General features: G+C 50.5%; 2 protein-coding genes and 1 long non-coding RNA gene across 6 annotated transcripts; 2 read left to right on the forward strand and 1 right to left on the reverse strand.

Moving 5' to 3' along the window:
• Window positions 1-29,781: 29,781 nt before the first annotated feature.
• On the forward strand, window positions 29,782-227,636 carry DLGAP4 (DLG associated protein 4). Of its 4 annotated transcripts, none has more exons than XM_045980382.1 (13): window positions 29,782-29,837; window positions 86,169-86,384; window positions 141,423-142,494; window positions 145,331-145,572; window positions 148,052-148,166; window positions 150,776-150,826; window positions 153,611-153,851; window positions 192,231-192,592; window positions 194,786-194,865; window positions 195,767-196,179; window positions 223,934-224,025; window positions 224,917-225,072; window positions 225,859-227,636. In XM_045980382.1, exons 3-13 carry the CDS (start codon window positions 141,496-141,498, stop codon window positions 226,075-226,077), a joined length of 2,970 nt encoding a protein of 989 aa, XP_045836338.1. In that variant the 5' UTR covers window positions 29,782-29,837; window positions 86,169-86,384; window positions 141,423-141,495; the 3' UTR covers window positions 226,078-227,636. The 4 variants fall into 4 exon arrangements, with proteins under 4 accessions (XP_045836338.1, XP_045836337.1, XP_045836339.1 ...); XM_045980381.1 differs by lacking the exon at window positions 194,786-194,865 and adding an exon at window positions 195,112-195,200; XM_045980383.1 differs by lacking the exon at window positions 194,786-194,865 and adding an exon at window positions 195,112-195,200 and having other exon boundaries at window positions 224,917-225,143; window positions 225,859-225,991.
• LOC123926501 lies at window positions 184,070-186,684 on the reverse strand. The gene is made up of 2 exons (XR_006815282.1): window positions 185,657-186,684; window positions 184,070-185,452 (listed from the first exon to the last, which is right to left on the reverse strand). It is a non-coding gene; the product is annotated as an uncharacterized LOC123926501 (long non-coding RNA).
• Window positions 227,637-236,311: 8,675 nt separating the features above from the next.
• On the forward strand, window positions 236,312-242,715 carry MYL9 (myosin light chain 9). The gene is made up of 4 exons (XM_045980390.1): window positions 236,312-236,401; window positions 239,497-239,706; window positions 241,024-241,185; window positions 242,022-242,715. The coding sequence occupies exons 2-4, from the start codon at window positions 239,523-239,525 to the stop codon at window positions 242,192-242,194; spliced, it is 519 nt and encodes a 172-aa protein (XP_045836346.1). The 5' UTR covers window positions 236,312-236,401; window positions 239,497-239,522; the 3' UTR covers window positions 242,195-242,715.
• The last annotated feature ends 7,531 nt before the right edge of the window (window positions 242,716-250,246 follow it).

Consider the following 250,246-nt stretch of genomic DNA (forward strand, 5'->3'; position numbering starts at 1 on the left):
TTCTGCTTGGGGTGGGGGCCTGGGGAGAGCAGGGCTCTTGCCTGAATGGTCTAAAAATAAAAATACCAAGAGCTAACATTTAAGAGCACTCTTAACGGTGCCTGGCACCGTCCTGAGTATTTAAGTGGAGCACCTCACTGGTGACAGCAGGTAGGTCCCATTATCATCCCCATTTTATAGGTGGAGAAAGTGAGGTACAGAGAGGTGAAGGTCGCTGGTCCCAGATCTCATAGCCAGCAGGTGGCAGAGCTGGACTTAGAGCCGGCACTTGCCACACAGCCAACCAAACACTGGTCAGGCTTTATATCATCTGAGCTCTGTGAAGCCTTCAAGCCCTTGGTTCCCCAAAACCTTTCCTTCTCTGGCGGGGACGCTGGAACCCAGCTCTTGCCTGGGCCCAAGAGCCGGAGTCTGTAAGCCTCCCATCCCTGTCCAATACGATACCCTCCCAGAAGGCAGTGACTCAGTCCGGTTTGCTCCCTGCGGCATCGCCAGGGCCTAGAATAAGTGCTTCAAACAGAGTAGCTGCTCAATAAATCTTGGCCAAATGAATGAATGAGATTTACGCCGGGAAGAAGGCATCGTTATAAGGGAATGGTGCCCTCGTGTGTATGTAGTACAGTGAAGAGAGATTCCTGACCCTTAGCTGCCAGGCCCAACTCCCACCGGGCTGACCCGGGACCAGTCGCTTTGCCCCTCTGAGCTTCCTTTGCCCACCTGCAAAGGAGAGGTGAGATGTCCTAGGCCTTCCTCCCATTCTGGGGCACGGCACACATGCTCGGGGGTTATTTAGCTGCTGTCTTTACCTACCCAACGGCACCACCAGTGTTTGACCCCGGGTTTGGCCAAAGATGCTTCTCTCCCCACACTCCTTCTCTGGAAGCAGCCAAGGGGCCTTAGGGGCTGCTGGGCTAGACCAGGCCCTTCCCTTCACCCCACGTCAGGAAAGAGACCCTGTCCACCCCTGTCCCCAGCCCCAACTGCTATTCTTAGTCCCTCCCCATATCCCTCATCGCTAGGCATTTTCCCTCCTAAACACACTCTGCGTTTCCATAGGAACCGGGGGGGGGGGGGTGGAAATGGGGGGAGGGTCCTCCTTCAAGGAAGGGAACTTCATTTGGGGCTGTATGGGAGGGGCTGGCAGCCCCTGGCCTGGCGGAATGTCTCCTACTGCTCCTCTCCTACCTCCCCAGACCCCTCCCTGAACAGCATGTTCCTCCGACAGTGATTTCTAATGCATTTACCCTGCCGCTTAATTTATCCCGCATTGTGATCAGATTTAGCCCAGAGCGCTGAGCACAAGCGGCCTGCCTGCATATTCATGAGGCAGTTCATTCATGCCACCCCAGAGGATGCCAGGCACAGTGGGTGCAAGCCTGGCTCCACAGATCCCACCCCACAAGGGTGACCCAGGGTCAGGGGTCAGAGGCCCCGCCTGGAGTTAGGCAGGTGGCATAGGGCACAGCATGTGTGGGGTGTCACTGGGCATAGGCTCCAGAACCACACTGAGTCAGTGCTTCTCTGCCATTACTAATGAAGTTGCTTCACTTCTCAGTTTACCCATCTGCAAAAGGGGCCAATAAAGGCCACTGCCCTGAGTCCCTTGAAGGACCAAATGTGATCACACATGTAATCATCATGGGATGGGTGTGTGTATGGGATCAACACATTTTTCTGTCATTGTTATAGTCCCTGCTGAGCAGTGGGTCGTCTGGTCTGGTTCATAGGAGGGGAATAAGGCAGAAGGATGGGCGCAGGTCCGTTCTGGTGGGGCAAGGACTTCGGGACTATTTCTCTGCGGCCAGTGCCTGTTATGGATATGAGCTCCCCTTGAGTGGCCTTTGGGAGGCCAGTCCCCAGGAAGGCAGGAGAAGCCCAAGGAGGCCATTTAGCCTCTGTGGAAGGGCCACAGGGGTCCCCCGGGTGCGTGAGGCCTACCAGGCACAGCAGTCCTCAGGGACGCTGCAGCTCTGGAAGGAGGCTGGGCTCTCCGCTCTTCAGGCCCATGGGAATTTCTGCGTGGATTCATCCTGTTGGTTTACTAAAGCCAACACCCTGCTGGGCACTGGGGACATACTTGTCTTCAAGGAGATTTCATCCTGTGAAGGAGGTGAGCTCAGCGTGGGCAGTGGTCAGGCCTTCAGATGAAGCCAGACCAACTCTCCGGAAGTTCAGAGGAGGAAAAAGTCATCCCAGCTGGAGGCATCAGGGAGGGCTTCCTGTGGAAGGTGATATCTAGGCTGAGCCTGGAAGACATCGCTGTGACGAGATAGGACTGGAATAAAAAGGGTGTTTGGTGTCTAAGGAACAGTAAAGTTTTGGTTGTGGGAACTCAGCTTGGAAGGTGTTGGTGAGACACAGGCTGGGAGAACCATATGCCCCAGGTGGAGGGGTCCAGACTCCCTTCAGCCAGCCCCTGAGGCAGGGGGCCGGAGGGGGCTCCCCTCTGTCCTCACGTGCGTGGGCACATGGAAGGGTCACGTTCCAGCTTGCTGGAGAAAAGAGGAGAGCTCCTGCCCTGGCTCTCCTGATTAATCTATAATTAAATCAGCACAGACGCCACGGAACTGTGCTGTCATTAGAGAGCTAGTGAGGGCAAACCATGATTTCTCCACGAACCAAGAGCCCTGCCAGGTGGCTGCAGCTCTGACCGTGCACGGACAGCCATCAGGGGCAAGAAGCAAGCAAGCACAGGAGGCCGGAGCGTCGGCCAGGAATAGGGAAACCAGCAGCTCACACTTGGCGGTTGATACAGTGCTCCCATCACTATCTTGGTGAAGCATGACAATGGCAGGAGGAGAGGCTGTTACTGGCTCCCGTTTCACAGATACAGAAACTGAGGTGCAAAGAACACAAGGCTGAGATAGCCTGGTTGGGTACATGGGTTTTGGAATCAGACAATCTGGGGTTCAGAATTCCCAGATGTGCCTCTTGCCAACTGTGTGGCCCCAGGCAGATTGCCTACCCTCTCTGTTCCTCAGTTTCTTTGTCTGTGTAATGAGGCCAAAACACTATCACTTCAAAATATTCGTTGTCAGGATTGAACGAAGCAATCCCTAGAAAGAATTTAGCTGTGTTTGGTGCTTCGCAGATGCTCATCAAATGCTCCTGCTTATAATCATGCTTTGCAGTAATTGCTTGTTTCTTGCCCATCTTTCTTACTAGAATGTGGGCTCCATGAGGATAAGGACTATGTCCATCTTGTTTGTTGCTGTGACTCCAGAAATTGTCACTTAGTAGTGTTCAGTGAGGCAGCATTTATGTGGTGAGCCCATAAAATGCTAAATAAATATTAGATACTATCTTCTTTATCTGTGTTCTGCTTTGCTCTAAAAAGGATTCCAGGAGTGGGGCACCGGCGTGGCTCAGTCAGTTAAGCGGCTGCCTTGGGCTCAAGTCATGATCTCAGGGTTCTGGGTTCAGTGATTCTGTTTGACCCTCTCCCTCTGCCCCTCCCCCACCACTCGTGCTCGCTCACTCCTCTCTCTCTCTCTCAAATAAACAAATAGGATTTTTAAAAAATAAAAAAGAATGTCAGGAGACAAGGACAGATCTTCCTTGACTGGAGTTTTGTCCTGGTAAATTGAAAATTCAGTAAGACAAAAATTTAATACACGTTACCTACCATCAGCCCAGCTTACCTTAAATGTGCCCAGAACACTTACTTTAGCCTACAGCTGGACAGAATCATCTCACACAAAGCACATTTTATAATAAAATACCAAATATGTCACTTTAGGAATTTATTGAATACTGTAGCGACAGTGAAAAACAGAATGGTTGATGGGTGCGGGGTGGGTGCGAGTGTGTCGGTCGTTTGCCCCATAGGCTGGGAGCCGTGCTTGCTGCTGTCCCAGTGCCACGAGAAGGTGTCCTCCTGCATGTGGCTAGCCCAGGAAAAGACCAAAATTCGAAGCACAGTTTCTACTGAGTGTGTGTTGTCATGGTACCCCTGTAAAGTCATTTAAGGGTAAGTCAAAGCGTGGTAAGTTGGGGACCATCCACACCACCATGATTATTATTATTGCTGTTGCTGTCTTTGTTATCACCGTCCTGTACCCTCGTCTGCTCGTCTGAGCTGTTCGTTCCTGAAATGGGTTCTGGAAAAGTCTAGAAATATGCAGGGAGCCTCAATTCACCAGCCTCTGGAAGGATATCTGGGCACAGCTGCAGAAGCATCTGGGGGTCCTGGAAGAGCCCCTTCCTCTTGTTGTCTGGGGTCTTAGGACCCGCAGAGAAGTCAGAGGGGCCAGAGTCTGCGGCCCCCTCAAGGCAGAGGGGATCTGAGGGAATCTGCCTTTGGCAATTCCCAGGATCATTACTGTCTCTCTCCTGTGTGGCCGTGGTTTCCAACCTCTCCACTGGGATCTGAGGTTTGTTACACAAGTAACTTGAAGTCCTAGATTCTCCAAATGATTTACTTTAAATATGATCAGTTTGAGTGGATTCAGAGTTATCCCAGTAATGGTGTCTCCCCCACTCACTGGCGTTCTAGAGTAGAGGTAAAGGGACAGACTTACCTGGAGCTTCTAGAACACAGAGCCCCTCACCTGCACCTCGAGTCACAAGTCACTGCTGTGTGTTAACAGTCACTCCCCAGTGACACAAATGCTCACTCGCCCTGCCCATGCTCCCGGAGGTGTCTGCTTGTGGCCTTCCTGGGCTCTGCTGAGGGAGCACACTCAACCAAGAGTGCCAGGGGCTTCATCCCACAGGAGCCACCCTCGACCCAGGGGGCCTGGTGGGGGGTGGGTGTAGAAAGACTTTCTTGCCCCTCAGTGCAGCAGTCGCCCACAGCAAGAACTCAAGTATTAGCACCGATTTTGGCTTCCCTCCCTTTCCGGGCTCATTCTCCGCCTCCCAACAAGATTACCGCACCCTGGTCCTCAGCCAGGATCTGCATTTGGGGAACCTAGCCTAAGGTGCCCTCCAGAATTGTGTGTGCTTTCCTGACCTACAAATATTGTTGAGAGGTGTCAGAGGCCTATGTATACCCCTGGGAGGGCATCTACGACGTGGGCTGTGATGATCACGATACGGGGGGCTGCGGCTGTAGCGGGGAAGTGCTCGCGGTCTGCAGACGGGAAGTAGAGGCGATGGACAGCACACGGCAAGCCGAGTGGCAGAGAGCTCTGACCTGCGGCAGCGTCACCCCACCCCTCCTCAGGATCCCAGGGCAGATCCTGAGCTAAGGACTCTTCTGAACCAGGGGGACACTTGATTTGTTTTAGTGGTCCCTGATTAAGCACCTACTGTATGCTGAGGAGATAAAAGTTTAACAAAAGGTGAACCAGAGCAAGTGGCCTTGCGCTAAGGGGGTCGGTGTCTCTTAGGAAAGAGAGACGTGTCATCATGTGGATGGAGGTCAGAGATGAGCTGAGAAATTCCTCCGTTCATTTGAGATACAGTTATTGAGCACCTGCGGTATACAAGGCACTGTGCTAGGCCCTGCGGAAGGAGAGCCATACTCCACTCAGAAGTGAGGGAAGCTAACTGACAGTTACTGGGCTCCTGCTGGGGGCCAGGCACAGAGGAGGGCACTTTCCGTGGTCCATCTCGGCTCTTCTCATGACAAACCCGTGAGGTGGCAGCCATTCTTGCCCCCACTGCACACAGGGGACCCAAAAAGATGATGTAATTCACCAGAGCACACGCCTGGCAAGTGGCAGAGCCTGGATTCAGCCTAGGTCTGTCAGATTCCCAGACCCCAATACTATTTTTTCCCGTCGAATCAGACCAAGGTCTGTGGTTTTTGTCTTAAATACCCACTGAGTGAACCAGTTTTAAAAAGAACAAAACCTGGAAGCAAACCAGGCCAGTCTCAGATGGAGCCAGAGCAAGCTTTTGCTGGGGTCAAGCTCCTGCTCCGAGGCCCTGCCTCATCAGCAGGGGCCCCAGCCTGGTCTTGACCCCTGTCTGTAGGGAATCCGGGACACCTCGAAGCTGACCTCATTCCACCCTGAAGAGTCAGGGAAGGAGAGCTTGGAAGAGGCCTGTTCCCCTTGCCCACGGGCCTCAGATGCAACTGACACAGGATTCAGGGCAGCTCGGGGCCCAGATGCTCCCCCTCACCCCCCCCCCCCAGGGAAGTCAAGGCAGGGCCTGGCTGGTTGATGGGGGAGGAATGTTCCAGATCATATTACTGCAAAACAAACCACCCCAAAATTTAGTGGCACAAATGAACAATTTTGTTATGCTCGCAGACTGTAGGTCAAGAATATGGACAGAGCACAGTGGGTATGCAAGCTTCATGGTGTCTGAGCCTCCTCAGGAAAGACTCAGTAACTAGGAGTGACTCAACAGCTGGAGGCTAGAGTCATCTGGAGTGTCTCACTCTCACATCTGGCAGATGATGCTGGCTGTCAGCTGGGACTTCAGTGGGGTTCCCAGCCAGAACAATGACCCGTGGCCTTTCTATGCCATCTATCCCTGAGCTAGATTGGGCTTCCCCACAGCATGGCAGCTGGGCTCTGAGCACAAGCATCCCAGGAGGGCTACCTGGAAGTTGGAGCACCTTCTCTGACCTACCCTTGGAAATCACGTAGCCTGGCCTCACTTCTGCGGTTGTCATAAGCTCACCCAGGTTGAAGGTGAAGGAACACAGACCTCACCTCTCAGCGGGACAGCACGTGGAATTACAGTGGTTGTTGAGCTTCTCTTTGCCACATAATCTGCTCTACAAATAATTTGCTACTGAAAGCAGTAGGTGGGTGTTTGCTGTTAAAACTAGTAGACCATTGGGTGAGTGGCTGTGCTAGGTGGGGCTAAGGCAGCACTGTGAATGCTAGAATGAGGGGTCATAGTCTGAGAGGGTCAGAGAACAAACAGTTCAGATAGAGAGGGACCTTTGAGGTCCAGTGACAAGGGTGGAGATAACAAGGCTGGGCTCAATCTGGCACAAAAGAACAGGTATGATTTTATTTGTCTACCACCACTCCAGTCAGTCTAGCCACCTTACCCATCTTCCCATCCATCCATCTGTCCATCCATCTGTCCATCCATCCATCCATCCATCCACCCACCCACCTATACCCACTCTCACTATGACTCAATTTCCTCATCTGTAAAATTGGGTGATGGTGTAAACCTCATAGGGTTGTTTGAAGATTCAATGAATTAATAGGTGTTAAAGCCTCCAGAGCAGTGCCCAGCACATGTTAAGTACATGATAGCTGTTACCTCCTACGATCAGCATTAATGCTATTATTGTGACTCAGCCGCGTGCACTTACATTTACCTACTCTTCCGTCCATCTATCCTTCCATTTATTCAGTGGTACAGTTGAACTATGCGCACATTTATCTTATATGAATTCTACCATAGCTTTAGCAAAACAGAGTGAGAGAAAACTAATTTTAAAAGCACAGTTGAGGGGCACCTGGGTGGCTCAGTTAGTTAAGCATCTGCCTTCGGCTCAGGTCATGATCCTGGAGTCCTGGGATTGAGTCCTGCACTGGGCTCCTTGCTCGGCAGGGAGCCTGCTTCTCCTTTTGCCTGCTGCTCCCTCTGCTTGTGCTCTCTCGCTCTCTCTTTCTATCAAATAAATAGAATCTTTAAAAAAAAAAAAAGGCACAGTTGACTCTACCGGCCATTGCTGTCAGTGGGTGTGTGTCCCAGAGGGAGTACGAGCTGAGCCACGTGACCTTGCTTACCATTCTATAGGAACATGTTACTAAAGAGGTTGGTGAAAGCAAAACCACAACTGTTGCCTTTCAGGGGCAATTTATTGGAGCTCACAGGTCAATTTTAACTGTTCATGTTCCCCTTTCACGCTTACTTTCCTACCTTGTGTATGGGATGGGATCCACCTCTCTATGATGGGCTCTGGCTTGTCCCTGGTGGCATTAGGGTAAGACCTGGTCCCTGACCTCACTATGCTCACAGGGAATGGCAAGTGCAACAGGACAGATATGGAAACAGATGATTACAGTGTCATGTGAAAGATACCATGACTTCATTAAAATATAAGTCAGTATAAAATTGCAGAAACATCAAGAAGCAAATGGCCACTGGTGGTAGGATAGGAAGGGCTTCAGGGAAGCCTTTGTGACTGTAGGACATTTAAACAAAATCCAAAAGGATGAGTTTAAAATTTCAAGACATTCAAGAGGGAAAGGGGCCTGCCAGGCAGAGGGAAGGAACAGCACATTACTCAGAGATATTAAAGAACACAGGCTATTGAGAAAAGGCAGAGTAGGGTGAGCAGGCAGAAGCGGAGGGAGATCGGTAAGTCTGGAGGAGTCATAAGGACTGGATGCTAAGGGCCTTGACTGACAGTTAAGGAAGCTTGGACGCTTATTCTGCAGATGCAGGGGTTTGGGGGTGGGGTGTAAGGAAGAAGGTTAGGCAAAGGAGTGTAAGAGTCAGAATTGTGTTTTGAATAATCTCTCTGGCTCCTACATGAAGAACAGACAGGAGAGGAAGAGTCTGGAAGCAGGGAGACCAATGGGGAAGGCAGAGCCCCACTCAGTTTCTAGTGATTTCCAGAAAGTGTGGTAGCCAAGGAAAAGACTTTGTCCTAAATACTCCTGGAGAGAGTGAATTACTTTCCCCACCAGGCGAGGGTCCGGTTATTGGGCACATTTACACTTTGGGTTTGAGATACGTTGCCTCACAAGCCTCTAAGTCAGTGACAAATGAGCCCTCCCAGGTGTCAGCTGGAAGACTACAGAGCAGGCCTGGTGCTGGAAAGTTCTCATTGGACACAGAGTTAAGATCTTCTCTTTTCCTTTGGTGGCCTGCAGTTGGACTATGGGACATCTAGGCTGCTTCTTTGTGTGTTCTTTTATATTGATCCTGGGCTTTTGTGACCCTAAATCTGAAGACTCATGTCTTTCATCACGCCTGGAAAATTCTTTAAATATTCTCTCTCCTCTCTTCTGTTTTCTCTTCTTGGAACTCCAAATATTCATTAGTTATACCTTCTCAGTGTGGCCTCTATGTCTCGTATTTTCCTTCTTCTCTCTCCCTCTGCTCTGTTCTTTCTCTGCTACGTTTGGGATAATTTCTTCACATACCAGGTCACATTTTTTTCTTCATCTGAGGCTAACCTGCTCTTGAACCTTTCCAAGAATTTTTACATTCTAATTAGTATAGTTTTCTTTTCTGGAAGTCTGACTTGATCATCTTTCAAATGGACTTGTTCTTTTTGGAGAGTCTCTTCTTTCTCATTCTTGTTCTCAATTTCTTCTTTATTGCTCTAAACATAATAAGAGCATCTATTTTACATTTATAATCGGATAATACAAATATCTGAAACTCTTCGGGGGGTCTGATTCTGTCATCTACTGTTGCTTCTGTCTTGCTTGGGGTAGCATGTATTTTGAATGCTTTGACATTTTTTTTAAAGATTGTATTTATTTATTTGACAGAGAGGGAGCACAAGGAGGCAGAGAGGTGGGCAGAGAGAGAGAGGGGAAGCAGGCTCCCGCTGAGCAGAGAGCCTGATGCGGGGCTCAATCCCAGCACCCTGAGATCATGACCTGAGCTGAAGACAGAGGCTTAGCCCACTGAGCCACCCAGGTGCCCCGCTTTGACAATTTTTAGTTGTCAGTTGGACCTGTGTCTGTGAGAATTCACTGAAGGCTACACTGAGGATGTTCCTTTCCAGGTAAGATTTGACTTTGCTTCTGCTGAGCACCCGGGAGTTCCACCGATTTTATTTTTGTATTTTTTCTACTTTCAAAAATTGAGCTGTTTCTTTTGAAAAAGTAAAGTCCACAAGGCTTTTGAAAGAACCAATATTCTAACTTCTACCATCACTGATTCGTTGTGAAATGTCATACAAATGGAATAACGAAGGATTCCTTATCTGGATGTAATAGGTGAGTCATTCATGTTATCGTATGTGGTGATAATTCGTATAGTATTCCTTTATATTAAGAACACCAGGGGCACCTGGGTGGCTCAGTGGGTTAGGGCCTCTGCCTTTGGCTCCAGTCATGGTCTCGGGGTCCTGGGGTCGGGCCCCGCGTTGGGCTCTCCGCTCAGCAGGGAGCCTTCTTCCTCCTCTCTCTCTGCCTGCCTCTCTGCCTACTTGTGATCTCTTTCTGTCATATAAATAAATAAATAATCTTAAAAAAAAGAACACCACAAGTTCATTTACCCAGTCTCCTATTTATGGACATTTGGGTTATTCCCAGTTTGGTGCCATTATGAATGAACCTGCTATGAACATTCTTGCCTATTACTTTTGGTGAACATAAACATTTATTTTTATTGGGTAAATACCCAGGAGTGGAATTATCAGGTGATGGAGCCTATGGATGTTGAGCTTTAGTAGATATGAAATTTACCAATTTACTCTCCCGCAAGCCAGATATGAGAGTTCCTGGTGCTCCCTATCCTCACCAGCACTTAGCATTGTGTGTTTCTAATTTTTGTCATCCTGATGGGGATGTCATGGTATTTCCTTGTGCCTTTCATTTGTATTTTCCTGATGACTAATGATGTGGAACACTTTTTTATGTGTATTGACTGTTCTGATACCCTATTTGGTCCGTGTTCAAATCTTTTGCCTCCTTTTTTGGAACTTAAATTAAATTAATTGGAATTTACTGGAAAAAATAGAGTGGTGAATCTTCCTCCTCCTGCAGAGGGTAGGACAGTGATCTGCTGGTAAACTAGCTCTCAGGAAAGTTTTTTTAAAGCCTGATTCGTGGCATTTTATGACGTGCATGGTGTAAATACTCCAACCACATCCCATTTCAAGCTGCCAACTGAATGGCTCACAAAATTCCCAATTTAACAAACAGCTCCCACGAGCCAGTGTGGATCAGCTCCGGGATACCACTGAGTCTGGGGCAGTATCTCTAATGAAACTAATTGATATTTCTGCAGCAAAATACGTGAGTAATCACACTAATTGGTAGGTAATAACCCGACCTCAGCTGAGGTCAGATTTTTGCCTGCAAATGAGTCAACCACCAACTGACTGTGAAGGAACCCTCAGTTTACACAGCTCTTCAAACCTTCACACTGCACTTAAAAGATGTGGATCTGTATCCCCTTCTGGCCCACTGTTTGCAGATTTGCCGATGCTGTTGGGGCACTTCTGGAAATCCTCATGAACTTGTGTGCACAGCAGCAAACAGTGAATTTGGGTTAACTGACCTCCAGGGTCCCTTCTAGTCCTAGAAGTCCGCAGCTAAAAATGCAAGAAATTTTCCACTAATTGTCCACTTTCCCTTATTTTTATTTTACCACTGCTGTGGAACAGAGTCTTTCAAAACACAACTTCTAGAGCTAGTGAGCTCAGAGATCACATAGCTCATTCCATAGAAAGTTCTAGAGTCAGGCTGCCCAGATTAGAATCTTGGCTCTGTCACTTACTTTCTCTTTGATTGGGGACAAGTCACCTTAAAGTTCTTTGTGCTTCAGTTTCCTCATCTGAACATGAAAACCAAGGTTACAAAAAATGGAATTCCTGGGGACGGTCCCCGAATTGCTTGGGATGGGGGTTCCTCATACCGGACCCCAGATTGCACCAAGTGTCTTGGATCAGATGGTGTTGGTAGGTGCAGGCCAGTCTGTAGTGGCAACAGGAGGACCTAACATCGCCCACACTTGGTTCCTAGGGCTGTTGCCTCATCTTACCACCTTGATAGTCTGTGCCCACCATGGCTGGTTAGGGCGGCTGCTTGGTGGATGGCACTCAGGCCCAAGGTCAATCCTGTCTCTCAGGAAATCCTGTGCTTTCCTGAGAAACATCCAATCCCAGACCTCCCCCAATCCTGACAAAAGTTTGAAATCCACCACTGTAAGCTATCACAGACTCACTTTCTTCAATCTTTTTCTTCCTCTAAAGCTTGATATAAATCCATCTTCCCTTGCTGAGGGGCAGGGGAAGCTGAATTGGAGCTCACATCTGGTGCTGCCCGGTGCAAGGGGAGCCCTCCTGCTCAGGGGGCAGGGGGTGGTAGCTGAGCCTTTGAGGCTGTGCCTGTGTGAACAGGCCAGTAACCCCTCTAATTAGGCCTTCATCATGCAACTGTTCTGATATGTTATTTTGAACTTGGGTGTCTATTTCTTATTGACTTGTAGGATTTTTCTGAATATGAGCCTTTAGTTGTATGCACACATTCAAAACATAACCTCTCTTAATCTGAGGCTTGCCTTTCACATCTCCTAAATGAAGAGTTCGATTTTAATGAAGTCTAATTTATCATTCTTTTATTTTATCATTAACATTTTTATATCTTTCAAGAAATTGTTAAGAAATGAAGATAGTTATTCATGTTTTCTTGAGAACCTTTGTTGTTTTAATTTCCATGTACACATCAACCATCCTCTGTCTTGAATTAATTTTTGTGTATAATGCACAGTAAGGGTGAAAATTCTTTTTTTTTTTAATATAGATACCTAGTTTTGACTGCACTATTTATCGAAAATAGAAATATACAAAATAGGGGTGCCTGGGTGGCTCAGTCGTTGGGCCTCTGCCTTCGGCTCAGGTCATGATCCCAGGGTGTGGGATTGAGCCCCGCATCAGGCTCCCTCCTCTGCGGGAAGCCTGCTTCTCCCTCTCCCACTCCCTGTGCTTGTGCTCCCTCTCTCGTGGTCTCTCTCTGTCAAATAAATAAAATCTTTAAAAAAAAAAAAGAAATATACAAAATAAATACCTTTTTTATAAGTTTTTTTTTTAAATTGAAAACTACAAAAGGGGTGCCTGGGTGGCTCAGTCAGTTAAGCATTGGACTCTTGATTTTGACTCAGGTCATGATCTCAGGCTTCTGAGATCGAGCCCCACGTTGGGCTCCATGCTGGGTGTGGAGCCTGCTGGAGATTCTCTCTTCCAGAGCATCTGGATGGTTCTGTTGGTTAAGCATTTGACCCATGGTTTCTGCTCAGGTCATGATCTCAGTGTCCTGAGAACAAGCTTCCTGGCAGGCTCCATGCTTAGCAGGGAGTCTGCTGGAGATTCTCTCTCCCTTTCCGCCTGCTCTCCCCCACCACCCTGCTTGCACTGACACATAACTGAGCATGTGCTCTCGCTCAAAAAAAAAAAAAAAAAACCAAAGGAAAGAAAGCTACAAAAATACATACCTTTCGCTGAATTTCAGAAGCACCTCGTTAGCCAGGTGGTCACATACGTGTAGGTCTGTTTTTGGATTCTCTGTTCTGTTCTCCTGATCTGTTTGTCTATCAGTGTACTAATCCTATACTGTCTTAATTACTATTTTTTAATTAGTTTATTCTATTAATTAAGGTTTTGTAATTCACTTTTTAATTGAAGTATAATTGACATATAACATTATATTAGTTTCAGGTGTATAACATAATGATTTGATATTTGTATGTATTGTGAAATAATTAAACTTTTAATTTTAAGATACTTGTAGGTTCCCATGGAATTTAAGAAACAAAACAGATGAACATAGGGGAAGGCAAAGAAAAATTATTTTATGAAATGAGAGAAGGAGACAAACCATAAGAAACTAACTATAGGAAAGAAAGTGAGGGTTGCTGGAAGAGAGGTGGGTGGGGGGATGGGGTAACTGGGTGATGGGCATTAGGAGGCCACTTCATATAATGAGCATTGGGTGTTATACACAACTGATGAATCACTGAACTCTACCTCTGAAACTAATAATACACTCTATGTTAATTAATTGATTTTAAAAAGATAACTGTAGATTCCCATATAGTTGTAAGAAATAATAGAGAGCCTGTGTGTTCTCTACCCAGTTTCCCTCAATGATAACATCTTGCAAAACCTAGAGTACAATATCACAACCAGGATATTGATATTGATACAATCTACCAATCTTATTCAAAATTCCCCAGTTTTACTTGTACTTATGTTTGTGTGTGTGTGTGTATTTTGTCCTATTCAATTTTATTACATAGGTAGATTGATGTATCCACTACCATAGTCAAGATACAGAACAGTCTCATTACCACAAGTATGCGTTTCCCTTTTGTAGCCTGTGTTTCCCTTTTGTAGCCATACCCATCTCCCTCCCACATTTTCTCCCCTACCATGTGAATCATCCCTAACCCCTGGCTAATCTGTTCTCCATGTCTCTAATTTTGTCATTTTAAAAACGTATTAGGTAATGGAAATTGCATAGTATGTAAGCTTATTTAGGATTGGATTCTTTCTCTCACCATAAATTCCCTTGAGATTCACCCACATTGCTATGATATCAATAGTTGGTCCCTTTTTATTACCAAATAGTGTATTTCATGCTGTGGATGTACCTGTTTGTTTACAGTTCAGCCAGTGGGGGCGTCTGGGTGTTTCAGTCAGTTACGTGGTTAAGCGTCTGTCTTTGGCTCAGGTCAGGATCTCAGGGTCCTGGGTTGGAGCCCCCCATTTGGCTCTGCACTCAGTGGGGAGTCTGCTTCTCCCTCTCCCTCTGCCCCTCCCCCTACTCGAGCTCACGCTTTCTCAAATAAATAAATAAAATCTTAAAAAAAAACAACAAACGAACGATTCACCCAGTGAAAATCTGAGTTTTTTTTTCCCAGTGTTGGCAATTACTAATACAGTTGCTGTGAACATTTATGCACAAGTGTTTGTGTGAACACGAGTTTTTGTATGTCTTAGATAAATGACCAAGAGTGCAATGTCTGGAACGTGTAGGTTTGTTTTAAATAAAGACTTCAGTTTTCAGAGCAGTTTTAGATGTACAGCAAAACCGAGTGGAGAGTACAGAGAGTTTCTACATACCTGCTGCCCCAGCATTTGGTCAGCCTCCCCCACCATCAAAAATCCTCCACCAGAGTGGTATAATTATACAGAGTGGTTTGTTAAAATCTGTGCATCTACGGGGACACATCATCATCACCTAAAGCCCATCGTTTATATTAAGATGTATTCCATGGGTTTAGACAAATGTATGGTGTGTGTATCCACCATTATAACATCATACGGAATGGTTTCACAGCTGTAAAAATCCTCTGTTCTCTGCCTGTTCATCCCTTCCTACCCCCAGCCTCTGGCACTGATCCTTTTTACTGTCTCCATAGTTTTGCCTTTTCTAGAATATCACATCCTTGGAATTTATACACTAGGAAGCCTTTTCAGACTGGCTTCTGTCATTTAGTAACATTCTCTTAAGTTCCCTCCACGTCTTTCCAGGCCTTGACTGTTCATCTCCTTTTTACATTGCATAATAACCCACTGTCTAGATGGACCAGCGTATCCATTCACCTACTGAAGGACATCTTGGTTGTTTCCCGGTTTGGGCAATTATGAGTAAAGCTGCTCTGAACATCTGTGCATGAAGTGTTTGTGTGGACCGGAGTTTTCATCTTATCTGAGCAAATGCCAAGGAACACGATTGCTGGGTCATACAGTTGGAGTGTATGTTTAGTTTACTAAGAAACTGTCTTCCAAACGGGCTGTACCATTTTGCATTCCCATTAGCTATGAAACCAGAGTGCCTGCTGCCCCGCATGCTCACCAGCATTTGGTGCTTTCAGTGTTTGGGATTTGGGCTATTCTAATAGGTGGGTAGTGGTATCTCATTGTTGTTTTAATCAGCATTTCCCTAATGACAATGATGCTGAACATCTTTTCCAATGCTTACTTGCCATCTGTATATCTTCTTCGGTCTTTTGACCATTTTTTAATTAGGTTGTTTGTTTTCATATTGTTGCATTTTAAGGTGTTTTTTTTTTTATATCTTAGATAACAGTCCTTGATCAGATGTGTCTTTTGAAAATATTTCCTCCCAACCTGAAGCTTATCTTCTCATTCTCTTGACATTGTCTTTCCCAGAGCAAAAGTTTTTAATTTTAATGAACCAGCTTATCAATTATTTCCTTTGTATATTGTGTCTTTGGTGTTGTATCTACAAAGTCATCACCACACCCAAGGTTACCTGGGTTTTCTCCTATGTCGTCTTCTAGGAGTTTTATAGTTTTGTGTTTTATATTTATGTTTATGGTCCATTTTGAGTTAATTTTTGTGAAAGTTATAAGGACTGTGTCTAGATTCTTTTTCTTTTTCTTCTTCTTCTTTTTTTTTTTTTTGCATGTGAGCATCCAGTTGTTCCAGCATCATTTGTTAAAAATATTGTCTTCGCGGGCACCTGGGTGGCTCCGTTGTTAAGCGTCTGCCTTCGGCTCAGGTCACGATGGATCAATGCCCGCATGGTGCTCCCTGTGTGGTGGGAAGCCTGCTTCTCCCTCTCCCACTCCCCCTGCTTGTATTCCTTCTCTTGCTGTATCTCTCTCTGTTAAATAAATAAATAAAATCTTTTTAAAAAATCTTGTCTTCAATCCATTATTGTCTTTGTTCCTTCATCAACGATCGGTTAATTCTGTTCATGCACGTTTATTTCTGGTTGAATTTTTTTTACTGTTGAGTCTTGAAAGTTCTTCATATAATCTAGATACTGGTCCTCTGAACTATAGTTTTCAATAGACCCTAAAATTTACTATTGTTAGTCCTACAGCTTTATTATTCTTCAATATAATATCTACAATTGAAAGTCCTGTGAATTTTCATGCAGGTTTTAGAATGAGATTATCAGGGGCACCTGAGTGGCTCAGTCACTAAGCATTGGTCTCTGGCTCAGGGCATGAGCCCAGGGTCCTGGGATCGAGCCTTACATCGAGCTCCCTGCTCCGCGGGGAGCCTGCTTCTCCCTCTGTTTGTGCTCTCTCTCTCTGTAAATAAATAAATATTTTTTAAAAAAGAAAAGAATGAGATTATCAAAACCTCCAGAGGGTTTTGATTGGGATTAGGATCTATGGATACACTCAGGAAGAACTGACATCTCTCAAATGGTGAGTCTTCCAACTCAAGAACATGGTACGTCTCTCCATTTGTTAAGGTCTTATTTAATTTTTGTCTGCATGATTTTGTCATTTTCAGTGTAGAAGACTTGCACATCTTTTATTAGAGTTATTCCTTGGTATTTGATGAGTTTTGGTTATTATAACTGGTATTATTAAAATTTTATTTTTAATTGTGTGTTGCTCACAATATAATTAATTTTTGAATGTTGACTATATAGAGAGAGACCTTTCTAAATTCACTTGTTAATCCTAATGGTTTGTAGATTCTTTAGGATTTTCCACATGTATAATATGTCATCTGTGAATAATGACACTTACTTTTTCTGTTCCAATTTTGCACATTTTCCCCCTGCCTTATTGCACTGGCTAGCCTGTAATGTTGAATAAACAAAAGTAATAGTGGACAGTTAATCTAAAGGAAAAAGTATTCAAATTTTCACCAATAAGTATGATGTTGGCTCTAGGGTTTTCTAGATACCCTTTGTAAGATTAATGAAGATGCCTTTCTAATTTGCTTAGAGTTTTTATTACAAATGGATGTTGACTTTGAAATATGTTTTCCACATCTTTTGAGATGATCATTTTTAAAAAATCTGTTAAAGCAGTGAATTATATTGAAAGATTCTTCGAATCAAACCAACTTTGTGTTCCTGGAATAAATCACATTTGGTCACAATGCACTATGCTTTTTATATATCACTAGATAATATATAGCATTAACATTATAGCATTTAGTATTATCATTATAGTATTTAGCATTTTTACATTCACGGAGATATTTCCTTATAATTTTCCCTTCTTGTAATGTTCTTAGAATTTGATAACAAGTTTAGGCTGAAATAATAAACCAGGTCAGGAAATATTTCCTCATTTCTATTCTCTAGAAGAATTTGTAGAATTGATGTTTTTTATTTTCTGAACATTTAGAAGGATTCACCAGTGAAATCACTTGGACTTAGAGTTTCCTTTATGGGAAGATTTTTAATTACAGATTAAATTTCTTTAGTATGTACAGGACTATTCAAAATGTTTATTTCTTCTTGTATCTGTTTTGATAAGTAATGTTTTTCAAGGAATTTGTCCATTTCAATGAAATTATCCAATTTTTGACATAAAAGTGTTATATTCTCTTATTACCTTTTAAATGTCTGTAGATCTCTGCTGATATCCTTTCTTCATTCCTGATGTTGATAACTTGTGTTATCTAATTTGTGTTACCTTTCTATGTCTCTTCTTGATCTTTTTCAGAAAACTGACTCTTGGCTTTGTTAATTTTGGGGTCCACTTTATTTTTTTTTAAGATTTATTTATTTTAGAGAGAGAGCAGGCGAGTGGAGGGAAGGTCAGAGGGAAAGGAAGAGAGAGAATCCTAAGCAGACTCCCCAGTGAACACAGAGCCCGACATGGGGCTCGATCTCAGGACCCCGAGATCATGACCTGAGCTGAAATCACGATTCAGATGCTTAACCTACTGAGCCACCCAAGCACCCCTGGGGTCCACTTTAGATTGAAGTTCTCAACTTGAATTATTTTGATACCTCATCAGTACTTACAATTCATGCCTAAAGCCCATGTAAGGGCCAATGTCCATACTTTTTCAGAGGAGATTTTTCTGTAATCCCACTGAACCCCAGGCTAAAACAGACAATTTTCTTTGCTGCTTGCTTCTATGAGGCAGGATTTTTAAAAAATTCTCCCTGTCTTTGGTGGTATCATTTTTCCAGGTCCATCGTTTCCACAGAATGATCCCTGACTCATTCGACTCTCTGTCTTCTGTAGGCCATAGACTAACCTGAGTTGCAGGTGTCTGCTTGGCGCCCGCAGCTTCAATGCAGGTTCGTCTCCCTGCTCTCCCATTCCTGCTTCGTTTCTGACCCGAGAGGATTTCTCTACTTTAAGACTTGTCCATTTCCACATATATATATTTTTTAAAGATTTATTTATTTGACAAAGATCACAAGTAGGCAGAGAGACAGGCAGGGTGCGGTGGGGGGGAAGCAAGCTCGCCGCTGAGCCGGGAGCCCGATGTAGGGCTCGATCCCAGGACCCTGGGATCATGACCTGAGCCGAAGGCAGAGGCTTTCATCCACTGAGCTACCCAGATGCCCCCACATATATTTTTTTAGTCTAGCATTTTCTTTCCTTTTAAAAAAAAAATTATCTTATTTATTTATTTATTTATTTGACAGAGAGACAGCAAGAGAGAGAATAAATACATGCAGGGGGAGTGGGAGGGGGAGAAGCAGGCTTCCCGCTGAGCAAGGAGACAGACGGTGGCTCCATCCTAGGACCCTGGGACCATGACCTGTGCCGAAGGCAGATGCTTAATGACTGAGCCACCCAGGCTCCCCTAATCTAGCATTTTCAGATGTTTTGTAGGGGGAAGGTCTTAGCATCTCCCATGTTAGAGCTTTTGCATTGACTTCCCCCTCAACTGGAATACTTTGCCCCAGGTGTCTGCAAGGATGTCATGTCTCTTTCACTCTTTTGCTCACATATTACCTTATCAGTGAGAGCTACCTGACTACCATATTTCAAATAAATAATCTGCACCGGCTCTAGCACCCCTCTACTCTTCTTACCCAGACATTTGTCCTTTTTTCTCAGAGAACTTATAAGCACCTAATAAACTGTGTCATTTACTTTTTTATTGTATTTTTTGTTTATTGACCAGTTCTCTTTGCTAGGTGAAGCTCTAGGAGGGCAGGATCTTTATCTGTGTTGTTGACTGGAGTCTGCAAATTCCTAGAACTATGTCTGGCATAGAACAGTTCTTCCATAAATATTTCTTGAATTAAAAGTATGAGTAGGGGGGCGCCTGGGTGGCTCAGTGGTTTAAGCCTCTGCCTTCGGCTCAGGTCATGATCTCAGGGTCCTGGGATCGAGCCCCGCATCGGGCTCTCTGCTCAGTGGGAAGCCTGTTTCTCCCTCTCTCTCTGCCTGCCTCTCTGCCTACTTGTGACCTCTCTCTCTGTCAACTAAATAAATAAAATATTAAAAAAAAAAAAAAAAAGTATGAGTAGGGATGCATGGGTGGCTCAGTGGGCTAAGCCGCTACCTTTGGCTCGGGTCATGGTCTCAGGGTCCTGGGATCGAGTCCCGCATCAGGCTCTCTGCTCAGTGGGGAGCCTGCTTCTCCCTCTCTCTGCCTGCTTCTCTGCCTACTCGTGATCTCTGTGTCAAATAAATAAATAAAAGTATGAGTAAAGGAATGTTTCCAGAGTTGGAACCCTCTTGTCGGACAGAGGGAGAAACAAGGGTCTGGAGAGGGAAAGGAATTTGTCCAAGGTCACCGGGCAGGAGTGGTGGCAGAGCCAGGACCGGAACAATTACCCTCGGCCTGTGTCCAGCACTGCGTAGCTTCGAAGTGCACTCGTTGTCTCCTTGGAGCCTTGCCACAGGCCCCGGGTATGAGCGGTGCAGGAAGAACAGTCATGTCCTAACAGAGTCGGCCACCTTCCTCTTCTGGAAGCGCAGTCTTCCCCAGCTCTGCTGCCAGCACTCTCTCAGTTTTCCTTCTGCTTCTCTGCTCACATCCTTTTAGACTTTTCTGCTGATTCTCGAGGTTCTGCTCAGGTGATTGTCTTGTCTCCTGATGCCCTCTCCGTGACTGACCTTGTCTGCTCCGTGCCTTTAATCAACTCTGGCCCCAGCTCCAGCCTCTCCCCTGGTTGCCCATTTTCCTGGACATCTTCTTAGAAGCCTCAGTGTGACTGGAAGCCTCCTTAAGTACACAAGAAAAGCTTTGGTCTTGAAGGCAGAAAACAGCTCCATCACTCACTCAGTGAACCCTTGGATCAGTCATCATCGGTCTCTGAGCCTTGAATTTTCTCTCTGAGGAAAATGGTGCTGACCTCATAGGGTTGTTGGAAGGTTCTAGGGAGCCTGTGGATTGAAACTTCTGAAAGCTGTGAAACATGGAGCCCATGGCGGGAGCAGCACCACGTGCCCCACAGATACCTCACATGACTCAGGTCCCCGGGATGGGCCCTCCTATCCTTTACCCTTAGCTCAGACCTCCCATCTCAAGAGCAGCCCTAACATCCACCAACATAAGAAACCTGAACCTCATTTTTCCTCTTCCCCTTCCTTTACCCCCATCCAGATCCATCAGCAACTCTTGTTCCTGACTCTTTGACTTCTTTCCCAACCACCCCCTACTCTCCCTTTCCGTACCTCCAGCCTAGCCCAGGCCCATCACCTCTCCGCTGGACAGTGGCAGTGGCCTCATCCCATCTCACATCCTCTTGAAAGCCATCTTCCACACTGGCCCCCATTAAAGAGTGTCAAATCACATCTTCCCTATGTTCTAAACCCTGTGACAGCACCGGTCTGAGCTGTTCAGCTGTCACTCAAGGTCTTTCCTGATCACAGCCCTGCTCTGGCCTCTGCTCTGCTGCTCTCCCCATGCACCAGTACACAGCTGTTTGCATTTCTCTGAATCCCCTGTGCCTCCTTCGTTTTGTTCATGCCAGTCCCTCCATGCGGAATTCCCTCCCTCCTTTCTCTGTCTGCTGTGGGGTTGCCACAGTCCCTAAAGTAAGACCTGCACTGCGGAGTGGAAAAATAAGAGCCAGGATATAATCTGTACACACATGGTACACAAGCATTTTGATATGATGGTGATCCCACACTTCTGCCAGAAATCTTCGGAAATCGCCTCTACCGTCCTAGGCTTAGCCATCAGATGTGAAATTTGCCTCTAAACCCAAGATTTGGACTAGTGCCGTCCGCCTGGTGGGCTGCTTGGGAAGGGCTAAACAGAGGACACATGTGCTGAGGGTTGACCAGATGTACACTGGGTGAGACATGTCTGTGAGATGCTCTGAGTGGAATTTGCCAGATAGTAAAGCAGGTGAAATCCGTCTCTCTGCTTAGGCTGGCGGTATCAGAAACCATGGCAGTATCAGTCACTGAGCTGGCTCAAGAAGGCTGAAGCCAGAAAAGGGGCTGAGACCCATCTGTCCACATCCTTCTGTTTTCTCCCCTTCATTTGAGGGTCATGGGGCTCCCAGCCATCACTCCCTCCCATATCCCACAGCAGTGTTCCGTGCAGGTCTCTGGGGGGCAATTCCTGCAAGTTACCTTCTGCATCTGGGACTTTGTCCCAGTTCTATGACTTGCTCCCTGTGTATGCTTGGATAACTGAATTTACTTCTTTTGACCTCAGTTTCCTCTCTGAAAAATGGGGCTTTTAAATCCTACAAGCTGAGGTATTTGGAAGATCAACTGAAATAGCCTTCCTAAAGCCTTTGGTGTATGCCAAGGAAATAAATGGGCCAGGGGTCACTTTTTTGGGTCCTTCTGCCCCTCCCACTCCCCCTGCACTCTATTTCAAGGGAAAAGACTTTGTCCTGCTCACATCTGAGACACTCTTCTGGCCCCATGCCTGGCCTGGAGCCTAACATACAACCAATATCCACAAGTGTTTTCTAAATTGATCCATAAGGGAGGACGACCTGGGGGGATGGGCAGTGCCCTAGACCCTTGGAAGGGGGGGTAAGGGCAGTACCAAATGCACCTCTCCTTTATGTCACACAGGCTTTAGCTTTTGAGCCCCACAGACCCAGGTTCAAATCCTGACTCAGCTCTTACTTGCTCTGAGATCTAGGGCACATGATGTCACGTCTCCAAGCCTCAGTGGAATAGGGCAGGCCTGACACACAGTAGGTACTCAGGAAATGGACCCAACCTGTCCTCCTCCGTTCCTCCCTCCCTCCCTCCCTCCCTCCCTTTCTTCCATGTGAGAGATGTCTCCAAGGAAACGGGAGGAATATTTTAAGAAAAGAGCTGAGGGCTCGGGTGGGAGCAGATGGTGGCTCGGGCATCTGGGAGGCAGAGGCAGGCAGCTCTGGCCCTTCAAGGAGACAGTGGAACCCAAGTGCCTCCCCAGAATACACCAGGGCAGGGCCTGAAGGCAAATCCATATAGAGGGACAGAGAAAAAGCATTTCTGGCATCACAGAGCAAGGGCAGACGACTGGACCTGACTGTGTTCTAAACTCACTTCATGACCCCTTTAACACAGAGTAGCTTGTGTGGGCCTGTCTGGCCTTCAGACCTTGGTGCGCTGTCCCCTCACACTGGGATGTCCACCCTGTCCTCCCCTTGCTCATCAGGCTCAGGCATTACTTCTCCCCAGAAGCCTCCACATATGTCCTCGACACCCAGTCAGGGCCCCTGTGGGAATGGTGGGTTTTCTTGATCTCCCCTGAAGCCGGCAAGCCTCCTGAGGCCAGGGGTGTTTGTCCTGCCACTCTGCATCCCCAGTGCCCAGCATGGGGCTTGGCCCAAGTGGATATCAGTAAACACTGAATGAATGAACAAGTAAATGAATGAGATAAGGAACACCCTGGGGTTTCCACTACCAGCTTCCCTCATTTTATTCTCCAAACATTTCCCAGGCACCTCCTCCATGCCAGGCCTGATGCCAGCCCCAGGGATGACAATAACTCAGGCTCGCAACTCACTGTGTGGTGTGCAAAAAGCTTCCATCATAGAAGTCACAACCGCTTTGCAAAGTAGGTCTTCAGTCTTGTGTTCATTTTGCAGATGTGGAAACTGAGGCCCAGTGAGGTAGGGTGAGTTGCCCAGTCACAGCCAGTATATGACAGAGCCAAGATTTGAACCCAGGCCTGCTCACTCTGGAGCCCACACTCCTTTCATGCTGTGAAAACAAAACAAAGGAATACACGAAACCTCAAAAAATTTAGAAAATACAAGAAAGAAGGAAGAGGGTAAAGTTCTACATAGCTCCCCCTCCCCCAACCTGGGATGCATCTCATTAATGGTCTGGGACTCTCCTACTTATTTTGGTTGAGTCTGCGAGTAGGAAGAAGTGAGTGACCTGGCCAGGATTGCACAGACACAAGCAGCATAGTCAGGATTTGAACCCAGACTGTTGGATGCCAGAATCCGAGGTGAATTCAGTGTGGCCCCAAGCCTCAAGGAGCTATTTCCAGTCTTACGGGAGAGGTGGAAACAAACAAGTGTGGCTTACTTTGACTTCCCCCAGAAGCAGACCCCAAGACCATGACCTGAGCACAGGGGTTTCTTTGGGAGGGGATCCCAGTAAATAGGTAGAGCATGTGGAGAGTGAGATGGGGCAGGAGAGAATGTCAACAAAATTAATAATAATAATAATAATAATAATAAAATAAAAATAATAAAATAAAATAATTAATAATAATAATCACATTATTACCAAAATTAGTGAGGGCTACCAGAACTCCATCCTCTTGGAGGCTTTCTGAGAAACAGTGGAGAGGACCCCTCAGCATTCTCCCTGAAGGAGGCTGGGTGTTTACCCCTTGGTTCCCACCCACCATGCTTGAAGGCTCCTGGGGGCATCAACTCCCCATATTTCCAAGTTGCCTTGTGCTTGGGCAGACGAAGCTCTTGTGACTTCAGAAAACGCCGTCAGGCAGAGAAGTGGGGAGATAGGTGTCTGGGAGCCACTGTAGCCGGAGTCCCAGGAAGGCACCAAGAGTAGCTGCTATGAGGTGTTTGAGACATCGTGTGTCTTGGTCATCATAGAGCCAACAGTACTGGATTGTATACTTGCAATTGGCAAAGAGGGTAAAGAAAAAAAAAGGTTAACTATGTGGGGTGATAGGTATGTTAATAAACTTGATCGTGGTGATCATTCCACAATGTACACATATCACAAACCATCAGGTTATACACCCTAAATATATACAATGTTTATTTGTTGATTATACCTCAATAAAGCTGACAGAAAAAGAAAGAAAGAAATGCTCGGTAATACTAAAAGGCAGTAAATTAAGTGTTCGGAGGTGACAAGCTGGGGGGGGGGGGGGCAGAAGTCACGGAAGGTTTCCCCAGAGGAAGAGACGTTGAGTTGAATTTTGAAAGGTGAGTATGTAGAGGGGGAAGAGGCTTTCCAGGTAGAAGGACCTGCACAGGGGAAGACATGAAACACGGCTTGTTCTCGGGAGGGACTGCAGAGCCTTGTGCCTGAGTCCTGGGATTTGACAACTGTTGAATTAGGAAAGAGTGCAAAGACCAAATGGTCAAGGGCTGTGAAGACCAGCCTGCAGAGTTCATACTTTCTCCCCAAGTGCCAGGGAGCCAATGTGGGGTTCTGAGCAGAGCGGTGACACAGACCCTTGTTATAGAAAGATCTCTCTGTGGCTGGTGTGGAGGGTGGTTTGGGGGCGGGGGGGGGGGCAAACAGGAGAAGGAGCCATGGGAGGAGGTTGGTGTAGTAAAGTCAGGAGATGCAGAGGCTGAGCCGGGGTGAGACAGAGCGATGGGGAGGACGCATCAGACTCAAAGGCTGTTCAGGAGGAAGCTCGGGATGTAGTGTGGAGTGAGGAGGGAGCCAACATTTGGCTCTGGGGGCTCTGAGAGGCTCACTCCTCTCCCTTTCCCCTAGGGACCTGCCTAGCCGGTCCAGAGCCTGACTGACCTGGAGAATGGCGCTGGAGCCAGGCATCTCCAGATCTGGTTGCGATGGATCCGGACATTATCTCCTTTGGTCATAAGCCAAGTCTCATATTAGCTATATGGGGTCACTCCCTGGATCTAGTCGTTACCAGAGTTTGTCCTTACCTAGGGCTGGAGGTTACCTGCTGCCAAATGGACTCTACTTGGTTTGAGTCATCCCATCCTCTTTCAAGGTCCTTCCTGTAGCCCCAGCTCTCTGCCTGAGGGCTTTAATATTCTGAATTTTGAATTATATTTCCCTAGTTTGTTTTAGTTTTCTTACATATACAAATGCTTGAATGAAGTTTTTTTTTACTTATTTATTAATTTTACTTTAAAATAAAAATAGTACATGGTCTTTTAACTAAATGCTTTATTGATGAGGATTCACTTATGTTGTTGAATATAGCTGTGATTCATACATTTTGAGGCTGTGTATGACTATACCACAATTCATTTATTTATTTGTCATTCTCTTGTCAACTGATGATTGGATTGTTGTCAGGATTTCTGCTATTACAGACAGTGCTGCTGTGATATTCTTGTGCATTTCTCCTAATGCTCTGCCAGATGTGGTTTGGGGATCAACAGCCTTGGCAGCACCTGGAAACATGTTAGAAACGCAGGATCTCAGGCCCTGCCCTAGAGTCACTGAATGAGAATCTGCCTTTTTACAAGAACCCTGGATGATTTCCATGCACAGTGAAGTCTGAGAAGCACCGGTTGACCACACATGTGCATGGGTGTCTCTGGGCACACGTGTGCCCAGACTTTCTTGGTTTTGCCAGTCTAATGGGTGTGTAGTAGCATCTTATCACAGTCTTGATGTACCTTTCCCTGATGACTAATGAGGTCACTTCTCGTGTGTTTACTGGCCACGTGTTCCCCTTCTGTGAGACACCCTGTTGGTGTCTTTTGCTAGTTTTTCTTTCGGACTCACGCCACTCAGCCCCTACTTCTATACTTGCCGTTCTCTCAGCCTGAGATAACTTCTCCCTTCACTGCCCAGTGTCAGTTCTTCCAGGAAGCCCTCCCTGACTGCTGCATGGGCTGTGAGCTTCTTCAGCCTCATAGGTAGGAAAACTTGTGACTGGTCCCTTCATTTTATCTCCTTGAGTCTCTTCCTCATTGAAGGGACTGCAAACCAGAATGGCTCGGCCCCTACAGAGTTAATCCTTTTTTCAGTTTAGTTGCCATGATTTAAATTTAGGAGATTTTGCATTAAAAAAAAAATGAGTTGCTGATTTCTCTTTAAAAAAAGAGACAGAGAGAGGGAGAGAGGGAAGATGTGGCCTTACTGGGTTTCCTTTCCCCCGTGGCAATAATCACCTTGCACTGGGGCAGACCCTACCTACCAGTTCCCATGACTTCATGCTCACAGCCTGCTTGCATGACTGTCCAGGCCCTGTGGACCTTAAATTTTGTGACCTTGCCTACGCACACCAGTGTTTACTCCTCTAAATCTCTCTCATCTTTCCCTGCCTTCCCATAACTATATTCCTGTCCCCACTCAGGCCTTTACACCTCTGTCCTAGACTGTTACACATGCCTCCCCTGACCTTCTTTCTCTATTCTTGCTACTTTTTTTTTTTAAGATTTTATTTATTTTTTTGACAGAGAGAGAGAGATCACAAGTAGGCAGAGAGGCAGGTAGAGAGAGGAGGAAGCAGGCTCTCCGCTGAGCAGAAAGCCCGATGCGGGGCTCGATCCCAGGACCCCGAGACCATGACCTGAGCTGAAAGCAGAGGCTTAACCCACTAAGCCACCCAGGCGCCCCTATTCTTGCTACTTCTGATCCACTCACCATGTCACAACCCCACTCAAGATCCAGCAATGGCTCCCAATCACTTTTCCAGGCACGGCCTGACTTTCTTTAAAAAAAAAAAAAAATTATTAATACGTTATGATTGTTTCATGTTCACAAAAAAAGTATAAAGAACAGTATAACAAACTCCCAGGTACCCACCACCCAACTTAAGAAATAAATCATTTCAAGGGGTGCCTGGGTGTCAGTCAGTTAAGCGTCTGACTCCTGGTTTGGGCTCAGGTTGTGATCTCAGGGTTCTGAGATAAAGCCCCATGCAGGGCTCCACACTCAGCATGGAGTCTGCTTAAGACTCTCTTCCTCTCCTTCTGCCCCTCCCTGCTGCATGTATGTGCGTGCGTGCCCACGCACCTGCGTGCTCGCTAGCGCGTGCTCTCTCTCCCTCTCAATTTTTTTTTTTTTTTAAAGAAACCATTTCAAGTGCATTTGAAGCCTCTGTTACATTCCCTTCCCTCTTTCCTTCAGGGTCAGTACCAATTTGAATTTGCCATTTATCCCCCTCCTGTTTGTGTTTTTACACTTGTATTACATATGTGTGTGTCCCTAAACAATATATAGTGCTGTGTTGCATGTTTTCATATTTTAAATATCTGCCATCAAACTGTTTTCCATCTGCAACTTGCTTTTTTTAATCCAACAATGTATTTTTTATTTTTTAAAAAGGATTTTTTTTTTTTAATTTGAGAGAGTAAGTGCGCATGTGTGAGCAGGGGGGAGGGGTAGAGGGAAAGGGTGAGAGAGAATCCCAAGCAGACTACATGCTGAGCGGGTAGCCTGAAACAGGGTTTGATCTCATGACCTGAGCCCAAATCGTGAGTCAGACGCTCAACCAACTGAGCCACACTAGTGCCCCATGTATTTTTTTTTATTTTTTAAAAATTGTATTGAAGTATAGAATTCATACAAAGAGTACCTAAATCATACGTGTACAACTCTTATTTTTCACAAACTGAATCAACAGTGTGTTTTGGAGATTTATCTTTATAGGTGTGTGTGACTTACATTCACCTATTTTGAAGATCGTGGCATGGAGAATTTTCCACTGTCCGAATACGTCATGATCTATCCAGTCTTTGGATGATGGACAGCCAGGTAGTGTCCAGCTTTCCACTATTACAAATGATATCACTTGAATACCTGTGTACAAGTCCCCTGGGACCCCCGTGTGAGGTGTTTTCGAGGGCAAAGCCCACTCGTCTTTGACTTGACCACATAGTGCCAGGTTGCTGCCTGGCTCCTGGCTATCACTGGCTCCCAGCTGAGACAACAAGGTCCTCCCAACTGTTCCAGGCAGTTCTTCTCCCTACTGACACCCTGCCCAAACCTACAGTCACCTCTTTGCTGGTCACATACTGTCTTTCCTCCCCCCGGAACTCTAAATCCACTTCTCCTTCCAGGCCTTACTGAAGCCACACCTCCTCCAGGAAGCTCTCCTGGGGCGAATTGGCTCTCATGGTGTCTCTGAAGACCTCCTTTCACCACGGTTGTCAAGGCCCACAAAAACAGAAACAAACCTGTACCAGACACTGGGAATAGTGAAGGGAGGTAGCGATGGACGGGTAGGGAGTGTGAGCAGCTGGGGCATACAGCTGATTGTTCTGGACTTTGATGGATGAGTAGGAATTTGTTGGGTGGAGACGGTGGGAAGGCATTGCTTGCACAGGCATTGCTCGAAAGGCAAAGAAGCACTGAAACAGGTTTCTGGGATGGAGATGTGGGAAGGCTGGGCACATGGTGGACGAGACTGGAAAAATGGGCTATGCTCGGCTTTGAACACCACCCTTTAACACTCTGACTCTCTCTGCATTGGACTAGCATTCTTGGGAGATGTGGGAACCAGTGAGGGTGAGCACATCCATTGGACACCTACTGAATGTCAGGCACTGTCAAGAAGCTTACATCGATTATCTCTTTGGTTCCTTAACCCAAGTTGTGGATACTATACTAGTGTTGTCCTGATTTTACAGGTGGAGGGAGGAACTGAATCTCAGAAGGGTCAGTCTCTTAGCTATGATCACAGAGCCCCAGAAGTAGGATGAGTACACAGTCCAGGTCCATCGAGGGATTGTTTTAACTCCCCTGCTGCCATAGGAGAGAGAAGGCACCTGCAGGAAATGGGTCACCAGGACGGGGCACACGTTCCCAGGCACAGGAGCCCCAAGTCCGAATCCCAGGAGCCTTCTGCCTTTCACGGTGTGGACCTGGGCCAGTCTCGTCCAGTGTGGGCTTCAGTTTCCCTCTTCCCATCCAGCCGGAGCTCGTCAACACAGGTTCCTGCTGCTCAGCTCTGTAGCCTGGGGTTCCAGATTCCCGCGCTACCGCAGCCCACGCTGTGTGACCTTGTGCCAGTAGCCTGCACTCTCTGGGCGGCCAGCCGCGGATCTCTAAGCGCTCTTCCGGCTCGCAACCCAGCGTCGCTGGCCGCGGAGACCCTCCCCCAACCCTCCAGGTTGCGGGGGCGCGGGTGGGGGTGGGCGCTGGCAACGGCGCGCCCCCCCACCCTACCCCCCCAGCCCCGGGTCGGTGGCCGGATCCGCGCCTGGTTTTGGGCTCAGCCGCGCCGCCCCCTCCCCCGCGCGCATCTCCCCGCCCCCCGCCCCCTCCCCGACGCTCTCGGGGAGCCGGGGCAGCGCGGCTCCTCCTCCCGCAGCCGCATCTGGGGCGCCGCGCCGGCCAGAGGAGAGGCATGGGGCGCCCGCGGGCCGGGGCCGGGGCCGGGGCCTAGGCGGCGGACCTGCAAGCGGACCGGAACAGCGGCGGCGGCGCAGCGCAGCGGCGGAGCGGGCCTGAGGCGGCCGAGGCTCCGGGCGCAGGTGAGGGCGCGGGGGTGGTGCGCGGTAGCCCGACCCCCTTTCCGGGGCCGGTGCGCCCCGTCCCTCGGCGAGACCCCCAATCCGAGTCTCCTCCCGGACAAACATCCCTAAACCGAGGGGCGGCGCTGGCGCAGAAAAGCCCCCTCCCCCTGCCAGTTCTGTCTTCCTAGCCCCCAAACCGAGGGGGCGGCTCTGCGGCTGGCAAGCCCCCTTCTCTGGGTGCGATCCCCCAGTCTGGGTCTTCCTAGACCCCCAGACCGGGGGAGGGCGGCATGCCTGGGGCCCGGAACTCCCTATCCAGGGCCAGACCCCCATTCCACCTCTTTCTCCCGCGGACTCTCCCATGCCAAGGGGCTGCCAAAGCTGGGGAGCCCTTCCTCGGGCCCGACCCTCAATCCGCAGGGCGGCCAGGGGGTCAGGCAGACCCTTTCCCTGCCCACCAACCTTGGAGCTAAGGAGAGGGAGGGCTTTGCCAGCGGGCCGGGGCATTCCTCCATTCAGCCCAGCTGCCTCCATCCCGCCTCAGTAGCCCCGGGAGCCTGCCCAGCCAGCTCCCCCCTTCCCGAGCTCTTTTCCGGGACCTGGCATCTGGGGGAGGGGGTGGGGGCAACCCCACCCCCCAGCGCTGCATGGCGCCCCCTCCCTGTTTGCGTACCGGGAGGGGCCGGGCTGACCCGGGCACCTGGGCTGGGGGGGCGCTCACATGGCCACGGGAGGCCCCCACGTGCGGCGCCCCGCGGTGAAAGGGGTTCGCAGCGTTCAGAGCCGGTGGCAGGTGGACCTGCTCGCCCGAGAGGCCAGCTGGGTCCAGATGTGCCGGGCCTGCTGGCAGGGGACATGTGCTACCTGGACATGTGATGATGGCCCCTGGCCTCTTTCGACAGAACCTACCAGCTCTGATCCCCCTCCATCCTTCCATTCCTCTATGCTTTCGTCCCTCTCCCTTCTTCCTCAGAGCTGCCTGTGTTGCAGAGGGACGGGCAGCCAGAGACTGTTGATGTTGTGGGGGGAAAATGAAATGGGGAAACGGGTTATGGGTTGGTAAAGGCCAGATACAGGGGAGGGGAGTGAGGGGATGGATGGGGTGCTCTGAGGATGGAAGCCTTAAGCTTGGAGGGCAGTGCTAGTGGGAGTTCCTGCACCCCCACCTGCCTGCAAGTGGAAATGACAGAGGGGGAGGGGGCTGCAGTCCCCAGCCCCAGGAGCCTGGACAGGTCTGCCTCGACCCCCATTGCACCTAAGCTCTCAGCCTAGCTCCCTGGGGTCCTGGCTGTCTCTGCCTCTGTGCCCTCACTTGTGGAAGGGGCCTGTGTTTTCTTCCAGGCTCAAGGTGGTGGAACGGGGTTGTACGGGATCATCTCAGAGAGTGGCTGTTGGAGGAGCCCAGTTTCTGTCCCACAGAGGCAACTGTGGGCTGGCTGGTCTCAGGGTAGCCTGGGGGGCCTGAGCCAGACTCCCAGTGGCAGCAGGGCTGGGTGGGGCCGCAGAGCTGGGTGACCGATTGGTGGTTGGAGCCATGGGAGCCACTGCCAGGCCCCGAAGTCAGCTGAGCCGAGCCCAGCTGAGCCGAGCCGAGCTGGCTGTTGGAGGCCAGTCAGCTGCAGATGCGAGTGTGCTCCCAGCAGCTCCCGGAGACACTGGCTGTGCACGTGGGGGCGGGCTTGTGTGCGTGTGCGTGTGCCTGTGCTGTGGGAGGGGTGCGCCAGGATGCCTGGGTCCTCCTGGAGCCCAGAGACAGCGACTCGACTTCTGCGAGTGTGCCCGTGGGGGATGTCCATGGCACCCTCCCTTCGTCCATCCGTCAGAGCCTGGACTAGGCCTGTACTGGGCGCTAGGGACACAGGGTGATCTAGTGTGGTCCGCACCCTCAGGGAGTCCCTGTTCTGTCCCGCAGCAGGGGGCAGGCAGTCTATACCAGGCGCTGGGGGTGGAGTGCAAGGTCCAGACGAGAGAAAGTGTGGGGTAGAACAAGCCTAATGGCTGAGTTTCACGGGACCCAGGGCAGCATCCGGCTGGTCTCAGCCATGAGATGGAGCCGCAGGTCTGAGGGCTGTGGGGGGGGGGTGCAAGGCCACCTGGCCGCTGAATTGGTGTGGGGGGGTGGGGGGCACAAAGCGGCCTGGCCGCTGAATTGGTGCTTTTGAAAGGAGGCTGAAGGGCACTTGGGAACTAAGGATGGATTGTGTACTTTGGAACTTTAGTAAGACTCCGTGAGGAATTGGTCGTACCAGGGGCATCTCGTTAAGTTCTTGCGCAGTTTGTGGGCCACTGGCTTCTTAAATGCCGGTGCTTCTATGGGATGGGAAGCTTCTGAGGAACTCCTTTGGGCGCTCTGGGGGACAGGAGCAGTTGTTCTCTGCACTCCTATAACTCTGTGATGAACTGATAGATTCACTCATTCCAAAGAGCATTAAAAAGTAGCATCATCTGCCTATAGTGCATTTAAACATTTCCACTTAAACATTCTGAAACGCACATTAATAAAATCTCAAATGCGTTTTTTTTTTTTAAATAAACAGGGTGGGGGAGATGGTATTTTTTTTTTTTTTTTTTTTAACAGATAGAGATCACAAGTAGGGAGAGAGGCAGGCAGAGAGAGAGAGGAGGAAGCAGGCTCCCCGCCAAGCAGAGAGCCCGATGTGGGGCTCGATCCCAGGACCCTGAGATCATGATCCGAGCGAAAGGCAGAGGCTTTAACCCACTGAGCCACCCAGGCGCCCCTCGAATGCGGTTTTTTTAAAAAAAGCTCACTGTGGGTATTCAGGAAATGCCCACTGCTCCCAGGATGAAGCCTAGCTTCCTCCCCACACCAGCCCCTCCCCTCTCTCTTTGGCTCTGGTCCCCCTGGCCTGCTTTCAGTTCCTGGAACAGGCCTGGTTGCCTCCAGCCTCAGGGTCTTTGCACACACCAACCAGTTGTCTGCCTGAACACACCTCCCCACATTTCCCTACTTAAGTACTACTCATCCTCGAAATCTCAGCTTAGGCATCGCTTCCAGATGAAAACCTTCCCTGACACCCAGGCCAGATTGTCTCCCTGTCCCCACCTTCCCAGCCCCCATGGGCTTCTGCCTTCCCTATCCCAGTCACTGTTCCCTATTATTAGATGCCTTTCCATGCAGCTGGACAGGTCTGCCTCTACCCCGCTTGCCTCTTCATGCCATTCCACTGGTGCTGAGCACAGGTCTTGGCTCATCCCAGGCCCTCAGTCCATTTCTCTGGCTGAATGAATGGATGGATGAGCACCACTGGGGCATCCTAAGTTGAGGGCTGGGCAGCAGGACATGGTGAAAGCCTTGGCTGGGTCCAGTCATCAACATGACTGTCCATATGGGTTCCTGCCTCCAGCTGGGCCTGCAAACTCCGCAGCGTTTGGCTAGGCTCTGGGGAGTTACAGGCCCGTGGCCTCTAAAACCCCAGTGGGTCTGTGGGACCCCAGAGGCTCTGCAGGAAGAGTGAGGAGCCATGCTTGGGCAGGAACCTGTGCCTTTGGGGTGTCTCGGCTGGCACTTATTTCTCTTAGTTCATTACCCACATCATCACCTGCTTGCTTTCCATTCTGGAGGTCACCAGCCTGTCCACTCACTTGTGCACTTCCCAATGTTCCTTTCTGTCTTTGGGCCCCCAGGGCTTCCCAAGACCTGCTCAGTGTCTCCTCCGAGGCACAGAGACAGAGTCAGACCTACAGGGCCCTGCTCTGTGAACCATAGTCATCCCACCAGGCCCTTCCGGTGGTGGAGGCTGGTGCTGTCCAGTGCTGGGAAGGGGTATGAGTTTGGGCCCCCAGGGAAGTGCTTCCTGGAGGACATGCACTAGATCTGGAGTGAATTTTGGAGGATTCATAGGATTTAGGTAGATAGAGAATGGCGGGAAGAACCACGTTGATGAGGCCGGAAGGCAGCCACCGGAGGCTGGTCATGGGGGCGGGCAGTGTGCGGGGATGGTGAGTATCCTGTTGCTGCCTCGCTGTGTGCCCCTGGATGTGTCATGTCCCCTCTCTGGGCTCCCTTGATAGGTAGGGCGCAAGCTTGGACCTTGTGATCTCAAAGAATTGCCAGCCTCCCGGTGTGGAGTTTGTGATGCTGACAGCCCAAGAAGGGATTCTCAAGGCCCCTAGCTCTCTCCCGGGAGCCAGGATGGGGCTTGGTTCACTCTCAAGGCTTTGGAGGGCAGTGTGTGTTAACATCTGGGGCTGGGATCAACAGGGCTGCTGCCGAGGCTTAGCAGTTTCTTGTAACCGTGGGCCCTGTCAGTTAAGGGAGTGCAGGGCTGGTTCTGTTGAGAGGGGCTCCCTGTCGTGCAGACTCCTCACTGCACCCTTTTTGGGAAAGGCTGTCACTGATGAGAGGCTTCCCGTGTGCTGGACCAAAGACAAGCCCACTTTCGACTTCATCAGACTCTTGTGTGGGGGGGGCCTTTTAAGACTCATGGGACCTGACTTCTTTTTGTTGTGGCCCATGGTGGGGGAGCGGTGCGTTCTCTCCCTCTACCCTCTTCCACAGTGTCTACTGGTGGCCGCCGGAGGCCAGGACGGAGGCCTTCAGGGCACGCACGGACAGCACTCAGGGCGCAGAAGACATTGAATCTCGGCATCTTCCCACCACCACAAGGGGTAGGAATGAAAAGGGATATTTTGTCTCCGTTTGACAGATGAGGAAACTGAGGCTCGGGGAGGTTGGGTGGCTTCCTAAGGTTACTCAGAGGGGGGCAAGAGGCGAGCCTATAGGCCGGGAGCCCTGGGGGTGCCAGCACACAGGAGCCTGTCGCTAACTGATGGCACATCACTTCCTGAGCCGAGGAGCGGGGCTCTGGATCTCTCTGTGCTGGGTTTCGCAACGCCGCCTCCTCCCCGCCAAGCTGTCTGACGTGGCCTTTTCAAAAACCCAAAATGAATGGAAGCAAATTTTGTTTGGAGAATTTTGCTACACCCTTCACCAGGGCTGGTTGCAAAACCAGGCTTGGGGATCCCTGATGCTGCTGCTGCTGATCCCAATAATGGCAACGGTGTCGGTGGCTGACACCCGCTCGCGGAACAAAGCACGGTTGACCAAGTCCCAGGAGCCACACATGGTGCCGGGCCCTCCGTTTAATGAGCACCAGCTCTAAGCACCTTCAGTTCAGCCTCTCCTTTAGTCCCATGACGTCCTATTACTATCCCCATTTTACAGATGAGAAGACAAGCACAGAGGGCTGGAGTCGCCCCAGGCCCCAGAGCTGGCCAAGTGGCAGTGCCAGGATTTGAATCCAACCCAGTTAGAGTCTAGAATCTGGTCTCTGCCCACATTCTGGAGATGTGTTCACCAGCAGTGATGGGGGGGGGGGTATGTAGAGGTGGGCATTGGGCCACGGGAATTAAATGTGGCAGACCTGGACCCTGGCTTGGGGGAACCTGGCCGCTCGCTGGAGGCAGATCATGGCCAGAGCTGAGAGCAGGCTCAGCAGTGACCTTGGATGTCATCGGTTGCTCCTGGGCCCCACCAGGGCCTGTTGGGTCTCCTGGCTGTTAACAAGAGGAGCGCCATGGCCCTTCCCCATGAATTTGCTCTTCACTGACTCACAGTTCTGGGAGGTGGCCCGTCCGTCAGGCTCCAGGGGCGATGGGAGGTGGCGCAGGTGCTGAGGGAGAACCAGGGGGACAGTGCGACACAGAGGGAACAGGATACTGGCATCCTGGGACCCCTTGTATCCAGCCCGGCACGGGGACTTCGGAGGAGGCAGCAAAGCAAACATGGCATTTGTCTGCCTTCCCTCTGCATGAGAAGGCCTGAGCAGGTGATCCGTCTCCTGGAGTTTGCTTCAGAAATGACTAAAGCCACATTTGATACGTGAGGGGGTCATCTTTAGAAAGCACACGACGACGTGGGCAGGTTCTGTCTTTGATAATGCAGAAATGGGGCAGGCATCCTGCCATATAAATGGAGTATGAGACCACTTATTGAGCGCCTGCTGTGTACCTTCACGCTGTGCTGGTCCCCCACCACAGGGGCTCCGAACCACACCCCGATAAAGTGTTTGTGATTGCACAGGAAGGCCCCCTGATATCGGCCAGGGAGGGAAAACTAGGCCTCTGGTTCACAGCTTTTTCTTTCTGCAGTGACAGATGAGCCTGCGGTGACAGGGCTGGGTCCAGGAGGCTTTTGCTTTGCAGTTACCAGGAGATGGGGGTTTGGAATGACTGGTGAGCTGGTTTGCTGCTGTGTGTTCCCTGTGGAGTTCCAGAACCTCTCTGGGCCTCGTGGCCTCCATCTCTTTGTTGAAGGGCTGGGAGTTAGGTCTCCACGGCTCGCCCAGCTCTGCTCTCTGTGGCTCCAGGAGTAAACCTAGCTGAGATTCCCTCTGGAAGGTGTCAGGGAGCCCCCACTGGCCTCACCCCTGACCCTCAGCCCAGCTTCCCAGCTCTCCCGGTCCCCCAGGCCCAAGCCAGAGGGAGGGAGCCTGTCATTCCGCCCACTGCGGGCTGACTGCGCGCAGTGACGCAGCAGCAGCCGCCGCCGAGGGCTCTGGAGCACAGCTTGGAAACGGGGATCCGGGTTTGCTGAAGATAGGGGAGAGAAGGCTCTTCCCACCACCCCCAGCTGCCTGCCTGCCTGCCTCCCTCCCCCGGCTGCCGCCAAGCCCCGGCACCTCCTCGGCACTGCCAGATCCACTTACAGGATGGGAAGCTCAGCCGAAGAGGGCCCCAGTTCACACCCCAGCGTGCCGAGGCCTTGCCGTGTGGCCGTGGCACGCTTGCCTGCTCTTCTGGGCAGTGTGCACTGTGGGGGCTGGGCTTTGGGATCCAGAGGCTGGCTGGGTGGTTGACAGGGTCCCCTGGGATCCAGAAGGAGCTCCTCTGCCACCTGTGTGCTCCATGTGTGCCCCCCACGGTGCAGGGAGCAAGGTGCTGTGCTTGGCTCCGTCTTCCATCCCGGGAAACTGAGGCCACACAGGTGAATGGTGGAGCCAGGATCGACCCCAGGTCTGGGTGACTCAGGCATCCAGGTGAGAAGGCAGACCCCAGGCAGGAGGCCAGCTGGGTCACTGTGAGCCTCCTGGTGCCTTCTCCGAGGCTCGGTTTCTGCACTTGTGCAATAGGGTTGGGGGGAGGTTGGGGCTGCCCCAGCCCATCTCTGGGTCCCCCGCTGCCTCTGCTGGGAACTCTGCGCTTCCTCACCGACCTCCAGCTCTCACCGTGGAAGCCAGGGTGTGATGACAGGCGAGGAAGTGTCGGCATCTCGCAGCTCTCCTTCGGGGGGGAGCCTGCCACCTTTGGGGGGTGAGAGATTCCTGGAGAACTGGGCATGTTCGAGTTTTTCCAGGGATTGCCTGGATGGGGACAGAGATAGGTTGGCTCTGGGCATTCGGGGGGGTGGGGGTGGGGACTTGGCTTCCCGCTGGGCCAGGCCCACCTCTGCCTGTCTGTGGATCTGCCCCTCGTGTGTCTGGTTCATCAGGGGACTCTGGGAGGGTGTGGGCGTGGATGGGAGGGTAGGGCCCCCCCTGGGGACCCTTCACCCCACTGCATGCGAGTGGGGGGGAATGTGGGTGCAGAGTGTGTGTGTATGTTTTATGTGCTATATGTGTATGGGGAGCGTGTGAGAAATGTGCGTGGGAGTGTGCGTGGGAGTGATGTTGCCTCCACTCGAGCCAGGCCCTTCGTATGTGGTCAAGTCCTCTTGACACCGGGAGGCAGATGGTAATAGCCCCCTTTCTTCTCAGTGTGCATGCAGCAAACACACAGGAAGTGCCGGCTCTGTGCCCAGAGCAGGTGTGGGGCCTGTGTCAGTGAGCGCAGGGCCGGGGCTCCCGGCCCCGCAGCACCCACGGTCCTCTCGGAGGCCAGCGGTCAGGACATCACCTCCCAGGTGAATGTAAGCTCCTGCCGAGACAGGGGCTGCTGCTATCAGAGACAAGTACGAGGAGACCTAGTCCGCGGGGCAGGGAGGGCCGTCCTGAGGAGGTGATGATCCACCTGCCACCTGAGAGCCAGAAGGAGGGAACTGGGACAGAAAGGCCCCGTGCCGGGCAGCAGGGCAGTGTGAGGGTCAAGAGCCTGGAGAGCAAGAGGCTCCGTGGGAGGTAGAATCAGGGCCTGGGGGACCCAGGTGGGCTCTTAGCACAGGAGGAAGCTGAGGCTCAGACGGGTGAGGCGGCCTGCCCAGGTAGGGCTGGGAACTTAGCCAGAGGGTCTGCCCTGGTTGTAGTTAGCAGAACCCTTGACTCACATAGAGTCCGACTTGGGACCTCTTGAGCAATCTGCCTGAGGTCCCCCAGCAAGTTAGCATGGAGCGAGGCCTCCTCTCGGCACCACCCCCCTGCGCGGATGCTTCCCGAAGAAAGAAACTGAGGAGCCACAGAAGGTTCTAGAGCAGGGCAGACCCACAGTGCCCTCTGGGCCGACCACACCCCAGGCCTTCCCAGCACTGGCGTGGAGTGTTGGCCATTTGCCTGCCTGCCGAGGCTGAGGCCAGAGCCAGCTGACCTCTGCCGACCCAGTGTGTCACCACCCTCTGCTGACGCTGGATGGGGTGGGGGCCCAGGCAGTGGGCAGCGGTGGGCAGGGGCCTCCCTGGCCAGCCCCCCTTTGCCAGGCTGGGTTTGACTGATGACAAGGCCATTTCTGGAGGTCGTCAGGGAGGCAGCCTTGCACCTGGAGCCCTTGGGGTAGGTCTGGGGTCTCAGCGGTAGAGCCGACACTGGGCTCCTTCCCTGCCTCTTGTCTCCTTCTCAGGCATCTTTCGGTTCTAACCTTCACATCTCTGGCCAAGATGACTGTCCCAGCTCCCTCCCAGGTCTCCTGCCCATATACCGTCTATACGCAGGCCAAGCGATTGATGCAGAAACCACGCCCCCCCCCCCCCTTACACTTCATCGTGAGTCCTGAGCAGTCAGTGCCCCTGTCACCTGCCTCCGTGCCCTCCTCCAGCCCTCTCCAGCCCCCGGCGTGCTCTCACTCAACAGCTCAGCTGAATGAGTTGGGAGTCACAGAACACACAGTGTCCTCTGGCCCCCAGCCTTCCCATTCCCTGTTTCTTCTGCCCAGAATACCCTTCCCCAAAGTCCTTGCTCAGTCACTCCTGTTGGTTACTGAGCACTCAGCTCAGGCCTTGCCCTTCCAGGAGACTTTCTCTCTCATCCACACGAGCCACTCCTGCCCGGACTCCAGAGGCCTGTGCGCTGTGAAGTCCACTTATGTGTCTGCCTCCCCTACCCCTCCAGATAGGGGCCAGGCTGGTGCCCCTTGGCCCCCCTGCGCCCCCCTGCAGTGCCTAGCCTGGGGCCTGGCACACAGTGGGTGCACAGCTCGTGAGTGTCAGCTGAACACTGTTGTGCCCCATGGCCAGAGTACAGCCCCTGCCGAGGCCGAGTCATGTGGCAGGTGCCTCAGACAGGAGCTCAGCCCACATGTCCCACTGGGACCCCTCCGCTCCTCTCCTCGGGGACTGGGAGTAGGAGCGATGGCTTCGAGAGCCCATCTGGGGTGATATGGGGCTGCCTCAGGCTGGGCGAGCAGGAAATTGGCTGGTCGGTTGCCTCATTTTAGCTTACGGACCCACTAGGGCTGGGTTTTTTTGCCAACAGAGAGTCAGGAGAAGCCCGACTGTTTGAAAGGAATATAGATTTCTTGTTCTTTAAGCCCCTGAAATTTGGGGGTCTGTTCTCAACGCAGTCTAGTCCGCATTAACTGTTATAAGGCTCTACCACGTACCCAACATTATTCCAGGCAATGGGGACAATATTCCGCCGCGGACGCTCTTGTGAGAGCTGAGTGAAAACCGATGCGGAAGCCTCTGCTCTGTGGCGGGTGGTCGCACATAGTAGGCGCCACCGGTTAGCTGAGCTGTCTCAGATCTGTTCTCCTCCCAGACCTGCTGCTGGGTCTTCCCGCTCCAGGCTCGCATCTGGGTTCTCTCTCCCAGGCTGCAAACTGTTGTGAGGAGCAGCCTCGCTGGGAAGGCTGAGGTTAGGAGGGAGGCGCCTCTGGACAGACGGGGGTGGGGGGGCCACTGGAGGGGAGCCCCCGCATGCTCAGCCTGGGAGCGGGGGAAACCCCACCACTGGAAGCAGCTTCTGGCTGCTCCCACCTCTCTTCCTCTTCATCGCAGGGTCCGCCATCTGCGTTAGTTACCTGTCTCTGCGTTACACATCACCCCAAAAGTTAGTGGCTTCCGACAATTGTAAACATTTATTACCTCTCTCTTTCTCACATACACACGTGCAGGAGCCGCTCAGAGGGGATCTAGTGTAGACTCATTACCCGTGTGTTAGCCAGGCGTGATGCCGACTGTCTCCAGTAAGGCCTGGGCCAGACCTTGCGTTACTTGTCTCTCTGATACCCCCAGGCACTCTGGGTGGGAGGAATCGCTGTCCCCTACACGTGGGGAAATAAGTCACCGAGCGGGAGAGTGACACTCGGTCCAGCAGGCAGCTGGAAGAACTGGGATTTGAACCCAGACCGGCTAGCCTCATGGCCTGCGCTCTTAACCACTCTGTCATCCTGGCCAGGGTGAGCATGAATGGGTTGGGGAGGGAGACTCTGGGAGGGCCTTAGTGACCATTTCAAAGTGAGGTGTTAATAGCAGCAAGTATTTATGTCCACCTGTTTTAAAGAGCGGGGCTTTCTGTTGTTGTTGTTGTTTTTCCCCTCCTGGTTTTGTTTTTAATTGAAAGAACAAAATTGAGTGGAAAGGTGACAACTTCCTCAGCCCCTGAGGACTCTGGGAAGGCTTTTCAGAGCCACAGACTGACCGCCCTGGAGTGGCCGCCAGCAGACCCTATCCACCCACAGGAGGACATGAGCTGACTCTGAGCGGTCCTGGCTCAGCTCACCAGCTATGTGACCTTCAGTAAGTCACAGAAATCTCTTGGAGTCTCAGTTTCCCCATCTGTTCCCCATGGGATAATGGTGTCATTGCCCGTCTGGAGGCTTGGTGTCAGAGTGAAGTGAGGTCTGTGTGTTAAAGTCCTGAGGACAGGGCCCAGCACATAGTAGGTGCTCAAGAAAAAGCCACTGGTATTGTGGGGCTCTCTTATGACCTCCCCTGGCCACATGCGCACATACCGCGTCCTCTGTCCTTTCCTCCCACACTCCAGTCCAGGTCAACTCACAGGTCAGCCTGGGCCTCCTGGTGAGACCAGCACACAGAGAGAGGGCGAAGCTGAGGCCCAGAGATGACTTGCCTGAGCACCTCACTGGTAGAGACGGGACTGAACCAGAGGCCTAGACTTGGAATCTTGTGCCTTGTTCCACCATTTCACCCTGAAGGGTCCTTGGGAGAACCTCAGGATGCTGAAGGCATTGCAGCAACTCTCAGGCTGCCTTGGAGCCGGGACCCCTCGGTCCTCCTCCCCTCACTGCCCCCAGACCCCCATGTGACCCTGTTGAGTTGCCTCCCTCTCTGTGCCTTTCTTGCAGCAAGGTGGTGGGGAGAGCCTGGGCTGCCAGGGTCCAAGGCTTCTCTCCCCCCCACCTCTGGGTCTGCCTACCCCAGGTTCACTTCTGTGTTCTCTCCCCTAGGTCCACCTCTGGATTCCTCTCGGCCAGGCTCACTTCTGTGTCCTCCTCCTCCATTCCCCACCTCTGTGTCACCTCCCCCAGGCCCCTCCCTCTGTGTCCCCTCCTTCCTCTGCTGTCCTGATTTGTGCTTGGCCCATATATAAAGCAGCAGCTTTTAGGTCGGAAGTCAGGCGATGGGAATTCCTGCTTGGAGAGGCCACCCAGGCCCACCCCTTACCCTCGGGACCAGAATGGACTCTACCGGGGCTAGCGGCCGTGGGCCTGAGGACAAGTGCTCCTGCAAAGATCCTCTCAGCGCTGCAAGCCCACCGTGCCCCCCACTCCCTCCCTGCGTGTCCTTCACTGGGGAGGAGATATATTTAGACAAAATGCTCCATTCTGTGCAGATTCCATATCCACTGTGCCTATCCGGGATGGAGGAGGCAGGGGCTATGAGCAGCCTGGTACCTGGCATCTGGGCTGCTTGGAGCTCTGGGGCCAGGGTGGTCGGACCAGAACTCTTCCCTGCGGACTGTGGACGAGTCTTCCTCTCCACCTCCCTGTCCCTTTGAGCCACATCTCTCTGACCCTTGGCCTCCAAGGCTCAGCCAAACGCAGTCATTTGCTCCCCTGCCCCCCACTTTCTGAGCCTTTCTGTCCTCCTGGTCCCTCTCAGCAACCGAAGTGCCTTCTGCCTTGTATAGTCAGTCTGGTAAGGTGTATTTTGTGTCTGCTGCGGGCCAGGTCCTTTCTGGAAGCCAGGGATATGGAGGTGACTAATAAGGCCCTCACACTGGCCACATCCCAGTCTGGGAGATGGATCACAGGCCAGTAAGGCAACATACTTGTTGCCATAGCAGGAAGTCCTAGGACAAGGGACACTAGGGATGCCATGGTGATCCGGGAGGGTCCCCTGCAGGACTGGTGGTCCCAGGGGAGACCTCTAGGTTCAGAGGGAGTGACCCAACAGCTGGAGACAGGGCAGATGTTCCTTGCAGAGGGAACAGCACATGCAAAGGCCAGGAGAGGAGTGAGAACCTGGCTGCGCTGGGGAGAGTGGAGAGCAGGAAGGCAGGGAGGAGCTCGGTCTTGCTGAGCCTCAACTGCCAGTCTGAGGGTCTTGCCCCCTTCCTCCTGCCCCAAGCACCTGAAAGCTGGGGAACCACTGTCAGCAGGCCAGTGGCGGGTCTGGTGTGAGCATGGCAAGGCGGCTGGTCAGTGGTCCCCCCGCTGCCACCAGGCTGGCTCTGGCTCCCACACCAGATGTGCTGGGCCCAGCTGGGTGGGAATCAGAAATAGCTCACACGTGCTCAGCACTTGGTAAAGCAGCTCCCCCCCTTCTCGGCGCATTTCTTCTGCACCCGAGTCAAGGACAGCTCAGTGCTTGCAAGCTGGGTGACCTTCTCCCTCCGTTGATTAATACACCGCCCACTTGGGGCTGCAGGCAGAGCTGGGAGAATGGGTGTAGTGTGGCAGCAGGGGTGTCCTAGGCAGGGGAAATGCCTAGGGGCTGGAAGTTGACAACTACCCACTAGAACACTCACTGTCCTGCCAGATAAATCCCAAAGTACAAAAATGAGTGTAAAATTCCCTGGAATCCACCTCCCTGTGGTGCCCATCATGAACATTTTGGTATCAGCCTTCCAGATATCTCTCCAAGTTGATCTTCCCTGGCAGATGGATTCATTCATTCATTCATCAGATATTCTTTAAGTGCTCACTCCATGCCAGGCCCTGTGGCGAGCAGAGGGGGCAAAACAGAGTCTTAGGGAACTCAAAAACACAAGTGAAATGGGGATGAGGTCCACAGAGAAGGGGCATTGGAACTATGAGTTCTGAGCCCAGGCTGGGTTTTGGGGAGGGCTTCCTGGAGGAGGTGACGCTTGGGCTGAGGCCTAAGAGGTGAGGAGAAGTCCCCCTGGCAAAGAGATACGGAGGGAAATCATTCCTGCCAGAGAGAATGGCAGATGGGCAGACCCTATGGTGGGAGGGGAGTGGTGTTTTCAGTGAAGGGAAAAGGAAGATGGAGAGACTGAGTGCTGGGGTGAGAGAGGACAAGGTGAAACACGAGGGGATGGCGGGGACCAGACCATGTGGGGTCTCGTGGGTTGTGGGCAGGTCTTGGGGATTTCCATAAGAGCGTGGGGTGTGGGAGTATGGGAGACTCATGTCCAATTTTAGTATATGTGCTCCCGAAGCAAGCGTGACACGTTCAGATTCAACTCTACTGCTTAGCTGGTTGACTTCAAGCAAATTACCCAGCCCCTGTGGCTCATTCTTCTTGACTGTAGAGGGGAGCCAGCAATAGTCCCTACCTCAAACACTGTTGTAAGGATGAAATGATGTAATGAGATTCTCAGGACAGGATTTGGCCTACAGAAGTTGCTCATATTGGTAGCCTATGATGTTAAAGTCATCTGTAGATGAAGTATGTGTTTGTAGGTGCTTTTGGGGTCACGTACTTTTAGGGTCACGTGAGTCCTCTGTGTAGCTACGTTTCCCCTTGATGCTAGCCATCTTTCCGAGTCAGTGGCTCCAGAGTATTATCATATTTAAAATATCTGTATTGAGGTGTAATGCATTGTAGAATGCACTAATCTTATGTGTATGGTATAGCTTGACCCATATACATATATACATATATGTCATATGTCACATATCATATGGTGTGTATATCATATATACGATAAATGTCTATAACCACCTGCTCACCGCCACTCAGATCAAATATAGGATGTTTCCAGCTCGCTCAAAAGGCTGTCATGCTTTTTCCCTGTTAATCCCCACGCATCGCCCCTAGTGGTTATCATTCTGACTGCCAGAACCATAGCTCAGTTTTGACAGTTCTAGACCTTCATATAAATGGTGATTGTGCAGGATGTCCCTTTTGTATCTGGCTTCTTTTGCTTGTCCTTTTGTCTGGGAGATTCATTCATGTCACGTGCATTGGTAGTTCATTCTTTTATATCACCACCTCGTATTTCACTGAGTGAATATTTCATACTTTATCCATCCTATTATTGATAGACATTTCGATTATTTCCAGTTTGGTTTTTGTTTTTTTTTTTTTTTACTATATGGAATGTGCTGTTCTGGACTTTTTTATACATAGTTTTCGGGCGAACTTAGGAAGTTATTTCTGTTGGGTACATAGCCGGGAGTGGTTTCTGGTTCATAGAAGGTGAAAATGTTCAGCTTTGGTAAATAATCTGCCAGTCTCCGAAGTGGCTGAACCAGTTTGCATTCTCCCCCACAGAGCGTGAGAGTTCCAGTTGCTCCACATCCTCAGCAACACGCTGACACTGAAGATAATTAGATAACTTCCAGTAGCTGCAGGGAATTCTGCTACAAAGTTGGACCACCTTGAACCAGCTCCCCAATGATGGACATTTAGGTTGTTGCCAACATTTATGTGATTTTTTTTTTAAATTAAAAGAAAAGATATGGGGCCCTGGGTGACTCAGTCAGTTGGGCGGCTGCCTTCAGCTCAGGTCATGATCCCAGAGTCCTGGGATGGAGCCCCCATCGGGCTCCCTTCTCAGGAGAGAGCCTGCTTCTCCCTCTCCCTCTTTCCTCTCTCCCTGCTTGTGCACGCATGCTCTCTCTCTCTCAAATAAATAAAATAAAGTCTTAAAAAAAAACAAAGCTAAATCAATAAAATAAATATTTAAAAATAAAGTAATGGAAGCAACCAAGATGCCCTTCAATAAATGAATGCATAAATCGTGGTACATCCATCTAATGGAATATTATTCAGTGATCAAAAGAAACGAGCTGTCAAGCCACAAAAAAGACATGGAGGAGCTTTAAATGTAATTACTAAGAAAAGAAGCCAGTCTGAGAAGATTACATAGTGTCTGACTCTGACTATACGACATTCTGGAAAAGGTAAAACTGTAGAGACAGTAAAAAGAAGAGTGGTTGCCACGGATTTGGGGGAAGGGAGGGAGGAATGAGTAGGTGGAGCATAGAGGATTTTAGGACAGAGAAACTCTTCTGCATGCTACTGAAATGGTGGCTGCATTAAATTATACATTTGTCTGAACCCATAGATCTTTACAGTACAGAGTGACTCAGTGTTAATTATGGACTTTAGTTCATAATAATGTGTCAATGTTGGTTCATCAGTTGTAGCAAATGTACATTTGTGAGACGTCCATTGCAGGGGAGCAGGGGTATATATGGGAACTCTGCACTTTCTGCTCAATTTTCTGTAAACCAAAAACTACTCTGAAAAATAAAGCCCATTAATTTAAAAAGAAATTAAAATGTAAGTGTAAAAAATTAAAAAGGAAAAAGACAAAACCAAAATTCACTAGCGGTGTCCACTGTTGTGTTAGAGATATGTCCTCTTGGTGGTTCTCTCTAGAGATGTTTTTCTTTATCTTGGCGGGGATGATACTCCAGAATATTTTTGTGTTTCACTCCTGTTCCATCCCTCCCTGGGCAGTCTCATGGTGGAAGCACATCCCCATATTACTTAAAACTCCCCCTGAATATCATGTTTAGTGGCTCCCTAAAGCAGGAGGAGATTTATATTCTGATGATGAAATTGAAGCCATTGTTTGGAGAAGAAAAAAAAGGAGATTGATGAAGTGATGTAATTATGGGTGTTACATTTAGGAGAAATGATTTAGAATTATAGCATCTAACTTGGTACCAGTTCATCTCACAGTCTCAGTACAGTTATCTCTAAGTGACAGAATGAGGTGTGTTTACATTCTGGAAATGAATGATTATGGATCTTTGAGCAGATCAAACTTAACATTTCAAAACTTGAAGAATTTTAGAAACTCTAAGTTGAAAAAAAGCCAGTCAAGGTATTCTAGTTTAATCTTTTTTCCCCCAGTGTAATTTTGATTTATTTTCCTTTTTTTAAAAACAACTTTCATTGAAGTATAATTGGCATACAATAAATCGCACATATCTAAAGTGTTCAAATTTGTAGGTTTTGACAAATGTATACACTTTTGGAACCACCACCATAATCAAGATGATGAACATATCCATCACTCCCAAAAGTTTCCTCATGGCCCTTGGTAATCCTCCCTTTTGGTCTTCTTCTAACCCTTCCCAGTCTGCCTCCCCTACTCTCTACTCTTGCCCCTTCCCATCCCCAGGCAACATTCTTTTTTTTTTTTTTTTAAGATTTTATTTAATTATTTGACACAGAGAGATCACAAGTAGGCAGAGAGGCAGGCAGAGAGAGAGAGAGAGAGAGAGAGAGGAAAGCAGGCTCCCTGCTGAGCAGAGAGCCTGATGAGGGACTCGATCCCAGGACCCTGAGATCATGACCCGAGCCGAAGGCAGCGGCTTAACCCACTGAGCCACCCAGGTGCCCCCCCAGGCAACATTCTTCTGTGTTTCCTAAAGTTCTATACAAATGGAATCATACACACTCTTTTTGTTTGGCTTCTTTCACTCAACGTATTGATTTGGAGATTGTTGTAATGTGTATTAGTATATGTACTAGTACTTCATTTTTTTTTCCCTGAATAGTATTCCATTGGGTGGATATGCCATAGTTTATTCATTTATTTCTTGGTAGGCATTGGGTTTGTTTCCAGTTTGGGGCTATTACAAATAAAGTCTCTATGAATATGTGTTTATAAGTCTTTATATGAACATAAGCTTTCATTTCTCTTGGGTAAATACCTAGGAGAGTTATGATTGGACAGTATGGTATGTGTATGCTTAACTTTTTAAGACTCTGCTCATGTTTTCCAAAGTGGGTGTTCCATTTTAAATTCCTACTAGCAGTGTATGAAAGTTTCAGTTCCTCTACACCCTCACCAACACTTGGCATAGTCAATCTTACTAATTTCAAGCACGCTAATAATTGTGATATTTCCTTCTGGTGATAACTTGCAATTCCTTAATGACCAGTGGTGTTGAACATCTTTTCATGCGCTTATTTGCCATCCATATATCTTCTTTCCCAAAGTGTTTCTTCAAATCTTTTCCCCACTTTTAAGTTGGATTGTTTGTTTCTTATTATTGAGTTTTGAGGGCTCTTTGTGTATTCTGGATACAAGTCCTATAAAGGATATATGTTTTTGCAAACATTTTCTCCCAGTCCGTGACTTGTCTTTGCATTTCCTTAAGAGTGTCTTTCAAAACACAGGCATTTTTGATGAAGTACATGTCTTTATGGATTGTGTTTGGTGTGGTCATCGCTAAGAAATCTTTTACCTAACCCAATATCATAAAGGTTGATTCTATGTTTTCTTCTTGAAAGAAAATTTTAGGTTTCATATTTTGAACTGTGATCCATTTTGAGTTAGTTTTTATATAGTGCGAGGTATGGATTAAATTTCACTTTTTGCTTATAAATACCCATTCATTCCAGCACCATTTGCTGAAAAAAATCTTCTGGCTCTACTGCATTGTCTGTGCTCCTGCATCAAAAATCAGTCGTCCAGGGCTGCCCAGCTGGCTCAGTTGGTGGAGCATGCAACTCTTGATCTCGGGGTTGTGACCGCAAGATCATGAGTTTGAGCCCCATGTTGGGTGTAGAGATTACTAAAAAAATTAAAAAATAAAAATCAATTGTCCATGTATGTGTAGGAGTCTATTTCTAGACTCTCTCTTCTGTTGCATTAAGTTATCTATATTTATACGAGCATCACACTGTTTTGAAATCAGTCTTCCAACTTTCCTCTTCTTTTTCAAAGTTGTTTTGGTTATTGTAGGTCCTTTGTATTTCCACATGAATTTGAGAATTAGCTTATCAGTTTTTATAAAAATGCCCACTGACGTTTTGACTGAGATTGATTTGAATATATAGGTCAAGTGGGAGAGAATAAACATCTTAATATTGAGTCTTCTAGCCCATGAGTAAAGCATCTTTATTTAGGTAAGTTTTTTTTTTTTTAACTTACTATCTCAGCAATGGTTTTCCATATCAAGGTCTTTCACATCTTTTGTTCTGTTTATTACTAAGAATTTTGTGTTTTTGATGCTATTATAAAAAGTATTTTTAAATTTCAGTTTCTCTTTGTAGCTAGTATAGAGAAATACAGTTTGATTTTTGTATATCGATCTTGTATCCTGCACCTTGGTAAGCCTACTTATCAGTTATAACAGATGTGTGTGTGTGTGTGTATGTGTGTATTTTATTGCACTTTCTATATAGGTGAGCATGTCATCTGCATATATAGTTTTATTTTTTTCTATCTGGATGCCTTTTGTTTCATTTTCTTGCCTCATGCCCTAATGCCTTGCCGAATGCCCTTCCAATGGAATATTGAGTAGAAGTGGTTCAAGTGGTTCAAGTGGACATCCTTGTCTTGTTCCTGATCTTAGAGGAGAAGCTTTCCATCCTTCACCATTGAATGTGATCCTAGCTGTGAGAATTTTGTAGATGCCTTTCTCAAGTTGATGAAATTCCCTTCTATTCTGAGTTTGTTGAGAAGTTTTAAAATTGGGAATGGAATTTTGCCAAATGCTTTTGCTGTGTCTTTTGAAATAACCACATGGTTTTGCTCTTTTAGTGTATTAGTTAATTACATTGATTTTGATTTTCAAATGTCTACTAACTCTGCACTCCTAGGATAAGCTCCATTGGCCTTTTAATATATTGTCGAGTTAGATCTGCTAAAATTTTGTTTAGGATTTTGGCATCTCTATTGAGGAGGGATACTGGTCCATAGTTTTCATTTATTGTATTGAACTTATCTGGTTTTGGCATCAGGACCCCATAAAGTAAGGTGGGCAGTATTTCCTTCTCTTCAATCTTTTCTTTTTTTTTTAAGATTTTATTTATTTATTTGACAGAGAGAGAGATCACAAGTAGGCAGAGAGGCAAGCAGAGGGGCTGGGGGGGGGGGAAGCAGAGAGCCTGATGTGGGGCTCAATCCCAGGACCACGAGGTCATGACCTGAGCTGAAGGCAGAGCCTTAGCCCACTGAGCCACCCAGGCGCCCCCCTTCTCTTCAATCTTTTACAAGAGTTTTTATAGAATTAGTACTGTTTCTTCTAAATATTTGGTAGAATCACCTGTGAAGCCATCTGAACTGTGGGTGTTCTTTGAGGGAACACTCACACCTGCCAATCCAATTTCTGTAATAAATATAGGACTATTCAGGTCATCTCTCTTTTCTTGCATGAGCTTTAACAATATGTAACTTCAAGGAATTTGTCCATTTCATCTCAGTTGTCAGATGTATTGATGTAAAGCTGTTCATAATATTTCTTTATTATCCTTTTTTTAAAAAATGATGGCTTTATTTATTTATTTATTTATTTAATATTAATTCTAATATTAGAAGTATTGATGACTTCTAATACCATTGTACATGGAGTTTTACAACCATCAGCACATAAATTTTAGTATACATTCATCACCCCCCCCCAAACCTCTATGCTTGTTAACAGCCGTTCCCTTTTTCCCCCCTACCAACTCCCCTACTCTCAGCCCTAGGCAACCATTAATCTACTTTCTATCCATATAGATTTGTTTGTTCTGGACATGTCATATACTTGGAGTCACACAATATGTGGTCTTTTGTGACCAGCTTTTTCCCCTTAACATTATGTTTCCAAGGTTCAGAGAAGCTGTAGCATGTGTCAGTACTTCATCTTCCTTCTTTTTTATTGCCGGATGGTATTCCATTGTAAATGTCCACATTTTATCTATCCACTAATCGATTTGTGGACATTTGGGTTGTATTATCTTTTGGGCTGTTACAAATAAAGCTGCTATGAAATTTGTGTATTAGTTTTTGAATGAGTATGCTTTCATTTTTATTGAGTATCTATCTATAAGTGGAATCACTGGTTCATGTAGCCTAGGTTTAACCCTCTAAAGAACTACCTGGCTGTTTTCCAAAGTGGCAGCACCATTCTTCATTTTCACAACAGTGTAGGAGTGTTCCAGTTTTTCAGATACTCACCAACATTTTTTATTATCATTTTTTACTTTTAAGTTTTAAATTTTAATTCCAGTAGAATGAACATAGTGTTATGATAAGAGTACTCTCTAATTCCTCTCACCTATTTCACCTGTTCCCCCAACCACCTCCCCTCTGGTGACCATCAGTTTGTTCTCTATAGTTAAGGGTCTGTTTTTTGGTTTATGTCTCTCTTTTTTCCCCTTTGTTTTGTTTCTTAAATTCCACCTATGTGAAATTATATGGTATTTCTGTAACTGACTTATTTCACTTAACATTATTCTCTCTAGCTTCATCCATATTGTTGCAAGTGCAAGATTTCATTCTTTTTTATGGCTGAATAATGTTCCTGTGTGTGGGTGGTGTATACATTACATCTTCTTTATCCATTCATCTATCAATGGACACTTGGGCTGCTTCCATAATTTGACTATTGTAAACAACGCTACAATAAACAAGGGGTGAATTTATCCTCTGAACTAGTGTTTTTGTATTTGGGAGGTAAATACCCAGTAGTGTGATTACTAGATTATAGAGTAGTTTCATTTTTTAACTTTTTGAGGAATCTCCACATTGTTTTCCACAGTGGCTACACCAGTTTGCATTCCCACCAAGTGCAAGAGGGTTCCCCTTTCTCCACATCCTTGCCAGCACCTAGTGTTTCTTGTGTTGTTGGTTTAAGTCATTCTGACAGTTGTGAGGTGATATCTCATTGTAGTTTTGATTTGTGTTACCCTAATGATCAGTGATATTGCATATCTTTTCATTGTCTGTTTGCCGTCTGTATGCCATCTTTGGAGAAATGTTTGTTCATGTCTTCTGTTTATTTTTTTATTTTTATTTTTTTTTAGATTTTATTTATTTATTTGACAGAGAGAAATCACAAGAGAGGCAGGCAGAGAGAGAGGAAGGGAAGCAGGCTCTCCGTTGAGCAGAGAGCCCGATGCGGGACTCGATCCCAGGACCCTGAGATCATGACCTGAGCCGAAGGCAGCGGCTTAACCCACTGAGCCATCCAGGCGCCCTCTTCTGTTTATTTTTTAATTGGATTATTTTGGGGGGCGATGTTGAGTTTTATAAGTTCTTTATATATTTTGTATACTAATCCTTTATTGGATATATCATTTACAAATATCTTCTCCCATTCTGTATGTTGCCTTCAGTTTTGTTGATTGTTTCCTTCACTGTGCAGAAGATTTTATTTTGATGCAGTCCCAACAGTTTATATTTCTTTTATTTTTCTTGCCTCAGGAGTGTTACTGTCTGCCTTCTTAATTGTAGTCATCCTAGTGGATGTGAAATAACATCTCATTGTGGCTTAGATTTGCATTACCCTGATGGCTGATGATGTTGAGCATCTTTTCAGGTGTTTATTGACATTTGTATATCTTCTTTTGAGACACCATTCAAATTTATTCAAATCCTTTGCCAGTTTTTAAATTGGGCTGTGTGTTTTTTTTTTTAATTGAGTTGTAAGAGTTCTTTATATATTTTGGATACAAGTCTGTTATCAGATATATGATGGCAAATATCCCCATTCTGTGAGTTGTCTTTTCACATTCTTGATATTGTCCTTTATAGCACAAAAATAATGACCTTTTATTGTCTTTTAATTTTGATGAAGCTCAGCTTCTCTTTTTTTCTTTTGATGGATATACTTTTTGCATCATATCTAAAAAGCCATTGCCTAATTCAAGTCATTAAGATTTATACTTTTTAATCTAAACATTTATAGTTTTAGCTCTTACATTTAGGTCACTGACCCATTTTGAGTTCATTTTTTGCACATGGTGTAAAGTAGTGGCCCATCTTCACTCTCTTGCATGTGGATATTCAGTCGGGCTATCTCCATTTGCTGAAAAGGCAGTTCTTTCCTCATTGAATGGTCTGGACATCCTTGTTGAAAATCAACTGACTATAAATGTAAGGGTTATTTTTTCTGGACTCCCAATTCTGTTCTATTGATCTGTCCTTATGACAATACCACACTGACTTGATTACTGTAGCTTTGCAGTGAACTTTATTATCCTTCTTTTATCTGTATAACTGATGTCACCTCTTTCATTCCTGATATTGGTAATTTGTATCTTCTCTCTCTTTATATTTTATCTGTAAAATTCCTTATAAAATGTCTTTTATATTTTATTTTTTTCAGTATGGTTAGAGATTTATCAATTTTATTGATCTTTTCAAAGAATCAGCTTTTGTTGTCATTGATTTTTCTCTACTGCTTTTTTATTTTCTCTTTTACTGATTTCTATTGTTATCTTTATTATGTCTTTTCCCCTACTTAGTTTTGTTTAATTTGTTCTTCAATTTTTTTAAGGTGAAAGTGAGGTCATTGATTTGAAACCTGTCTTCTCTAATATAGGCATTTGGTGCTATAAAGATTCCTCTAAATATTGCCCTTTAGCAGCAAATTTTTTGTTGCCTTGTTTTCATTTTTATTTGGTTGAAATATTTTCTGATTTCCCTTTTGGTTCTCTTTTGACCCATGAATTATTTAGAAGTATGTTATTTCATTTCCAAATATTTGGGGATTTTCCTTGGGTTTCTCTGTTGTTGATTTTTATTTTAATTTCATTGTGATCATAGAACATATTTTTCATTACTTGAATCTTGTAATGTGTGGAAACTTGTTTAATGGCCCCAGAATATGGTCCATTTTGGTGAATACTCCATAAAAGAGTATGTATTGTGCTATTATTATGTAGAGTGCTCTATAGATGTCAGTTAAGTCAAGCTGATTGGTAGCATTGTTCAAATCTTCCGTATCTATTTTCTGCTTCCTTGTTCTATCAATTATTAAGGGAGGGGAATAGAAATCTCTGATTATAATTGGAGATTTGTCTATTTCTCCTTGCATTTTTACCACTTTTTGTTTCACATATTTTGAGGCTTTAATAGTAAATGCATAAGTATTTGGGATTCTTATCCCTCATGATGGATGACCTCTTTCTAATCATGCAATGACATTCTTTACTGCCCCAAATCTACTTTTTCTGATGTTATGATAGCCCTCCAATTTTCTTTTGATTAGTATCAAAATGGTGTATAAAATTCTGTTCTTTTAACTCGTTTGTATTTTTATATTTGAAGTGCATTTCTTATAGGCAACATGTAATTGGATCTGTTTTTTAAAACCAGTCTGAAAATCTCTGTCTTTTATTTGAGATATTTAGACCATTTATATTTAATGTGATTGTTAATATGATTAGGTTTAAATCTTTTATCTTGCTATTTGTTTTCTCTCTGTTCTGTCCATCCTTTTCCTCTTTTTCTGCCTTCTTTAGGATTAATTAAATGTTTTTATGATTTTCTCCCTTGTTGATTATTAGCTATAACTTTTTGTTTTTGCTTTTTTTATTTTAACAATGTACAGTTTATAGTATGCATCTTTAACTCATAATGGTCTATTTTTAAATGATATTACATCACTTCATGTATAGCATAAGAATGTTACACTTTGTGCTATTAATATTATGTATTTTATTTTTATATATTATAAACCTGACATTAGATTATTAATATTTTTGCCCAAACAGTTATTTTTAAAGGGGTTTAAATGGTGAGAAATAATCCTGTATTTTTACCCATGTAATTGCTATTTCCAGTGGTCTTCATTCCAATTTATAGATGTATATTTCTCTCTGGTACCATTTTCCTTTAGCCTAAAGGACTTTAACATTTCTTGTAGTGTGGGTCTACTGGTGGTGAGTTTTTTCAACTTTTCTATGTTTGAAAAAGTCTTTATTTTAACCTTTATTTTTGGAAAGTTATGTTTGCTGGATGTAGAATTCTAAGTTGATGGGGGTTTTTTTCCCCACTACTTCAAGGATGTCTTCTTGCTTACGTTATTTTTGACAAGAAATCTGCTGTCATTCTTATCTTTGACCCTCAGTACCTAACTTTTTTTTTTTTAACTGACTGCTTTTAAGATTTTCCTTTTATCCCTGGTTTGAACAACTTGGTTATGATTTACCTTGGTGTAATTTTCTTTGTATTTCTTGTCCTTGGAGTCATTGAATTTCTTGAATCTGAAGATTTATAATTTAAAAATTTTTAAACAACAGAGTGAGACTCAGGGACAGAGGAACTCTCAGGGCCAAAAACTCGGTGGCGGCTACTCCTAACTCAATTTTCCTATATGTCAAGTAGGCTAAGGGATACCTGCATTCCAGGACATTCTATTTTCCAGGCAGGACTCGCTTTTAAGGTCAGAATACTCAGTGACAAAGTGGCCAAGATGTCAGGTGGCTAGGTATGATGCTAAACCTGATGGCTCAGCTTTTCCTAGGCACCTTCTGTGCTGAGACATGGGGCAGCAGGCCCAGGTCAGGTGGACCCTAGATATACACAGAGACTAAAAACATTAGTAAAGTTAAGGAAATGAAAAACAGTGAAGGTATTTCTTGTTTGTATATCAGACTGGCAAATTTAGGGATGCCTGGGTGGCTCAGTGGGTGAAGTGTCTGCCTTCAGCTCAGGTCACGATCCCAGGGTCCTGGGATCAAGTTCTGTGTTGGACTCGCTGCTCAGAGGGGAGCCTGCTTCCCCTTCTGTCTGCCACTCCCCCTGCTTGTGCTTGTATTTTCTCTCTGACAAATAAATAAATAAAAATCTTAAACAAAAACAAAAACTATCAAACCAGCAAATTAAAAAACAAAATTCACCATGGACAAGAGTATGGGGAAATAAGCTTTTAGACTCTGTTGGCAAGGGTGTAAGTTGGCACTTCCCCTCCTTTTTAGGGCAGGTTTGTGCAGAATTATCAGCTTTGAATTTTGCATATGCTTGATGGGGCAATTCCAGCTCTAGGAAGTTACAATAAGAGAACAGTTCAGATCATTGGAGCCAAAACCTGTGAGTTTGAATTTGGCTATACCAGTGACCAGCTCTGTGATCTCAGACAAGTGACTTTACCTGTCTGAACCTCTGTTTGCTTATCTATAAAAAGAAATATATATATAATGATTTCATGAGATAATTTGTACAAGATGCTCAGCACAGGGCCAAGCATAGAGCAAATCTTGTGCTGCTGGTGGGGGTGGGGGGTTGCCTTGATGGTGATTATTTATAAAAAATAAAGGTTAGAGGACATACACCAAAATATCAAAAGTGGCCATCTCTTGGAGAGGAATAATTTTATTTTCCAAATGCCTATTTTCTTCTAGTTTCTTACCGTGAACATATATTGTTTTGTAATAAGGAACGAATGGTGACAGTTAAAACACTATGTGTGTCATTTTTGCAAAGCCCACCTTTGCAGGCCATGAGGAACCCAATGGGCCAGGCCAGAGGTGGGGGCAGCAGTCAGGAGAAGGGCCTGCTGACCAGCCCCACACCCCTAAGGCCAGAGCCTGAGTTGGTATCCAAAGGGAGACCCTGGAGGGAGGTAGTGGTGAATTTAGATTGGAAGGCCAGACCTGCCTACTCACTATGTGACCTCAGCCAAGCACCTTCATTTTTCTGTGCCTCAGTTTCCTCATCTGTATAACGGGCATGTAGTATGCTCTACCTCATAGGGCTGTTGAGGCTTTAGTGACTTCGTCGTTGTTGGCATGATGTCCAGCAGACAGTAAATGTTGTCTGTTGTCACTGTTATTATTGTCACTAATTATTATAGTTTTCCATCATTGCCTTCGGTGCAGGTGGTGAAGAGAGGGGACTGGCGTGTCTAAAGCGGGCTCCATCTCTCTCCTAAGTTGGAGCATGATATGAGACAGACATCTCAGCCCAGCTGCACCTCCTGGGCCTCAGACACCCCCCTCTCACCAGCGAGGACAGTAATTTCTACCTCATGAAGAATAAATGGGTCTCCATGTCCAGTGCCCACAACACCAAAGGCACCTAATATTTGTTCCCTTCTTTTTGTGGATGGCTTGTGGCATCAGGGAACAAGAAAAAGAGTGGGAGAGGCCGTGTGGCCAGGCTGGTTTGAGGTCAGGTGCCTCAGCCACCCAAAATCATCCCCTGAAGAAGCTCCAGCTGCCCTCCTTCAGCTCCCTGATGGCTGTGGAGGGAACAGGAATGACAGGAGAACATTAATCTGCCTCATTAATTCGCTTTGTTCCAGAGTTGTAGCAATTAGACCTGCAGTCTGGGCAGCATTAGGAGCTGGGCAGGGGTCCTCCTGGCTGCTGGCCCCCTGCCTGCTCAACAACTGCCAGGCACTCTGTCCCTGGGGAGAGGGGCCAGGGAAGGGGGTTTCCCTAGCAGCAGACTTCCTCAGCTTCCGTTCGCTTATTCACTCACAGTTTTCAGCGGGTGTTTACTGAGCACCTACTATGTGCCAAGGAGACTGCCCAGTGTATTTAGGTGTGGCTGGAAGAGGAGGGGGGGCAGATAGTAGGAGATCGAGGTCATAAACATAAGAGGGGCATGCATTCAGCTGTAGGAAGGACTTGAACTTGGAGAGTCATTGGAGAACTTGGAGGGAGGAGGGAATGTGATCGTATTTGCATTCCATGAGTCCTTCCATATGGAGAGGGGCGCCATGAGGAGACTGGGCCTGTCATTCTTGTAGGCATTGAGCAATGTCGTTGGCTTGGGGATGAGGCATGAATCAGGGGTTGGACAAGGCAAAGGGTTCATACCCTTCTTCCCTCATCTGCTCCAGTAAGAAGTGGGCTGATCTCCAGGGTCCCTCTCCTGATGGCCTATAGGCTTCCTTCTGTCTTGACCATGCTTCTCCCCACCACCCCCACTCCACTCAGCCAGGCCTCAGCTACAGGGAGGGGCCCAAGCTGACATAATCATGAACCTCCAGCACTAAAATTGCTTTGTGTATTAATTGTGATGAAAGTTTTATCTTAGCTCATTTCGTCCGCATAACACCCATGATAGGTAAACAGAATTCTTTCTGTTTTACTGATAGGGAAACTGAGGCACAAGGAGGTGATATTTTTTGCCCAAGGATACAGAGCTAGTGGCAGACAGAGCAAGGATTTGAACCCGGGTCAGATAGGTTGCGAAACCCATTTTCCTCTACCACTAACTGCCCCCAACAGTCCCTCCCAGCCCTGGGGTTCCCAGAACATGAAATAAGCACCAGTTGGTGTTGGGTTGATGATTGAGTCCCAGGTACCATGTTGGGAGTGTCACTTTGCATCATATTCTGCCTCTGGCAGCCCCCGGAGGTTGTGTCCCCATTTCACAGGTGAGAAAATGAAGGCTCAGAGGAGAATGGAGTTGCCTCCGGTCAGTACTGGGTTGTCCTCTCCCGCCCCTGCCCCCCACCAGTCACAGCCCCCTCAATGACCTCAATTTCCTAAGGTAAAGCGGCTTGTTAGCATCTCAAAGAGCCCTCTCTGCCAGCCTTGTATATTCATGGCGCTTCAAAAAGGAAGCTCCAGACAGGAGACTCTTTCTTTCCTTCCAAGAGCAAATTCTCACCCTCTCAGATGCAGGAAATGTAGTCTGGCTGGAAAAAGACTTAATTTCTTTCTCTTTTTCACTGGTTCGTAAAAGAAAGCTGCTTCCCCCAGCTCTGATGACGGAACATGGCTGGTTCAGACTCTGCCTGGTCTGGTGGAGAAGGTGGGGGACTTCGGAGCTGCTGGCCTCCCTTTGGAGCCAGAGAGAGCAGGGGGCGGAGTTCAGAGAGAGCCTGGGCATCCGGCTCCCTACTAACCCTGCTTCCAGTGCTCCCTGTAAATGTGGCTCTTCTCTCCTTGCATTTGGGGGTGTGTGAAATTTTTCATAATAGGGAGTCAATAAAGGGTTTTTGGTGTTTTTTTTAAGACTAAAAAAAAAAAAAAAAAAAAACCACTGTGGGCTAGTGTCTTTTTGGTAAGGACCACTCCCCTTCAGGCATGGCATTCCAAAACTTCACAGGCTTCTCTGGTGCTGAGGCCACAGGGAGTGTCTGCTCTCTGTTCCCCCAGCTCCGTTTTCCACCTTTTCATGTGCTTTTCCCTCAGGCCTCCTGAATTCCTGCTCATTTCTCAGGACTTAGGGCCAGTCACCTCCACCTGGAAGCCTTCCCTGATTCCTTCAGGTAGTCACACCTGCCTCTCTCAGAGCCCCTTGTCCACCAGTGCATAAACAATGCTTTGGGCACTGTGCTCTGTCCTTTACCCATGGTATGGCTTTGATTCCTTGTGACCCCACAGAAGGCAAGTTTCTCCCATATGTTCATGAGGAAACCCATGGCTCAGAGAGCTGAGGTCACCTGCCTGCGGTGGACAGTGGGATGAGGATTCGAATGAGCATGGGGCTGTGTCTTCCAACCCCCCAGAGTGCCCCCATCTCTGCTCTGCACTTCACACGGCACTTTGTTGTGTTTTTTTTTTTGAAGAGATTTTCTTTTTTTAAGATTTTATTTATTTATTTGACAGAGAGAGACCACAGGTAGGCAGAGAGGCAGGCAGTGGGAGAGGGAGAAGCAGACTCCCTGCTGAGCAGAGAGCCCGATGTGGGGCTCGATCCCGGGACCCTGAGATGATGACCTGAGCCAAAGGCAGTGGCTTAACCCACTGAGCCACCCAGGCACCCCCACACGGCACTTTGTGACACAGGTTTTTCTGACAAGGTCTCTCCTGGTGGCCTCCCCACCCAAAGATGGGTCGCAGGCTCTGGAGTCTGTGTACCCAGCTCAGGGGCGGCACCAAGGAGCCGGTGACAAGTGTTTGTCGAATGGGAGAAACCTAGATCTTAAATCTCTGGAGACCATCTTCTGCCCCCACCCCCGCCCCTTCCAGCCCCTGCCATTACTGAGCGAAGACAAAGGCTTGGAGTGTCGGAGAAACTGGAAACTGGCCTCCGTAGAAGCTGCCTGCAGAGGCCAGGGGAGCAGGAACCCCAGGGAGGCTGGAAAGCCACTTGCCCCCCTCCACCCCCCACAGAGATGACCAGCTATTTGGGGATTCCCAAATAGTGGCTCCATTGGACCACTAGTGGCTCCATGGACCATGGGGAGGTTCCATTTGCTGGATGGTTCAGCAAGCATTGATTGAGCACTTACTGTGTGCCTGGCACAGTCTAGGTACTTGGTCACAGCTGTGAGCAAGGCCAGACCCAGTTGATGTTTTCACAGGGCTCTCATGAGAGGAGCAGGGGGTGACCAAACAAGGAAGTGATAAAAATGCTACAGCGTGGAAAGGACCTGGATGGGTGAGGGTCAGAGGCTTTGGGAAGTGCTGTTGGGGCTGGATGGGGCTGAACTCTGCCCCATGGAGGCAGGGGGGGCGGGCGGCGGTGGTTGTGGCCTGCAGGGCCTCTGCATGGGGCCTGAGGCGGATAAAGTCTGGGCTCACTCAGGGAAAGAATGAGATGGGGGTGTCACCCCAGGGCCAGGGGGAGGGAAGTGCGCCAGAGGATAGGGGGAGCCTCTGACAGGATCTGAGGGGGGTGGCAGAAGGGGCAGGGTTTCCAAGCTGTGTGCAGGGGCCCAGTTGAAGCTGGAGACCTGGGGTAGGAGGCCCGTGCGTTGTCAGGGGAGATGAAGGTAGATCTCGATCTCATCAGGACGGGGGCTGGGGTCGTGCAGGTGAGGGGCCAGTTAGATTTTTGTGGCTTTTATTCCAGGCTGAGTGAAGGAAAGCACGAAGGTCTGGCTGAGCCTTGGATGTGGGGGTCCCTGGCTCTGAGACCCCAGGTGGGGTGGGGACTGGGGCACAGAACCGACGCCGCCCGCCCTCATGAGGATCACCAATGCGGCCCGGGGACCGCTGGGTCCCTGGCACAGGGTGGTCCCTTTCTCTGAAGCCAGTTCCTCGCAGCCAGTGTCTGGGACTGACGTGTCTACTGGAGGTGAAAATCATGCCTCCTGCCTGCGCCCCAAATTGCCCCCTGGGGGTGGCAGAACGCCAGGTGCCCATTTTAATTCTCTGACAGTCGTACTGTTTTATTGTTCCTATTTGGGGTTTTATCATTATTGCTGCTAATGGTTTGAAAAGGCCTTTTAATTAAAGCTGCAGGTTGGAGCTGGCGCCTGAGCCCCTGGGGTGGAGGGAAGAAGCCTTGCTGAGGGCTTACTCCATTCCTCACAGAGCCAGGGGCTTCTGCTCTCGAGCCCGTGGCCCCTTCCGCACAGAGACTAAGGCAGGGGGCCCTGACACTAAGATGGTGGCAGCATCTTAGTCGGGCCCCAGCCCTCCTTCGGGGATGCAACCACAGGCTATTTCCAGAACAGATGACATGACTAGTTTCCTGCTCAGAACCTTCCATGGCTCCCAGTGCCCTTTCCTGCAAGAGGCTGTGGGCCCAGTGGTGGAGAGCTTATGAGACATGTCTGGGTTTGTGTCTTGTCTTTGCCATTTCCTGGTATCGGGGCCTTGCGCAAGTTGCTTAATGGCCAACAGTCTCTGTTTGCTCTTCTATGAAATGGGGATGCTGAGTCTTTGCCTCATTGGGTTGTTAAGGGAATAAAGAGAAGACCCAAGCCTCTGGCCCACATTGAACCCTCTGGAAATGGAGGTGATGTCGTCGTCTGTGCTAGTCCAGGGAGGCTCACACAGCAGCTGCTCTGTAAACATTAGCTCCCCTTACCCACTGTTATCACTCTTCTCTCCCCAATTCTTCCTCTTGTCCCAGAACATGCTGGAGACTTGACCTGCTCTTTATCTTTGCACGTGCTGACTCCGTCTGTGGTGCTTCCCTCCATCCTTGCCCACCTGATGTCCTTCCAGATCCAGGTGCGCCTGTGCCCCCTCTGGGAAGCCTTCTCCCCCTCCTCCCTGGGACCTGGGTTCTCAGCTGTCTGAGCCTTCCCTCCTAGGGGCCTGGTCCCTTGCCTGTAATTGCTGATTGACTCCCTGGGTTGGCAAACTCAGGCCCCCGCAGGACCCAGCAGATCAGGTCCAAGAGGAATGCTATGGAGGGAAGGCCTATAGGCAGCCCTTTTGTAAGACCCCCTTTCCTAACAGCTGCTCCCATCCTGTGGCCAGGTTCCTTCCACCCCCTGCCAGTTCCCTTTAGAGGGTTTGCCCAGCCAGTCCATGTTTAGGAAACAGCTGTTGTGTGTTACCCTGAGCTAGAGGGCCCTGCCTCCATTTTCATCTTCATAACGACCAGTGACATCTTTCTGTGCGCATCTGACTGAGGAGGAGACAAAGGCTACAGAGCTGAAGTGTCTCACCCCCATGGTCACCTGCTTGACAATGGCTAATGTCCCCTACTGTGCTTCATCTCTGGACCAATGTTGGCAGCTCCAGCAATATCACTTTTCTAACCCCAGGGCCTTTGCATTTGCTATTCCTTCTGCCTGGAACTTATTACCCCCAAATAATTGCAGAACTTTCTCCCTCACTCCATTCAGGCCTGGGTTCAAATGTCACCTCATCAAAGAGGCCCCTTGTCCCACTTCTTATCCTGTTTTGTTCTGCCTCATGACAATGGTCCCACCCTGACATAGTATACATTTGTTTAATTTCCATTTTTCCCACAGGCCTTCAGGGTCAGCAGCCACTGTCTCGCTCACCTCTTATTTCCAGTCCCTAGAATAGTAGTTAGCACAGAGGACCCACAGGTGTGGTGGCTGAGTGACTCCCCTGGTTTGCACACTTCCCTGACATGTGGCATTGGGTGGGACTGTTGGGGGAGGGGTATTGGGGTCCAGCATTTCCAGGAACTTGGTAACCAGAGGGCCCTCCTCTGCCCAGAAGGAGACTCCATCCACCATCAGCCTCTCCCATTCCTCTAGTTTCTTTGGCTCCCTTGATGTACTCCCATTTGACTGTGGCCTTGAGTCCAAGCAGAGCATCAGTCCGTCTTTGCTCCTGCCCAGTGCAGAAACAACCCCTTCTTCCTGGGGCTGCTAGAAGCAAGCAGCCTCCCACAAGGGCCCCCCACCAGCACCTCATCTCCATCTCTGCCCTCTCCCTGCTGTGCCCACACTGCTGCCTCCTCTCAACAGCTCATCCATTAGAAGCTTTTGGACTTGGGGGGCGGGGCTGGGAGCTGGGAAAGTGAGCAAGAGAAGGAGGATGAGATGAGGCTTAAGCAGCAATAGCTTTTCCCCCCTCCTAGACAGGGATGGCTAAACCACTTTGCAAATTAGAAACAGGCTCAGAAAGGTTTAGTTCCTTGCCAGGGACAGAGCCCACATCCAACATCAGCGTTATTCACGTACCCGTGGGAGGCCACACTTGTTCCAGCCCTGAGGGCAAAGCCAGAGCCCGCGAAGTTTCAGGGGTTACTGCCCATTGGCGCAAGAATCCATTCAAGCGACACGATTGTGTCCAGGTGCCGTGCTGTGTGTGGGACTAAAGTTGATGTGTTGGGGGAGGTGGCTCGGACTGCTGGGGACGGGCCCTGAGAAGGCAGTCCAGATTTGGGGCTTAAAGAATGAGCAGGCATCCCCCAGAAGTTGAGGAAGGAAGGGAGGAGGCCAGGGTAACAGGGAAGCTTTAGCCACTCAGCATTGAACAGACACCCCTAGGGGAGGTGGATCAACAGGTTCCTTCCAGAGGGTGGGGTTCAGGCCTAGATCTAGGGATGTGGGGACAGCAGCTTCTCTGGCGCTTCCTGGCTCTGGGATCCTAAGCAGCTGGCAGAGCTGTGGTGATTTCACCTCCTCTCTGAAGGAGCTTCCACACCCAGGCAGTTTGAAGCCCAGACTTATCTTCCTGCTCTGTCCCTTGGAGGGCCCACAGGTGGCACCCACTCGTCTACCCTCTGTGCCCTTTCAGCCTCTCGCAGCGGAAGAAGACCTAGGCCGGTTGTTGCCTGCTCCCTGTCCTAGGAATGGGGGGAGCCAGCGATGCTATCAGGCAGGCAGAGGCCCTGACCTGGCTCAGTCTCCCCTCCTCCTCATCACTAGGCCATGAGGGAATGGGGACTGGCCTATTCCAGGATGAGGAAGCTGAGGCCCCACGAGGGAGGGGCCAGGCAGGCCCAAGTTCCTGCCCTAGTTCTGTGGCCTGCATGCTGTGAACCTCATCGTCCTTGGCTGTTCAGGAATCGGGGGTGGGGAGCAGGTCAGAGAAGCAAGGGGGAAGCTTCTTAAATTGTGTGTGATGTAGTGGACACGAGTGAGGAGAGTTGTCTGCTCAGATCTGGGTGCTGGTCGGGAATCAGCTATGAATGCAAGGGAGAGGCAAAGAGACCTGTCTGGAGTCTGCTGGAACAATAGCCCAAAACACCAGTCATTCATTTAGTAAATATTTATCGAGCACTACCTGGGCGTGAGGCACTGTCCAGACCACCTTCTGCCTTCAGGGAGACAGTCCCGTGAGGGGGACAGTCATCCAATGACCACAAAAATAAATGAATGCAACCATGTGATAAAGCAGAGGGTCCCCACCTCGTGGGGGTTTGGGAAGTCATCCCTGGGGAAGCCTCACCTGAGCCAAGTGCTTAAGAATGAGTGACAGCTGCCCAGGTGAAGAAGGAGGGAAGGGCTTTGTGGTAGCAGGGACTGGTACAGCAGAGGTGTATAGGCAGGAGGGGGCAGGGCTAGTTAGAAGGCCTGGGAAAAGGCTGGGAGGCTGGCCCAGGATGAGCCAGATGGAAGGGGGGCAGTCTGTGGCCGCAGCAGAGCCAGAGGCTAGAACAGGGAAGGCAGAGGAACCTGTAGTAGCCAGTGGTGTCTGATTAGCATATTCATGCTCAGGACGGTCTTCATGAATATGCCAGTCTGCCCTCTGAGGGGTGGTGTCTCCCCCGCCCCGCCGCGCCCCTGCCCTCCCCGCCCCCGTGGTAGAGGGAGGCCTATATTCCCAACATCCTCTCCTTCTGGAAATGGAACCCCAAGTAGATGTGGGGTGGGGTGGTCCCTCACATACCTGTGTCAGCTCCTCCCTCCTCCTGCCTGCCCGCCAGTCCCTGCACTCCCTCCCTCTCTCAGCAAATTCTGGCTCTTCCGGAAGTGGGGATGGTACAGAAGAGGGGTGTCCCCCCCCCACACACACAGAGGGCTGGGTGTAGACGTGGCTGGCTTCACAGGAGCAGAGGCATCATGAGCAGAACTTCTGTGACTCACCCTTCTAGGGGCATGTGATGGGGAGGCTCAGGGAGGAAGCCACCAGGGGCTCCGTACAATCTCTAGCCCCATGCCCAGAGCCCTGGGACATGTGCTTCTAGCTCAGGTCCGGGGTCTCCACTGGTCTCAGGGTGCTGCGGACCCTGCGGTTAATAAAGTGGCCACACTCTGGCATCAGAGGTATGGTTTGTGCCCCATCCCACCCCACCCCATCTGTGAGTCCCCAGGAGGCAGGACGGAGACATGTGCAAAGTTGGATAGGAGGTGGGGACAGCTTCCCGGTGGTCTCCCACCTAAGCCTGGCCCCTCAGGGTGCTGTCAGGAGGCTGGATCCATGAGGGGGGACAGGAGCCAAAATGCTTCACGCAGGTGCTGGGATTCAGCGGGCGGAGGGGGCGGCATAATTAGCTGTCACTGAAGTGGTGAGTCAGGCACCACTGGTAGCTTTGAGTCAGCCCTAGGGGCTGAAGGGGAAGGGGACAAGGCCAAGGTCACATGGAGCCATTTGGGCCAGGCCTCCCGGAGCACCTCCCACTGCTCCCCCAGGCTCCTCTGGGTTCCCGTTCCAGTTCTGGTGGTAGCTGGGGAGCCTGGAAACCCTTCCATGCCCTCTTGGAGAGAGAGCGAAACCCAGGCCCACAGAGAGAACACTCTCGCCCTTGTTCGGTCCTCCTTGCCTACAACAGCTCTTTTTTCAGGTCCTTGGACACTACACCAAGCTGCTCCTTCCCTCGGGGGTCTTGCCCAACTGTCCCCCCTGCTCACAGTGCCCCAGTTCTTACCTATCAAGGCTCTCAGCACGCTGTCCTTTTCAGAGGGGGACCTTCCGTGACCTGGTCTCAGCCGCCTAGTTTTCTCGGTCCCATGCCCTTGGGACATTGATTACCACTCATATTTTAGCAGTTTTGTCTCTCGTCTTTGCTAGAAAGTAAGTTCTGTGAGCTCAGAGTCCACGTCTGTCTTGTTCAGTGCTCTAACCCGGTGTCTGGCGCAAACCCACAGTGACGGGAAACACTTGGCACTTACTGAGTACTTAGTGGGCGCCAGGCACAGCGCAACCACCTTCGGAAGCCTGCGGTCCCCCAGTAACCCTGGGACAGTGGCACGGTTTCCCTCATTCCTGTTTTAGAGAAGATGAACCGGCGGCTCCTGCAGGGAGGAGGCGGATTTGGTGGGGCCTCCTGCCCAGAGTCTTCTGCCCAGAGCCTGCACGCAAGGCCACCGGGCTCCCTGTACTCTGACGCACACAGTAGGCACTTGGTAAACACTGTTTGGATGAGAAGATGGGAAGCCAGGCTTCTTCCATAGTCACTCAGACATTGAGGGAAGAGCTGGCCTGTCACCCTAGCTTTCATCTCTGGGCCTTTCAGATGCTGCTGGGGCACTGTCCTCAGCACCCAGGGGGCACCACGATAGCTTCCTGCCTTCCTGCCAACTGGCAGTTCGGGCTTAGCTCCCCAGGGACACCTCATTCGATTTCCTCATTTCTTTGAGCAGATTGAAGAAGGGGAACAGAGGCAGCCTGTTGGACCCAGGATGTCGGGGATGAGAGGTTTAATTTCCCAGGAACCCCTGGCAGCTGGAACAGACTCCTGAGGTCAGGAGAGGGGGCTGTGAAGACAGGCACAGCAGCCAGCTGGGGCCTTCCTGGGGTTGGATGGAGCTGTGGGGGGCTCAGTGTGCTGCCCCATTTCCTCTCCCTGGGCTGGGGTCTCCCCGGGGTGGGGGGAGGAGCAAAGATCAGAAGCTTCAGATCCAGGGGCCTCCACACACTTGCTGTGTGATCTGGGGCAAGTCACTCCTCCTCTCAGACTCCTCTGTGATAAAGTGGGGTACAGGATGATTCCTGTCTGTTTGACACTGTGAGGACCTAGGAAGCTGAACGCATGGCCCCTCAGGGAGTAATGGGAGTACCTGTTGACTGAATGGGGAGGGAGTGGGAAAGGCAGGGGAGACAGGTGTGTTGGGACCTGTCAGGGTCAGGAGAGTCTGTTAGGGGCGGGGCACTTCAGCCTAGCATGTTCCCTGGCCTTGAAGGCCAGGCCCAGCTCCTGCAAAGCTGCCTTGTATCTGCCTCGATATGGCCAATGTTGATTAATGGCCACAAAATGCCTAGGCGCCAGCAGCTGCCCTGCTCCATGAAATCAAATGTGATTTATGGGATTGGGGCCCTCGGAGAGCAACTGTCTGAGCTTGGAGAAGCCTCAGAAAAATGGGTCAGTGCAAGGCGGGGCCTGGAAGGAGGCCACCATGGCCAAATGGAAGGGGCTCAGACATTGGCTCCTCTGCCCCATGGTCCTGGTGGGGAAACTGAGGTTCATGGAGGGCAGGGGACATGCCCAAGGCCACTCAGCTGAGGGATTCCTCAATGTCACTACCTGTTATTCTGTCTCTTGTATCCAGACAGAGACATACCCCAGGCTGCCTGGCGCACATGTTTTGTTCTCCTGTTATTTGCAGGCGAGAGGCTTCTTCCTCTGATTAGCAGCAGAAACCAAAACCCAGAGCCATTGCATGGGGCTGGGAAGTACTTTAGACTTCAGGGTGGCCAGGGAAGGCCTCTCAGAGGAGGTGACATTTATTCTAAGCCCTGAGGGATGGGAGGAACCAGTCATTTGTGTGAGTGCTGGGGGAGACTGAGCCAGGTGGGGGACCAGCAGGACCATGAGCTAGGAGGTGGGACAGAGGCTGGTTTGTTCAGGGAAGGGTAAGGAGGACAGGTGGCTGCTGGGGCTGCATGAGGGGGCGAGGAAGGGGAAGTGATGGCGGTGAGAGAACAGGGGCTGATCAGACCCCGTGGGGTTTTATGTGTGGCCCTTACCTAAGGGTGCTGGGAAGGCTCTAGCAGCTCTGTTTTACATTTTCCAAAGACGCCTCCCGCCTCGATGTGAAAGAGAATTGGGGTGGGCATGTGGGGAAAGGGGAGCCTGGGAAGGCAGCTGCTGCAGACTTTGGGGCAGAAGTAGCTAAGGAAGACCCAGTCCTGGAGCCGGGATTTTTCCCTGGGATTTCTCCTTTAGGCTTCTCAACCCCCTGGAGGAGGTGACAAATTCTAATGTCTCAAAACCCATTCCAGTCTATGATCTGCTTGATGCCCCATACCAAGGCCCAGAAACCCTGTTTCATAGAGGCAATACCACATCAGACCAACTTTGTAACTTGCTCAAGGTCACCCAAGCTTAGAAGGAACAGAGCTTGGGTAGGAAGCCAGGTTTCTGACTTAATACCTCACTTTCCCCTTATCCCCACCAGAGATAAAGGCTGCACCTTCTTAAGGGAAAAAATGAGGGTTTTGAGGCTGCCAGGAGCCCCCTATTGGGGGGATTTGAACTATATCTATGAGTGCATGCTTGCCTGCATGCACTCCATGCAGCAGGAAATTTGGGACAGGAACAGCTTGGGTCCGTGTCTGGGTCTTCTCTTTGCTGGGAAACCAGGCCAGAGCTAGAGGGGGCCCCAGCAGTGCTGCCCTGCCCCCCCCCTCTCCGCGGCACTGGGATGCCTGCTGGCAAGGGCACTGGTGGGTATGGAGTGGCTGCTAGCCCGTGGCCACAACTGGCACACATTGTCCCAGCCACTTCATATCTCTTGCCTTTGACAGGGGACCCTCCAGCAGGGCAGAGGGATCACCGTGGAGGGTACTGCCTTCCTGCAGTTCTAGCTGATGTGGGCATGGGGGTGTCCTGTTCACCTTGCTGAGGGGAGCCTGGCTTGGAGCAGTAGGAAAAGATCTGACCTAGAGGTGGGACCTTGGGTTTTCTGGGGACTTGTAAGTCCAGACTCTCTCTGGTCCTGGCCCATAGTTTCCCCATCTGGACAGTGCGAGTGGAGTGGAATAGATTCAGCGGTTTCCAAAGTTCACTGGTCTGAATCTCTGCTCCCCACTTCACTAGCTCTGTCATTTGGGCAACTGGCTTCATCTCTCTGTGCTTCAGAATGTTCACATCTGTATTCTTATCCCCATTTTAGTACAACTTTATAGGACTTCTGTGAGTAGAAGCAGGTAAAATTCTTGGAAGACCAGCCACACAGGAGCACCCATTGCAGTTAGCCTCCCAGAATAAGAGGCACACAATTTAACGGTAAGAGCCAGCATTCCCATGGGACCCTCCACGCACCATGGGAATGTATTACATCTGCATTCACTCTTCGATTCAGACTTCCGAGGTCTGAAGGTGTGGTTACTGTGCCCATTTTACATTAAGGGAACGGGGGCACAGAGAGGCAATGGGCTCCCCTGAAATCACACTGCTGGGAAATGTGGAGGCCTGGTCATAGTCCCCTGCCTATGCCTAGGTACTCATTTTCCTTCTTGAATTCCCAGCCCCCAGCAGAGCTGGCTGTCCTGGAAGTGTTTGCCAGGGGGGAGGGGATCCAGTCTCAAGAGCCTTGCTGGTGGTTCAGCACCATGGACAGCACACTCGGTGGCTGCCTCCAAATCCTGGGGGGGATGCCAGGTCCTTTTCATGGATTTGGACCTTCCACTTCATCCTAAACACGTGGAGATAGCAGGGCTCTGGATGAATTAGCAAAGCCAAGTGTCTGTCCTTTCCACTGGCTCAGTGAGTCTGTTGGACGTAGAGGCTGTTCCTTCTGCAAGAGGAGGAGCCAAGGAACCACTTCCAGGTCCCAGCATCAACACATCCCCATCCTAGGTTCTGGCATCATTGCAACAATGGGTGGCAGGTACACTCCCAAAGGCCCAGCCCTAAGAACACCAGGCTCACTTGGCCTTGGGAAGCCCAGAGGCTGAGTTCGAAGTGTCCACTGCTCCTCTCTGGACTGCTGACTGTGCAGTCCTTCCAGTCCACTGACTCTGCTCTGCTCTCCTTCCAGTCCACTGTACAGAAGAGGAAACAAAGGTGCAGGGAAAAGAAGGCTGGCTTCCTGGGATGTGGCAACTGGAAAGTTCTTAGGGATCAGCTGGCTCCACTGCTCCATTATATAGATGAGAAAACTGAGGCAAAGGGATCATCCTCAGGGAGATCTGCAGTAGGTCACCTCCCCTCTCCCCCCCAGCAATTGTCTTCTGGAAGAATCACTTCTTTTCCAATCTCACAAGTGCTATAATTTGAAAGTATGTGCTGTTTGTGTGTTTGGTGTCTCTTCCCTGCTAGAGACAAATTGGGGACAGGGCCATTTGTTCATGGCCATATCCCAGGGCTGGTGTACACTGAGGTGGTTAGAGTGTGGACTCTAGGACCAGCTAACATGGCTCCAAATCCCAGCTCTTTCACCTACTGGCTGTGAGACCTCAGGCAGGTCACTCCTCTCTGAGCCTTAGTTTCTTCATCTGTGAAACAGGGAGAATGATGGCACCTGCCCAGCAGGATTGTTTGAAGATTTGCTCAGAGGATATGAGCACTGAGCCTTGCACGTGATGAGTGCTGGTTGATGTCGGCTGTTGTCTTTGTTACTGATTGCTGCGTGCTTAATAAATGGCTGGCTTAGTCTGTAGAGCATGCAACTGTAAATCTCGGGGCTGTGAGTTTGAGCCCCACTTGGATGTAAAGTTTACTTAAAAATAATAAATGGTGAATGAGGGGCACCTGGGTGGCTCAGTGGGTTAAAGCCTCTGCCTTCAGCTCGGGTCATGATCTCAGGGTCCTGGGATTGAGCCCCGCATCAGGCTCTCTGCTCAGTGGGGAGCCCGCTTCCTCCTCTCTCTCTGCCTGCCTCTCTGCCTACTTGTGATCTCTGTCAAATAAATAAATAAAATCTTTTTAAAAAATAAAAAATAAATAAATGGTGAATGAACGAGCAAAATCTGCCTGCCAGCCCCCATCAGAGGGCTTTCCTTCAGGATTTCAGGGACACCTGCTTCCTAATTCTGTTACATTTGTTTCATTCTAGTGGACATTTGCTGCTCACCTGGTTTGCCAGGGGGCCTTGAAATTCAACATGCATTGGAATCCCTTGGAGAGACTTGACAATGCAAATCCCTGGTCCAGTTAAGACTCCTGGGATCCAACCCTGTCTGGACAGAGTCCAGGGTCTACATTATTCTGGGCACCCCATGCTTATCATCTGTGGTAGGAAGCTGTTGTGGTTACCTTGAGTTCAGTGATGAACTGCCTGGCAGCCACAGGTGGGGCGGGCCGATGAGACAACCCTGCTCATTCTCTGCTGGACTTGGGGCCTCATTCCACAGGCACAGGAAGCCTGAGCAAGTGCTAAGCTCAGAGGAGGAGCCATCAGGGAAGGCCTCCTGGAGGTAGTGGTGTTTCTAGCAGGCCTTGAAGAGTGGGGAGGATGTTGCCCAGCTGAGATTGGCAGATGGCATCCTTGATGGGGAAGCAGCACGCACAAAGTGATGGAGGCAGGAAAAACAGGTTGTGCCTGGTGTGTGGTGTGGGATGAGCGAGTAGATGGTATATTCAGAGGAGTAGGTGGCATGTGTCTGGATTGCCAAGGGCCTCGAATGCTGTGTCTTATACAATCCCCTTTACTCACTTTCTCTGTTTTCCTTCCATCACGCCAACGTCTTTGGACCCATATGTTTCACCTCCAACCCCAGTGATCCCCCTCCTCAGCCCCAGGGCTTTCCCACCCACTTCTGTCCTCTTAAAACTCATTCATAGCCTGACCTTGAAATGTATTCCCTGTGAAATGAATCCATGCTGAAGTCACAACGGCTGAAAACGGGTTGATTATTGAAGGGATGGGGTCCAGTAGGTAAGGGGTTCTGTCTTGTAACTGGAACTTTCAGTACCTTAGCCCAAGGCAGAGACTCCAGAGGCGGAGACTCAGGCATGATAGAGGAACAGGAGGTGAGTGTGGCTGCGGTATCTTTCCGTGGGTCACCGTGAGGAGAGAAAGGGACGGGACACGTGAACTGTTCAGCATTCATCCTGCCACATAGGAGGTGTTCCACAAAGAATGTGCCCATGTCATGATTTTCCCAGGTCCGCCTTGGAGTAATTATTAACAGCTTTCCTTTCAATCTTATAAGTGTCCTCGTTTGGATAATAAAGTAAATGGTCATTGCCTCAATAAATAATAGCTATTTCTTAGGGAGCTAAGTTCTCCAACATGTTTTAGGAGAGCAGCGTCCCCAGCATCCCCGAAGGAAATGGATTGCATACCAGTGTCCTCACCACCTTAGCTCCATTTTCCTGCCCCTGGAGGAGCAACCCGACTGGGCACCATGGTGGTCACACCAGCCCCTCATCCCCATGGGCTGCCAACAAGCCAGTGCACCAATGACTCACAGTTGCCATATTTTCAGCCTATAGGTCCCAAGTGGCTGTTTGGAGGAGGTACCTGGGGACAGGAAAGCAATCTGCCCAGAGAGGCAGGAGGTGGGCATGTGCCAAGCCTGTTTTGTCCCCTTCCCTCACCTTGACCTTGGGCATGGCTGGCCCCATCTCACTCTTGACACCAGTTTCTCATGTACTGGAGAAGCAGTCCCTGCATGGATGTGGGGGCCCAATGAGGTAGTGGGTGAGTGAGGTAGTGGGTGAGTGTCTCAGGGGGCTTGGGGAGGTGGAAGCAAGGGCCTGGGTCATGGTGAGGATAGTACCTTCTGGGAAGGGCAGCAGGGGTGGCCCTCTGTGATCTCGTCCACCCTCCTGGCCCCGGGGACATTCCCTCCCTTTACCAGCACTTGCACCATCCTGACACTCCGGAGACTCAGAATTTAGTTTCCTTAGATGCCTAGATTTACAGGTGACTGATAAAAATGTGTACCTCACTTTTCTGGTCTGTAAAATGGGGCAGATATGACTTACTTGTTATGTCTGTGGGGAGAATCAGATGACATGCTGGCTGGCAAGGGGCTTCCCCACTGTACCAGCAGGTGGGGAGGGGTCTCTGCACAGGCTTCTGCACACAGTAGGTGATTATTAAGTGCTTCCCACCAGCCGATGACAGGGAGGTGAGGTGTGCTGAGGGCCAGAGGGGGATGCCAGACCCTCCCCCTCTAGGTATGAGGCCTCTGCTGCCCCCAGAGGCCAGTCAGTGTGTGTGTGTTGCGAGGGGGGGTGGGGAGAGCACTACTACCAGGGCATCACCCTGCCTGTCACCTGGCAGCACCATGAACCCCCCATGCAGGACCCCTGAAGTGCTGAGGGGTCAGACACAGGCTAGGGCAGCTAGGTTTGGGGGTGGGGGTCTGTGGGCCCAACAGATTGAAGTTTTAATCTCCCCTCTAGCACCTGCTGGCTGTCTGACCTCAGGCAAGTCATTCCAGTGCTTGGAGCTTCTGGTTGCTCCTCTGTGAAACGGGAATAATAGAGGAGAATCCCCAGAGTTGGGGGGACTGATGGCCTGGCACAGAGGAGGGGGTTATACCTCCTGCTGCTGCTGGGATCACTCATCTTCATGCCGACGCCCTGGATGGGAGCTGGCCTGCTGTAGTAATGGGGCTGGAAAGGGTGGGCACCCCTCAAAGCAGTGGGGCAGGTGCTAGGTGTCATTCTTTCATCTGCTCAGTGAATACTTATTGAGCACCTACTGCGTGCCTGTCCCTAGGCTGGGGGCTGGATTTATAACGGTGGCGAAAAGAGGCTGCGTTCCGTCCCAGGCTTACTTTAGGGATGGGCTCATCCAAGCCAGCCAGTAAGGATGACGTATGGCAGTGGTGGGGGAGGGGGGGAGGGAATGCAGGCTGTAAAGCAGGGTGAAGGGTTAGAGAATGAGGGGAGGGTGAGAGTGAGGATTGGGGCCCAGGTGCAGGACAGCCTCTCTGAGGAGGCGACACGAGGAAGACAGGAGGCATCTGGATATCTAGGGAGGAATGCTCCCGATGGCGGAAACCGCAAGGCCTGAGATGTTTGTGGGTGATGAAGAACAGCTGTGAGGCTAGCGTGGAGGCAACACAGGGCTGGCGAGGAGAGTGGTGGGCGGTGAGGGCAGAGGCCAGGTGTGGGGGGTCCTGTATGCCAAAGCAAGGTTCTTTGGCTTTCACTTCGAGTGAGATGAGGGCTGCCAAGAGCTCTGAGCAGAGACTTGTATCCTAACTGGACCCTCTGGTTGCTTTGTAGAGACCAGGCTGAAGGGACCAAGAGTGGAGGTAGGTAGCCCGTGGGGAGGCTGGGACCAGGATAGTGGCAGAGGTGGAGGGAGCAGGGACTGGTTTGGATTCTGAAGATGTGTGGAAGGTAGAGACAACCTGATGGGTTGAGTATGGGGAGAGAGACTAGGAAGGAGGGAGAGGTGAGGGAGAGAGAGGGAGAAGTTGGTGTTAAAATCCACAAGGCTGGGACGCCTGGGTGGCTCAGTTGGTTAAGCAGCTGCCTTCAGCTCAGGTCATGATCCCAGCGTCCTGGGATCGAGTCCCACATCTGGCTCCTTGCTCCGCAGGGAGCCTGCTTCTCCCTCTGCCACTCTGTCTGCCTGTACTCACTCTCTCTTTCTCTCTCTCTGAGACAAATAAATAAACATAAAAATCTTAAAAAAAAAAATCCACAAGGCTGACTGAGGTCACCTGTGCTGGCAGAAAAGGGGACCGAGGTGCGCCTGGGTGGCTCAGTGGGTTAAAGCCGCTGCCTTCAGCTCGGGTCATGATCCCAGGTACCGAGACATGCATGGGGGGGGTGGTCTCTGCTCAGCGGGGAGCCTGCTTCCCCCCCCTCTCTCTGCCTGCTTCTCTGCCTACTTGTGATCTCTCCTGTCAAATAAATAAATAAAACCTTTAAAAAAAAAAGGAAAAGGGGACCGAGCCAGGGTCCCTCATGGTCATTTCACGTGGGACACATGTCACTGGAAGTATGTGCAGTGAACTGAAAATCAGGATGCGGGTCTGAGTTCTGAGCACAAGAGCGTGAAGAAGCATAAAAGCTTTTCCGTCATGAAAACCTCGGGAAGGGGCCACAGAAATGAGCTGGGGAGTCAGGAGGCTCAGGGTCTGTGCTGGCCCACCATCTCTGCTGTGTGGCCTTGCTTAGGCACCTACCCTCTCTGGGCCTCTGATTCCTTTTGGAAGACCTTGACTCTGACTCTAATGGGTTGTCCTTTAGCCATCTCCCATGGAGGTGCTGAGGCAGCCAGGAGACTCCAAGGGGCCTGCAGTTGTGGGGGGTGGGGAGAAGGGGTAGGCAGGAGGGTCCTGGGGAGCTCCGAGCTGAGGGTGGGAAGGAAGCTGGCCCAGAGAGCTGCTCCTCTGGAGCGGTTTACATGCAGGGCAGCCACAGTGGAGAAAGAGGAGGGATTTGTGCAGAGCCCCCCACCCCTGCCCATGGCAGGTCCTGCTGGGATGGCTGAGAAGGGGGGCGGCTCCTGCACAGTGGCTTCAGGCTGAGTCTTTGTTCCAGCAGAGTGGCTGAGCCAGCATCTGGGCTGGGCTGGGCTGTATTTCCTGGGGGCGGCTCCTCCAGGGTCCAGCATGATAAGAGGAGCCCCATTCTGCCTTCTTCCCAATACCACGGCCTTTCTCTGCTGCTGACCTTGTAGGGACATTTGCTTGTTTCCACCACAGAAGGCAGACATGTCTCCAGTAAGCACCTGTTCCCAGAACTCAGTGTGGGGCAGCCACAAGGGGCCTAGCGTTCACTGAATGGCTGGAGAAACTGTGGGAGAGTGACTCGCCCTGGCCATGAGAGCGGATCTGATGCTGGAACCTGGGTCCACCACTTTGCAGTTCAGAACACTGCCCTGCCCTCCCTCTTGCCTCCCACCCTCCTTTTTTTGTTTTCCACACCCTTTATCTGTGGGACAAAGGGACAGGCTCTTGAGGCAGGCTGACCTGGGTGCCAGCCCCAGTTGTACCACCCATTTGCTGTGTGACCTTAGGTGAGCCATTCAACCTCTCTGAGTCTCGTTCTTCCTGTCAGCCAAATGGGTATAATGATGGCAACCTGTCAGGGCTGTGGGGAAGAGCAACCTAAACACTGTTTGCAGAGCTGGAAAATAGGAGGCCCTTGATAGGGACCCATGACCTCTGGGCTGGTGGGCATCCTGGCGATCTGGCGGGTGGTGGGGGGGAGATGCCCGAGCTGAGCGCAGGTAATACCGAGAGCTTTCCCACTGATACTTCCCGCAAAGCGCACACAGAGTCTGTCTCAGAGGGCCAGGACCCTCAGGGGGTGGGGGTGGGGTCTGGAGAAAAGACCAGAACACCAACACCCAGGAGACCAAGAGCCATCTCCTGGGCATGAGTAGCGGTTGGCTGGGGCGTGGCGGCACGGGTCTCGGGCAGGCTGCCCGGTTCCAGGTGTGTGTGCTGGAGCTTGGCATGGCCGCCTCTGCCCCCACACTGACACGTCTCACCCTCTACCCAGCTACACCTGTCAGGAATATAGACCATGGCCTCTGTCTCATTTACTCCCTGACCCACTGCTTCTGCCTCCTCTTCTCTGGTGCCTCCCTAGCCTCCCCGCTCTCTCCTGCTCCCCTGCAGCCACAGCTGAGCTCTTCAGGGCTTTTGGTGATGCTCACCCAACTTCATTTATGCCTCACGTTCCGCAGCCTGGAGCATGTCCCACCCCTCCGTGGTCGTTCTCACCAGAGCCATCGGGACCTCCCACCGTCCACCTGGTGACCACTTCTCATGCACACCCAGGGCAGCGCCATCTCCCACAGCCTGGGCCCCCGGTATCCCCGCCTCTCTGGCTGTCTCATCCCGGCCTTTGTGGCTTCTCTTCCTCCACTGGTCCCCTGAATGATCCAGGGCTCTGTCCCCGCGCCTTCTCTAGGGCCACACCCTCTCTGGGGGACTCAACTGTCAGCGCTTTGTGTCTCCCTGAACACCCACAGTCCCCACACCGGCAGCTCTGTCCCTGGCCTCTCCCCCAGAGCTCTTCTGGTGCCACGCTGATGCCCCAGAAGCACCTCCTACCCGGTGTGTCCAGAGTGACCTTGGCACTTGCCCTCAGGCCTGCCCTTGCCACTCCGTCCCCTGACGAGTCAGTGGCACCGCTGTCCTCTGTGTGGACCCTGGTGGTTATGCCGCAGCAGCCCCTTTGTCCCCATCAGCCTTTTTAAAAACCAGCTTCACTGAGGTGTAGTTTATATACCATAAAGTTTGCCCAAGCATTCATTTTGAGTTTTATCAGTGTATACAGTACGCAGCCATTACCACAACCCCGAATTTCCTTGTGCACATTTGCAGTCATTCCCTACTCCCATGCCAGGCCCCAGGCAACCGCTGATCTGTTTTCTGCCTCTTTGGTTTTGTCTTTTCTAGAAAGCTCATTTAAATGGGAACATGTGTAGTCTTTTGTATGTCTAGCTTCTTCCACTCAGCATATTGGTTTTTATCTCCATCTCTCTGTTGTTGCCCCTGTCAGTCCTTCGTTCCTTCTTAATGCTGAGTAATAGTCCGTGTTACGGATATATATATGTAAAACATTCATACATATGTATTCGTGAATATAATGTAATATGTATATGATATTTTGTTTATTTGTTCACTGGTCGATAGGCATTTGAAATTTTGGCTATTACGAATAATGCTGTTATGAACATTCACCTACAAGTCTTTATGGGGTGTTAGCTAACCTTAAAAATAAGTTATTTTACCAGCAAAAATGGGTTGACTCAGGAATAGCAGAGGATTGCAATTCAGGACATGCAAGCTATGGAAGCAGGATATGCAAGCTATCAAAACCCTGATTGAACTGTGCCTGAAGTCCACCCGAATTCTGAACTTTCTCTGTTACATGGGTTAACCCATTTTATTGTTAAAGCTTGAGATGGCTTTTATTGTTGTTGTTGTTATTGTTATTTGTAGCTCAGAGGTTGGTAGACTCTGGCCATGACCAACCTGTTCTTATAAAAAAAAAAAATTGTTGTTGTAATACAGCAATGCCCATTCATTTATGTATTGTCTTTGACAGCTTTGGTGAACCAAATGGCCCACAAGCCCAAAGTACTTATGATATTGTAGCCAGAAGCTTAGTGTTCAATATATCCCCACAGTCACACAGGATAGAAGCCCCGCAGTCATCCCCGACTCCTCCCTCTACCTCACCCTCCACATCTAATGAATCCCGGGTCTGATGTATCTTACAGTCTGTCTCCTGCTTCTGTCTGGCCTGCAGCCCCAATGCCCCTGTCCTAGGTGAGTCACTATCAGCAATCACCTAGACCATGGTGGCCACCTCTGTGCTGCCCCCCATAGCTGCGGGCTGATCTTGCTCCCATTCAAACTTGCTGAGCCCTTGGATTCCCAGTGCTCCCAGGGTAAAGGCCACCCTCCATGGACTGGCACTGCAGGACCCTCGTGATCAAGTGACAACTTGTGTTTCCAGCCCCGGCTCCCTCCCCCTCCTTCCCCGGAGCCCAGACACCAGCCCCTGACCCGTGCAGAGTTCCTCATCATTCCCCAGACATGGCATGCTTTGTCTCTCTTCCTCCTGCCATCAACTCCCTTCCCGACTCTGTCTGCCCAGTACACTCCTATGCATCCTCCGAGGCCCAGCCCGAGTCTTGCCTCCTTTTTGGTATTTTTCTAATCAGGCTGGTCAAGGCTCCTGGGGGCCCCTGGGCCTCCTTCCAGGGCAGTTCCTGTCATATTGGACAGCTGTGCTATTTACGTATTTGCCACTTCCCCTGACTCATTCACTCCTTGTTCTCAGCTTGGCCCGGCTTGGAGCCACCCGCAAATGAGGGGCTCAAGAAATGGTCGTGGGACACAGTATTCCCTACCTTCTGCTCCCAAGGCACCCTAAGGAATCAGAGGGGCTCCAGGCCAGTTGAGGCTTTGCACGAGGGAAATCTGGGCTCAGTGTTAACAAGGGGGGATGGCAGGGCTGGAACTGCCTGGGCCCCGCAGGCAGGAACGTCTGCAGGGAGTGCAAAGAAGGACAGAATGAACCAACCCTGAGCTCAGAGAAGGATTCAGAAAAAGAAAAGTAGGGCAGGCGCATACCGGCCCTGAGAGTGCCAAATAGAAAGGAAGGGATTATGGGGAGATGTCATTAAAATGAACACCCCCATGGCCTCCGGAAGTCAGCCGGGCCAAGGAGAGGCCGGATGGCCAGTGAGGGGGCCACTGGGTCCCATCAGAGCTGCCACAAAGTTTAGGGGTTCACAAAACTGGACCTTCAGAGGAGTCAGAGACTATCTCATTTCCAGGTCCTAGACTGGAAGAAAATTTGCGTACCAGCTGGCTGGGTCCCGGATAAACCCTCCCAAGAAGCAGCAGGGAAAGATTCAGGGGAGCACTGGCCAGCTCTGTCATCACTCATTGTGAGGTTCTCGGCTTCCAGGTCTCAAGGCTTCAGGCTGGGGCCCGCAGTCAGTGCTCATTCCAGAAGTGTCTGCTGATGTGAATCTAGTGCACAGAAAACCAGAATCCAGGCCAGGCCGAACTCCCTCTTGGGGCTGTAGGGAGGCACAGAAGACTGCGGATGTGAACGTGCCTTCCAGGCTCTAAGATGCTGGGACGCCGTGTAAGTGTCCCCTTCTCTGGGCAGCCTTCCTGGACTCCACCACTAAGTTACTCTGTCCTCGTGGCTCTCCAGACTGTGTATAAACCTTGTCCTTATAGTATCCCTCTGCTCCGTCACAGACCCTAATGTAGGACATGTCCCCCCACTAGACTGAGATCCTTGGGGAGTGGGACAAATTTGTCAGTCTTCCACGTCTGGCTTGGTGCCTGGCCCAGAGCAGAAGTTTGGCGACTGATTTTTGAATCTAATTTTTTAATTTTTTAATCTAATTTTTGACCTCGAATCGTAAAGAAGCAGTTAACTTGTGGATGCTGGATAGCCTCTGTTAATAAAAGCAGGGATGACATGGTACAGGGTAGAAATCTAACAAAATGGCAAAATGGTTTGTGAGTTGTGGCTTAAGAAGTGGGCGCATCCGGGAGTATAATCTCAGTGAGGCTGCTAACCGCTGTCTCGTGCTGGCCAATAGCACAGGCACAGGGGACGAGTGGCTATTAAATTTAACATTAAAATTAAATTAAAAATTCAGTTCTTCCGATGTGCTGGTCCCATTTAGGGCCCTCAGTAGCCATGTGGGGCTTGCAGCTACTGGTGGACATGCGCGTGAGAACGTCTCCGTCATTGCAGACAGCTCTCCTGGACATACTCCTCAGTACCTTGAAAATTCCTGTCCAGGCATTATCTTGGGCCTTGATAATTTGTGGGGTGGGTAGTGGGGCTTCCAAGATTTCAGGGAGACAGCAAGGGCTCTGGAGACAGACCAACCGGGGTCTGGAGTCCTGCTCAGCCATTACTTGCACAGACTGAGGCAAAGGCCCTTCTGTCTCCTCTCAGAGGCTCTGTATTCTCATCTGCAGAATGGGCGGCCATACACCAGAGCAGGGCCATGAGGGTGAGAGGAGAGAGCTGTGTAAAGGGCTTCTCACCACTCTCCATGAGGAGGAGCAGGAGCTGTCCCCTAGAGTTGTGTCATAGAGCGGAGAGTTTGCTTGGGTCAGAAAACTCTCAGTGGGGAAGCCCCCTAGGCCCTTACATCTTGGGGTTTAACTGCCCATGCTCCTCAAAATTAGGGGCAAGGCAGGCTGGAATTCATCCCAACTCAGGAGCCAGTCTGGGGCAGTGATGGGCCTGGTTGTCTGGGGGTGGTTCTCAGAGGAGGGCAAGCGTAGAGCTGATGACTCCCCCAGGGCTGGCCAGAGCCTGGGAAACCCTGGGCAGGGGCAATAAAGCTCATTCCAGAGCCTCCCGCTGCCGAGGAGAAGGCTTTGCCATCTAGATCAGCACGCACTTTCTCTCTATAAAGCTCTCTGTTGTCTACCAGCTGTTTAGAGGATATTCATGAGGAAAATACGAGCAATAATAGCGACTATATTTGCTGAGCATTTTCTATATGGTAGGCACTCCACTAAAAGACATAATATGTGTATGCATTAGCTCATTTAGTACTTTGTAATAGGTGTATCATTATTCCCATTTTACAGATGGGGAGCACTGAGGTTATTTATTCAAGGTCACAGCTATGACTTGAGAGAGCTGGCTGGGGTCTGACCAAAGGCTGTGTATCTCGAGTCCCTGCTTTGGATAAAGTGCAAACGCTTCACCTGGTCTGGAAGGCCCCTGCAGAGCCAGCCTCAGTCAGCCCCTCCTCCTTCAGTTCTATTGCCCCCACCTGTCTGGCCAAGTGTCTCAGACACCCGAGGTGTCTCCTTCCTGTGCCCGTGCCTGTGCCCTTGTTTATCCCTCCACCTAGATGTCCTCCCCACCTTCCCTCCACCCTCCACAGATTGTGTTCGCCCTTCAAGACCCAGTTCTTGTGTGAGCATCTGGAGGCCAAGGGCTGTGTCTAAGCCATCCTTGGGTCACAGTGCCCAGCACATTGTTTGGAGCACTAGAAAGCTCAGTAAATTATGGTGGTGGATGGGTAGTGGCGGGTGAGTGAGTAAACGGAAGGATGACTAGAGCGGATGGATGGCGAGTCAGGGGCAAGTTGGGAACGTGGGTGGCATGGATGGGTGTGTGGGTGGATGAGCGGCTTGTACTCAGATGCCCTGAGCGGGGATGGGGCCCGAACGCAGCACAGAGCACGGGGCCTGGAGAGAAGCAGTGGTGTGACCGACATCTCGGGGCAGAATCAGCGAGGCCTGGGAGGGCTGAGGGGCAGGGAGGGGTCCCGAGAGATGTCCAAGTTTCTAGCTTGGAGGCTTGGGAAGATCCTGGCATTATCAGGGACGAGTGGTTTGGGGGAGGAGGTGAGGAGTCCTTTTTGGACCTGGCGGCCTGAGGGATCAATGGAGAGAAAGTCCAGGAGACAGCTGGGGAGCTGATACTTGGTCAGGTTCAGGAGCAAGGTCAGGCCGCACAGAGAGACTGGGGAGGTCAGTGTGGATTCAGGACTAAGGGCGGGAGGAGAAGTTCCCAGAGGAAACGGGAACCGTATTCCCTGGAGGCAGAAAGAGCCAGGAGGGAGGTGTGTGCTGTCATGGTGGGAACGTCTATAAATCATTGCAGGTGGTGTGTTCTGGGGCAGCCAATGAGGAGGGGGTACAGGCAGGAGATTCAGTGCCGGAAGTAGACCGTGAAGGGTGGCAAGTTGGTTTTGAGCAGCCTGGGGAGAGGTTACCCTGAGTAGGGAAACCATACAGGCAAAGGCAGGGAGCAGGAAATGAGCAAGTAAGGTCTATGTGCTCTGAGGGCCTCAGGTCAGCAGCAGTCAGCTGGAGAGCAGGAGGGTCAACACCTTTCCTCTGCCTTGTCCGAAACTCCAGCCTCGCTGCCCCCGCTGGCACAGCCTCCAGGGCCTGGGAGGAATCTCCGCAGCAATCTGGGAACTGTGTCACTTTGGACAAGTGACCTCCCTTCTCTGGGCTCATTTACCTTATCTGGAAACTGGAGTCAGTAACACCTGACTGGTTTGCTGAGAGGAGAAAACCAGACATGGGGGCTGTGGAAAGGCCCCAGTGCCTGTGTGACTCTATAAATGCTATTTTTTAGCTGCTTTTTTAAAAAAAATTTCAATTCCACTCCACAAATATTTATTGAGCTAAAAAGTCCTGAACAAATCTATTTGGTAAACTAAATTTTTATACAACAAATACTATTTTACCTGGGCCTGGGGTGGCAAAGTTGGGGAGGCCTTTCATTATTTGAGGCACCCTGGGGTGAATTCTTCTGAAAAGTCCCCATCGGTTTGTTGGTTTGTTTTTTTTTTTTGAGTCAGTGAGGATTTGGGCTTCTCAAGCCTGCAGAGCGAGGCTTTCATTTGTTTGCCGGTGTGTTTTGAAAAGATCCTCCTGGCTGCAGCCCAGAAGATGAACCAAGGGAGGCAGCAGGCTGCCCGGAGAGGAGACTGGTGCAGTGATCTGAACGGGATGTTGTGGTAGCCGGGATGGGCAGTGACTTAGGATCAAGAGAAGGGGATCTGCAAGATGTTTAGGAGGTTTCTAAGAAATAGGACGTGGTCTAGGGTTTTACATAAAAGAGGGTGAGCGAGAGGGAGGAGGAAGTGTTATGGGAGCCTCTTGGCTTCTTGGTACCAGAGAGGGTGAGCTGGTTCCAGGTGCCCAGTTAGCCAATGCTGGAAGAGAGCAGGGTCTCCGGGGAAGGTCCCACACAGGGCCACGGACACATACACTGAGGTGTAGGCAGCAGACTGAGCCGCCAGTAGGAATTTGGCTGTGCAGACCTGGAGCTCTGAGGGACAGGCTGGGTTGGAGACAGAAATGCCTGTGGACAGGGAACCCCAGAGCTTGTGACACTTAGTCAATAAATATTTATTCAGCCTTGAAAATATTTGTTGAGTGAAATCTTCACTGAGCCCCTCCACGCCAGGTGCTGGGCTAGGCAAGGGGGTTCGGGCAATAAACCGAATCCACAAAACTCTCTGCCTTGTGGGCCAGCATTTTAGTGGGAAGGGCAAGCGATCATCAGATAGATTCCCCGTTCACATTCCCTGTTGTGTAGTGACACATGCAAGGAGGACAGCAGAGCGGGCAGGCCCGGCGTGGGGTGTGGTAGGGTGAGCTCTTGGTGGGGGGAAATGTCATAATAGCCACCCACAAGGAGGTCACATTCACTGAATCATGGAAGCCCCACAGCAGCTTTCTGAGGAAGCTGCTGTAATTATCCCATTGCATTGCCCATTGGATGTCCTGCCTCTTCCTCAGGAGGAGTGACTGAGTCATGGAGAAGCTAAGAAATTTGCCCAAGTTCACTCAGGGGTGTAACTGGCAGACCCTAGATTTTTACTTCAAGCCCGTGTTCTTTGGTGAAGAGTCTTAACAACTTTGCTGGACTGCCTCTCGTTGACAAGGTCAGGTCTCAGCAAAGACCTGAAGGAAGTGAGGGGGTTGGGTTTGCAGACATCTGGGCGACCGACATTCCAACTGCCGGAAGAGCAGGTATGAGGGCTGGCATATTTGGGGAACTGCATAGAGGCAAGGGTAGTGGGCAAAGAGGAAAGGGGAGATTGGTGGTGGTGGAGGGGGTCACCTGTGGCATCTGTAGGGCCGTCAGCTTTTACTTGAGGTCAAGTAAGGCCACGGAGGTCTTAGGTTTGAGCAGAGGAGCAGAGGGCCTGACTTGTGACTTGTGTTTTCACCCGATTCCTCTCACTTCTGCGTCTGGAGCCAGGGTGGAAGCAGGAGCTAAGAGAGGACACGCATAATCCAGGCAGGAGCTGGTGGTGGCTCTGTCCATGGTGCTGGTAGCAGTGCAGGTGTTGCATCAGGAGGCGTTGTGAGGGCTGGGACGTGGAGGGTGGAGGAGAGAGAGGTGTTAGGAGAGGCTCGGGCCGGAGCGGGTTCCTTCGATCAAAATAGGGGCAGCTGTGGGAGGAGACACTTCACAAAGTGCCTTCCATGTCCATTATCCTTTCATCCTATCCTATGTTCACCCGTTACCACTGGCCACTCTCTGAAAGAGGTGTAGGGACTCTGGAGGTTACGTGACTTGCTCAGGATCATTCAGCCAGAGTGTGCTGGAGCCAGGACTGGAAGCCAGGTGTCCATCACAGGATCTGAAATTTCCGTTCACTCATTCAGTCAGCAAACACTTCTGGAGCAGTTCCTGCAGGCCAGGCACTGCACAGTTGACATTGATGACCAGTGATGACGGCCCTGCCCCCATGGAGCACCCAGTATGAAGGAGGAGGCAGTGTCAACCAGCGATCATGGAAGTGATTTTCTTCTCTCGGTGTAAGTGGCTAGAAGGAGAAACCCAGGATGCCCTGGGAGCCAGTAACCAGGGAGCCAATATAGTTGGGAGGTCAGGGAGGGCTTCCTGGAGGAGGTGAATGTTAAGTGCAACGTGAAGACTCTGGAATAGAGGGGCTGCAGGGGGTGTGGGGAGCTTCTGGGAAGAAGATACTCCTTGGTTTCCCAGGCTACTGCGGAAGAATGCTGAGGGGACTGCACGTTGCCTGAGGATGGCTGCCACTTTGGAAGTTGCAGAGTATTTGTTCGTGTTGGATTGTTGTAACAGCTTTATTGAGATCGAATTTCTATACCATGCAAGTCACCCAATTAAAGTGTACCATTTGATGGTTTTTAGCATATTCAGAGATGTGCAGTCCATTTTAGAACATTCTCATTATTCCAAAAAGAAACCACGAACCACTTAGCCGTCACCCCTGCCCCAAGCCCCCCACTGACAATCACTAATCTACTCTCCGTCCCTACAGAATTGCCTGTTCCAGACATTTTGTGTAAGTGAAATCATACCCTCTGTGGCCTTTTGTGACTGCCTCCTTTCACTTAACATAATGTTCTCGAGGTTCATCCCTGTTGGAAGTCTCTATCTTTAATACCACCAGAGCTGCAGAGACCTGAGAGGCTGTCCTGTGTGCTTCTCCCACCTGTTGTAAAGTGGGGACGGGGTGGGGCCAATGTGCTCTGGTCCTGCAGTAAGAAAGTGGGGGAAAAACCCCAGATCAGGGTCCCCGCCCCCCTGCCCTGCCCAGGACACCTTCCTCTGTTACCACTGCTTTTCCCTCTGCTTTGGCTCTGGCTGATCTTGGCTACAAGTGACAATGTGGTCGAGAACACACCCTCCCAAGCACTGGCTTTCCATGCACTGGCAATTTTCATGCCCCATGGTGTATCTTGAAATCTTGTATGCATCTGTAAGAATTTGTGTCCAGTGATTCAGGACTGTTGGAGAATTTGATATTTTCTTTTTCTGCTACTGAAACATTTTTTTTTGTCCAGACAGTTATGCCTGTTTTTCCTGGTTGGTGATTTTTTTCACTGGGGGAGGCAGGGCTGACTGGGGTTAAGTGCTGGGTCTTGGCATTGGATGCCCTGCCTCTTCCTCAGTGTGTGCCTTTGAGTAATTCCTGAATCTGCTTGAGCCTCAGTTTCCCCCCTTGAAAAGCAGGGATAACACGATGAGGAGTGGTGAGGAGCACAGGTTATGGGCTTGGCACAGAGTGGATGCAGCTATAGGGAAGTCAAGAGGGCTTTCCAGGTGCTTGGGGTAACCAGAAGAGGAAGGTGACCCTTCCTCACCATCAGCTGGCCCTTTCTCTGTGTTCCTGCTGCGCCTCCCCTCTCAGGGCTGAGGTGGAAAGCTTGGGTTCAGATCCTAGCCCCACCTGGCTTCTCGCCCCCACGTCAGCTCCGTCTCCTCTGTGTCTGAGTCTCTCCACCTGTGGAATGAGAGGCTGAGAATCTTCCATGGAGGCCTCCAAGGTAGCCAAGAGGCTCCTGGGAGGGGGTTGTGGATTGGAGGCACCATCTCCTCCCAGGAGGGTCTCGCTCCTGCCGATTTAAAGTTCCAAGCAGGAGCAGTGGCACCTGTTCGGGAGAGGTGGGTGGAGAGGGACACCTGGCGTCCCTCTGCCTCTTGCCCAAGATGTGTTATGTGGGAGGTGATGGGCAGCGATGCCATGAAAGGCATCCTGCTGAGTGCAGGGGACGGGGCAAAGCCTCTTCGGAGGGTCTTTCTCAGGCACGCATGCCAGGTCTTGTGTTCTCCCTCCAGTGACCTTCTCACTCCTCATTAGCACCCCTCAGAAGAGGCGCTCTTATTCCCATGGGACGGAGAGGGAAACAAGCTCAGAAAGTGGAAGCTGCCTGTCCAGGGTCGCCCAGCGTGTTCGAACTGGGATTTGCACTCAAGCCTGTGTGACTCCAGCCCCTTTCCCCTCTCCCCGCCATCCAGGGAAAAGAAGGGAGAATCGGGGCGCCTGGGTGGCTCAGTGGATTAAGCCGCTGCCTTCGGCTCAGGTCATGATCTCAGGGTCCTGGGATCGAGCCCCGCATCGGGCTCTCTGCTCCACAGGGAGCCTGCTTCCTCCTCTCTCTCTGCCTGCCTCTCTGCCTACTTGTGATCTCTCTCTGTCAAATAAATAAATAAAATCTTTAAAAAAAAAAAAAAAAAAAAAGAAGGGAGAAGCAAGACAGTGGCAGGGAAGATTGGAGCCTTTGGAACCCTGGCTTCCTGGCTGCTGTGGGGATTCTGTGGGTGGTGGGAAAGGCATCGTAAATATGCATGACATGTAAATACGCCTCTGAAAAATAATGTGGCGGCCCACATGAGCTGGGATGCCAGAGTGCTCTGGAAAATGTAATGTTGTACAAACACTTGGATTTCTATGATGATCGCTCCATGGTGTCTCCCTCCCCAGCGTTCCCAGGGCCGGTCCGGGCATCTCGGGGTAGAGGGTTTATTCCAGGCACCTCCTCATTGACATTCTCCCCCATTCCTACAGACGCTGGTGCCTCCCTCTCCACCAGGTGCTGGGTGGCCAGAACCGGGTCTGTCCAGGCGCTGGAGGGCCCCTGTCCCCTGCTGCTTCCCGCCAGTCTCTGATTGTGTGCCCGGAGGGATGTGCGTGCCAGCCTTTGGTCCAGTGCCTGCTCCCGAGGTGACGCCTGCTGGTTCCCGACTGGTTCCCATTATCCCTCTGCGCATAGCTCCCTGGTTGGTAAGTAATGGCGTCCGCAGCCTGGGCACACAGAATCGGGGTTGCTCCCTCGCCCGCCTACGCTCTGCACGGCTGGGAGATGCCCAGCCTTCCCCCCAGTGGCGCCCACGTGCTGGCGGAGGGACCTTGGTGAGAGCTTTTCTTCATCTGGGCTCAGTTTGTAGTTCAACTGCTTGTCGTGTTCAGTCCTCCCAACACCCCAGGAGGTGGGCACAGCGATCGCGCCTGTTTTCCGGGAGGGGAAGCCATTGGCCTGAGGGTGCGCACAAGTCCGGCTCCGTCTGCCTCAGAGGCCAGCTCTTGCCACACCTAGGGGCTTGGGCCGTGGGTGACATGGGCTCAGGAAGGCGAGGGGAGCAGTGAGCCATGCTGGGATCCACAGAGGGGCTGAGGTGAGGCCATCAGAGTTCCTGAATCTTGGGGAGCCCCCTTATTCTCGCCCCTCTAACCTGTTCCACCCACACTCCTCCAGTCCCCACTTTGCCTAACCCCAAATGGGACGAGGTGGTGCATCCTGCGTCGTCTCTGACCGCCCGTCTGAGGGCGCCGCAGAGCACCCACACCTGGTCCCGTCGTCCTTGGCAACAGCACGCCCCCAGCTGGTGGCAGCTACCCCCCACTACCTTCCTGCACCTCACCCTCCCGCCGCCTCCCAAGGCTGCTCACTGATGAGGAAAGGGAGGCTCCCAGCATCTCAAGGGGCTTGCCTGCAGTCACCCCCCACCCTCAGCTGGTTTAGGATCTGCCTCCTTATCCCGCCTCAGCTCCTCACAGGTGAGCTCGGATGGCTTCATTCCCCCATTGGACAGCCAGCAGTGGGTACAGCGCCCAGAACAGAATGCGTACACAGTGATAACTGTGGAAGGAAGGCAGAGGGAGAGGAGAGAAGGCACTCTCCCTTGGAGGCCCCCGGAGCCCACTGGCCTTTTGGCCAGCTGCTGGTCCCTGCTGCTCCCAGAGAGCTCGCAGTCAGCTCAGGTCAGCAGGACGGCCAGCCCCTCTGGTCTCAATTCTTTTATCTGCCAGCAGCTGCCCGGCCTCCCTGATGGGGTAGTTATGAGAAGGGAAAAGACTCGTAAATATGTATAATATGCAAATGTCATAGGATAATAAAAAGAAACCCATGAAGTTTGCTGTATATAATGTATGTAGAAGGGCTTCTTCTGTGAGAACAAGGAGCTGCACACTCATGTAGTGACAGCCTCATTAATAACTGGGAAATGACCCTATTAATTAGCGGCCCCCTAACCCCACTCCCCCACGCTGGTCTCCGCCTGCTGTAACGACCTCAGACACCTATTGCATTTGGCTGAGATGCTGTTGCAAGAAAAGAAGTGGTAAGGGTATCCGTCTGAGAGCTGTGAGTGTCTGTGGGATGTCATCATTTGCCAGCACTCCCCGTCATGCCCTGGGCTCTGCGTGACCTCCCCAGGGACTGAATACAGAGCTTGAGCAACCTGAACCACGGCATGCATTTCTTGAGCAATGACTGTGGGCCTGGCCTGGCACTAAGTACTTCGTTTTCTTCTGATCTCAGTTAGACTAGCAACGACCCTGTGGGAGGTCGAGGCATGGGAAGACTGAGGCACATAGACCTGGGGCACAGGGCTCGGGCACCGACATCCTGGTCCTTCCTGAAAATGACCACCATTCAGTGCCCACGCCCATCTCCCCCCAGCCGGGCATGGCCAGAGGGGCAGGACCGTGGCCACCGACGTAACAGCATGGCTGGCAGGCCCTGGCGTGTGTGGCCCAGTGACGGAGAACGGGATTCCTTGGCACGAGTTGGGAGAGCAGCCGTCAGCATTGTGGGAAAGATGGAGGCTCGGGTGGGAGCGAGGGAGGTGTTACTTGCTGCTATTTTGCTAACAAACTGGTTATTTAAAGATTAGCCAAAGCCAAAGTTGGGAAACCGGATGGGGAGTCTCCACACCCAGGGCAGAGGCGGCAGGGGGGTCTGGGAGCCTGGCTGGGTCAGGACAGAGTAGCCAAGCATTTTTTTTTTCCTTCACTTGCTTATTATTAGTAATAATAGCAACAGAGTCGGGAAAGGGCTAGAAGGATGGGGGGGGAGAGGCTAGAAGGATGGGGGGGACACAGTAGGCTATTCATTGACCCAAGTGGTGGTGGCACAATGCTTTATTTTATGATAATTTATTGCAGTTCACATTTTTTTTAAAGATTTTATTTATTTATTTGACAGAGAGAGATCACAAGCAGATAGAGAGGCAGGCAGAGAGAGAGAGAGGGAAGCAGGCTCCCTGCTGAGCAGAGAGCCCGATGTGGGACTCGATCCCAGGACCCCGAGATCATGACCTGAGCCGAAGGCAGCGGCTTAACCCACTGAGCCACCCAGGCGCCCCTGCAGTTCACATTTTTAAGAAAGATTTATATTATTTAGAGAGAGCATGAGCAGGGGGAGGGGCAGAGGGCAAGGGCGAGAGACTCTCAGGGAGACTCCCTGCTGAGCACAGAGCCCGATGCTGCGGGGCTCCGTCTCACAACCCTGAGATCGTGACCTGAGCTGATATCCAGGGTCAGATGCTAGACCGGCTGAGCCCCCCAGGCGCCCCAGCGTTTGCTTTGTGCACTTTCCCCTATGTGTTCTATTTCATTGTCAAAAAGCTAAAAAGCAGTTATAACAGTAATAGTTACTATTTATTGAGCAATTACTAAACATCAAGCTCTTTGCTAAGTATGTTACCTCATCTTATGGAATCCTCACAGATGTTGTTATAGTGGCCATTTTTCAGAGGAGGAAATCAAGGCTCAGAGAGGCGAAGTTACTGGTTGTGGGGTCAAAGAATGTTCCGGGGAAGGGGGGGAGATGGGATGAGAAACCAAGGCTGATTTGGCCATCACTACCCCGTGTTTGGGGATGGGGGGACCAGGAAGTTCGCCCCAAAGGGCAGAGGGTTCCTGCACCTGTTCCTCCGATGCATGTCAGTGCCTCCTGCGTTGTTAAGGCTTCGAGGGCAGGCAGGTGTCCGTGGCCGTGGGCAATAGATGTGTCTGGGAGACTGACCCTGAGCAGAACATTAGCCATTTGAAGGCTAGGAATGGGCCATCCCTAGGGACAGACAAGCGAAGGAGGCCAGGGCATACGCAGGAATCATCCAAGATAAAAAGAGGTCATCTAGGTGAAACAGGGTCAGACCCAAACTCGGAACTAACTGCATGGGGACCAAACTGCCATTTCCGGAGGACCTACTCTGTGCTAAACACATTCATTATCTTTCTTAATCTTCAAAACCACCCTGCAAGATCAGTGGTATTGGCCTCATCTTACAGATGAGGCGACTAAGACCTCGAGAGGGGAAATGACCAGCCCCAGCCCACACAGCCAGTGACGGGAGAGCTGCTCCGGCACACCCAGTGCCCTGCGTCCCATGCACGCAGCAAGCACTGCTTGGGGCTGGGGTCCCGGCATGTCAGGCACCAGGCACAAAAGCTGCAAGGAGCCCATGACTGCGGGTCTCTGAACTGGTACTGGGGATGTGTCCGGGGAGAAGGCATCTCCAGACCCTGATGCAGGGGTGCCCATTCCGAAGAGTGGACACCAGCCGCAGTTCCCGCCTTCCCAGGACATTTGTCAAGTGCCGGTCCCTGCTAGTCTCTGCCCTCACAGAGCACATAGCCTTGGGGAGAGACAGATAGTATGCGATCACCCAAACAAGTAAGGCGCACGGGAAGGGACTCCCATCAAGGCAGTGAAGGAAATTAGCAGGTGATGTTGCAAATACGAACGGGGGAGGGGGCCTGATTGACGTGCTCCCCGAGACGGCCTCTCTAAGGGTGTGGCCGCTCGGCCAGGGCCTGAAGTAAGACGGGGATCCCGACATGCTACTGAATGTTCACTGGGGACTGTTGACTGTCAGAGGACAGTTGGGAACAACCCGTTTGTCCATCAGCAGGAGACTAGTTTCCATTTACAGAAGTCCTCCAATGGCTCCCACTGTCACTGTTAGGAATGGGGCTGCGGCCCGAGATTCCCCACTGTGGAAAGAACTTCCGAGTGTTATAGAGTTGGGGGGGGAAAAAAAAGGTTATAAAACAGCATGGGCAGCATGATATCATTTTTGTAAGAGCTGCATGTGTTTCTGAAAACTGTTCACAGTGGGGGCATGGGAGATCTTTGCTGTCTTCTTTATACTTTTCGAGATCTGGAGTCCTTTCTGAGTGTTCGGACTTGGTGGGGAGAGACAGGGGTTTGGGCTTCCACAGTGCTGTCCGAGGCAGCTCTTTTCTCCTGCTGCAGTAAAATGGGGTGAGGCAGGGGGCTGGGGCATCAGCAGATCTGGGCCGTACCTTAGCTCTACCTTTTCTTGGTTGGGTGACCTTGGATAAGTCACTCTCTCGCTCTCTGAAGCGAAGTTGTCCCTTCTGTGAAACAGAGACAAGAATAGCATCAGAAGGTGGCTGTGGGGCTTTCGTAAGTTAAAGCATGCAGAGGACTAGAACAAGGCAGGTGTCGCATCACTGGGGGCAGCTGCTGTTGTCACCGTGACTGCGAGAGGTGACAGAGACTGCATGCTCGTCACATCCTGCATGGGCTCTCAGTGCTGACTGGTCCCTGAGGCTGGTCTCTTCCCTTGGTCACTACGAGTCAGCCCGAGCTGGGGCATAAGGTCCAGGGAGGTAGGGAGCTTAGCCAGATGCACACAGCTGGCTGGACCCTCCCACCCCCAAGGTCCGGCTACCCCTCGACCAACTCGCTTGCGTATCTGTCAGTGAATATTCTTGCCAGAGATGCTGTTATGAGGCACCCCTAGCCCTGGATTTGCTTTTTCTGATAGCCACAAAACCTGCCCAGAAAGACAGTTGCTACCTTTCTAGACACTCAGAGAATCTTAAATCTCAGGGAGAGAAACTTCTAGTTGTGAAGTCAAACTCCTGGACTCATAGAATCTTAGTCACAAATAATCCAGCAAGAGCAAACATGGGCCTTTTACAAGTAAGTTTACTGAGCCTCTCCTGATGATGGTCATAAATGAGAAACTACCCAGTTATCTATCAGCTAGAGATGTTTAAATAAATCACCGCCCAGCCAGACACTGGCAGTCTCAGTGACTGTAGAGACAATGCCGTAGATCTATACTTGTTGACATGGAAACAAGTCCGTGGTGCATTGTTAAGGAAAAAGGAGGTTACGGAATGGTGGATATTGTATGATCTCATTTTTGTTAGAAAAAAATGTGTATAAATACATGTGTGCTCCTGCTCAGAGAAACCCCCAGAATGAAACCATCAAACTGTTTGTAGCAGGTTCCTCCGGATAGTGAGACATGAAAGAGCCCCACTGTTATTTGTGCTCGCATCATTCTGGTACTTTTCAGATACAAGTGACAGGAAACCCAGCCCAAACTGATGTAAACAAAAATGGAATTTATTGGCTTGAAATTGTCCGGTCCAGATGTAAGTCAGGCTCCTCAGAATCCAGGGGCTTAGCAGAATCCAAGGGCTCCCCAGGGCTTGGTTCTCCTCCCCATTTCTCACTCTGCTTCCTCTGGGTTATCCCTATGTTTGTTGTTGTTGTTGTTGTTTTTATCCCTATGTTCTTATAGGGCTCTATCATATAGGTGATAAGGAGCCATCCTGAGGAATAGGCAAGACTTCTTCTTAGAGAGCTCAGACACAAGGCCCAGGATTGAGTGTTCGCACTGACTGGTTGGATTTGTGGATGTGCCCTCTTCCCCCCATCAGTTGCTCTGATTGGCAGCTGGGCCTGCGCACCCCTCTCCACCCCAGCCGGAGGTGAGTCAACACCACCAGAACTATGTAGACTGTGGCCTCAAGAAGGTCCAATGGTGGGGCGCCTAGGTGGCTCAGTGAGTTAAAGCCTCTGCCTTCGGCTCAGGTCATGATCCCAGGGTCCTGGAATTGAGCCCTGAGTCGGGCTCTCTGCTCAGCGGGGAGCCTGCTTCCTCCTCTCTCTTTTCGCCTTCTTCTCTGCCTACTTGTGATTTCTGTCTGTAAATAAATAAATAAAATCTTTAAAAACAAACAAAAAAAAAGGTCCAACGGTGGCCAGACACCACCCACTCCCCATCCTGGACTTACTTGAATTGCCCAAGTTGCATGACTTTCATAATCAGAAGAAATGATACAACTATTGAACCATCCTGAACCCAGGTCTTACAGTCAGAAGCTCACAGGGACAGCTCTAGACTCTCTTGGAATCAGAACATTGGAGTCTGTGAGGTGCCGGTTCAGCTCAGGAGACGTTGGCCCTCTGTGTCGAGAGCCCGCACTGGCCCTGGTAGGAAACCCTTGAGGGTCTTGCCATCATTGAGGGAGAGAGAGATGAGCCAACAGATGATTTATCTGGAAGGTGGGTGTGCATGCAGGGCTGAGGGAACACAAAAGCCAGCTTGAAGCAAGGAAGGCCTTCTGCGGGAGGCTACAGTAAGCCAAGGAGCCAAGGAGAGTACAGGAAAAACACTTTTGGCAGAAGAAACAATGTGTCAGAGGCCCCAAGGCATGTGGTGGGGGAACCATCAGCAGAAGAGCAGTGGTGGGCCCAGAACAGAGGGGCCTCAAATGCTACAGTAAGAGCTTGGACTTGACCCTGAAGGCAGCAGGGAGACATTGTGGGATGTTGTGGGAGGAGAGAAACGTCAGCAGGCTCAGCCTCGCTGGTACTGAGAGCATAACCTTGGAGGAGTCAGGTCCATATCTACTGGTCTACATTCTTTCCTACCCTGGGTCAGAATTCCTACCCTGAGGTGTTCAACCACAGCTTGCATACCCTCAGAGATGGGGAACTCACTCTTGTTCCTTCCACCTCTGGTTAGGAAGCTCCTTTGCAGGATCCAATCCACAGTCCTGCCACTGAGGTCTCCCTCCCAAATGACCTGACAGAGAGCTGGCAGGGGCCTGCATTTTCAGGCCAGAGGATTCTAAGACCAGCGAGCTCTGAGGGTCTGCATACCTGCTGGGAGCCCAAATGGAAAGAATCCTATCACCCTGACAGCAGAGGCAGTGTTTCTGTCTTTGACTACACATCTGCTTCCATCAATTCGTCAAATTCCCTTTGCATTTTACAAATAAAAAACTGAGAATCAGACAGGCCAAGCCACCTATACAACAACACAAAGCAGGTTAGAGGCAGGCCTGGGATGGGGACTCTCTTACACCCCTAACCCGCGGCACCGTCCTCCTCATCATCTCCTCCCATCCTGTCTGTAGGTGAGCCCTGGTCATTTCATCTACTGAGGCTTGGACAGCTTTATTCTGGAAGCTTCAGGCATCCTAGATCATCCCCTGATATCCTCCTAAATTTGGAGACAGTCAACAAAATCATCATTAATCAAACATTGATGACTATTGTGACAGCAACATTTTTTGTTTCTGATACATCAAAGCTGTGACACGCACAAGCCATGTTTCCTGGGTCATCTCCAATATCTCATTGTGCCCTGCCGCCCATGCTTAGTCTTTCACTCTCACACTCCACAAACATGTATTAGTGCCTACTGTGTGTCAGGTGCTGTGCTAGACTCCAGGCCACGAAGATGCATTACAGCAGCCCCTGCTTGGGAAACTCAGCCAGGGAAGGGCATCTCCATCAATGAAGGCAGGGGAAGCAGACTAATGCACTTCCCTGAAAGAGATATCTATCAGTCAGGGATCTCCTGGGACAGAGAACTTCTCTCTACCCCTCTCAGAGGAGTCTTAAGGGATGAACAAGTATTCTTCAGGGGAGACATCTGGGAAGGGTGAGCCAGGTTGGGGAAGTGGGCTATGTAAAGATCTCACCTGCCTCCTGCTAAGCTCTTAAGACCCAGGTTTTAAGGCAAGGGGAGATGGAGAGGTCACCTGAACCAGAGTTGGGAAGGCTTCTGCTATTGAGTGGGGAAGTTTGTATCAGATCCTTGGGTTGAAAAGGATGCAAAGTCAGGGTCAGTCTAGGTATTAAGAAGGTCATTGGGGGGGCACCTGGGTGGCTCAGTGGGTTAAAGCCTCTGCCTTTGGCTCAGGTCGTGATCCCAGGGTCCTGGGATCGAGCCCCGCATCGGGCTCTCTGCTCCACGGGGAGCCTGCTTCCTCCTCTCTCTCTCTCTCTGCCTGCCTCTCTGCCTACTTGTGATTTCTGTCTGTCAAATAAATAAATAAAATCTTTAAAAAAAAAAAAAGAAGGTCATTGGGCTGGTGACAGTTGGGGAGAACAGTGGGCAGGGCAAGACCATAGGGATGGTGCAGAAAAGCATGTGGCACACAGATTTCACAGGGCTTGGGGACTTAGTGGATGTTACGGCAGGGGAAAAGGGTGGTGTGGGCTTGGAGGGCTTGTGGACCAGCATCGAGGTGAATCCTGGCAACGGTTCAGTGAGTGTTCGGTGAGGCTCCCCTCCTGGAGCCTCAGTTTGTCCTCTGTAAAACGGGGGTGATGACAGTACCTCCCCAGGGATTGTGAGGAAGGTCAGAGGAGGGTGTGCATGGGGGAGGCTCTGCTAAGGGAGTGCTGGTGGCTGGGGGCTGCTCTGATTACCATAGCGAGGGGTCCAAGGGTAAACAAAGAACCAGGTTCGTCACCTGCAGAGGGAGATCAGAGAACTGGAGGGGCCTTACTCCCTGCCTTTCTTTGTCTCTCGGGGAAGACAGAGTCTGGGTCTGACACTCACAGGGAAAGCTCTAAGGAAGGAGATTCCAGCTTGGGCTAGGAAACCCTTTTGGATACAAAGAGCTCTCTGCAGATGGACTAACTTGGGTGGTAATGAGCTCCCCATCACTGGGAATATTCAAAAAGCTGTACTACAACTTGATGGAAGAGTCTGTAGAGTATTTGTGATTCGGCTAAGGATACGGAAGGTCCTTTCCAGCCCAAAGAATCTCTGATTTCATGTTTTTCCTTCTCCAATCCTGTTTCCTTATCTGTAATGTAGGAAAAACAGCAGCACCTATCTTAGAGTTGGTTGCAAAGTTGAAGTGAAATCATCCAAATAAAGTGCTTAACCCAGATTTGGCACGGAGCAAGTGCTACTGTCCCTGCGGTGACTGTTATTACTGTTGTTGATGTTATGCTGAATTCTGGGGTGTATCACTGCCATCTGAGGGCCTCAGGGGTTGCTGTCTGTCAGTCAGGTGTTCCTGCCTGCCTGCCTGGCCTTCAGGGCCTGCTCCGGGCCCTTCTCATTGCCACTCTCTGTCTCCAGCTCCTCCCCCACCCCAGGAGGTGGTAGGAATTCCAGACCCTTCTGGGCCCCTTTTAGCTCCTGCTTGAGTGAGAGTTGGCAGGTTGGGGCGGCGGGTGCCATCCGCCTCCCATATGCTTCCTGCTATTTAGAGGAAAACTCTCCCCGTGTTCCTCCAACCACACGGGCTGACATTTCCAGACAGACGCTGGAATCAGCTCTTCGGGGGATTGGCAGATAAATTTGGCCCCGGCTGTTGGGAAAATCTTCAGCCTTACCACGGAAGCAGAGCCCAGGCTCACGGACTTCCGTCCAGCCCGCGACTCCTTGGGCCTGGTCCTCTGGGGGCTGGAGCACTGGTCTACAGCCTTGCAGATGAGGGTAAGTCTTACCAGCCCGGTCCTAACCCAGGAGAGCCCCTGGTCAGGAAGTGGTGGCTTCCAGCTTTGCGTTCATCAGCAGGAGTTTGCAGGAGGAAGCAATGCCTCCTCCCAGACCCCTGGGTGTTGCCCAGCTCTGCCTGGCAGAGGAGCAGGTTTTAGATTAGAGGATCTGAGCTCAAGACTGCTTATTGTCTCTGTGACCTTGGACAGGTGGCTCCAACTCTCTGAGCCTTTTTTTCCTCATCTGTAAAATGGGGATAGTAATAGTCTATCTGATTAAAAGCCCTTAGGATGATGTCAGGTACATGCGAAGTGCTCAGCCAATACTAGGGCTATTGCATCACCATCATGGTTATTATTTGCTCCAGAACAACATCTGGCACATGGTAGGGGCTCCGTAAATATTTGTGTTTTTCTTTCCTTCTTTCTTACAGTGGTAGCTACTTAGGGAATACTGGGGCATTTCAGAATAAACTCAAATAGGAGTAATCGGAGGCAGAAATGGATGAATAAGGACATAAAAGAGGCTGCCACGTCCAGGATAAAGTAGAGGTGGTTGGTTTCCCAGCATGTACACACATACACACACACACACACACACACAGAGTCCCAAGGTTTCATTCACCCCCACTGACATCTGGAATGCCCATCTGCTTGACTCCTGAGGCCATGCAACACAGGACAGCTTGGTTTGGATGGACAGGAGGGAGAGGAAGGCCTGGCTGGAGGCAGAGTTGGGGGAGACTCTGGGCATGAAGTGTAATAAGAGGGTTCGGAGAACCCTAAGTAGTTCTATTTGGCTAGAGTAGAAGGTAGGTGGCAGGAAGGCGTGGGAAGCAAGTTTAAGCTTCATTCAGCACTTCCTGATTGAGTCTGAGTACTGGGCCTCATGCCAGGCACTGGGGAAACTGGCGGAAAAGATGGGCATGTTTCCTGCCCTCAAGAAGCTCTGGTTCTTACTGGGGGAAGGGGAGTAGATGACAGACATGCAAACAGTGAACTGACAAGATTCTAGGTTGTGCTCGAGTAGACCCAGGGGTTGGGAGACCCTGTGAGGGGGGATGGTGTTGGTAGGTACCAACTCGAGGCAGGATGGTTGGAGAGGGCCTCTCTGTGGTCTGAAGGATCCCTGCAAATGCTAGTTGGGGTGAAGCAGGAGGCAGAGGGAACAGCAAGAGCAGATGTTGGGAAGGCGGCAGGAGTCAAATCCTAAAGGCCTTCAATGCCGAGTCCTATCAAAACTGCACTTAAGGAATGGTGGCAGGTGCAGAAGTGGGGAAGAGATGAGAGCCAGGAGACTTGTCTACAAAGATTGCTCAAGAGCCTGCTTGCACACTGTTGGAGGCAGTCAGTGGGGTGATTCTGGACCAGATAGTGGTGCATGAACAGGAATGGTGGAGAGTGCATTTCACAGGAGTGGGGCATCTGAGCAGATTCCTCCAACTTTTTAATTTTTATTTATTTATTTATTTATTTTAAGATTTATTTTATTTATTTATTTGACAGAGAGAAATCACAAGAGAGGCAGGCAGAGAGAGAGGAAGGGAAGCAGGCTCTCTGCTGAGCAGAGAGCCCGATGTGGGACTCGATCCCAGGATCCTGAGATCATGACCTGAGCCGAAGGCAGCGGCTTAACCCACTGAGCCACCTAGGCGCCCCAGATTCCTGCAACTTTTGAAGGGAGGATCTGGGCCTGTGGGTAGCTAGGGGTGGAGTCAGGTAAGTGGGGAGGGACATCAGGGGAACTTAGAACCAGATCCCAGAGTGGTCAGGAAGAGTCCTACTGGAGAGCCAAGTGTGGGGTGTAGGGAGGGGCTTCCTCACAGCCTGGGACAGCAGGTGGCAATGCCAGTAGGTGGGAGAGTGAGCACAGACTGATGCACTTACCTGCATTAGACCCAGAGGCCAGTTCTAGATGTTTGGGTGCTGTGTGACTTAGGGAAAATCACTTGATCTCTCTGAGCCTCGCCTGTTGTAATAATACTGAATCAGTTGGCATTGCATTTGGCTGCATATAATAGAAGGGGGAAAATTAACCACGATATAAACACCCAGGAGGGATTCCTCTCGGATAACAAGGATCCAGCAGCAGACAGTGCAGAGCCGGTACAGCAATGCAAGGGAGTGATCAAAGGCTCAGGCCCCCGCCACCCTTAGCAGGTACCTTTCATTCTCGTGGCTATGAAATGGCTGCTCTGCCTCCCAAGTGTTGGGTCTGAATTCCAGGCAGGACAAAGGAAGTGAAGACTGCGTGCTTTCTGAATCTGCCCTTACCAGGAAAACAAGGGATTTCCTGGAAACCCCACCCAGTGGGCTTGTTGTGCCTACATCTCATTTGCCAGATGTTGCCACACGGCCACCCTAGCTGCAAGGGAAGCTGGTGAAGTCAATCTCTCCAACAGGGTGCTTCTGTTAATTAGGCAAAAGAAAAGAATGACAAGCAGGATAGCTAGCAGGATCCACTTTAAAGTGCCCACCTCAAAGCAAGGGCTGTTGGAAGATTCTGTGACACAATTCATGTGCATAAAACATTTAGCACCTAGAAGAGAGCCACCTCTCAATAAATGGTAGCTGCCTTGTTTTATTGCTCTGCCTGCATTCATTTACTCATTCATTCATTCGGCTAGCATACATTTGGTTCTGGGAGTATATACAGTCCTGGGCATGCGACAGGGACAGTCCCTGCTCTTTCGGCACTCACACTGAGTAGGGGAAACAGGCAGGGGACTGGCATAGTCACTCCCTTCCCATCAGTGTCATAAGAGGATTGGAATGTCCTTTTGTTTGTGTTTTCTTACTGCTGTGGTCCGACCACATCGAACAATGCATGGCATACATTAAGCACTCAATAGGTAGTGATTGAATGAATGAAATAATGTAAGAAATACTTGTCAAGGGCCTACCCTATAGAGTTCTTTGGGCCAGATAGAGAAAGTAGGTAACATATTGCCCCTCCCCACAGAAGTCGGAAAGAAAATTCTGTAGACCAAGCCTGTGGGTGGGTGCTGGAGACCTTGTGGTAAACAAGAGTGTTGTGGCTGCTGCTCCCACTGAGCCCACAGTCTTGGGGCGGGAGCACTGGAGGAGGAGTCTGGAGTCCCAAGATCATGTATGTTTATGTGTCCTGGGGTGAGTCGCAGCTCCTCCGTAGGCCAGTCCTCACCTGTGTGACTGGTATGACCGGTCCTGTGTGGAATATCAGTGATGCTGGGAATGATGGCGAGTGCTTCACAGGCCCTTACGCCTCTGAGTGTGGGAGCGATACAGAGGCAGTTGAGGTGGAGGCCAGCTTGCCAAGTTAGCAGAGGAGGCAACTGTTGCAAGCATGAGAGAGAGGACTGCCTCTGAGGTCCTCGAAATCTCCTGGAGCCCCTGGGGTCGGGGGTGAGGAGTCTGGGCTCTGCTTCCATTCTCAAAGTGTCTGGGCCTGGCACTTTGTCAACAGCCAAGCAGTTCAGCATGGAGCTTCCAGCACTGGATGTGGGCAGGCAGCAGATGGGCTGTGTTGGGTCCCCAGGTGAGAAGTAGGGGTGACTATAGTTATCTGAGGCCTGCTAGAGGTGGGGAAGCAGCCTGGAATATGAGGGTAGAGATCTGGTTCTGTCAACTTGCTTGGCTGTGTGACCTTTGGCAGGCACCTTGGTCCCTCTGAACCTTGATTTCATTGTTAACAAAATGAATATAACAATCCTCACCTTCTGTATCCCTGAAGACTTTGACCCACTATCTGGCACAGAGAAGGCATCCAGTATTGGTAGTGGTTATCATCTCCATTATTATATTTTCCTTGTAGGGAAGGGAAAACAGGTATTAAAACTATATACCAGGCTTGGTGCTGGACACACCATCTCATTTTATCAGAGCTCTAAGGATGTGGTCTTCTTCCTTTTTATAAGAGGAGGACACTAATATTCTCTTGTGCCTCATTTTCCCTCCTGCTGTCTCAGATAGACTTAGTTGCTGACTTTGCTGGGATCCCCACTAAACTGAAGCCCCGAGGGTCCTTGAGGAAGGGCCTGAGACAGTTCAAGATGTTTGCGATGAGACCCTTACAGCAGCCAGTAAGGTTAGAGATAGAGGTGGTCAGAGCAGGAATTCAGTCCTCATCAAATGGGCAAGGAACCAAAAAGATGGCCCTAGGGATGACTGATGGAGTGGGACAGGCTGAAGGATCATAAATGCTCTTCCTCTTTATTCAGTGGGCAGTGAGCCCAGCCCTTGAGATGAGGTGGCAGTCAGCCTGGCCCTTGCTGCCACTCTTGGCCATGACACTGTGCCCAGTGGCCATCTCTGCTTGTGTCTGAAATGAGGCCAGGAGTGAAAAGAAGGAAGGTCTGGGAGATTCTCTAAGTCTGGGGGGGTGAGGTTTCCCAGTTGAATACCAACAGAAGACCTCCTGGAGGCACCCCAATTGCTGGGTGAGAAATTAGAAGACAGGACTCTGGAATAAAAGAGGGCATCTGGCAATAGAAACGCAAGTGGCCCATTCTGGGCCTTATAAATAGCAGATCAGGTAACTAGCTGGGAAAGAGAGGCTTTCAGTGTCACCGTAGGATGGGCCAGGGGGTTGACACTGACCTTGTCTCTTGGCTGTTTGGGGTACACAGGATCTATCTGCCAGATCCCTGGTGTTGATGTCAGAGGTGTTGTCCATGGTGCTGAAGAGAATGTTGTGCCCTCGTCTTCTGGGGCTGCTGTCCATGGTTGTCCTTCAGATAATTCTCATTAATCATTTCCAGGACTGGTTTCTGGGGGACCCAGCTAGGAGGTCAGAAACTTTGGTCCTGGCATTGAACAAATTGGATCAGAAATATCTGAGGTTGGTTTGAGCCCATGTTACTGTCTGGCCATGTGCACTTTTAAGAACGTTTTATGTACTATGACATTTATTTCTAAACACCAGTCTATGTGGAAGTACTCATATGTATCTCCATTTTAAATGTGAGCAAACAGAAGCATAGAGAATTCAAGTGACCTGAGGATATTCTCTCTCTCTCTCTCTCTCTCTCTTTCTCTCTTTCTCTCTCTTGGCTTAGTTTTTTTAGTCATAGTAGGAAGTTTGTTGATAGCATTTCACAAGCTGATGGTTGGGGCTGAGCTTTGTAAACTGATGCATGAGTGAAGTAATATTGGTCTTACACACAGAGGAAGGTATGAGGATATTACTAAATACATATGTTCTTTGAACCTCATGGGGTTTTCTGGAAGGTGTGGGATTTGAGCCAGATCTGAATGGGGCCTGAGGCTCAGGGATTATATAGAAAAGACAGGAATGTCCATTTACTGAACACTGACTATGTACCAGACTGCACGTTGGGTGCTTGACGAGTCTGAACACTCTTTCCTCATAGCCACACTGGGAAAGAGTGCCTTGTTTCATTTTATAGATTTGAAGCAGAGAGGAGAGACTTCCCAAGGTTACTTAGCTAGAAAGTGATGGAGTTGAGAAGTCTTGAGGACTAGAAACCACAGACTTGAACATCAAGTCTAGAAAAGACCCTGGGTGTCATCTGGTCCAACCCAGAGAAGGGATGTGACCTGCTGGGGGCATGCAGCAGGACTCAGACTGGGTTTGGCTTTCTTCTTTGTATTTCCTTCCCCAAGACAGCACCACCACTCTCCTATCACCACTGGCCCAGGCTCCAGGGAGATGAAAATTGACATTGTGTCACAAACTGGGACCAGGTATCAAAGACATCCAAAATTCAAGTCCTAGATCTGCCATTTGTGAGCTGTGTGGCTTTGGATAAGTCACTTAACCTCTCTGGGACTGTTTCTCCATCTCTAACAGGGCAAAAGGGTGCTGTAATCACTTCTCTACAGGGTGGTTTTGAGGATCAGAAGAGAAACAGTGTGTGTGAAAGGGCAAACAGATCCATTGTTAGAAATAAGACCCAGAGGAGGGCGGGAAGACCCCCCCAAAGTGACACAGCAAGTCCCAGAAAATACTTGCGGAGAAGGGCCTAGAACTGCCACCCTGAGCCACCAGTGTCACTTCCCAGTGGGACTGGCAGCCAGGCTGGGGTTGCACCTGGCAGCCCCAGCTGACAGACATTCCTTCAGGCTGGCAGACTCAGGCCCCAGAGCCAAGCGCCCCTGTGGGCGTCAGTGGCCGGGCCAGCTCTGGCTGTTCCTCCACCAGGCACTCTAACAGCTCCAAGTTTAATATGCCTCACAGGGCTGTCGTCACGCCCAATTAGGCTGTCCTCAGCCACCCTGTCTCCAGGACCCCGTTGTGACCATCTGAGGCCCTGGACGTGATCGTGGCTACTGCCCTTGGCAGCTGTTTGGCTTTTCAGAGGAGGTGGCTACCTGCTCTTATGATCCCCTGTGGCCCTAGGGATCTCACTCCCCAGCCCAACGCAGGTGGCCTTGGCTCCTGGTCCCAGAGATTTGGCTGCACCCTCCTCCCCCTCCTCTGGCTCCTAGGCCTGGCACTAAAGCAAAGTGAGGAGGGAAAGGAGGGAAAGATGGCAGGAATGACAGAGGAGCACAGGGAGAAAAGAAGGCGGGGAGCTTAGCACCGCCAGGCATCCTCCTCTGCTGCGGCTGGTGTCAGCCCCTAGTACCCGGCCCTCCCACACGTACTTTAAGAGACATGAGGCACCTCACCCACAGTCTCCTGTGAGGCTCCCCACAGCTATGCAGCCGGCAGGAGGCAGGCTCATGCTCACGTCACAGACCCTGAGAGACCGTGTGATGCGGGGTCTCAGGGGAGGGCTTGTCTACAGCCAGGGTCAAAGATCATTCTGGGGCTCTGTGGTAGTGGAGGTCTTTTCACGACAAGGATACAACTTACGACCTCCTGTCCAGCACCCATCAGTATAGAGCAAACATGTTTGAGGAGGGGAGGGAGGAGAGGAGGGAGGGAGGGGAGAGGAAGGAAGGGAAAGAAAATACTGAAACCCATTCCAGATGGAGAGAACTTGGACAAACCCGAGCTCAAGGGTGTCCTTGGCATGGTTTTCTTACGTAAATTATATTGTCATAAATGAGTTACCTTTGCATTTTGCTTTTTCCCCCTCATCCTATTTTGGACAAGTCCAAGTGCAGCTGTAGTTCACCCATCTCTCTGGCTTAGCAGTGTTCCACAGCACGTCAACACCACATTTTGTCCATCCTCCTGCCAGTGGACGTCTCAGTGTTTCTCATTCTTCGCTGTAAACAGTCAGCTTCCTTGTGGACGCGCCTGAGCGTTTCTCTGGAAGCAGGCATTTCTGGTTTAACAAACACTGCCAAATCCCTTTCCGTGGTAGTCAGGCCACTTGAGTTAGTGATACATCCGAGTTCCCATTTCCTCGGGCCTCCCCGTGTTGATTCATCAACCTTGAATTTTGCCAATCTGCTGGGAGAAAACGCCTCATTATCATTCACATTGCCCAACTATTGGAGAGGGCCAGCGTCATTATCTGAATTTCCTATCATACTTTTGCCCAGTTTTTTCTGGGCCGCTCACCTTTCTTCTATTAATTTGTTCAGAGGTTTATATGTTTGGCTTATGAGTCCTTGCCATGCTTGTTGCTAATATCTTTGCCCAGTGTGTTGCTCGTGTTTTAACTTTGCTTATGTCTCTTCTGTTCAGATGTTTAAATTTTGGATGTAATAAAGCATCACTTTTATCTTTACTTGCTTTTGTTAATGACTTAAGAAGGCCTTCCTCACCTAAGGTCATAAAGATACGCTGTGTTTCCTTCTAATAATTTTAAAGCTTTGTTTTCCTTTTACGGTCCATATTTAGGTCTTTAGTCCACCTGGAATTTTATCTTGGCATGTGGTATGAAGTAGGGATCTAACTTCATTTTTACGTGGATAGTCTCTTGTCCCAGAAGATTTATTGAATCCTCTGTCCCTTTCTCACTGTTTTGAAATAACCTCCCTGTTTTATGTTTAGATGGCCATGTATTTACGGATCTATTTCCAGGAACTCGGTTCTGTCCCATTGATCCCTTTGTCTATCCCTTTGTCTATTCCAATTGTACACTAATTATGGTATCTCATTGTTTTTCCAACAGAGACTAATTGACACTTGGGGTAAGACAATTCTTTCTTGAGCTGGACTGTCCCGCTCATTACGGGTTCTTTATTATCTCTGATTTAATCATTGGCACCAGACGCCAGGAGAAAACCACATACACACACTCCCCAGTCATTGTTACAACCCGAGATGCCCTGATCCTTTCCAAAGATATGCCGGGAGGGCAGTCCCACCTGCTGCTGGAACCACCAAAGTAGCTTCTTAATGGGACTGAAGCCCCTTCCCCTATCCTTGATTCTTCCTTTTCATGATCTCTTTCCACTCTGCTTTGCTGCCAGGAATGGAATCCACAACAGGATTCCCTGTCAGGCCTCTCTGGCGCTGGGACTCCCTTCAACCAAGGCAGCCCACTCCTTTGGGAGGAAGAGGGGCTCCCATTGCTAGAAATTACTGTCTTGCTGTGACCCACTTCCTCCCTGGATCCTGGAGCCCCCAAAACAGAAATCCCCCCTCCTTAGCCCATTCTTCATTGACCTCCAAGAACAGAGATCCCCCAGCCCTCTCCGCAACTTTCTCCAGACTCCAGCTCACCAACTCCAGTTGTCTCCAATAGTCTTCAAGGACTTGCCTTCACTATGTGTCTTTGAGATTGAATTTGACACCCTGGGTTAGAATTCCTGCTGTCCTACCTCTAAGCTGTGTGACTTTGGGAAAGTCAGGCAACCTCTCTGGACCTCATTCGTTAAATGGAGATAATAGGTTCTCCACCTTACAGGGTCAGTGAGAGATGTAAATAATTTGGAGAATGACAAGTCCTAGGCCTGGTGGGGTTGCTCAAGAAGTGATAGCTATTAACATTATTCCTGCGATTATTACTTCTCCATGACTCTTGTGATGGTCACTGTCACGTGCCCACTCTTTAGGGGAGCTGCCCAGAGCTGAATGGAATGCCCAGGCAGGCTCTGGTCAAGACTAAGTCCACCTCTGCCTCCTCTGTCCGAGAAGCTGAGATAGCAGGATTAGCTACGGGGCTGCTTGTGGGGATGACAAGGAGGAGTCAAGGTTCAAACCAGAGTTTTGTTGTGATCAATTGAGAAAGTGGAGCTGCGTCAGTTGGGCTGGGAAGAGCAAGTCTGTGGGTTTATAGTAATGCAGGCTTGGACATGTGAAGTTAGAGATGCCAATTGGACACATGAATGGACAGTTGGATACATGAATCTGGGGCTCAAGGCGGGAGATCCAGGCTATAGATGCAAGTTTGGGGTCTTCAGACTTTCCCACGTCTTTTTCTCTGCAATTTTACGAGCATTGTTTTATGTCACGTGCTTTTCTCATAAATGGAAACATATTCTGATCTGCAGCTTACTTTCATTATATATCCTGTGGTTTGGACATTTTTTTCCCTCGGGTCTCTACGTAGAGATGGACCTCATTCTTTTTCACAACTGCATAATATTCTACAGTGTGCCTGGATGGAAATTATGCCCTTGGTTTCCTACTGCAGGACACTGGCTGATTCTTGCTTTCCTCTCTTACTGTACCATGAGCGACCCTGCAGAGGTCTCCTTCTGCAGCTGGGTGCAGCGGCTCTGGCTGGCCTCAGGATGGTGGAACTGTTGCTGGCAACCCCAGGCTTACCCATTTTAAAAAAAAATTGACCCCTGCCCCAGAGTTTGTCTAAGTTTCTTTGCGGGGGGGTATCTGGGTGGCTTCAGTCAGTGAAGCATCTGCCTTTGGCTCAGGTCATGACCCCAGCATCCTAGGATCAAGCCCCATGTCTTCAGGCTCCCTGCTCAAATGGGGAGTCTGCTTTCTCTCTCTCTCTCTGCCCCTCTCCTTGCTTGTGTTTTTTTTTTTTTTCTCTCTCTCTCTCAAGTTAAAAACAAAAAAAAAGTTTCTTTGGGAAGTTTGAAAACAACTGTGTATTGAGCCAGACCTTTAACGGGCCTGAGTTCACAGTTGTGGACAAACCTGCAGACCCTTCTGACCTGGAGATGCCAGCATTCTGTGGTTGGGGAGGCGAGAAAGCACATGGGTTAAGGAGGCTGGCCTGGGAGCCCGAGGGTTCAAGTCCCAGCTCCGACTCTTTCTCACTCTGTGTCCTGGGCAAGTTCCTTCCTTTCTATATGTCTCTGCTTTCACACCCTCAGCACAGAGATAACAAGAAGGCCCACCTCTTCTTTATAGGAGTGGTGGGGATTAGAGCAGATAATGAATGCCAAGTCATGAGCTTAGCGAAGGCCTCTTACAGTTTAGCCAAGTGCTTAGGGCTAAGCACTCTCTCTATGTGAACCCTAGTATGTATCGTTTATGAGTCTAATTTGTGAAGATTTCCTGCTTCTTTTCTCAGTTCCTTTTTTTCTCATCTTTTTTTAAAGTTTTTATTTATTTATTCGACAGAAAGAAAGAGAGCACAAGCAAGGGAAGCAGGAGAGGGAAAGGGAGAAGACACCCCATTGAGCAGAAAGCCCAACGTGCAGCTCGATCCCAGTACCCTGGGATTGTGACCTGAGCCAAAGGCAGATGCTTAACCGACTGAGCCACCCAGGCACCCCCTCTCATCGTCCCTGTATCCCTTTATATAAATAAGAAAAAAATAAGAGATCAGGAGAAGAAACAAGAAAGACAGAGTGAGCTAATTCCAGGTTGTACTTAGCTAAAGCTAGGTTATACGACGGCCTCTGAGCTACTCACCTGAAGAAGGAGAAGGGGGAAATACAAGGAGGGGCTAGGCTCACAGTGCCCTTGAAAGAGGAACGGGCAGTTAAAGGCTCAGGTGTGTGCAGAGTGAGCAGGCCTCCCATGCCATTTACTTAGGAAGCACTGTAACTGTAGAAACCACTACAACTCTATTCTCCAAAGGACCCGAGGTTCAGAGGCGCCATGGCTGTGAGACCCTGCAGGCTGGGATACTGAGGGGTTGAGGGGTGGGGGATAGAGCTTGAGCTCTTGGCCTCCCAGACTGGTGGGAAAGAGAGTCAGGACCACACCTCCTCTTCCGCCGGCAGAGTAGGCCCCAGGCCTGATCGGGGACTCAGAAGTGTGCAAACTGGATCAAGGGGCAGTGAATTTCCATAAGGAGAGGCTTCACAGAAGAGGTGATATTTGCCCCGGACCTCAAAGGTCAAACAAGACTTTGACCCCTAGAGATGATTGTGGAAGTCATGAGATCCCCAGCAGGTCCTGCCTGGGGAGCGAGCATCCGTTCATGGCCTCTCACAGATGAAGGGAACTTAGAAACTCTCCCTCCTCATGATGTTAGAGCTGGGACCCAGAGAAGACCGGGATGAACCCGAAGTCACACAGAGAGGCAGGGACGTAGCAGGCCTCAAACCCAAGCCTCCCGCCACCCTGACCAAAACTAGTTCCGCCCCACCCCACACTCTCACTCACCATGGCGCTGCTCTGGGCTCTGACTCACCTCCTGCTGGGTCATTAACTTACCTACTGCCTGCCACGTGGTGTCCCCTGATATTGAACTCCCACGTTGTGACTTACGGAGGCCCAGAATAGCAGTCCTAGGTGGGGGCAGAGGGGACACCTCCACTGCTGTCTTCTCTGGTCTGACTGACCCACGGGCACAGCTCCTTCCCCAGGATAAAGCAGAGTCCTGGATCCTAGGCCTCAGTGTCACTGCAAAAGAACTGGCTTGTCCCTCAGTAAGACTCCAGCGTCAGAGGTGATGTGCCCGCCCTGGGAGCCCTGGATGCACATGGAGCCCCAACTTTGACCACAGTCTGAATCTTGACCCTGGTCCCAGACTGGGCCCTGACCTTGACCCATGAGTAAATCCTCACCCCTTCCCCAGGCTAAGCCCTGACCCTGACCCCAGACTGAGTTCTGACCTTGGTAGTTGGGGACATGAATAGTCGGGGTCAAGCTGTTCTCCCCCTATTTCTGAAAACTCAACTGAGGAGCCGCCGACAAAGGCCAGTGATTCTTGACTCAAATTGTACCCTGAGGGCTCTGTCTGAAACACCTGCCCCTAAACCCTGGCCTTGACCTCAGTGGCCCAGAGACCAGTGGCCATGGGTAATAGACAAGCCATTTAATCCTGCCTGCTCTGACCATGAACTCTGCATCCTCAAAGAGGCTGCCTGCACAGCTGACACCCACTCTTCCCCTCCTCCTAATTTGCCTCCTAATTCCCCGTGCCATGTGAACCATGGGAGGGCTGAGATATTTATAGAACCTATGTCCTTCATGAGAAAGCCATCCCCAGGGACCAGGGCCAGACCAGCTCTCTTCAGCCTCCAAAGCCCCAAAAACTTCAAACCACATCCACTGAGGAGAGCCCTCCTCGCAGTGCACCTGCAATCACAGCCCCGGCATTCCGGAGCTGCCCCCTCTCTTGCCCTTCACCGGACTCAATACACTGTTCCCAGCAGCCGCCAGCCCTGGCTGAGTGGAAGGGGCCGGGCCCTGGAGGCAGGCAACCAATACCCAGCTGCACGCGCCAATCTCTCTGTCTTACAGACTGGAACAGTGACCCCTGAGTCTTTGCCCTGGGAAGTGGGGTTCAGTGAGGGGCAAAGTGCTCAGCACTGGGCTGGCAAAGAGAAGCTGCTCGCTATTAGCACCAACCCCACCACAACCAGTGTCTGTGAGCAGGTGGCCAGGGCCTGCTGCCCCTTCCCCAGTCTGCCACAGTGCTTGAAGGTGCAGAATTTGGGGTGTTCAGAAACCTCAGTTAAAATATAGATCACCCCGGGGGTGCCTGGGTGGCTCAGTTGGTTGAGCATCCAACTCTTGGTTTCAGCTCAAGTTGCAATCTCGGGGTCTTGAGAGGGAGCCCTACACTGAGCTCTGTGCTCGGCGGGGAGGCTGCTGGAGAGTCTCCCTCTGCTCCTCCCTGCCCCTCTCTCCCTCTGCCCTGGAAACTCTCTTCTGCACATGCGCTTTCTCTCTTTCTCTCATGAATGAATGAATGAAAGAAATACAGACCACCCTAGCAGGGAGGCAGCTTAAGGCTGCTTTTGAGGAATAGCAGAGGCCCCTGAGAGCATCCTGACTCCACGTGGTGGGCATGAGGCCTGGGAGATGGGCAGGGAGTGGCTTGGAGTTGTGTCTGAACAGTCCCCTGTACCGATACCCCCTTCAGCAATAGGTCAGGGACCTCAGGGGTCTTCCAGGCCACTCCTGCTCAGGACAGAAGCCCCTCCTCACATTTGCCAGCATTCCTCGGGCCTCTGCTTACACCCAAGTTCATCCTGTCCTGGACAGAGCTCATTGCACTGTTGAATTTTTCTTAGGTTGTGCCAAAATCTTTCTCCCTGTAGTTTCTGCCCTCTTATCCAGTGGGTTTCCCTGGGATTATTTACTGTTGAGCCCAGCCATGTGCACTGGGCTCTGAAGATCCGTGAGAGGAAAGCCTGACATGCTCCCCTCCGTCAAGGAGTTCACAATGCACTTTTAGAGTCTGATGGATCTGGGTTCTAATCCTGACTCCACTTGTTCCTTGCTACGTGACCCTGGGCAGGTCACTGACCCTCTGGGACCTCATCTGTAAAATGGGTTGCCATCCAGATGATATGAGGTAATGTTGGAGAGGTTCCTAGGACAGGGCCTCACATCTGTTTGGAACCCGATGAGTGGCTGGGTGGGGTCATGCAGGCTGAGGGCAGCATGGCTGAGGCAGGAATAGGCCCCTGTCCAAAGAAGGGGGGAGCAGCCCCCACCTGGGCAGGGGCATGGCTCTGAGAAGGTACAAGTGGGAAGCAATGTATAGAGGTCTGGAGGCTTCACCCCACGGGCTGTCATGGTGGCAGAAGGCTGGGTGTGTAGTGGCTCTTAAGGCTGGAGAAACCACCTGAATTGTGTCACCAAAGACCCTTGTCATTGGGCCACAGAGTTGGGGGCTTCAGCCTGTGGTCAGTTAGGAGGCAGAGTCAGGTGGCGTGGACAGCAGGGTCTGGGCTGGTCTGACTCTCCTGAGCGATGATGGTGGCCAGGTCCAGGATGAAGGCAGCAGGGATAGAAAGAAAGGGGCAGATCTGAGAGTTGGTCCGGAGTGGGAACTGCCAGACCCGGCCAGTGGGCTTGAGGGGGAAGGGGCCATTGAGACGAGAGAGGAGGAACAGGGGGACCTCAGCCTCCAGCCCAGGTCCTGGGGCTGCGACTAGGAAGCGGACATGGAAGGACCAAGTCTTCCAGAGGAAAGCCAGAATTCAGCAGTGCTGAGTCTCAGGGTCCTGTTTGAAGGGGAGGCAGCCAGGAGGTGCTGACATTCAGGGTTACTGGTCATTCATTCACTTGATCATTCATGCATTCTTCTGCTCAACATACATTTCCTAACTACTACCAATGTTTCACGCACTGGATCAGGCTCCGGGATAATGCAGTGGACAGGATCCAGCCCCAGCTTTCATGGAGTTCACCATCTAGAGGAAGAGACAGACAATAAACAAAATTAATGAGCAAATGCTCCGAAGGGAGTAAACCTGGGAGACATGAGAGTGGGGGAAGGGCACCACTCTAGATGGGGAAGGAAGTCAGGGAGGCCTCTCTGGCCACCCCTGCTCTGGCCACCTCTCTGGGGAGGTGATATTTGGACTGAGGGAAGGGGCAGCTACATGAGGATCTGGGGCAGAGCACTCCTGCTAGAGGGAACATCCAAGTGCAAAGGCCCTGAGGCAGGAAAGAGTTCCCTTGTCCCAAGCAAGGAAAAGGGGGCCAGGTGGTCTAAGGGCTGTGAAGGTGGGGAAAGGGGTCAGGAAGGAGCATGTGGCCTCCATGAGGACTTTGCTTTTGGATGAGAACTCAGGGACAAGGTTGGAGTGGGAGACTGGAGAGCTGGGAGTTATTGGGGCAGAATGAGGGGGGATAAGGGGCACCAGGGAGGGGGTTTGAATGGGGAACAGTGGCCAGGCCAGGAGTCTGAGGAGTCCTACAGGCGCCCCTGGGCCTTGGGGGTCAGAGAGGCCTGAGGTAGAATGCTGATCCTTCCTCCACTCACCTGCCCCCTGTGGCCGGGCAGGGTTCCCCTTCTCTGAATTTCCTCTTCTGTGAAATAATGACACTGATGCCTTCTACCAGCCGGTGATGGTAGACGATGATGAGCCAGGTAGATGATGAGCCAGCTGGCCCAGAAAGGGGCGGCTGAAGAGTGAAATGCTGGGTGATGGGAGGTGCTTTGGTCATCTGGAAGTCCAGCCTCTCTTGGTGAGCTGGGGAGGGCAGGGCTGGCCTGGATTTCTGGACTTGTTTCCCCAGGATCCCCAAAGGCGCAGCCCTTGGAGAGCACTGGGAAGAGAGCTCAGCTTGCTGTGAGTGGGTCAGGTGCTGTCTGGGCTGGAGCTTGTCCCAGCCGCAGCCTGGAGTCAGGCCCCCAGCCCTTTAGAGAAGCTTGTGCACAAAGTGAGAAACCGAGGCAGAAGCTAGCACATGAGAGAGAAGGAAGGGGAGGGAGGCTCCCTTTCTCCGTACAATGTGCCTGCACCTTCCGTGGCTTTGACACACGTGGTCCTGAGATGAGGCATGCGTTGGGGTCTCCATTGTTCGGATGAAGAACCACGGCTCAGAGAAGGAAAATCACACAGGGAATGAGTACATCCCAACTCCAGCCTCTCTCTTGGCCAGCCTGGAGCCAGCCGGGGCGGGGACTCAGGGACGCGTCTCCTTTCTAGCCCACAGTCTTGGCTCTGGGCCCTACTGTATACACAGGGAAAACTGAGTTCAGTGGTACATTTTCATCCTTCATGCTGTACTGGCTCCTCTTTCTATTTCCCCAAACCCGTGAACCTCAGGGCCTTTGGACACATTCCTCTGCCTGAAACACACACACACACACACTCTCTCATCCTGTCAATTCCTACTTATCCTTCGAACCTCAGATCAAACCTCACTTTCTCCAGAAAGCCTTGTCTGACTTCCTGTCCTTCGGTGCCCTCCTTTGCCCACCGGCCCCATTTCCCGAGCTCTGGTCTCTGCTGCCACTTTCATCCATCTGCGTGGTTTTATGTTTATGCTGTCTCTCCCCTGGGAGACTGACTAGTTGCCCCTCAGGGTGAGGGCCACGTTTCTCGTGGTTTCCACGGGGCCTGCTGCAGAATAGGGCTGCAGGAACTCTGACTGAGAGTGTTGCTCTGTACCTCTGCCCCCTGAGAGTGGGAGGCTGCAGGGGGTACCGGGGAGCCCTGGGCCTGCTGGTCTTCCCGGAGCCCTGCCTGCAGGCACCCTACTCCCGAGGCCGACTCCGTGGCCCCCCACCTCCTCCAGGGTGTGACGTCAATCATTAAGTGACTTCCGAGCCAAGCAGGGATTGCGTGGGCTCTGTGGTGCGTGCCTGCGCACGTGGCCCTGGGTGCACGCACGTGTGCACACGGGCCTCCGTGAGTAATTCCAGTGGTGCTTCCAAATGCTGTCTCCATGTTGAGGCCGCCCCCACCCGCCCCAGCCCCAGGTGGCTTGCCTCTGCCACCCTTTTGCGCTCCCCTCCCAGCTCCTCTGTGACCCAGATTCGACCCGCCTTGCCTCCCACATCCGCGGGGCTCTGGCTTCTGAAGCCTCGGGTTTTAGGGGCCTTTCCCCAGACACACCTCTCATTCAGGATCGGCTCCAGGTTCCAGCAATGCTAGTTGAGGCCACGTGGAACGAATGGATGCTGGTGTGCACCTGCCTGGGCTGGAACCCGGTTCCTCCACCCCGCTTGTGCTGCCCGAGGAGGAGGGGCGCCTCGTGTGGGGGATCGTCTGAACTGGGGCCTAGGGGTCCCTGCTCGGCCTGCCCCTCCCCGGCCCGCTCTTCCTCCCCGCTGCATCTGCTCCGGCCACGCCTCCCGCCGGACTAAGCCCCTCACCCACACACATGCTGGCACACTCTCACACACACACTGATGGCGCTCACTGTCATGCACACACACGCTGGCACACTCACTCTATCACACATACGCTGGCACACTCACACACATGATCACACAAACTGATATGCTATCACACATACACATGCTGGCACACTTACACTGGCACACACACATGTATACTGTCACACACAGGTGTGCTCACTCTCACACACATACACTGGAACACTCACACTGATGTGCTCAATCGCACCCACACTGGCACACTCACACACATACACTGGCACACACACTGATGGGCTCACTGTCACACACATGCTGGCACACTCACGCACACTGTCACACACACTGAAGCACTCACTCTGTCACACACACACACATACACTGACACAAGCCCCCTCATTCCCTCTGCTGCAGACACGTGGGCACCCTTGACAAGCCTCTCACCTAACACACGGACTCACACACTCGCACTGCCATGCCCACCGACACATTGCACACTGACACAACACACATGCTGACACGCTCGCACTTACACTTGGACGACACTTTCACCCTCTGACACACTCAGACACTCTCACACCAGCTGTCCCCTCACTGTCGCTCCTCTACTCCAGTAGAGGAGTATCTTTCCCCGTGGATCCCCAGGGCTCACCCCTCACTTCTGCCCAAATATTGCTTTTCCAGAAAGCTTTCCTTGGCCGCTCATCACCCATTCTTTCACCTGCTCTAATTGGCTTCTAAGAAGGTATTGTTACCTGAGGTTACATTCTATATACTTGTCTGTTGTCTGTCTCCCCCCTCAACGGAGGTTGTATGAGGCTGGAACTTGGCCCGTGTTGCTGTACCCCAGAGCCTGGATTGCCCGACATGTCATAGATACTCAGCAAATGTCCTGTCAACTGAGTATTCCTAAAGCACTCGGCCCGCTCCTGGCCCTCGGTGGTTGGTAATGGAGCTCAGCTCCTGCCCCCATCCTTAGGCCTGGGGCACCGCAGGCCCTCGGCACTCGCACGCATCTTAGAACTTGGAACCCTCACAGTTCCATGGGGGTAGGCATGAACACTGTTTTCCCACTTTATGGGGGAGGGCACGAGGCTTTGTGAGGTGCCAGGGGTCCCTGAGGCTGGACAGGCTGATCGGGTTAGAGCCCATGCCTGCCCAGGCCCAGCCTTCCTGCCCAGCCCTCACCAGCAACACTGAGGCCGCACCTGCAAACGCAGCTGTCGTGGGAGCCCCATTCACATGAAAGCATGACGGCGGCGCTCCAGTCTACTGAGGAAGCAGGCAGCTCTGTGCTGAGGAGAGAGGCCAGGCCCCAGAGGCTGGAGCCCCGAGTTCCAGCCCCAGGTAGACCTCCTCCTTGCTGGGCGAGCTCAGGCAGACATCTGCCCTCAGCACCCTAGGAGAGCAGTGAGTACAGCCATACACCTTTTCCGGGTGTCGTGTTTCCCAGTCTAAGAGAATGACTGGATAGCACGGGACCAGGGGTCTTCCAGCCCTCACCCCTCACCCCATGCCTGCGCACGTGCGTGCACACACACACACACACACGCAGACCAGGACCCCATGAGGGATAGGAATGAGGAGGTTTGCCCTCCTTCTGTGGTAATCCTAGGGGCCCTTTGAGGATCTTGTCACCCAGAGGCAACCTAAATCATCCTCAGTTTCTTCACCTGTAGCCAGGGAACCTCACACGCCCTGCCTGCCATCCTGGGTGTTGTATGCAAATGACTCAGAGGAAGCAGGATGGGCCTTGTGAGCTGGGCCCCTTGAGGAACAACTCATCAGCAAAGACACCCCCTGTCATAGGATGTTGACCTGTGCCCCGGGGCACAATTTCTGGAAAGAAAAAACCTGGGCTCTAGAGGTACAAGGGAATAGCCTGTCTTTATTCCTATATTTCAGGCAACTAAACGAAAGCTTGAATTTGGGACATGCAGGTTATGGAAACATCGGTGGGAAGGAGGGTCCCTAAGGGAAGGGTGGGTTCCCTTGACAGACACACCTGACCTCACACTTTTTCCTGGGGCTTCCCTGCTCTCCTTCACCTTGGGGCTCAGGTTCTGCACACCTGGGATTGCCCAAGAGCTTGTCAGAAAAGGTAGATTCTGGGGTTTCTTCCCATTTAGATTCAGGTGGACCCTAACAACCTGATACAGGTACTCTGGGAACCCAGCTTGAGAAACACCAAAAAATGCAATAGCAAGAAACCAAACCTGTGTACCCACAGCCATTCAATGGACACTTGCTCCAACCCTCCAGCACCCCAAGCCCTGGGCCAGCCCATCCAGCCCCTGTGCAGTGTGATCAGGGAGGTAGATGTAGAAGTTGGCCAGCACTCCACCCTGGATTTATCTGGGTGTTCTTTTTCCAATTTCTTTCTTTTTTTTTTTTTAAGATTTTATTTCTTTATTTGACAGAGAGAGATCACAAGTAGGCAGGGAGAGAGAGGAAGGGAAGCAGGCTCCCCGCTGAGCAGAGAGCCCAATGTGGGGCTCGATCCCAGGACCCTGAGATCATGACCTGAGCCTAAGACAGAGACTTTAACCCACTGAGCCACCCAGGCACCCCCCTTTTTCCAATTTCTTGAGTTGGATTCTTACCATACTAGTTTTCAGTCTACTTTTCTAATGTAAGTACTTCAGGCTACACCTGTGTCTCTAGGTACTGCTTTAGCTGCACCCCCACAAGTGCTGACCTGCTGTGTTTTCATTATCATTCATTTGTAAATATTTTCTGATTTCTCTTTTGGTTTCTTCCTCAGCCCATGAGTTGTTCAGAAAGATGTATTTTTAAATCTTTGAACATATGGATGATTTTTAGCTATCTTTTGTTATTGCTTATGGTTTTAGAAAAATGTACATATGACACTATTTCTTTTTTTTATTTGTTCAGACTAATGGCCAGTCTAATATGGCCCAATACATGGGCCAGTTTTTGTAAATGTTGCATACATGTTTGGAAAAAACACGTGTTTTCTAATCACTGGAGTTGGGATTTTCAGTGTATTCTTTGGGTTTTTTTTAAGATTTTATTTATTTATTTGACAGACAGAGATCACAAGTAGGTAGAGAGGCAGGCAGAGAGGAGGGGGGAAGCAGGCTCCATGCTGAGCAGAGAGCCTGATGCGGGGCTCAATCCCAGGACCCTGAGATCATGACCTGAGCTGAAGCCAGAAGCTTAACCCACTGAGCCACCCAGGCACCCCTTTTCAGTGTATTCTTAATGGTCCATGTTGATTCTGGTGTGAGCCAAGAGGAGATTCCTGGCCCAGACTGTTTGACTCTGGGAAGGCCTCCTGGAGGAGGTGCTATTTGAAGATGTAAGTGGTAGCCTGGCAGGCAATGCAGAAAGAACATTCCACCAAGAGGGAAGGTGTGCAGGAAGGGAGTAACCTGCAGAAAGAAATGGAATCACTGGTAGAACTTGCTGGGAATCCAGGGGAAAGTAAGATGAATCTCACTGAGGTGGCAGGGTCAAGGAGTGATGTTTGTTGGAGTACATATTGACCCCAGGATGGTGGGATGAGACCAGTTTCAATGAACACGGCCATACAGAAGAGTGTGTTAGATGGCAGAAACCATGAGATTAATAATACTAATTCCAGTGCACATCTATTGAGCTCTTAAATGCTCGCCTGGCGCTGTGCTAAACATTCTGCATGGATTGACTCATTTAATCTCCTCAAGAGCTCCATGAGATAGAACCCATTATCATCTCCATTTTAGAGATGAGAAAACAGAAGCCAGAGAGGTTAGGTAACTTGCCCCAGGTCACACAGCTCCAAGTGGTGGAGCCATGATTTGAAGCCAGCCATGTACAGTCTGACTCTGGCTCTCCAGCTCTGAGCTGCTACACAGTGGTTGTTGGGGAATGACGTGACTGGGCTAGGATTACCTGAGACAGGAGGGAGCTGAAAAGCATAGTCTGGACCAAATGAGGGTTTTACATTCAAGAGAACTGGGTTCTATTGCTGACTACTTCCTAACTCTGTGACCTTGGGTAGATCACTTTTGCTCAAAGATCCTTGGTTTTCTTATCTGTGCGATGGGCCTGATACCCCCCGGGCTGCCTGCTTCACAGTGCCAGGCAGGGATCAAATCAGATCATGCAGGCTTTGCAGTCTCTGAAGTCTTGTGCACACGTGTGTCATGCTGTCAGGGAAAGCTTGGAATGTCAGACCAAGGGAGCTGGGCTGCCTTCTGTCAGCAGTGGGGAGCCATGGGTGGCCTTGGAGCTGGGGGAGGGGCAGGGAATCCTGAGCCTGAAGCTGAAAAGAACCTTGCAGATCCTTCATTCAGCTCTGTCAAATTCAATAAATATTTGTAAGAGTTGAGTGAGCTTCGATGCTGAGCCAAGTTTCGACTCATGAGCCAATTCTAGCAGGTTGCACAGAGTGCCAATTTAAGGATTCCAGACTTTATACCCGTTCAGCGAGGGAGTGAGCTTTCGATTAGCCATGTCTGCCCTGGCTGCAGGAAACAGCACCAGGGGCAAGCTCTATATCCACCATCCAGCCTTTAGTTTAGAGGTTCTCATGGTGACAGCACTGCCCCCTCAGTTTGTCACCACAGGATTTAGGCAGGTGCTATTAGTGTTTAGAGGACAGAGAACCTGGGCTCTGGCCAGCCAGTCCCTCGCTATGAAGAAATGTCCCACCTGCACTCCACATGACTCTCAAATGTCCTGCCGGCCGTTCCAGCAGGCAAAAAAAAATTAAAATTAAAATTAAAAAATCCGTTTCTAATTCCACAAGCCCGTCCCCTTGCTTTAAGTCATATGCACGCATGAAGTGTTTTCTGCACTCTTCCAGTAAATCCTGGATTTTCCAAGAATGTAACTATCACAAATACCTAGAGCAGGCTATGGTTTGCCTGTTTGTCCAGAACTTTACCAAGAATTGGTCTCCAGTTTAGAAAAATCACACACACACACCATGCCCCACCATGGTTTGTGGTACTTGTGGGATTAGAGTAGCTGATTCAACAGCCCATCTTTCTCTGTCTGTGCTCAGAGCTGTCCCTGATTCTGGGTGTCCGTGCCAGCATCTGATTCCTTCATGATGCCTTCTGGTGGAGCTGGGATCCAGCATTCCTGCTGGATGATATGCTGTATTATAAATTACTTTCCTTTCATTTCTCTTTTATATTTCAGTTAAGGCATTGTGTTTTTTAATTATGTGTGTAACATGATCTATGAATTTCCTTTCAGGTTAGTAAAGGGGGACGTTACCAAGTATTTGCTATAAAAATGGGTCTTGGGGTCTGATGGGTTTGATTGGGGTTGAAAACGACTCCTAGAGCCCAGCACCTTCCATTCAGGGGAAACTGAGGTCCCGGGGAGAGAAGAGGCCTGCCCTTGTTCCCATGGCAGTGGGAGGCAGAACTGGAAGCTTGTCCTTGAGGAGGATTTTTCCCACTTTGGAGTCAAGGGAACATGGAGGCAGGAGACCAGTGAAGTGCTTGGGTGAGGGGAAGGAGGGTGAGGGGACAGGAGGAGTTGGTTGCAGCAAAGGGGGTCCAAAGGATGGGGCAGAGGGGAGCAGTGATTTGGAGCGTAGTCAATGGGTGTGTCACAGGGCACTGGGTTGGAGGGTAGGGGAATGCCTTTAGTTCTTGAGGAATTCCTCTCTCTGTCTGAGGAACTAGCCATCTCTGGCTGGGAACCTCAGAGGAAATCAGGCCACCGCACAAAGAGGTGAGACCCAGCTCCTCTGCCACTTGCCCCCTGAGCAACCAGAGACCCCACCGGGGTCCAGCCAGTCGGGCCGCCTCAAGCCAAACCAGCTCCCGCCCAGTCCTGGGTGGCAGAGGCTTCCGTTCCCTGGGAAAATGATGTGTCTGTTCCAAGAAACCAAATATCCTACAATGAATCCAATTAGATTTCATAGGCACATGAAAACGCGATCCATCTCCAATGTCCTCTGCAAACCTCTAGCCACAGATAAATATTTTATTCCGTTCCAAGCAGTGCCAGGCAGAATACCAAGCAGCATCCAGCCACCTCCCTGGCGGGTCCAGACAGTCCTAGCCGAGGAGGGGGTTTCTGAGCGGAGAGACTGCTGCTGCTTTAGCCGTCGTGTGACCTCCGGCAGGTCGCTCTTCCTTCCTGAGAACCACATGGCCTCGCTTGCAAAATGTGTTTGCGGCAACCCCCATCCTCCACCCCTCCTCCCCCCAGTGCTGAACCAGGCGCTGGGCACCCCAGAAGCTAGCGTCCATGCATCTGACAAAGAGCCACCGATGCCGCTGCGGACAGCCACCTTTGCAGGGCTCGTGATCCAGGAGGAAGGGGCAGGAAGCAAAGGTCTCTTTTGACAGAGATGAATTGTGCCAAGGATGCGGTCTGCCATGTTGGAGAGAAACAGGGAGCACCTGTCTTCCGGAAGCATCAGGCCAGGCCTCCCAGAAGCCCAGATCTGAATTGGGGAAAGTATTCCCAACGGAGGGTTCAGCGAGTGCCAAGGCTCTGAGGTGGGACAGGCCTTGGGGAGTTTGAGGAATGGGAAAACCAGTGTGGCTGGGGCCGAGTGAGCCACAGGAGGAGAGGCGGGGAGGAAGCTTGAGGTGGCGGCGAGCCCGAGCAGGTTGTCGGGTTCACGATACATTTCTGTTCAACAGATGAACTGTGAAACCGTTCACCACTGCAAATGAGCAGGGCCAGGAAGACACGCATTACCCCCAGCGGGGGGAAGGCAGCGAGTCCCGGTTCCCTGCTGGAGCTCTGCCGATGAGGACAGCTGGCAGAAAGGAACTGCCCCTTCCCTAGGCGAGCTCTTGACCTGGCATGGTTGTTTGGGGTTCAGATTTCAGCTCCACTACCTTCTGGCTGTGTAGGTCACTCCACTTCTCTGGGCTGTTTGCTCAGGAGGCACAATCTGCATTTCCTGGCAGGACTGTTAAATGAGTTATTGTATGTCAAATGTATGGCAGATCATATACACCAAGTGAACGAAATTGTCACCACTGTTGCGCTGTGTGCACCGTCATTACATTAACCCATGCACTCCTCCCAGGGACCCTCCGTGTCTACCCACATGTTATAGTGGCTCAGAGAGGGGAAGCAACTTACTCAGGGTCACACAGATGAAGGAACTGGGATTCAAACCTGGGTCTGCCCCGTTCTGTAGGAGGTATGACTTCCTCTTCGCCACTCAGGTCTGTGATAATCTGGACCATCCCTGGAGGAGAGGGCAGAGCGGGAAGGATCCTGGAGCCTCCTCCTCTGAGAAAAGAGGCCAGAAAGTAGGGTGGCTGTGCCCAGGGCTATAGACCTGGCAGGAAAGGAGGCCAGAGGGGATGCCATCCCTATGTATTCTGTAATCCCAGGGGGCAGAGCCGTGGCCAAGGAGGAAACCCCAGATAGTCTGAACTCTTCAGTGATGGAGAAGATGGGTTTGTTAAGTAGTGAGCTGCCTACCTCTGGAAGCAAGCAAGCAAAAGTCAGCATGTTTCCAAAGAGACTTGTATTGGTTATCTATTGCTGCGTGACAAAGTAGCCCAAAGCATAGCAGCCGAAAACAGCAATAAACGTATATTATTACACATGGTTTATGTAGGTGAGGAATGTGGGCGTAGCTTAGTTGAGTGGTTGGAGCTCAGGGATCTCTCATGAGGTTGCAGTGCAGATGTCAGCTAGGGCTGCAGTCATCTGAAGGCTTGCTCGCGCATCGGATAGGCATAGGTTGGAGGCCTTTCCATGTGGTCTGCTCCCCAGGGCTGCTTGCGTACCTTTACGACTTGGTGGCCGGCCTCCCCCAGAGCAAGAGATCCAAGAAGGAAAAATGGAAATGGCAGTGTCTTTTATAACCTAGCTCTGGAAGTCACATACTCTCATTTCCGCAGTGTCCTACTGATCCCACAGGTCAGCCCTCGTCCGTGTAGGTGGAGACTAAATTTGAGGGTATCCGTACCAGGAGATGAAACCCTTTGAGGGCCATCTGGGGTGCTGGCTACCACAAGATTGGACTATGAAACCTTGAGGGTGCTGTTCTGTGTCAGGTGGCCCCACCAAGTGCCCATTTCCCCATATGCATAATGGGGGTTGGATTTGGTGATTCATGGGAGCTCCTGCAGGGCTGTGTAAAGCAAACCCAGGGTCAGTAGTGCCAAGTGGCAGAACTCAGGAGCTGGGCATGCAAGAGAGGCCCATGGTCACCCCCAGAGTCCTCAGAGGGCATCAAAGTAGGCTATAGAATGTTCCCCCAGAAGGCACCATCTCCAGGCAGCAGCAGAAGTGACGAAGGCGTGTCTCAGGGCAGGTAGGCTGCCATTGGTGCGTCCCTGCATTGCTGAAAAGATTGGATTCTGTCTCATCCATCTCCCCTTCCAGAGAGCTTTTTCTGAAAGCTTCTCTAGAGAAACAGTGTGTGAGGGGGTGGAGTGGAGTGAGGGGAGCAGAGGGATGGGCATGCAGAGATGGCGTTTCCGTGTGTTATGTTGGTCTCCCCCACAACACCACTCTGCGGGTGCACCCTGGCCTAGCTCATGGGAGGTGTTTACAAATATTTGTTGAATGAAAGAATGAATGAAGCCAACATGAAAATGCCATCCCAGCTTGTGGGGAGCCCCCAGTCCAGTGGGGATGCTGACAGCTCAGTCCAGCGCAGTGAGAGAGATGCTCCAGCAGGATTCACAAGGCGTGGGAGGTCCCCGGAGGGAGAGAGAGTCATCAGAGTCACAGACAAGAGGGGTCATCGGTGAGCAGGTCAGGGAGCGCCTCTGTAGGAGGGGTGTGAGAGCCAGACCTGGCTCCAGACCCCCCGGGGAGGAGAAGGGCATTCAAGGCAGAGGGAACAGCACAAACAGAGACCTCGAGGGAGCGAGGGATCGAGGCCTGGGAAGAGCTGAGGCAGAAGAGGGGGTGGGTTGTAAATTTTGGGAGAGTGTCCTCAGTAAAGGAGGCCGTGGCTGGAGTCAGCAGGATGCGGAGAGTAAGACTTCCGTTCAAGCCCCAGCTCTGCCACTGGGGCAAGTTGCTCTCTGAGAGTGCCTTCGTCTCCTCGTGAGTGAGATGGGTGAGTCGGTGGTGGTTAACTTCATTAGAGGTACTGGGAGCTTGAAGGGAGTTCATGTTTGCAACGCAGTGCGTGGGACAGAGTGTGACACGTAGTGAGGCTACACGAGGGTCAGTTATTGGAAGAACTGGTAGGTATACCCACGCGAGGGAGGCGTGGGTCATTTCTGGAAGACCACATGAGAAATTCCCTGGGGGGCCCAGGTGGGAAGGAGACTCACTTTTTTTTTTTTTTTAACACATCCTGGGCTTGTGCTATTTTAATAATGATGGCGGATGCGCCAGAGAGGCTGCAGGGGTCTGGGCACTCGTTGGATCAGAGCTGATGGGGATCCAGTCATGCAGAGGACGGGGATGGGGGGCAAGGGCCGGATTAGGGTGTCGGACGCTGCCCCCGGGACTGCCTGGTAACTTGTTAAGTGTGGGTAAGGCAGAGTGAGGGTACCCCAAAGTTAGCACACCTATATTGGAACATCAGGACCCAAATGGGCCCCAGAAACTGTGCCAGGCTGGTCCCTGAGAGAAGGGTCCAAGGTAAGAACAGCTCATTGGGTCGGGTGATGCTTCCTCGAAAGCGTTGAGGCAATGATCAAAGCACAGTGTTGGCGTCTGTGAGGAAGCTGGGGCAACTGGCTCAGAACGCCAAGGTCCTGCAGGCTGCTGCTGGGAGATGGGGCCACACAGTGGGACGCTCTGCCCTTTGTTCCGCCTTTCAGCCCCTCACCCCGGTGAGGGCTTAGCTGGAGGTGAAACGTTCACCCTTGATGTCATGTGAGGTGAATGACCTCGACTCTGCCAGGCACAGATGCCCTCCATGTCTTGGTCTCAGGGCTGGGGAGGAGTGACAGGGGACGTGTGGGGGTGGCCTGGGGGATGGTCCCCAGTCATTGACTCTCTTTTTTAAAAGATTTTATTTATTTGAAAGAGAGAGAGCCTGCACACATGGGGAGAGGGGCAGAAGGAGAGGGAGAAGCTCCCTACTCCCTTCCCGAGCAGGGAACCCAACATGGGGCTCCATCTCAGGATCCTGGGATCATGACCTGAGCCAAAGGCAGCCACTTAACTGACTGAGTCACCCAGGCACCCCTGACTCCCTCTTTAAACAGGGAACAGGCTCACAGCTTGATATCTAGATATCATGGATGGTTCTTGACCTTGAACACAGCTTTGAAATTGCCAAGTACTATGCCTGACCCCTCTCCAATTCTGGGAGAGAGGGCAACAGGGCTGAGTCCCCCTCATCTAGGGCATTCAGCTGGCAGACCCTGGAGTCCCAAACCATGTGAGCTGTAAGAGACCTTGAAGTCTTCCTATTCTGGCCGACTCTACATGGGGCAGGTGGGGAAACCGAGGCTCAGAGGCCAGCAGGGGCCAGCCTGAGCTCATATTGTAGGTTAGGGGCCCAGCCAAGGCTCTGGGCTCCAGCTTGGGGAGGGGGCAGGCAGGTGCAGGTGACAGTGGAAAGCCTGCAGGAACCCCATAGACCTGTTTGAACCCTAGTTCTGCTACTTACCAACCAGGTCCCCTCAACTCTGAGCCTCAGTCTTCTCGCCTGTCCTTCAGAATGAAAGACACCTCGGTCAGTCTCAAAAGTGTGGGGAGGTCGAATGATAGCAGGTCGTAAAGGGGCTAGTGCAGTAGTCTCTCAGTGAGCGGTATTCCCCCTTTTTAAATGTGATCCTAAAGGGTCATTCCCTTCTTCCTGCCTTGTTCCATTCATTCATTCGTTCCTTCACTCATTTGCTCACCAGCCTTTTATTAAACACCTGCTGTATATACCAGGCTCTGTGAGGTGTATCAGACTCGGAAGCATCTTTGCCCTGGAGGAGCTCACACAGGGTGGGAGAGAGGATTCCAGATTTGCTGCAGGGATGATTCAAGCACCATGTGCCTGCCCAGAGTCAGAGACGTTCAGATGAGATGGCGCTCGGGATGGGCCGCTGACATGAGCAGAAGTTCCTGGGCAGCCAAGGAGGGACTCCATTGCAGGCAGAGGGAACGGCATGGATAGAGTCATAGACATCTGAAACTGTCATGTTCGGGGAGCCGCAGACGGCCCTGTGCATGTGGCTCCCAGGTGCGAGCCTGCTGGGGGTGAGGGTGGGGTGAGGCAGGGGTCCAGGCACGGACAGCCTAGGGATCTGGCTGGGGGGTGGGGGCAGTGGTTGGGGTTTTCCTGGAGACCCAGAGACAAAGATTGCAGGGAAATATTTTGGGGGATGATCCCAGGAAAGCCTTGTTGGGGAGTGGGAAGGGAAGGAAAAGGAACCAGTAAAGGATTATCTAGGCAGGTACTGCTATGCACAGCTGGGGACCCTGGGAGAACAAGTAGAAGGTAACTTGGGGTTACCAGCGCCCAACGGGGAAGGAGGCCAGGTGTACGTACTAGTCCCCCTCCATCACAGTTGAGGCGACTTCTGGGGGCATGAGCCCCCCGATATTTCCTGTTTGCCTTGTGCATGGGCTGAGCTCTTGTTTGGACAGTTACAGGCACTTGGAAGCAGCCTTGGTAGGTAGAGGTGAGTTCCCAGGGGATATGGACAGCACTCCCACAGCCTCTGCTACAGCTTCTGCTGGCTTTGGGGGAAAAGGGAGCCACCAACAGCAGGGAGCCCCGCCCCCATGTGCTGCTTGCTGCCCTCCCAGGCTGACCTCTCGGGGGCATCCAGGGCCGAAGCTCTGTCCATTCACCTCAGCTCAGGTCACGCTTGCTCAGAAGTATTCGATGACCCCTGCCTGCAGTTTATTATTTTTTAATAAATTTGTAGAATACACAGTATATCCGTGTGGATCAATATTTTGAAGACTAAATGCAATGTAGTTTCCTGGATTGGATCCTGAAACAGAGAAAGGATATTAATGGACTTGGTGAATTCCAAATAAAGTCTGGACTTTAGTTAACAGTAATGTACCAACATTAATTTCTTAGTTTGAACACATATACCATTGTTATATAAAATGTTCACAGTAGGGGAAACTGGGTGAAGTTTACATGGGAGCTTTCTCTGTACCTTTTGCAACCTGGAATAATCTAAAATTGTTCAACGATAAAAGGCTTATTTTTTTAATTCTAAAAAATCATAGTAAAAAGCCCCTCTCCTATCCTTTTCTTCCATTTACCCTGTTTCTGCTTTTCTGGGTACCCTTCCCCAGAGAAGCAGATTGGCACCAGATAGTCCGTGCCGTTCAGTAGCAGACACGGTCCAGCTGACGGCTTTCTCTCCGGCTGCACGGGGAGGGCGGAAGGGAAGTTAGTGCCCCAGGCAGCCCTCCGCTGGCGCAGGAGGACATGGGGAATACATACCCCAGCTCCCTCGACCCTCAGCGGGACCCTGATCTGCATGTTCTCCTGTCACACCGAGTTCCCAGTGGAACTGTGCCCACTTGCCTGTAGCTCAAGAATGCAACCTTTATTGTCTTGTCTTGCTTCCCGCTCCCTCCATGTGCTTCCTCGAATCATCTCCCAGCAGTACTCAGGTCCTTGGCTCTGGGTCTGCTTTCAAGAGAACCCAAACTAAGACAGATACCGTAACCCCTGTTCTATCTCCTGTTGTTTTTACATAGCAGCGTGTTTTGGAGAGCTCGTCATTAGTACTTAGAGCACCCTTATCCCTTTTCACAGCTGCACACTCTTCCATGGTGTCCTGGATCACAATTTGCTTATCTAGTCTCCCAATGGGCACTTCGGTTGTTTGCAGGTTTTTGCAAATACAAGTTATTTTTCTTTCGAGGTTTCAAAAAAAATCAAGAAGAACCCTTTGCACCCCCCTTTCCCGTGTGCATAAGGCAAGGCTGCTGGATAATTCCTGAAAGTGGGGTTGCTGGTGCCAGTGTCCCTGGGCCGGCCGCACTCTATTTTGAGGGCAGGTGGCCTACAGTTTAAATCTAGAGTCCCTGGCGTTCACCAAAGCCCTCTATGATTTGAGCGCCGCATCTGCCCGCCTTCCCCCTCAAAGCCCACCCTTGCCCCACAGACAACTTACTGTTTCCAGCACCGCCTCCATCTCTCACCTCTGACTATGATTGCCTATGCTTTTCCCTTTTATGAAATGCTCTTCCCTATACCTTTATCTGCTGAAATCCTACTTGTCCTCAGAGACCTGGCTGAAATGCAACCTCCTCTAGGGAGCCTTCCTGGTGCCCCAGCGAGTACTGATCCTTCCTTCCTTCCTTTCTTTTTTTTTTTTTTAAAGATTTTATTTATTTATTTGACAGAGATCACAAGTAGGCAGAGAGGCAGGTGGGGGTGGGGTGGGAAGAAGGCTCCCCACTGAGCAGGGAGCACGATTCGGGGCTCGATCCCAGGACCCCGAGATTATGACCTGAGCCGAAGGCAGAGGCTTAACCCACTGAGCCACCCAGGCGCCCCCTGATCCTTCCTTTCACTGGGCTGCTCATCCTGGCTTTGACGTTTCCTGGAATTTATTTTTATGTGTTGTCTAATTGCCCTGTGTATCTCTGCCTCCTGCACTTGGCCACATGATCTCTAAGGGGCTGGAACCTTCTGAGTCACAAAGCAGGCCCCATCAATGTTGGAGGAATTGAATTAAATGTGCTGGCAATTGCAATATTCTGACCATTTTGTTCTGCTGTTTGCCAACACGACCTTCCAGGATGGTCCCTCAGTGAGGTCCAGAATGAAACAGGCCGAAGCAGGTGACCTCTAGAGCTCGCCTGCCCCACATTCAGAGTTCTGAGGCCAGACAGTGAAGCAATGTGTCCCCTGGACAACCTCCCCTAACAGTCCTCCCCTGGGAAGGTGGTGTTGAACAGGCGGGTAGAGGTCGTGTGCCCCAACCCAAGCCCTGGGCTCTGTGAACTGGTAGCAGATGGAATGTTGTTACTGAAAACTGAGAGGTAGCTCAGGGAGCTGACTGGAGGCACAGGCTCTGGAGCCATACCGCCTGGCTTCAAATCCTGCCTGTGTGACCTTGTGCAAGTCACTTCCTTCCGTGCCTCAACTCTCCCTCTGTAAAATGGGACCAATGATAGGATGTACTTCACAGGGCTGATCTGAGGGTTCAACAAGAGAATTCATATGAAGTCCTTATGTATACACAGGTGCTTACATGTGCAGAGCACAGTGTTTACATACATATATTGACCAGTGAGCCCCAGAAGGTCTTGAAAGGCTCATGCAACAACCACAGCTCCTCTTTATCAAGCACCTACCAGAAATTATCCTGGGTGCTCTGCAGACACACTCTTGCTGAATCTGGTAAACATCCTACAAGTGAAGCATCTTGGTTTTAAAAATTGAGGAAGGAGACACACATTTTAACCAAATTTACCATATTAATCATTTTAAAGTGTACGATGGGGTGCCATTAAATACATCCCTACGTTGTCAGCTGTCACCACTGTCCGTTTCCAGAACTCATTCATCACTTCTCACAATGATCTTGTACCCACTGATGTCACTCCTCACTCCCTGTCCTCCCAACCGAGGCTCGGAGAGGCCAGCTGACCTGCATGAGGTCACATCCCTGGGAAGAGGTGGAACAGGATTCAAACCCAAGTCCGAGGAGATCCAACCCTTGCTCTCATCCTCCCTTAGCACCCCCTGTGGACAACACTCTCCCATTCAGCTAGTCCCATTTGGCCCCTCGTGAGGACCCCACACCACTGGGATAATTATCTCCATTTTCCAAATGAGAAATCCAGGGTAGAGAAGGGGACCTGCCTTTGGCCACACAGTGAGTCAGCCAGGGCCCCAGCCCCCATGAGCAAGACAAATACTGCCTTGAAAATGGCAGCTAAGGCCATGATTGAGATTCTTCCAGAACATGCTAGAATGGGAAGGGGAGAAGATGAGCCCAGCTTCTGCCTCCTTCCCAGCCCTATAGTCAACCAGTGTGACCTGGGGAACGTCCATGGAGCTGATCGGCACCCTGTTCTGAGGCTGCGGCCAGCTCTCCCCCAACATCATCCCAGGGCAATCTTTTTGCTTTTGTTCACCAGCAAAAATTCACTTCTTTTGACCAGCATCTCTGCCAAGCATGGCCTGACTGCTGACTCTCCGGCCGGAGCAGCGGGGTACTAGGGCAGAAACAGAGTCAGAAGACCTGAGCCCCTCACAGCCTCCACCTGCTGTGTGACCTTGGACGAGTCCCAGCTCCCTGCTGGAGCCTAGTCAGCAAAGCACAGCATAAGAAGCGTGGGTAAGATACTACAGTTTCGGGGCTGAACATTCCTCAGTCCATAGGCTTTAGACAGGCTCTCTGTGGACCGCAGATGTAAGACTCCATCACCGGCAGCAGCCATATGCCGTGATCAAGTCGTGTCCCTTAGTACCGTCTGTGCTGATGGACATGGTCTATCTTGCACTCTGTATGTGGTAGCGACTGGCCAGATGCGGCCATCCAGCAGTGTAAATGTGGCTCATGGCACTGAGAAGCTAAATTTTAATTTTCACTTAACTGTATGTAAGTTCAATTAATATCTAAAGCAGGTCTAGAAGGTTAGGCTCCGTGGATGTGAAGAGGAGTGAGGGCCACTTAGAAAGTGTCCACAGCCCAGAACACTCCCACCCCTTGTCGGTTTGAGACCTCCAGAGAACACTGACCTAGGAGTCCAGAGGCCTGGATTCAAATCTCAGTTGCTACCAACATGCTGTGTGATCCAGGCCAAGCTCCATCCCCTCTCTGGACTTCCACGTGGCTGAACAGGATGCTGCCCAGCCCTGTTGCCTGTGGTGGGTCCTGTTGAGACGGATGGCAACAGAGAACACTTGTAGAACGCTCACTGTGTGACAGGTCCTGTGCCAAGTCATCTGTCTATATTAACTCGTTCCTCTCTGCCAGCAGCCCTCGGAGGACACTGGACTCAGGGAGGTTCAGTAACTGGCTCAAGATCGCACAGCACCAGGATTCGCACTTGAGGAGGCTGGTTCCATGGCCTCCATACCATACCGCCTGCAGGGGCAGGTCTGTCCTCAGCCCTCCCTGGGGCTGCTGCAGGGAGTGGCTGGAGCAGGGCGGCAAGGCCTGGAGTGTCTAATGGTCATCCCCAGGTGTGGTCTGGAGGGGGAGGGGAAGGGGCGGTTGTGATCGTCACCCTCTTATCCCCCCACCAAATCAGGTTTTTCCTACGTGTGGGTGGGATGACCCGGATTCCCATGGATCAAGGGAGTCTTGGCTTAGAAATCCAGAGAAGATTCTCAGACCAGGCTTCATTTCCTCCATCTCAGCCACAGACCCATGTTCCTTCTTGCATGGGTAACCATATAATTCATCATCTAAATCATAACACTTTTGAGAATGAAACAAGGCACTAGCCATCAGGGACTCAGGGCAACAGGCAGAACGTGGGCAAACCAGAATGAATGTCATCCTCTTCACGCATGAACATTTATGAGAGTCCACTCTGGGCAGGGTCCTGCTTCTGGTCCAAAGGCACCCCTGGGACTGTCTGTGATTCCTTAGGGAGGGAGCTCCCATCAGAGGGAAACTCAGAGGAGCCCTGACCCCCACCCCCATCTGCAAGGTCAGAGAAGACTTCTTGGAGGAAGGGATGTCTCTTCTGAGCTTCAAGAATATTATTAAGTGGGAAAGAGGCTAGGGACAGGCCTTTTCAGGAAGGTTCTGGGGAACAGAAACACCAGCCCAGCCCATCTGGGACCCAGACATGAGGAAGAAGCGAGAAAGGGGTATGGGGCAGCCCAGCAATCAACAACGATTGGGCAGCTCCAATTCTCTTTAGCTCCTTTCCCTCCGAGGCTCTGACTACTTCATTTAGCAACTGCTGTTGTGCACTTCCTGGGTGATGACTCTCTCCTGGGTCCCAGCCATATGGTAGAAAATGAAACTGGCATGGTACCCCCCCCCCCAATCTCAGAGCCCACAGAACATAAAGAGATACATATTAGCCAAGTGCACAAGGAATCAACCAAAATTCCCAGAGATCCTGGGAAGTGCTTTGAAGGAAACCAAGAAGGGCATGAAGAGAGGAAGTAGGGCAGGATGGAGGAACCATCTTAGATACAGGGGCGGGGAAGGCCCCCTTAATGTTTGAGCAGAAACTTGAGTCAACAGAAGCAGCCGGATTATGTGAGGAGTCAAAAGGAAAAATGTCAGGCAGAAGGAACAGCATGTGTAAAGACCCTGTGGCAGGAAATACAAATGAGGCCGGCTTGGCTGAGTCAGGATGAGAGGCTGGAGTTTTGCCTGAGAGCAAGGGAAGACCTTGAGGGTATTTAAGGGAACTGGGTGAACCAATTCTATGTGGGTTTTTAAAAGGAAAACTCTGTGGCTCTGCCTCTGTGGGCCCTTTGCTCAGAGGGTCTGGGCCTGTTTCTTCTGTCCTTTCCATACCGAGCGCACAAAGATGCGCGCTGTGGGCGGGACTCGGGGGCTTGGTCTGTGGCCTCCAGAGCCTCAGTGGAGCCTAAGCAGGTTTCAAAGGGGCATGGGCTCAGAGAGGCCTGGTGAGCAGCCCCGTCCCCACAGAACCCCTCAGCCCCAAATCCGTGCCCCTCACGTCAGAGGACCTGCAGCAGCCGCGTGCCGCACCCTGGGTTCAGAGTTCACTGTCAGGATGGGCGGCACAGGAATTCAGCTTGGAGCGTAAGAGAGGCCCTGCTCTGGGGACAGCGGGGACAGTGTCAGCCATAGGTGCCGAGCAGCCCAATGCAGGGTCTCTGCTGGAGCCATCTCCTGCTATCATATTGTCCAAACAACCAGTTGATGGAATGTTACGCTTTTCAAACAGTTGCTATGGACACAGACTTAGGCTGGAAGCAATTCGGACCTTGAATTCATCAGGATAACGGAGCTGTCATAAATGAAAAGGATCCTGGAACCTCAGCCTCGTGGGCAAAGCCACGGAATGTGGCCTCAGGAGTCAGATTGAGTCACACCAGCACCCCCCTTGCTCACCAGCTGAGGGCCTAGAGCAGTTGCCTTTTGCCATTCAAGGTGCTTTTTCTCATGGGTGTATTGCCTATTTGTGTATAAAAAAAATTATACCGGAACTTGGCAGTGGCTTAAAACAATAAGCATGTATTATCTCACCCAGTTTCAGAGAGTCGGGAGCCCTGGAGCAGCCCTAGTGGGGGGTTCTGGTCCAGGGTCTCCCGAGATTTCAGTCAAGTTGCCAGCAGAGACAGCCGCCAGCCAGTGTCCTCACTGGGGCTTAGGATCCGTTTGCAAGGTGGCTCGTCCCATGGTTCTGAAGTTAAGGCGGGATGCCAGCAGACCTCGTTCCTCCCCACATGGACCTCTCCTGAGGGCTGCTTGGTTTTCCTCACAACATGGTGGCTGACCTCCCCCAGGGCTGGAGGTCCAAGAGAGCAAGGCAGAAGCCGCAATGTCTGCTCTGCCCACCTCAGAAGTCCCACTGGTCATTTCCACAGTCTCTTACGGGTTACACTGTCAGCCCTGGCTCGTGTTGTGGCAGGGGAGTGGCGGGGGTGCATACACAGGAATGTGAATACCCAGTGATGGGGGCCACTGGGGTGCGTTCGGACACTGCCACCCGGACTCCTCACCCCCACCAGGAACACCTGCATTGAAGGTGAAATGAGTTCACACACGGGAAGCACTGTGTATTCAGTAAGTGCTCAATAAGGGATCACTGTGACGAGCTGGAGTGGAAAAGCGCACCATTGTAGCCGCCTCACGGTCTTCACCATTTCTAGGCATCCCCCAAGACCTTCTACAGGTCTTCGATTTAGCAAAAGCTGCAGGAGCCTCTCCTGCTGGGGACCCAGCAGTGACAGAGACAGACCCTGTCCCTGCGATTCCAAGCTCTGTCAGGCCTAAATCCTGGCAGTGCTGCAGAGGGCTGGCAGGTGAAGTGCTGCCCCAGGGGGCGGGGCCAGCCTCTGCAGAGGGAGCCCGTGCCCTGAGACTGGAGGAAGCAAGGACAAGTCACGTGGTCAGAGGGGGACACAGCATTGCAGTCAGAGCCACGGGAAGAGCGAGAGCCCCAAGATGGGAGTTAATGACCCGTGTTCAAGGAACAGGATGGAGGCCCAAGGGGGTAGGGGCAGGAAATGAAGTTGGAAAAGCAAGAAGAAACAAGATGAGTAGGAAGATTGGCTTTGAGTCTAAGGACCATGGGAGCCTTGTCATCTGGGGGAGAGGCGAGGGGGGGCCAGCCCTGGGCAGGGCTGTGACGGTGGTGAGAAGTGGTGGGACTCCGGGATATCTGGAAGGTGGAGTTGTTTTGAAGGATTTGCTGTGTGATGGGATATGGGGCTGAGAGAAAGAGGCGTGGAGGATGATCCTGTGAGGTTTCTGACCTGAGTGAGCAGGAGGATGGCATTGTCATGAGCAGAATCGGGGTAGACGGTGGGAGGAACAGGTTGGGGTGGATGGTTGGGAGATCAGGCATTCGATTTTGGACCTGTCAGACATCCAGAGCGAGATGTCAGGGAGGCAGGGATAGGCGTCTGGCTTTTGAGAGAGATTGGGCGAAGATGTAAATTTAGGATTGTCAGATATAGGTGGTGTTTAAAGCCATGAATCTGGATGAGATCAGCAGGAGAGAGAGGGCAAAGAGAAGCAAAGAGCACCCAATTCCTTGAGCAATTAGAGGTCAGAGGAAGAGACGCTAGCAAGAGAGAGCGCAGGTGTGGCGAGGAGTATAGGAGGAGAATGGGAGGGGTACCCAGAGATGAAGTCATGGTGGAACTCAGCCTGCCACCCCGTCCACCCCTGCCCCAGGCAGCGCCAGGTCCCGGAGTCTCCATAGGACCCATTCTTTTCCCCTTCCACACTTCTGCCCTGCAGAGGCCTACGGCAGTGGCTATGTTGGTCGTGGACTGTGGTGAACGTCCCCAGAATGTTCTGCCATTCCACCCACATCATTCCAAGCCATTCATCTCTGGGCTCACCCTCCCATGTCCTGCTCTAGTTCTCTGTCTCTCTCTTAACACAGTTCACTCCTGAGAGGACTATCCCCTCCCTTCATTTAGACTCTCTATCTCTGTTAATACAATCTTAGACCAAACCAGCCTTTCTGATCCCACCAAATACAGAAGACAGAGGCAAGAAATACAAAGAGATCTGAACTGGTTAAAGGGAGCAGCTGTCAAAGTGGGTTTGTTATTGTTGGGAAAAGGGTTTGGGGTTGCATCAGCATGGGTCTTGACTGCCTCACCAAGAAGTTTGAACTGAGGAGGGAAGAGGATCCACAGAAGGTTCTAGATTAGGGGAATGATGCAATCAGGTGAGTTTTGCATCAAGAAGAGCCATGCTGGGTTCCATTCCTGGCCTTGTCCCTAATTAGCTCACAGGCCAACTCTGGCTCCAGAACAAGTGGGGATCGCACAGGGGGGCCCCACTCTGTGTGGATGAGGGTAGCGGCAGCAGCCACTGTTGCACCACAGAGCAGGGAGCGTTCCCAGGGAGGCAGCAGCTCCGCGACTTCCCCCATGTTTCCGCGAGGGCAATGAGGCTTATATTAATGAGAGATAATTATGGGCACCCGGATGGGCCTAAGTATAGCTCAGAGACAAAGGCAGCGCAAGGCTGCCAGCTGCTTCCCCTGCGAGGCCCAGGCCTGCCTATTTTAAGACCTCCTCAAGGTGAGGCTCCTGTCACTGCTAAGGGTTGGGCGGCTGAGGCACAGGCGCCCAGGGTCCCAGGAACTCCGACCAAGAGTGTTCAGAGGGAATCAGTGTGACCAGATGCCCACAGAACCCTTCCTCAAACCCCCACGGCCTGGCGGTGGGAACAGAGGCCTGGGGTGACCAGTCCACGGTTGCAGCAAGAACCGAGCCAGGATTGGAATCCAGGGGTAGCTGCATGCCCTTTGCATGATGCTCTGTGACATCCCTGCCCCAGAGGCATTGGCTTGTCCGCAAGAAAGCACAGTGAGGTGAGGAGGGGAGCATGACTGATGTTCATTAAGCCCTAAGTGCCAGATGTTTTCCATATGACATGACAATGAATCCTCGTCATAATCTTGAAAAGGATCCGCATCTCCAAAAGGGGAAACTGAGTCTTAAGAGGAGTGATTGAAATACTGAATGTCTGTACGTAAAGAGGGAAAGAAATAGAACCCAGTTGTGTCCTGTCTTAGGGTCAGGTTCCCCAGAAAGAGATGCTGAGGTGTGCACGGGAAGTCTGCTGGGAAGACCTGTGACAGGTGAGGGGCACAGGATCGGGCAGAGGGAGGAGCCAGATAGAGATACCATTACAAGAAAGGTTCTGCTGAACCCACGGGCAGCTCTGGGTCTGGGCTGCCCCATTAAAGTAGTTCTGAATTGGGAAAGGGAGCCAAGCTTTGGTGCCCACACATCAATGAGTTACTGGCTGCTGGCTACTCCAAAAAGGAGTGTAACCGTGGGTGAGGCATCTCCCTTTGGCTGAGAGCAAGTCCTAGCGTTGCCCAGTGTGAACTGTAAGCAGCCAGGGGTTGGCCGCTGGAGACGTGAGTACCTCCATCCTGAAGAGGGACCTGAGTGGCCATTCCAGTGTCCACTGCACATTCACCCATCTCCAGATCCTTTCTCATTCCTCTGGCCCCCAGATGAGAAGAACCAGCCCTTGCCCACAAGGGGATTATGGGAATATGGACTCTTTGTGGGGCTGACAAGCCAAGGGATGCTGGGGGGCAGGGAGACCGTACGTGCTAATGAGGAAGGAAAGAGTAAGTGACAAGTCCAGGAAAAGTTGAAAAACCCCACCTATTTAAAACCTGTAGAGACTGAATGGGAGAAAATTATTGCAAATCATATTATAAGGGCCAGAATATATAAAGAACTCTTGGGGTGCCTGGGTGGCTCAGCCGGTTAAGGGTCTGCCTTCAGCTCAGGTCATGATCCTGGAGTCCTCAGCGGGGAGTCTGCTTCTCCCTGTCCTTTTGCTGCTCCCCCTGCTCGTGCTCCTTCACTCACACTCTCTCTCTCAAATAAATAAAATCTTTAAAAAAAAAAAAACTCCTACAACTCAACCACAAAAAGTGACAAATCACCCAATTTTAAAATGAACGAAAGTCTTAAATAGACATTTCTCCAAAGATGATACACAAATTGCCAATAAGCACATGAAAAAATGCTCAACATCATTAGTCATCGGGGAAATGCAAATCAAGACCACAGTGAGATACCAGTTCATACCTACTAACATGGGTATAATTAAAAAAAAACACACACACATACACACAAAACAATAATTGTTGGTGAAGACGCAGAGAAATTGGACCCCATATGTTGCAGGTGGGAATGTAAGATGGTGGGAAACCATTTGGTGGTTCCTCAAAAAGTTGAACAGAATTACCATATGACCCAGCAATTACATTCTTATGTATATACCCCAAAACTTGAAAGCAGGGACTCAAACAGATACTCGTGGGCCATCGTTTCTTGATTGCAACCTCATTCACGACAGCCAAAAGCATAACCCAAATGAATGGACAAAACTGTGGTCTTTGCGTACATTCGGATATGATCCAGCCATAAAAAGGAATGAACTTCTGATACATGTCATAATCCGGATGAACCTTGAAAACATTATGCTAAATGAAATAAGTCAGATACAGAAGGACAAATGTATGATTCCATTCATATGAAATATCTAGAATAGGTGAATTCATAGAGACAAAGTGGATCAGAAATTACCAAAGGCTGGAGGAGAAGAGAGAATAAGGAGTCCTTGCATTTAATGGTTACAGAGTTTCTTTTTTTTTTTTTTTAAGATTTTATTTATTTGGCAGAGAGAGACACTGCAAGAGAGGGAACACAAACAGGGGGAGAGGGAGAGGGAGAAGCAGGCTCCCTGCTCAGCATGGGGCTCGATCCCAGGACCTTGGGATCATGACCTGAGCCGAAGGCAGATGCCTAATGACTGAGCCACCCAGGTGCCCCATAATGTTTATAGAGTTTATGTTTGGGGTGATGATGAAGAGTTCGGGACATAGATAATGGTGGTAGTTGTACAACATCGTGAATGTAATTAATGTCAATGAACTGTACCCTTCAAAATGGCTGAAGTGGCACATTTTTATGTTATGTACATTTTACCACAATTAAAGTGAAATACATAGGAAATGGGTAAATCCACAGAGACATAAAGCAGATTGGTGGTTGCCAGAAGGCAGAAGGAGGAGGGAACAGGGAGTGATTGCTCATTGGGTACTGGGTTTTCTTCCGGGCTAAGAAAATGTTTTGGAACGAGATGGAGGTTACACGGCATCGTGACTATACTGAATGTCACTGAATTATAGGCCTTGTTACGTGCTTTTCACCTCAATTTTTTAAAAAGAGGAGGAAAAAAACCTGCGGGGAAATAAAATCCTTGAGATGATGCCAAATAGGTACTCAGGAGGAAATGTATAGCTTTTCCAGTGAGACATATATTAGAATATTAAGCCTCAGAAAATAAGTGAATTAAGTTTACAACTAAAAAATGTGGACAGGGTGTTAGAATATCTTGGACCCCAGCTTTAGGAAGGGGAGTTGGAAGAGGCTTCTTCCTGGAGTTGGATTTCAAGTTCTAGAACTGTACTATCCAATATGGTAGCCACTTGCCACATGTGATGTTTACATTTAAGTTAATTAAAATTAAAAAGGCAGCTCCTCAGTGACACTAGCTGCGTTTTAGGTGTTCTATAGCCCATGTGGCTGGTGGCTACCATATTGTACAAGACAGACCCATGGGACAATGAACAATAAACCAGCAAGCAAGGAATATGTGAGAGTTTCCACAAGTGTTGAGAACTATGTAAAAAATCCAGCAAGGTAATGAGTTTTGTTGGCAAGGGGAGCGAGGGAATGGGGACAAGGCTGGAGAAACTGGCAAATACTAGACCATGCTGGGCCTTCCAGACCTCCACTCTGCTAAGGTACTGCCTCATGCTGTCCCCTCCTCCTCACCCCCTGCTCCTCGGCTGGCAATCTTGGCCCCTTCCCTTGCAGACCTTCTGTTTCAGGTGAGCCAGTGGGCTGCAACCTGGGTTGAGTCAAGAGACCCAGGTTAACAGACCTGGAGTGGCCTTGCTGTGAGGCCTTATGCTGTCCCTTCCCCGGGTTGACATTCTTTAGCTCCAGCAAGCTATGTGGCTGGACGTGACAGTTCGAGGTCTACAGAGACTTGCTCTCCAATGGCCTTGAATGCCAGGCTCAGGAGTCAGGCATTCGTCCCAAGAGCCAAGCGGAGCCACCGAAGAGGAAGAACACTAGTGCTTTGGTATTTTAGCAGAATCACTCCAGCTGCAGTTTGGAACACTCCAGCTGCAGTTTGGAACATGCAGGGGTCTTAGAGTGGACACTGAGGGACCAGGGAGAAGGCTGTTCAGCTGTCCAGGTGAGTGGTGGGAGGGACAGAGGCAGAGGATCCGGAGAGGAAATGGCACCAGGAGACACAACCGAGGCCCAATCACTGTGACTCAGTGACTGTCATAGCTGGGGTTTCCCAGAAGCATGCCCAAGACAAAGATTCAAGACTCAAGGGCAAATACCTCATTTGGGAACAGACAGCACAGTGTGGGAAGGGAGCGGTAAGTCAGGGAAGGGGAGGTAGCCAATGAAGGGAGTGTTATCCGGCAAGTGACCACTAAAGAAAACTGGAACTCATTCCCACTGGGCAGCTCCAGGAGTCCGTGTAGAGCCCATGCCTCAGTTGTCCCACCTGAAGGGTGGAGGAGCTGGGGTATTTATACACCAGCTCCCCAACTGACACTGGTTGAGAGCTGCAGCTGGTTTGGGGCTGGGGGTAGGGTTGTTAAGTCTCTGGCAATTCCTGCCAGCCACATGTGAGCAGAGCCGGCTCCAGCAGCTAGAGAACACCCTCCACTACCACTCCCCGCCGCCGCCTCCCACAGGGCTGCAGAAGCTGAGAGTCCCAAGTCAGTCTTGGACACCACAGTGATGAGGCCACAGGAGATACGGGATGGGGGGGGGGGGCACTCGAAGCCACCGCTGTAGGGACCAACTGTTCATGAGGCCAGTATCAGGCTGTTGTTGAAAGACACAGAAACCCAACTCAAACTTAAGCAAAAAGTCTCAACTGTCATATGAGATCATACCAAGATCTCAACAAAGGACTCCAGGCTGATGCTCCGCCGAGCACACAGCCCTAAGAGAGAGAAAGGCACCTCTTTCCCAAGAGTCCAGCCATTCCCAGGGCCAACTCTCATTGGCTAGGGAGGCTCCTGTTCCCATCTTGAGCCAATCAGTGCTCAGGGAGGCAGGGCTCTGATTGGCCAGACCTGGGTCATGTGTCCACTCCTGGGGTTCTGGGATAGGGCTGGTTCCACCTAGACTACAGGAAGTGAGATGGGGGGGGGGGGTGTGGGTGGATCATTTTCCAGGCACCGTGGGCGTTATTGCGAGGGAAAGACATGGAAAGTCGGAAGAGGGAAGAATTCAGGGAGGTGCCCAGGTGTCTGGCTTGAGCCCCACTGAGTGACCCTGAAGCATTTTGCTGATTTGGGGACACCATGTGCCCACTCAGAGCCCTGGGAGGCACTGACGTTTAAGGTGGAGTGGAAGGACAGACACACGAGCCCCAGAGGTCAGAGAAGGGACTTTTTTAATAATGAGGGCCCAGTCACAGGAAGGAAAGAAGTTGAGAGTTTCTTTGTGGTCATTAAATCATCTGGGTCTCTAGAGGACTCCCTGATGGTGGCAGCCCCCACTCTCCCTCCTGTAGTCCCAGTGGCACCTCAAGACAGGGACCCAGTTCCCCCCACCAGCCACGTGAGGGAACTCATCAGTCAAGACCACCACCAGGTCATGGCCCACAGTTTGTACCGCAGGGAACAAGAGTGTGCCAGCATTTCACAATTCACTAAGCACTTGCCTGGGCTTTCCTTTCTCTTGGCCCCGTTTGAGAAACAGTCTGAGGCTTAAGGAGACAGCCATGGTTCCAGGTTCACATGGTCCTGTTGGGGCAATCCTGGATTCCTGGGGATCAGTAGCACCTGTGATGTGACATTGAAGCCAGCTTGGGCCTTGGGTTGAGAGAACTGTGTGTGGTGTGCACTTCTAGGCCAGCGCCCGGCCGCTGTCTTCTGCTCCCGGTGACCAGCCCTCTCAACCTCCAGCATTTCTGGGGCATCGGGCCCCTGCCAAGCCCACGAGCCAGCAGGGCTGTGTTTGCAAATCATGTCCTCAGTTTTCAGTATCAGGCCTTAGTTGAGTGGGCATCGAGGACATAGGGATGCACACACAGTTCTCCAGTTAGAGAGACAAGGAGGCTGGCCCCTGAGCCCGGGGATCACTGTGCCCCGAGAGGCTGTAGGGAAGCCGAGAAGGGATATGGGGCTGGTTTTGCTTGAAATTGTCTTCAAGAAGAGGTTTGCCCGGAGGGAGCTGCTGCTAGCTGGAATGGAGGGGGATCCTTGACTTTCCAGAACCCTGATGGGGTGGCTGGCGTTGAAGTTACCTGTTTCGCTTTGGCTAGAAGGACCCCTCCCAGCCTTGGTTTCCCCATCTGTAAAATGGAGATAATGGTCCCCCACCCCTTGTGGCTGTTGTGAGGACATGGAGTAATGAAGATAAAGAGGTCAGTCAGTGGACATCCTCTCCATCCTGGAGATAGATGCTCTCCCAAGCCAGCTGGTGGGAGGAGAGATGCTTTCCCGGGGCTACTCAGCCACAAGGATGGACGAGACAATGCTCTGGCCTCCAGGATGGGGTCTGTCAGGCTCCTAGAGGCAAGGAGGGTGTCTGGCAGGGAGGCGGAGAACTTGAGCCAGGTGGATCCTGCTGAAATCTCAGGGCTTAAGAAGGCTTAGGGAGAGTTGATCATGAAACTTCTAGGTCCAAGGAAATAATCCTCAGATCCTTGAGGGTTGTGGGGCTGGCCAGCTCCTGGAGACAGTTGCAAGGCAGTGCTGCAGAGGACTAGGAGGAGCTGTGGGTCCCCCGCTGCCCCTGCCACTGGATCCACTGTGTGATCCCGAGGCAGTTGTTGCCCTCTAAGGGCCTCGGTTTCCCCCACCTCTATGATGGGAGTTTCACCGAGCCCAGTGTTTTTGACGCAGTGTTAGGTGGGATCTGGAATTTGCCTTAAGAGCTGCTCTGAGGGGTGAGAGGGAGTCTCAGACACCAGAACCCATTTGGTTTATTAATTTCCTGTGGCTGCTGTGACAGATTTCTAAAACTTACTGGCTTGAAACAGCACAGATTTCTTATTTTATAGTTCTAGAGGTTATAAGTCTACAATGAGTCTCAGGACTGCAATCTTTCTGGAAGCCCTAGAGGACAGTCTGACTCCTTGCCTCTTCTGGCTTCTAACAACTGCCCACATTCCCTGGCTCGTGACCCTCACCCCCCTCTGACCTCTGCTTCTATCATATCTTCATGCCTCCCTCTTAAAAAGACACATGTGATTAGGTTTGTATCCCTCCAGATAATCCAGAGTAATCTCCCCATCTCAAGATCCTTAATCATATCTGCAAAAACCCTTTTAATATGTCAAGTAACATAATCAGAGATTTGGGGGATTAGGACCTGGGCAACTTTGGGAGCCATCATTCTGCCTACCACGCTTGGCTTCAGCCAGAGCCTATGCATTCTGACCTGGCCCAGCCCTCCAAGATCTCTATCCCCACTGCCCTTGTCCCCACTTGCTGTGTTCCAGCCACACCGATGGCTTTCAGATCCTCAGCACACCAGGCACACAGTCCATAGCAAGCCGTGGGACTCCTCTGAGTGGAGCTGGTGGTACGTACAGGCCTTAGAAATCTCGCCAACCTCCTCTCTGCTTCGTGGTACAGATGGGAAGACTGAGGCACAAAAAGGAAAGGTACTTGCCCAAGTACTGAGACTGTTTTTTCCAGCAATGGGCTTGGATGGAAGATCTAAACAGTCCAACCGTCTGATTTTACAGATGGGGAAACTGAGTCACTACTCCACCTAAATGCCACCCTCACCCAGGGCCTTGTCCTGTCCACCCAGTCCTGAGAACAAGCTCCCGTTATAGAACTCACTGAGAACTGTTCAGGCTGACTGTCATTGACACGTTCCAGTCGGAAATGATGAGCTAATGAGCTTATTGGCTTGTCTGCTGTTTGCAGCCCTGGGCGCCTAGCCCAGAAGTCACATCAGTAGACATCTGATGAGGGAGAAAGCAGATGTTTATAGAGGGTGTGCATTTGATGTAGGTAGGATTCCTCTGCTAAAGTGAGAGTTGGAGAGTACTGCCATCAGACTCAGGTGAGATAGGCCCTACTCTTTTTAGAAGGCTTCTCTGGCCCTCTTTCAACCGTGCTGAACCACTCATAGACAAGAGTGTTCCAGCTTACCCAGAGCCACGCTCTGGATACCGGGGACCGTGGAATTCCCCAACCAAATGGCCCCAGGCCTGCTTCTAGGGCCAGTGCGGGATCTTCCCATGGGTGGCCTGCACTGCCCCTGGGGCCATCCCTAGGCCTGAAAGCACATAGAGTGAGTTTGTGGTGCATGTGGGTACGTGGCTCCTTGTAGCAAGGGATAAGTCAGAGACGGGAGGAAAACAGGGTGAGCCACTCCCCCCACCCACTACATTTGATCGTGGAATTTGATCTGAGTTCAGACTTGGCTTTCCAGGTTATTATGAAGACACGTTCATCAAGGTAGGATTTTTTTAACAGTTTGCCAGCCTGAGCTGTGACTTGGATTGACACACGCGGTATGTGGGTCTCTGTTTGTCTTCTTGTCCGCCACCCGACAGTGTTAAAGGTAGGCCAAGAGTCCTCAGAAACCCTCCCAATCCTGAGATCTGTAGGGATCTGGGTGACATTCCTGGGACCCTGTCCCCTCCAAATTCAGCTGATTTCCTCTCTGTTTTCTCTCCCCAGGATAGCTGTCGCCCGGGAAACGCAACCCGGGCACCCCGCTAGGGCAACGGCCCCTGCCCTGAGGGCCGGGATCATGAAAGGCCTCGGTGACAGCCGCCCTCGCCACCTCTCCGACAGCCTGGACCCACCGCACGAGCCCCTGTTCGCAGGGCCTGATCGCAACCCCTACCTGCTGTCGCCCACGGAGGCCTTTGCCCGCGAGGCTCGCTTCCCTGGCCAGAACACTCTGCCTGGGGATGGTCTCTTCCCCCTCAACAACCAACTGCCACCTCCAAGCAGCACCTTTCCCCGCATCCACTATAACTCCCACTTCGAGGTGCCAGAGGAGAGCCCCTTCCCCAGCCATGCCCAGGCCACCAAGATCAACCGGCTGCCTGCCAACCTCCTGGACCAGTTTGAGAAGCAACTGCCCATCCACCGCGATGGCTTTAGCACGCTCCAGTTCCCTCGTGGTGAGGCCAAGGCCCGTGGTGAGAGTCCTGGCCGCATCCGCCACCTGGTCCACTCGGTCCAGCGGCTCTTCTTCACCAAGGCGCCCTCACTGGAGGGCACAGCAGGGAAGGTCGGTGGCAATGGCAGCAAGAAGGGTGGCCTGGAGGACGGCAAGGGCCGGAGGGCCAAGAGCAAGGAACGGGCCAAGGCTGGGGAACCCAAAAGGCGTAGCCGCTCCAACATCTCGGGCTGGTGGAGCTCTGATGACAACTTGGACGGCGAGGGTGGCGCCTTCCGCAGCAGTGGCCCGGCCTCCGGGCTGATGACACTCGGCCGACAGGCAGAACGCAGCCAGCCACGTTACTTCATGCACGCCTACAACACCATCAGCGGGCACATGCTCAAGGCAGCCAAAAACAACACCGCTGAGCTGACTGCCCCGCCACCCCCTCCCGCACCCCCAGCTGCCTGCCCCAGCCTTGGGGTGGGCACTGACACCAACTATGTCAAGCGGGGCTCCTGGTCCACTCTGACCCTCAGCCACGCCCACGAAGTCTGCCAGAAGACCTCAGCCACCTTGGATAAGAGCCTGCTAAAGTCTAAATCCTGCCACCAGGGTCTAGCATACCATTACCTGCAGGTGGGTCTCTCCCATGGTTAGGGGTAGGGTAAGGAATGTTGGGGAGGGCCCCTGTTCTGAGACTTAGCTGGACCACAGATTTACTTGGAAAGTTGCTTCATTCTGGGCTCCTGTGAGTAAACGGCTGTGAAATGGGTGTCTGGTGGTACCTGCTAACAAGGGGATATCTTCCACTGTCATGCTTTCAGCAGACACTGGTTAGGTTTCTTCCGAGCCCAGCCCAGAGTAGGAACTAAAATGTGTACCTGCCCTCTAGAGGACAAATCTGGAAGCCCTGCCCTCCACCCTCCTCAGAGGACCAATTGCATGGTATTCTTTTTTTTTTTTTTTTTAAATTTTATTTATCTGACAGAGAGAAATCACAACTAGGCAGGCAGAGAGAGAGGAGGAAGCAGGCTCCCCGTGGAGCAGAGAGCCCGATGTGGGGCTCGATCCCAGGACCCTGGGATCATGACCTGAGCCGAAGGTAGAGGCTTTAACCCACTGAGCCACCCAGGCGCCCCCAATTGCATGGTATTCTACATGCCAGCCTCCTGCCTGCTAGCCTCACCAGACCAGGGGCTCTTTTAAGACAGGGACCACATTAGAAGCAGCTGTGTGTCCCGAAGGCCCAGGACAGGGTTGGCAGAGAGAAAGTGCTCAGGAAATGTGAGAAGAGAGAGGGCTAGAGGAACAGATGGACATTTTAAGTGAACAGAGCTAGAAATAAATAAGACAGAGCCCTGATTATCAGGATGCTGGGAGAGAAAGATGCATGAACAGGTAGTTACGTCGGTGTGAGTGGAGTGTGTTGGAGGTCAGCATGGAGGGCTGTAGGAGGCCCTAACCCAGCTTGGGGGACTAACTTTCTCCTCCCAAGTGTTAATGTTTATTGAGGAACTTAATATGCACTTTGCAAAGCCACACTCCCGGAAAGTAGCAGAAGGCTCAGGGACATCTCTGTTGCTATGCGTTCCCCTGGGGCCCTCCAGAGTAGAGCCAGGGGCTAAGAGCTGAGTGCGGCTCCTGGGGCAGAACCCAAGCTGTGGGTGGAAGTTACAGGAAGCAGATTTCAGTACCCACCAAGATGGAAGGGGCTGCTTCTGTAGGTAGTGAGCCCTTCATCCCGGGGGGTGTACCAGCACAGGCCTGGCCAGCCTTTGGGAACACATTAGATGCATTTTGAACCAGATGAACATCAAAGTCTGACAAAGCCCCGAGCTCTTGTCATTCTATATAAAAATTCCAAAGATGGTGAGACTATGGGGGAAAAGCTATTTTTTTTTTTCAACAGAAGGAAAATGGAAATCTAGGCAGTATTTTATATATTTAAGGCTTTTGTGGCTCTCAATCCAATTCCTTAGTTTAGAAACATCAGAGAGGGTGATGTGTGACCTGGCTCCCTCTCAGAATGCTGTGGTTTGGTCTGATCATGTGAAAAATGCTTCAGAAACACATGAAAGGGAGTCTCTGTGGGCCTTGGGGTTTGTGCTGCCTGCTTGGAGGTGGGGGGTGGGTGCTGGGGTAGCAACAGGTTTTAAGCAGGAATATCAAAGGGCACCTTCCCAAAGGACAGGTGGAGCCAGGGAAGATGGACTAGCAAATGGCTTAGGAGGTAGAATGTGTGGGCCCCAGTGACCAGCTGGGCAGTTACTTGGCGGGGGGGGGGGGGGGGGGGGTAAGGGGGTCCTGGGGTGGGAGTCCCAGACTGGGACCATCCCTCAGCCGAGAACTGGTCACTAGCAATATGGGCATCTAGAAGGATGTGGCATCTGTGTGCATTCTGCATGTGCTGAAGAATATGGTGATGCTGTGTCCACTGAGAAATGTGTGTCACCCGGGCCTCTGTGATGAAGGGTGTTGAACCTAGCGGGGGTGTGCACTCTGTATGTGTCAAGGCAAAGACGCGGTGAGATGGGGACAGGCTGCAGTGTGTCCGCAGTGCGGTGATGGCTGCTGTGTTCGGTGGGGGGTGGTGTGAGTATGTTCTGTGTTCACGTTGTGTACTTGTCCATGTGGTAATGAGTGGCTGCTGTGGGCGTGTCCTTGGTGAGATGGGGGCGGGAAATGTACGTTTGCTCTCTGAGATGTGTGCACCTGGCGAGGTGTGCTCACTCTGGGCTGAGGGACTTGGTAAGTGCTAAGATGTGTGGAATCTTTCACCATGGGGTGAATGTCCACTGTGTATACCTGTCAGATGGGAAAACAGCCCTTTTTCCAGGTCACCACCTGGCTGCCAGCCCCCCCACCGGCCTCTGCACCCCTGTGCCTGGGCTTACCCACTAGTAAGGGATATAGGATGTCCATTGACTCCAAGGACCCTGCCCCTTTACTGCTGTGCTGGGGTCCTCTGACCAGTCCTCCCTATCCCTACCCCCATCCTAGGACAGGATCTTGGTGCCAGGTCTGAGGGCCTCAGTCTGGTTTGATGTTCTCATCTGTGTAGTGGGATCATAAGCCGTCCTCTAAGATAGCAGGGTGACATGATGGGAACACAGTGGGTGCTCAGAAAAGGAACTGCAGTGGGCAGCTACTGTGATCTTACAGCCTGAGCGGTTTTGCTGGGGCACACCCAGCCTGGGATCCGTGCAGAAATCTGAGGTCTGAGAGGGGCGAGGATTTGCTTGAGGCCACTCAGTGAAGCTGTGGCCGAGCCGGCTCTGGAACTCAAGGATCCCTCCCAGCCCCGGGCTCTGCCCTGCTGCTGGGTGGCTTCAGCAGCAGTACCCATCACGGAAGGCTGAAACTGTGCTAGGCGGAGAGCGGGGGAATCTTCGGGGTTCCGAGCACCGTTCTGCGATGTGCGCTGCCCCCGATCCCACCCTACCCTCGCTGAGGTCTGTTCGCCCATCCTCAGGTGCCCGGCGGCGGCGGCGAGTGGAGCACTGCGCTGCTGTCCCCGCGCGAGGCGGACGCCGCGGCCGAGGGCCCCATCCCGTGCAGGCGCATGCGCAGCGGCAGCTACATCAAGGCCATGGGCGACGAGGACAGCGACGAGTCCGGCGGCAGTCCCAAGCCCTCACCCAAGACGGCAGCACGGCGCCAGAGCTACCTGAGGGCCACGCAGCAGTCGCTGGGAGAACAGAGCAACCCCCGCAGGTGAGCGCGCAGCCCAGCTGCTAGAGCCCCGCCCACAGGCTAGCCCGGCCCACCCGGAGCTCCGCCCCCCGGGATTGCTGCTCGAGAGTCCGAGTCAGGTTCTGGGAGGCCTCCCCGCTCTCCGCACGTGAGCTCTCCGGGAAAGCCTCCTCCGCTCTCACAGGCTCCGCTCACTGGCCGGGCTAGTCCCTAGGTGAGCTCCTCCCAGGTATGTCCCACCTCTGGGAACCCTAAGAAAGCCCCGCCCCATAGGTGAATCCTGCCTCACAGCCTCAGATCCAGGCGAACTCGGGCTCCCAATGATCTAGGCTCCCTAGGTAAACCCGGCTTTAGCTTAGCCTTCTCCCTGAGATCCTTGTCCTTAGGTTGGCCCTTCGTTTGACGAGTTGACTCTGGAGAGCCCCGCCATTTGGTGAACCATCCCATAAGCCCCCCACAGTTAAACCCTGACCAGCAGTGAGTCTCATCCTTTGGCAAACGATAAGGAGAGTCTCTCTAGAGTGACTGGCCCTGTCTCCAGGAGGCACATCACCAGGTGAGTTCCATTCCCACAGGGGAACTGGGCCAGGGAACCCTCTTCTTCCGGTTAGGAGAAACTTGCCCCTAGTGATCCCACCACCTGTACAAGTAAGTACCAAGGTACTTACTGCCTAGGCACGGCCAGAGCCCCCTCTGCCCTTGCGCCTGTAATTTATCCCTGTGGTGAGCTCCGAGACTGGGGAGGAGGGCGTATTCAGAAGTCAAAGGCAGATGAACGGCCTTCACCTGCTCTCTCACCCTGCCTGGAATTCCACCGTCAAGCCCTTTCCCGTTGCTTTAAGACTTGGAAGAGTTAATGAAAGTATGAACAAATGAGATGCATGCACACAGAGAGCAACAATTAAAATGTTAGAGAAAGGTGAGGCTTTCACATGCATAAGTCACCATGGGGATCAGAACAGAAAAGAATGAGAGTAGTAAAAAACGTTACAGAAAGCCCAACATCAAGTACAAAACAGGTAAAACTTAGTAGGAGGGGTTCAGAGTTCTCTGAGGAAAAGAAACAAAAGCAAGTCCGAAACAAAAAGAAAGAGTTAAGGGAACCAAGCTTAGTCCTAGTTCCTAAACTATGGGGGCCAAGAGTCAAGGCTTCTGGGAGGAGGGGGTCTGGGAGGACCTTGGCAGAGAAAAGAGAGCAGGTAAGGTGACAGAGCCATGAGGCAGGGAGAGGCAAGGAGGAGCAGGGATCTCGGAGAAGCCGGAGTTTCCTTGTGACAGGGAATTGCTTAAGGGATGCACAGGAGGACAGAAGGCAGGGAATGGCCTCCAGGTGGGAATTCAGGACATCACTGGCTTGTCCCAGATCTTCCCCTCTCTGAGCCTCAGTTCCCCATCTTTAAGTGAAGGGGCTAAGGTGGCTAAGACCCCTTCTAGTCCTGGAAGCACTTCCATGAATGACCAGTGTGGACTGAGGTGGGAGAGGAGGGCGGGACCCAGGCCCAGACCTTGAATGAGAGGGAATAAATAATAATAATAGTAGCTATAGTAATGGGCGCCATCTGTTAGCACTTGCCGCACTCTGGGCTCTGTGCCTGGCCCAGTGCACTTCAATGTGATTCCAAATCCTCTTCATCATGGCCCCAAGCAGGCAGGCATGGTGTCACCCCCACTTTGTAGGTGAGGAAACTGAGACTTAGGCAAGGGGGTCATGACTTGCCCAAGGTCACCCACTGAAAAAACTCCATTCCAATCCAAGCCCACCTATGTCAAGGCCAGAGCTGTTGGGTGCTTGGATTTTAACCCCAGAGAAGTGGGGTTAAAACTCACTGCGCCGCCTGCTGGGAGCCCCGCCCACAGGCTAACCTGCCCCATTGGAGACCACCCTGCTCCCCCGGCAGGTGAGCTCTCCTGGAAAGCCTCCTCCGCTTTCACAGGCTCACAGGCCAGGCTAGTGAGGGAGAAACCCAGGGTCAGGGAGATGTGAGAAAAATTGAACAGCAGGAGTCGTGAGAAGTGGTGTCTTTGGGGGCCTGGTGGAAGCTACCGGGATATTGTGCTGAAACTGATGCACTTTGGTCAGCTCCAGCCTGAGATCAAGGCTGTGAGCCTTGACCTCCCTCCCTTGTCCAGCCATTGGAATTGCCCCAGACCTGTTGGGGGGAGGGGCCTGTAGAATTGGGCTGGGTTGGGCAGCGAGGTTTGAAATGGTTAAAAGTGAGCTTGTGCTGCCACCTCGTGGCTACAGTAGAGATGACAGGTGAGAAAGACCGGCATCCTCCAGAGTCAAGTCTCCGAGAGCTGGGAGCTCTCCCCTTGCTCTCAGTACACCTGACCCATCCCTCCACCCCATCTTCACCCCTCCCAACACTACACAGGCTGGCAGTGACTTCCATTTTTCCCTCTGCACTCGATGACCTTGGCCAGTCTTTCCTGGTCTGAGCCTGTTTCTCAGGCTGAACAATGGGTGGGCTGAGCCCTGTCTGCTCCCCATCTTCCCCAGGAGTCTGGACCGCCTGGATTCAGTGGACATGCTGCTGCCCTCCAAGTGTCCCAGCTGGGAGGAGGACTACAACCCCGTCAGCGACAGCCTCAACGACTCCAGCTGCATCAGCCAGGTGAGGGTGGCGGCTAGCCAGGACAGTGGGCTTGGGAGAGGCCAGCTCCCACCCAGGGGGACAGACATCCAGGCCCAGCCCCTGGCGAGTGGTCCCCAGATGTCTTCACTGTGCTTCTGTTTGGTCTTTGTTCCCATAGCTGCCTGTGTACATATGTCTGTCCCACTGACTGTCCTGTGGCTGGAGAGCAGTCCTGGGGCCTGGCACGCCGTGGCCTGAGCTGAGAGCCCCGGGGGAGGAGCCACACCACTGCTATAGACCCAGGAGCCCTGAAGATAGGGAACTGGAGACCTGAGCTTGAGTCCCAGTCTTGTCACTGAGAGTATGAACCCAGGACAAGACACTCCCTCCCTGAGCCTCAGTTTCCTGATTTACACAGAAGGGTGATAATTCCTATTTCAAAGCGTTATGAGGAATTGAGATAGGAACATAGTGTTCTCAGCAAAGGGTAGCTAACTTTATGGTTCTTATTGTTATGTTGCTGTATGACCTTGGGAAAGTTGCTTCTCCACTCTGGACCTCCATGTCCCGCAGGCTCAGTGGAAAGTTGGACTTCCACGGTTTAGGCACCCCTGCCACTAACATCGATAAGCACGCTGTGCTGAACCTTTCATTCTCTTAACTCCCAGGTCCTTGAACCCTCACAGCCATGTCCAGGGGTGGGTGTGCTTATTATTTATATCCCCATTTCACGGATGAGGAAACTGAGGCTCAGCTGGCTGAGATCACACAGCAAGGAGGAGGCAGAGCTGGGCGGAGATCCAGAGCTGTCAGTCATACACCAGGACTCCAGCCCCCATCACGTGCGCAGTACTTTGGGATTGGCAAAGGGAAGACCAGCCAAGTTTCAAGGGCTCCCCCTAAGGTGTGGATGGAGAGATGAGGCCTGCTAGGAGTAAGAGTGGGGCAGGCGAGGGCCCAGGTGCAGCCCCGGCCTCCTTTCTGGGCAGGGACAGGCCCCAGGGCCCACTGTGTGTAGCCCCACTGCCCAGGCTAATACACTGCTTAGAACTGGAAAGCTTTGGGATCCCATCCCCTCACAACTCCTCTGTTCCTCATCTGGCCATAGTGTCCCCCCTTGAGTCCCCAGGCCCCTCAGCACTGTCATTCCCAGACCAAGGAGACTGACTTCCGACTTGGGGAGGAGTAGAGCACCCCAACCATGGGACTCTGTCCCTGCCACCCTCATGCAGGCCCCACCAAGTCTCCTGGGCTCCAGGGCTCCCACCTGCACTGTGTTCTCAGTGGCCATAAGGAGCTTGTGAGGGATGTGAGGTCACCCCGTGATCACCCCGTGTCCCTGCTCCAAACCCTCTGTAGCTCGCGCCTGCCCACAGTGAAGGCCAGACTCCTTACTCAGCTGCGTGTGGGCCTGCCTCTCTCTCACGAGGGATCTCAGAGGCTCTGTCCCCTGTCCTGCTGCAGCCACACTGGCCTCCTTTCTGCTCCTCGCACACCTCACACACCTTACTGTTTCTTCTCCCAGGAGCACCCCTCTCTCAGATCTTGGCTTAGCTGGGTTTTCTCCGTATTACTGGTCTTGGCTCAAATGTCACCTCAGGGGAACCTGCCCTGTCACTTGTCGAAAGGAGCCCCCAGGACACTGTTCCCTTACTCTGCTTAATTTACTTGACAGCATCATTACTGTCTAGAGTTATAGCTGTTTATTTCATTGATGTCTGTCTCACTCTTAAGCCTGGGCGCTCCCTGCAGGTGGGGAGCTTGCCGTGTGGTTCCCTGTACTGTCCTGGTCCTCGGCACATGGCACAGGGCACACGGGAGCTTGCTGAATGGATGGCTTCCCTCCCGGTGTCTCCTAGCCTACCGTGTTCTTTTGTTTCTCAGTCTTCTCTGTATCTGTGTCTCTCTGTTTTTCTTTCCCCTCATTCACATTTTTCTCTGACTCCCTCTAGTCGGTACCACATCCATGTTTCTCTCTGTCTTTCTCTCACACACCCCATCTTCACCTCTGCCTGGCCCCAGCATCTGGAACACTTTTATTCTTTGGCTGTATGTAAGGGCCCATGGAATCAGCCAGGCTGGGGACCCCAGCAGGTCTCTGCCACTACCCCCTGCCCAGCCCAGCTCTCTCCTAGGCCAGGGTCCTCTGACCCTCAAACCCTCACCTCCAGAACCTTGAGTGATCCGAGCCACATATGTGGCCCTAGAGTCAGAGATATCCCAGCTCTGACTGTGTCTCTGAGGCCTTGACTCCTGCCAGAAGGAGCCTCCCTCCCACCAGGCCCTGGACTATGTGGGCCCTGACCAGGGAAGAGAAGGCTTTGGGCTCTGGGCCTAATCTGTAGATCCGGGAGTTGGGGGGCCTGCCTGCCTGGGTGAGAGGCAGTAGACAGGGCATCTCCCAGGAGCCAGAACAAAAGAAAAATGTAGAAAGAGCAGAGTATAAATCCTCAGTAGCACCCAGCCCCAGAAGGGGTAAGCCTCCCATCCGTGGAGGAAGCTAAGTGAGACCTCCTGCCAGACTAGGCCTCAGCCAGTCTGGGGAGGACGTTAGGCCAGCCAGCCAGCCTCTTGTAGCCGAGTCTGAATACCCTACCCCAGCCCCCAGCCTTGGTCTCCCCATAACCCTCCCCCTCTCTTTCCTGCAGATTTTTGGACAGGCCTCCCTGATCCCCCAGTTGTTTGGCCATGAGCAGCAGGTCAGTATGTTTGCCCTTCTCTCGTACCCCAATTCCAGAGCCCAGGGCTGGGTCTGAGGCCTGGCATCTGAGTGGTCCCAGCCCCTGGCCCTGGCAGGAACCAGCAGAGCCTGCGCCAGGGAAGGCACCACCGGTGAGCATGGAGTCGAGGCTCACGCTGTGCCCTGACCTCTCCCTCACTGACCCTTTCACTTCACTTTTCTGTGCCTCAGTTTCCCCTTTTCAAAAATGGGAAAGAATGGGCTAGGTCTCGTGGATAGAGCAAGAAACAATCCCAGAGTAAAGGAAAGTGGACCCTGGGAGTCTTCTAGCTAGAGAGACTGTTCTCTTTGGACACATTGGCAGCTGGGGGCTGGTGGTATTGGCCTCCAGGTTCCAGATCCCAGATCCCCTATAAGGATGTTGGGGTATTGGCATGAACACAGAGACTTTTCCATTTTACAGAACTTGGTGGGGGTGAAGCTGCTCGTGGTACGCTATCTGTTTGCCCTACAGGTGCCCCTTCCTGTGCATACACACCTTGCCCGAGAAGAGGCCCTCTCCTCCTTCCCAGGCCCCAGCCCCCGAGACCAGAAAGAGAGGCTGCAAGGGGCTCCAAGCTCACCCCCTCATTGTGGCCAGGAGTAGACAAGGAACCTGTCCAAGGGGTGGGACGAAGATTGGCCCCTCCTCTCCTGATTTTAGCTGTGGCGGGCTCGCATGCCTCCCATGTTCTTGTTGTAGTTCTTCTCAAACACATTATTCCGGAGGGTCTCTGGGGAGCCCACAGCGGGGCCAGGTGCCCTCTTCCTCCCCTAATGTCCACGGGCTTGTGGTAAGGATGTGATGTGTTAACATACAAAATCCCAACGAGTTCCCTGCCCACAGTATGTCCTCAGTGATATGCATACCAACAGCTCTGACCAGCTGGCCTCACCTTTCAGGGCTCGGAAGCATCTTAACCAGTACTTACAAATCCTTGCCCTCACCCCAGGGAGCCTCCTCTAAGAATAGGGATAGGTCACCTGGTGCTTAGTCTTCTGACACTGTTCTCAGCATGGGATATGAATGATCTCATTTAATCTCAACAACAATCCTAGGAAATCTGGTCTACCGTTAGCCCTTATTTTATAGATGGGGAAACTGAGGCACAGAGCAGTTAAGTGACGTACCCATGTTCATATTGCAAGGAAGTGATGGACCCAGGTTGAAACTCCGGCAGTCCTGTACCAGAGCTGTGCCATGCCTGCAATCCCAAAGCAAGACCTCATTGCCCTTGGGAATCACAGGGGCTTCTTGGTGTACTTCAGGTCACAGCCAAGGAGGATAAAGGCCTGTCTCTTTCAAACCCACTCCGAATGAATGTTGGGTATACCTCATGGCCTACATTTTAACTTATCAGTGTTGTCCGACAGAACTTTCTGTGAAGATACAGATGTTCTGTCCTACACGCTTTCCCACAAGGTGGCATAAGCAAGTGAAATATAGCTAGTGTGGCTAAAGAACTGAATTTTTTGTTTAATTTTAATTAGTTTAAAATCTAAAGAGCCACACGTGGTTAGTTGCTACCATATTGGACAGCACAGATTTAGACCTTTCCAAATAGATATGCTCCCAACTGGGTGATGATCCATCTAGTCATTTTTACCTGACACAGTGCCAGGCATTTCATTTAGGTAGGAAACCTACCTGACCCCTGACCCAGAGAGTGGTGAGAGCTGGATGCCACACCAGCAGAGCAGGCCCCAGGAACGGCTCCATCTTTCTTCCACGTGGTGCTCAGTCAACTTCTGTCCCCGCCCTTCTTGCCCTGGCCTCCCCTCAGGACCTCCAGTCAGTGTCCATCCTTTGCCCGCCAACTCCTCAGCTTATGCTCTGTGGTCTCCAGTTGCCATCATGGCCTAAGACCTGGGTCAAACATACCCTTCCAGAACCCTTAGAGATATATGTGTGGCAGGCCGCTGTATGCCCACGCTCTCAGCTACAGATATGTAGGATCTTGGATGGCCATCTCTAGAGAGACACTTAGAAACCATCTAGATAACGTTGAGCTAGGTGTGAGATGACAAATAGCAGACGTGTCACCATTCTCCATACTGCCCTTGGCCGACATCACTAATCAGTCCTCACCACCAGACAGTCACCATTCTCTATAACACCCTGGGCAGACATCACTAATCAATCCTCACTGCCACTACCCTCATTCCAGTTTTATCTTCTCTTACCAGATTATGACATCAGCTTCATCTCAGACCTCTGCCCCTGTCCCAGACTCCCTTCCCAACATTCATTCTCTACTCCAGGGCTAGATTAATCCTCCTTAAATTCATATTTGGAGTACTGATTCAGCCACTTCCTCACTGGGTACACCTGGCAAGTATCTTCCCCTCACTGGCCCTTGGTTTCTTTGCTTGTAAAAGTAAAGGAATTGGACCTTCAGCTGGTAAATTTCTAGCACCTACTGCCACCTCCCATTCCAACATTCAAAGTAGACATTACTAATTGATTGTAGCCTTCTTTGTGGCTGAATTCAGATGTAACTCAGGATCTATCAGTTGATCAGTATGGACACTCAAGACCCACTAAGTATCCTTAATCAAATTTGAGGTCCGAAGAAGTGACAGGGGCTGTCACTTCTTAAGGGTTCCATCCACCCACCCTATATTGTGAGCGAGATGGGAGGAAAGGGAGGACTGACTCAAGGCCCCACTGACTCTCCAGCCCCGCTGCTGAGCCAACCACCCAGCACCCTGTCCCTCCAGAATGGGCCCTGCTGGCCCCTGACGCCCGCCTTTGCCCGGCTAGGTACGGGAGGCAGATCTGAGCGACCAGTATGAGGCAGCCTGCGAGTCTGCCTGCAGCGAAGCCGAGTCTACAGCCGCCGAGGCACTGGACTTGCCGCTGCCCAGCTATTTTCGCTCCCGCAGCCACAGCTACCTGCGGGCCATCCAGGCGGGCTGCTCGCAGGAGGAGGACAGTGTTTCCTTGCAGTCCCTCTCCCCCCCGCCCAGCACTGGCAGCCTCAGCAACAGTCGCACGCTTCCGAGTGAGTACTGAGATGTGGGAGAGGGGTTGTTTTTGTTTCTCACGAGGGGACTCCAGGGACCGTTCCTGGTGGAATTCCTGGGGAATGCTGGGGAAGGAGCAAAAGAACAGGAGGCCTTGAGACTGAACTTCCCAGTAAAGGACAAATTGGAGCTCAAACAGGGGGGTCACAGAGGCCGATATCATCTCTGGCAGTAGGAGGAGGGGATCAGAGAGGGCTCCCACTCTGGGATCCCAATCCTGGCTCAGAGCAGCCACCTGCTGGTGGGCGGGGCTCCCTGAAGCCCCACCTTACCACCTGGATTAGTTCAGGTAGGCAAACCTATGGTGAGGTTTAGAACACGCAGGGAAGAGGATGGAGTCTGTACTGAGCCTTCTCAGCCCACTGGGTTTGCGGGTGTCTCTCTTATCCACAGAGACCACCTGTCCTTTCTGATACTTGTTATAAGTCTTCCAGTGACAGTCTATGCATGATCAGAGCAAAAGGGAACCCCGCATCACAGACTAAGCCATTGAAAACCCAGACCAGGGAAAATCATAGATCATTTCTGGTTTAGTAGAGAGAGTTTCAATATCCTGGCTAGCTGGTTTTCCTCTAGGAGTCTCGTTTCCTCATCTGTACACCGAGGCAGAAACCAGGCCCCAGAGAGTTCTTGGGAAGACGAGATAAGGGAGTGTTCGGGCAGGGCCTTGCCTGTGGTGGGAGCTATGATCGTTGGTGTTCAGACATGACTCTGACTTTACTGGCAGTCAGAAGCAGTTGGGGTTGGATTGTTGTAGGAAAAGAGACATGTTTCAAGTGTTCAGTTTGTGTTTGATGTAAATAAATGAATTTAAATCCTATGCATGTTCTGTATGCAGGAAGTTAGCTTATTGAAAGAATGAATTTGTCTTTACGGGGGACAGAGCAAGAAATGACTTATCTCCCCATTGCCTTTCCAGTCCTGGGTGAGATCTGGGCAGATCCCTGGGCTTTTCCAGTCACTTTTAGACCATAAGGAATGGTCTCATTTTTAGATGTTAGGAGTCAGGTCTGGCCTCACTGCGAAGCTTCAACCTTATCAACTTCAGATCTCATGTTTTTTCAGGTAGAGCCTGTCTTGGGCTATGAAGCCCGCAAGAGGGTCATTGTTGGCTCTGTCCCTTGTTCACTAATGGCCGTTTCTGTTCCCTCCAGGTGGCAGGGGAAGGTAGCCAGCACAGGTGTTTTTGGGTGTCGGGACTTTTTAGATGACCGATGCCACATGCTGGCTCTTTGCTAAGTGGTACTTTCGGCACCTCACGGTGCCTCCTTCCCTGGCATGGGCAGTCCCCCTCCAGCCCACTGCTTCTTATTTCCTCTCTGCATCTCGCTCTGCTGGACCCCCTCCTCCCAACTCAGCTTCTCTTCTCTAGGGGACCAGGACCTGCTAGGCAGGCATCTTGGGCAAAATCCTCTGATGACAACTCCAGCCCCACTTTCTCCCTTGACTCCCATTCTACCTGTGTGACAATGAGGCCCTTGTCCTGGGGAGCTCTGAAAGTCTGGGCTTCACTACAGCCTTTCTTCTAGACCTGCAGTCATGGGTAACCCTGTCAGGCTCTACTTCAGAGGTCTACCAGATGCCGAGGCCCAGTTCAAGGACCTCCAAATCCAGGGGATCCCTGCCAGGCTCTCCCAGGCATCCTGCTGTATTCCCCTAGGAGCCTCAGGGAAAGGACCGGATTCTCCCATCATCAGGCCCATTCTCTAAGCATGAAGTAGGCCTGGGGGAACACACAGCACACCAGCAATTTTCTTCAAATAGACACTCATTCTCTAATCTTCCCCAAACCCAATCACTCTTGAATGGACTAAGGATGGGTCCATATCCCAGAACTGCTTGGGTCCCTGTATCGATCAGCTGTTGCCACAATAGCGCTGCATAACAAAGAACCACAAAATTAGTGTAGTACAACGATTAACACTTATTTCTTGCTTTACGGGTCACAGGAACAGTTCTGTCCCACAACTCTCTCATCCTCCTGAAACCAAAGGTCCTCCTGGGATCAGTGACCCATTCAGGGCATGTTCTTTTTGGCAGAAGCACAAGAGAGCAAGCCTAAGGACACAAGCACATTTCAAGGCCCCTACGTATATACTATCTGCTAAAATACTATGGGGTAAAGGAAGTCATATGACTGAGCTCAAAGACGGGGATGGAGAGGTACCCTTACCTTTGTGTAAGAAACTATTTCTATGGCAATGGTGTGGATACAGGGAGGGGTGACAAATTAGGGTTGATAATCGAATCTGCTGTAGTCCACTCTCTTGGCCATATTTACTCACACTCCTCTCACATAGAAAATATGCCATTTATCCGGGCCACCTGGGTGTCTCAGCTGGTTAAGATTCTGACTCTTGAGTTCAGCTCAGGTCGTGATCTCAGGGTCATAAGATCGAGCCCTGAGTGGGGCTCTGCTCTCAGTGCAGAGTCTGCTTGAGCTTCTGTCCCTCCCACTCTGCCTCTACCGGCGCTGGTGTGTGTGCTCATCGTGCATGAGTGCACATACATTCTCTCTCCCTCTCGTTCTCAAATAAATATTTTTTTTTAAAAATACACTTATCCTCAAGACTCCCAAAGTCTCATCCAGTCATAACAGCGGGATCTCATGATTTATGTCAGGTCTGAATGTGGCTCCTCTTGATTGAGTAACCTAAAATCTAAAAAGAAAAAGATACAGGGTGCCTGGGTGGCTCTGTTGGTTAAACATCTGCCTTCAGCTCAGGTCATGATTCCAGGGTCCTGGGATCAAGCGCCCATTGGGTTCCTTGCTCAGTGGGGAGCCTGCTTCTCATTCTGCCTGCCACTCCCCCTGCTTGTTCTCTGACAAATAAATTAATTAAATCTTAAAAAGAAAAAGAGACCCCAATCAACCAAACCCACTCCCAACTGTCCTGTATGGGTGATCCAGGAACCGGCTTTAAATAGAGGGATGTGGGCCTCCAATTATTCTCAGTTTGGGAGCTTTAGATCAAACAAGAGACACTCAAGAAAGTATCATGTAGCAACACCTCCTATCAACTCTGACGTGTGTGTACAAGTGCACCTGCTTCCAGACATACATGAACTTGTAGACCCTTAGATCTCTGTATGATACGAAATGTTACAAAAACACATGCACGTGGATATTCCCCACAGGTGCACATACACAGGTAATGTCTACATACACCTGCATACACACTCACACACATGTGTATCTCTTTCAAGACTCGTGCCCCCTCCACACCTGTGAGGAAATCATGCCTCTAGGAGATTAGAGCCACTGAAAAAATTCACCCTGACATTCTCCAAGTCAGCCCTCCCTCAGGTCTCCACAGTGACCACTACATACTTGCTCGTCTCTCCTCCACCCTCCGATCCCCTCATGCTCAGCAGGTAAACACACCTGCCTCACAGGGAAAACCAAAGCCACCAGATCATCCCATCTGTGCCCAGAACTGCAGCTGGTCCATACGGTGCGCTGAGTTAGGAAAGGGCACTCTCCTCAAGACACTTAATTGCCATCTGTTGGAAAATTGTCATGATGCATAATTTTTATTAGAATAAGGTCTTTTTCTGCCATCTGCCACAGATTTGTCATAAGTATATAATTTAATTATGTCTGCCCTATATGTGGCATCCTTAATCAGTGGAAAACTTGCACAACCATCCATGGCAATTCTGTGCGTAACCACCTCCCTCTACATAGACCCACGCCAACACGCAGGCCCACCCGGTTTCAGCCACTGTTGCCCCACAGGGGTCACCCCTATTCAGAAGCGGTCTCCTCTCCTCAGCTCTGTCTCCAGGAAGGGAGAAGTCCAGACCCCAGGTACACACACACACACACACACACACACACACACACACACACTTAGGGCTGTTCTGAGCCCCCAGGTTGCTGAGGGGTATGAAAGCTCTTTCACACTTGTACATGGGCACGCATGGTGGGCTCATATGGACTCAGGCCATATGTGGGCAGGTGGGAGGATGTGGGCGAGGAGTGGTTATTGAGGCAGTGAGAGCCTGGAAGGGGGAGGGCCCCTCTGGAGTGGCCGTGGGCAGAGCCTGGAGCTGCCCACCCACCCACTTAGAGCTCACCAGCTTCCCAGCTGCCAGCACCACCGCCACCACTCTTTCTCTCTCCCTCCCCCCTTCTGACCCAGATTCCACATTCCAGAAATAGCTCTGGCAGGTGACTGGCAGGCGGGGTCAGCTCCAGCTAGGGCGGCAAGGGAAGCAGTTTGGCTATATATACACGAGCCCCTCCCAGCCAAAGGACCCAACCGGAAGGGGCCACAGGGGTGCCATCCCCCCACAGTCGGCCCCAGCCTGCCTCCTCTCCCCCTCTGGGAAAGAGAAGAAGAAAGAACAAAGAAGACTTTCCCTCCCACTCCCTCCCTCTGCCCAGCTCCCATTAGTGCTCATTCTCCTCTCCTCCCTCCCTTTTGCCATCCCTTTCTTCCAGCTTCCTCTGCCCTCTCTCCCACCATCTCAGCCTTCAGTTGGCCTCCCTCAACTGTGTTCCCCTCCCCAGCCCCCCACTTCCTCCCCTCCCAGTTTCTGGAAGTCCTCCCTCCCTAGCCTCCCTTTCTGTGTCTCTCCCACTCCTTCAGAACTACAAGGGAGGCTGTGGCATCACCCAAGGGCCTGGGTAGCACCCCCCACTCCTACCCCCTAGCTCCTGCCAACTGTGCCCTCTGCACCAGCACATGACTCCATTGTGCACATATGTTTACACACACACACACACACCAGGTTACAAACACCAGGGGGCTCGCCCTGGCAGTCCTTGAAGCTCTAGGCTGAGCTGGGATAGGTTCCTGGCCTGGGATACAGATGCATGCTTACTCCTTACTCAGGAGTCCTGAGATCTAGTTTCCTCTGTTCTGTGTCATTCTAGGGGGTTCCAGCCCCTCCCTATGCTTCAAATTCTCCACCAATGTTGTGAGGTTTGAATTTGAGGACCCCCCCCTTCCCCACCTAAATACCTCCCATCCAAGTCATCCTCTGAGTCCCTTCTTTGTCTCCTCCCCTCTCCCCCAGAATGTTCCCAGTTTCTCCTCTGATTCACTCCCTCCTCCACAGAGGAAGGGAGGCTGACAAAATTCCAGTAAGCAGTCAACCCTCCATTCAGCCTTGTCCTCCCTCCCCCAGGCCTAGCCCTCCACAATCTCTGATTATTACACTACAGGCTCCTGTCAGATTGAACACTCCAGTTCTACGGGTGTCAGGGCTGAGAGGAACCTCAAAGACCATCGTGTTCAGAGATTGCAAATAGACTTCAACTCCTGTGTCATCTTTGATCCCTGGAGCCCAAGACTGAGATTTAGTTAAGCAGAGAAGTGTGCCACCATCGACTGGTGATGTCTGCTATGGCCAGAATATTTACACATATCTGACATTCCTGAATTAACCCAGTTTAACCTCTCATATGTATGCATATACACATGTGACAGAACTCTTTCAAAGAAGCTACAGCCTAGAGAAGGTGAGTGTCAGGTCAAGGTCACCTGGTAGGTCAGGGAGCAGGCAAAACAATAAATAACACATATCAGTATATGGTTCATTGGAAAATAGCCCAGAGCAAGGGGAAGGGTTGCAGCACAAACAAGACTGTTAGGGTAGCCCTCACTGAGAAACAGATGTTTAAGCAAAGACTTGGAGGTAGCTGGGGAGGTATGCCAGGCAGGGAGGAGAGGTCCTGGGACAGGAGGGTACCTGGTGTGTTGGAACAGGAGTGGGATTCCATGGGGCTGGGGCATTGCAAAACTGAGCCTGGCCTGTCCTCAGGGGTGTCTTGAATTTTCTAAGTTAATTTAAAGATGAATGCTACGTGAATAGCACAGGCGTAGCATAGTGACTGTGAGTAGGACAAGGTAAACTAATACTTTCAAAATGCTTAGCACAGTATCTGGCATCAAAACCGCTCAATAATCCTCATTTTCTTTTGTTATTCTTATACCTTTATACGAAAAAGGATACAGTGGTATCAGAAACACTGTATCATCTTATTAAGATTATTTTCTCCATTTTACATTAAAGAGATGTGCAGAGAAGGTAAGGGACTTGCTTGCCTAAGTCACCCAGCAAGGCGGGTCAGGCAACAGGAGTTGGGTCTGTGCATGGCAGACCTACTGTAGGTACAGCCTGGAGAGGTGAGGCTGTAAGGAAACGACTACATGAGGAGTGGGGGACTACCAGGAGAGAAATGGGGAACAAGGAGTTGCCTCGAGACAGGAAGGGAATAAGTACGTCCTTAGCGCCTACTGCACGTTGACCTTCAGGGCGCACTGAGTGTGCTGGTTTTCTTTTGCTGAAGAGGAATAGAAGGCTCAGGGAGGCTGAAAGAGTATCTCGTACAAGGTCACGCAGTCCTAGAAAGAGTGAGGGGATTCGAACCCATCGGGAGGACTCCGTCTGAGGACGGCAAAGGGAGGATGGAGGGGAGGTGCCAACTAGAAACACTTAGGACGTAGAGTCCATAGTACTCGAGGTCTAATATGACCATGGAGGGTTGAGAAGACCAGCTCACCAGCTCAGGATGCCTGCTGGGACCCTCAGTTTACCCCAGTGACAGCGAGGTGTCGCCACCCTGAGCTAGGGCGGACTCGTACCGCTCCTCCCCCGGCAGGGAGCATGCGTCCCGTTCCAGCTGGAACCGGTTTGGCTGGGCGGCTCGAGGGGCGGAGCTCCAGGTTCTCGGGCATGCGCGTGCCGACGTGGGCGCGCGCTCTCTCTCACCATCAGTAGGCCTGGGCGTGGGCTGGCTAAGCGCGCGCAGCGCTTGCGCACCGGCCAAGCCGCGCGCGCGCGCGCCGGGCCACGTGCCAAGCGGGCTCTGCGCGTCCCCGCCCTGCCCGGGACTCCCGGGAGGCGCGCGCGCGCGCGGCTGACGCGGGGGGCGGGGCGGGGCGGGGCCGGCGCGGGGCTTTAACACGGAGGCCCCGCCCCTCGGGCGTACAAAACCGGAGCCTCGGGCCGGGCCGCGTGAGGGAGGAGGGTGAGTGCCCGCCGCTGGCCGCAGCTGCCGCCAGCCTCGTCCGTCACTCCGTCCGTCTGTCCGGTCCACGCCGTCGCCGCCGCCTCCTCAGCCCGGACGCCCGGGGCCCGCCCAGCGCCGCCCGGAGCAGCCGCGGCCCAGCGAGGAGACGGGCGCCGCCCCCGCCCGGCCCTGCCCCCGCCCTCCTCCCCGTCTGTCCGTCCGTTCGTCCACCCGCCCGCTCGCGCTTCCGTCCTTCTGTCCCGCTGCCAGCCTTCGGCCTGATCTCCCCGCTCCGTCCGCTTTGTCTCTCCCCGGCTCCCTGTCTCTTTGTCTCTGCCCTCGCGGTGCCTCACAGCCCCTCCCTCGCTCCCCGGTCTCGGGTCCCCCTCAAAGCGGTCCTCTCATCCTTCGGAGCCTCCCTTTCTGGGCGCCCCCATTCCTCGGGACCCGCCCTCACGGTGCCCTCCCGTTTTGGGGGGCCTTCAGAACACCGCCCTCACTCCCCCACGACTCCTTTCTCAGCTTCCCGCACATCCTTTTGGGGGTCCTCCCTTCCATCTGTCCTCAAATCCCTGCGGTCTTGCCCCTCTCTTAGCCCTCATTTTCTCGGGGTTTTTCCTCTCGGTGCCCCTCATACACGCTGGGACCTCCGAGATCCTTGGGGTCTCTCTCTTGGGACCCCCAAAATCTCCCCAGCTCCCAGACTTCACCCCTCCCGGCTTTCCCTTGGGTTGTCTCCGTGGCTGTCGCTCCTTGTTCTTTCTCAGGCCTCCGTGGCCCCCCAGCTCTGGGGGTCGGGGTCTCCCGCTTTGCTCTCACTGCCTCTGCCCCTGCATCTGTCTCAGTGGCCTCAGCACTCAGTGGCTCTTGTGCTGAAGGCCCCCTTTTGAGCCTGCTCCTTTCCCCAGGGCTCTTGGCCCCCTTGCTTTCTCTGCCCCTGCCCCCTGTCTCCCGTGCTCTCTGCTCCCTTGTCTCTCCCTTTCCCGTTTTCTGTCTCTGCCGGTCTCTGGGTCTCTGACCCCACTCTGGCCCTCATGGCTTTGTGTCTGGAGCTCTTGAAGCAATGTGAGTGGTGGGGTGTCCGGGTCGGGCTGGAGTCCGCCCGCAGGCTGGCCGCGGCGAGGCTCCGTAGGGTTGGCGCTGGGGCTAGGGCTGGCGCTGGGGCAGGAGGCTCTGGAGCCTCCCAACAAAGGGGCAGGGAGGGAGGGGCCAGGCTGTCTGGCAGAGGTGGGAGTGGGGGCGCCTTCTTGCTCAGAAGCTTCTGCTTTAGTTGCTTGAGTGTGTGTGAAGGGTGCCACGGGCTGGACGTCCTGCCCGCTTGGTCCTGCATGGCCTGGCACTTTGTGATCGCTTGTGGGCAGGCCTGGGCTATTTTGGAGCTGGCAGGATGTGATATCACTTGGGTGTTTATTTAGACCCGGTTGGGGGTGGGGGCTGCGTTCTTGCCAACTTGAGTAATGAAATTTTGCAGGGGGGTGCGGCCTTTTAGGCAGCTGGGCTGTAGGGTTTGTGGCCAGAACTTTGCAGGCCACCAGCGTGGGCAGGTGAACAAGGTTATCGTGCTGCTTTGGTCTTCCTGAGACTGCCAGGATGGGGGGAGAGAGTTGTTCTTAGTCTGACTAACCTTGAGTATTCCATTTGATGATCTAAGAACTTGGGGGGCTTGATTCTGCCAGCTTCATGCTGTGTGGGACCCGTGACCTCTCCAAGCCTTAGTTTCTCCATCTGTAAAAGGAGTAATTGTGCTAGTTTGACCAGGTTGTCATGAAGACCAAATGAAAGGTCTGTAGACATGTGCTGTGAAGTGTTGCTGTGTCTTTGAGTTGAGCCCACAGAGGGCAAGCAGCTTGTCCAGGCTACACAGCTAGTTCATGGCAGAGCTAGGACAGGGATCCAGCCCTAGGACTCCCCATCCAGAGTTCTTTACCCTTTGCTCCATTTCCACCTGATTATTCAGGAATACACCTGCCCTTCCAATGGCCAGGGAGCAAGCGGTCCCTTATTTATAACTTCATTCCTGGTTGCTCTTTGTCAGTTTGTAAAGATAGGCAGGTGTGCATAGCTGGATGTCTGCTCTGGGTGACAGATGGATTTTCCATGTTCCATCCCATTGTTTGAGGGTGGGTCCTGCGTGGCCAGTGGCACTTGGGAATAAGGTCGGTCAGTTTGTGGTTGTGAACCTTACCTGCTTTTCCTGCTTCCCCGTAGGGTGGGGGACAAAGGCCCCAGCTGGGAGAGCCTCCACAGATGGGAGCGGCGGGGGGAGGTGTCTGCTGTCAAGGAGCCTAGGATGTCCTAGAGCTGAAGCAGGAGATCAGCTGTTAGTAGCACCCTTGTCTTATGGATGAGGCCCAGAGAGGCCAGGGACTCCTGGTCCTGTTCCATGGCACCGCCTCTGAGGAAGTCATGGTCAGGCTGGTGTCACTTCCCCACTGGCGTATAATGACAATTTCCAACATCCATTGACCTTTTACTGTGGGTCCTGTGATGGACACACTACTCGGACTACATGCAATGGGGAGGAAGAAGGGCTCGGTCCTTGGCCTGGAAGTAGGGGGTTGGGATCTGGTCCCCACATCTTACCCACTTTCAGGGAGGCTACTTTCTCTTGGACTTCAGCTTCCCTATCTGTAAAATGGGAATAAGAATCTTTGTTTAAAACTGGTTCTGAAATCATAGAATCTCTAAAGAAATTCTGTGAGACAGAATGCCAGGGTTCCATTCCTGGCTATGCTAAGATGCAGTGTGACTTCAAACAAGTGTCCCCCTCTCTATGTATTTTTCTTTCTGAAAAATGAAGGAGTTGGATAGCGTGGTCTCTTAGGTGCTTCCAGCTCTGACATTTCAGGATTCTAAGGTAACTCAGAGGCCACTTATTTGTACCTACATCTCATCTTACCTGTTGAAGGTATGCTTGCTCGCAGAACGAGAGGGAGATTGTGTTGAATGCTGCAGGGTGTGTGCTGATCATGTGTTGTGGGGTTTCAGAGGAGGGAGAGAAATTCTGTGTGGGCAGAGGGTTCAGAAAAGCTTCCAGGGGGAGGCAGTGCTGGAGTTGGGCCTCTATACCAGGCATGTTCTGCCTCTAAGATAAACTGTTACAGGTAGTAGAATTAATGTGGGATTGAGAGCCATAAACAGCTGGTTTTCATTGGTCTCCATCATTCATTCCGTGTGTGATCTGGGCAAGTTACTTTGGGCTTCAAGTTTCCTCATCTGGACTCAAGATAATCATATTTACACTACAGGATTGTGCTGAGGATTAAGTGAGATTATATATTTTAAAAATGCCAAGTATACAGTAGGCTCTTAATAAATATGAACTTTCATCTCCCAGGGATATCTGGATCACTTTTTTCTTTGTGGGAACAAGGTAGACCCAGCTTCTCCCCACCTTCCCCCCTGCACTGACCGCCCAGGGGAAGTTCAGGTAACAAGGAAAGCACCGGGCTGTTGTAGTAAACACTAAGAGTAATCCTCTAATCTCCCCCACTTGCTCTGTGAGCCATTGTATTGTCTGTCAAGCGCTTTCCTGGCCATTGTTCCTCAGATCAGTCCTGGGAGGAAATCAGAAACCACTGGAGTTCGTTCTCTCTGCTTCACAGGTGAATGGAGAATAGGGGGCCCAGAGAGGCCCAAGGACCTGTTCAGGGTCCCATAGCATGCCAGTGTCGGGGTGGGCTGGAGCCCAGACCTCTTGGCTTCTTCTCCCACGGCCCACAGCTTTGCTCCAGATGTATTGCTTCTGTCTGGTAGCCTGCCCCTCAGGCCTCCTCCTCTGGGTCTGGCATCTGTTCTGCAGGGGAGGGTTTGCTTGACATTTCCTCAGCCTCTGAGCTCATCCCAAACTTCAACGGGACTAGCTTGAGGCCGGGCGGGGACTGAGTCACCACCTTCCCTGGCTTTCTCATCCTGAGCAGCAGCCGGACACACCCAGAGGGCCAGAGACCTGCTGGTTGTAGGACAGCAGCGTGGTAGGCTTTCCCCTCCAAAGCTCAGATTGATTCTAGAATGGCTCTTCCTGGGCTTTTAGGGAGTCTGCAGTGGTGGCTCCCCAGGGAGCGGGAAGCATGAGCAACACTGAACAGCTGTTGCCTGGCCTTTCGAGCTCCCAGCCTTTATTTGTGCTGTACCCTCCCCCTGTGGTACTTTCTCTACCCCTGAAGGCCCGCATTGTCAAATGCCACCACCTCCTCCAGGAAGTCTCTGATTGCCGCTCTCTCGAGTCAAACAGACTGTGAATTCTGTCCCAGGTCCACACTTGCTGAAAAGTGGTCACTTCCCCTCTTGGTGCCTCAGTTTCCTAATATATATAAAAAAACTCAGGTTGCTTATCTTTAGTAAGCTTAGGTTCCCAGGCTCCATCCCCAGAGACTCTCCTTTGGCAGGTCCGGGGGCGGCAATCAACTTTACAAGTCCAGCCCTCTGGAGGAGTCTGATGCGGAGATCCTGTGGGCTGTACCCTGGGAAAACTGAACTGAGAGTTTTCCTGGGTTTGTATCACAGCTTGGCTCATCCCCACTGCGTGACCTTGGATTGGTCAGCTTTCTGTACCTCCGTTTTCTTTTGTCCTATTGGGATGGAAATCCCTACCTCCCAGGTTGCCACGAGGGTGAGAACTCATGTAGTAAAGGCCCCTCAAGAAATGGAAACCTTTGTGCTCTGCTACCATTTACCAGGTGTCAGGGCCTGTGCTGGGTGGTTTATAGCATTATCTGACTGTGTTGCTGTAGCCATCCCACGATGCAGATACCGGTATTTTCCCCCATTTTACAGATGAGGAAACTGGCTCCTCCTCATCTTTGTTTTGGGCAGGGTTGGTTGTTTCCGGAAGCAAGGCAGCAGACACTGTCGGACCTGGCCAGGGTGAGGGCTGTGCAGTTGAACACCTGGGCAGGAATGCAATCCAGTCGTCAACAGGAATTTAATGAGGTTGATGAGGTGTGCAGGTGAGCGCCTCTCAGATTCCCAGGTTTCCCAGTCCTGGCTGTGGCTGCTTCCTCTCCCTCAGGTTGTGCTGGAATCAGCCGGTTCCTCCCCCATCCACTGCCGGGAAGGAAGGCTACCTTAAAAACAAATAATACCTATATTCTACAGCTAAAAGATTATTGTTTCTTGTTTCACAGTGAGGAAGCAGGCCCAGGTAAGGGGAAGGACAGGGACATGCTTAGGATCCCAAACCAAGGCCATGCCAGGGCTGGGGAAGAACCGTAGCCCTATCTGCCCACCTAGGTCTTGATTTCTCTCTATCATGGGCCTGGGTCGGCCGGTGGAGAGGGGAAAACACTAAGGTTTGGTTTTGGGAAGTTTCCTCATGGGGCAAGAGCAGGAGAAGTGGTCCTAAGTGTCTGGAGCTGGGGTTGGCTCAGCCTGGAGCCAGATGGGCTTGGAAAGCGCTTTCTGAGGCCTGCGCTCCCAGCCCTGGGCCAGGCTCTGAGAGGATGGGAAAGAACAGACAGGGCCTCTGCTCCTGGGAACTTACGGTCTGACAAGGGAGACAAGGCCTACAATTATGAGAGACTGTGTGACAGTCTGTAATTAAGCGTCTGCTGAGGAAAAGCATTGTTTGAGAAGGAAGAAGTGAGTGTGTGCCAGAGGAAACAAGAGCCCTCTTGAAGGGGGGCTGGATTTGCAGAGACAGAGGGTGGGGCTGACGTCCTAGGGAATGGTTTGTGCAAAGGCAGGGGTGTGGAGGCTGGAAGGTAAGCATGTGTTTAGGGAAACAGTGAGTGGACTGGTTTTGCTGATGCATCAGGACTCTGGATGAAAAATCTGGGAGGGGCCAGGAAGTTGTAGGCAGCATTGAACATCAGCGGAGAAGCAGAGGCTTTGGGGAGCCATGGATGGTTTTAGAGCAGGGGTAGCCCAAGTAGAGAATTTTCTTTTCAAGAAGGTAAATCAGGCTGGGTGAATTGGGATGAATAAAAATGGTGATAGGGAGGAAGGCTCCCAAGCATCCAGATGGAAGAAGAGGGTGAGGTGTGGGGTGGAGCCAGGAAAAGACAGCTGGGGTAGCAGAGGGTGCTGTGCCCCTCAGAGAGCCCATTCAGGGATGTATGGGCGAGAGGGAAAGATGTTGGGTGTTGCTGCTTTGGGGGAGGAAATAACAGTCTGAGCAAATTGCTTGTACACCTGCTCTATGCCAGGCGCTCTGCCAGGGCCTCTGTGGATGCTGTCAGAAATCCTTACCCCAAGCCAGAGGCAAATGTACCCTTTTACAGATAAGGAAAATGTGGCTCAGACCCAGGGCTGACTGTCTGCAAATCCTGACTCTTCCCACAGTTCAGCTCTGGTTTTTGGAAAGGAAACTCTTATTATTGGGGTCCCAGGAATAATCTGAGCCTTCTTGCCCCTTGAATTGCGGACACACAAATACCTCCCCTAAAGCCTATGAGCCTTTACTTTCTAAAGATCTGGAGAGTTGGGACTGGGTGCCCATTTAGACTTTCTTCAAGGTAGGAGAGTCAGGGAAGCAAGGGGCCTTCACATCTTCAGTTTCGCTCGCCAGGCTGTGAGCAGCCTTCAGAGTCAGACCTCATATGTGTCTAGTCCAACAGTGGGCACATCCGTGACTAGATCCATTGGGATTCTCAGCCAGCCGCCACCAGAGAGGGTGTTCCTTTGCCCAGCCAGAGGATTCCGCCACCCACAAAGGCAGGAAGGGACTTGTCCCAGGTTGCTCTTGGCACTGGAGAGCCAGGTGATGGAGCCCAGTTCCCATCTCCCAGCCTGCAGCCAGGGGTACCTCCTGGGCAGAGAGAAGGGGAAGGGGAAGGGTCCTTACTGAGTGGCTTCCCTGGGAGGCCGCAAGGGTTGGTCCCAGTGTGCAGGTAGGAAATGGATGGCTTGGCCAGTCATTCTCCTCTGCGTGTCCCGCTGAGCTGGGCCTTGGGTCATGAGGCAGAGCCACTACATGGCAGGCGCAGCCTCTGAACTCTGCTCACCCCCCACCCCTCCTGTGCCTCCAGTAAACACCCCCGGGATCCATATGCCAGTCTACTTGGGCAGATGTTCTCTGAGGCCAGCCGTATGCAAGATAGAATTGTAACTGCACCCCTCTTTTCCATACCAAAATCTAGACCGAGCTTTGAACGAGGGATTTTTGTGCTCCTTTCAAACAGACACAGCCTGAGAAAATACTATTCAGACATTGAAACAGTGGAGTAGAGCGGCCTATACTGTCCTTTCAAGCGTAATCATTCATTTGAGTAATGCTTTACCGTTTGGCCCGTGCTTTCTCAGAAATTTGACCATTCGCACATATATCCATTTTTCTGTCTTATTTTCAGCACGTTGGTTCTGAATCCTTACTATTTGTTTAGCCTGTTTTTGATTTGCAAAGCACTTTCATCCACCTCATCCCAGTAGATTTTCTACAACCCTGGGAGGTCATTACTACGCTTGTCCTCCTTCTTTTGCAGTAAATGACTTGACCAAGATCACTCTGGGATTCACGAGCTGAGCTGCTTGTTTATTCAACAAATACTGAAGCACCTGCTGAGGGCCAGGCAGTGAGCTGGCATTGCAGTAGCAAGCAGAGCAGGCTAGAGTTGGGGGTCACTCACCCCAGTGTTCACAGCATCCGTGAGGCCTAGTCAGGACTCCCGACCTGCACGCTGGGCCCTTTCCTCTGCAGACCCCTGTAGTTTGAGCCTGTGGCTTAGAGCTAGACTACCGTAGCCCGTGAGCCCTCGGCCTAGAGCATCGTGGTAAAGCTAGCCAAGGCAGCAGTCTCTGCAAACTGAACTTCAGAAGTGACAAAAGAGGCCTTCAGTAATGACTTAATTATTAACAAGAAGGTGAGGAAGGGCATCTCAGCAGAAGGCCATCTGCTCCTCCTCTTTGGAGGGGTCGGAAGGGTGGTGGGGAAAGTCGCCTGAGGGCTGCTGTGCCTAAGATCCTGGCCTGAATTTTCTCTGTCCTCCAAATATTTGATTACATTCTGCACAGGTGTGGAGCCCTGTGGCCATGTGCTGAGCTGGGGGCCTTCCGTTGCCTCCTTTAATATTAAATGAGATGAAATAAAGGCAGATCCTAGGATTTCTGGCCCAGCCCCCTCAGGTCCCATGAGTGGGAACCAAGTGTAAGAGAGGTAGGGACTTGCCAACATCTACTGAGAGAAACAATCCTTCCTCTTCCCCTGTCTTACCAGCCTGGCGTCATTTCCCCACTGCTCCCTGTAGGAACTCTCAGCTGAACCTGTTCCACATTCAGCGCCCTCTTCAGGGGTTCTTCTATACCTTAAGGCCAAGTTTTTCCTGAGTCTTCCTTGACATTTTCCTCCCTGCCCAGAGCCCTGTAGTGTCCAGGCTGCCTCCTGTTTGCTCTCAGAGGTTGGCCACCTGTTCTAGAAGGTGAGCGCGGCAGCCTTTGAGGAGACTTCAAAATCCAGATGCCTGGGCCCTTCCCCCAGGGACTTTGATCCCTGAGCCATAGAGAGAGGTTTCTGTGGGTAAGCATTTTGCTGGAGTTATTTTTGTGTATAGAAATTATGTTTTTATTGAAAAAGCAATACATGTATCTGTTTAAACACTTCAAACTCTGTAGAAAAAAAGTGCCCAGTGGAAAATGTGTGTCTCTCCCACCCTCCGTTCCTAGAAAATCAGCGTGAACAATCTTGATGTGTCCTTCCAGAAATACTCTTCATATGCGGGCAGCTGTGTCAATAACATCCTTTTTTATTGCACAAACAGTGGCATATTCTGTCCCTGCAGCCTACTGTTCTGTACTTTGTCTTTTTTTTTTTTTTTAAGATTTTTATTTATTTGACAGAGATCACAAGTAGGCAGAGAGGCAGACGGGGCGGGGGGGGGGGAAGCAGGCTCCCCGCTGAGCAGAGAGCCCGATGCGGGGCTCGATCCCAGGACCCTGAGATCATGACCTGAGCCGAAGGCAGTGGTTTAACCCACTGAGCCACCCAGGCCCCCCTACCCTGTCTTCTTTATGCAAATCTGTCTCTGTTGTGGACGCACAGGTCCATGGCCCCCTTTTCCATGACTGCATGACAGCCGCGCTGACGGATGGACCACCAGGTGTCTGCTTGTCCTCTGCTGGAGGGCATTTCCATCGTTTCCGGTCTCGCCGCTGTGAGCAGCGCTGCAGCGTGCACCCTTCCCCGCGTATGTGTTTGTGGGTGTGCCTGCATGAAATCGTCACAAAGAGTCTGTGCACCTAACATTTTGTGAGATATTTTGAATTGCTTTCTTTTGCATCCTGAAAATGGGTCTTTTTTAAAAAGTACCCTGCCTTCCCTAGATTCAAGTTCATTTCCTTAGTTAAGAACGGACTGTTCTATTTCAGCCCAGACAAGGGAAGAGGGTTGGCCAGTGTCCCTCAGCAGCCCTCAGCCAATGAGGTATTTCCAGAGTAAGGTGCAGATGAGAGGAATTGAGGAATGAAGGGAAGCAATGGGCTAGAGGGGACTGTGTTACAGGTACCTGGGGACCTGTTGATGACTTGGTCTCCAGGGAGAAGCATATTTCCCCCACCCCCGCCCACACTGCATCCTCCCTGGGGCTTGGGCTGCACCTGCTTGGCAGCTGCTGGGCCAACAAACTCATTCATTCAGCAAATACTTACTGAGCTCCTGAATCCCATGTAGGCTGGGCCATTGTATCCCTGCCCTTCTCTGAGCCTCAGTTTGTTTTTTCATCTGAAAAGTGGGGAGGTTCATCCATGCCTTTCTAATGTCCTCAGGCTAGTGGGAAGATTTGGTAAGCCCGCCAGTGGAGAACCCCCATAAAATAGATTATAGTGGTCTTAGCTCGACACTGTGCCGGGCCCCCTGGAGTTGCGGAGTCTGACGTTTGTTCCAGTCCTGGGTGGGCTGCCGTCGGTCTTAGCAGATGGCCTGGGCTGCCGTCAGATTAGGAGTTTGGGGGGCAGCTGTAGGTGGATGTCTCCACTTGCCATGCCAGGACAGTCAGACTCATGCCTAGAATGCATTTGCTCTGCCCTGGCATGCTGGAACTCTCCAGGGCCCGCTCAGGATGAAGGTGATCAGATGACAGGTGAGGAAGAAGTAGGCAACGGGGGTCCCTACACCGAGGCCAGTTTTGTCTCCTCCAGGCCAACAGGAAGGTCCTTTAGTGTCCCCCATGGGGCATTTCTGCAGCTCTCTTTCAGCCTTCAGCGATGGTATGGATGAGGAAGGAGAAGTTCTGTAATTTTTCTAGTTCAGATTGACTAGTTTAAAATCACGAGCCTAGTTCCTCCCTCCCATTTTATCGATGAGAAAACTAAGGCCTGGAGTTGCCTCCTAGGTGAGTGGACAGCCTTACTACTGGAATTAGAAGCCAGGGGTTCGGCCCTCCTAGACCTTACCTCTCCTCATCTTTCCCACATCGTCCCAGTCTTTAGTTTCACTTTGGGGTTAAAAACCAAAGTGAAAGAGAAAGGCAAAGCCGGAAGCAGCTGCTTCAGACCCAGCCCAGGCTGGGATTGGCCCTGGGGTACCCAGGCCGAGCTGGCCTCCCCGGAGGAGGGAGGCCTCTTCTCCCTCTTGCTCTGAAGCCCCGGCAGGGGCAGGAGCCAGTAGGGCCCCTCGGGATAGGCGCCAGGCTACAGACAGGCGGTGGCGTTTTGGCCTGCCTCTGTCTGGGAGACGGCCAGTCGGACGGGTTCCCTGGTGAAAGTCAGCCTCACCCGGGTGTGGCCACAGGTGAGGAGCCTTTTAAACTCCTGTCCTTCCGGGGCAGGGCTGAGCTGGGCCTGTGCTGGCCTGGGGAAGAAATCCTGGCTTCCCCAAACCAGCTTTCACAGAACAGTTCCACTCCCTGAAGGTAAGAGCTAGGGCTCTGTCTCCACTGTGAAGACTTTTAAACTTTCAGTCACTGTGGGGTGGGCACTTACCTCAACTCCTGGTGGTTTCTTAAGGACCCAGGCCTCCTGAAAGCCTTTCTTGCCCTTAGTTCCAGTCCCAGTCCCCAAAACTTCGAGAGGACAGGGATTGGGGGAGCAGGAGGCACGGCTTCTTCCTGAGTTTTAGATGACCTCAGGCAGGACCCTCTCCAGCTCTGGGCTTCAGATTCCCCGTTGGTTTCTTGGCAGGAGGAGTTCTTTCCAGCTCTGCTGCTCAGTTCAGTCAGTTTTGATGCCTTGGAAGCTAGCGAATGCTTCACACCTGAGTTGGTTGGCCTGTGTATGTCAAAGATTAGCTGTTATCTAACTCGCTGAGGTCTTGAGCTCCTATTTCTCTGTGCTTTTTCTAAGAAAATTCTCAGCCTTGCCAAACCAGATACAGTATCAGTTTTGTTGTTTCAACAAATACAGTTTCTGTGTACCTCTCTTGTCTGCACAATCACAAGATCCCCAGACACAGAGCCATTTCGGTCCAGGGCTGCTCCCTGAGGGCCCACGCTGCACCCAGGGTGGGTGATCAACCAGGTGGCCCTCGGTGAAGGACTGCACTGACGATCCACACCTGGCCGTGCCGCCTCTGTGGAAGGCAGAAAGCTGGCATGGATAAGGCCCAGCTGGAAGGCTGAGCCGGGGGGGTGGGGGGAGCCCACACCCCACATCCCAGAGGTCTCACAGACACGTGGTCAGGAGCTTAGCTCTGATGTCGTGTTGTTGGGGTTTAGGTCCTGCGCTGCCACCTAGAGCTGTGAGACCTTGAGCAAGTTCTTTAACCTCTCCAGGCCTTAGTTTCTCCACTTGCAAAATAGAGATAATATTACTGACATTAGTTTCAGTGTGAGGACATGAGAAAAATGTGTGTAATGCACTGAGCTCAGTATCTGGTACAGAGGAACCACTGAAAAAATGTTAGCTGCTCCTGTTATATCCCAGGGGAGAGCGAAGACTTGAAATAGCTAAAGACTGTCCATGTCCCATGCCTGGAGAGTTGTAGGTGGACTGGATGGGGTGTTAGGACGGACATCGAGTTATCGTTTGCCAAGTACAGAGCTCTGATGGGGACTCTGGCTGAATCAAGGCGGACTTTCGAGAGGAAGTGGCCTTCAAAACCTCAGAAGCTAGGGCGCCTGGGTGGCTCAGTGGGTTAAGCCGCTGCCTTCGGCTCAGGTCATGATCTCAGGGTCCTGGGATCGAGTCCCACATTGGGCTCTCTGCTCGGCAGGGAGCCTGCTTCCTCCTCTCTCTCTCTCTGCCTGCCTCTCTGCCTACTTGTGATCTCTCTCTGTCAAATAAATAAATAAAATCTTAAAAAACAAAAAAAAACAAAAAACCTCAGAAGCTGGGTAGGATCCAGGTGGACAGAGATTTTGAGGGGAAGACACCCTAACCGCCTGGGGTGAGGGCGTGTCCTGGGTAGAGAAGAGGAAGGTACTGTGGTTGGAACAGGGATGGCAAGGGTTGGCTGCCCAGGGGCCAAGAGAGCCGAGATCAAGTCAGAATGCCTCGGGCTCTCATGCCAGAGCTTGTCTCTGGAGGGTCGGGTCATCACTCCTGCAGCCAGTTTCCTGCTGGGGCCCATTATTGAGTGTGCTGTGATAGATTGTGAATTCCAGGCTCTCCTCGAACTTTCTTGCCTTCCCTGTCTTCCTACACTTCATGACATGGTATTGCCCTGCATGGGGGTGTGGTAGCCATCTGGAGGTGCCTTCCTGCCTGCCTGGGGACAGTTGTGGGCCAGGGTGGGGGAGGAGGACGGAGCTCGCCTGACAGCACCTGTGAAAGCCCACCGCCGCCTCCCCTCCTGCTGCCCCGGCGGTTTCCTCAGAGGGGGCACGCAGAGCAGCCCACGGGAACATGGAGGGGGGGGGTTGGGTTCATCCCAGCCGGTTCCGACCTCCGAACAGCCATCACCTCTCTTTCCAAAGGGTCAGCCATTCCTGTGCTCAGAGAGCCAGGTGCTGAGCGGAGGGAGGGGCAGGAACAAGACACACTTGGTCGCTTTCCTCAAGGAGCTTCCGTCCAGCTTGGAGTCCCCATCCCAGCAGGTGACAAATACACAAGATACTGTCTGCTTGCGACAAGAGCCCCGAAGGAAACAAATACATGCTGAGAGGGCCATATTCAGAGAGGATGGGGACAGCATGTCTGGGAAGGTGAGGTGGCCAGCGAGAAAGAGGCAGCCAGGGGCAGAGTGGGAACCACAGCGGGGTCAGGACCCTCAGGTGGAAGGTGTTTAGCAGGGGCACCTGCTTGGCTCAGTTATTAAACGTCTGCCTTCGGCTGAGGTCATGATCCCAGAGTCCTGGGATCCAGCCCCACATTGGGCTCTCTGCTCAGGAGGGAGTCTGCTGCTCCTTCTCCCTCTGCCCTGCCCCCCACCCCCACCCCTGCTTGTGCCCATGCTTGCTCTCTCGTGCGCGCACATGCGCGGTCTCTCTCTAATAAGTAAAATAAAAAAGTGTTTAGCATATTGAGGAAACAAAGAGAGGTTCCGTTGTATCATTCTGTCGAGTGGTCTGCAAGGTCCGTCAGGGCCTCGTCATCTCAGCGACCTTGTTCGCTCTGAAGCAGACAACTCTGCTTGCCCTATAGGAACCAGAGGTGTCAGTGGGTTAAGAGGTGTTTTGCTTTTGTTTTAAAAATTAACATCAGAACTCCCAAATGCTTACCTTCTGATTGGTTTTCGTCCTGGTGCTAAGTCATCAAGAACAGGGAGGTTGAGTGACTTGCCCAAAGTCACACAGCTTAATGAAGATACGAGGTCTTGGTTCACTGTTCTCTTCTGCCACACTACTGTGTAGGAAGGCCAAAGCAGAAGTTTCTATTTCTTTTTAGCAAGGGTGCAATTCTAAAATGATCACAGTTAAAAAAGTTTTGGTATAGAATGATAGACTAGTAATTTTGTCTAGGCAATGAGATTAGAATGACCCCTCCTCCATTTTCTACAGTTCTTTTTTAGTTTAAACTTTGTATTTCCACACACTCTCCCATCCACCTCGTTTCCAAGGTTCTGAGACCAGTATATCCATGACTGTCATCAAGGACCTCTGATCTTCCTTATTTTCTATTTGAATTTTGTCTTCTGATTTCTCTTTCTTGAATGTCAGAAAAGAGATTGCAGGCAGATTTTAGATCAGTCCCTGCTCACAAACATGTTTCACTCAAAGCAGAAATTTTTTGAATTCATGCTTATAGTAGTTTTAAATATTTTATTCTGTACCTTTTGGATTTGGGTTGTAAAACAGCAGTTTGATAATTGGGCTCATTTGTAAGGAATCCCTTAGTAGGCTCCTCACTAGCCCCCCGTTCTTAAGAGAGTTGGGATAAAATGCACGGAACAACAGTTTACCATCTTACCTGTTTTGAAGTGTACAGTTCAGCGGCAGAAAGTACGCTCACGTTGTTGCCCCACCTCCATCCCCAGAACTCTTTCCGTCTTGCAAAACTGAAACTCTTCACCCATTAAACAGTAGCTCCACATTCTGCCACACCCCCAGCCCTTGGCAACCACCATTCTACTTTGTTTCTTGGATTCAGCTCCTCCAGGTGCCTCATTCACAAGCCCGTCTTAGGAGGATGTATTTGAAAAGGGAGTTATATGATATCTCGGAACAATGAAGTCTTTGGGTGGGGATTAATTCTCCCAGTTAAAGCACACTACCACTCACAGCTTCGTGTGACCGCATTCCAGCAGAGCTAACAGACTGATCACCTCCCGAGAGGCCCGCGGTGGCTGCGTGGAGCCTGGCCACAGCCCCCCTGTGCAGGTGGAATAAGAAGTTGGGGAAGTAATTGTAGGTCCCAGGCACAGTTCCTCAATTAGCTACTTACCTGCTGTGGGATTTGGGCCAAGTCCCTCCACCTCTCTGAGCCTCGTCTTCCTCCTCTGAGAAATGGGACAGTATCTCCTATCATGTGGACATCCCAAAATCAGTGAGGTAGATAGTGGACTTCCCTTGGCAGTCTTGAGGATCCTAGCGCAGTGTTTGTGATTAAATGCAGAGGCAATGGAACTTCTGATCCGCATGGTACAGAAGCAGTAGAGACTTAGAAGTGGCGTGACTGGCCTGAGGCCACTCGGCACTTGGCATTGACCGTGCGCTGAAACCCAGCCACCCTTGCTCACAAGCCGCAGCTACTGCAGGCTCCTCGTCCGTCATTCTTTTGGTGGCAGGAGACTGTGAAACAGAGTTGCTTTCCCATCTTACTGGGTTTAAAACATTGCCCAAGAAACTCTCTTATTGGCGGGCCTGCAGGGGAGGACGAGGGGTGAAGGTTTTGGTGGGGAGTCAAGGACAGGGATTCTGCATCATGGGAATAGAGTCCTACAGCACGTCTGTGGTGATCGTCTGACCCAGGGACCACACAAACCTTGCACTTCGCCGTTACTTCCCATACTAGGCCCGTGGCATACCACACCAGTCAGTCACAGCACTCCCGCTGCGCCCAGACACAGCTCCAGGATCCTTCTTTTTTTTTTTTTTTTTTTTTTAAGATTTTACTTATTTATTTGACAGAGATCACAAGTAGGCAGGGAGGCAGGCAAAGAGAGGAGAGGAGGAAGCAGGCTCCCTGCTGAGCAGAGAAGCCCGATGTGGGGCTCGATCCCAGGACCCGGGGATCATGACCTGAGCTGAAGGCAGAGGCTTTAACCCACTGAGCAACCCAGTCGCCCCACCAGGATCCTTCTTAACACGGGCACGTCCTCCTAGCCACCCACTGTGCAACTGGTGCCTTCTCCACCCCGACTATAGTCCCCAGCTTTCACAGATGGAGGGCAGTGCTGGGAGGGGAAGGGACTGTTTCAGGAGCAAGTGATGTCACAGGTCTCTTTGTGAGAGTGGAAAAGGGTCCTTGGGCAGCGCAGCCCAAAGTCTGGGCAGGTGTGATGACTATGCTTGCAAGAACATCGCGGCGCAACAGCTCCCAGAGGGGTAGAAGTTGTCGAGGTAAAGTCCGCTTTCTTCAGGTGCTCTCTGGGGTGCTGGCTTGGGCTGGAGGTCTTTGTGGGGTTGTGCTCTCCACCAGCAGGAGGAGACCAAACTTGTCTTTCTGCAGTGGCTTCTAAGCCTTGAAGGGAATGTGTGTGCGGTGGTGTTCATCGGTGAGCTTGTATTTTTACTACTTGTGAGACTGGGTGCTGGGAAGGTTGGGTTCTGGAGATTGAAACCTATAGGGTCTGCGCTCACTTACCAGATAGAACGTGACTTGCTGTGTGACGCTGAGCAAGCCCCTCAACCTCTCTGAGCCCCCGTTTCCTCAGCAGCACGCGGGGAGATGGTGAAAACATCTCCTGAGGGGATCAAATATAAGACGCAGGTGTAAGGACCTCGGACAGTGACTGGGCCACTGCAGATTCCTGAGCAGACACTGAACACTGGTAATTATGACCATTAGCCACTATCACCCACTTCGTACCCTGCGCCATTGTGGGGGCGGGTGGGGAGGTTGGTGACCTTCACTTGGGTAGGTGTTCTTTCAAAGAGATCTCCCCAAATGTCACCATATTGGGCTTTCAGGGGTGGCTGGGAAAAAAATTGATCAGGGATGGGTCCGGGGGTGTGAGGAAGAAGCCTGTAGTCACGACTTGTCCCAGCGTCTCTGTCTTCCGCTTGCCAAGTCAGTTCCTACAGACTCTTTTCTACTTGCTGCATCCTCAAGGCCTTCTTCCGGGGGAAGGCCCTGAAGGCCTATACCTCTTTCGGGGTAAAGTCAGCAGCTGGGTCGTATCTCCTAAATGTTAGCAGACATTTGCCTGGGTGCCTCTTCTGGGCTGGAGACAGGATTACAGGGACGGAAACCACATAGTCACTGCCTTCAGGGGCCTCAGGGTCTAAAGGGAAAAGCAGGAAAGCAAACAGGTCTATAAAACCATGCGATGGCAAGGGCCCGGAGCACGGCTAATCATGGGGTGTTGACCCAGCGAGGAAGCCGGTCAGGGAAGGCTTCTTGGAGGGAGTCCTGCTGGAACTGAGATCTGGAGGAGGAGGCGGAATTAGGGAGGGGGTAGGACGTTGCAGGCAGGGAGCAGCCTGTGCAGAAGGCTGAAGCTGAGAATGTGATGGGTTGGCATGAAGAGTGTGCTGGGGAGAGAGGGGAGTTCGGCAAGGCAGGGACCCCAGTGGTCACCAGTCAAAAGTAGCAGACAGTGAGACAGCGATACACGTGAGGCATGGAGGAGGTGGACAGCTGTGGGTCCTCATGCAGGGCACTGACCCCACCTGCCCCAGCCCCTGGCCTGCAGAGGGCATTGACGGGCTGGGATGGGGCAATGGCTGCATGGGAGCCCGCCAGGCCCTTTCCCACCTGTCTTCTGCAGACATAGCGGTCCTAGGGCAGGGAGCAGGGCAAGCAGCTATTGTTGGCCTGTTATGGGTGAGAGAAACTGAGGCCCAGGAGCCTAAGTGGTACAGTGAGTACAGAACCAGTGCTCAGAAGCAGGTAGCAAGTGCTGACCGATCTCCTGTTCTGAGGACGCGCTTATCGTCTCAGGTGGGGGCTCTGTGCTGCCAGGCTTCCTGGAGGAAGGCACTGTAAGCCCCCTCTGTGCCGAGGCCCTGGTGTAGGTCCTCATACCATTTCCCATGAAGCTGGGCTGAATGAACATTCTCCTCGTCTTTTTTTGCTTGTTGATAACAATTCTCTGGATGAAAAAAAGAAAAGTTTCAAGTATGAATGTCACACACAATGTCTGATGTCGCATCCAGAACTGGGTGTGGAGTAGGAGGGCAAAGAAAGAACAAACAACTCCGGCTTGGGTGGAGTCAGAAAGGTCACACCCAGGAGGGCTGGTGTCTTGTCCCAGCAGCCATCATGCCGCGTCCAGCCTCACTGCACCCTCCTGGGCAGCTCTGCCCTCTAGAAAGTGCCTCCTTATAATGCAAAATGCACATCCCCTTTCCTCTCCCCACTCAGGCCCGCTCAGGCTGTAGTGTGATGACTTGGAGCACGTGGATATGTGACAGTCTCCTAGGTATTGGAAGACAGTAGCCCTGCTTTTCCGAATTGCCTGTTTTTTCCAGAACACTATCCCAATCTGTCCAAGCCCTCCCTCATGTTGAACTAGGCGTGATTCGTGGTACACGTGTGTCACAGACCATCTGTGGCACATCTCTGACAGATAGCACTAATCAGTCACAGCATTCTTGATCAGTCGGTCCCAGCCTTCTTGGGCGGTGCTCCCCATGGCCGTGGTCCCGGTGGCAGCGCTCCCGGCGGCTGCGCCCAGCAAAGCAGGCACGTTCTCGCCACTTTGGCGTTCTCCTTCGAGTTTCCTCAGCACAAGGACTTACTCATCCCGGATCCTCCTGCCTGCCCAGTGTGTGGCTTCCCCGTGGGAAAATGGGCATTTGTCATCGTGGGGTAGATTTGAGCCTTCTGCCCATGCGGATTGCCGCCTTCTCGTCGGGCTCCAGCTGGGCAGTGCCCCTTGTCCAGAATTGCCAGCACGACCCACGGTGTCATCCTGAGTTCAGTGGGGGCTGCCCACCCCCATCCTGCCCTCCCCCCAAGCCCCACGTCCTGTACCTTTTCTGTCAGGGCAGCCTCGGACATGTCTGTGGTCAGCAGGAGGTGCCAAGGCATTTTCCCACATGTGCTGCTTTCTTATATAATGGTCTATCTCTGAGGACCAGGCCCTCTCTCCTCTTCTGTCCCTGTCCCCGGGCCTGGCACCAAGGCAGGCGGCGTTGCCAGTGCTGACCTGACCTGAACCCAAGGTTTTCCCCATTCAGTTCCATCCTGTTTTTTTCATCCCATCTCTCAGCTGCCTGGGCTTCTTGGCTCCTGATCCTGTCATCCCATATACCACCTGTCACTCTAGGCACAGTGAATGAGCCCGTTAGCACCTTCTTTCTATTCTGGGATCCTCTCAGTCATTCAGAATGATGAAAGAGGCCAGTAATTCGGGTGCATGGGGCCTGGCAGTGTGTCTGCCTCTGAACACAGGGGCCTGTAACAGCTTATAAAAAGCCAGGCTTTTGTGACCAATCCCCGGGGTTTGATTTGACGTCAGCCCTCCAGAAGCAAGGGTGGGGTTTTTTTTTGTTGTTTTGTTTTGTTGACAGAGATCACAGGCAGAGAGGCAGGCTGAGAGGGGCGGGAGGCAGGCTCCCCGCTGAGCAGAGAACCCGATGCGGGGTCTGATTCCAGGACCCCGGGACCATGACCCGAGCCGAAGGCAGGGGCCTCAACCCACTGAGCCACCCAGGCACCTCAGCAAGGGTGGTTTTTTAAGGCTTTTTCTAAGTCATATTTCCCAGACTGGGCCCCTGAGACCTTGGAAAAGCAGAAGTGAAGTCCACATGCTAGAGCCAGTATTTGAAAAACCAAATCTTGGATTCTCCATAAGCCCTGCCCCCCCCACAACTCCACCAGGCCAGACAAGGGGCTCTACACATCAGCTTTTTACACGGCCTGAAGCCACAGCATCCCGAAACCCTGGATATCATCTAGTGGTTATAACTCTGACATACAATGAGAAGTTGTGATTTAGTAACGACAGCTTGAAAGCTGGCATCTCTTTAAAGCTCCGACTCCCAGGAGTGGTGGTAATAGGTGTCCTGGGGGGTAGGGCAGGGGCCCCTGAGCAGAGCTGCTGGCAAAGCCCACTCTGCCGGCAGGTCTCGGAGGATAAATAAGATAACAAGACAGTGTTTGTGGCAGATTCCAACACAATGGAAAGGGGGGAGGCGCTTGGCTGGCCCAGTTGGTAAAGCGTGATCATGAATTTGTTAAGTTCAAGCCCCACATTGAGTACAGAGCTTACTTAAAAATAAAATCTTAAAGAAAAAAAGAGAGAATGGGGGAGGAGTGAATGTTGCCTGACAGGTGGCTTACTGGACACTGTTACAGTCATGGTAGAAAGGGATTTCGAGAACAGCATGCTATTTGGGGTCTCCTGGTTAGGGGCTGGAGGAGGTAGGGCTGCCTCCCTAAAAGCCTGGATCTGGTGATCTCCAGGCCTGGAACCTGAGGGCGTCTTCCTTTCTCAGTCTGGGAGAAAGAGGGGACATGCCCACACTCAGAGCCCCAGGCAGCAGTCCCTGCTCTGCCACTGGGTCCTCAGAAAGCACATGTGCCCTTCTGATCCTCGATTTCCTCCTTTGTACTGTGAGGAGGTTGAAGTCATGTGGTGGGTTTCAGGGTACCGTGTTGAATTCCATGTGGAGAAAAAAAGGAAAGTGGGAGTCAAAGAAGCCTTCTTCAGGATCCCCTGGGCGCCCTCAGAACCTGGCTTGAAAATTACCGGCAATATTATCTCCTAGAACCCTGGGATTTGGAGCCATCACCCCTTCAACCAGCCATGTGACCTGGGAGAGGTAGCCTCACCTCTCTGGGCTTTACTTTGAAGCTGTAGTGAGAGCCAAGCTAGGGAAACCCTGGGCGACTGGGGAACCCATGGCAAGGGTTCTGGTGTTTCTGGTGAGAGGGCTAGAGTGTCTGGGACCACACACCTGGAGGAGAAGGCCTGAGGAAGGGCAGTGGGCAGTAGTGGTCACAGATGGGGGTAGGGGCCACCTTTTCCGTCCATGTGCTATGGCCCTGGTCCAGGGGGCACCAGGCTTCTGCCCCCATGGCCAGCAGAGCCAGAGGTTGCCACCTTCTAACTTACTCAGGAAATCGTCAAACCCTGCTTGAGGACCCCAGGAGCGGAAGCTTGTCTAGGTCCTGCCTGGGGAACTGGCCTGGCCAAGATCGCAGCCAAGCCCTGCCGGGTGGCACCAAACTCCAGCCATGGGTCATGTGGTGTAGCAGTAGCTACAAGCACTGACCCTGGAATCAGGCTGAGCTCAGATCCAGGCTTTTCCACCTACTGGCTGTGCGACCTTGGGTCACTCCCTTCTCTCTGAGCTTCCCTTTCTTCCTCTTTGAAACAGGAATGGTAGGCCCAGTAGAGAGGTAGTGACCCGAAAAAGGAGCTCGGCCAGCTCATGGCCACCTTCAGCCAGGGGAGACGCCCTGGAGCTTGTGAAGTCTCCCCACCCACAGCTTCCTGTCCTGGAGACCCAGCTGACCTGCACTCTGGGTCCGTCTGGCCGGCGTTGCTTAACCCTTCCTCTAGCCCCTCTGGCCTGAGCGTGTCGGGACAGAACCCTCGCACAGCACAGTGCTTCTAAGGAGCAGAAGCAGCTGTCTCCGGCATGGGGGTTGGGGGTGTAACCAAGCAGGTCCCACTCAGGCAGCTGCTCCAGGCCCATGAAGGGGGGTTGGCCATCAGCACTCCGGACCCTGTTGTAGGTGCCAAGAACCTGAAACCAGACCCGGCCTGCAGACCAGGAGGGGCTTTCTTCGCTTCCACCCAGCCAGACCTAAGACACAACCAGAAGTACCTCCTGGCTGCCTTAATTTCAAGGTTCCCAAGGTTGTCCTGCCTTTCCACGGGGGAAGCGCTTACAGACAACCTTCCTGGGAGCGGGGGTAGAGGGGGCTAGAACTCCAGAAAAAGCCAGGAGGTCTGAGGACCGCTGCTCCAGCAGTCACAGATCTGCACAGTGTTCTTTTAAAACTAGCTGAACTCATTCTGTTTAAAAATGTGGGGGTTTGGGGACGCCTGGGTGGCTCAGTCAGTTAAGCCACTGCCTTCAGTTCAGGTCATGATCCCAGAGTCCTGGGATCAGGTCCCGCATTGGGCCCCTTGCTTGGCAGGGAGCCTGCTTCTCTTTCTGCGTCTGCCTGCCACTCTGCCTGCTTGTGTGCACACGCACTCTCTCTCTCTCTCTCTCTGACAAATAATAAATAAATAAAATCAATCTTAAAAAAAAGGCAGGATGTATGACATCCTTGCTTTAAAAAAAAAAATATATATATATACACACACACATATATATATGTATGTATATATGGGGGTTTTACTATTTTTTTTAAGTCCAGATTTCTGACTTCTGTCACCCAGGTCTCCACGTGGCAGTTGTGGACCAGAGAGGTTATATAAAGTTTCCTATAGACATTTGAACTTGTGACGCCCATTCAAGGTCAGTCTGCTTAGTTTACAGCTGGGAAACTAAGGCTCAGGAAGGATCAGGCCCTGTACAAGATACTCTGCCCACCGTGTCCGGTGTTGAGTTTAGAACCTGGCACCTTGGCCTCACAGAGCACAGCTTTTCCACGCTGCCACTCCTCAAGGTGAAAAGCCTGCTCCCTCATCTGTAAAACCTCAGTGACAATTATCTCCCCTCCCAGGCCTGTGTCTGGAATAAAGTAGCACCTGGCCAGGACTCATTCAGTAATGATTCTTTTAAATCTGAACTTGTAATACGCCTTGCCTAGAAAATGTTACTGGAAGCACTGCTTGCTTTTCTCTCTCTGCCAACTTTTAGGAGTGGTTATTCTCAAACAATTTCTGATACCCGTTCCTTTGGGTTTATTGAGATCTCATTCCCATAGCCTTGTTGCCCGACCTCAGGCAGTATTGCTCAAGACTTAACCTCCCACCAGACTGTGTTCCTGTAGTGTGCGTGCACGTGTGTGTGTGTGTGTGTGTGTGTGTCTGTGTGTGTGTGTGTGTGTTTTGGGAATGACCTAAAAAGAGCTCAAAGCCCTGGGGCATTGGATTCCAACTCAGACTCAGGAGTAGATCATTCTGCTTAAGCCTCAGCTTACCCAACCGTCAAATAAGAGGTTGTTCATTTATTCAGTAAATACTTACAAAACCCAGCCATGCATTGGCCTGGTGCTGGGAGAGCATCGTAATTATGTAAGACATTTAGGTCTCCACGCTCAGGAACCTGTATTAGATATTCAGGATCCCTTTAGGGTAGGAGGGAGAAGACAAGTATAAACCAGTAAGTTGATGAAACTTAATGAATGAAACAATCAGGGTCTTCAAAGAGTAACAGCTTTAGACAGGGTGGTCAGAGAGGTCCTCTTGAGGACCTAACTCCTGAGCAGAGACAGATCAGGATGGGAAGGAGCAGACATGCAGAGGTGAGGGTGGGGGTCATTTCACAGGTTCAGCGGCCCTGAGGTGGGCACATGCTCAGAATGTTTGAGAACAGCAAAGAGGCTAGTGCAGCTGGAACAGAATGAGCAAGGGGAAGGCATAGGAACCAAGTGTGGAAATGGGGGGGGGGGCGGTTAAAAGAGGGGCCAGTTCTTACTGTAGGCCAAAGTAAGTGTGCTTTTTATTCTTCACAGAGTGGGGAGCCTTTGAAGGCTCTAGAAAGGGAAGGAAGTAGTCCATGTTTTTTTTTAAATTTTTTATTTATTTGGCACAGAGATTACAAGCAGGCAGAGAGGCAGGCAGAGAGAGAGGGGGAAGCGGGCTCCCCACCGAACAGAGAGCCCTATGCGGGGCTTGATCCCAGGACGCCCGTATCATGACCTGAGCCAAAGGCAGGGGCTTTAATCCACTGAGCCACCCAGGCACCCCTCCATTTTGTATTTTAAAACAAACTCTTCAAGCTGCTGTTGGGAGAGTGTTTGTGGGTGGGTGGGTTGGGCCACTGAGAAAGCAGAAAGGCCAGAGGCCAGCAAGTGGCAGCCTAGACCAGGCTGGTGGGGAGAGAGAGAAGCCAGTCTCTATAAAATGTGTTTTGGGTGGGGGGGTGTGGTGCATTCCCAGGCTTCTGGAGTGTGTAACAGAGTGCATGAGGTCACCGCTCTCTGAGAAGAAGGCCATTGTGGGGGAAGAAAGGATTCAGATTAATTCTGGACACTCTCAGCCTGGAGATGGCCTTGGGACTTCACATGGAGCTACCCGGTTCACTGGGCTGTTAAGATAGGAGGTGATCCGTGCTCCCGGCAGCTGGCAGGTAGCCCCTCTCCTGCAAGTCAGTTGGGAGGGACTTCATGAGGGATTCTGAGGGCAGGAGGAAGATGCCTCTGTTCTTGTGGTCCACACAGCCCTCAGGCCTCCTTGCCTTGGTCCCTGTCTTCCGTTCACCAGTGGTGTTTCCTTTGTCCTACTTGGCCAAGCCATGTCCTGTCCTCCTCCTTTGCTCACAGAGGATCCGTTCACATTAAAACCCCTCCTTTTCTTGCTACTGGGTGACTGGGGACCCGGAAGGTCTCCCAGAAGATGATCACTTTCTCTTTGATCCAGAAACCACGGTAACAGCAGTTCCTGTGGCCCAGCCCATGAATCTAATTTTAGTATATGTGCTGCCGAAGCGAACACCCAGCCCGTGATGCTAAAGCTTCCTGTCTGTCATCTCTTTGGCTCCTCCTCAGGGCATATTGGGTATCACACCGCATTTTCTGGGTGAAATGATTGATGTGCCCAAGGCTGCTGCCTCCACATGACCCTCACCCAGTTAGTGCATTGGGGGGGGGGGGCATAGGGTAGTAGCCAACCTTCAGGCAGCCCAGATTTAAGCCCCAGCCCCAACACTGCCTCGCTGGGAGGCGAGCTGGGGCATTGTTCCACCCCCTGGAGCCTCATCTGTAAAATGGGGCAGTGACGGACCAATTTCAAATGCACCCATTTTGATGATTCAGTTGGCTGGAGTGCAGTGCATTCTTACCTGCATTAGTTACATTCATGACGGCTGACAAACAACTAGGGAATGAGGACTGAACCATGGCTCCTGGGGGAAATCGAGGCCCTGCAGGACTCTGGTCTCATTTCCACCAATCAGTCAGTACATAACCTTGTTTTCTGCGTCTTTCTGTTTAAAAATAATACACTGATGATTTATTAATGCTCAGCTGGCCAATAGTGCTATAATTCGTCCTGAACAACGTCTGTCGGATACAGAGTTTCTCCACAGGCACGTCCCAGCCTTCTTGTACTCAGCAGTGCTGGATGGCACTTCAGTGCTATGGAGAAATCACCAGCAGAAAGAACAAAATGTGAGAAAACATAGCCCTGAGTAGGCCAGGAAAATCCTACTTGTTCACAGGATGAGAGCTGAAACAAGAAGGCTGGGCATCCCCTTGTTCAGGCTCAGCTAGGGAAGTGTGCCCTGGGTGTCTGGCAGTGTCCACAAAACCCCCGCGAGTGTTGGCTTTGGGGTTACAAACCTGTTATCAAGTAGGTGAATTCACAGGTACGGTCACAGGTACTGACCGCAGATGAAGTGCTGGCTCGGGCCTGGCCCAGTCGGTGCTTGACGAGGGCCGCTGTTCGCACTGGAACATCACAAGCAGGACTGCATCCGGGTTTCCGGACAGGACTCCAAGGGGATGGCCGGGGCTCCCTGAGCTCTGTTGCTTTGTCTTCCCCAGTGTGCTGCCTCTGTGACCTCTTGGCTTCTACGGACTTGGGCGTCCGAGGCAGGTGTCGATTCTGGAGGCCCTACAGGCCTCCACTGAAGGGTTTGTTCCAAGTCCATGGGGTGGGTTGTGGCACCACTGAAAGGTTTCAAACTAAGCCGTGACATGGTTAGATTTCTCAAATGGCTGGCCAAGGTGGAGGAGAGACCGGAAAGATGGGACAGGAGGTTGGGGGCCAGGGAGGAGCAGGCCGGGTGGTCTAGGGGAGGCTGGTTCTAGGTCAAGGGGACCAGGAGTGGATGGGAGAGGCAGTTAGGAAGCACCTGGTTGTGGGGAGTGGTAGAGGACTCCCAGGACAACGCCGGGGTGTAAGATGTGCTGCCAGGCGCTCTCGCTGGAGTTTGACATGAAAGTTTGACGCCGCCAGCTCTGAAGGCACCGGGAGGGAGGTGGCTTCCAGACTGACCCAGTGGGAAGGTGGGGTGATGTGAACTGTTGGCAGGAATGTGGCTCTGAGCGGTCAGTCTGTCCCTGATCCTGACCTAGCTGTTCGGAATTCCCTCCCAGCCTCCCCTGTTGCAAGGGAGGAAACGGGAGAAGGGAGGCCTTTGAGGCTGGTAGATGGAAGCCTGGAGCTGGTTTTCCCGCAGCACCCAAATGTGCATGTAGTTGTGTCGTTTGACAGGCTGCTCACTGGTGAGAGAGGGAAGGGGGGCTTACAGACCCTCAGCCCTTCCTGGGACAAGAAACCTGGCAGGGCGGGCAGAGGGAGGAGGCAGCTCTGGCTCCGTGGTCAGCTCTGTCTGTTCACGTGGGGCTGATGGGGGCCCCACAGCCTCTTCTGTCAAGCCTGCTGCCGTGGCTCCCACACTGTCTGGGGCCCCCTGCATCCGTGCCTCTTCAGGAATCTAGGGCTCTGCTGCAGCTCCCCTGGCAAGCTTGGGCGTCTGGTTGCTGGCAGCAGGAGGGCAGCGCTGGGCTCCAAGGCCCTCGCAGGGGCCTACCTGCCTGGGGTTGTTGTGTCTCTATCTCTTGGGAGACGGAGTCAACAGCCATTCTACTGAGTGCCGAAAGCTCTGGTCATCTTGTTACGTGTTGATGTTTTTTAAAAAAATGAAATAAATTCGTTCTGACCTGATAGAGTTCACTGGATAAGATCTTGAAGCAGAGGCAGAAATGAGACAAAGGGAGCTTCTACTTAGAAGAAGCAAGGACTTGTGTGCTGTGGGGCAGGGAGGCTGGGCTGGATGTCTGGGGCCGGGGGCAGACTGCATGGAGGAGGCCTTGCACAACCGGCTCCTGTCTGAGCCTGGGCTTGCTGGACTGGCGGAGCCGAGATGGCAGCAGGGAAGCATGCAGCCCCCCGGGGCGGTGGCTCAGTCTGTGCACTGCTGTGGCTCAGCTGGAGGCGTGTTCTCTCTCCAGCTTCCTGGGCAAATCCGAAAGTTTTCCAGAGTGAACAGACAAACAAGCTGGACCCACATGCTATGTTATTATAAATCATGGCCCGTAGAATGTCTCCCCCGGGCAGGGAGGGCCGTGGTCCCATCCTGGAGGACGCAGTGCTGGCCAGGTCCAACATGCTGGGTCTCTGGGCCACTTGCCCCCGCTCTAAAATTTAACTGGCATATGATGATTGTGCACCCTCTGGGCTGGACCCTGGGCTGGTGACACCCATGGGACACACGCTCAGTCAGGGGCACAACCACAACCCTGAGTGCTCCAGCTGACCTACAGAGAAAGGAGAGGAACACTGCCTGGGCCAGCAAGAGCTTGGGGCGGAGGGACTGGCCGAAGGACCTGCAAAGGGATCCGGACAGGCCAAGTGCATGTGCAAAGGCTCGGGTGCATGCAGAGTGTGGTGTGTCTGGGAAAGTGCACATTTGCTTCTCTGAAGGCGGGAGGACAGGAGATGAAGCCACAGAGATGGTGGTCAGTCGGGACGAGGCTTTGGAAAGGGCTCCCAATTGGGAAGGAGACAAAAAGCTTATATACTCCAGTGTTGGGAGTCTTCACCAAAGCTAAATCATCTTGACTTGGGACAACTAAAGGGTTTTTATAGCAGGGCCGAGGTTCATTTTCTCATTCAACAGATATTATTGAGAGCTTTCTGGAAAGCTTGAGGTAGTCCCCTGGGCCTGGGATATGACCTGCTGTGCCAAGACAGACAGAGTTCCCCCAACAGCCCCAAGCCTATAGCCATCAACAAGTAAATGCCTAAGTGAGCAGATGGCAAATGTGACAGGTGCCGTGATTGGGATGCTGGCTGCTCTGTGAGTAGAGGGCAGTCAGAGGAGACCTCTCTGAAGAAGGCACATTGGAAGCGGGAGGAGTGGGGACTTCCCAGGTAGAAGGAGCAGCGTGTGTAATAGCCCCACGGCGGGAAGATGGGCAGCGGGGGCAGGGGACACAGAATGGCCGGAGTGTCACGTGGGAAGGGCAGTCGTGGGCCTGTTTTTCATCCTCTTGCCCTGCAGAAAGACAGTGCTCAGAGCTGAGGGACACCTGCCACCCAGGAACCCCCCAAGGCACCGAAATCCTCCCTGTTAGTCACATCACTTATCTGACTGTGACCTGTGCCCCAGGAGACATAGAAAATCCAGGAGAAGTTCATCTTTCCTCTTCTCGTATCTGACCATGTGGCCTGGCCCCCTGCTAGTTCACTTTTCCTCTGAGGGTCAGCAGGACTTCGGACCTAGACAACCCTGAGCGAGAGGCTAGAGGGTCAGTCCTCTGTCCAAGCTCCTGACTGTGGCCACCCCACCAGTCCCTGGCAGGGATGCCTCTTCCACACACACATACAAATGACGACACCACGCCACAGATGGGGACAAGGACCCTGACAGGTCCCACAGCCTTGGCCAGGTTTAGAACTCAGTTCTTGCTCTGCTGGGCGCTGTTGGCCATTGGCTTCAACGAGCTGCTCTTAAGGTCCAGCTCTTTCAGGAAAACTTCCCTGGGGTTGGTCAGAGAACCAGCCCAGCCTGTCCAACAAGTGACCCAGGGGTGGCTCACCGCTGACCACCAACTCCAGGTCTAGCTCACTCTGTACCAGAAACTAGTAGGAGCCATGCCAGCCCGGGGTCTGAGCCTTACTCTTTATGATGTAGCCTGTATAATCCCTCCCTGTGGCCACCAAGTTAGTACAGGACAGAGCTGGGATCTGAACTCAGGCTTGTCTGGTTCCTTATTGCCTTCTGTCTTCTGGCTCCTTCCCACTAAAGAAATGACTCTCAAATGGTAGAATTTCAAGAAATGGAGAGAAGGGATTCAGAGCAGGAACCCCCTACCCTTCAATGAAAATGAATGGGAAAATGCTTTTGAGTTTGTCAGGGGCCGTGTGAATATGGTGTATTACATGGGTTAGAACCCCTCCCCGCCCACTGAACAGAGGAGGGTATTGGAGAGTCCAGAGTGGGCCAGGACTTCATGAGTAATTGCCAGGGCCTAGAAGGCAGGCCTCTGCCTTTATTTAGGCTTTTCTCCCTCCAGCAGTTGGATCTCAGCTTGGGCATGCCCCCGCAGGCAGGCTCCAGGGTCTAGCAGGATGCTGCGGGGCACAGTACTCAGCAGGGGCCCCAGACACCTGCAACCCGCTCCTAGCAGGGAGGGGACTAAAGCCAGAGGAGCAGAGTGAGGGAGGCTGTGCTGCTGAACAGATGGGGGTGCCACTTACTGTCAGCAGCTCTAGGTAAGCTATCTGACCTTTGTGAACCTCACATGCCCCACCTGTAAAGTGGGCACAATCCTATCTCCACCTCAGAGTCACTGTGAGGTTTAAATTACAAAACCATAAAGCTGCTGAGTACAGCTCAGTGAATGACCCAGCTTGGGGCCGTGAGCCCGTGCCTATGGCCAGCTGCACACAGGAGTCCCTCTTCCCGGAGCAGTCATGTCCCTTCTCCTGCAGGGCAGTAAATGGAAGGGTCATGCTCCTGCTGGCCACAGCCCCGCCTCCTGCCTGCCCTGCTGTCTGTCTCCTTCTGCCTATGGGCTACCCTTCTCAGGCTGGTAGGGAGAGACTCGGGGTGTGTCTGGAGGGATCCCTGAAGTTTTTGCAAGGCTTCAGGAGGACTGGGAAATTCTGAGCAGAGTGGGAACTCTGTTCACTGGGAGCTCAGAGCTCCCAGAACCCTTTGTCACCTCCAGACCCAGGCGTGAGGCCCAGCTCCTGGCTTACAGGCTCTTCCACTGCGGCCCCTATTACTGTTCAAGGACTCATTTCACAGTCCATTCTCTGCTGATTCTCCTAGTTTTCCTGGAGTCTGTACAGCACCTGACCTAATACGTGTCTGTCAGATGAACCGACAGATAGAAGGGCTCTTTAAATTAAATTTCTAATTTTTAGGTGGTTGCCATTTACATGGTTGTGAGAAATAATACAGAGGATCCTATCTGCTCTTTTCCCAGTTTCCCTCGGTGGTAAAGTCTTGCACAACTAACAGAACATCATAACCAGAGTTTGGACATAGACACCAGCCGGCTGGTCTTACTCAGATTCCACCATTTTCCCGTTACTCACTTCGGGTCCAGCGCTATGCGGGTTCGTGTGTCCGCCGCCTGTCCCACTTCTTAGCACACGGAGGGTCCTTGTCACCCTTTTATAGCCACACCCATCTCCCTCGAGCCTACACATCACCCTCTCCCCTTCATCTCCCTGTCAACCACTGACCTGTTTCCCATCTCTATCATCAGGCCATTTCAAGAATGCTTTATAAATAGAGCTGTATGGTAGATACCTTTTCGGGATTGCTTTTTTCTCTTGGCATAATTCACTTGCGATTCATCCAAGTTGGTGCCTGTACCAGTAGCTGGTTCCTTTTCATTGCTCAGTCGTATTCCACGTTCTGGATGTGCCACAGTTTGTTACAGCGGTCACTGAAGGGCATCCAGGGTGTTTCTAGTTTTGGGGCCAGGACAAGTAAAGCTACCATGAACACTCATGTTGGAGTTCTTTGTGAATATGTTCCCATTTCCATGATAAAAAATGCCCAAGAATGCGGTTGTTGGGTGGTGTGATGATTGCATATTTAGTTTTAAAGGAAACTGCCAAAGGGCCCCTGGCTGGCTGCCAGTAGAGCCTGTGACTCTTGATCTCCAGGTTATGCATTTGAGCCCCTAAGTAATACAGATTACTTAAAAATAAAATTAAAAAAAAAATAAACAAACTGCCAAACCATTTACCAGGGTGGCGGTACCATTTCGCATTTCCAGCAGCAATGTATGAGTGATTCAGTTTCCCCGCATCCTCACCAGCACTTAGTCTTCTCACTGTTTTCTAATTTAGCCATTCTGATAGGGCTGTGTAGTAATTCTCCCAGTGGTGGACGGATTGTGCTGTGCCTTACCGACGCCCCCTGTGGCACCAGGCCTGGTTTTGTGGGTTTCTGCTGGGCCATCGGCATCATGGTGATCAGTAGCCCCTTGAAGGCAGGGCTTAAAGTCACTCTCCTGGCTCCCATTCCCAGCCCGGGTACAGGTTTGTTTTAATCCTCATGGAGGAAGGGGCATTTGGAGTTAAGATGCTGAGAAAAGCCGTCAGATCTGACCCAGCCCCTCAAAGCAAGTAGGGAGTGATGTTTGAACAGCATCTTCTGTTTCAGACAAAAAGCTGAGCATTTAATAAGAAAGCAGGGGTGAGCCTTCAGCATTCTGTGCCCCTGCTGTGGGCCAGCCCCAGGCCAGGCTGGAATGAGATTCAGACCCCCGACTCCCACCCTGGTAGGTCCTGGTTCCCTGAAACCTGGTGAAGAATGGGGACTCGGACCAGCATTGGTGGAGTATTGAGGGAGGCAGACTGGTGTATGAGGTTTTCACATAACTGGGTGGAATGGGGGGTAGGGATAGCAAGATGGGAGGATAGGGTTAGCTGGGCCCTAAAAGAGGTGTTGGTCTTTGACCAGACAGGGAGGGGGTATCCAAACAGAGGGAAGGCAGAAGAGGAAAAGTCCAGGGGCAGCAGTAGGTCTCTCAGTGAGCTCGAGGAAGCAAGGTTAACATTTCTTAGCATTCCTGTCCTCTACTCTGCGGTCACTGCCTCCCCTGGCGCTGGATCAGGTTCTGTCACAGCCTGTGGCACCACGAACTTTATCATCTAGCCCAGGCCCCAACTGGAAAGTAACCTTTGTATGGGACTATGAGGTGGAGGATGTCACATTTTGGCCCATGCTGGCATCCCCAGCTAGACGTGGCCTTGGCCTAGCAAGAGGGTGGGCAGGGCCTGTGTCTGTCTTGGTCATTGCTATGTCGGACCCCAATTCTCCTGCTCCAGAAATCCTCCTTAAGGCCAGATCTAGGGCCGGTCAAGTGGGGCCTCAAACTTGAAAGGGATTCAAGAGGGTTGGGACCTTACCTTCTCCCTGCCCTCCTCTCCCTTCTGCAGGTTCATCATGCCTAGTGGCGTATAAGAAGACGCCACCACCGGTCCCTCCACGTACCACGTCAAAGCCCTTCATCTCTGTCACGGTCCAGAGCAGTACTGAATCTGCCCAGGACACCTACCTGGACAGCCAGGACCACAAGAGTGAGGTGACAAGCCAGTCGGGCCTGAGCAACTCGTCAGACAGCCTGGACAGCAGTACCCGACCGCCTAGTGTGACACGAGGCGGAGTCACCCCAGCCTCAGAGGCCCCTGAGCCACCCCCAAAACATGCAGCTCTGAAGAGTGAACAAGGGACGCTGACCAGCTCCGAATCCCACCCTGAGGCCATCCCCAAAAGGAAACTGTCATCTATAGGAATACAAGTAGGGGTCCCTTTCGCACTCTTGTGTCCTCAGCCCACTCTGTGCACCTGCCTGTGTGTAATTACATCTGGTGGAGGCCCGCTAGGTCTCCGGGGCGAAGTGGTTTGTCTGTATTTTGGGGGGGTTGGGCCCACGTGGCCAAACCAGATGCCACCCACAGCCACACATTGCTTACATTTGCCCACTCACGTTGCAGTCTGCAGCTGTGGTCCTGTGGCCCTGCTCCTGTGATCGCTGCCCCAGTGAATGTAGTTACACTCAGCCAGCCTGTCCACTGTTCACTTGTCCACTGTCTGTCTGTCCACTCCACCCTTTGCCCTGTCAGCCAACGCATGGGAGGTGGGACTGGCCTAACAGTTCTCTAATCCAAGGTCAGCTCGGGTGCGGAGGCCACAGCCCCGCTTGGCGGCGGGAGCAGCATGGAGCGTAGACGCCGATGGGCCTGGGGCCCGGGACCCAGAGCCCTTGAGCCATGGGGGTTGCTTGAGGGGAACATTACCCAGAGCCCTCTCGGGCCCTGGGGACAGGTAGGTGGCTCGAGGCACCAGGCCCATGTCAAATCGAGAAGTGTGATACTGGTCCTGATGCCTCCCTCCATGGGAAGGGATCCAGGCAGGTATTTCCCCAGGACCAAGTGGCCAAAGCCAGCAGAACCTCCTAGAAGCCAAACTCACTGTACACCCACAACCGTGGCCCACAGCGGGGCAGGGCACACCAGCTTCCCCTCACTGCCTCACTGCGCCTTCTGCATGCACCAGACAGCAGTACTCTGTCTTCTGGCAGCCGAGCTGGGGTACCTGGAGCCCTGCTCTGGCCGGATCTGATGAGTGGACCACACTCCAGGCAGGGTGGGAGGGAGGGAAGCTACAGGGAGCCTTGAGCTTGGGGGGAAGGCAGACCCCTCAGGGAGGTCAGGTTGGTGTGCATTGTGGCTTGGGGCTGCAAGGGCTCCCCAGTTCCCCAACTGCCCCTGAGCAACCAGATATGGCCAAGTAGATGGTAGAGCGCTAAAATGCCTGAGGAACTTGAGACACGGAGGAGACCAAATGGCTCTGACCAGAGAAGGCTCACTAGCCAATTTCTTGCACTGTCCTGAATTATTTTCGGTAACTCAGGGCTTCAGTTTCCCCACAAATACAGGAACGAAGTTGTCCAGGAGACTAATGGTTTCTGGGATCCTTCATAAGGAGTCCAGCCCCTGCCCTGTACAGCTGCTCCAAGAGGGATTCTTAGGGATATCAGAGTAGCCTAGTCTCTTGGGTCTGGTCACCCAAGGTCATTGTTTGGACAGCCCCACCCTCTCCTTGGTCAAACCAGAGGCTCCTGTCTTCCAAAGGTCTGAGTTAGGTTCACCGTTGGTTCCTTTCATCCAGAAAGTCCCATGGGGTTAAGAATCCCACCTCTTGGATCCATCCTGGGCTTCTCCTCCCTAGGATTAATCCCCTCCCCAGGCCAAGCTCTTGTCGCAGCTCTTTGAGATCCATGACGGTGCACTTCCCAAGCGGACTCTTACTGTAGGAGGAATGCAGCCACATCCCCATGGCGAGGAGCCTGGTGCCTGGCCCCTGCCCCAAAAAGCCTTGTGGCCCCTGCCATATCTGTGAAGACAAGGGACTGGGAGTCCCCAGTTTCCACGGATACCCTGACAACCCTCATCCCACCCCTTGGTACCTTAAGCCCTAGGTCAGGTTTGGGTTCTCCCTCATTCATGAGCAGTGATGGAAAGTCTGGCCTGCCTGCTTCATGGCCATGCATCTTGGTCCCAGAGAAGAAAGGCAGACTTGGGGCACGACTGCTTCTGGGTTTCCTTCCACTTAACAGGAGTGTAGAAAAAGTGCTAGCTTTTGCACTTGGCTCTGGCCCTGCTCCTGCCTACTGCTCCCCAGGCCCACCCACTGCTCAAAGTAACCTCAGCCATACAGGCCCAGGGATGGCATCCCAGAGTGTGCTGGAACCTCACCGGCTATCCCCCTGGGGTAGATTCCAAATCCAGAACCGCTGTCCAAGGTTTGTCCCTGAGATAGGCGCCTCCAGCCTGCCCTTCAGCTGCAGGGTTGGGGGGAGCGATCTTTGCCTCGAGACAGCCCCCAGCTTTGACTACACCAGATAACGGCTGTGGCTTTGTGTGTGTGTGTGTGTTTTCTTTCTCTCTCGTCGTCCTTCTTTTTTTTCTTCTCTCTGATGCGTGTAAAGGAGAGGACTAGAAGGAACGGTTCCCACCTCTCGGAGGACAACGGACCCAAAGCAATCGATGTGATGGCACCCTCCTCAGAGTAGGGAAAGCCAGTCATCTCCACCCCATCCCACCTCCTGCCCACCTGCCCGCCCGCCTCCGCGCGAATGAGCAGTGCCCGGCTTCACGGGGTCCGGCCTCGGGCCCACGTGCAGTGTCCGCATGCCTCGTGCCTGTCTGTCCTTCTGCGTCGTCCCACTAATGTGAATTTCAGCAGCAAGTGTGGTGTTTGTTTTTTATTTTTGTCTTTGTCTCCGTGCCGTTGCTGTCGTTGTCCTTCAATAAGGTTGACTGCATTCAGCCAGTGCCAAAAGAGGAGCCCAGTCCCGCTACCAAATTCCAGTCCATCGGGGTTCAGGTAGAGGACGACTGGCGGTAAGTCGCACAGAGGTGGTGGCTGCTTCTCCCCCTCCTCTCCCTCCCTCTGCTCTCATCTCTCCTGCGCCTTCTCCTCCTGCTCTCCCTAACCCACTTCTCCTTGCTGGATTTCTAATAACCAAGCTGGGTTTGGGGTTCGGGCAGTGGCCCAGGCATGGGAAGCTGGGCAGGCAGGTGGGCGGGCCAGTAGTGAGCGCTTGCTCTGCGAGATTAATCAGCCCACGGGCGGGGGGACGGCGAGGCCAGCAGAGACATGGCCCAGCACCCCGATGTTGGTGGTCTTCCTGGCCCCACTGCAGTAAACAGGCAACCTTATGACCTTGTCCGTGTGTGTGTGTGTGTGTGTGTGTGTGCGCGCGCGCACGTGCGCGCGGACCGGTGGGGCGAGGGCTGAGCAGAGAATGAGACGGGGGCTGTGGGACCCGCTTCAGGCGCATGGTGAGCAGACGATGCATCCGTTTCTCTGTCTCCCGTGTGTCGGGGTCGGGGTGGCCTCTGGTCTCTGGCCCTCCTGGTGACTCTTACCTCTTCCTGTCCCCACCCCACTTCACCCCACCCCCCAGAAGCAGCGCCCCCTCTCACAGCATGTCCTCCCGACGGGACACTGACTCAGACACCCAGGATGCCAATGACTCAAGCTGTAAGTCATCTGAGAGGAGCCTCCCGGACTGTACCCCACACCCCAACTCTATCAGCATCGATGCCGGGCCTCGGCAGGCCCCCAAGATTGCCCAGATCAAGCGCAACCTCTCCTATGGAGACAACAGCGATCCTGCCCTAGAGGCGTCCTCGCTGCCCCCGCCGGACCCCTGGCTCGAGACCTCCTCCAGCTCCCCGGCAGAGCCAGCGCAGCCGGGAGCCTGCCGCCGGGACGGCTACTGGTTCTTGAAGCTACTTCAGGCAGAAACGGAGCGGCTGGAGGGCTGGTGCTGCCAGATGGACAAGGAGACCAAAGAGAACAACCTCTCTGAAGAAGGTGAGTGCTGCAGGGACGGCCTCTGGGCTGGAGGGAAGGGGGCCTGGCTCATGGTCCAGGTTCCCTTCTCAGAATGGAGGCAAGACCTAGAGAAGCACTGAGAGCCTTCCCACAGGAACCAGGTGGCCTGCCGGCTGGCCTCAACACCCCTTTCACATCCACAGGTCTCAACAGCTGTGCATTCTGGTATTCGCTTTGCTACTGCTGCTTTTGTCTCTTAAATGGGATTTCCTTGTGTTTCCTCTCAAATTCATAATCAACATGTCGATTTCCTGCTCTGAGAGATGAGCAGTTAGCTCTGTCTCGTCTGCCTCCTTGTCGGACACCACCATTCGGGGTTAAATAACCACCAGTAGTTCTGGGCACCGTGAGGATGGGAATACCGTCCACTGCAGAGCCCAATACCGTCTGATGATATTTCCTTTCCCACATTTTATTTTTCCTAAAATGAATGACGGCCTCATCTTTTTTACACTTCATTTTCTGAGCTCTAATTTGTTACTTTCTGACACGTCCCACCACATCTGCCAGCCTACATCTGTGTTATTCCCCAGATATTTCATTCTACATCTGTGTTATTTCATCTTTTTCCCGGTGCCCTCTGGTCCTGTTCTCATCTGGCCAGTTCACTCTCTGGGCCTGTTGCCCAGCTGCTGTCCAGAGACTTCCCTTTTTATCACCTGGGCCTGCCCTTGGCCACTGTCCCATGGTGGACACCCCACTTTCCAGACCACATGGCCTTCTGCTTTCTTGGCTGTAGTCCCTCATTTTGCTGCCACACACCTTCAGTTCGAGATAAATTTTTGGAAACTGCGTATCTTTCCTTAGCCCTCACATGGTTGGGCTGGGTGTAGAGCTGAAAATAATAAATTATGTATGTAAATGTGTAGGTTTATAGGTGTGTGTGTATGTATGTATAAAAATAACCTATAAACATATATACATCTTAACACATATGCGTGTATATATATATGTGCGCACACATACATACATACACACACACCTATAAACATAAAGCTGAAAATCATTTTCCCTCAGAATCTTTTTTTTTTTTTAATATTTTATTTATTTAACAGACAGAGATGACAAGTAGGCAGAGAGGCAGGCAGAGAGAGGAAGGGAAGCAGGCTCCCCACTGAGCAGAGAGCCCAATGCGGGACTCGATCCCAGGACGCTGGGATCATGACCCGGGCCGAAGACAGAGGCTTTAACCCACTGAGCCACCCAGGCGCCCCTTCCCTCAGAATCTTTAAGGCTATATCGTGTTTAGCTTCTGTTACTTGTACTGAAGAGTTTGACGCATTCTGCTTCTCAGGCCTTTGTGTGTTTTTTATCGATGGAAGCTGTTGGGCTCTTCACTTGACCTCTCTTGTGAAATTCCTCAGTGCCATGCCGACGACTGGGGCTTTGTTCATGTGCCAGCAGCGGATAGGCCCCTCCTAGGTGGAGACACAGGTCTTTTGTTTCTGAGATAGCCTTGCATTAACTTTTGGGTGGTTTGTTTTTGGTTTTTTTACAATTTTCTTTATTTGAGAGAGAGCACAAGCAGGGGGATCGGCAGAGGGAGCAGGAGAAGCAGACTCCTCACTGAGCAGGGAGCCCGACATGGCACTCTGTCCCGGAACCCTGGGATCATGACCTGAGCTAAAGGCAGATGCTTAACCGACTGAGCCACTCAGGTGCCCCACCTTGCATTTACTCTTAAAAATAATTTCCTCACTTGAATTGTTCTCTCTTTCCGAAATTCCCATCACTCAGACATGGGACCTGTCAGGTGGCGCCTCGGCCTCTGATCTTTTCTTCCTCATGTCTATCTTTCAGTTGTCTCTTTCTGGAAGGCTTTCTTTCTCTTTACTTTTTGTCATGCTGTAACAACTTTATTTTTTTTTTTTTTAATTTTTTTTAAATTATTTATTTATTTATTTGACAGAGAGGTCACAAGTAGGCAGAGAGCCGGATGCGGGGCTCGATCCCAGGACCCTGAGATCATGACCTGAGCCGAAGGCAGAGGCTTAAACCACTGAGCCACCCAGGCGCCCCCGTAACAACTTTATTGACCTGTGATTCACATGCCATGAAATTCACCCTTTTAAAGTGTACTGTTCAGTGGCATTTAGTACACTCACAGTGTTTTACACCATCACTACTAATTTCATTATCATTGCTCCAAAAAGAAACCCTGTAACTATTAGTAGTCCCTCATCATTGTCTCCTCCTCTTTAGCTCTTGGCAACCACGGATTATGTCTCAGGGGATCTGCTGTTCTGGATACTTGTACAAATGGAATCCTACAATATGTGGTCTTTTGTGTCTGCTTCTTTCATTTTGCATGAGGTTCTCAAGGTTCGTCCAGGTTGTAGCATCTGTCAGCGCTTCCTTATTGCTGAACACTCCTCCCCTTTGCGTAGACTTCGTTTTATCCCTTCGTCTGTTGACGGACATCGGTTTGTTTGCATTTTCGGGCTAGTGTCCAGAACACTGCTGTGAACATGTGTGTGTTTGTGTGGATGTGTGTTCATTTCTTTTGGATACGTGCCTAGGAGTAGAATGGCTGGATCACAGGGTAACTCTACGTCCAATGCTCCGAGGAACGTGCCAAACTACTGGCCACGGCGGCTGCACCATGTAACGTTCTCCAGAGCAGAATGTGAGGATGCTAATTCCTCCACATCCTCCCCGACACTTGGAATTACTGGTCTTTTTGAATCTAGCCATCCTAGTGGATATGAAATAGTATCTCCTTGTGGTTTTAATTTGTATATCCATGATGTTGAGCGTCTTTGCATATACCTGTCGGCTATTTTTACATCTTTGTTGGAGAAATCTTTGGAGATTGGGAGGTTTTCTTGCTTTATCTCCAAACCCTGTCCATCAGGTGCTTCCTATGGCCATCCATATAAGAGGTCGTTCTTCCTCTGTTCCTTCTTCGAGGTATTTTTTTTTTAGACATGGATGAAGCCAACTCTTGTTCTTTTTTTTCCCAAAATTTTATTTGTTTATGTAACAGAGAGAGAGGGAGAGAGCACAAGCAGAGGGAGCAACAGGCAGAGGGAGAGGGAGAAGCAGGTTTTCCGGCAGAGCAGGAAGCCCAATGCCAGGCTCGATCCCAGGACCCTGGGATCATGACCTGAGTTTCTGAAAGGTAGATGCTTAACGATCTGAGCCACCCTGGTGCCCCGTGCCCATTTGTTAATTGGGTTGTCTTTTTGTTGTTGAGTTGCAAGAGTTCTTTAGATGTTGTGAATAGTGGCACCCGTGTACATGGTAGTTTTTAATTCTGATGTAGTCCTATTTATTTTTCTTTCACTGCTGTGCTTTTACTTTTTAAAGGTATGAATATATATTAATTTAATAAAAGTTAAAATAAGGGGGGCGCCTGGGTGGCTCAGTCAGTTGAGCATCTGCCTTCCCCTCAGGTCATGATCCCAGGATCCTGGGATTGAGTCCCTCATCGGGCTCCTTGCTTAGCGGGAAGCCTGCTTCTCCCTCTGGCTGCCGCTTCCCCTGCTTGTGCTCTCTTTGTCAAATAAATGAGTAAATTATTTTAAAAAATTTAAATTAGGATAAAAACATCAAGGCACTGAGAAACTAACTAGCAGCTCTGTGTGGGCAGGGCTTGTTGAAAGGTAGGCTTCTGTGGATACCTCAGAAAACTGATTTTAAATAATATATAGTAGAAATTATATCAAAATAACAAAGGACACCAATTACATTAATAGAGAGTTACCAAAATGTATACTTTTTTAACTCATTAAATGACATGGGACCCCTGGGTGGCTCAGTGGGTTAGCCTCTGCCTTTGGCTCAGGTCATGGTCTCAGGGTCCTGGGATCGAGCCCCACATCAGGCTCTCTGCTCGGCAGGGAGCCTGCTTCCCCCTCTCTCTCTGCCTGCTTGTGATCTCTCTCTCTCTCTCTCTGTCAAATAAATAATTTTTTTTTTTAAAGACATTAAGTAACACAATCTAGCAGTGAGTCTAATTACTGTAATTTCCAGGTAGGGATGACAGTAAATATTATTTCAAGATAACTGTGACAGCTATAATGTGATATGAAATTCTGTGATTTCTACTGGTGACAATGTGACAGGTCCTGCTAACATTAAAGTGGTTTATTGCCCATCTGAGTTGAAGCACATCCTGCTGGAGGGTGACAAACTCGCCTTTTCCTTAGGGGAAGACCTTCAAATGTCAGTACTCCTCCTCTGCAGTCCTACAGAATGTTCTTCAGAGAAGAATCTTCTTGTTTCTCTAGGGGTCAATATTTCCTCTGATACTATTGCTCATGTTTTAAAATTAATGATTTTGTGAGGCACCTGGCTGGTGGTAGAGCATCAGTTCTTCATCTTAGGGTTTTGTGTTTGAGCCCCACATTGGGTGTAGAGATTGCTTAAAAATAAAGCCTTTAAAAAAAATCAGGGTACCTGGGTGACTCAGTTAAGCAACCAGCTCTTGATTTTGGCTTAGGTCATGATCTCAAGGTTGTAAGATCGAGCCCTGTGTCAGGCTCTGTGCTCAGCAGAAGTCTGCTTGTCCCTCTCCCTCCAAGCCCTCTGCCCCTCCCCTTGCATGGACATGCTCTCTCTCTCTCAAAAAATAAATAAATAAATAAAAATAAACTTAGTGATTTTTTTTTATTTTATTTATTTATTTGACAGAGATCACAAGTAGGCAGAGAGGCAGGCAGGGGGAGAGAGAGAGAGAGGAGGAAGCAGGCTCCATGCTGAGCAGAGAGCCGGATGTGGAGCTCGATCCCAGGACCTTGGGATCATGACCCGAGCCAAAGGCAGAGGCTTTAACCCACTGAGTCACCCAGGCACCCCTAAACTTAATGATTTTTTAATCACTGTAATTTTTAAATTTGATAGGTTTTTAAAAATCTTTTGCACACTTGATTTAACTTTATATTTTGGCAAAATATAACATCATCTTAACAGATTTGTTTGTTTTTAAGATTTATTTTGAGAGAGAGAAAGAGAGGTAATGCAGGGAAGAGGTGCAGAGGGAGAGAGCAATGTCAAGCAGACTCCCTGCTGAGTGGAGAGTCCGATGCAGGGCTCCATCCCGCAACCCTAAGATCATGACTGGAACCAAAATCAAGAATTGGATGCCTGGGACACCTGGGTGGCTCAGTCATTAAGCATCTGCCTTCGGCTCAGGTCATGATCCAAGGGTCCTGGGATCGAGCTGTGCATCGGGCTCCTTGCTTGGCGGGAAACCTGTGTCTCCCTCTCCCACTCCCCTTGCTTGTATTCCCTCGCTCGCTGTGTCTCTGTCAAATAAATAAAATGTTAAAAAAAAAAAACAACAAACGGATGCTTAATCAACTGAGACCCCCAGGCACCCTGCATCTTCACTGTTCTTAAATGTTCAGTTCAGTGATATTAAATGCATTCATAGTGTTGTATAACTGTCACCACCATCCATCCCTGTAACTTTTTCCCTTGTAAATCTGACACTCTACCCATTAAACAATAACCCCTCATTCTCCCTTCCTCCCCAGCCCGGGGCACCCTTTATTATCTTTCTGTCATTATGTTCCAGCTGCTCCAAGTACCTCATAAAAGTGCAATCACACAGTATTTACCTTTTTGTGATTGGTTTTATTTCACTTAGCATTAATGTCCTCAAAGTTCTGTTTCTCAGAACACCGTGCCTTTTTAGAACCTAGCAACACTGTTGTATGTGTACACCACATTTTGCTTATCCTTTCCTCTGTCAATAGGCATTTGGACTGCTTCCACATTTCAGCTGCTGTGTAATGCTGCTGTGAACATGGGCATACAAATACCTCTTCAGGTCTTTGCCTTTTGGTCCTTTTGGCTACATATCCAGAGGTGGAATTGCAGGATCATGTGGTAATTCTATTTTTAGTTTTTTGAGGAAGCACCACAGTGCTTCTCACAGTCACTGTATCATTTTACACTCCCACCAGCAGTGCTCAAGGGTTCCAATTTCTCCACGCCTTTTCCCATACTTGTTTCCCATTTCTTTCAGAGTAGCCATCCTCACGGGTGTGAGGTGGTATCTTATTATAGTTTGACTCACATTTCCCTAAGGATTAGTGATTTTGAGCATGGCTCCATGTGTGTGTTGGCCATTCATATGTCTTCCTTTGAGAAATATCTATGGAAGTCCTTTGCCCATTCTGAAGTCAGGTTCTTTGCGTTTTTGTTATTGAGTTTTAAGAGATCTCTCTATATTATAAATATTAATTCCTTATCCAGATATATGATTTGCAAATATTTTCTCCCATTTTGTGGATTATCTTTTTACTTTTTACTTTTTACTTTACTAGAGGACTTTTATACTGCACAAAATTTTAAATGTTCATGAATTCATTTGTTTTTTGTTACCTATGCCTTTCATGTCATAACCAAGAGATCATTACAAATGCAGTGTCCTGAAGCTTTTGTGCTGTTTTTCCTTCTAAGAGTTTTACTGTTGTGGGGCGCCTGGGTGGCTCAGTGGGTTAAAGCCTCTGCCTTTGGCTCGGGTCATGATCCCAGGGTCCTGGGATCGAGCCCCGCGTAGGGCTCTCTGCTCAGTGGGGAGCCTTTCACCTCTCTCTCTCTCTGCCTGCATCTCTGCCTACTTGTGATAAATAAATAAAATCTTAAAAAAAAAAAAAAAAGTTTTACTGTTGTGAAAGGTATTACATTTAGGTCCTTGATCCATTTGGAGTTCATCTTTGTATATGGCATTAGGTGGGTCTAACTTTTGCACGTGGGTATCCAGTTTTCCAGCACCGTCTGTTGAAAGGACGATCCTTTCCCCATTTGTCTTGCTACCCTTGCCAAAAATCATTTCCCCATATATGCAAGGGTTTACTTCAGGGCTGTGTATTTTATTCCATTGATCTATAGGTCTGTCTATATGCCAACACCACACTGTTTTGATTTCTGTGGCTTTGTAGGAGGTTTTGAAATCACAACATTTGAGTCCTCCCATTTTGTTCTTTTTCAAGATTGTTTTGCATATTTGGGGCCCCTGAGATTGCATAGGACTTTTAGGATGGGTTTTTCTATTTCTGCAAAAATACACTGTTGGGATTTTTGAAAGGGACTATGGCTTTGGGTAGTATTGATATTTAACAATATTAAGTCTTGCTGAACAGGAGATTGGCTTCTGTTTATTGTGTCTTTTAATTTCTTTCAGCAGTGTTTTATAGTTTCTTTTGTACAAGCCTTTCATCTCCTTGGTTAAATACTTCTTAAATATTTTACACTATTTGATGCTAATGTAAATGGAATTGTTTTATAATTTCCTTTTCAGCTTATCTGTTGTTACCATATAGAAAAGCAACTCATTTTTATTACTTTGCATCCTGCTGCTTTACTGAATTCACGTAATAATTCTGTGTGTGTGCATGCATGTGTCATCTCTGGAGTTTTCTACACAGAATATCATATCTGCAAACAGATCATTTTACTTCTTCCTTTCCAATTTGGATGTCTTTTCTTTTCCTTGCCTAACTGCTCTGGCTAGAACTTTAGTACTGCTGAATAGATGTGGCAGTAGTGGGCATCCTTGCCTTATCTCTGGTCTTAGAGGAAACACTTTCAGACTTTCATCCTTGAGTATGATGCTCACTGTGGGTTTTTAATAGATGGCTTCTATTATGTTGAGGTAGTTTCCTTCTGTTCCTAGTTTGTTAAGTGTTTTTCTCATGAGAGGGTGTTGGATTTTGTCAAGTGCTTTTTCTGTATGAATTGAGATTATCGTGTGGTTGTTTTCCTTCATTCTGTTGATGTGGCATCTTAGTATATTAATTGATTTTCATGTTGAATCATCCTTCCATTCTAGGCATAAGTCCCACTGGATCATGGTATGTAACCCTTTTAATGTGCCACAGAGTTGTATTTGCTAGTATTTTCTTGAGGATTTTGGTATCGACATTCATAGGGATATCGGTCTGTAACTTTCTTTTCTTGTAGTGTTTTGTCTGGCTTTGGTTTCAGAGTAATGGGGCTTCACAGAATGAATTAGGAAGTGTTTCTTCAATGTTTGGAAAAGTTTGAGGATTAGTAATTCTTTAAATCTTTGGTAAGATTCACCAATGAAGGGTTTTTCTTTATTGGGAGATTTTGAGGACTGATCCAGCCTCCTTATCAAATAAAAGTCTATTCCGATTTTCTATTTTTTCATGATTTAGTCTTGGCAGGTTTTGTCTCTCTAGGAATTTGTCCTGTTCATCCAGGTTATCCAATTTATTGATGTGTAACTGTTCTAGTGTTCTTACAATCTTTTTATTCCTATAGAATTGGTAATAATACTTCCACTTCTGATTTAGTGTTTGTCGTCTTTTTCTCTGTCTAGCTAAAGTTTGTCAGTTCTGCTGATCTTTTTGTTTCATTAATTTTTCTCTACTGTTTTTCTGTTCTCTATCTCTGCTCTAATCTTGTTTCCTTCTTCCTGCTGTCTTTGGGTTTATTTTGTTGTTCTTTTCTAGCTCCTTAAGTTGTAAAGTTAGATTATTAGATTTGAGATCTTTCATTAAGTTTTCAATGTATCCATAGCCATAAATTTCCTTCTTAGCACTTGTTATATTTCCTAAGTTTGGATATGTTTTTCATTCATCTCTCAGTATTTCCTAATTCCCCCTCTATTTCTTTTTTGATCCACTGATTGTTTAAAAGTATATTCTCGGGTGCCTGGGTGGCTCAGTGGGTTAGCCTCTGCCTTCAGCTCAGGTCATGATCTCAGGGTCCTGGGATGGAGCCCCGCCATCTGGCTCTCTGCTCATCAGGGAGCCTGCTTCCCACCCCCCACCCCCGCCTGCCTTTCTGCCTACTTGTGACCTCTCTCTCTCTGTCAAATAAATAAATAAAATCTTAAAAAAAAAAAAAAGTATATTCTCTCTTTTTCTCTCTCTCCCTCTCTTAGGAAAAAGGAAGGGTTGCCTGGGTAGCTCAGTTAAGCATTCAACTCTTGATTTTGGCTCAGGTCATGATCTCAAGGTTGTGAGATCAAGCCCTACCTTGGGCTCTGTACTGGGCACGGAGCCTGCTTAGTACTGTTTCTTACTCCCTCTCCCCCCACTCCATCTCCCCCGATCCTGTCTGTCTCCGCTCCCTGTGTCCCCCTCCCAAACAAATAAGTGTATTGTTTAATTTACACAATTTTGTGAGTTTTCCAGTTTTCCTTTTGTTAATTGATTTCTAACTTCATCCTATGTTCAGAGAAGATACTGTGTATGATTTATATCTTTTAAAAAATCTATTAAGACTTAACTTGTGGGTACATCCACTGGCTAGTCAGTGGAGCATGTGACTCTTGATCTTAGGGTTGTGAGTTCAGGCCCCATGTTGGGCCTAGAGTTTGATTTTGAAATAAACTTGGTTTGACAGTGGGGTACTTAATGTATATTCTGTTGTTGCGTAGGGTGCTCTGTATTAAGTCTGTTAGATCTAGTTGGTTTATTGTGTTGTTTAAATGCTCTATTTCCTTACTTCTCTTCTGTCTTGTGCTATTATTGTGAGTGGGACATTAAAGTCTCCAACTATTACTGTAGAACTGCCAGTTTCTCCCTTCACTTCTGTCGGTTTTTGCTTTCATGTATTTTGGTGGTCATTAGGTGTGCGCCTGGGTGGCTCAGGTCATGATCCCAGAGTCCTGGAATCAAGCCCCAAGTTGGGCTCCTTGCTCAGTGGGGAGGATGCTGCTCCCTACCCCCACGACACCTTCCCTACCCCCACGACACCCCACCCTGCCTCTCAAATTCCTCATTTCAGAGAGATCATATGATAATTGTCTTTCTCTGATTGACTTATTTCGCTCAGCATAATACCCTCTAGTTCCATCCACGCTGTTGCAAATGGCAAGATTTCATTTCTTCTTATGGCTGCATAGTACCCCACTGTATATCTGTACCACATCTTCTTTATCCGTTCATCTGCTGATGGACATCCAGGTTCTTTCCATGGTTTGGCTATTGTGGACATTGCTGCTATAAATATACGGGTGCATGTGCCCCTTTGGATCACTACATTTGTATCTTTAGGGTAAACTACCCAGTAGTGTAATTGCTGGGTCGCAGGGTAGCTCTTTTCAACTTTTTTTTTTTTTTTTTTTTTTAAGATTTTATTTATTTGACAGACAGAGATCACAAGTAGGCAGAGAGGCAGGCAGAGAGAGAGAGAGAGGAGGAAGCAGGCTCCCTGCTGAGCAGAGAGCCCGATGCGGGACTCGATCCCAGGACCCTGGGATCATGACCTGAGCCGATGGCAGAGGCTTTAACCCCCTGAGCCACCCAGGCGCCCTCTTTTCAACTTTTTGAGGAACCTCCATACTCTTTTCCAGAGTGGCTGCACCAGCTTGCATTCCCACCAACAGTGTAGGAGGGTTCCCCTCTGCACCTTTGATTCTTTTTTTTTTTTTTTTTTTTAATTTATTTGACAGAGAGAAATCACAAGTAGGCAGAGAGAGAGGAGGAAGCAGGCTCACCACGGAGCAGAGAGCCCGATGTGGGGCTCGATCCCAGGGCCCTGAAATCATGACCTGAGCCGAAGGCAGAGGCTTTAACCCACTGAGCTACCCAGGCGCCCCTGCACCTTTGATTCTTAAGAACACCTTCTGTGTCCCAATGACATAGGGATTTTTTTCATGGTTTCAAAATTTGGGTGTTTTTTTTTTTTTTTTTTTTTTCATTTTTTCATATTTAGGTATTTAATTCATCTGCAGTTCATGTCATGCATTCTACAATCTCATTTTTTTGGTTTTTGTTTTCATATGGAAAGCCAGTTGTTGGGGCACCTGGGTGGCTCAGCCTGCTTTTGGCTCAGGTCATGGTCCCAGGGTCCTGGGATCGAGGCCCACATTGGGCTCCTTGCTCAGCATGAAGCCTGATTCTCCCTCTCCCACTCTCCCTGCTCGTGTTCCCTCTCGCTGTCTCTCTCTCTCAAACAAAGAAATAAAATCTTAAAAAAAAAAAAAAAGCCAGTTGTCACAACACCAGTATTGACGTCATTACTTTCCTCACTGATTAGTGATACTGGTCAGTCATAACCGCTGCCAAATTTTACATACACAGGGGTGTGTTTCTAGGCTCTATTCTGTTCTGCTGCTGTTTTGTCTATTTCTGCATTAAAATAGCTGTTAACTGCCATAGCTTTTTAATATTCCTTGGTATCTGGTAGGGTGAATCTCTGTTCCTTATTGTGTTCAGAAATAAAAAGTTCACAGATCTCTTCATTCGTCCAATACTAATTCTGGAATTAGTATATCAAATTCCTTGGAAAAATTTGCTGGAGCATTGCCTGGAAATAGAATTTATAGATTAAGTTGGGAATACTTGATACCTGTAAAATACTGAGTCTTCTTAGCTACGAATAAAGCTTCTGTCTCCGTTTATCCACCTCTCCCTTTTATATCCTTCTCTTCAAGTGTGACGAATTGCTCCATTGATGTTTGACATATTTTTATTAGGCTTATTTTTTGGTACTATCTAGGTTTTTTTAATAGTAAAATCAATCAGTTTTCTCTTCTGCGTATTCTGATGAGTTATTTTGAGATTTGTACATTGAACTCATGTGCAGCAACTTTGTATAACTCTGTTCTCTTTGATGCATCTCTTATGATGCATTATAAATAATATTTGCTACAATGATAATTTTGCATCTAATTTTAGTCTCTTGTCTAACTGCTGGAGCATCATGACCCTGTGGAACAGTAGGAAGAAAGTAGTACCATGCCCCTCCCCTGGTCCCGACCTTCCCTCATTTTGTGAATATTTACTGGTGCTTTTTCTAGCTTCTGGTGAGAAGGCAGTGAACAAAACCAAGCCCCTTTCCTCATGAGGCCTACATTCTCACGGGGAGAGACAGAAAATAACCAGATAAGCAAACAGCATGGACGACGTTTAGACGTGCGACAGAGAAAACAGCACAGAAAGCAGGACAGTGAGGGATGGGAGCAGTGTGGCCATCCCACACATGGTGGGCCGGGCAGGAAACCTGACCGAAGGGAGACAGCAACAGCAATCCTGGCGATCTGGAGGGCAGAGGCAGTGGCAAGGACTGAGAGCTCCAGGGGTGGGCAGGTGCCTGACGGGCTTCAGGCCCAGGGAGCGGCCAGTGCGGCTGCAGCAGCAGGTGGGACGTGGGAGATGGAGTCGGGCGGTGGTGCCCCACATCACAGAGGGCCTCAGAGGTGGCATGAAAGGCTTGGCTTTACTCTCAGAGGAGAACTCACTGGAGAGTTTTGAGTGCTGCAGCTTGACATTCTTTTCTAAAAAGGATGAATCTGGTTTCTTTGTTCAAAAGAAGTACGGGGCACAAGTGGAAAGTGGGGGAAATGAGGATGTCAGCACAGACTGGGTAAGACGAGACGGTGGTGGCCATGGAGTGCTTCTGAGACGGAAGGCAGTTCTGGATACATTTGGAAGGCAGAGCAGGATTTCCTGACAGACTGGGTATGAAACAGTAAAAGGAGTCAAAACTGGCAAAGCCCCAGGCTTTAAGATTCTACGGGTAGTCCTCAGAGTATATGTTAAGGTCAGAAATGAGATGGCAGGGGCGCCTGGGTGGCTCAGTGGTTTAAGCCGCTGCCTTCGGCTCAGGTCATGATCTCAGGGTCCTGGGATCCAGTCCCACGTCGGGCTCTCTGCTCTGAAGGGAGCCTGCTTCCCTCTCACTCTCTCTGCCTGCCTCTCTGCCTACTTGTGATCTCTCTCTGATAAATAAATAAAATCTTTAAAAAAAAAAAAAAAGGGCGCCTGGGTGGCTCAGTGGGTTAAAGCCTCTGCCTTCAGCTCAGGTCATGATCCCAGGGTCTTGGGATCGAGCCCCACATCGGGCTCTCTGCTACACGGGGAGCCTGCTTCCTCCTCTCTCTCTACCTGCCTCTCTGCCTAGTTGTCATTTCTCTCTGTCAAATAAATAAAATATTTTAAAAAAATAAAAAAAATAAAATAAAAAAAAAAAAAGAAAGAAATGAGATGGCAGGGGGCACCTGGGTGGCTCGAGTCCTGGGATCGAACCCTGTATCGGGCTCCCTGCTCAGTGGGGAAGTCTGCCTCTCGCTCTCCATCTGCCTCTGTCCCTGGCTCATGCTCTCTCTTTTTCTCTTCAAATAAGTAAATAAAACCTTTAAAAATAATAATAATAATAAAATACTGATGAACAAAAATTTTTTTAAAGAAATGAGATGGCAGGGCGACTGCATAGCTCAGTCAGTTAAGCGTCCAACTCTTGGTTTCAGCTCTGATGTTGATCTCACTGGTCATGAGATTGAGCCCCACATGGGGCTCCATGCTCAGTGAGGAGTCTGCTTGAGATTCTCTTACTCCACCCCGCTCCCCACTCACACATGTGCACTCCTTTTCCCCTCCCTAAAATAAACAAACAAATCTTTAAAGAAAGAGAGAAAGAGAAATGAGAGGGCAAAGCCTAAGGAGTAGAGACACAAACACTATATAGGAGGAAAGGAGGAGTGACCAGTGAGATGGGAGAGAAGACAACTGGAACGCAACTGAACAGTTTTGTTTTTTTTTTTAAAGATTTTATTTATTTTTTTGACAGAGAGAGATCACAAGTAGACAGAGAGGCAGGCAGAGAGAGAGAGAGGGAAGCAGGCTCCCCGCTGAGCAGAGAGCCCGATGCGGGACTCGATCCCAGGACCCTGAGATCGTGACCCGAACCGAAGGCAGCGGCTTAACCCACTGAGCCACCCAGGCACCCCCGCAACTGAACAGTTTTTAAGAAGAGAGACTGCTGTGTCAGATGCTGCTGCTGGGCAGCACAGGTCAGATCTAGAAACGTAAGTTGTCAGACCCTCGAGAAATGGCCTGTTGTGGTGGAAGGGGGTGGTGGGTTCAGGGGCAGCCTGACTGGAAAAGGGTTAAAGGCAAACAGTAGTAATTGGAGACAGCGGGTATAGACAGTCATATGGCTGACTTTTTCTGCACAGGGAACAGAGAAATGAAGGGATATAATGTCGGAGGACAGGGTTGGGGTTTTTTGTTCCTTTTGTTTGTAAACAGTGATAAAGGCATGTTTATATGTTGTTGAGAATGACCTTGTGAAGAAGGGAAAATTCATTATGCTGGAGAGAAAGGGGACAGCTGTTCGGGTGGTCTTCTTAGGTGAGTGAAAAGAAACTGAATTAGTGCCCCAGTGGGAAACAGGCAGTTCCAGAGAGTGTTTGAGGGGAACAGAGCTTAGGAGTGTGATATTCCTGATGAATGGATAGTAACCCACTCTATTTCTCCAGATAGATGTTATGTTCTGCTTTAAAGTCTTGTGTGTTGTGAGTTCTGTACAGCTGTCCTGCGGTCTGTCTGATATACCACGTCCTTCTGTGCACTTACTTTCAGCCTTTCTTTCACTGTCCTTGCAGTCATGTCTCCTATAATCAGCATATGTCTATATTTCTAGTTTTATCCAGTCTCTTAATTTTTACTTCAGAAGTAGACAATGTAGTCCATTTATAATGTGATTATACTAGGGTATAATAAGTATATAATGGGATATATACTTAGGGTTGTTCCTACCATGTTATTTTGTGGTATCTGTTCTATTTTTTTTCCCTCTCTTGCCTTCTTTTGGATTAACATGCCCCTCTCCTGCCTCTCTTTCCTAGTATTGAGGCTGTATTAGTTGGTATTAAGTTTGCATACAAATAACATTTAAAAAGAAAGAAAAAGTGGTTAGAACAAGACAGTATATCTTTCAAGTGTGTCTGAGATAGGAATGCTAGAGCCCCAGGCTCGCTTTTTCTTTTTCTTTTTTTTTTTTTAAAGATTTTTATTTTTTATTTATTTGACAGAGAGAGATCACAAGTAGATAGAGAGGCAGGCAGAGAGAGAGAGAGAGGGAAGCAGGCTCCCTGCTGAGCAGAGAGCCCGATGTGGGACTCGATCCCAGGACCCCGAGATCATGACCTGAGCCGAAGGCAGCGGCTTAACCCACTGAGCCACCCAGGCGCCCCCAGCCTCGCTTTTTCTAAGGTTTGATGTCATAGAATTGGCTTCCACTCACCAAATCTCATCATTCTGGGCACCTGAGTGGTTCGGTTGATTGAGTGTCCAACTCCTGCTTTCAGCTTAGGTCATGATCTTGGAGTCCTGGGATCGAGCCCCTGTCAGGCTCTGCACCCAGTGTGGAGTCCCTCTGCTCCTCCCCCAGCTCGCACTCACCCTCTCTTCTCTCTCAAATAAATAAATAAAATCTTTATAAAACAAAAAAATCTTCTCATCATTCAGAGAGGCTGCTGGATTCCAGAAGTCCCAAGTGCATTCCAGGCAGCAAAGGAACCAGAAGAGCACGAGAGCAACGCAGCCGCACACACTATTTTTTCCACCCACTTTATCGCTCATTTCAAGGGTAGCCAAGGGAATGAACACCTTGGTCCAGGCTGCTGTGTGCCCAGTTAAAACTCGAAGGTCCCGGTGCTGTGCTTAGCAGAGTGTGCGCGTTCCCGAGCTGCAACATAATACCCACCACAGAAGTCCTTACTCAAATCCTGATTCTACTGTAGCTTGTTAGAGGATTCTGATCTTGTGCAAACCTTCCCTGTTTTCCATTTGACCATACTTTGTCCTGGAAAATTCACACCATGCCTAAAAAATTTCTGTATTTTTATGTTATTTGAATAAAGTTGCTATTTGACATGAAGAAAAGAAACTCGGGTGCTATTTCTGAGGGATAAAGAGAAACAAACATTGGAGACAACTAGCTGTAACGGCCATAGGAGTTACAGACTGCACTGCTATTCTTTCAACCCTTAAAATCTTAACGTTAAATTATTTAACACCTTTACCTTTCTCCCAGACAACACAAGGACCTTAAAGTATGATTTATCTAATTGTTTTCTTATGGTTAATCCCCCCAACTGATGATTCTTATATAATTACAGGAATCCTTACTTATACATGTATTTATATTTATCTGTCTTTATCATTTTCTTTGCTTATCCTTCTTATATTTCAGATCTTCCTTCTTTGATAATTCTTTGCTGAGAATATTCTTTATCTTTTTTAAGGTTCTTTTTTTTTTTTTTTTAAATCTCTATACCCCATGTGGGGCTTGAACTCCTGACCCCAAGATCAAGAGTCGCACACACTACCAACTGAGTCAGCCAGGCACCCTCTGAGTATATGCTTTAGAACTTCTTTAGTGAGAGCCTAAGAGCTGGCATTGACTCGGTTGTTATTTTGCTCTCATTCTTCTTCTTAATCTTTATATACATGCAAAGAGCAGACAGAGTAAAGCCAAGTAAAAAGAATACTCATGTATCCACCACCTCTTTTATAAATAGAATATTACCATCTTTGAAGTCTAGTGGTATCACCTTCCTTCTGCCGTAGCAGTAAGCACTATCCTAAAATTTGTTATCCTCAAGTTAATTATATTCTTGCTTTTCTTTATACTTATAGCATGTAGATGTGTAAGCCTAAGGAATATAATGTTTTGCCTGTGTCTGAATTTTCTACTAACAGAAGCACAGGGTATGCCTGTTATTCTGAGGCTTGCCTTTTTTTTTTTTCTTTTTTTTTAGTAGGGCTTGAACTCACAACCCTGAGATCAAGACCTGAACTGAGGTGAGAACCAGATGCTCAACCGCCTGAAACACCCAGGCGCCCTGAGGCTTGCCTTTTTTAATTCAGTCTTGTGTTTGAGCTTTGAGCTTCATCCATGTTAATGCCTGTACCTATAAAACATTCTTCTCATTTTTTTTTTTTTTAAAGATTTTATTTATTTGACAGACAGAAATCACAAGTAGGCAGAGAGGCAGGCACAGAGAGAGGGGGAGGAAGGCTCCCTACCGAGCAGAGAGCCCGATGCGGGGCTCCATCCCAGGACCTTGGGATCATGACCTGAGCCGAAGGCAGATGCTTAACCACTGAGCCACCCAGGCACCCCCATTCTTCTCATTTTTAAGTAGCATTACACCGTATGAATATACTATTCTCTGCTCCACTGATGAGCCCTTGAATTGTTTCTAGTTTTCAGCTGTGAACAATTCTTTTATAACAGCATTGAGATACAGTTTACATACCATAAAATTCACCCCTTTAAAGTATACAATTCAGTGGTTTTTGTTATATTCATGGAGCTGTGCAATCATCACTACCTAATTTTAGAACATTTTCATCACACTAGAAAGAAACCTTGTACCCATGGAGTCATCATTCCTGGCCCCTCTCTCCCCTGCCCTCTCACCCTAGGCAAACACTAATCTGCTTTCTTCTCTGTGGATTTTCCCATTCTAGACATTTTCATATAAATTCCATCACAATATATGTGGTCTTTTGTGTCTGGCTTTTTCATTTTGCATATTTTTGAGGTTTATCCATGTTATAACATAAATTAGTACTTCATTCCTTCTAATTGCTGAATAAAATTCCATTGTATGGATATACTATATTTTCTTTATCCATTTTTCAGTTTTCTGGTTGCTTGCGATTTTGGTGTCAGGTCTAAGAAACCATTGCCTAATCCAGGATCTTGAAGATTTACTCCTATTTGCTAAGTATTTTTATAATTTTATCTGTTATATTTATGTCTGTGAGCTAGTTTTTGTGTATGGTGTGAGGTGTATGAGTCCACTCTTGATCTTTTACATTTAGATATCCAGTTGTCCCAGTACCGTTTGTTCGAGTGATTATGCCTTCCTCAGTAAATAGTTCTTGGTACGCTTGTCAAAAATCAACTGACCGTAAATGTTAAGAATTCATTTCCAAACTCTGAATTCTATTCCTTCGCACTGATGCACATGTGTATACTTATGCCAGTACCACACTGTCATGATTACTATAACTTTGAAGGAAGTTTTGAAATTGGGAAGTGTGAGTCTTCCAACTTTGTTTTTCAGATAAAAATACAAATAAAACAAGTTTATAGCCAGCTCTCAGCTTCTCACTAAAGGAAGTTCTAAAGTATGTACTTTGATCTTGCATTTCCATGAGTTTTGGGATCACACTGTCAATTTCTGCCCCCAAAAAGCTGGTATTTTATTTTGATAGGGATTGTGTTAAATCCTAATTCGATTTGGGGAGTATTGCCATCTTCCTGTTAAGTCTTCCAGTCTGTGCACATGGGCTGTCTTTTCATTCACCTAGGTTTTTAAAGCTTTCCATAGTATTTTATAGTTCTTAGTATACAAATCGTACATATGTTTTGTTAAATTTATTCCTAAGTATCTTACTCTTCTTTATGCTGTTGTAAATGGAATTGTTTTCTTAGCTCGTTTTCAGATTGTTTATTGTTAGTATACAGCAAGACAATACACTTTTGTATGTTGATCTTGTATGCTGCAACCTTGCTAAATTTTGAGGAGGGGGAGATTCCTTAGGGTTTCTTATGTACCAGATAATTGCATCTGAAAAAAGAGTTTTATTTCTTTCTAATCTGGATTCCTTTTATTTTTGTTTATTGCCTCATGGCCTGGCTTCAATGTTACCTACACGTGACAAGAGTTGGGCACCCTTGCTTTTGTCTCATTCCTGATTTTAGGGTGAAAATATTCAGTCTTACACCATTAAGTGTGAATTAAGCTATGGATTATTATGAACATTTCTGACCATATCTTCACCCAGTTTGTGACTTGTCTTTTTACTTTCTTTATGGCAACTTCTAAGTAAACATATTCTTAATTTTAATGTAAAGTTATCAGTCTTTTCCTTTTATGATTTAAAAGTAGCTTAAGAAACCCATCCTTCTCCAGAAATTAAAAAGATATTTTACTGGTTTTTGGGGGACACCTGGCTGGCTCAGTCCGTGGCTTTTGGTCTCAGGGTCATGGGTTCAAGCCCCACGCTGGGTATAGAGATTGCTTAAATAAACAAACTTAAAAAATAATACACACACACACACATATATGTATTTTTTTTAAATTTTATTTTTAAATAATCTCTACACCCAATGTGGGGTTCAAACTCAAAACTAATCTTGGCTCTCTACTCTCCCATACAGATTTCAGAATCAGCTTTTCAAATTCCAGGTTGAGATTTTGATTGCAATTATATTAAATCTGTAGATCAATTCGGGGTAAGATTGACATCTTTAAAAATTAAGTCTTTGCTATCCAAGAACATGATTATGTGCCTCCATTTATTTAGGTCTTCTTTACTGTGCTCAATTAGATTTTGTATTCCCTTCATAAGATTTGTCAGATTAGTATTTTCATTTTGTAGGGATAGGCTGTATTTTTTGTTAATGTATTTTCTTTATTGTTAATGAAATGCTCTTGACTTTTATAGTGATATTATATCTAGAAACCTTGTTATATTCTTATAGTAAGGAACTACTTTTTCAGGGGGGGCCTAGCGGGCTCATTCAGCAGAGCGTGCAACTGTTGATCTCTCAGGATGTCGAGGTCAAGCTCCACGTTGGCTGTGGAGCCTACTTCAAAAAAAAAAAGAAATTGTTTTCTCACATTGTTCTGTTGAGTATGATGTTTGCCATAGGTTTCTTGCAGATGCTCTTATTCTGGTTTAAGAAAATTGTTGAATTCGGGGCGCCTGGGTGGCTCAGTGGGTTAAGGCCTCTGTCTTCGGTGCGGGTTGGGATCGAGCCCCGCATCAGGCTCTCTGCTTAGCAGAGAGCCTGCTTCCTCCCCTCTCTCTGCCTGCCTCTCTGCCTAATCTGTCAAATAAATAAATAAAATCTTAAAAAAAAAATTGTTGAATTTAATGGAACTTTTTTACTCTATCTATTTAATCATATGTTCTCACTTTCTTAATCTAATAATGTAAATTTTATTAAGAGAGATTTTTCTCCTTTCTTGACTTCTTTTCGGATTAACCAAGTATTTCCACTTTTCTTTCTTTTTTTTTTTTTAAAGATTTTACCCATTTATTTGACAGACAGAGATCACAAATAGGCAGAGAGCCTGGCAGAGAGACAGAAGAGGAAGCAGGCTGGGCAGAGAGCCCGATGCGGGGCTCGATCCCAGAACCTGAGATCATGATCTGAGCCAAAGGCAGAGGCTCAACCTGCTGAGCCACCCAGGCGCCCCTATTTCCACTTTTCTCACGTTAGCTTATTATTCTTTTAGTAGTTACTCTAAAGATTACAACCTGCATCTTTGACTTGTAAAGACTGCTCTAGATTAGTACCTCTACCACTTCACAGATATGCAAAAACCTTAGAACACTTTTATTCCCTTCCTGACTTGTGTACTATTGCTGGGAAGTGTTAGTTCTATAAATAGTCTAACTGCTCCAAGACTTTATTTCTGCTTTATACAGTCAATATTACAATGAATATTTACTTAGCTTTACTGACTTTTTTTTTAACCCTTTTGTTACTATTCACTCCTTTATTTCTGTGCTTCTACCTTCCTAAGGAACTAAAGCAAGAGGCACCTGGGTGGCTCAGTTGGTTAAGCATCCAACTCTTGATTTTGGCTCAGGTCACTGATCTCGGGGTCCTGGGATGGATCCCTACATCGGGCTCCACACTCAGGGAATCTGCTTGAGGATTCTGTCTCTCCCTCTGCCCCTCCCCCCCACTTGCATGCTCTCTCTCAAATCTCTTTTAAAACATTTTTAAAAGCACCAAAGCAAAAGCCTAAAGAACTCTGCTCAGTATTTTTTTTTTAAGATTTTATTTGGGCGCCTGGGTGGCTCAGTGGGTTAAGCCTCTGCCTTCAGCTCAGGTCATGATCCCAGGGGGGGGGTCCTGGGATCGAGCCCCTCATCGGGCTCTCTGCTCAGCGGGGAGCTTGCTTCCCCCCCCACCCCCGCCCTGCCTGTCTCTCTGCCTACTTGGGAAAAGGGTCTTTGGAGCTGTAGTTAAGGTAAGGGTTCCAAGATAAGATCACTCTGGATCATGTGGGTGGGCTCCAAATCCTGTGACCGGTGTCCTTATAAGAAGAGGAAAACAGGGTGCCTGGGTGGCTCAGTGGGTTAAACCTCTGCATTCAGCTCAGGTCTTGATCTCAGGGTCCTGGAATCGAGCCCCACATCAGGTTCTCTGCTTGGTGGGGAGCCTGCTTCCTCCTCTCTCTCTGCCTGCTTGTGATCTCTGTCTGTCAAATAAATAAAATCTTTTAAAAATAAATAATAATAAAAAAAGATTTTATTTCTTTGACAGAGACACAGCGAGAGAGGGAATACAAGCAGGGGGAGTGGGAGAGGAGAAGTAGGCTTCCCACTAAGCAGGAAGCCCGATACGGGGCTCCATCCAGTACCCTGGGATCATGACCTGAGCCAAAGGTAGATGCCCAACGACTGAGCCACCCAAGGGCCCCTCTGCTTAGTATTTTAATGTAGTATTTGTCTTAAAATGTCCATATTTGTCCCCCCCCCCTTTTTTGAATAGTATTTTGGCTAAGAAATGTAGGTTGGTATTGATATTTCAGTACTTTTTGTCTTTGATTACGTTCTGATTCCCAGCCTTTCTATTAGTCATCTGTCAGTCTTCTGCTACTCCTTTGAAGAATCATTTGTTTCTCCCCTGTCTACTTTCAAGATTTTCTCCTTGTGTTGTAGTTTTATTAATTTTACTGTGATACATACATGTGGTTTCCTTTTTATTTGCCCAGCTCAATGCTCACAAGGTTTCTTGAATCTTGGGTTTGCCTGACTTTCATCAGTTTCAGAAAAGTCCTGGCCATTACTTCCTCAGATTTCTGTTCCACTTTATTTCTTCTCTTCTGTGGGTGCCAATGACACAGACATTAGACTGCTGTTTTGTTTCTTCATCCTCTTTTCTGTCTTTTCCCTTTTATTTTCCTGCTCAGGGCCTCAGTCTGGATATTTCCTGCTGGATTATTTTATAGGTCAGCTGTAACTAATGTATTAAACCCATCTCTTGGCATTCCTAGTTTCAGTTACTCTATTTTTTAATTCTAGAGTTTCCATGTGATTCTTTTTGATCGATTCTGGTTCTCTGCTAACATTCTTTATCTTGTCACAGATTTCCTTGGCCATATTCAGTTATTAAATACCCTTGTCCAGTATCCACATCCCATCTGGGTCTTTTTCTTTTTCTTTTTTTTTTTTTTTTTTTTAATATTTTTATTTATTTATTTGATAGATCACAAGTAGGCAGAGAGGCAGGCATAGAGAGAGGGAAGAAGCAGGCTCCCTGCTGAGCAGAAAGCCCAATGTGGGGCTCGATCCCAGGTCCCTGAGATCATGACCTGAGCTGAAGGCAGAGGCTTTAACCCACTGAGCCACCCAGGCACCCCATGGGTCTTTTTCTTTTTCCTGTTTTCTCTCTTTTGGTGTGCAGTCATTTGGTCCTTTGTCTGCTATGCTTGGTCATTTTTATTCAGTGCCAGAAACTATACATGAAAACAGCGTGGCTCAGGATGATTTTCTGTTCTTCAAGAAAAGGTTTATTTTTTCTTCTTGCAGGCAATCAGAGTAGGGCCAGACCATCTTAATCCAGTATGGGATCGAACTATTTCAGAGCTGGGTGTTTTGAGACAGTCTGTTTCTACTTATCCTCATCTAGTGTGCACTCCCCAGGGAATCCCAGAGATAGCCTGTGGCATGTTCTAAGCCCCTCCTCCTTGGCAGACCATAAGCTCCATTTTCATCTCTCCCACTGGAGACTACTGGAAGCACTGCTTAGCTTAATGCATTCCCCTACTGCAAGTCTTGTCTTCAGTTTTGGCTTCCCTAATTTCATGAAACTGCCTCCGGCTCTGCTCAGCTTCTCAGCCCCCTAACCACCACTTTCTGCTAGGCTTTTCCACCTCTCAGCCTTGTGCTTCATAAATTGGGAGAAGCCATAGGGTACAAGCAGTGCAGAGTATCAGACTTGCCTGAATATTGTTTCCTTCTTGCTGGCATCTTAGCCTCTCAGATTCTGGTTGCTTTGGTAATTTATTAATGCCTTGAGATTTTCTGGGGATTTGTTTTGTGTTCTACTCAGTTTGTTCCCTTGTTCTTAGTGGGAGGGTTCAGTTTGTCTCCTACTAACTGGTTTTTCATGACCATAAACAGAAGTCATTAGAATTTTCTAATGTTGGATCAGTCTTGTATTACCAGGATAAACCCAAGTTAATAAGAATATATTATCATATTAGTATGTTGGTGGTCTTGATTTGATAATATCTGACTTAATACTTTTGCCTTTGTTCATGAGAGTTGGCTGGTAATTTTCCTTTCTCATACTTGTCCTATTTTAGTACTAATGTTATCCAGCTTCATAAAATGAGTTTGAGATGTTTCCTCTATTCATACGCATTTTTAACAACAAAATTACCTTTTATTGTACTATTTTATAGAACTTTCTATTTTTTTTTTAAGATTTTATTATTTGAGAGACATCACAAGTAGGCTGAAATAGGCAGAGAGAGAAGAGGAAGCAGGCTCCCTGCTGAGCAGAGAGCCTCCATTTTGTAGAACTTTTTTAAAAAAAGATCTTTTCCAGGGGTACCTGGGTGGCTTAGCTGGTCAAGCCTCTGCCTTCCACTCTGGTCATGATCCCAGGGTCCTGGGATCAAGCCCCACATTGGGCTCCCTGCTTTTGCACACTCTGTCAAATACATAAATAAATCTTTTAAAAAGTCTTTTCCAGGGGCGCCTGAGTGGCTCAGTGGGTTGGGCCTCTGCCTTCGGCTCGGGTCATGATCTCAGGGTCCTGGGATAGAGTCCCGCATCGGACTCTCTGCTTGGCGGGGAGCCTGCTTCCCCCCCTCTCTCTCTGCCTGCTTGTGATCTCTGTCTGTCAAATAAACAAATAAAATCTTTTTAAAAAGTCTTTTCCAGGCACCTGGCTGGCTCAGTTGGTGGAGTACACAACTCTTGATCTTGAGCTCAGGAGTTCAAGCACCATGTTGAGTGTAGAGATTACTTTAAAATCTTTTAGGGGCACCTGGGTGGCTCAGTGGGTTAACGCCTCTGCCTTCAGCTCAGGTCTTGATCCCAGGGTCCTGGAATCCAGCCCTGCATCGGGCTCTCTGCCTGCCTCTGCCTCCTTATGATTTCTGTCTGCAAAATAAATAAAATCTTCTAAAAATATATAATAAAATAAAATCTTTTTTAAAAAGTTAAAAAACTTTTAAAAATATGTATCTTTTCTACGGTTACGTCATATGGCTCTTTTTCCATTCATAATCTTTTTTTGTTTGCACCTGTCTCCTTTTTATTTTGATCAGCCTGGCAGTATTTATTAATTTTATTAATCCTCTATTATATCTTGGTGTATTTATTAAATTTCTGCTCTTTTTGGGTTCATTGTATTGTTCCTTCACTAATGTCTTAAATTGGATACTTATTTTTTTTCAGCCTCTGAAAACATGTTTTGAAACCTCTGGATCTCTTTAAGTACTACTTTAGCCATATCTAACAAGTTAGGACATGTAATATTTCCAACTGCCACTGTGATTTCTTTGACCAGTGGGTTACTTAGATGTTTATGGTTTTGTTTTTTAAGTAAACCCTACACTCAGCATGGAGCTCAAAATTACAATTTTGAGATCAAGTCGCACATTCCACCAACTGAGCTAGCCAGGCACCCCTATTTTTTTTTAATATTTTATTTATTTGACAGAGAGAAATCACAACTAGGCAGAGAGGCAGGCAGAGAGAGAGGAGGAAGCAGGCTCCCCGTGAAGCAGAGAGCCCGATGCAGGGCTCGATCCCAGAACCCTGGGATCATGACCTGAGCTGAAGGCAGAGGCTGTAACCCACTGAGCCATCCAGGTGCCCCGGCACCCCTATTTTTGTGTTTTTAAACAGAGTTTATATATGAAAACTTTATTCCTTTTTTATGGCTAAATATTCCATTGCATGTATATACCATTTTATAGATTTATTTGAGAGAGCACAAGAGTGGGGAGGGAGAAGCAGACTCTGCTGAGCAGAGAGGGTCAACTCTGGGACTCTGGGATCATGACCCAAGCCAAAAGCAGACGCTCAACCACTTGAGTCACCCAGACATCCTTCCATTCATCTATTGCTGAGCACTCTGGTGGCTTCCACCTTTGACTACTGTGGATAATGCCACTATGAATACTGGCATACAGATAATCTGTTTACTCTCTGCTTTCATTTCTTTGGGGGTATATACCTAGGAGAGGAATTTTTTAGTTATATGGTACCTGAAAGGATGTTTAACTTTCCTTGAGGCGAACTGCCAGACCGCAGCAGCCATGACATTTACATTCCCACCAGTGAGGCACAAGGGTTCTAGTTTCCCCACATCTTTGCAAACTTTGGGTTTTTGGTTTTGGTGGTTTTATTTCATTAACAGGCATCCTAATGGGTGTGAAATGGTATCTTGTGGTTTTGATTTGCAGCTCCCAGATGGCTGGTGATGTTGAGGATACACTTATTGAACATTGGTGTATATGGAAATGTCTGTTCAGCTCCATGCTCCTTTTTTAATTGGATTATTTTTGTTGTTGGGTTATAGGAGTTCTTTATTGTCTAGATGTTAACCTTTTATCAGATATGTAATTTGCAAGCAGTTTTCTCATTTGGTGGGTTGTCATTCCACTTTCTTCATAGTATTCTTTGATACATAAAAATTTTCCATTTTACTAAAGCCAAATTTATCTTTTGTTGCCTGTACTTCTGGAGTCTTAAACTACTGCCCAGTTCAAGGTCATGAAGACTTGCTGTTTTTATCTAAGAGTTTTATAGTTTTAGCACTTAGATTCATTCTTAAGGGTCCAAATTTATTCTTTTGCTTGTGGATAGTTTTTCCAGCACTCTGCTAAAGAGACTGTCTTTCCCCATCCACACTCATTCTGGAATGACAGAATACTGCACCCAAAGGAACTCACCCCACACTTTTCCATTGTTGTAGTTGAGAAATTTGCTGTTGAATTCATTTCTTTAGCAGAAAGATTGCTTTTAATCTTTCCTTGCCCTTTGGCTGCTTTCTAGGAGCATCTCTGTGTCTTCTATTTTACCGGCAATGTGAATTTGCTTGGGATTCATTTGGCTCCTGAGTACCAGGTGTCAGCCATTTCTGGGAAGTTCTAAATCATGTCTGCTCTCTTGTAGAGCTGACCCATGTACACAGAGGCCCACTCTCTTCAATGTCTCTCAGCGCCTTTCTTTTTTGATAGTTTCTTTCATGTTTAGTTGCGCTTTTATTTCTTAAGAAATTAGGTGCCCAAGTGCAGTCTTAATGGTTGGGAATTCTCAGGAGACACCTTTCCTTTTATTCCTACTTCACTCTAGACCAAGTGTCTCCACTATCTGTCTTAAGAAGGGGTTGAGGAGTGGCTCATTTTATTCCTGGCAATTTAACTATTTATTTAAAAAGACATCTTGTGGGGCGCCTGGGTGGCTCAGTGGGTTAAAGCCTCTGCCTTTGGCTCAGGTCATGATCTCAGGGTCCTGGGATCGAGCCCCGCATGGGGCTCTCTGCTCAGTGGGGAGCCTACTTCCCCCCCTCTCTCTGCCTGCTTGTGATCTCTGTCTGTCAAATAAATAAATAAAATCTTTTAAAAAAAGAAAAAAGACGTCTTATTTTGTTACCAAGCAGTTGAAGTGTTTCACACCAGGAGACTTTCGCTCCTCTTCTCCTAGTCCTGGGGCCCCATAGCGGGTTTTATTCTTTGTGCTGTTCCACAGTGGCCCTGGTTTCTGCGATGGCCTGGTTTTTCTCTCATGCTAGCTCTGAGCTCCACTGTCTCATTTTCTTCTCAGAGCACCTCAATCCCAGCCTTGAACGACCACTTGATATATTCATAGCTTTTCACCATTTTCTAGCACTATCTGGTGAATGTTCATGTGCCATTTGCTGTACCTGTAATCTGTTTAGCTTCTTTTTAACTACTTTCTAAATAAGGCAAAATTCTTCCTTGATGAGCTCTTATAAAGTAGATCAGTGTAAAAGAGGGGCCAGGCCGGCGTCCCAGATGGGCAGGAGTTCCTAAAGCACAGGGATGGGGGTCGTGTTCAGCCTCAACTTCTTCCCCCTTACAGTGCAAAGCTCCCTACCCCCGGTGCTGAACCAGGCACAGGAAAGCTCTTGCTGCAGTCCACATCCCCTTTTCAAGTAAGAGATGACTGGCTTCTCCCCTCAAGGCATGCTGCTTTGGAAAACTCAAAACTGACACCTCAATCCAGACAGGCAGCCCACGTCACACCCAGTGCTGACGAGTTCTGTCACAGGAAAGTTCAATGTCGATTTCGTCTTTACTGTTTTGCTTTGATGATTCTACGGCAGCTGAAAAATCGTACTGTCTTTATACCACAACTAGTAAAAGATCAGCCTTATATTCCTGAGCTGAGACCTTCATGGCTAACTCTCCTGTTGGATTCTATTTGCTTATATTTGATGAGACCAGAATGAACGTGGTCTATTCTTGGCATGTCCTATCTATTCTCAGAGCTCCTGAAATGAGCGGTGTCATTTCCTATGTTTATGGACTCTCTGGAACATTCTCAATGTATGATACTGGGATTTTCTGTTCTGTAAAGGTTTTATCAAACGTCACCTGTAAAACTACATAGTTTAGCTTGGCTCCTTTTTCTGGGAAGATTTTTAACCTCTTCAGTTTTTTTTAAAAATAGGTTTGGCCTAATAAGATTTTCTGTTTCTTCCTGATCCTATGATAATTCAGGTTTTCCTGGAAATTTTTTCCATTTAAACTCAATTTTCAAATCTATTGCCATAAAATATATGTAGGAACTAAGACATGGGACTCACTTTATCTGTACTGTTTGTATTTTTCACAAGAGCAGATTAAAGTGGGCATAAAATGAAGACCAGATGCCATTCACCAAATGATGATTGGTAACCTGAGTGGGGTCAAGGGGATAAAAGCCCTGATCCTGCCTTCTACCCCAGCAAACCCTGTCCTCTGCTCAGTCTCTCTCCACCTTCTCTTTCTCAGTCTTAGGAAAAGTCCTCAGTGCTGTGGGCAGTGCCCAGCTACTGATGTCCCAGAAATTCCAGCAGTTCCGGGGCCTCTGTGAGCAAAACCTGGTGAGTGTGACTCTTCCTCCTCCACCGTGGGCCTTCCAGACTTTGCCTTCCTGCCAGATTAGCCCCTCTAAGCCTCTGTGCACTCCTTCCTAACACAGAGACGGTCCTGGTGCCACATGTCCATGCCTCACACAAGGAAAAGAGCCTTCCAAATTTCTTCAATTCAATTCTTCAAATAGAAAAGCAAAGCCTATGTGAAAGGAGCCACATGAAACTTAAAAATCACCACTGACTCATTTGTATTAAACATGCTCTAAGATGACGGGTGAGGACTGGAGACATATCACCCCCTGGCCTTCCCTATCAGGAGGTGGCTTTTCCTGTGGAGACCTCACCTCACTCCCCATGGCCACGGACATGCTCCTAGGGCTGGAGGATAAGGGCAAGTGTTTATCTGCAGGACCTGCAGAGAGGTAGCATTGGCTGGGGCAGTCATCATAAGCAGTGTGTTGTCGGAGAACAGACTAGGGGGACAGAAACCCTGTGGGTTCTGTAAATATACCCACCTGGCCATGCTCCTGGCTTCTTTCTGCCTCACTGTGAGACCACAGCCAGGAGCTTCTGTACATGAGAAGAGCTCTCAGCCTGACATACATTAGGAGCATGAGGGCCTTCCTCCCTGTAGTCTTACAGTGGTGGTCAAGGCCTCAGTCCCATGTATGTACAGGGCCTGCTCTCTTTCTCCCAAAGATCTGCACCATCACAGGGCTGGCAGTGACCAAGAACTTGCTTCATTCCCTCCTACAGATCCTGATGTTGGGAACTAGGGGGAAGCAAGATGAGACCTCCAGGGACCCTAACCAGAGCTGGCAGGGTCACGAGACCATACTTGGTGGGTGCAGAACAAGCCTCTGCCTTGCTCGCCCCACTGATCCCCATCTTCCTCTGCAGAACCCTGAAGCCAACCCACGTCCGACAGCCCAGGACCTGGCAGGGTTCTGGGACCTGCTACAGCTGTCCATCGAGGACATCAGCATGAAGTTTGATGAACTCTACCACCTCAAGGCCAACAGCTGGCAGCTGGTGGAAACACCCGAGAAGAGGAAGGTGAGCATGGAGCAGTGCGGAGGGGAAGTCCAGGGACAAATTCCTGGTCGGCAATAACGCTGCCCACATCGGTCAGTGCTGCTTGGCTCCCTTCTCCGTGTGTCGTCTTTGAGCTGGGGGCTCACGTCCATCAGTGCGCAGGGTCCATGCTTGGCTCTCGTCCAGCATGCTGCTCGCTCTGTGTAGTCGAGGCTGCCCCTGAAGCATGCCATCCCACCCTGCATGTTCAGAAAGGGGGCTCCTAGGACACAGATCCCCACAGTCCTGAGCACAGGTAGAGACATGGCTGTCAGAACTCTGGAGGCAGAAGATCAGTCCTCCTGGGGCCAGCCTCTGCCATGAGGTGCGGATTCCTTCTGTAAAACCGTGGCACCCAGGGACCCCCTGTGGTTACTAGGTACTGAACCATGGCCCCTGTGAGTTCTGACCCCCTGGAAAAGCCTGTGAAATGTGGCCTGGGAGTCCGAGGTCCTGAATTTAAATCCCAGCTCAGGCCATGTGACTCAGGCTCCCCATGGTTCAGAGCAGGGGTGGGAACAGGTGCTATATCCATCCCTTCCTGCTAGAACATTCTAGAATCCTAAGCTTGCGTTTTGCTCCTATGCCTTGTGCTATTCCCACTATCATCGCTTCTTGTGGCTTTCTGATTCCACGTGTGTGTTGCTTGTGCCTGATGTGGGGAGGCTGGGGTGGAGGCTCCAGCTGCCAGCATCAAGTGGGAGGTAACGCCCCACAAAAGGTGCACCTTTATTTTATTTTTCTTCCCTCCTCACTGTCTCACTAAAGGAAGAGAAGAAACCACCCCCTCCGGTCCCAAAGAAGCCAGCTAAATCCAAGCCGGCAGTGAGCCGCGACAAGGCCTCCGACGCCGGGGACAAGCAGCGTCAGGAGGCCCGCAAGAGACTCCTGGCGGCCAAGCGGGCAGCTTCTGTGCGGCAGAATTCAGCCACGGAGAGTGCGGACAGCATCGAGATTTATGTCCCTGAGGCCCAGACCCGACTCTGAGACCAGGAAGTGGGAAGCAAACAATTTTAAGTCATTAAAAAAACAAACACACAAACTAAATGTGAACGGAACACCATTTTCTCAACCTTTAAGATGGTTATTCTGTCCAGAGACCCTGAGCCAACTTTCAATTGACGCATACAAGGGCTCACAATTTGGCTTTTTTGGGTCCCTCCCACCTTTAGGTTAATGAAGACGTCATACAAAAAAAAGTCAACAGAAACACAAAACTCTCAAACTTTTTTTTCCCCTCTGGTTGGCCACGGTGGGCTAGGTAGACGGACCTCGGCACCTCCTGGCCCAGCCTCTAGACTGCGGTCTTTTTACTTGTTCTATCTCACGAGAACTCGCACTAGCTTGTTTACAAGACGAGGACAGTCCGAGGACAGCCTTGGGTCCCTGCCATGTCCTTCCTCCTCTTCCCGCTACCCCGCTCTGACCTTGCAGTTTTCATTCTTCTGTTCGTCTCCTCTCCCTTCAGAGCTCACCCTGGGGCCACCATCGTGGCGGCCGGCTTGCCAACTCTGGGCCCCGCGTGCGGCTGCCAGCCTGGAGAGCTAGACCCGCGCCCCTGCCCCAGCACTCCCACTTGCTCATCGCACACGCAGGCGCTGGCCCCGCAGCAGCAGCCCTGGGCAAGGGGGAGGGGGGGTCTCCGAGAAGGGGAGGAGGGTTCAGGGCTTTGGGGGGGGGGGCAATGAGATAAAAGCCACCGTTACCACACTCCAGACTCCCGCCTCTTTCTTCTCTCCAGCCCCCTCTTCCTTCAGTAAAATGTCTGACTCAGAGTGACTTGCAGGGGACACTGGAGAGAGAGACCCCATTTTCCAGGGGTCGCCTGTCCCTGGCGAGCCTGTGTACAGCACCCGAGGGGCAGGCGGCTGTGTCTGTATGTATGTGTACATATGCACATAGACCTTAGAGTGTATATTTAACAAACGCCCATCTGCTCACCCATGCCCCCCAGCGCCGCCGCTGGCTCTCGGGGCACCTGGCAGGAGGCGGGTGTGTGAATAGCATATATTTTTACATGTACTATATCTAGGTGTGTGTACAAGTGTGTGTAAAAATATATACCTTGTGTGTAAGCGGCCTTTTTTTTTGGTCTCCCACCTGCCCCCTGCCGTGGGCCCATCTGCCCTGCCTCTGAGTTTTCTATTCTTTTTTTTTTTTACCCGAATCATCCTTCTCTCTCCCACCCCGAACCCCCCACCCCAGCCCCACTCCCAGGGTGGCGTCAGCCCTGAGCTGCAGTGGCCCAGGCCTGCAAGGTTGGGGGCGGGAGGGGGTAGGGGGAGGCCCAGCACACAAGGGCTGCTCTCTCTACCATGGAGAGGACGATGGCATTGGATATGTCCTCATGTCCGGCACTTGCTGCAGGGGCCCCGGGTGAACAGAGGGCCTGCTCTGGGGCCCCATTCCAGCCTGGCCGCCGTCTGTGACCTTGGGCAAGTCACTTGACCTCTGTGTGCCTCAACTTCCTCCTCTGTAAAATGGGGACAGTCCCTGCCCCTCCCTACCTCACAGGCATGTTGTGAGAATAAATGAGGTAACGTGTACCAAGGGCTCATGGTGTTCTTACAGCGGGCCGGGCCGGGCCAGGCTGGGTTGAAATGGGCGGAGGGGACACCCTGGGAGACTGAGCCAGACCCCCTGCCACAAAGCCAGATCCTTTGGAGACAGGCTGACATGTGTAAACCATCATTCCAGCTCTGGCACAACCTGGCTCATGACCCTGGGCAAGAAAGCTGCCCTTGGTTCCCTGACCTTACAAATGAGTAACATCCCTTAACCTGCCTCCTTTGAGAAACAGACAACCCATCATTGCTCCATGGAAGCCAAGCTGGGCTGCCCTGGCCCACCCCCAGACCCAGGACCAGTACTCTGTCCCCTCAGCAGAGGCCTTCCCCTGACAGCTGTGTGCACCCAACACACCTAAGCACCTGCTCCAACGGCCTCGCACCTGGCAGGTGGTCTCTGGTGGAGGAGAAAGACCCTGAATGAGGCCTACATGAGTTTAAGTCTACAGCAGGTGGCCGAAGAGAATGCAGCACCAGGAGGCTGCAGGAAGCGACAGAGCAGCCCCACACAGCCTGGGGCGCAGCGCTCCGCTCGCTCCAGCCCAGAGGCACCACGGGTATTAACCTGCTCTGGGGGATGGCGAGTCCGGGGAGAGTGCGTTCCAGGCAGAAGGATGTTCAAGTGTAATGCCCAGTGGTACAAACGTGGTTTTCAGGAAGTTCTCAGGCCAAGCTGCGCTGCAGATGCCTGGTCTCCTTATCCCCACCCAGTTAAGACGCAGTGACCTTGGACTCAGGGGATGCACAGAACTGCCTCCCAGCTCCACCTGGTCCCTCCTGAGCTCCTCTCCTTGCTCAGGCCAGACCCCCATGCTCAGAGCCTCGGGCCCTCCTCTCTGGATCTTGTTAGTGGTAGCTGAGCAGCCAGCAGGCGCTCTGACGACCTCCGGGAGCTGGCACTCCCTGGACCTATCCCTGCTCTGAGGGGAAGTGGTGATTAGAGTAAGTGAAGAGGTTGCAGGTGGCCTCGGGCACTGAGCTGGACACTCAGAGCAGCAAGTGAATGCTGGAGGGGGCCACGAGGTAGCTAGCAGCCCAGCTCTACTCCTGACAGGCCTCCGAGAAAGAGGTGGGACGCCTACCCCTCGGGGCCTGAGTGTTCTGCCACAGCAGGGGAGGGGCGCTGGCAGTTGGATCAGGGTCTCCAGCAAGGATCCTAAATTCCCTACAGCAGAGCACCGCAAGCAGGAAGCATGTGCGGTGCAGCATCGGGCCTCCACTCCTAGCCCTGCTGCCGCCACAGTGAAGAAAGAACAGGATAATGAACACCATGTCCTTCACCCAAAATCAGCAACGGTCAACAACTACCATATTTGCACCATCCCTCACAGGCCCATCCAAATACGCCCCACTTCTCCCCGAGCCATTTGAGAGGTAGCTGCATATACCATACTTCACCCCAAACACACCAGGAACCGCCTGAGAATAAGGACGTTCCTGCATGACCACAATACCACTGTCACCCTCGAACGTAAAAAAGGAATGGTCCACGAGCACCCCCCAACCCCATTACTCAGAAGAGTACCCAGGCCCAGACATGAATACGAAAGCATAGCCACACTCCAAAGTCCCCAGTAATGTCCTCTCTGGCTCTTCCTTTGTACCCGCCCGGGATCCACCCAAGGGTCGCTCACTGCTCTCAGTTATCATGTCTCGTAGTCTCACTGAACCAGACCTGACATTCAGGACATGACATCTTTTAAGTATCCATGCATCTTGGGACACCTGGGTGGCTCGGTCAGGTAAGCGCCTGCCTTCAGCTCAGGTCATGATCCCAAGGTCCTGGGATCAAGTCCCACATCGGGCTCTCTGCTGAGTGGGAGCCTGCTTCTCCGTCTCCTCCTTGCTTATCCTCTCTCTCGCTATCTCTGTCACTGTCTCTCACAAATAAATAAAATCTTATTTAAAAAAAAAGTATCCAAGGATCTTGCAGAGTGTTGCATGGTCTAGAAGTACGTATTCTTATGACCAGATTTGTATAAAACAGTATGAGCCAGAACATGACTAAGATAATATCTCATTCTCTGTACTTCTATCAAGAAGGCATTTGTCTATTTAGGAAAAGACAAACAGCAGCTTCCCAGAGAAGCTGCATTTCCAAAGCTGGGTTCTGAAGGGACAGAAAGGGGTCAGGAGAGAGAGACTGCAGGCTGCGGGGTGCTGGGGGAGAGGCAAAGGGAGCCTGAGCCTGTGCGCTGAGCCTGGGTCCCTGAGAACCATCCTCAGGGCGGCACATCCTAGGGCAGAAGCCCCAGGGTCCCTAGTTGTTCCCAAGCCTGATGTCTCCCCTGCCCCGTGGCCTAAGCTGAGAGAGGAGGCCAGGCTATAGCCAGGAGCAGCACTGGGTTCAGAGGCCTCCTAGCCAGGACAGCAGGACAAAGCCATTGCCGGGCCGCCTGCCAGCCGGCAGCACATAGATGCCAGCACAGGTAAAAGTGCTGCCACGGACCTCCAGCCCGTTGGAGAAGTCGCTCCCAGCGCCATCACTGGAGTGGAGTTTCTTTCCTTTTTTTAAAGATGTTATTTATTTATTTGAGGAGAGGCAGTGAGTGGGAGAGCACAAGCAGGGTGAAAAGCAGAGGGAGAAGCCAGCTCCCTGCTGAGCAAGGAGCCTGAGTCAAAGGCAGACACTGCATAAATGGCCTGAGACACCAAGGCGCCCTGGAGTGGAGTTTCTGAGAGAAACACAGAATGAAGTTGTGTCCCCTGCGCTTTGGAATCTGGCTGACCTGAAAAATCCATGTGGCCCTCACTGCACCTCCCACAGCAGCCAGAGGGTCTTTACAAAGTCCTGACTCCATTAGCTCCAGAAGTCACCCTCTGCGCAGAAGTCTTTGCAGCCTGCCTGGTGCCAGCAGAAGAAAACCCAGCCTCCCCGCCGAGAGGCCCCTGCCCAGCTCTCCCCCTACACCTCCCATGGGATCCCACCCTAGCTTCACCTCAGGCCTGGCACAGGGAGCATGGCTCCCCACCAATGCAGTTAACGTTACCCCTTCCTCAGCCCTCAGGTCAGCTCCCAAAGTCCCTGGGCCAGGCCAGGCTGGGGCAAAAACCCCTGCTCTGGACTTGGAGCACGAGAGCCACTTGGCTTGTCTGTCTTTGTTGTGGTCGCTGATGTGGTGATACTCCCATCCGTGCAGCTATATGTGAGTATCTGTCTCCACTAGGAGATGGTGGGCTCCCAGAGAATAGGAAGTGAGGGGTTTTTTTTGTTTGTTTTTTAAGATTTTATTTATTTATTTGACAGAGAGAAATCACAACTAGGCAGAGAGGCAGGCAGAGAGAGAGGAGGAAGCAGGCTCCCTGCTGAGCAGAGAGCCCAATGCGGGACTCGATCCCAGGACCCTGAGATCATGACCTGAGCCGAAGGCAGCGGGTTAACCCACTGAGCCACCCAGACACCCCAGGAAGTGAATTTTTCAACCAGCCTCAGTGCCTAGCACAGACGAGAGCTTCAAGACTATTATTTCCCAGCTGGTTCAGCCAGTGGAGCATGCAACTCTTGATCTTGGGGTGGTTAAGTTCGAGCCCCACATTAGGTACAGAGATGACATAAAAACAAAATGTTTAGGGAAAAAAAGGAAGTATTATTTCCTAAATGAGTGAGCTTGCTGAGGGAAGGAGGGGTGGTGGGACTTCACAGAGAAGACAGTATTGGAGCTGGGCTCTGAAAGATGAACAGGGGTTCTCCAAGCTGAGGCAGAGAAAGGCAAGAACAGAGGCTGAAGTGTGAGACTGCTGCTGCACAGGAAGGGCCTCAAATGTCACGTTAAGTAGTAAAGGCTCTAAATGGAACAGGGACCTTTCTTCCTATAGAAGCCACCTTCCCATGAGACAGGGGCTCCCAATTCCAGCGTCCGGGGTGGCCATGGTCCCCTAATGACCAGCCAGTATCAGGGTTTAATCTCTAGCAGTGTGCAGAGAGCCCAAACCTGGTGATGCCCTGTGACCAACAGGAAACATGAGTCTTTGGGGGGCCTCAAATGCTATGGCTCCAACCTTCCACAGACTAACAGATGACTCCCACATCTGCCTCTGCAACCCCAATTTCCTTGAACTCCACACTTCCCACTCACATCTCTACCTCTCAAAATGAACATGTCCACCAACCAGCAAAAGTAAAAGGAAGTGAGAAGGGCCAGAAAGTCACCACGAAGCAATCGTCCCAGCAACAACTAAATCACCAGTGGGTGTCACAAGTCAGTGAAAGTTTGCTGAGGAGCAGAATGTTTGGTCTCAAAGGAGCACCCCACAAACTACTTACTCATGAAATACAGATTAAAAAAGGGGAAAATTATAACTTTCTGATGGATAATCCAGCAGATACTACCTTAAAAAGATGGTGAAGTTTTGTTTTGTTTTTTTTTAAGATTTTATTTATTTATTTGACAGACAGAGATCACAAGTAGGCAGAGAGGCAGGCAGAGAGAGAGGAGGGAGCAGGCTCCCCAGCGAGCAGAGAGCTGGATGCGGGGCTCGATCCCAAGACTCTGGGATCATGACCTGAGCCGGAGGCAGAGGCTTTAACCCACTGCGCCACCCAGGCGCCCCAATGGTGAAGTTACTATTGCTGGTGAGAGAAAAAATTAACGTCCTATGTCTTCTGTTGAGACACACTGAGAAGGGCACATCATTTCTGTGATATTCCTGTCAAAAATCCACTACCTGAAGGGTGTGTGAGTGGCTTAGTTGGTTGAGCATCAGACTCTTGATTTTGGCTCAGGTCATGATCTCAGGGTTGTAAGATCCAGCCTGGAGTTGGGCTCTGCACTCAGCAGGGAGTCTGCTGGAGAGCCAATCCTCTCTCTCTCTCCCTCTGCCCCTCCCCCTGCTCATGTGTCCACCTGCCCATGCACTCTCTCTCTCTCAAATAAATAATTTTTTTAAAAAATCCATAACTTGAAGCTAATCATGAGGAAGGACCACGTAACTGGCCTGGACTCTCCGAAAATGTCAATGTCTTGAAAAACATGTTCACAGAGATTAAAGAGGAGCGTCTGGGTGGCTCAGATGGTTGAGTGTCTGCCTTTGGCTCAGGTTATGATCTCCAAGTGGTGGGAGCCTCACTTTCAGCTCTGGGCTCAGCATGGAGTCTGCTTCTCCCTCTCCCTCTGTCCCCCTGCTTGTGTTCTGTCTCTCCTTCTCTCAAATAAATAAAAAATCTTAAAAAAAAAAAAGAGAGATTAAAGACATCTCAATAGATGGATAAAAAGCGTTTGATAAAACCCAACATCCTTTCATAATAAAAACACTCAACCAGGAACAGAACTTCTTTTTTTTTTTTTTTTTTTAAGATTTTATTTATTTATTTGACAGAGAGAGATCACAAGTAGGCAGAGAGGCAGGCAGAGAGAGAGGAGGAAGCAGGCTCCCCACAGAGCAGAGAGCCCGATGCGGGACTCGATCCCAGAACCCTGAGATCATGACCTGAGCCGAAGGCAGCGGCTTAATCCACTGAGCCACCCAGGCGCCCCAGGAACAGAACTTCTTTAAGCTGATAAAAGGCATCCAAGAAAAACCCAAGCTACTATCATATTTAATGATGAATGACTGAGCTTTCGCCATAAGTTCAGGAACAAGACAAGGGTGTCTGCTTTTACTACTCCTTTTTTTTTTTTTTAAAGATTTATTTATTTATTACAGGGTATGCGTAAGACAGCAAGCAAATGCGGGAGGGGGCTGGGAGGGAGAGGTGGAGGGGCAGAGGCATCGCAGGGGGAGAAGGAGGGAGAGACTCTCAAAGCAGACTCCCCATTGAACATGGCCCATCATGGGGCTCCACAAGAGGCTCCATCCCAGAACCCTGAGATCATGACCTGAGTCAAAATCAAGATTCGGACATTCAACTGACTGAGCCACCCAGGTGCCCCCCGCTTTTACTACTTCTATTTGATGTATTGGAGGGCAATGTTGCCCAGGCAACAGAATGAATGAATGAAACCCAGAAAAAGGGGCGCCTGGGTGGCTCAGTGGGTTAAAGCCCCTGCCTTCAGCTCAGGTCATGATCCCAGGGTCCTGGGATCGAGCCCCGCATCGGGCTCTCTGCTCAGCAGGGAGCCTGCTTCCTCTTCTCTCCTCTGCCTCTCTTCTGCCTGCCTCTCTGCCTACTTGTGATCTGTCAAATAAATAAATAAAATCTTTTTAAAAAAAAGAAACCCAGATTGAGAAGAAAGAAATTAAACTATCTCTATTTGCAGATAACATGATCTTTCATATAGAAAATCTTAAAATATCTATAAATAAACTATCAGTTAATAAATAAATTCAGTAATGTTCCTGGAAGTAAGATCAATACACAAAAATCAATTGAAGGCCACCTGGGTTGTGGTGATGGCTGTACAACAATGGGAATGTGCTTACTGCCCCCTAACTACAGACTTCAAATGCTTAAATGGTAATTTTTATGTTTTGTTGTTGTTGTTGTTGTTGTTTAAAGATTTTATTTATTTATTTGACAGCAAGAGAGAGAGATCACAAGTAGGCAGAGAGGCAGGCAGAGAGAGAGAGGGAAGCAGGCTCCCTGCCGAGCAGAGAGCCCAATGTAGGACTCGATCCCAGGACCCTGAGATCATGACCTGAGCCGAAGGCAGCGGCTTAACCCACTGAGCCACCCAGGCGCCCTGTTGTTGTTGTTTTTTAACACCCCCTCCACACACACACACAAATTAAGGAAACATGATAACCTTGGATTGGCTGCTGGACCAGAAAAAAATTCCTGTAAAGGACATTATTGGGATCTTTGACAAAATTTAAATATAGACTGTAAATCAGGTAACAGTATTAAATCAATGTTAAAATTTTTCTGATTTTGATAAATGTACTATAGATTTGGAAAAGAATCTCCTTTTCAGAAGATACTCACTTAAGTATTTCCAGATAATATGGTAATAAAGAATGCAAGTTACTCTCAAATGATGTTGGCAGGGGCAAGATATCCACGCATACACATAAACACACAGAAGAGGATATAATAAAGCCAAATGTTAACAATTGGAGAGTCTGGGTGAACTCTTAGAATAAAGGTAAGGAACAATACAAAGTCTGAAATTATTTCAAAGTTAATGGTTTTGAAAAAAAATTAACAGGTCCAAAACAGAACTCTGATCTCGCTTCAAACCTACTCCTTCCATAGTAGACCCATGTTAGAAAGTGGCAGCTCTCTCTCTCCCACTGCTCACACCAAAATCTTTGGAGTCAACCTCGACTCTGTTCTTTCACACACATTCCAATCCATGTGCAAATCCTATTGGATGCAACTTCAGAATATTTCCAGAACCCCACCCCTTCTCCCCTGCCCCGCTGCTACCACTCTAGTCTGAACACTTGCTGGAAAGCTCCTCGCTGGTCTCACCCAGAGGGATTCAGTTAATACATAAGCCAGACCATGCCATCCTTCTGCTCAGAACTCTGATGTCTCACGGTGGCCTACAAGGCACCACGGGCTACGTCCCCACTGCTTCTTAGAGCTCATCTCCCACCGTTCTCCCCAGTCACACTCCCCTCTGGCTGCTCCTAGACCAGGAGTTGGAAAACTCTCCCTACCTGCCTCAAACACTCCCTGGGCATGACTTCTGGTTGTCCCAATATCACAGGATCCACCCTCCTCTCTCTCTTTTGTAACTCTGCTTTATTCTCCTTCAAGGAACTCATCTCTCTCTCCAAGCTATGGAGCTACTCGTTCATCACAGTTCCCTCACAAAAACTGCTTCCCCGGGGTGATTACTTTAGTGCAGTGGTGTTTCCCCAGCACCCAACACAGTGCCCCGCACCTAAGATGTCAGTTCGTATTGACAAGAGTAAGTAACTGGATGTTGGAAGGTCTGCACCACTCCACAGTGGGGTGGGGTTGGGGGAGGGACAGGGAAGCCTGCCTGGAGTCCAGGTGAGTAGAGCGTTCCTTCAAGGGTCAAAGTGATGGACAGGACCTGATGCAGAATGGGGGAGTGGGGGGAGGAAGTCTGTCCTCTCTGACTCCCTCTTCTGACTTATGCCAACAAGAGTGGGTAAGGGGTGCTGCCACCCTGAAGAGGCCCCAGGCTCCCCCAGCCCCTGCCCCTCTCACTGGCCCCCAGGGTGCTATTTGGCTCTTTCTGGCCACTCTTTTTTCCTGAATCTTCACCATCACCCTCCCATTTTATGGGAAACTGATGCCAGCAGGAAAGGACAGTGATCTGGCTGAGGTGGGCTGTCCCCAGCACAGTCCTCCTACCCAAGCCCCACGTGAGCCCCCACACCAGCAGGGACCTGAATGACCCTTCACATGAGGATGGCGGAGCCATCTGACATGCCTTCTTTTGGACTGGTGAAAAAAGCCATACTTGGCCTAATGGAAGGAAGCCCTCCCACGGGAATGGGCCAGGCAGTGGGGGCCTTTGGGGGAAAGATGTGGGGAGGGCATGAGAACTGGAGAACGCCCCCTAGGTGTTCTGCCTGCCTCACGGGGGAGGAAGGGACAGCCCAGATAAATCCCCCTCCCCTAACAATCAGGAGCCAGGGAGCGGTCCCAGCGCTGCCCCGCATCACCTCCCCTGCCTACTCAGGGAAGGCGCCCCCGCCTCCGGCCAGTGGGTCAAGGCCAAATAAGGCTGCGCCAGCGTACAGCCCGCCCCGCCCCGCTGCGCGCATTCTTCTGCCTTGTATGGCCCGCGCCGCCCCGCCCACTGAGCCCCGAGAGGACCGACAACCCGCCGCCCTGCACCGGCTCTGCACATCCGCACCTCGAGAGAGCTCCTTCTACACACCAGGTGGGAGTCGCGGCCGCGGGGGCGCTAGACAAGGCGGTGTGACGGCCCCACGGACAGGGACGTCCGAGGGTCTCGGCGAGGGCAGCCCTCATGGGGCTGGGGCTGCGAGTTGTGGGGCAGACGGGGATCCTGGCAGGGGGGTGGGCAGCAGGGAGACTGTTCCAGGCTGGGGGAGCCAGTGGTCCTTTGGTGAGGGAACTCTGCCTGGCCCTGCCCCTTTATTATGGAGTTTCAGAGCCAAACCCAGAGCTCTGGGGGTCCAGAAGGAGGGGAGGGGGGATGTGGTCGCTGGTGTTCCCTGCCCCAGTAAACCCATGTGTGTCAGACAGGAAACTGAGCCCTGTAAGGCTCCTGGAGACTCCTCCAGAACTCCTGGGGCAGAAGAGAGGGATGGAGGCAGGAGAAAATCTGCCCCTCCACACACCAACTGTGTGCGCACACTTGGGGCTTCTACGCACTCCGACATCTGCCCAAATATGCCTGTTGGGTGGAGAGTGTCTGCCAAGGGCTCTGGGGGCTGGACAGGGACCTGGGCTGGGGGACCTCGGACTCCACTCCTCCTCTCCAGCCCTCCAACTGCCCTGAGGAATGAGTCAGATAACTCAGCCACAGAGGAGGTGATTTTACTAGCAAGGCATCCGGCACTACCAGCCATAGGGACGAGATAATGGGGGACACAGGTCTTGTCTTTGCTGTTATGGGGGGATTTCAAACACCAGAAGGGGGGAGGTGACACCTAGTTGCAGCCAAACACTAGTTATATCTGATCCCTAGTGTCTAGGACCTCCAGGGCTAAGGACCTAGCCTGCCTCTGACCCCTTTTCCTCGACCAAGCTTAGAAGCTGCCTCTGGTCACAGAGAGCCCTCAGCTGCAGCAGGCCCACCACAAGCCTCTCAGGATGTGTGTTTCTGTGTTCAGGCCTCAGGGATGCCAAGGGCTGGCCATTACCACCCACTGACCCAAGCCTAGCCCAAGCTGTTGCACTCTATCCCTCTCGTGGGCATGCCACTTCCCTTCTTGGGCATCACTTCTTAAACTGCACAGTCAGGTGGGGGAGGGGGTGCCCTCACCCTGCCTCCCAAGATTGCTGGGATGGACAAACCCTGAAGTTCAGTGCTTTCAGCCACAATATGGCTTCGGGATCGAAGAGGGTGGGGAAGGGGGAGGCCATGAAGACAGAAGAGCCCAGCCAGTATGACAACAGTGGGTGAGGTCCTAGCCATTCCTGCTTCCGGCTGCAGCTTCCTCTGTTCTCCTGGCTGTGTCTGCCCCAGAGCTGTGCAGACAGGATGGGGTTGGCAATAGTGATGATGACCATCACAGTCTCTCATGGCCATGGACTACTTCTTGGTTGCTTTCCGTTAGTGCCATGAGTCCAAGTTCCCAGTTAACAAAAGGCTCAGAGAAGGACTGAGGCCTTCAAAGCACAAAACCCCTGCTGATGCCACCATCCCACACCGACCCAGGTCAGGCGAGAAGGGCTTTTGTCTACCCACCCCGAGCCACGTGAGAATCACCCAGGGCCAGGTGTGTCAGGCCAGTGACACACAGCAGCCTGTGTGTCATGCCTACAGGCAGCTCTGGCCCTGGGGAAGGGTCGGGGCTGGTCAAGATCCCTGCTCAGGGTTTAAGAGCTCAAAGACCACAGTCTGAGAATGACTGGAACAGAGTCATGGGATAAAGGCCTGGCACTATTCAGGGCTAAAAACAGGCAGAGGCTTCCTGGAGGCCCTCAACCAAAGGCAGAGGAGAAAGGGGGGCAGTAGTCCTGGGGCCTCAGCCACACCCACAACTGCCCCAGCTGAAGGGAATACAGCTCTACGTCTTCAGGGGGAGAGTCCTCACAGGCCATAACAGGTTCAGGGAAAGAGCACCTTGCTGGGCCTCAGTTTCCCCATCTGTGCAGTGGGGGCAATAGCCTGGCTGCAGTTTCCCTCACAGCCATTCATTAAACAACCATCTATTAGCCTGTTGGTAAATCAGGGGAGGGAGAGAAAGACCTCTAAGTGCTTACAGTCAGAGCAAGGGTGTGGGAACTGCTCCCCAAGGGAGTGTCTCAAGAACTAGGCTGGAAAAGGAAGGGTGTTCAGGGTGGGGGTGACCAAGAAGGAAAGTCTGGGGTTGTCTGGGAAACATCCAGAGGTCCAGCATGGCAGAATCACAGGTAGCTAGAGGAACACAGTGAAGGGTACCATGCTCAGTCAGAGCGAAAGGTTGGAGGGGTTCACATAGGGTCCTGAATGCTAGGCTCAGGGGCCTACTTGTTCCAGGAACTTTCAAGGGCTTCAAGGTGAAATGACAGGAAGTACAGGTCTGGGTCTCTATAGGTTGGGAGAGACTGGCTGGAAGCTAGGAGGCCAGATCTAGACAAGGGTGACAAGAAGCTGGGTCTCCCAGCCCAGGGGAGCCTCATGCCCCTACAAGCAAGGCAGAGTGAGAACAAATCAGGTCTTCACCCACCTAAGTGGCTGGTCAAGTGTGGGCTGCCCAGAGCATATGCCTTCTAGAACTTCCAGAGCCTGGAACACAGAGGGATGGGGAGGAGGGAGGAGGGAGCAGGAGGAGGAGATGACAAGAATGTCAGGAATGCAGGGCCACTGATTCAGCTCCTTGCTGCTGGGGGCAGGAGGAGCTGGCAGGAACCTCACAGCCTCCCACTTTTCAGCCCACCTTCTCACTTGGAGGGAGAGAGATGGACAGTGTCAATGCTATAAAGAATTAAAAGAGAGAAAGCGAAGACAGGTTTGCACAGAATCCAATCCTCAGTGTCTTACCCAAACAGCCACAGCAAAAATAGCTTACTTTGTGCCTGGCACCATTCCAGGGGCTTCTCGGGCATGAATTATTCCCTGCTGCTGGGCATTCCTCATGTCCCCATTCCCAGATGAGGAAACTCACTCAGAGAGGTAGAGAAGTTGTTTATGACTGCAGAGCCCACACCTGTCTGTTTTTGCAATGAGCTGGGTGACAGGAGCCCCAAGCCTATGGGAGGCCTTGAATGCCTGGTCCAGGCACTAACAGCCAGGCTTAAATAGGCAGGAAGATCCCCTGGCCAACGGTCCTAGGCTCCTCCCCCCACACCCACTTCCTGCAGGGAAGCCCCACCCACCTGAAGCCAAGATGTCCAGTAAGCGGGCCAAGGCCAAAACCACCAAGAAGCGGCCACAGAGGGCCACATCGAATGTCTTCGCGATGTTTGACCAGTCCCAGATCCAGGAGTTTAAGGAGGCCTTCAACATGATTGACCAAAACCGAGATGGCTTCATCGACAAGGAAGACTTGCATGACATGCTGGCCTCACTGGGTGAGCAGGGACGGGGTGGCTGGGGTCTAAGTGGGTCCCGCGAGGGTTGCAACTGGAACAGGCAATGGGCTGCTCATCGCGTATGGAGTCCTTTCCATGTAGGGACATGTGGTACCTATCCTGGCAAGCAGATGCCAGTACTTTCTCCATTTAACAGATAGGGAAACTGAGGCACAGAGCAGTTGGGCACTGGATCTGAACCCAGACAGGCTCACTCCGGAGCCAGACTGCCTCAGGCAGATTTGTAGTTGGGCTGCCTGGTTCCACTTCATTTAAAGAAAAGGATGAGTGACTAAAGAAAGTTGGAACTACACAGACCTTCCATTGTGCAGATGGAGAACTGAGGCTGGAGGGGAGGCCAGAGTCACCCATGCCAGGTCCTTAGAGTCTCTCTGACTCTGGCCACTTCCCTAGAATCAGAATCTTAGAGCTGAAAGTGCTCAGGAACCTGCTCAGATGGGGAACCCCACCCCCAGTCTGTGGCCCTACCCCCACATCTCCCCTGTGCTCGTCACAGATACCACCCCGTGCCCCCGTTCCTGGCAGACCCTTCAACCAGATGAGACACTGGCTGGGGGAAAGAAGAAGCCTCTGGCAGAAGAGGAGGCAGCCTGTGCTGGTCAAGCCCCAAGCACTGAGTCCAGACAGCCCTGAGGGAGGCCCTGGCCCTGCCCCTCATAGTGGGGCCATGCACTCTGCCCATTTCCCTTCCTGTGCAGTGGTGACCAAGGCCCTCATGTACATGCCCAGGAATTCCAGTGGGAGGACTGGGCAACCCTGAGTTGGGGGGCTGACGTGGGACCCTGGGCTTCTATCCAGAAAAACTTTCATTCCTGTTTGTAGCTCTTGTCGGTGGGGCCACAGGTCAGGCGTGGCCTTCTGGTAGGAACATCAACCCCCATTAACAAGCAAGAGCAGCACATAACACAAACAGCAGCAGCTGCACGAGTGTCTTAAATCTCCCAGCTATCCTGTGCCACAGATGTGACTGGGGCATTGCGGTGACCTCGCAACGTGGTGAAAGTTAACGCAGACAGGCAGGTGGGGACACAGATGCCGCAGGCAATCAGTACACTCGGCCCTCACACCCTGGAGGGCATGGATATCCGGACCAGAGGCCTTAACTGGTCAAAGCAGCCTGGAGAGCCGGGGGAGGGAGCAGTCAGAACGCTGGCCATGGCCATCCCAACAAGACGCTCTACAGTTTACAGAGCTTATTGTCTCCTGCCTGTGGGATTCTCACAGGCCATGAAGGGAGGGGGCAGGGAGGAGGGAGGGGACAGGGCAGTGACAGCAGGAATGTCCCACCTGCCACAGGGAAGAACCCCACCGACGAGTACCTTGAGGGCATGATGAGCGAGGCCCCGGGGCCCATCAACTTCACCATGTTTCTCACCATGTTTGGGGAGAAGCTGAACGGCACAGACCCTGAGGACGTGATCCGAAATGCCTTTGCCTGCTTCGACGAGGAGGCCTCAGGTCAGCAGCCTCCCGCTGGAGGCCTGGACAGGGCTGAGGCTGAGTATTTTACCCAGGGTGTCCCCAAGGATGCAAGTGGGGCTGTGCTAGGACTTCAGGGACCCTGTCCCCAAAGGTCAGAACAGAAATCCCCCATCTGCTGGGATATCCATCGCTGCAACTAGAAAAACTAAGCTGTGTCCTTGTTCCCTTCCCCCAGACACTAGACCACAACAGCCCACATCCACCAAGGCTTCCCACGTCCTGAATTTACCTGTTGGCCCAGCACAATGCCCCTATTTTAGACCTCCCCAGAAACCAAATCATTACAGGCCCTTCTGGCCAATAAGGTGCAAAAACCAGCCCCCATCCTCAGACCTCACAAAGGACTTCTGTCCCACAGCTGGTCTGTCCCAGAGACAGGCCAGAGTGACCCTGGCACCAATTTCAGAAGTTTCTCAATGCCCACAGGCCCAATCAGAACATCTTCCTGACTACCTTCATGGTCCCCTACCAGGGTGGCATATTTTCATCTCTATTTTCCAGATCAAACAGGGACAGAGAGGTTAAATAACTTGCCTATGGTCACACAGCCAGGAAAGGGGATGAGCATGCAAACTCAGGCAGTGGAACTCTAGGGCTCAGGTCAAAGTAAGACATATCCAGCCCGCACACTCACAGGCCCAAGAACCCCACAGAAGCACTGCAGAAGCACTGCAGAACCCCTCCCTCTGGGGCCCTGAAGAGTTGAACTAGCCAGAGACTCACTGCAAGGACTGCTGAGGGACCACAGGGGGAGGGTGTGAGGGATGGCCCAGACTGAGTCCCTATCTCATGGGCCTTGGCCCTGCCCCCAGGTTTTATCCACGAGGACCACCTTCGGGAGCTACTCACCACCATGGGAGACCGCTTCACAGACGAAGAAGTGGATGAGATGTACCGAGAGGCACCCATTGATAAGAAAGGCAACTTCAACTACGTGGAGTTCACCCGCATCCTCAAGCATGGGGCCAAGGACAAGGACGATTAGGCCACCCCAGCCCCCCAGCCCCAGACCCCTGTTCCACTCTCCTGCTCCCCACACTCACTGTGCTCCATGCCCGTGACCCCACAGGATTTTCTCAGGGGATCCTCCCTCTGATGGGCTAGGGGCCCAGCTCCCCGTGGAGGAACAGGCTGAGAGTGCACAGTGCCAGCCAAGGGGTGCAAGGCCAATGTGAGGCAGGTGTTCCACCATGACCTCCCACCACCCCAAGAGAGGACTGTCTTCTCAGGAGCTTGGCCTCATGGCTGCTCACCACAGGACGGCCCTGTGTCCTATTGGACCCAAGTTCACATGCACCCCCACACAGGGAATGACCACTCTTTCCCAGCCACTGCCACTGCCACAAAGCTCACCAAGGTCCCTTCTCAGGACAGGATGCCAGACCCCCCCCCCCCCCCCCCCGTGCCCTGCCCAGCCACTCCACCAGGAGTATAATCCAGAAGACGCATGTAGGCTGGATATTGGACCCAGGGGAGGCAGAGTCTCCAATAGAAGTCTGAGCACTGCTTTGGGTCTGCGTGTCTGTTGCTGGGGTGAAATAGAGGAGCTCCTAGTCCCTAAAGAACCTCCTACCCTCTCCTGTCCCTAGTGGCTGCCCAGACCCATCACCCACTCCCAGCTGGGGTAAGGCTCCCCTGAGACCAGACCAGGAGTGGGGATGGGGGCAGACATAAGTGTTGCAGAAAAGAGTCCTCCTGGGAGAGAGAGGCCCAAGTGGGGAGGACCCTCAGGAATCACCACAGTGTATCTCTGTGGGGTGGTTCTGTGGCACCAGGAAGACCAGGGTCAGGTCAGCCAGCCTTTAGGATTGGAGCCTGTATCTCCAGGGACACCTCAATGCTCCTGGAAAGCCAGGTGGTCCTGGAAGAACAGGGAGGCTTTGGAAACAGGGAGGTAGCTAAAGGTGGGACCTGCTGAAGGTGGGAACGACGGGTTTAAGGGATTCCCTGAGATCAGCTCCAGGCAGCCACCACTTGTGGCCTGGGCTGTGCCCTCCGCACCTGCAGGGTCAGTTCAACTACATGACCAGTTTTCACAATGCACACAAGGTGGGCAGGGCTGGGATCTCTGTTACATGTGAATGATGGGGACAATGACCACAGCGCCTGAGGCATAAGAGGAACAGAAATATTGGTTCAATGAACAGATAGCCAAGAGGGGCAGGGACTACCTGAAGTCACCCAGTGGATCTGGGGCAGAGGGAGCCTGGACCCCAGCCTCTAGATCCTACACAGGGCTTGGACCTGGGCTATAAACATCCCACCAGACCCCAGCAAAGGTTGGGGAGCAGCTCCTGGGCCCAGTGCGATCCTGACGCCTTCCCTAAAGTCACCCATAGCCAGTCAACCACAGCATAAAGCAGAGGTCTGAAATCAGAACCAAGGGAGGGCTGAGCACTAAGTGGACTGTGTCTTGGAAGAGGAGGGTCTAACTTCCCACAAGCCTCTGCCCCACATTAGCTCCAGGCCCTGGACAGAAGCCCATGAAACACTCCCTCTTTTGCCTCCAGATGGAGCCCCATGAGTCCCTGATCTCCACCCCAGGTGGAGCCAGCCCTAAACGAGTCCTGACCAGGCCCAAATACTGAGGCAGACTCAGTCTGACCATGCCCACAACCCCGGCCCTAGATGGAGGGCCGCTCACTGCAGCCAGTCCGAAGGGAGGGACCAGGGAGTAGGGCAGACTCTGGGCATCCTCTGAGGACCCCCAGAGCACTAGCCACATATGTTCCTTTTCTTTTTCTAAGATTTTATTTCTTAATTTGACAGAGAGAGATCACAAGGAGGCAGAGGAGCAGGCAGAGGGTAGGAGGGAAAGCAGGCTCCCTGCTGAGCAGAAAGCCCAACAGGGGGCTGGATCCCAGGACCCTGAGATCCCGACCTGAGCCAAAGGCACAGGCTTAACCCACTGAGCTACCCAGGCGCCCCCACACAAGTTCTGCATCAAGGTCACATGGCACTCTGCAGAGACACTGTCGCACCAAAAGCCTTTCTGTAAGATGGCAGGGATCAGGTTAGAAACAAGCCTCATGTCCTGACCCCTCAGTCTGCAATAATGTCACAAGCCTACTCCCCCTTCACTCCAGGGAAAGGGAGAGATTCACGCATGCTGCAGAGGGGATAGAACCTGTCTAGCCTCACTGGTTTCCGAGCTGGCGTGGGCCTGACTTGACGGGATACAGAGGATGGGACAAGGGAAGTGTTCTGTGTGTGGAAGGGCAGGACCAGCAGGTGGGAGGAATGGGCAGGAATGGGAGCAGAGCTCAGAGGAAGCAGCGTAAGCAAAGTCTGGGAGCAGGAAGGCATACGGCACGTTCAGAAGCCAGGAAGAAGGCAATTTTCTATTTGAGAGCTAATTTATTACAATCCTAGCAGCTTTTTAGAAAAGCAGCGGCAGCTACAGTTTTATCTCTCACAGGCAACATTTACAGGTAACAGTGAAACATGCCCAGAACTTTCAAAGTCTGCCACAAAACTCAGAAACCACAAAGGAAAAGACTGATGCATTTATTTATTTATTTATTTATTTTAAAATATTTTATTTATTTATTTGACAGGCAGAGATCACAAGTAGGCAGAGAGGCTGGCAGAGAGAGAGGAGGAAGCAGGCTCCCTGCTGAGCAGAGAGCCCGATGCAGGGCTTGATCACAGGACCCTGGGATCATGACCCAAGCCGAAGGCCGAGTCTTTAACCCACTGAGTCACCCAGGTGCCCCAAGACTGATGCATTTAAGTCCATGAAGACTATCTCTTGGGGCGCCCGGCTGGCTCAGCTGGTAGAACGTGCAACTCTTAATCTCGGGGTTGTGAGTTCAAGCCCCATGCTGGCTATGGAGATTACTTTAAAATAAAATCTTTAAAAAAAAAAAATCCATGAAAAATTTTAAAAACCATAGGGAGGAGTGCCTGGGTGGCTCAGTTGGTTAAATGTCCTACTCTTGATCTCGGCTCAGGTTATGAGCTCAAGAGTTGTGAGATCAAGCCCCATGTTTGGCTCCATGCCAGGTATGGAGCCTGCTTAAAATTCTCTCTCTGCCTCCCACCCCACTCACTTTCTCTTTGGAAAAAAAAAAAAGAAGAAGAAGAAAGGGATACCTGGGTGGCTCAGTTGGTTAAACTTCTGCCTTCGTCTAAGGTCATGATCCCAGGACCCAGGGATCGAGCCCCATATTGAGCTCCCTGCTCAGTGGGGAGTCCACTTCTCCCACCCCTGCTCCTGTGCTCTCATTTGCACTTTCTCCCCCGAATCAATCAATCAATCAATCAGAGTAAATGGCCCTGAAGTCCCAGATATTATGAAAAAGAAGAGGACGGGCACCTGGATGGCTCAGTCATTAAGTATCTGCCTTCGGCTCAGGTTATATTCCCAGGGTCCTGGGATCAAGCCCCATATCAGGCTCTCTGCTCAGCAGGAAACCTGCTTCTCTCTCTCCCACTCCCCCTGCTTGTGTTTCCTCTCTCACTGTCTCTCTCTCTCTCTGTCAAATAAATAAAATCTTAAAAAAAAAAGAAAAAAGGAAAGAAAAAAAAAAAGAAGAGGAAAATAAGATGTAACTGTTACAATTCGGGGCTTACCGTGAAGCTGTAGTAGACATAATGATGGTGTGACATTGGAGAGCCAGGCTGACCCATGAAATTTCAGAGCAGAGTCCAGGGACAGACCCATACATTTATGGCTCTTGTTATGTACGACAAAGGTGGTATATCATAGGACAGTGGGGAGATGAGGGACTTAATAAATGAAGCTGACACCCACCAATGTGTCCACAATGAACAAAACTCCCAATTCCAAGTACTGGTGGGAGAGGATGAGGAGTACCTAGAGTCCTCACACACTACAGACAGGAATGTAAACAGGTACAATCGCTTCAGAAAACAAACTGGTATTATCTACTAAAGTGGAACTTTCATCGACCCCATGACTCAGCAATTTCACTCTTAGGAACCTACAGACCTAACAGAAACATGCACACACGTTCACCGAAAGAACATGCAAGGCACCTGCAAGAAGGCTCACAACAGCATCACTGTAATAGCCCCACCAGTGGAATGTACAGGGAAATGGAGATGAACTACAGCTGCATGCATCAACATGGATAAACCTCATAAACATAATGTTAAAAAAAAAGACACAAACGAATACCATTTGTATCGGGATGTGATCAGGGTCAGAAACCACACTGTTTATTTCAACAGAGATAATTTAATATAAATAACTGTTAACTTAGTATAAAGTTTTAATTAAGTAACTAAAAGGGTAGAAAGGGAACTCAAGGGGCGCGTGGGTGGCTCAGTCAGTTGAGCATCTGACTCTTTTTTTTTTTTTTTTTTTAGAGAGAGAGAGATCACAAGTAGGCAGAGAGAGGGGGGGAAGCAGGCTCCCTGCTGAGCAGAGAGCCCGATGCGGGGCTTGATCCCAGGACCCTGAGATCATGACCTGAGCCAAAGGCAGAGGCTTAACCCACTGAGCCACCCAGGCGCCCCGAGCATCTGACTCTTGATTTCAACTCAGGTCATGATCTCAGGGTCGTGACATCAAGTCGGGCACTGGGCTTTGTGCTCAGTGCAGAATCTGCTCAAGATTCTCTCTCCCTCTCCCCTTACCTTCCCACTTGTGTGTGTTCACTTTCTATAAAACAAATAAATGAATCTTTAAGAAAAGAGAGAGAGAGAACGCAAGAAATTTGAAAATCCACGGGTGGGATTTTTTCTGGGGAAGTACCAGAAATAAGCAAAAATGTAAATAGAGTAATTCATACGAAGAAAGTGAAACTAGGAGCACATGGCTGGCTCAGTTGCAAGCGCATGTGACTCTCTAGAATCCTGAGTTTGAGTCCCATGTGGAGTGTAGAGATTACTTTAAATAAATAAATAACTTAAAAAAAAAAGAAAGGCAAATAAAACAAAATATTCACAAATAATATCTGATTAGAAACCTCTATATGGGGCTCAGTGGATTAAGCTGCTGCCTTCGGCTCAGGTCATGATCTCAGGGTCCTGGGATCGAGCCCCGCATCGGGCTCTCTGCTCAGCAGAGAGCCTGCTTCCCCCTCAATTTCTGCCTGACTCTCTGCCTACTTGTGATCTCTCTCTCTGTCAAATAAATAAATAAAATCTTAAAAAAAAAAAACAAGAAACCTCTATATAAAGAACCCTCACAACTCAATAATAAAAAGATAGATAACCAATTTAAAAATGAACAAAAGATAGGAACTGACATTTCTCCAAAGATAGGCAAACACAGATGTTCAACTCATTAGGCATTAAGGAAATTAATGGCTATAATAATAATAATTTTAAAAACCAGAAATAACAAGGTTGGGAAAGATGTAGAGAAATTAGAACACCATGGTTGGAAATGTAAAATGGTGCAGCCACCTGGGAAAAGAGTCCAGCAGTCTCCCAAAAGGCTAAACAGTTACCATGTGACTCAGCAATTCTACTCTAGGTAGACCCCCCAGAAAATGAAAACATACATCCACGCAAAAAGTTCTACACAAATGCTCATAGCAGCATTATTCGAAAGAGCCCAAAAAAGAGACAACCCCGATGTCCATCAACTCCTGAACAGAGAAGTAAACATGGCCTCTCCACGCACCAGAAGGTTATTCAGCACCGAGAAGCATGAAGTACCGATTCATGTTACAACATGGATACTCCTCAAAAACACTAGACTAGGGGTGCCGGGGTAGCTCAGTGGGTTAAGCCTCTGCCTTCGGCTCAGGTCGTGGTCTGGGGGTCCTGGGATCGAGCCCTGGCTCTCTGCTCGCAGGGAGCCTGCTTCCCCCCCTTTCTCTCTGCCTGCCTCTCTGCCTACTTCTGATCTCTCTCTGTCCAATAAATAAATCTTTTAAAAAAAAAAGTTTTTTTAAACCCCCAAAAAAACCCACTAGGCTAAGTCGAAGAAGTCCTTAACAAAAGACCACATATTGCATGATTCTATTTATACAAAATGTCCCAAATGGGCCAATCTAGAAAGAATGAGGTATATCGGTGTTGGCCCACAGCTGGGGTAGGGAGGGCACAGATGGGGAGTGAAGCTAATTATGCTGATGGTTACATGACTCTTTAAATATGCAAAAATTAATTGAATTGAACACTTTAAATGGGTGCATTTCCAGAATGTAAATTATGTAACAATAAAGCTGTTAAAACAAATAGTAACTATTCAAAAAATCTTCCTAAACTCATGTTTATGTAAACTCATTTTTTCTTTTTAAAGGCTAGTATGCTGAAACTTTTAGAACTTCCATCTCTTTCCTGTAAAGTTTTGCCTCCTTCTATTTATATATGCCCCATGAGGTCTGATAAACCAATCAAAACAAACCTTAAATTTATGACCTATTACAATTTAACTTATTATTTAACACACTACGAAGTAGGACAATATTTAAGACTCCTCCGGACACACTGCAAACTTTCAGCTTCAGTTCTACAACCACAGCCATGTGCCAAAATGAACCAAGCAACACCAAAACCCACTAGCCTCAATGGGCTGTTCTCCTTTTGATGCTTTCTTTATTCTCTCAATGTTTTCTTAACTGATTTGAGGTTGCAAATAGGCAAGCAAACTGTAAAAACAACAACAAGGAAACTAACAAATCAGAGTTTCCCACATTTCCCCCTGGAGAGAGAATAGATCCCCACTGCCCTGCTAAGAGATCAACAAACAGGCCATAAAACCAATTGCCAATCACTGCTGCCAGCAATGGGAAATAGTCTGGACAAGAACTAAAATCAAAATGGGGTCTGAGTGCTCGCTTCGGCAGCACATATACAAAATGGGGTCTGAAAACAAACAACAAAGAAAACAAGAAAGAAAGAGAGAGACAGAGAGGTTGTATGGGGGAAGAGGGAGAAACAGAGTCAGTAAAGGTAGTTTTAATGACAGTTAAAACCTGTGAGGGGCATCTGGGTGGCTCAGTTGGTTAAGTGTCTGCCTTTGGCTCAGGTCATGATCCCAGGGTTCTGGGATCAAGCCCCACATCGGGCTCTCTGCTCAGTGGGCAGCCTTTGTCTCCCTCTCCACCGCTTGTGTTTTCTCTCTCTCTAATAAATAATAAAAGTCTCTTAAAAAAAACAAAAACAAAAACCTGTGAGACCTCCGTTGCAGACAACAGTGTCATTGGCTCTGGGAAGTATGTCCCTGAGCCCCTGAGTATCCCACTGGGATGTCCTCCAAACTCAAGGCATAATGTTCAAGAAATGAGACATGATTCTAAAGCATTCTACAGAATGCCTAACCAGTACTCCTCAAAACTGTCAAGTCATCGGGCTTTCTGCTTGGCAGGGAGCCTGCTTCTGTTCCTCTTTCTCTGCCTGCCTCTCTGCCTACTTCTGATCTCTGTCTGTCAAGTAAATAAATAAAAAATCTTAAAAAAAAAAAAAAGATTAAAAATCTACAAACAATTCAAGTATCTTTCAAATGATAAATGGTTAAACAAAATGTAGTATATTCACCCAATGGAATGCTCTTCATCCGTAAGAAGGAACTGAGGGCCTACCAATACACACACAACGTGGATGAGTCTCAATTGCATTCTGCTAAAAGAAAGAGGCAAACTCAAAGGCTATATACTATATGACCCCATTTATATGATAGTCTGAATATGGCAAAACTTAGGACAGAAAATAGCTTAGTGTCTGCCAGGGCCACAGGGTAGGAAGAGAGACTATATAGGGGTATGAGGAAATTCTGTGGGGTGACGAAACCATTCTGCATCATGACTGTGGTGGTGATTCTGTAGTCATATATGTTTGTTAAGACTCACTTTTTTAAAAGGGTGAATTTTTACTGTATCAAAATGAATCAAGGAATTAATAGCTAACTCATTCCAAGAAAATGTTAGAGAATCAAATAGGCAAACAGGCAAAGCATATAAATAGGAGATTCACAAAAGGGAAATTTCGACTAACAAGTACAACAGAATGACCTCACTGGTTTTTCAGAAAAATCAGAAACAGGCCACTTTATACTCATCAGATTGCCAAACATGAGAGAGGGAGAATACCGAACACTGGCAGAGATGGAGAGGAA

The sequence above is a fragment of the Meles meles genome, chromosome 16 (assembly GCF_922984935.1).
Source record: "Meles meles chromosome 16, mMelMel3.1 paternal haplotype, whole genome shotgun sequence".
Taxonomy (NCBI): Eukaryota; Metazoa; Chordata; class Mammalia; order Carnivora; family Mustelidae; genus Meles; species Meles meles.

Excerpts from the sequence above, each read along its gene's own strand:
- MYL9 (XM_045980390.1), top strand. The coding sequence starts at position 239,523 with ATGTCCAGTAAGCGGGCCAAGGCCAAAACCACCAAGAAGCGGCCACAG. Across the intron at positions 239,707-241,023 it reads TGACATGCTGGCCTCACTGG|GGAAGAACCCCACCGACGAG; the intron begins GTGAGCAGGGAC and ends CACCTGCCACAG. Across the intron at positions 241,186-242,021 it reads CTTCGACGAGGAGGCCTCAG|GTTTTATCCACGAGGACCAC; the intron begins GTCAGCAGCCTC and ends CCCTGCCCCCAG.
- DLGAP4 (XM_045980381.1), top strand. The coding sequence starts at position 141,496 with ATGAAAGGCCTCGGTGACAGCCGCCCTCGCCACCTCTCCGACAGCCTG. Across the intron at positions 145,573-148,051 it reads GAACAGAGCAACCCCCGCAG|GAGTCTGGACCGCCTGGATT; the intron begins GTGAGCGCGCAG and ends CATCTTCCCCAG. Across the intron at positions 224,026-224,916 it reads GCCTCTGTGAGCAAAACCTG|AACCCTGAAGCCAACCCACG; the intron begins GTGAGTGTGACT and ends CTTCCTCTGCAG.